The sequence below is a fragment of the Xenopus tropicalis genome, chromosome 4, assembly GCF_000004195.4.
Source record: "Xenopus tropicalis strain Nigerian chromosome 4, UCB_Xtro_10.0, whole genome shotgun sequence".
In the NCBI taxonomy this organism is placed as follows: Eukaryota; Metazoa; Chordata; class Amphibia; order Anura; family Pipidae; genus Xenopus; species Xenopus tropicalis.
Genome location: NC_030680.2, coordinates 95,896,895 through 96,185,252, shown reverse-complemented (window position 1 = coordinate 96,185,252; position 288,358 = coordinate 95,896,895). Strand labels below are relative to the sequence as shown.

The following is a 288,358-nucleotide window of genomic DNA, read 5'->3' as shown; positions in this document are numbered from 1 at the left end:
TGATCTTCAGTTGCACAGGAAAGCGCACTTTAGCATCGCCTATATTCCATGCTCCTCTACCCACCCCAGGGTTGCGATAAACTGAGCCAAACCAACTCTATTAACATTACTAACATGTATTTACCAAGCACCAATATTTTTAGCAAAGCTGTTTAATATATTATAAAAACAACGCAAAAACACATAGAATTAGTACATATTTATAAGGCTGATGGTCTATGGGGAGATTAGTCTCAGCTATCGTGGGCTACTAATCTCCCTGAAATACTTTCCCACTGCCAATAAAGAAAATCACTGGTGGGAAGGTGTACATGTCACTTTATTTTCTGAAGTCGCAAGAAAGTTTCACTCTATTGCCAGTGGAAAGGCATTTTGGGAGATTAGTCGCCTGTGGTAGCAGAGATTAACTGTGGGCGACTAATCTCGCCCTGGGCCATTGCCCTACAGCACCAACTTATACTGCACAATAAATAGGTTCATACACTGAACAAACATTACATACAAAAATACATTTTGAATTTTTCAAGCTGTTTTCAACTTCTATCAGTTACTGTTTGTTTTGTACATAAACCTGTATGTTCAGTGTATACACCCATTTATTGTACAGCTCTGCAGAATATGTTGGCACGTTATAAATTTGTGATGATAATTATATTAGAGCACATTATAGAATAATAGAATAAGGGATCTTTTTCACACAGAAAATAAAAAACAAGAGGCAAGGTTTTGCACAATATTCGGTGCGTGTACGTTGGATCGTCGAGATGACCCATATTGCAAAAGCCCTGAATATTGGTCGTCTCCTCGATTGGGAGAGACAAAAGATTTTGAACGGGCGCCTTTGAAGGCGCCTGAGCAAAATCGGTGTTGAGGGCAGAACCGTTAGATTGGGGTAGAATTCCTATTGTTCCTACCTCCATACCCGACGATTCAGCATTGAACGTCAGTGGAGGGTACGAACGTCCAATGGTCACAGGAAAGATTGTAACTATTATGTGTATAACAGTGGAGTTGATGATTTTGATTTAGTATATAGTGTGTGTATATTGTTATTTATGACAGTGTATAGACAGGTCAGTATGTGTAAATATAAGCACTAGGGGTAATTTTGAGGAACTGAACTTGATAGACTTTTGCCTGATTTACTATGTAAACGATAAAAAAGCTAAACAGGACCCTGCTCAAAACAGATTACAAACTCTTGACTGATCAAAAGGATATTGTTATGTACAAACATAATCTTTACTATAAAAATCAGTAATTTGCACTTTCAGCAGAAATAAAAAAAAAAAAAAAAAAAAAGCATATAGAAATTTTTATTTTTTATATTTAACCTTAAAACTAAAGAAAACAGACACTGTTTTTTTTAGTTTCCCCTCTGCCCCTTGAATTAAAGGTGAAATTGGACATTTAAAGCAAGCTTAAGGTGGCCATACACGTGGCGATCTGCCGATGTTTCGTACGACCATCGGTCGCATGAAACATCGTAAGATCCGCCACACACCATTCAGGGCTGAATCGGCAGGTAAGGAGGTAGAAACAATAGGATTTCTACCTCCTTCTGCCGATTCAGCTCTGAAGGGAGAATTTTGGTCAGGCGCCTTCTATGGCGCCCGATCAAAATTTTCAAACTGGTCCGATCGGCGAGTCGTCCGATATCAGCAGCTTCCTGCGATATCGGTCGACTCGCCGACATGCCATACACGCACCGATTATCGTACGAAACGAGGTTTCGTACGATAATATCAGTGCGTGTATGGCCACCTTTAATCTAATAAATATAACCTGTAATATAATTAATTATTTTACCATTTCTGAAATAAACAAGCTACTCTTCACTATTCCTGTGTTTCAGGTAACTGTGTATGAACCCATTATTCTGAAAGACAGTTAGCTGTCATAAATTGCCTAGGCAAAGGGAGCACACACCAAACAACTTGTAATTTGACTTCAGAGACAAACAGAATATAAAATTGTTTATATTTAGAAAGTTCCCAATTTCAATGCAGCATAGCTATTTTTCAATTTGTGCAATAGTTCCCCTTAAACCTGAGGCAAGTCGCCGAAAATACCTCACGAGGCAACATCGGCAATTTGCCGAAATCACCTGTGCCATCCCACCGGCGACTTACATTTTCGCCGGTGGGATGGTAGTTCGGGGAGATTAGTCGCCCGTGACAGGGGAGATTTGTCGCAGGCGACTAATCTCCCCGTGTGCCAGAGCCCTTAGCAGCTGATGTAAACGTGTCTGCTCATCCTGTCAACAGAACAATAAACAGATAAGGGGATAACAGCTCCCCTGACACCTCTCTAAAGGAAGCACATGCCAGAACTGATAGGATCTCAATGTCTGTCTGCTGTTACCAGCGCTCTGTTTTAGGGCAATGTGGAACATGGTGTTGTGTTGCCTACAGGAGAGGCAATATCCCATGGACAACAACATTTCCAAACATACCTTGAAAGACAGAAGAAAACATTTTTAATATGCCACAATCTGACAATCATAAAATTTCACATTTTCCCATGATTACGCATCGCTGCACATAAAATATTTTACATGCAGTTATGCTTACCCTTATCGATTAGTTATTTTAGACCCTTTATTGCCTGTGGCTTATAGTCCATTCTTAAAGGAGAAGGAAAAGCTAAGTCACTTGGGGGTGCCAAAATGTTAGGCACCCCCAAGTGACTTGAATCGCTTACCTTTTACCCCGGGCTGGTGCCCCTGTACAGAGAGAACAGCACCAGCCCGGGGTAGCTGCATCGCTTCCTACTTCCTTCTTCGCCACGTGCGCATGCGCAGTAGAGTGAAAAGCCGAACTTTAACAGAGAAGTCAGCTTTTTCACTCTACTGCGCATGCGCCTGACTCACAGTCAAGGCTTAACGAAGGCGGAAGGAGGAAGTGCATCGCCCCAGGTGCCCCGGGCTGGTGCAGTTTTCTCCTAATAGGGGCACCAGCCCGGGGTACAAGGTAAGCGATTCAAGTCACTTGGGGGTGCTTAACATTTTAGCACCCCCAAGTGACTTAGCCTTTCCTTCCCCTTTAAGAGGTTTATCCGCTGCCTGTCTCTGTGCTCCCCTGTAACAGTGTTTTTCAAATTCTGCTCCCAACCCTTAACCCAAAAACCCCCAACCAGTGCAAAAAAAAAAAAAAAAAAAAAGCTGCTCACTATCTGTCAATACCACGGTACTAAGGACTGCCTAAAGTGTCATTTATAGTTACATGGGGAGAATATTGTTATTAGCACCACCCTCCCTGGAATGGTTGCGGTATGCAGTATGGGGTTTGCTTAGAATAGTCCATAAATTGCCTTGTTAGCTAATGTTGCACCCTCAGGACTGTCAGAATGGAACGGCTGAGGCAGCAGCTGGGTGATGCCGTTAATGCAGATTCTGCAAGCGCAAGATAATGTATAATGAACTAAGATGGCTGAACATACACAGTTATTGAAAACTTTCTATATAGCAGAGCAGAATGAATCATTCATAAAGAACACAATGTAAAAACATAAAAAACATCACATTTATAAATTTAAGCTGTTGGGTGACTATGGTGGTATGTCAAAAAGATGCCTGAAAATGCAATGTGTTCTTTCGGTTGTCTGGGTGCCACATTCTTAGCTGTATTAAAATTTACATTACTTTCAGATACAACTGTATGTGGCAAATGCATTAAACTCTGTGTGTGTGTGTGTGTGTGTGTGACGTAAGCTGGCACTAAATAAACAGAATATTTCTTGGTAATGTTAGGCTTGCAGCAGCCAGTAATAGCTCTGACAAACACCATTAAGAGAGGAATGTTTATGAGGCAGACAGGAGAGATTCCTCCCCGGCCAGCTGTCTCCTGAGGGGGTGCCAGTTGCTGCTGTCTCACACCATTACATCACCAGGATGCTGAAACACATGCTGCAAAAGAGGATTGGGCTTTTATATCCCTTACAGCTCTAACTCACTGGTGTAAACTAAAGGTTTATAAAGGAAAACAGCCTTTCAAATAACATACAACAAAAACAGAAAGGCCGTCAGTTATTTTAAACTGTAATTTATTTTTAGCTGGCTGAAAAAAATACAAAACACTGTTGCCCTGCACTGGTAAAAGTTGTGTGTTTGCTTCAGAAAGACCAATATTGTTTATATAAATACGCTGCTATGTAGCCATGGGGGCAGCCATTCAAGATGGAAAAAAAGGAGAGAATACAATGGGAATCTACACAGATTACCTGTTATCAGATATGTAACCTGTGCCTTTTCACCTTTTCTCAATTTGAATGGCTGCCCCCATGGCTACACAGCAGCTCTGTTTATATAAACTATAGTAGAGTTTCTAAAACAAACACACAACTTTTAGGGCTCTGGCACACAGGGAGATTAGTCCCCAAACGCCATCCCACTGGCGATAATGTAAATCGCTGGTGGGATGGCATACGCGGTGCCGTGATTTCCCCAAAATTGCAGAAGTTGCCTTGAGAGGAAACTTCCGCGATGCGCCGCGTATGTCATCCCACCAGCGATTTAAATGGCATTTCGGGGAGATTAGTCGCCCGTGACAAGGGAGATTTGTCGCGGGCGACTAATCTCCCCGTGTGCCAGAGCCTTTACTAGTGTGGGGTAATAGAACATAATATATGAATTACTTTGATACACTCATTTTTATGCTATTGCTGTTCCTTTAATCATTGATTGCTTGCTTTGGATACTACCCAGGAGCAAATTTACCCAATGTCTATAAGGGCAGTGACAGATGGGGAGATTAGTCACCACGCAGGCAACTAATCTCCCTGCAATGCCATCCCACCGGCTAGAATGTAAATCACCGGTGGGATGTCCCGAAGTTGACCAAAGTTGTCTTGAGAGGAAACCAGATGATGACTAGCTAAGGCACATATGACCCTGATCTTATTATGTCTGTAACACTAGAGGACTTGTCACCACATGGCATAATAACTTTATCTGAGCCTCAGCGTCCATACAGTCTTAAGGTGGCCATACATGTTACAATAACGATCTTTCCTGCAACCATAGGTCGCAAGAAAGATCTGTTGTAACCTCCACTAACATTTAGGGCTGAATCATCAGATATAGAGGTAGAAACAATAGGAATTCTACCCCTATCTAATGATTCAGCCCTAAACGCAGCTTTTGTTCAGGTGCCAGATATGACTCTACTATTAGAGATCATCTTATAAAAGATGGGGCATGTAGACAAATGGAGAGACAATGCTGTCTTGGTTGGGTACAGTGCAGCTCATAAATACACCATGTATGCAGTCATAACATTTGATAAATCCAAATACTATTAGTAAGCGCAGAAAGTTTTATACAGTGCAGTATGGTGTGCACCACCTAACATAACACCATAACATTTAATCACTCCTGCAAACAGTTACAATGGTGATCACATCCAAACAACCCAACCTCTGCTCAGAAAATTGTCAGATAAGTTATAAAATCCACACACATATGGTCATGGACCAGATGGATGAATAGATTTCACCTGCCTGACCCAATCAATTGGAAAGCCACTGAACACTGGTATTCAACTTGAAATGCCTGTGTATGTTGCAAAGAACTGTAAAAATAAAATGAATTTGCCCAGAAAACTTGTTAGCACCATCCAGTTGTTCCATGTCCTGCTGGCAGCATTCCTAGGCTGCTGAAGGAGAGCCGGTGGCAGTGAGCATTTTGCTGCCTCACTTACGGAATTGCCACCCAAAATCTGCCTACCTGCACTCATAGTGCTGCATAAAGTATCTTCACTCTGCCAGCCAGTGGACTCACATCGCAGGGAGGAGCAGGCAACGATCATTACAAGCCCCTTCATTGATTGGATTGGCTAAATTGCATCAGCCAATTAGATCATGTGCACTTGCAGCAGAGATCAATGTCTCCGCTTTGCCAAGGCTGCTGGGAAAACTGGAATGATGTAGGCAGGACCTTAGCCAGGGGTCCGCCAATCTCCATGACTTAGGGGCACATTTACTAACCCACGAACGGGCCGAATGCGTCCGATTGCGGTTTTTTCGTAATGATCAGTATTTTGCGACTTTTTCATTACCAATACGATTTTTACGAGTTTTTCGTAGCCATTCCGAAAGTTGCGATTTTTTCGTAGCGTTAAAACTTGCGCGAAACGTCGCGTTTTTTAAGTTTTAACGCTACGAAAAAAGCGCAACTTTTCGCGCAAGTTTTAACGCTACGAAAAAATCGCGGTTTTTCGCGCAAATCGTATTGGTAACGAAGTCGCGATAATTTCCGAAAAGTCGTAAAGGCGCCAAAAAAATCGCAAAAAATACGAAAAAGTCGCAAAATGTTCGTTTTCCAATCGGAATTTTTCCAATTCGGTCGGAATTCGTGTCTTAGTAAATCAGCCCCTTAGTGGAAAGACCGGAGATCTATATTTTGAAAACAATCCTTTTTTTTTTTTTTTTAATTAAACCAAATTGCAAATATAATGTAAATTACTCTATCCTTATTTTTTTGAAACAGTAATAAAGGCAACATACCCCTTTAACGTGTGTCTTTTTTCTGCTATTCACACTCTTTTGTTCCTTTTCTTTTGCAGTTTTTAAATCTTTTTTTTTTATTTCCATTTTTCCATTGCTGACCTAATGTCATTTCTTATGTCAAATTAAATCTTATTCTCTAGTCCACAAATCAACACTGCTAACTTTAAATGTATACACATTGCATTTTCTTTTTCCTTCCATTATCCTAATCTCCTTCACCTTTCCATTTGAAGGTTCTAGTAACAGCCTGTATTTTCTCTTTGGGCAAACGCCTGCAAAGGTTAGGATAAAATCATCACTCATTCTACCTCCTTCACCTCCTTCCTAGCTGCCAGTCACACTGCCTGCAGTTACGGTTGTACTTCTTCTTTGCAGTTTGATTCTGACAAGAGGCTGGAATTCACTTTCTTCCATCTGAGTTCTATTTGTGAAAATCCAACTGCCAATAATTAAAAAGGATCCTGAGGAAAGCATGACAATGCTGCCAGGCTGGGGACCGACAACCATTAAAAATTTTTTTTTATGTTGGCCCACACCTAGTAACCCATAGCCATCAGATGCTCCTTTTTAACAGCTGACTAGTAAATGCTACTTGCCAATTGGTTTGCTAAACAAGTAGCAAACTTTTTTTATTTGAAACCTTTTATTAACATTACTCCCTAAGGCCCATAGTACAAGTTGTATTCACCACCTGCATTTTTCAGATGGCAGAGAAGCATTTGCATGTGGCTTTGTAGTCTGCCATTTATTTAAATGGAATGTGCCTGGAATGGAATGCATGTTTTCTGAGTGCATCTCCCTATCACAGCGAGCATCAGGTGCTTTCATCCCAGTATAAGGCAGACTGCAAAGCCAGGTTCAGGGACTTCTCTGCCTGTTAAAAACAAGCACAGTGTGCCATAGGCGGTGTGTTCAACAGCAATTCTAGGGTGTCTGTGGGCAGTGTGGCCACAGGCAGATGCCAGGAATGCTGTGGGCTGTATTTATGATTGTAATAGATATTTTTAAAAGCAAATAGATCCTTATCTGCATTTTATTAAAGTTTACATAAATGCTTAGCATTTCTCCATTTTTGCCTTTTTGAATGGCAATTGATCCAGTTGTGTTTACTACATCCCCCACTGGAATACAGTCTTGTAATCTTTTCATAATCTTTATCCACAGGATTACCAAAGAGGGATAGAACCAATGCTGATCTGACCTCTTTTCGAATGTACCAATATTTTGTCTATATGCAGTCAGAAATAATAAAAATCCCTTTCGCTAAATATTATTTGCTATTTTTATGGTCATGAGATTTATTCTGAGAAGCATAAACAACATGTTTCAATATTGAAAGCTACTGCAAAAATGAGTTCTTATCTTTACTTATTATCGTTAGAACTATAAGCTTAAGCATAAAGCCTCTTATATGTCAATGCAAAGCTGGCTGGATGAAGTTCGAGTTTAGGGACAACCAACCTATTTGGCTGTGTGAAGATCAAGGAGAGGAAAATTGCCCACATATTGTAAAATTGCCCCCCACAGGTAGATGGGTAAGTGGCACTGACCTGATCACTCACATAGCATGGAAGTGCAAGCCTGGATAGTTCTGGAATAACTGATGAATAATAAACCAACAGAAAGGAAAAACACCTCAGTCTGGTTTTCCATTTTGGCCAATATACTCGGCTACCTCAAACACGTTTACTCAAATCACTTACCCTACATTAATACTTTCTACATGTACAAATGACAGCACATCTACATCTCCCCTCCTCACTTGGATCTGGCCAAACTGCAGGCCTGGATCTACCTAAATATTCAAGCAGTGAGCAAAAATTATGAGATTCATGTTCTAGCTCTATGGCCTTTAAAAGGAAAACAATCCCCCTGAATGAATACTTTATCAACATTTAGGGGCAGATTTACTAAGACACGAATGATCCGAGCATATTTTCGCCGAATTTCTCGTTGCGCAACCTTTTTGATGCCTGCGCAACTTTTTTGGACACTTGCGCAAAAAAAATCTGAAATGGTTTCCCGCTGTTTACAATTGTTCGGTACAAAAATTTTGGATCGCCAATACGATATTATTGTGACTAATACGATTTTTTTGTGATATTTCCGATCTTCAGAAATTTTCGTATCCAATCCGAATTTATCCCATTCGCAATTCGAACTCGTGATTTCATGAATGTGCCCCTTAGTTTGTATTATGTTATGCGACCTAAGAATATTGCCAAACTGGAATATATATCCGTAAATATTACCCTTTGACAGGAAATAATGCAGCTCTAACGGTAACAGGAAGTAGTGTGGAAGCAAAAGACAGAACTCTGCATTAATTGGCTGATGTGGCCTAGCATGTATGTGTGCATTGGCTTGTTTGTGTGCATCATGTATGATCCCGAGGGCGGCCTTTAATTCTTAAAATGGAAATTTTCTATTTAGGAGTACCCAATAGCACATACTACTAAAATGATATAAATTATATATACACACATACACACAAACATATATATATATATATATATATATATATATATATATATATATATATATATATATATATATATTATTATTTTTAGTTTCTGAATTATTTGCCATCTTCTAACTCCTTGTAGCCTTTAGGGCTGTGACACACGGGGAGCTTAGTTGCGTCGCGACAAATCTCCGTTGTCGCGGGCGACTAATCTCCCCCCAATGCCATCCCACCGGCTAAAATGTAAATCGTTGGAAGGTTGGCATACGCGGCGCCACAATTTGCCAAAGTTTCCTCTCAAGGCAACAACTAATCTCCCTGTTTGTCACGGCCCTTAAATGGTAGCCAGAAAACTATAGCTTTGTGAAGCTACATTTTTATTGATTTTATAACTTATATTTCTATTCAGGTCCTCTTCTATTCAATTCCTGTATCTCATTCAAACCACTCCCTGGTTGCTAGGGTAATTTGGACCCTAGCAAACTGATAGCTTGTGAAACTCCAAACTGCAAAGCTGCTAAACAAACACTGCAGTAATAAAAAAACTACAAATTATAAAAAAATAAAAAGACTAAGTGCAAACTGCCCTGGAATATCACTCTCTACATCATACTAAAAGTTAACTCAAAGGTGAACAAAACCCCTTTAACTTATGGGGTGGGGATGCATAAAAGAAAAGCTGATGATTGACAAAAATAGTTTTTTCACATAAAAGCCCTTCTGAGGGTCAGACTGCTCACAACAGGAAGGCAGAAACAGCCTCAGAGTCGATAAGTCTGGATTTGGCTGCCATCAACTGTCAATATAAATACAGGAAGCGTGTAATCACTGTTGACAAAACAAAAGTACAATTCTAGTGACATCATTAGCTGATTCATACCATATAAACAGGGCAAAATGCCCGTGTGTAAGAGCCCTTAAAGGAAAACATACAGTCTTGTACCATGTGCAACTGAGCTGTCACACAACCTTTTCAACGGATGAAAGGCAGCGGATCAGCTTTGCTCATCTGACATATATACACCAGGGGAGAAAAATGACCTGGGTGCTCAAGAAACAAACGCTGTTAGTAGAATGAACAATACTGTAGATAAAAAGACCCTCAGAGAAAAACAAGATCATTTCACAGTATCTGTACTGCATGGAGTATTTTACTGACAATGGCAGTTCCAATAGTACTTATTACTTTGCGGTTGATTTGCTATCACAAAGTCATTGCTCTATGTGTACTCTTACTTTTACTGTTCCTTTGCAAATAAAAAAAGTAAAGTTATGCACATTAAAGGAACAGTAACATCAAAATTTAAAGTGCTTTAAAGTAATTTGAATGTACTGTTGCCCTGCATCAGTGTTTACTTCAGAAACACTACTATATTTTATATGAATAAGCTGCTGTTTAGCCAAGGGGGCAGCAGCCATGTAAGCTGAAAACACAGCTTCTGTTATCTGCTATGTAACCTTCACCATTCTGCCCTATTTCAATTTGTATAGCTACCCCCATGGCTACAGAGCAGCTTTGTTTATATAAACTATAACAGTGTGTCTAAACAAACACACAGCTGTTACCACTGCAGGACAACAAAGTATTTTAATTACTTTGATATATTTTTGGTGTTACTGTTCCTTTAACTGAAGGCAGCTGTTGCACTTGTACAAGAAATAAGCTGAGCAGACAGTGACATCCCAATTTTGATCATAACAAAGGCAGCAGCCTCTCTCAGACAGCCATTGGACTTCATGGCCTACACCCAAACACAAGTGATATGCCGACCTCAGGGTCAGCTCCCACATGGCTAATGTGTTACTGACAAACCCTAGCTTTCCAACTCATTCAGCTCCCCATGAAAACTAAAAACAGTAGTTTCATATCTACACCTTATGGCCAGAAGTATCAAGAAAACTATAAAAAAAAAAATAAAAAAAAAACACCTTGTCAGTGTTAAAGGGGATTTAAACACAAAAAAAGTGAATTGATGTAAATGTAAGCAGTGGTCATCTGATGACAAGTTCTCGGGTCTCAAAACCGACTTAAAGGATTAACCAAGTTCCTGTGAAAAAGTAAAAAACAAAAAAACTAGTCTATTTTCATCTAAAACGGGTGTCGTTACAAGGAATGAGTTTGGCTATTCTTTAACAGTTCAGCCGTGTACGGTCCTGCACGTGAAAACAAAAAATGGTGGCTTCTCCAGTCAATATTAAATTGAGAAGGCGGGAAAATCATGTCAGACAGGATGATATAGGTCCCCATATCACTGAATGGAGAAAAGATCAGAAAAACGTCATCAGTTAAAACACTGCAGAACTTTTCCCACTGAAGTAATGCAATTTGCCCTTCTTTGAAGATTATGTTGCAAAAATGTGCAACCTACATTTTAGGTAATAGCCTTCCATACATGGTAACAGCCAGTATTTCCTATTCATATCAATAAGCAGAAGTGTAAAGAGGGAAGAGATGGGGTGAGATGCCATGATGTTTTTCTCAAAAAAAAGGGGGGCCTTTTCTATACAGGAGCTTCAAAGAGCTGGCGTATCCTTGTATCGTGTTTGGTGCAGCGCCGCTGTCACAAAGATGGCATCAACTCTGCGTTACTGAAAACACATCTGGGTCAAGCCAGCACTGTGGTTCACATACCAGAAAAAAATAACTTCCTGCTCTGCTTACAGGTTGAAGCAGAAAAAGTTCATTTTCTATAAGGCACAGTATATACCAACACACCACTGCCATAGGGAAGAGATCCAAAATATTTCGCATTTTCACCTTTACACTGGGCGAACAAATACTACTCAGCCAGCTAAAGCTACTAATAAGTCTTTGCTTATGTGATTCAAAGATATAGGCCCGCAGGACACAGTAAAAGAATTGTATAAATGTATGCCCACTGTATATTATACCCCCAGTACACACTAGTGTCTAATAAATATATATATATATATATATATATATATATATATATATATATATATATATATATACACACACACACACACACACTAAGGGAAAGCTCCACAAAATATAAATACAGCACAATAATCAAGCAACCACCTAGTATACAAAACACAGCTTAGACTCCCATTATTGTTATGCCTTTTTATATATACTCATACTCACATTTATATATACTCATACTTTACATATACTCAGAAACCAACTTCTCCATTTTGGCCCATCAGCACCAGTGGATTTCCCAAGGCAGTAACTGCCCAACCTATTATTTCCAGATGAGGCACAACTAGAGCCCTGTGAGATGAATGAGGTGAGAATCCTTGCTGCATTCCCAGCAGGTAACATCACACAGGTTATTATGGGCTGCTTGCTTGTATGCAGTCCCTGGGTAACAATGCAGCTTCACTGGCCCTACATTGTTTGCTTACAGAAATGTTGGTATCCCTGTTCTTTCCCAAGCACGGAGTAGTAGTGACAGATTGGGACACAAAGTAAAGGCGGTAGTGGAACAGCCCCAATGGTACAACCCTGCTTTGTCCCTTAGCGGTGTGGCCTTACCGCCAGCAACTAATCCCTCCTGGGGCTCAAGCCGAGTGAGGGCTGCAAGACTCGCCTGACTGTTCCCCGCCGCCCGAGTAGCCAGCCTGCCATCCCGCCATGCACATCCCAGCTGGCTATACACGTACATACACAGCTCTCCTTACCTGGTATGGGGGAGGCGGCTCCTGGTCCCCGTCGTTCCCGTCCCCATAGCTCGCACGGTCAGACTGCGACTCATGCAGCAGGGAGATATCATCAGAAGTCGGGGACTTGAGGCAATTGCCCATCCTGCCTGGGGGCTTCTTAGCTCTGGCCTCCCCTTCGGCTTTTCACTGGTCACTTCTAAAGGCCTTCCCGCAGGCCTTCACACCTTTAGGACGTTGCCAGCTCACTGCACCCTGACTAAGTACAGTGCAAGCGATATCAATGGCTGCTCACCCTCCGCGAATCGACGAACCCTCCTCCGCCATCACTAAGCACAGCGGTCACAGACGGACCGTGACATCACCGCCAGCCGAGAGACCCCGCCTCCAGTGTTTGTGTCTGGATGGGCGGGGCCAGGGGCGGGGAACACGCTCCTACAAACCCTTGTGAGAACTGAAAGCAGAGCGGAACCGGAAAGAGTTGGGAATAGGAAACGCAGTGTGACATGGGCAAACAAAATCAGTGGCATGGCAGCCAGACAAACTTAAATGGCTTTGTTTTAAAGGGGCCTTCAGTGCATTAGTACAACAAAAAAACGCTAAAATGCGTAAAAAGAACGAGACAGCAAATTCTGATGCCGTCCTGGCCATACTTGAGGAAATAATAGTACGATTTTCATTGTGTACATTGTAGAGACTATCCTAACCGATTTCTGCACAATGAATATCAGTGAGAAGGAGCACTGGAAGGGTTTCAAGTAGGGTGTCAGCAGGAAGCTAAAGCTGGCCATACAGGTGGCGATCTGATGGTCGCACGAAACATCGTCAGATCCGCCACACACCATTCAGGGCTGAATCTGCAGGTAAGGAGGTAGAAACAATAGGATTTCTACCTCCTTCTGCCGATTCAGCTCTGAAGGGAGAATTTGGTCAGGCGCCTTCTATGGTGCCCGATCAAAATTTTCAAACTGGTCCGATCGGCGAGTCGTCCGATATCAGCAGCTTCCTGCGATATCGGTCAACTCACCGACATACCATACGCGCACCGAATATCGTTCGAAACGAGGTTTTGTACGATATTATCGGTGCGTGTATGGCCACCTTTAGGCGGCACTCAGCACAATGGGTGGATATGAATGGAATGGCATGGCTAGGGGCGGATGGGACCCAGGGTTCATTCTGGTAGCCCCTTTGGTCAATTTTTAGTTTGAACGTGTTTGAAATGTTTTTATAGATTTGCAGATAATGAAGTGAAGTTAAAGTACAGTCCTGATTCATAGCATATGCTAATTAGGATTCGGATTTGCTTCGGTATCAACCAAACCCATTTAGGAAGGATTCAGGGGTTCGTCCCTATCTTTAATATTGCACTGCTATTCAAGGAACTCTAAAACTGCAGCAAAACTCGATGTTTAACTGTAAGGACGAATGTAAACTTGAATCTCTGGTAGTAAATTGAAGTTCCATCACCACGATTCACACTAGATCAATTTTTATAAGTCCATATCCAGGGAGATTGGTGACAGTGTCATGGGCCTCAAACTTTTTGATAACAACATGCATGGTGCATACAGTACCGTTAAGTACTTGGCATGGATCAAAAAGCAAACATGCAAATTGTATGCTAACAACATTAACACGTAATTAATATGCTAGTAATATACAGTAACAATAAAGCAATCTTAGATTGGACCTGTTATCTTGATAAATGGACACTGCATTTCAAGAACTGTTCCAAAGCTTAAAGGAGAAGGAAAGGCTAAGTCACTTGGGGGTGCCAAATGTTAGGCACCCCCAAGTGACTTAAATCGCTTACCTTGTACCCTGGGCTGGTGCCCCTGTTAGGAGAAAACCGAACCAGCCCAGGGTACCTGTAGGAAGTGCTTCCTCCTTCCTTTTTCTTCTGCCGGCGAAATCCGTGGGCCGGTGCATGCGCAGTAGAGTGAAATGCTGACTTCTCTGTTCAAAGTTCGGCTTCTCACTCTACTGCGCATGCGCGCGCAGCGAACAAGGAAGAAGGAAGCGCTCGCTGCTACCCCAGGCTGGTGCAGTTCTCTCCATACAGGGGCACCAGCCCGGGGTAAAAGGTAAGCGATCTAAGTCACTTGGGGGTGTCTAACATTTTGGCACCCCCAAGTGACTTAGCCTTTCCTTCTCCTTTAATAAATTTGGAGCCTCTGTTAGAAACATTTTCAGTTAGAAATCCATAAGGCCATAATATATTTGAAAAGATCAGAAAGTTTGATTGCAGATGAGACTTTTAATAATGGTGTAAAGAATGCTATTGTGCTGAAGCAGCCTGCTAATCACAGTGTTACCCTGAGGAGGTAGTAAACGGGCTTGGCTGGGATTTAAAATAGGGTCTGGTATTTCAACTACACAGAGGCCCAAACACCCCCCACCAGCCAATCAAATAGTAACTGTCTATGGCATCTTTCAGCAGCCCCTCTAGAATTTGCCAGAATTTCCATATTGCCAGTCTGGGCCTGGTAGTAAATATACAATAAAGTCCCTAGCTAGATAGATCCAAAGTCAAGAGGAAATAGTTAAAGGAATTGTAACTGTAAAAGTTTTTAAGTAAAAAATCCATTCTACCCTGCTCCAATTACAGCTCTAGCCTGTAGAAAGTTTATTATATTCAATGCTTTATCAAAAGTACAGTGATAAAACGTTGCTTCCAATTTGACTTCTCCATAGGGCGATATGCATTCTGCAAGAACCAATGTGTGATGCTCCACATCGCCTCCTAGACAGACTTCTGCTGAAACACCTAAGTTTTTGCAGCTCTACAGAGGATTTTTTCTAGCCCCTTGTTATTAGTCAGCTTGATTTATCTCTGTAAGTGCTGGGAGCAGTAGAGGCAGCACGCATGTCAGCCATAAATCTGAAAACCCGAGAAGACCCCATAAAGTCAGCTCTGCTCATTCCTTCACTGCTCACAGCTCTCACCAAAATAAATTAAGCCGAGGAAGTAGGAACCTAAACTGAAAGAATGTCAGTGAAGACAGAACTATAAGTGAAGCTGAAAAAATTGCCTTTTAGCAGACATCCAGTTAGGAGGAGATGTGGATATTGGATCTTGCAGAGTGCATGATGCCCTATCACCTTATTGAGAACACAGTGTATAGCTGGAAGTTGAATGTCAGTCAGTCCAGACTGCATGTTGGTCTTGGTAGATGCATGTCAGCACAAGTACCGCATGTTGGTCTCAGGGCACTTGTGTATTTGGTAGCAGCTGGATTTTTCTTGCTTAATTGACTATACTTGTGGTTGTCCTCTGCCTGACTTCAGACTCAATTTTGTCTTCTGCATTATTCAGGTGCCTTTAAACTTTGTTGCCTGGCTCTCCTTTTACTCTTTGTCTGCTCTCATCCTGTTGCTAATTCAGGTTCTGAGAGGCATAGAGGAGTTTGCTGCTTGTCAGATTAGTCTGTAAAACCTAATAGTATCATCTCCCCAGAAACATGGAGACTGGTGATGAAGCCTCCAACTGGCTGCTTTAAAACAAACTGACAGTACCTACACATTGCTAAGTATCCTTGTTTCGCTTACGTGGCTCCAAAAGTTGCTAAGGGCCTCAACCATCGCTGACTCTGGGGCCTGTGACTGGTTGATGGACTTGAGTTTTGTCCAGATTCATGAAGTCCCTACATGTCCAAAAGAACAACTGCTTTTAGTGAGAACAACTGATATTTCCCCACTTAGTTCTGGGCTGGTGACTTTGGAAATGGTTCCTTTGACTGTTTGTGTAGACTCAAAACATACTGAAAATCTTACCTTTGAGGTGGTTTAATGCACACTTTATTCTTTCATTTTTGGGTAACTCTGGTTGAAGCTTCACAAACCTTTAATAAATTGCTACACTAGGGTCTAGCAATTTAACTCTGAGGGTAGTGTCTCTTATTTTCCTTCCTCCTTGACCATTTCAAGACACTTTCCATGACTTCAGTCTCTTCCTTTATACCTACATCATCATTGTGTTTAAGAAAGGGGTTGATAGACTTCCTCCACATTGCATCTATGATTGTCCTATTTGACCTGCTTCCTGGTGCAGCAAAATATATCCTTTACACGAGTCTAAACTTACAATTCTCAATGACTATATAAATAAAAATTTGGAAAAGGGGTTCAGTCACCCCTAATCTCCAGCTGGTGCTGGCATATTCTTTGTAGAGAAAAAAGTTTCTTCCTTGCATCCTTGTATTGATTACAGACAAATTAAGAAAATAGCCATTAAAACAGACATCCTCTTCCTCTCATTACTGAACTATTTCAAAATGTGTGTTTTCTGCTATCCTAGACAGGCCTGTTCCTAAAAACAAAAAATCAGTCCAAAGGTTTATGGGCTTTGCAAATTTTTACAAGAAATTCATCAAGGGTTTTTTCCAAAATCATCACTCCAGTTATTAATCTTACTAGTTCTTCAAAACATTTTGTATGGTCTTCTCATGCTCAGTTAGCTTTTTAAATGTTATAGGAACTTTTTACCTCTGCACCAATGCTTAAACATCCTGATCCAAGTCTTCCTTTTGTTCTCAAAGTTGATGCTTTAGAATTTGCAGTTGGAGCTATCCTTCCTCATTTGGCCACGAAATTCTCTTCATCCGGTAGCTTTCTTCTCTAAGAAAGTGTCCCCTTCTAAAAAGAACTACAATGCATCTGAGAACTCTTTGCCAGTAAAGCAGCCTTTTAAGGAGAGGTTAATTTGTTGCAAAGTGCCTTATACTTTCATTATCTTCTCGGATCATAAACACCATGAATACCTTTGCATAACCAAATACTTGAGACCCCAACAGGCCAATGGCCTTTTGTATAACTTTGAGGCTGGGTTCTCAAAATCTAAAAGCTGACACTCTTTCCCCTATGTATCCTGCAGATTAAATTTTGAAAGAACAGTCAGATAACACTCTCCATCATCATCTGAGTTAATCTCAAATGTTAAGAAAGCCTTTTCTTTCTTGCCCACTTTTGCTGATCTTCAACCTAGGCATGGTCTTCTATTTTTTAAGAAGCTCTTCAACTTATTCACGGCCATCCTCTAGCCACATGGGGATAAAGAAGACAATTGATTAAAGGTGGCCATACACGAGCAGATCCGCTCGCTAGGCGATGTCGCCAAGCGAGCGGATCTTCCCCCGATATCCCCACCTACGGGTGGGCGATATCGGGGACCATTTAGGTAAAAAAAATAATAATCCGATCGTTTGGCCCTGGGGCCAGACGATCGGATTATGTGGGCGGCAATGGGGCAGTCGGATCGGGGACCGCATCAACGAGCCGATGCGGTCCCCGATCCGACCAGATTTTCTAACCTGGCCGATCGAGATCTGGCCAATTTCAGGCCAGATATCGGTCGGCCAGGCTGCTCTGCTCTCCCCATACACGGGCCGATTAGCTGCCGAATCGGTCCAAGGGACCGATATCGGCAGCTATAGTCGGCCCGTGTATGGCCACCTTTAGCAAAGACACATTTCTATTAACCTAATTTGGTTAGAGTCTCTAATTATTTTGTTCTTTCCTTTGAAATTAGACTGTCTTGTTTCTCTAAGAAGTTGGGTCAGAAGTTCCTTGGTCCCTTTTCTGTTATTAAAAAAGTTACATTGCTTTCTAATTAAAGTTACCTAGTTCTTATAAGATCCAAACAGTGCTTCATTCTTCCCTTTTGAAACCTGGTATTAAAGGTTCATTTTTTGGAAGGTCCCTTACTACTCCTATTTCTGTGCACTTTAAGGAGTTGATGAGTTTGAAGTTAAGTTAATTTGACTCTTGGTTAAGAAGGAGTAATTTATAATACCTGGCACAGCTGAAAGGTTATCCTCCCAAAGAGAACTCTTGGGAACCTGCATCTAACATTCATGCTTCTCAATTATTAAAGACTTTTCACAGGACTTATCCAAGGAAACTTGCAGAAGCTTCAGTGCCTGGAGGCCGTGCTTCAGAGGAGTGCAATGTCAGTCAGTCTGGAATGTGTGTTGGTCTCAGTGGGCATGGGTACCCTGTGTCAGTCTTGGTGCACTTCCATGTGCATTCAGATTTATCTACGTACAGCGGTGCCCCTTGTGTGTACTTTTGATGCATGCGCATATTACGTAAATAGATTCTGAGGCTTTCAGTTCACTGCAAGGTGATTGTATAAATTGACACTGAGTATTCATTGTTATTTTGACTTCCGGCTTTGATCTTCGCCTGCTTGTCTTCTCTTTGACTGGTAGAAGGTGGCAGAAGGCTGAGAGTTCTGTATTTGGGAGACAATTTGATGAATGAGATTAATTATTGAGATGGGATGGTAAAGAAGCGTGTCATCATGAGCAAAACTTCTGGATGAAACGTTACATAGTTTGTAATCTACACAGTTCCCCAATTCTTTTTTAATTAAGGAGGGCCCCAACACACTAACATTTAGGGGCACATTTACCAATCCACGAACGTCCGTAAGTGCCCGAATGCGTTTTTTTCGTAATGATCTGTATTTTTCCAATCCGTTTTTTTTCCCATTCGGATTCGAGGATTAGTAAATGTGCCCCTTAGTATATAACTAGTATTTATGAAAGCTCTCTGCAAAAGGCAGCATCCTGATTGAAATGGATAAGGTAATTTAATATTATCAGCAAAAATAGAGACCATATTTAGAATGCCAACTTCAAGGTCATTAATAAAGCCCCCCTGCAGTATTCCACCAAGAACGCTGGTCCAATTAGAATATGTTCCATTTACAACTACTCTTTGCAATGTCAAGGTTTCTGCTCATAAAAAGGCAATTTGTGTGACATCACCTGTTGCACATAAAACCATGCTGGCATAAAGTATTGTAATTAGCCATTTATTTAAGTATCATATCTCTATTTACCCCCTCCAATATCTTTCCTGCAACTGATGTAAGGCTAACAGACTTATAGATTTCAGGCTAAGAGCAGCATCCCTTTTTGAATAATGGCACCATAATATCTTGGCATGCCTCCTGGAAAATTAAGTAAAGTTATTTGGCAATCACAGAGTGTTTTTAGTACCCTTGCATGAATAACATCTGGTTTTGAACCTTTGTTTGCATATTTAAATAGTTCAAAAACAAAAAAGACCATCAATAATTGTCATAGTAGTGTAAAGTTCAAAAAATCATTTACTCATAGGCTACATGTTTGCATACACATGTTCTTGTCTATTTTGACTTCCCTTTGAGTCAACAACAATGAATGGTTCAGTGGTGAAAAATAACATTTTGGAATCTCGAAATTTTCCTCCTCTCATTAAACAATTTACCTTCTGTGATACTAATGGTCCCACTCCTCATATATGTACTGTTAACGTATTTAAAAAATAATTAAAACATTTTTTGTACTCTAACTACAAAGCCATTTATATTTTTTATTTTAGCCTGTCTGATTGTTATTTTGCATGCTCTGTTGGCTTCTTTGTACCTAATAAAAGTCTACTACACATTTTTTCTTGCCTACCTCACCCCTAACCATTCTATCAAACCATAATGGTTTTGCATTAAAAGTCCTTAGGGGAAGATACTGACATTTATATTTGTTAAGCAGCATCCTTCTGTGTTTTAACCCTCTAAAAAACCCTGTAAAAAAAAGCTTTTTTCCCGTTAAAACACTGCAGAGATGCTCTTGTAGTGCCGAAGTTTGCTGTATATAGGGGGGCATTTATTAAAGCATGATTTTATGGGGTCAGGCTTTTTGTTGCCACGATTTATTACTCGGCAAAACTGTGACAACTCAGAATGAAAAAATATACCCACTAAAACCTGTCGAGATCATGTAGAAGTCAATGCCAGATGATCCTTTTACAATTGGAAGAGCTTTCTTTGTTTAGTTTTTTTAGATGTTTTCAGGGGTTTTGTGACAATTATGTAAGTTATTCTGTGACAAGTTGAAAAAGTTGCGGTTTTTCTCCTGGATGTTTCAAGTGTTTTTAAGTATTCAGCCCTAATCATTCCCAGCTCTCTAACCATATATTCACTTATATAAATGCCGTTAGATCATATTCCCTATTCATACTTCCAGGTTCCAATGCCAGCAGTGAATAAATCCAAAATGTTTCTCTTTTCAGGAGTTGAAGTGGTGTAACACCTTGCTGTCTTGCATGTTATGGGGCATATTTATTATGCTGTGTAAAAAACACCAGGCTTCACTGTGTAAAAAACGGCGTAAAATCGCCGTCATTTTTTTATGCGCTTATTCTTCCGCCAGAACTTACATAAAATAATGGCATCAAATCTGGCGTTTGGACGGCGATCTCTGTTTATTTTACACAGCTTTTTACTGCGTTTTTTCAGCAAATTCCTTTTACACAGCTTAATAATTATGCCCCTTAACTGTTTTAAATGTGCCGATGTAAAGGCATTTCCAGAGACTTTGTTGCCTGTGAGAGAAGCAATCTCCTGCGAGTGACATTGCTTTATGTGTGCCATTGCCTTTAAGAACTGAAAAGCATGCAGATCAACACTGCAATGCAGATATTGTCCTGGTTTCCAAGGTGGGATTCTTTCATCAGGTAAGACATGCTGTATATAGGGGGCATTAGTGCCATCACTTTGGATGGCAAAGAATGTCCTACTTCTAGCAACTTTGCTAGTGAGCTTCATTATTTTTTTGTATAATTTTTTACTATTTACCTTTATCTTATACATTTTTCCAGCTTTGAAATAGGTCACTGACCCTGAAAGGCAAGAAACTACAATTTAATTATTATATCTTTTTATTCTTTATCTTTTTATTCAGTCCTTCTCGTATTCATATTCCAGTGTCTCATTCAAACCTTTGCCTGGTTGCTAAGGTAAACAGACCAGATAGTTGCTGAAATTCCAAACAGCAAGCTAAATAAGTGAAAATACACAAACATTTTAACATTAAAACCAATTTTAGTAAATTATCTTACAATATCAATGTCTATGTTATACTAAAAGTTAATGTGGAGGTGAAAAACCCCTTTAATGCACTGCTTGTGTATTAAGCAATGCCATTAGTCTTTTGACATGGGAGGTTGAAACCTTGTCAACTAACCAATTACACACAAGTGCTTATAAAGTTTCAACATATCCCACAGCGCTATACAAATACATATTTGGTATGGGTGATTTCAAAGCTCTCTGGTGATCTTAAATGGTGGGAGCACTGCACATCATTATACGACTGTGATAAGCAGACAGGGGCATGGAGAGCAGATGCAGCACACAACTAAAGGTCCCCATACACGGCTGATTCTAACTGCCGTTATCGGACCCTTAGACCGATTCAGCAGCTAATCGGCTTGTGTAAGGGGACTACCGACGAGCCTGCCCGACCGATATCTGGCCTGAAATCAGGCAGATCTCGATCGGGCAGGTTAAAAAATCTAGTCGGATCGGGGACCGTATCAGCTCATTGGTGTGGTCCCCGGACCGACTTTGCCTATACCCGCCGTAATAATTTGATCGTTTGGCCCCAGGGCCAAACGATCGAATTAGCCTGGATTCTCCCGATGGGCACCTTAAGTGTTACTGGATAAAAAGATAAAGCTTAGAGAAACTCATTCTAATTCCAAATTAAACATCCAAGTTCTATATTTGAAATGATATATTCTAAGTTCCAAATTGTAAGATTTGTGTTCTAAATTACATATTTAAATTCTGAATTATAAATGAAAAATTATGAATTCAAAATTCTTATTTTCAGTTTCTACATATCCAATGATTCATTCTAAATTCTAAGTTTAAAATTGTAAATTTCACATTCTGAATTCTAAATTCCCGTTTTTCTGTTCCAGGTTCTGAATTCTAAATTCCAAGCTCTGAATTCTAACTTTTGAGTTTTAAGTTTCAAAGAAAACAAAAAGTTGCAAGTTATCACTTTTACATTTACACAACAGGGCATCATGTCCCTTTCTCAAGCCAAAATTTCAAGGGCATATTATATTCACTGTACTTAAAGACACACCCACCAATTCTGATCACATGATCGGTTACAAATTGGGTTAGTCCTGGATATTCAAGTGTTTTTAAGTATCCAGCTCTAATTATTCACAGCTCTCAAACCACATATTCCCTTATATAAATGCTGTATGATCATATTCCCTACTTATACTAATGGGTTCCAATTCCTGCAATGTATGAATCCAAAATGTTTCTCTTTGAAGCAGTCTATAACCTCACTGTCCTGCATGTTAAGTATTTTAAATGTGCCATCCTCACACCACATTTTTTTCCTACAATTCCGGCATTATTGCAAATCAGGCACATTTTGAGACAAGTTTCTAGGTTTTCTAATCTCTGGTATTGTCTGGCAAGTGTGCTGAACCTATTGACTCGGGGTGCTGGCTGAGGTCTGGAGTTGGTGGTAGCTCCAGGGATTCCCTGCTTTAATATGCGCAGCAGTGCCCGTTTCACAAGGCAGAAAGGATGAGCAGCACTATATGGAAATATGAAGAGCGCATTTTGATGCAAGTACCTTTAATGAAAGCAGTTTTTAGGCACAAGTCACTACAGGGAAAAGTGTAAGTTGCACTTGAGGATGAACCCAAATATATAAAATGCAGTGACTGAGCTTATATAGACACAACCAAACAGTTACATATTTAGTGCCAACTGTCATCATTACCTTAGCATAAAATCTGCATTTTACAAATTGCTGGTGCAGAAAGTGAAAGTGCAGTATGCAGAAGTAACCGCAGGGGTCAGCATTTATTCACAACCTATTCATTATTCTTTTTCCTAGACTACGTATTACGGCAATGTAATCAGTATATATGATTATTTTGTTTTAGGACTGTAGTAATTGGAGGATAGTACTTATTTAGAAAGAAATTGATAAACATATGAGGGTAATTTATTTATTTATATTGATATGAATTCTAGAAAGTGTTCTGCATACAATGCTCATATTGTGTAGCTCCTATTGCTCTGATAGAGCACTGTTACATGTGATTCTCTTCCTTATAAGGGCCCTCGCTATAGTATTGGAGGTAAAGAGTCTCCAAGCTGAATCACACGCATATTGTGCTTCCATTGGTCTTAAACAGGAGAAATAATTTTATGTTGGGTGATTTAGTATTTTGTCTTTAAAAGCAATTTCTCTTGCGAGCAGGGCCCTCCCCCTAGTGTCTCCGATCCTCATCCAATGTAACTGCAAACCATTTTTGTGTATTGTTTCTATGTACATGTTAACTGTTACGTCTTTTGTACCCCTCTGTTCTGTAAAGCGCTGCGTAAATTGATGGTGCTATATAAATAATAATAATAATAATTAGACACTTTGCCTAGTATATAAACAAGATTTCACATCATAGCAGCTACAGCAGCCACCCCTGCTATCTTTTCACATTATGTGAACAATGCATGGTGCATGCGCCTCACTACAATTTCATTGTATTTGTTATTGTAACTGTTATATCTTGTGTATGTATCCCCTTACTATTTAAAACATTGCTAGGAGACAATGGTGATGTATAGATAAGAATAAAAACTGATGGTCTAAAGGTCCCCATACACGGGCCGACTATAGCTGCCGATATCGGTCCCTTGGACCGATTCAGCAGCTAATTGGCCCGTGTATGGGCAGAACAGAGCGGCCTGGCCGACCGATATCTGGCCTGAAATTGGCCAGATCTCGATTGGCCAGGTTAGAAAATCTGGTCGGATCGGGGACCACATCGGCTCATTGATGCGGTCCCTGAACCGACTGCCCCATAACCACAAATATAATCGCCAAACGATCTGATTATTTTTTTTTAAGTTACTTGCTACCCGATATCGCCCACCCGTAGGTGGGGATATCGGGTGAAGATCCGCTCGCTTGGCGACACCGCCAGGCGAGCGGATCTTATAGTGTATGGCACTACAATCTAGTTGGTGTCATCTGGGGAGCTACCTCAAACTTCCACCAGATCTGAACTGAGATTTAAAACAAGCCCAGGCATTTCAAGTATAAAGAGGCCCAAACAGCCCCCCCCCCCCAACTGGCCCAATAAGTAGTGGCTGTCTATGGCAGTTCCTCTGGCATTTACCAAAATCTACAGGTTTCCAGTCCTGGCCTGACTACCACCACCTTGCTGGAGCACAGAGCTGGTCTGGATAACTTCCCTGGCTATCCTAGCTTATTGCAGTATGTTATAACAGTGCTAGCCAAGTGTAAATCTTTATTACTAAGGTGTTCTCCATATACTGTATTTGGGTCCAGGTTTCTCCTTTGCCAAGATCTCTCCTCCTTGAAGATAGTGATCAGTGCATTGAAAACTGGATTTCCCAGTTTGATGGATCATAAATCTGTTCCTGAGTCCTACATTCCCTTCGTGATCTGTGCCACACATTCTTTCACATTGAATCTGTATGTGTACATCAAAATTCTGCTGCTCCCCCACTGATGCCCATAATAATGTAATATAGTCCTTTATATAGTATCCTGAGGATTTCCCTTGAGAAAGGCTCTTTGCCAAAACGTTGGGGTAATTCTCATCTTTGGCAAGTGTATCCGCTAACTTGTGTGTCTTCTTTTGCCTGTGCATATTTTGTGGTATGTATTAGCTTATTAATCTATGTATTTATCTATGTATTTAATCTATGTACTTTTAATCTATGCAATTAAAATTGACTGCTGTTAAATCTTTTGTATACTATATAAAGGACTATATTTTTTAATACTACCACTGTGCTTGTATTTCTTGTGTGCAAACCCTTATTATATTTAAAATTACTATTTTTGGTGCCCTGTATGGGGGTAGTGTTTTTGTTTTTGCACCAAATACCTATAGTTACATAGTTACATAGGGTTGAAAAAAGACCAGTGTCCATCAAGTTCAACCCATCCTAGTAAACCCAGCACACACAACCCACACCTACCAATCTATACACTCACATACATAAACTATATATACAACCACTAATACTAACTGTAGATATTAGTATCACAATAGCCTTGGATATTCTGATTGTTCAAGAACTCATCCAGGCCCCTCTTAAAGGCATTAACAGAATCTGCCATTACCACATCACTAGGAAGGGCATTCCCCAACCTCACTGCCCTCACTGTGAAAAACCACCTACGCTGCTTCAAATGGAAGCTCCGTTCCTCTAATCTATAGGGGTGACCTCTGGTGCGCTGATTGTTTTCATGGGAAAAAAGAACATCCCCCATCTGCCTATAATCCCCTCTAATGTACTTGTACAGAGTAATCATGTCCCCTCGCAAGCGCCTCTTTTCCAGAGAAAACAACCCCAACCTCGACAGTCTCACCTCATAGTTTAAATCTTCCATCCCCTTTACCAGTTTAGTTGCACATCTCTGCACTCTCTCCAGCTCATTAATATCCCTCTTAAGGACTGGAGCCCAAAACTGCACTGCATACTCAAGGTGAGGCCTTACCAGGGACCTATAAAGAGGCAAAATTATGTTCTCATCCCTTGAGTCAATGCCCTTTTTTATACAAGACAGCACTTTATTTGCTTTAGTAGCCACAGAATGACACTGCCTGGAATTAGACAACTTGTTTTCAACAAAAACCCCCAGATCCTTCTCCATTAAGGATACCCCCAACACACTACCATTCAGTAGATAGTTCGCGTTTATATTATTTCTACCAAAGTGCATAACTTTGCACTTTTCAACATTGAACCTCATTTTCCAGTTTGCTGCCCAGTTTTCCAATTTTGTCAAATCGCTCTGCAAAGCGGCAGCATCCTGCATGGAACTTATAGTTTTGCATAATTTTGTGTCATCAGCAAAAATAGAAACAGTACTCATTAATAAACAAGTTAAAAAGCAAAGGACCAAGGACTGACCCCTGCGGTACTCCACTAACCACACTGGTCCAATTACTGTTCCATTTACCACCACTCTTTGTACTCTATCCTTCAGCCAGTTCTCTATCCAATATATTGTTGTTCTTTTGTATGCGAAGTGAGTGCCCTCCATTTATGTATATTCACCCAAAGGTGTAACAAAGAATTGGCCAGTAAGACTAGAGCCCAAAGGATAAAGCAGATTTAGTCAAATAATACCAAGCCAAGGGCATGTAGTCTAGGTTTAATGCAAATAATTAAGCTGAGATAAGGAAAGGTAAAATGAAGCCAGACAGGAATACAACAGAAGAGCAAGATAAGGTTAAAGGAGAGACCAAGACAACCAGGTGATGAATAGAGTCGCCAGTTCTATAGACTTGGCATCAATTCAAGTGCATCGTTGAGCGCAGTGCCATATAGTCTGTGCTGTGGTGTGTGAATAGGATGAACAGGGCACAAGTGCACATTAGAATGCTGATATGCACATCTGCTTAGAGTTGCCTATCTGCATCTATCAGTCATACAGTGCTGTAAACTTAGGGTGCACCAAAGTGCACACCCTGTAACTATCTTTACAGAACAGGAGAACATTTTTTGAAAAACATTAAAGTCGACATGTGTCACCCTGAGAAAGAATTCCAAGTCCTTTTGTATTGTGTTATTGAGCAAAATAAACTTTACATACACTATATACATTTTAAAAATATTGTTTCTTCAGTCTATGAATTCACAATCACAGCAAGCAGGCAGGTGCCATTTTGTGGACACTGTTATTAAGGTAAGTTTTGTATCATCTCAAAATCTTGTGTATGCGCCAGAATGGGGGACCTAATACTCATGCATAGGAATCTAAGAAGCTCTGAATGGAAAGTGAAAGTAATTGGCTGTCCCTCTTCTGTGCCTGCGGCATATATGGTTTGCAGCTCAGATTTTTAAACAGATTTGGAACATGTATTAATGTTTTAGTAAATAAAGAATTTGGGTTTCATGTTTAATTTACAAAGGGCTATACACTTTTTATGTGTAGATCTCAGGTCCCCTTTAAAAAAAAATAGAAAATAGGAACCAAGTGAAAGTAATTTTTTTGTTAGTCAATTTGCAAAAGGTGAACCGCCTATTTAAATGCTGAAATTAATATTTGGAGCACTGCCTTTTTAGCAAAGTTGTCCTCATTGTATTCAACTTTCTGGTCAGAATGTGTGGCTGCTCACTCTCTCTAAACTGTTACTTTAGCTTGCCGCTATACAGATTCCTGCGTGTATATGTAATCGTATGAACAAGAATTTGATGAGTAGGTTAATTTTTTCCCCTGATTCTGTATTGTTTCCTGTGTATGAATGTTCCAGTTCTGTTCCTGTGCCAGGGCATGTACATGAAACAAATACTACTATTAAAGGCACCAGGCTTAATCATATGTGGATGCCATCACCAATAAATGCTTGATATTTTTAGAATGAGTTTGTGGTTTCTTAAGGCAGGGTAGCTCTTGCCATGAAGCCGCCCCCTCTCTCCTGCTCCTTGCTTACAACTTTTTTAATTTCAAATCTCAGAATATAAAATTTTCAATAGTTTTAAAGTTATTTGCAAAAGTAATTACAATTGAAAGTTGTCCATCCCTTTCTGCAGTGCTGGTTCTAACTTTTGAAACAAAACAGCAGACGTCAGCTCTCCTGCATCCAAGACTCAATTTGCCATAATGCGTTGCAGGCTTCTTTACAGGTCTGATGATCAGCTGGCTTCTGGTACATAGCTAAAGCCATCTGTTCACTAAATTCCTATCCTATATTCTAGATTATTGCAGGAGGGGAGAAAGATGAATTATTTAGAGAGATACAAAGGGGCAGATTTAAGAAAGATTGAACTGGAAAGTCCAGAAGGTCTGAGCACCAAGCAGTAACACCTATAAAATCCTTAATCCCCAAGAAAAAAATTCCATTAAGGAGGAAAAATGTTTACTGTTTAAAATAAATTGGCCCCAGAGTGTTCATACAATTCAAATGAACATTCAAATGAAATACTTGCGATTATATACACAATACTTGGATTGTAAGCTCTATGGGGCAGGAACCTCCTTCCTGGTCTCCCCCAAATGTGCCAAAGATAAGTATAATATACAGCCTCGAGGGGATTTGGCAGGCAGTGGGGGCCCTGGGTGGCAGCCCTGTGGGCCCAGTCCAACCCTGAAGGGGTGAATGCAGGCAGTAGCTAAGGTAGCCTGTAGCTGTATAAATCTGGTAGGGTTATAGTAGGGTTAAAGAGAACCGCGTGGGTAAGAATGTTCAATTTCAGTGTTTATGTGATGAAAAATCACATGGTTTTAACGATTTGGTCGGACACATGGATTCAGCTGAATCTGAATCCTGCTAAAAAAGGCAGAATATTGGCCGAATCCAGGAACCAAATCCTGTATTTGGTGCATCCCTAAAATTAAGGAAAAGTAATTTCCCATAGACTTTTTATAAATTATTCAAAATTTTAAAGCATATTTCCTTTTTCTCTGTAATAATAAAACAGCACCTTGTACTTAATCCCAACTAAGATATAATTAATTCTTATTGGAGGCAAAACAATTCTGATGAGTTTATTTAATGTTTTATGGGGACGTCACCCTAAGAAATAATTCCAAATTCTTTTCTATCGTATTAAACAAAATAAACTTTACTTACACTATAGAAATAATTTAAATAGTGTTTCCTTCAGTCTTGGCATTCTCAATCACAGCAAGCAGGCAGGCACCATTTTGTGGACAATGTTATTGAGGCAAGCTTTGTATAACCCCAAAATCTTGTGATTGCACCATTTAGCTAATATCTAGGAAGTGCTGAATGGAAGGTGAAGGCAGGGAGGGCAATATATGATTGACAGGTCAGATTTTAAAATACATTTATTACTAGGTTTATAATTAGGTTTGAAAGATTTAATAAAAAATGAATTTGGGTTTCATGTTTAGTTTGCAAAAGACTTTTGTTATGCAGCTTTTTATGTCTGGGTGACAGATTCCCTCTTTAAGTAATTTTTTAGTAGACAAAGTATGAAGATCCAAATTACAGAATGATCCTTTATCTGGAAAACCCCAGGGTCCGAGCATTCTGGATAATAAGTCCCATACCTGTATTTTATTCTTTAAGTGTTCATTAAACTGTATTAGCACAGGATGTTCTGTACAAAAAGTCCTATTTATCTCAGAATAAATCTCTGACAAAATGTTAATTTTAATGTGATTTTAAGAGATTAGTAGCCAGAGATTTTTGGGCCATATAAAAAGTCAACCTTTTATGCTTGAGGAAATGGACACCGCAGTTTTGGAATTCATCTTTGAATTAAAATGGCCCAAGTTTGATACTAAGATTTGTTAAAGTTGTCTGTAAGCCAGCAATGGAGCACATGGCAATTGAGTTTCTGAAATTTAGAGGTGCAACATCCTTAATGATTTTCTGTACCTACATACATTATTGGTCATAAAAAAACAGGACAGGACGGAGCGGGCATAGACTAGACAGGATGGGATGGATCAGGCATAGACTAGACATGACAGGACGGGAACAGAGCGTCCTGTCTAGTGTACGCCAGCTCTGTCCCATCCTGTCTAGTCTACGGCCGATCCGTCCTGTCTAGTCTACACCCGCTCCACCCTGTCTAGTCTACGCCTGCTCCGTCCCATCCTGTCTAGTCTATGCCCGCCCCGTCCCATCCTGTCTAGTCTACGCCCGCTCCGTCCCATCCTGTCTAGTCTACGCCTGCTCCGTCCCATCCTGTCTAGTCTACGCCCACTCCTTCCCGTCCTGTCTAGTCTACTCCTGCTCCGTCCCATCCTGTCTAGTCTACGCCTGCTCCGTCCAGTCTAGTCTACACCCGCTCCATCCCGCCTGCCTTGTCTATGCCCGCTCCATCCCGTCCTGTCTAGTCTACGCCCGCTCCGTCCCGTCCTGTCTAGTCTATGCTCGCTCCAGCCTCTCTATGCCTGCTCCGTCCTGTAACAGCCCCTGCCTCAAGGACTCACCTTCCCATCTCCTACTCGTAACAGAATTTTCAGACCAAAGTGCTTAATGTAAACCAATGTTCAGGCACCGTGAATATGTATGTATGTATATCTTTATTATAAAGCGCTACTTATGTACGCAGCGCTGTACAGTAGAATAGATTAATAGTACAGTAGAATAGATTAAAATAAGGAGGGCTGGGCTTAAATAGGGCAGAGTCAGCCCTGATTGGCTGACCCCACCTAGCCAATAAGGCTGCTGGGGTGATGTTACCAAGCCCAGGACACAGGTGAAAGGAAACACAAGGCAATAACCTCTTGCTGGCTGCTCTCCTGGCTCAGTGGTTGGGGAGAGCAGCCAACAACCAGGAGGTCTTGGGATCAAACCCCAGCAGATCCTAACAACAGGATTTCTTGTCTCTGTTTTTATAAACATGTTCTTTGGTATCAGACTTCCTCTCTCAGAAAAACCCTAAATTCCCTGGGCCAGAGTCTGCACAGCTCTCTACTCTTTCCCCTCTCCTGCTCCCCCTTCCCATAAGAATGCTAAGAACACCCTCCCTCCTCCCTTAGGAATGTGTGATCTGAGCTATAACAGCTAGACTGCAAACAGGAAGCTATTTAAAATGGCAGCTGCTGTGCAAACTGAGAAAGCTTCCAGGGCTCTTTACTCAGGTATGGTAATGCTTTCGGCAGAATAAATATATTGTTCTAGGTGGCACTAATGTGGTGAATCTATTGGCAGTAAAATGCCAAAATGACTTTCCTTCTCCTTTAATAAGATCATATGTGGATGAAAATGCTAAACCAGCTTACTGTAGAATGTGCATGTGGATAGAATGCCCTTTCTTCAGTAACTTGTGTGGTTGGAATGGCTGTACAAAGACAGTAGGCATGTGGCCTAAATTATATTTTTGCCATGTTTAAACTGAAACATATATGTTTTGATTCAAAATTATTGCTGATAATGTTTGCTCATTATTTTGTAGTCAGTGATACATTCCACAAAAGATAATGTGCAGAGAGTCAATACACAGTACTTAAAGGAAGTCATTTGGAACCAGTGTGGTATCCTGAGGGATGTACCTGTCACCAGACCGCAATATGATTTATGGGGTAATACACAAGCACCAGCTTTTATTGCAGTTTTAGAAAACCACAGGAAATGCTATTTGCTCATAGTACCAGCAGTTACGTATTGCCATGATGGCAGGCAATATTTTGGCTGCAGTTCGGGACCACTCAAACTATAATCTGTTTCTTTCAGCAGATAAAATTGCTACAGCAATACAGGCTTTTGGCTTTTGGCAACTGTGCTGTCTGAGCCAACCATGTGGTCCTTGAACCTTGTTGAAGAAAAGGTAAGCCGAAGGGTGAAGGAGGCATTATTGGGCAGTCACATCAGGTGGCACATTGTGCAGTATTGTCCCAGCAATCAATCAGGGGTGTAATTGAAAAGGAATCAGACCTTGTGACTGCTGGTGGCCCCAAGAGTTGTAGGAGGCCCAGTTACACATTAATAAAATTTCAAAATATGTTTACCAAAATGCCTTTTTCCTAAAGAGTAGAAAATGTATTAATAAAATTTAAATAATCGTGCAGCCTAGCAACTTCAACTTATGCCACTGACTTCAACTTCATTCCCAGCATCATTCAGTCTTCTGGGGTGTATTGCATCTGTAACTGTGCAATTAACAGATGTTTATAATAAGCCTTCTCTTAAGTAGGCTCAGGGACTGGCCTTATGCTGTACTTATTCTGTACTTTTACATAATGTCGCTCTTCATGCTATTTACACTTGGAAACCTTCCGAGTGGAAAGCAAAACACATAGAAATACATTTTTTTTAAAAATGACCAATTGATGGGTGTGCACTCCCATGAAGTACATGCTGCCAAGATGGCAATATTGTTATTTGTACTGTTTTATATGTAACATTCACTGACCGACGGAAAATCTCTAAACCCAAACCCTCTCTTCTTATATATATATATGAACTTTCTGTACACAGATACATAGCACAGACTCACAACCACACCAATATTCCAATGTCACCTGTGGTAAAGTATCAGAAATGGCATTACAACTTTTCGGTGTGTGAGCTTCAAAAGACAGGATAGCATGAACACTTTATTGGAAAGGGCTGTGCAACTGTGGCTGAGCATGGAGCTTTGATGTGGTCACCCTGAGCATGACTGTTAGTTCTAATGTAAGGCACTCATTGTACTGCTATAGCACAGCTGCTCTGCAGCCACAGCACACCTGCACTGCTCTCAGCTTGCACTTTCCTTATAGGACTTTTTTTTAAGCTGCTAGGTTCTGGCGTACAACAGAGGTTCTACAGTGAACAAGAAGTGCTAGCTCAAAATGAACAAAACCAAAAATTCACTCTGTTCTCTATGTGAATATTTGTGTGTTTATATATTAAACATGTATATTAAGCCAGGTTAGAGTTGAAACTGCCACCAGTTGCATCGGTACTGATATAGTTGTATTAGAGGTGCCACTGTGCCTCCAATGGGTGTGTGTCTTAAATGACAATGACTACTAGGGATGTAGCGAACCTCAAAAAAAAAGTTCGCGAACCTGTTCGCGAACTTCCGCCGAAAATTGCGAATATTCGCGAACTTTGCGAACCCCATAGGGAAGGCGAACTTTAAAACCTAGAAAAGCCATTTCTGGCCAGAAAACTGATTTTAAAGTTGTTTAAAGGGTGCCACGACCTGGACAGTGGCATGCAGGAGGGGGATCAAGGGCAAAAACCTCTGAAAAATTGACACACGCCGTTTTTCGAAATGATCGGTAATTTTGCGACTTTTTCGTATTTTCCGGCGCTTTCGTAAAGTTATCGTAGGTTTTGCGACTTTTTCGGAGCATTCGTAACGTTATCGTAAGTTTTGCGACTTTTTCGGATCATTCGTAATGTTATCGTAAGTTTTGCGACTTTTTCGGATCATTCGTAACGTTATCGTAAGTTTTGCGACTTTTTCGGATCATTCGTAACGTTATCGTAAGTTTTGCGACTTTTTCGGAGCATTCGTAACGTTATCGTAAGTTTTGCGACTTTTTCGGAGCATTCGTAACGTTATCGTAAGTTTTGCGACTTTGTCGGAGCATTCGTAAAGTTATCGTAAGTTTTGCGACTTTTTCGGAGCATTCGTAACGTTATCGTAAGTTTTGCGATTTTTTCGGTGCCGGCGAACCCAAATTGCGAACATCACGAAAAGTTCGCGAATTTGCGGACTTGCGAACACCCGATGTTCGCGCGAATTAGTTCGCTGGCGAACAGTTCGCTACATCTCTAATGACTACTCTTTGAGAGAGCTAATTCCAAAAATAACTGTTGTAGAGTGCAGTTTATAAATGGTCTTCCAGATTAGACACTCTGGGCCACATCAAAACCTACTACAACTTATGGTTATTACAGAAAGTACAAATATAATATGAGATACATGTATAGGATTCTTTATCCAGAAACCTGTTATCCAGGATTATTTCCTTTTTCTGTGTAATAATGAAACCATATCTTGTATATACTGTATATATGTATATATATGAACAAGAACAGTACTTCTAGGGTTTAAAGAAGTACCATTTGGTTGCCATGGGTTACTGCTATTGGGCAAACGTAGTGCCTTTTATTACATATGGGGGCTAGGGTTTAAAGAACTGCCAAACAAAAATGTAAAAGCAAAAAAGTTTTATCACTTAACGTTTCAATCTCAGACAGAATTGTTCCGTCAAGGAATAAAACCTCTACTTTTTTGCATTGACATTTTTGTTTGTCAATTCTTTAAACCCTAGCCCCCATATGTAATAAAATGCACTATGTTTGCCCAATAGCAGTAACCCATAGCAACCAATAAGATATTTGGCTGACCAGTAAATTCTACCTGCTGATTGGTTACTATGGTTTACTGCTCCTGGGCAAACTTAGTGACCCCCATTTAAAAACTGCAAAGAGTTGTAAGAAGAAGTCAAATAATTAAAAAACTAAAACAAATAAATAATGAAGATCATTTGTAAAGTTACTTAGAATTCTATAACACACTAAGGGGCTGATTTACTAAGACACGATTTCGAATCCGAATTGGAAAAATTCCGATTGGAAACGAACATTTTGCGACTTTTTCGGTAATTTTGCGATTTTTTCGTATTTTTTGCGATTTTTTCGGCATCTTTACGATTTTTGCGAAAAAACGTGAGTTTTTCGTAGCCATTACGAAAGTTGCGCAAAGTCGCAATTTTTTCGTAGCGTTAACACTTGCGCGCAAAGTCGTGCCTTTTTCGTAGCGTTAAAACTTAAAAGGCGCGATGTTTCGCGCAAGTTTTAACGCTACGAAAAAATCGCGACTTTGCGCAACTTTCGTAATGGCTACGAAAAACTCGCGTTTTTTTGCAAAATTCGTAAAGACGCCGAAAAAATCGCAAAAATACGAAAGAATCGCAAAATTACCGATCATTACGAAAAACGCAATCGGACGCATTCGGCCCGTTCGTGGGTTAGTAAATGTGCCCCTAAAAGTTAATTTAAAGGTGAACAACCCCTTTAAATTGGTTTTTGGAATTTATTCTTAATCATACTCATAAGCAGTGTAGCATTAGACATTTTTAGCAGTATGTAAACCTGTAATTGGTTGTCAGGTGGCTTGTACCATATTTTTAAATGGTAATTTTGGAAAGTAACTGTCAATATGTAGCTCTTCCTTGTTCCAATCAGATCATCTTGCTCTTTCCTGCACAGTCATAGATTCTATTGATCAGGGTGGAAGGACCTTGGGGAGCCTAGTGAATCTGCAGTTCTCCTGCCCCAGCCAGCAGCTCCCTCACAGCATTCCCCACTGTGTGGGTGCGGGGTCTATTTGGGCCTAATAGGTAATACTGGCCTAAGGCCAGCCCTGATGTAAATGTTGTTGCTTGTAGTTGTACTAGATGCTGTAAATAGTTTTTTATGGTTGACCTCCACACTGCTGGTATTCACTGTAGCAGGAGAAGTTAAAGAAAGTGCTTTTCAGAAAGCTAATCTAGGTTACTGGGAGGGAACCACTTTTCTCTAGTATCCACTAAAATATGAGTGCGTTGCAGTTGTTCCATGTTGTGTTGATTTCCTTTAGCCTTGCTTTCAGTAGCAGTTTAATGAACTGTGCAAGAACTTCATGAACCGTCCATTGCTCTGTGATTTATATGAAATTTGTCTTCTCCACCTCAGTGAATGAAATGATACAGGTCTTACAAAATGTGCTTGGCAGCCCTGTTTCCTGGAGTGCAGATGTTTATACTCTTAAACACCTGTATTTGAGAAGCTCAAAGGTGCTCCTAATTTTCTGTATGTCTTCAGTAATTTGACACAGCATTTCCATTGCCGCAGGCTTTTTAAGAGCTCAGGTTTATTATGATACCGCAGCCCTGCTGTGCCAACTAAAATTCTACTTTCGCCTTATGAAGGTTGCAATCAAAGTTTGGACAAGTTCCCAAACTGTCTAAGTGATCATTGAGCCTTTTTTTTTTTTTGTTGGGTGAAACTAAAATTGGCAACAAAACACCAGCAACAATCCAAAGAGACAAGCAGGGAGTTACGTGGAGGTATCATGGAAGCAAACATAAGAGATATGTAATTGTCTAGACAATTATCTAATCACGTCACAGCAAGGCACTGCCTTATCGCTTCTGTTCTGTTAATATATTATTTAAAACAAACATAGCACTGTATATAGAAATGTTCTGGCACGGTGGTTTCTGCATCATACCATCTCACATTCAGCATCTGGATATCAGCGTGGCTAAGAGCGATAAGGACACATTCGACAAATGGACTTGAACCAGATTCCTCCATACAAGTATAAGTCTTGATAGTGAAGCAGCTCAGCCGGCCAATTTAGGTTTCATTTTTAAAGGCAGATTATATTTCTGTTTGTAGTAATATATGACCACAGATTTGTGGTTTTGCTAAATCATCATGTAGGCAAAAAAAATTAAAGCAAAAAAAAAAAATTTACTTTAATGCCTAGGAATATTGTGAATTGTTTTAAAGATAGTATACATTTTTAGAGAATGTTTTGCACAATGTTTTCTTTTGTTTTTCTTTTTCGTTACAGCATATTAATGGATCTTTCTTTCCTTTTCACTTTAGTACCTCCCCCTCATGCTTGCTCTAATCTGGAACATTAGCTATGCATAAACAGCCCCTCTCTCACCAGTTGCTACAGAATATGTGTCTCAGATTCGCTAACAAGGAGGAGTTCATTATGCAAGTGGCTTAACCAGAAAGAGTAATTTGATTAATTGTGTTCTGATCCTTCCAAACTTACACAGAAGAAGCGAGATATCATGTACTAAGTACACTGATATTATTGAGTGTTTTGGGAATATGTGCTTTGCTTTCCTCCAAGTGATTATTTCATGGGTTTGATTTGGTCCAAGTTTTCGATTTTGCTCCAAGTGAATATTTCATGGTTTTGATTTGGTGCTCTATAACAGAGCCATTGTTGATGGAATTATTTAGCTTTTCTATTCTGCAACAATGTAGCTGTTATAGTTTAACTGAGGAAAACTAGAATAGATTTTTTTTTATTTAAAAAGCATGCAGGTCCAATCCAATAGAAAGCCTATTAAATGCAGGTGTATATTACATTACATTACATTAACATTTATTTATAAAGCGCCAACATATTCCGCAGCGCTGTACAATAAGTGGGTTACATACATTGGACATACAGAGTTACATATAAAGCAATCAATAACCGATACAAGAGGTGAAGAGGGCCCTGCCCAAAAGAGCTTACAATCTACAAGGTATATTGCCTCTCTTTATAGGGCAGCTATCATGGAAAACTTGTTTCCCCCACTGAAATGCAGTCTAATAAAGTTCACACTTTGGTTGGGGAAAGCAACACGATTATTGCAAGCAAATGCCCCTTGTAAATGCTATGCTGCTGTGCACTGAGAGCAAGCTTCCAGTGTGGGCTGCCATGTTGGAGCAGATGTATATGCAATATGAGCGGATGCCCCAAATCATTATGCACAGTTGAGTGACCTAGGATTAGCACTGGGGCACTTTCATATTATGCACGTGTCCCAACATGGCTGCCTACACAAAGAGCTTCATCCTGGTGTGGGCAGCATAACGCTTGTAAGCAGCATTTTCTAGCAATAATAATATTGCTTCCCCCAATCAGAATATGGGCTTTAGTAGATCATACCTCCAATGGGGAGTTTCTGTGAAATATGCCTATTAAATAGGATCAGTGTTTTTGTCTGTCAGTTTCTGCCAGTTTTGATTATAGTCTAAGCAGGTGATTATAGACATCTGTGATTTAAGCTGCACTATGTGGTCCAACATTTAAAATATTACAATAAAGGGGTGTTTCACCTTTAAGTGAACTTTTAGTATGATATATAAAGGCCCATTCTAAGCAACTTTTCAATTGGTCTTTATTATTTATTTTTTTACAGTTTTTGAATTATTTGCCTTCTTCTAAATCTTTGCAGCTTTGAAATGGGAGTCACTGACCCCGGCAGCCAAAAACAATTGCTCTGTGAGGTTACAGTTTAATTGTTATTGATCCGTTTTATACTTATTTTTCTATTCAAGTCCTCTCCTATTCATATATAAGTCTTTCATTTAAACCACACCCTGGTTGCTAAGGTAATTTGTATTGTAGCAACCAAATAGCAGCTGAAACTCCAAACTGGAGAGCTGCTGAACAAAAACTGGAATAATTAAAAAACTACAAATAGTTTAAAATGAAGACCAATTGCAAATTGTCTTAGAATATACATCATACTAAAAGATAACGCAACGGTAAACAACCCCTTTAATAGTAACTTTGCTATAATGAAAGGAAGTGACCAATCTATCGACTTATGTCACCTATGGACTAAAACTTACCAATCGACCTAAGCTTAGTTTACTCTATAGGGAAATATGGCTTTAAGGGCTCTGGCACACGAGGGAGATTAGTCGCTCGCGACAAATCTCCCTTGTTGCGGGTGACTAATCTCCCCGATATGGCATCCCACCGGGGAAAATTTAAATCGCCGGTGGGATGGCATACGCGGCGGCGCGACTTTGTAAGAGTCACCATACTATGACCTGGAATATCCAAGAGAGGCAAAAAAAAAAAAATCACCCAGATCTAATCAGAATTGAGTGGCCTCCCCAGTCACAGCTTTGCGCATCATGCTACCCCCACAGTTTAGGAAGGTCCTGCCTAAGACCTCTGCAACCTACGTACATCACAGTAGTATTGCAAGAGAATGCTGATGCCAATGTTTTAAAATTTTGTTTGGTGCATTGTGCCAGGTGCAATATAAAATTTGCAAGCAGCTTCTAGTTGATCCCAGGGTTTCTTTAAAGTCATAGGGGCAGATTTATCAAAACACGAATTCGAATCCCGCATGGGAAAAATTCGTATTGGAAACAAAAATTTCTGAAGATCGCAAATATCACGAAAATGGTTAGGAAAAAATCGTATTAGTCACGATAATATCGTATTGGTGATCCGAAAGTCACAAAATTTTCGCACCGAACCATTGTAAACAGCGGCAATACCGATCTGCGCTAAAAGTACGAAAAAGTCGTGCAAGTTACGAAAAAGTCGCGAAAGCGCAGAGAAAGCCACGCAAGTGTTGAAAAAGTTGCACAAGGTACGAATAAGTCACGGAAAATACGATTGGGCCGATAAACCTAAGGAGTGCCATTGGCAAAACAGTGCCTTTAGTTACGGAGAACCGAATAAAAACCATGAAATATGCACTTGGAGCAAAACAAAGGACTAACGCTCAGAATACTTGTTAGTGATAGTACACACGGTACACACTCTGCTCTGCAGAGTAAATAGTACTGGAACTAAAAGTACCCAAGCACAGATCAGGCAAACTTCAGACTGTGTCAAACTTCAGGGCATTATGCCCATTCACGCATTTGTGCTGTGTACTTCCTGTTCCAGGAATATAGTGAACGATTTAACTATGTAATATATCAACTGCAGATTCTATCTTCTTTTGGAGACTCAACTTTACTCATTTCAAGTGTACGGAATATAGTAAACCACATAACTTCTCATTTAAAACTGGTTTGGTGTTGCTGTTCTTGTTAAATGATGGAGCTGTGCAGAATTGCAAAGAAGACACTGACAGTAGCGTGAAGGGACCAAAGCACCAGTACTGGGTTAGAAGTATATGGCAGGATAAAGAAAATCAGGTACTGGGGCGATGATTCCACATAGGGGTCTTAAATGTGGAAACAAAGATGCCCTGGGCTTAAAGTTTATTGGCCATAATGTAAGTAGTTTGTTGGGAGAATCTCAGGCAGAAAATAACAAAGGCATGGAGAATCCTATTAGTAGCCTTCACAAATAAAATGAACCCTCTTGCCTTTGAGATCATTTGTCGATCTCCACCACTTATAACTCATGGCCATGATCTGAAGCTCCAACAGTTTTCATTGTGACAAACCAAAGAACTGCAATTACAAAGAGAAAATCAGGAACAGGGATGTTACCAAAGCTATCATTTCTGTACTGCACTATGAGCCTTTATAGATTTGTTATATTTGCATACTTGTTGCAAACCAGAATTATACCAAGTAAAGGCTATAGCTATGGGAAGGTTTAGACAACACTTTGGGGCACATTTACTAATCCACGAACGTCCGAAAAGCATCCGAATGCGTTTTTTTCGTAATGATCGGTATTTTGTGACTTTTACGCGAATTGTCGCAAATTTTTCGCGCGCTCAATACGAAAAAGTCGCAACAATTCGCGAAAGTCATAATGGCTATGCAAAAGTCACGACAATTCGCGCAAGTCATAACGGCTACGAAAAAGTCGCAAAAAATACGAAAAAGTCGCAAAATGTTCGTTTCCAATCCGATTTTTTCCCATTCGGGATTTGGATTCGTGGATTAGTAAATCAGCCCCTTTCTGTATGGATCTCATTGCTGGTTCCGTATCTTGAAAAACTGGATCTCTTGTGCTACAAGTTGAATTTTGTATGTTTAGATCATGGCAACTACAGCAACCTGGAAGCGCACACCCATTAAAAAACTGCTTACTTCAGTAAGAGCAGACCATTTCTTTGCTGCCTGATTTACTATATTGATGTGCTTGAGGCGTATTCTATCACAAATTTCTTGGCGCAGTGGAGGCCCACCAATTAAATCCTTGTCATGGACAGTAAGTAAAATGCTAGCATGCTTGTGGTCTATTCTGGAGAGCAAGGCCCATCGACCACAGGCCTCAACTCGGATTTGAGTGCAAAGTACTAAAAATATAGTGCCTTGCACCTGTTTTTTTAACTTTGCACCCTGCCCTATGGTTCTAAAATGACCCCTTACGTGTGTTTTTACGCCAGAAAAGGAAGTGCAGCTTACTGCATTATAAAATACCTGTGTCATCCAGGTAAAGATAAAGTAAGATGCAAATGGATGTGTTTGATGAACATACGGGTATTAATCATGGAGTTTACTGTGCTTACAGTGTCCTACTTATCAAGTTGTGGAAAATTACTTATGTCAAAAGAACAGTGTAAAAACAAGTGCCATCAATGGTAACTAAAGGTGTGTATTTTCTACCATACCACTCAATTGCTGTTCTTAAGGCTGTTATTTCAAACAGTTATATGTATAGCATAATGCATTCAAGTCATGGGGGAAATTCAGACAGCACTAAATTCTGACTTTACAAAAACAGAAATGGATGGTCATCGTTTTTACACAGCATTTCATATGGCATTACAAGCACTTAACATTTGTTAAGACCCCAACAGGATTATTCATCAAGAGAAAGCAGTATATGGAATTACTAACATTTGTATTTTATTTAAAACTAAAATTTTTTGTGTTAATTAAAGCATGCATTTTTTGTGATTTAAGGGGCCGATTTATCAAAATGAGTTTAGAGCTTAATACATAAAAACTCACCCATGTTCTATTCATTCCTATGGGATTTTTAGAAGTGTATTTATCAATGGTTGAACCTTAGAAATCACCATTTGATAAATATTCTTCTAAAAACCCCATAGTACTGAATTGAACATGGGCGAGTTTTTATGTATTAAGCTCTAAACACACATTTTGATAAATCTGCCCCAAAGTGTAATAACTACGAAAAAACAACTTAAACAAAACTTTGCTATCTATAAGCTGTCATGGGCATTTGTAAGTCAATGGGAGTTGCCCTAGGCAATTTGTAACAATCTTTTTTTAATTTGTACATTTAGAGATTTGGAGTTTGTTGTTTAAAAGTCCACAAAGATTTCTGGAAAAATGTTAAAACCACAAAAAAAATTGTGGTTTTTGTGTTCTTTTCGTTTCTGTTTCATTATTATTTTTTTATTGTGGATCTTTTAATAAATGACGAAACATTCATGGTTTTAGTGGATATGAGTTTAATTATGGTTTAAAAAAAACTCTAAAACTACGAAAATGAGAATGTCGATGAATGAGCTTCTAAGAAAAAAACTGTCACAAGCAGAAAAACGTGGCATTTCTGTACAACCAGTTAATCTCTGTTTGAAGAATAGACTTCACCTTGCATATAACTGGGATTTGCAGATGTTGTAAAAAGAAGCTTCAGTTTGGTGATTAGGACTTCTCTGAAGTCTCAAGTTAGTTCTCTACTAAATTTAGATATTGAATGGGATACTAAATAACATAAATACTAGTTATAGAGTAGAGGAGGCACAGTACTACTAGGGATGCACTGAATCCACTATTTTGGGATTCGGCCAAACCCCGAATCCTTTGTGAAGATTCGGGGGAATACCAAAGCGAAACTGAATACTAATTTAAGCAAATCAAGTCATAGAAGGGTGAAAAAGAACCACCTATGTTGAAAAATGCGACTAAAAGTCACATGTCTTTAAAGGACAATGAAAGGTTAATATAAATTAAAATTAAGTCTAAAGGCATTCTTTTTAAGTACTTACTGCATATCTAAATTCCTAGATCCCTGCTTGCTTCTCTGAGATATGGTGCTGGCAGCCTACAGCAGTGTGAAGACTACAGTGACATCACTGAAATCTCTCTCCTCTTCCTGTAGGTGCCAGCGGCAGCCTTCCTATTCTCTGAGCATACTCTGAGTAACTTGATCCTGTCTCCTGTTCTGAGCTACACATGCCCACCAGCCAATCAGAAGCGGATCTGGCAGAGGGGAGGGGGGGGGAGGGAATGAAACACATGTGCAGTATGAAGCAAGGAGGGAAAGGAAGGGAGAATACCTTTTTAGAGATGGCTGCCTGTTCTAGAAAATGTGAAGTAAGTGTGACTGAGTAAATATTTGATTAGGTGAGCCAAAAGTGTGGCGTTTTTACTAAACAATAGGAGGACTATTGGGCAGTATGCTTTTTAAATTTTCACTTGCATTCTCCTTTAAGGATTCGGTTCAGCCACTTCTTGGCAAATCCCAAACCAAATCCTGGATTCGCTGCATCCCTAATTACTACTAACATCTACTCCTGAAATTGGCTCACCACTAAATGAACTGGGGTCAATTTCTTATAGGTTGACTTAAGGAAACACCAACACAAAGGCTCAAAGGAAACACCAACACTTGTCTAAATAGATTTACATGAGTAGGGGCAATTGGCCACATGAGGGTCACAATAAGGCACAGCTCAACTGACCCACATTGTCTTCCTGTGTACCATGTTGTGCCAGATTTTGGCACGGTTTGTCCTACAAACACAAAGCTTGTCATTTCCCTGAAAGATATTTCCCGGTAGTGATACACTGAATTCACAAATTTTTCATGGGAAAACATGTTTTTTAAAAACGTATCAGTTAATAGAGCTTTTCCAGCATCCAGCAATCCTGCATTGAAATCCGTTTTTTTAAAAGCGCAAACAGATTTTTATATTGAATTTTGAAATTTCACATGGGGCTAGTCATATTCCGTTATTACCCATGGTGTCACAGCCATGTGATTTTTGCTCTTATAAACTTCGGTCACACTTTACTGCTGTGCTGCAAGTTGGAGTGATATCACCCCCTCCCAGCAGCCGATCAGCAGGACAATGGGAAGGGAGCATGATAGTAGCTACCGTTAGATACCAGAATAGTAGAAATAGTAAGAAATCCAAGTCTGAATAGAATAGTTTATTATAAACTCTCCCTCTTGTGTGAGGATTTGCACAAGAGGGAGAGGTAGAGGGAGAAGAGGATAGGTGAATATATTGATTCCTATTCCTTTACATAATTTATATAACATATAGCCTATAATTGCCAGGTGAATTTGCTATATTAATATGCTTTTATTCACATAAAGCAACACAAGAAAGGCAACTCGTCAAGCGGTTCTCAAAATATTTTAATTATTGTGCTGCCAAATTTAGTAAGTGTGCTGTTATTTGCCTAATGTTACTTTCATAGGCCACAAATTCTATAAAACTCCAAAAGCCCTACTTGTACTAGTTTTATAAGTCCAACTGTACCTCTAATGACAACAATACGTTCCATGCAGGATGCTGCCACTTTGCAGAGCGATTTCACTAAATTGGAAAACTGGACAGCAAAATGGAAAATGAGGTTTAATTTTGAAAAGTGTGAAAATAATTTGGTAGAAATAATATAAATGTGAGTTATATACTAAATGGTAGTGTGTTGGGAGGATTTTTAATTGAGAAGGTTTTGTAGACAACAAGTCTAATTTCAGTGTCATTTTGTGGCTACTAAGGCAAATAAAGTGCTGTCTTGTATAAAAAAGGGCATTGACTCAAGGGATGAGAACATAATTTTGCCCCTTTATAGGTCCCTGGTAAGGCCTCACCTTGAGTATGCAGTGCAGTTTTGGGCTCCAGTCCTTAAGAAGGATATTAATGAGCTGGAGAGAGTGCAGAGACGTGCAACTAAACTGGTTAAGGGGATGGAAGGTTTATGTGAATTTGAGTTTGTTTTTCTAAATTGATTTAACTTGCATATCGAATGCTCGCTGATTTATTTAAGTGGTAAACTCGTGCAAATAAAAAAACTTGAATACTCAAATTTCTGAGTTTCAAACTCGAAACAAACTCAAATAAAACTCATAAACTCGAATTGAACATTTAGCTTGACTTTGCCTATGACAACTCCCATTGACTTCTATAGAAACTTGTAAGCTTTTAGATAGTGAAGTTTTAGATTTGAGTTTTTGGGTTTTTTGCACTTAATAAATACCAGACATTTGAATTTTCAAACAGTAACTCAAATTTGAGTCTTTTAAGCGCAAAAAAAACTCAAATCGAGTACTTGACTGTTGATAAATCACCCCCTTCAACTATGATGTTGACTGTCAAGGTTGGGGTTGTTTCCTCTGCAAAAAAATGCACTTGCAAGGAGACATGATTACTCTGTACAAGTACATTAGAGGGGATTATAGGCAGATAGGGGGTGTTCTTTTTTTCCATAAAAACGATCAGTGCATCAGAGGCCACCCCTTTAGATTAGAGGAACGGAGCTTCCATTTGAAGCAGCGTAGGTGGTTTTTCACGGTGAGGGCAGTGAGGTTGTGGAATGCCCTTCCTAGTGATGTTGTGATGGTAGATTCTGTTAATGCCTTTAAGAGGGGCCTGGATGAGTTCTTGAACAAGCATATTATGCAAGGCTATTGTGATACTAATATCTACAGTTAGTACTGATGTTGGTATATATAATTTATGTATGTGAGTGTATATATAGGTCAGTATAGGTTTGTGTGTGCTGGGGTTTACATGGAGGGGTTGAACTTGATGGACTTTGGTGTTTTTTCAACCCAACTTTGCTATGTAACTATGACAGGCATGTAGGATTCCAGTGCTCCGCAAGACCATAAACCGCTGCCTCTCTTGTGGTTTCATGTGCCGATTAGTAGTTTCCTGTCCTGTAGTTTCCTGTCCTTATGTGTTGAGCAGGCTGAGATCCACGCTGCCTTATTAAAGGGGTGTGCAAGAATGAAACTGTTTCACACACACGCTATGATTGAGACATTATATTATAAAGAATTCTGGCAACTAGGGATAATAAAAACTTAATTTGATATATTTAAACAATTACCGTGTTTCCCCGAAAATAAGACACTGTCTTATATTTTTTTTAAGCTCCAAAATATGCACTAGGTCTTATTTTCAGGGGATGTCTTATTTTTCCATGAAGAAGAATACAGTACACATTTATTCCATCGTTTGGGCGAGATTTATCACCCAGCCCTAGGTGGGTGTCTTATTTTCGGGGGGTGCCTTATTTTCTGAGGGGGTGAAAAATCGGGGGGGTGCCTTACTTTCGGAGGATGTCCTATTTTCGGGGAAACAGGGTATAATTTGATAACTTAACTTTAGCAAGGCTTTATCTGGGGGACTGGCATTTACAGACTGGGGACTGGCATTTACCCATTCTGAGGAACTCAGCCACCTGCTGATATACATACATGCCGAACATAGGACAGCATTTGTGCATGAAATAAGCTATTTGGATTTCCTCTATGGATATCCTGAGCTGGCATGGTTTTCCTCTCACCAGTTATTGACCAGATACAGCTAAGGAACCTGTTATCCAGAATGCTGGAGACCTGGGGTTTCCATACTCTAGGCGGGCCATTTAATAATGTTCATATTTTTTTATGATTTGTGTGTTTTTGTGTGCATCAAACCCATGAAAAAGCAAATATAAAAATAGACCATCTAAAAGCTGTCAAGGTCATGTAGAAGTCAATGGAAGCTGACCTAGGCAATTTGTAACAGTCATTATTGAATTTGTGATTTTAGAGGTTTTCAGGTTTTTGTTTGTTTGTAAGTCCATAAGATTTATACTAAAAATATAAAAACCACGAAAAAATTGTGATTTTAATGTTCTCTTCGTTTTCATGCTATATTTTCATTTGTTTGTCAATTTGGATCTTTTAATAAATGACTAGACATTTGTGGTTTTAGTGGAAATGAGTTTATTCGTGGTTTCAAAAAACTCTTAAACCACTAAAATGTGAATAAATCTGCCTCCGTGTCTCCTAAAAAAGTCATTGGAAAATTATGTAAAACCAGTAGGATTGTTTTGCCTTCAATAAGGATTCATTATATCTTAGTTAGGTTCAAGTAAAGGTATGGGGCCTGTTATCCAGAATTCTTGGGACTCCAGATAAAGGGTCTTTCTTAAATTTAGAACTTGATACCTTGTCAACTAAAATTGATTTAACATTAAATAAACCCAACAGGATCGTTTTGCCTCCACAAATTATATCTTAATTGGGATCATGTACAAGCTACTGTTTAATTGCAGAGATTTTATTTTATTACAGAGAAAAAGGTAATAATCTTAAAGCATTTTTTCATTATTTGGCCCTGCACTGGCTGCCAATATTGGTCCTTTAGATTGATTCGGCAGCTTATCTGCCAGGGTATGGGCACCAATGACAGGCCTCCCCAATCTTGATTGGGCAGGCTTAATTTTTATGCTGGATAATGCCTATGCCCGCTGTTCTATCTTACAGTGTATGGCCACCTTTAGGGCCAGATTTATCAAAATGTGTGTTTAATACACAAAAACTCACCCAAGTTTTATTGGGATTTTTAAAAGTATATTTATCAATGGGTTTTATAAATACATTTTATAAATACATTTCTAAAAATCCCATAGGAATAAATAGAACTGGTGAGTTTTTGTGTATTGAGGTCTAAATATAATAAATTTGATACATTTGCCCCTTAGTCTTAGGGGCTGATATATTTATTTTTGAGATTGTGTTAAATACAATAAATGATCATAATTGCAATTATTTTTTCTTGATTATAATTTTATTTATTTATTTTGTCCATTGCATTTTTTTTGGCCTGATTTCTAAAACGTGTATTTTTTTGGTATTATCTCTATTTATAGTCTGTTAGGGAAACTTAACACCAGTAGTTGTATCCATAGGGATGACAAGTTTTTATAGATGTTCTGCATTACAACCACCATGTACAGTTTCACGATAATGACAAATTAATGGCCAATAGTTCCTTTAATGATGGGCTACAGGATTCTATCCTAAATAATATAGCGTTTAAATCTTTCCATAATTACTTCCAGAAACATTACAAGTCAAAGTAGGAGAAACCCTCAATTTAAAGCTTCTTCTGTCATGGAGCCAGTTCCTGGCCACATTTCCTGACTGAATGGACATTAGAGCATATTTTGAGACTGCAGCCCAAAGAGGTTAATCCAGATATTTAGTGACAGTTTAATGGAGGGGGTGTGACCCTACTCTAGGGTGACCAAATTACTTGAAAATTCAGGGACACGTCTAGAAAATCCAGCCAGCATGGCTGAACTGATTGCAGTTTAAATTACTAAATTGAGCTGGAGCATGGGCATGTATTCATTTTTTTTATTTAAAGGGGACCTGTCACCCAGGCATAAAAAACTGTATAATAAGTTACACATGAAACCCAAACTCATTTTTTATTAACACATCCATACCCATTATAAAGGCATTTAAAAATCCCAGCTGTCAATCATATATTGCCTTAGGCATAGAGGTGGGGCAGACAATAACTTTAACTTTCCATTCAGCACTACCTAGATATCACTGCACTCCTCACATTCCCCCTCCCTCCTCACCATCTAATTTTGTAATGAGTATGGGCATCAGACTCCCAATCTGGAACATAAAGAAGATTTTGGCATTTTGCAAAGTTTGCCTTAATAACAGTGTCCACAGAATGGTACCTGCCTGCTTGCTGCATATAGTGTAAGTGAAGTTTATTTTGCTTGACAAACACAACAGAAAACAATTTGGAATTATTTCTTATGGTCACTGGTCCCCTTTAAGAAATATCTTAGTCCTTATATATATATGGTGTATAAATAAAAGTAGTAAGTGTAAATCAGATGGAAAAATTTGCTATAAATGAGGTATACTTAAATATCTGTCCACAAGATGTGGTTCTGCCTTTATGTGTTACTAAAAACCCACCTCTTGATATCATCAGAATTTTTAATTTTAAAATGAAACAACTGATCACAAACGTGAATGTAAATTCCACCCAGAAATCCACAGACCAGTTTATTTCCGTTTTGACTGCTTTTATTTAACATTGTTTGCAATGGATTTATGTGTCTCTAGTTTTAGAAGTGGAAAACCTTTACTTACTAGGGAGGTTCCTTTATACCCCAAGTGACCCATATATTTATTGACATGCTGTTTTGTTGTGTAAGACACCTTTTGGCACTACATGTCTTTTTTTTGCCTTTACTTCTCTGATTGGGAAGTGGTGTTCAGATACTCTGTCCCATAGAGGGTATGAACATTTTTTTTTTACAAGCGTTGTGCTGTATTGTTAAGGTGACAATTGTAATAAATAATGTATATTTTTTCTACTAAAAAAGAAAGACAAAGTAATACTTTATCATTTGGCAAATCCTCTAGTCACTATTGTGTTGTTAAAGGCAGCATGCCAAGGCTTGTTTCAGTAGATGTAGATGGAATATTTACTCAACATTCTGAAGGATAGTTATAGCATGCCTCCTATAGGAAACTACTCAGCATCAGCAGTGACACGTAAACAAAAATGTCAGTGAAAACCCCTTTAAAAAGTTTTACCAAAAAGTCATTACTAGAATAACATTAAAGAGTCAGAAAAAAATCACCCTCTAAACATTTTATACCAACAGAATCACCTTATATTAAAGCACCTCAATACAATATATATATATATATATATATTATAGCACCCTCATGGGAAGAAAGTGACAGTTACCATTAGACGGACAATGTTTGTAACAATTCTGCAAGTTAGGTCCTGAATATTATCTATGTCCAAATAGGCAGATCTAAATGTTTGGGCCTTGTGCCAATGACCCATCCTTAGCCACAGACTTTAACCATAGTCTAACGCTGTATTTTCCTATAAGGATTTTCCACTTTGCCTCACTGATACCTAAATGGGCTCATATGGCAAGGGAATATTTAGGCTAATGGCACGTGAGTTTTCTTCCCTGGTGAAGAAAAACAAATGTTTATCCCCCTATGTGTTCACATTGACAGGACTGGAATCTGCCTAATGGGTGCAGAGACATTCCAGTTCCAGTCCTGTCAATGCACACACATGCAGGGATGGAAGAAGGTCTAATCAGCAGTTTCTCTTCTAGCTAATAGACAATAGGGGTTATGTAATAAAAGGCAGTAAGTTTGCCCAGAAGCACCAACCCATAGCAACAAAATCAGCAGGTAGCATTTACTGGTCACCTGTTTAAAAGCTCCTGGGCTAATTTAGTGCCTTTTTATTACATATGGGAGAATGACAGAGAAATCTAGAGTGCTGTTAGCCTTAGAGACCAATACACAGGCAGCCATAGTCTTACCAAGTTTTGGGCATCACAGATAAAATGCAGATTAATACATGCATTACAAACTGAGATGTATAATAGAAAAAATATGATAGAAGGGGTTTAGAAATAATACTAAATATTAAAGAGAAATAATTTCCTTTTTAAAACGTAATAAAAACATTTTATCCCAAATAATAATGATGTGCGTGATGCCAAGAATTTCCATTTTCCCACTTTGTAATTTATCTGGAGAGGAGGTTAGAAAAATTACAGCCTCCATCCTATATGCATAGTCAGCCTTATTTTTCAGTCCTAGGCATTAATATTCGCCCCATGGATGAGCATTCCCTGGAAATCCATGCAATGAAATATCTAAACCCAGAATAGTAATCACTTGCAGTTGATGAAATATCTGACATTATTAGCCAAAGAGAATGCTATATCTGGAAAAAAACTCAAACCAAGACCAAAGATTCTCAGAATTCTGGAAAGCCCCGAGCAGGAAACTTGTCACAAGCCAAACAACTCTGATACAGTATGTTTTTGTGTGCATGATATAGTACATTGCATTTTATAGGACAGCACTTAATTGCAAAAACCACAGGCAAATGTTGTATATAGGAAATCTATTATAAAGAAGGTACATATATATTATACATAATACCCTATAAAAGCACATTGCTGCAGACAAGATACTTTTATACAGGTCACATACCTCTAAGGTGGCTTCCAATATCTTTATAAACATTAGTATGGGATAGTTTATTTTTTATAATCTACAACCAATTCATTCCTCTCTGCTGCCTTCAGGGGGTCCCTTTCACCTCTGTTCCCTTCTGCCCTTTCTTTTTCCTTCTGTTTCTTTTTCCGCCATCTCTTTCACCTCTGCTCCCTCCAGGCTGTCCATTCCATTGCATTGGAAATCTACACTTATTCCAACAATCAAAGATTGGTTTCACAAAATTGCATAGATCTGTAGATTTGAGTAAACAAAATTGTTTCTTTTTTAAAGAAACAGATACATACAAAGCAATCCTAGAAAGATTTTGATTTGCCGACCCTCCACAACATTCCCCCTCCCTCATCCTGCCCCCCCCCCTCTTTCTCCTAACATTTTAATCATTGTTGCCCTTTACCGTTCTTTTCTACACACAGACTCCTTAAGTGAAGATACTTTTTGTAGCAACAAAGCAATATATTTAAATGTCCTACTGTTATGACTATGCTGGAGAATTCTTTGTTTGTGCAATTGAGATGTAAATCAATTTTCATATTTTATTCTTTAATAAAACAAACAAAAGAACTCACAAAAATCCTCTATCAAAAGAAACACAGGATTTCTTGTCTCTTTTTTTTTCCAGTGTCTGACTGCCTCTCAGAAACATCCTTAATTCCCGGGGCCAGAGTCTGCACAGTTCTCATACAGTAGGGTTTATAATACTACCATGGAACTAAATATAGACGTGCACGTTGCTAGTCACACAAATATGCCACAGGGCACACTATCTATGTAGATTATCCATGTAGATTTCTCAAAAATACAACGTACCATTGCATTTACATAGTTACATAGTTATGCTGGGTTGAAAGTCCATCAAGTTCAACCCTTCCAAGTAAACCCAGCACACACAAATCTATACTAACCTATCTATACACTCTATACACAGTCTAACCTCATAGTTCCATCCCCTTTACCAGTTTAGTTGCACATCTCTGCACTCTCTCCAGCTCATTAATATCCTTCTTAAGGACTGGAGCCAAAAACTGCACTGCATACTCATGGTGAGTCCTTACCAGAGACCTATATTTAGTTTAGTGCTTTAGTAGCCACAGAATGTCACTGCCTGGAAATAGACAACTTGTTATCTACAAAAATCCCCAGATCCTTCTCAAGAATGGATCCCCCCAACACACTACCATATAGTGTATAACGCACATTTATATTATTTTTGCCAAAGTGCATAAATTTGTACTTTTCTACATTGAACCTCATTTTCCATTTTGCTGCCTGGTTTTCTAATTTTGTCAAATTGCTCTACAAAGTGGCAGCATCCTGCATGGATTTTTGTACAAGTAAATATTTCTTAATCAATCTAATTTTTTTTTATTGTTAACAAAGTAATTAAATTGTATTAAGTTGTATATATATGCAAATTAATTTACATTAAAGAACCAGGACCTGCTTACCTCAGGTCTTTCCATTTAGGATATCATTTACAGTTTGGGCCATGGGCAAACAGACAAAATGTAATGTACCAGCTAATGTAAAAGGGTATAAGGGTATAAGATGTCACCTCAGAGCTTCATGACCAAGGATTCAGGCCAATTTGTTTTATTCAGGTCATAGAACTCTAAGCTGACTTTTAATATCCTGTACATTTTACAACACAAAGTACATTATTTGTTTTGATTCATAAATTTTAGAGTCAAGTGATGCCACTATTATTCAGATGTTAGCTGCTCTTGTATACTAACATGTATTATGTACAAATCACTTTATACTTGACTAACTGCAAGGAATATATTTGCCCTACAGGATCATCGTGCTAGGATAATTTTATAAAATGTTGCTTCTACTTAGAGGTTTATTGGCAGTTTAAATGAATCAGTATTCTACATATGCCATAGGCTTTTCAGACTGTGAATATTTTTTTATTTTTAATACCTGACTAACTTATACTAACTAATACCCTTAATTTAAAGCTTAACTAAAGAAGTAAGGTAGAAGTGTTGCACATTTTGTTTTGGTTTTCAGTACCAGCCCAAGGCAACCACAGCCCTTTATAGCAGGGAAGATCTGTGCCTTTGAAGATGCCCCAGTAGCTCCCCATCTTCTTTTCTGCTGATTCCCTGCACACGCCCTGTGCTGCTGTCAGTTACTGAGCTTAGGAGCCGACTCACTATATACTGTATATATAGAATATAAATGTCTCAATATAAGGCTGATTAGTAATTACAGATTATTAGTGAATGGCACTCTGAAACCAGTGGAGATAGCATCAGAATTTAATAATCAACCCTGTAGCTTCAACTTCTATGAAAGACAAACTTTATTTTCTGCTTAATACTTTGTGATGACCCCTAAGCTTATTTCCTCAACAGTTTCCCAGAGCCCACTGAGCATGTGACTGCCACTAACACTTGCAACAAAATCCAGTATGGTGACCCCCTGTGACAACTTTTAAGGCCTGTATCATCATTACTGCAGAGGTGTGGAAACTTAAGGCAATATATTCAACACCCCTACTCTCATCATTACATAAAACTGTTGGTTTCAGTGTCACTTTCAATTATGTAACACAAATTTGCCAAATTCCCCTGATATAGAAGAGCGGCCTAGATATTGTATTTTACTAAGGTTTTAGAAAAAAAGAGGTTGGAATTCTTCCATTGCAAATTTATATATAAAGAAATGTGTATGATTTGTAAAGCTTCTGGTTGATGTTTTAAGTAAAAAAAGGGGCTCATATATGAATGAAATACTAAGGGGCAGATTTATCATAGTGTGAAACAAGAACTCACTACAGAAAAATTCACCCAAATTCTATTCATTCCTATGGGATTTTTAGAAGTGTATTTATCAAATGGTGCACTCTTTCACTCATTTGATAAATGTGACCCAAAATGATCTGTTGTTTATTTTCCCCCTTTTTATTCCAAAGGGCATGTCTGTGGTACTGGGTAACTGGGTTAATGGGGCAGCAGCAGCAGATTATAGGTGAGTACCATCACCAACTATGCTTTAGCTGTCACTTGGAGTCATGCTGCAGACAATACCTACGCTGATCATCTCCCAGAACTATCTTGCACTATGTTCTTAGGGATAAATGATAGATGGAAACAGCCCTCTAGATGTGTAGGGAACTTTGGAGCTACTATTTTATATTGGTACCTATGGTGTCCTGTGTGAGCAAGTCAGTACTTGGGCTGAGCTCAGGCTTAGTAACTGGCCCACAGAAGGCAAATGTGCAGTTGTGTTAAGGCTTTGGAAAGTTCAGGCTTTTTTCAGGATAATTTATCCTTAAAACATTAAAGGAGAACTAAAGCCTAACTAAAGAAGTTGGTCAGGAATGCTAAACATTATGTTTTGAGCTGCCACAGCCCTTTATCAGGGAAGATCTGTGCCTCCTAATCTTCTTTTCTGCTGATTCCCTGCACATTCTCTGTGCTGCTGACAGTTACTGAGCTTAGGGACTGAAAATATACTGTGTACATAGCATATAAATGTCTCAATATAAGGCTGATTAGTAATTAATTCTAATTATTATTTGGCAGCTCTGAAGCCAGTGCAATTTACATGAGAATGTAATAATCAGCCCTGTAGCATCAGGTTATATGAGAGACAAATCACATTTTTTGCTTGATCATTTGTGATGACCCCCTAAGCTTAGGCACCCAACAGCTGCCCAGAGCACACTGAGCATGTGAGTGTCACTGACACCCCTAACAGAGTCCAAGATGAGGAGCTCCTGTGACAACTGCAAAAACTTGGATCATTGGGGATGCTAAAATTTTAGGCTAGTGCAGTAAGTTCAGTATATAAAATACAGCATTTCTAGCCATTTTCATGGTTCTCCTTTTAGGGCATTGGCACAAGGGGAGATTAGTCATCCTGCGATAAATCTTAGTCGCGGGTGGTATATCATATGCGTCACTTCGGTTTCCTGAAGTCACCCGAAGTTTCCTTGAGAGGCACCTTCAGGTGACTTCGGGAAAACAAAGCATCGCGTGTGCCACGTGGGCCACTGCCCTTAGGGAATGTTTGTCTTTGCTCTGTAGCTTATGTTAGTTTAAGGAAAAGCCCTTACATTAACACTCACACCACAAAACAGATAAAACAGATAAAAAAATGGATTATCCAAAAATGAATGGCAGATCCAGCATTTGGTGTTAAACTGACAATAGTGTTTGATTTTTTTGGCACAAGTCTCTGGCCTACATCCTGGGTGTCTGTAGCTCCAGGGTCCCACACAGGCTCAGATTTGTTCCGAAGCCTGTGTGGGGCGGGATGCCGCCGCGCCGATGATTTGCTCCTATGGAGCAATGGGGAGTGAGTTGTGAACGCGCATGCACGTGGGGGGAAGGTGGGAGTGGTGAAGGGGGTTGGCCTCAGGGCGCACGGATCAGAAATCCGGCACTGGTCCCACAGGAACTGACACTTGGTGAAACTGTACAAAAGTCAGTTTAATAAAAAAGTGTCAATAAGTGTAACATTTGCAGCAATTTTAGCATGACTGCCCTTACGGGTGCTTTTGTAAAGGAGCCCTAATGTATCAGTGCAGAAATGCCCTGTGATTAATCATACAGTTCATATATTATGCACTGCTAATGCCAAAGATACATTAAGGGCAGATTTATCAAAATTTGACTTTAGAGCTTAATACATAAAACTCACCGACGTTCTAATTATTCTTTGTGATTCTTAAAATTGTATTTATCAATGGGTTTGAACTCACCATTTGATAAATATGTTCCAAAAATCCCATAGGAATAAATAGAATGTACAGTAGGTGAGATTTTATGTATTAAGCTCTAACTTGAAAAACCCAAAAAAGGCAAAGAAAGATCTTCCATTTGTAAAAAGGACACCTGTCATTGACTTCTACACAATCTCAACAGCTTTTCGATGGCCTATTGCTTCTTTCAGATTTGTCACTGTTTTGTCTCATAATAAATGTTAAAAAAAAATCATGTTTTTTTTCCATGACAAAATTGTAGTTTTGCTCAAAAACATACAACTTATAAAAAATTAAAAATGTTAAACTCTTAAAATCTGATTGCAGATGATTTTGCAGACATGCAAAATTCTGTATTACTGGAAATTCCCATACAAAACCTTGACTCAAACGGAAAGTGCCTCAGTGGTTAGCAAGTATGACAAAAATACTGCAAAGTAAATATAGATTTTATTACTACAGGTAATTAAATATTAAATAAAAGTGCAGCAAAAAAAACAACTCTTTTATGATATATTTCCCTATATGTATATTTTTCCTAGAAAAGATAAGGCCTAAGAGTCAAATCTCTGCTACTGCAAGCGGCTCATCTTTCTGAAATGCCTTTCCACCGGCAATAAAGGGAATCACCAGTGGAAAGGCCTCGCTCAATACGAAAAAGTCGCGACAATTCGCGAAAGTCGGAATGGCTATGAAAAAGTTGCGACAATTCACGAAAGTCATAATGGCTATGAAAAAGTTGCGACAATTCACGAAAGTCATAATGGCTATGAAAAAGTCGCGACAATTCACGAAAGTCATAATGGCTATGAAATAGTCACGACAAGTCACGAAATTTGTAATGGCTATGAAAAAGTCGCAAAATGTTCGTTTTCCAATCCGAATTTTTCCCATTCGGATTCGTGGATTAGTAAATCAGCCCCTTAGTGAACCACTTCAGTGAGAAGAGAAAATGTGTTTAATATTCTGTGCTGGATCACCTAGTGGTTATTATTTGTCTTCATCTGTATTCTTTTACCTTCTACATTCTGTATTGCAAATGCCTAGGAAGTCATCATGCATTGCACACCATTTGCTTCTATAGCAGTAATGGTTAACCAAAGTCTTCTATTTCTAGAAACCACAGGGCTCATTTATTGAAGGCATTCACTACTGTCAGGTGCAAAGAATCAAAGAATTTTGAAACAAAGCAGAGCGGTAAGGTAGTCTTTCATTTCTACATTTCTTTGGCAGACTGGAAATCACATGAAATGCAAATTGTCAGCTTGTCACCAGGATGTTATACATTTCCCTCTTCGTTTTGGTGCCCCTCAGACTATATTCCCATGGTTCAACGTCACTGGGCATCAATGTTTATTCAATAAGTACCATGAGATAAAAATACATATATATATATATTTATATATATATATAGCCTATGATATAACTGTCCACTGGGAGGACTTCTCATGACTGATAGACACATGTTTATATTTTTTAATTCAAATAAAATTAGGATTCTTTAGCTTTGCATACTTGGCATCCTTGAAGTGTGAAATTAATTATTAAACCCGCCATTTGAGTATTGGATTATATAATGGAAATTATGTTTGGCCACCCTCTGCATGAAATGTCTTTTACTTTACCCCCTTGACAGTATTTACTTCCTTTTGCCCAGACTTAGGGGCACATTTACTAATCCACGAATCCGAATCCGAATGGGAAAAATTCGGATTGGAAACTAACATTTTGCGACTTTTTCGTATTCTTTTAATTTTTTCGTCGCCGTTACGACTTTTTCATAGCTGTTACGGCTTGCGCGAATTGTCGCGACTTTTTCGTAGCTGTTACGATTTGCTCGTATATTGTCACGACTTTTTCGTATTGAGCGCTCGTAAACGGCGGGCAAACCTTTCAGACTTTGCATGATTTTGGAAGCCTCCCATAGGACTCAATGGCACTCCGCAGCTCCAACCTGGCCCAAGGAAAGTCACCCATAGGGCTCAATGGCACTCTGCAGCTCCAACCTGGCCCAAGGAAAGTCTCCCATAGGGCTCAATGGCACTCTGCAGCTCCAACCCGGCCCAAGGAAAGTCTCCCATAGGGCTCAATGGCACTCTGCAGCTCCAACCTGGCCCAAGGAAAGTCTCCCATAGGGCTCAATGACACTCTGCAGCTCCAACCCGGCCCAAGGAAAGTCTCCCATAGGACTCAATGGCAAAGTCACGATACGAAAGTCACGATACTGAAGCTTGAATGAATCCGAAACTTTCGTACTCGGTGCGACGGCTATGAAAAAGTCGCAACAATTTGCGCAAGTCGTAACGCTACGAAAAAGTCGCGACAATTTACGAAAAAGTCGTAGCGGCTACGAAAAAGTCGCGACAATTTACAAAAAAATCGCAAAATACCGATCATTGCGAAAAAACGCATTTGGATGCTTTTCGGACGTTCGTGGATTAGTAAATGTGCTGTTCTCTGTGCCCTTCCTTGTTCTGCTCTGATTTCCCGGTTCTGACCTTGGCCTGTCCTCGACTTTGCTTGTTTTCTGCTAGCCCTGACCTTTGGCCTGAATTGGATTACGTCTCTATCTGCCGATTCAAATATTCTAGTGTGTATATCCTCTGTGTACATTATTACTTCATTATGTTTATTAAAGTTCTTCACTGATCATCATTGCCCCTGACACCAGTTCTGTGATCTATGGTTACACTCCGGGTTACCCAGGCTCCCAACTTCCTGGTACTCCACGGTGTCTCCTCAGGGAGATCGTGACACTTAGATTTGGAACTTGGATTACAGTGATTTGATAAACTGACATGCATACAACCATTATGAATGGATTAATCAAAATAAATGAATTTGTAATCAATTTGTTGCCTATCCTGTTTTGATATTCAGCCACTGCAAATCATTGCCTTGCTCATCCTATTAGTATACAACAATTTATGGACTAGTTATGGCCTAGGTGTAGAACGCTCAAACTCCCACAATCCATTGCCATTAATCTGGCCATTCCTCTTCCATGGAATACTGCTGATAGTATCTGAAAAACAATTTGAGAATATCTCATAAACCAATAAAAAAAACAGAAGCTGATTGAAGGCTAGTATATGTGCAAATATTTGCTTTGCTTTGTGCTAAGTAATTAAGCATGATAATAAAGCCTGTTGTGGAATTTGCAGGATCTGCTTTGGCACTGGACTTGAAGGGCATTACTTATTTCCCTGCTTCTATACCTCCCCCACCCCCACAGAAAAGTTTAACATAAAGATCCAGAAGCACCATGGCATGAAAGGCACATATTGATTAATGGTGTCTAGGTGAAAACAGGCATTTAAAAGAATGATGCATCAATATGTATTTGCAGCAGGAATAATATGTTATGGTGTGAAATGTGGCTCCTGCTAAAGCAGAAAAAACTTACCTTTGAACTTAGGGGGCGATTTATCAATGTTTGAGTTTATTTATTAATTTTCATATTTGTGAATTCAAGTTTGTTTTTCTAACGAGTTTACCACATTGATAAGTAAGCTTTTGATGTGTGAGTTTATTCAATTTAGAGAAAGCAAATTCTAATTCACAAACTCTAAAACTGATAAATAAGCCCATTCATGTGACCAGAAATGATTAAATTACCAGTATTAGAAATGAAAAATTAATAGAATTAATGCCAAAGATTAATTGCTAAAAGAATGTAACAGTTCAACCGATGCCTATAGGTGAATGAATACAATAAGCTATATAGAAAGGAACAATGTGAAGTCACTGAATGAAAACTGATTGGCTGTTGTTGGCTCCACCCAGTTTTTCTAACCTTGAACCACAGTTATATAGTAAAAAACACTGTGCAGGGGACCCTGGTTTTAATAGTGTCTCAATGGCAGCAATTTTAATTTCCCCACTGAAATCAATAAGTGACATCTGATTGGCAGTTGGTGATAGCACCATTGAAATGTGAAATGTGATTGGCTCTGCCTGCTTTTTAAACTGCAAATACCCAATGACTGACTTTGCAAAGTTCAACAACCCTACTAATGGCATCAGTTTAAATATAAACCAATGAAATTGAATGGGTGGAAACGGATTGGCTGTTGGTGGCTCCACCCACTTTTCCTAACCCTTAACCATAGTCCCCTAGTAACCAACTGTGAAAAGTTTGGAAACACTGGCATTAAACGTGTGAGAATGGCAACGGTTAAAATTTCCCCATTAAAATCAATTAAATAATTCTGATAAGCTGTCTGTAGCTCCACCCATTTTTTGCACACCTTGAATTATTGTCACCCAGTGACTAACTTTGGGGACCCTTGCATAAATAGTATAAGAATGGCAGCATTTTAAATTTAAACCAAAAAATGTAATAGATGAAATCTGATTGGCTGTTGGTGGCTCCACCCACTTTTTTAAACCTAAAAATTCAGTCCCCTGTGAAGAGTCTGGGTACCCTGGTATTAATACTGTGAGAATAGCAGCAGGTTGAATTTCCCCATTAAAAGTCAATAGGTGAAATCTGATTGGCTGTTGGTGGCACCGCCTACTTTTTCTAACCTTGAACTGCAGTTACCTGGTGCCTAACTCTGCAAAGTTTGGGGACCTTAGTATTAATATTTTTATTCAGTTTAAATTTAAACCAATGAAAGTCTATAGGTGAAATTTGATTCGCTGTTGTTGGCTCTACCCACTTATCTAAATTTGGGACATAGTCACCCAGTGACAAACAGTGCAATGTTTGGGAACCCTGTCATTAAACCAGTAAAATTCAATAGGTGAAATTTGATTGGCTATTGGTTTCTCAACCCACTTTTTCAAACCTGAAACTGCAGTCCCCTGGTGACCAACTGTGAAAAGTTTGGGGACCCTGGTGTTAATTCTGTGAGAAGGGCAGCAGGTTGAATTTCCCCATTGAAAGTCAATAGGTAAAATCTGATTGGCTGTTGGTGACTCCCCCCCACTTTTTCTAACCTTACACCACAGTTACCTGGTGCCTAATTCTGCAAAGTTTGGGGACCCCGGTGTTATTACTGTGAGACTGGCAGCAGGTTGAATTTCCCCCACTGAAAGTCAAAAGGTCAAAAATCTGAATGGCTGTTCTTAGCTCCACCCACTTTTGGGCATCCAACAAATGTCATATTTTCATTCAGGCTGACCCCATGACCATGTGATTTAAGTTTGGGGAATGTAGCCTCAAAGCTTTAAGACTGGCAGCAGTTTCAATTTTTTCATTAAAGTCAATTGGTGAAATTTGATTGGCTGTTGTTGGCTCCTCCCACTTTGGGCCATCCAACAAATTGCACTGTTTCATTTGGGGTGTCCCCATGATTATGTTTTTCAAGTTTGGGGAGTGTAGCTCCAAAGCTGTAAGTGTGGCAGCAGTTTGAAAATCTTCCCTGTCAAAGTCAATGGGAAAAATAGGGTGTTCGGAGCGGCGCCACAAAAAGATGGGGGGCCGGAACCAAAAGCAGCCAATCAGCAGGTAACTTTAATTGGCTGAGCAATATTCAGTACAGCCAATGGTTATATAAATACATACCCATAATGATTATCACCAGAATTGATCAGAACCTCTAATGAAATCCAGGGTTTGATTAGTTGCAGTAACTCTACTCCCCAGGTAAAAGCAGCCTGAAGAAATGATGCCTCTTCTTTGTTCTTTAAAGGTAGGTGCCAATGCTCCTGTAGTAATGGGACTGTGTATATTGCCTTGTAATTGCTGCTTTTTTATGATAACTTCTGGCCTGAGAACAAACAGAAATCATGAATTCTAGAGAATTATTTTCAATCCAATGCTTGAGGGCATATTTACTAAAGAGTGAATCTTCTTTTAGTCTAACTCTGCCAATGTTTGCCTTAATATGTCAAGCGTATTTTCTCATATTTACTTAAAAGTTTAAGTATGCTGTTGCAAGAGGAATTTGGCAAATTCTCTCTGTAAATTCACCATATTTTTTACCCTTACAACTGAAGTGGAAAACATTTTGTATAAAATGCGGTAGATAGATATGTATGTCATACTCTTTTATTGATACCTTTTATTGATCTGGCAATGTTGGTAAAATACTTCAATTAAGTTTGCATTGGCATCGAGACGTCCTTTTTTACTTGCCAGGTGGCAACCCTACCGCAGTAGTGGCATGCAATCTGTGATGGGATCCATCATCTGAAAATGAATACAGGTATGGGATCTGTTATCCAGAATGCTGGGGATCTGGGGTTTTCCGGATAAGGGATCTTTCTGTAATTTGGATCTCCATAACTTAAGTCTGCTAAAAATCATTTAAATATTAAATAAACCTAATGGCCTTGTTTTGCCTCCAATAAGGGGTAATTATACCTTTGTTGGGATCAAGTACAAGGTACTGTTTTATTATTACAGAGAAAAAGGAAATCATTTTTAGAACTTTGAATTACTTGCTTATAATGGAGTCTATGGGAGATGGCCTTTCCATAATTCGGAACTTTCTGGGTAATGGGTTTCCCATACCTGTACTTTGAAATATATATACAGTACTATTAAAGTATTTATTGCATTGATAATGTAGCTAAACTATAATATACTCATAGATGTCTGGAGAATATTAACATGATAATTTTCTGATCAATTACATTCTCATCAAGGTCCCCTTATATATCATTAAGAGACACTTTGCATGGAGCCAGAAGACAAACACAGAAGTAAAGGAGATGTGTATCTCTAGCACAGAAACTGTGTCTGACAGGCTATAAAATACTTGTGCTATGAATCACTAGTGGTATATTGTACATGGGAGTAAAATGTCTGAACCTTGGTTGTTATTTACAATGTTATTAACTAAAGCTAAATCTTAGCTTTTGGATGAAGTGGCGGAAACATGGTGAGTCCGAGACCCACTCTCTAAATACATGTGTTGCCTACACAAAGGTCTAGATTTCATACAAGACAAATATTTGACAGACACAATTTCTTGTCACACTTATAGTATTTGCACTTTTCCTGATAGAGCAGACAATTCTTTTGAAAATGGTAATTCTGAGAGATATGTCTGTGACTTGCTATTTTGTAAAGGGAGACTTCTGTCCAATGTACCCATGTAAATTCTGATGTCAGAATGCTGAATTTGAAATTTGTAAGACAAGAACTTGGCACAACATTGACAGTAATAAGCATGTCAATAGCGAAGAGCTAACAGTCACTTGCACTGATGCCATTTAAATCTGCCATTTAATTTTTTTGTCGGGAAAAAAAATCAATTGCCAGCAAGCTGAGGTATTTGTATGCAGAAACCAGGCATGGTTCTAGGAATTTGCTCGTGGTTTTAGGATGTGAATGCTCAAGCCCAGAGGCTCGCGCATTAGTAAATCAGCCCTTAAGTTCAGTGACCTTTTTATCACTGAGCCTACAGCCGTATGCTTTTATATGATCACGGAACACCACCAAATTTATACATCACATTAGGAGGTGCATTATCTTCTATATACTGAAAGTACTCACCATGTCAAATAACATCCCTGCTGTGGCCAATCCTACATTTACTTTCATTGAATTTATACAGTGTTCCAAAAATGTGTAATGCATAGCTAAAGAGGGTTATGTAATAAGATACTGTAGTTACCCATTTCAATGTACTGGCCAAATGTTTGAAAGAAAACATTCATTGGTTGCATGGATTATTAGACCAGGTGCAAACTCTTACTATACACCACCGGGATCAACTGACTGTGAGCAATAATATAGCCAGCAAAAGAAATGGTTGCTATTTCCCTCCGTGACACATATGAGTATATTTATAGATCACCCCCCCCCCCAGCTGTTTCATAGTTGAAATTATAGTTACATATTGTACTGTAAAGTCATACCAAATCAACAATGCTAAATGCAATATATTAGTTTAGGGGGAATCTAGGGTTTGTAGTAAAAGTAGGGCTTCTAGCTGGAAATCTGTAATGATAAAACTTCACACATAATGTTTTTATAAGAAATGTAGAAATGTGGCTTAAAATAAACAAAAGGGTAAATGTATATACCTTGTTCTTTTTCACTGCTTAACACGCACATTTACCATAATCTCTATGAACAAATGTACTTATCTAAACCTAAAAATCGATACTGTACCTCTGCAATGACTGTATAATGTCTTAACTTGTTTCTTTGAAAATAAATAAAAATATAGTTCTAAAATAAATAAATAAATAAATAAACAAAAGGGATCATTCAGAGACCCCTAAGCACAAAAGTGCGCCCCTTAGTGCTCATTTACCAAGAACTTTGCTACACTTTGCACCCAGTGCCAGATTAAGGGCAGCAAAGCCAACCCGTCCTTACCACCACCTATAGGGCACCATTGCAGCTTCTGCTGCTCCTTAATTTGTATGTCTGAATGATATTCAAGGTTGCAGACAGGTGGGGGGACTCCTATGGGACTTATGCTCCTACCCCTACAAATACAGCACTGACTGATGCACTGACTGATATGTCCAGGGGAAGCAACAGGTCTCTGTACCCTGAAAGGCCTGCTTCAGTTTACAGAAACCAGAAGCTAGTGTTTAAACTGCAAAAAACTGGCTATTGTGACATGTATTTGCACTTTGTACATTAAAATGAAGGATACAGCACCAACATAGAAGAATATATTTAAAAAGCCTTTATTGAATATCACATGGCTTAGATCTATGACGATGCAACATTTCAGGCCTTTTATCAAGCTTTGTACTTTGTACATGAACTTGAGCATTATCTATACATATATAGATTAGGGACAGATTTACTAAAACTCGAACTTTTCTAATTTTTTTCTTTTTAAAAATTGTAATAAACTAATTTCCATGAATTTCTGACATTTACTAAAAAAGTCCGAACTGAAAAAGTACATGTGGAAAAAAAGTGTCAGAAACCAGTTGGCAAAACCAACTGTTGCACAAAAAGACCAGCATCAAAAATCCAAAAACTTTCAGAAAACCTCCAGAAACCTGAAAGATTCAAACCAAAGAAGGATCCTCCAGAGAAGCGAAGAGATATCTGCCACTGACTTCTATATGATCTCGACAAGTTTCAGTTGGTGGATTGTCGGGTTCAAATTTTTAGCCTTTTTGTCACATAGTAAATCTTGAAAAAGTTGCAATTTTTTTCTCTTCGACATATAATGCTAAAAAATCCAAATCAGAAGAAAAAACTCCCCCTAAATGCAATGTGCTATGATTTATCTTGTTGTGATAGCTTACACTCAAGAAAAATAACTAGTTTGTCTCACATACCATTCTATGTGTGATTTACTTCTCTCTTTCTTTGGCACGTAACAATCACACAATTATTAGATGTTCCAGATTAATCATATTCTGTCCTCTAGCAAGACCCGCCACAATGTCCTTTTATTTAAATGCTGTAAATATATGTAGTTAAGAATAAAGGCTGCTTTGTGTTTATCATTGTAAGTTTAATGTTGTGTGTGTGTCTCATGAGCTCTAATTTACGGACACTAGTCTTGTTTATATCAGAATGGCTTATTTTGCCACAAGTCAGAACTTTGCCCTTGAGACCTCTGAATGCAGTGCTTGTGGCAGAGAAAAGAAAGATCACTGCACAGTTTAGCAGTGGTTTCTATAGGTGATAATCTATTGCCGTGATCTCCAACCAGTGGCTCGGGGGCAACATGTTGCACACCACCCCCTTTGATGTTGCTGCCAATGGCTTCAAAGTAGGTGCCCATTTTTAAATGTCTGGCTTAAAGGCATAAAGTCCATGTGTACTGCCAAACAGTTGTCTCCTGTAGTCTGCCAGCATTAATTGGGCTACCAAATAACCAATCACAGCTTTTATTAGACACCCTTTAAAAACTCTTTGATGCTTGCATTGCTCCCTAAATTTTTTTATATTTAAATGTTGCTTATGGGTTAAAAAAGAGCGGGGACCCTTGCTATATTGTGACATATCATACATTGCATTATATTTGTATGTTTTGAGTGTTTGTAGACCAGAAGAACTTGCTTTTGTTTATGTTTTTGCCTGGAATGTTGTTAAGTTATGAAAAGTTGTGTTTTCATTGTTGAAATAGTTTTATTATTTTCCTATCAGTGCAGAGCACTATACTAATGCACTTACCACCGTTCTGATGAGGGCGCCCATAGACTGCCCCCATTCTCTGCCACCCCATCCCCAAGATCCTTGTAGCTTATATAGAGAACACTGAACACAGGACACACTGAAGTTTTCGGCGCGTCCCCAGTGCACCATATGTGAGCAACATGCCGCCCTAGGCCTGGGCCTTTGTGGTCTTGCCACAAATCCGAACCTGCTTACCACCAGCTACTGAAGAAGTAGACATTTGCACACATTTGAGTCTATCCAATATAAAATCTATTTAAACTGCATGCTTGTTTCTAATTTGTGTTGCACCTACACAGTTATATTTCAGTACAGAATGCTCTTTATATTTACCAAGTTTGCTTTAGATGCTTTAGAATCATCTTCAGTATTTATTTTTGTACATGTACAAATCACCATCTAGGTGATTTATTTTTGGTCATCTTGTCTTGGTCCACATTGACTTCTAACACTAAATTGTTAAATCACATCTTATCTTATTAGATTGAGAGTAAATACAAAGCTGTTTAATTTTTATGAAACGTTCCCATTTATAGGGAATGCATGAATCTATCCTCTACCGGTACTGTTTGCCTCATTGTGTGTTTGATTTCTTGCTCCATATACTACTTTATGATGTTTTTGGTGAATGTACAGCTCTGCCCCCTTGAGGTATACCCATTTCTACAGAATAGTAAAAGATGTTCTTGTGATTTAAAAACATCTGCACACAGATTTGTTTTTATTCTTTGTGCCCGTGAAGAAGATTCTGTTAGAGAGATGAACTGTTCTAACTATCATATCATTTTTGTGGATTGAGTAATGCTACTGTAGATAGAAGTTAAGGTGAGATGAGATGAACATGCTGTATGACCAGGCAGCCTGCAAAGTGTTGTTTATTTGGCTGTTATAAAGCCTCAGACAGATGGTTCCTACCCACACACAAATGAAACTCTGACTCACTCTCTGATCTCTCACTCATAAAAGCCTGTGAAATGAGGCAGAGGTCAGTGCAGGGTTTCGGCTTTGTTTTCTTTCTAATACGTGCATGTCTGCGTGCCTCAGTTATTTGCCATTAAAACCCCTACTAAACCTGCTCTCTCCCTTGAGTGTTGGCCATCCTGGCATCTGGTGTACCGAGAAGAACCTTGTAGAGCCTTTCGTGTGCCTGTTATTGGTTACCCTGCTGTGTTTCTAGTTCTTGACCTTCTCCATTCTACAGATCTGCTGCTTGCCATTACTCTTGTCCTTGACAAGACTTAGATAATTGCTGACTTCCCTGACTGTGCATCTTGCTGCCAGTTCTCCTGGTTTCCTGGTCCTCTGCTGTGTCTCTGACACTGATGCTTGCAGACAGGTCTGGACTGTGATACAGAATAGGCCCTGGGTTTTCAACTACAAAGAGGCCCAATCAGCCCCCCACCAGCCCAATAAATAGTGACTGTCTATGGCATCTTACAGCAACCCCTCTGGCATTTGCCAGAATCCACAGATTGCCAGTCCAGGCCTGCTTGCAGAGATCTTCCTCCTGTCAGAAGGCACTCACCCACTCTCTTTAAGATAAAACTCAGATATTGCACTTAAGGGCAAATGCCCATACCTAGTGCACTCTTACTTTCCAATTTGTATGTTACCCAACCACTTAGTCTGTAAGCTCTACGGGGCAGGGACCTCCTTCCTACTGTGTCTCATACCACATGGCACTTATTCCCTGTGTATTTATACTTATTTATTGTATTTATTATAACACTTGTCCTCCCTGTGTGAAATTTTGAATATTGTAAGATTGTACAGCGATGTGTACCCTTGTGGCGTTTTATAAATAAAGTTATACATACATAAATATATAGCAGATATAGCCCCTATCATTGAGTCAAACTACCATACCTGTGTTTTACAGAAAGGGGGTAGTTTTAAAGCTCCCACTTTGAGCTGGTGAAGCATGAGCTACACTGGCATTTCATGTGTTCTCTTTAGTATGAGAGGAATTCAAGTAAATATAGGTATTTAGTGTATTATTTTAGCATGGACATAAGACTGTGAATATAATGCAAATTAATTAAACCCCTCAAACTAATTTGTAGCTTGAATACTGTAGGGGTTCCTGAAAAAATATTGTGGCTTATGCTTAATCACTGTGTTTCTTACCAATTCTCCACTAGTAGCATGACTCTTTTTCTAGCCCTGTTTAGCTTTTTATTAGCCAAATAGAGAATCTAAATGTTTGCAGTTAAGTGCTGCCAACAGCTCTTCCTCAGTAGCTTTGTAGTATTCTGCATCCTACATTTTCCCTCCAAAATTACCAAGACATTTAAGTGAACAGTTCCATTCACACTGTATAATCTTATTTAAGATTTCATGTAGATAATGTTTTAAATGTATTTTTGAATCTGCTTAATTATTTCTACAATATGAATCTGTAAATAAGAGAATGTAGACACTGTGTGTGCCAACCTTAGGCCAATCCAAAATGAAAAGGAGCTGTTGCATTATTAGCTTGGCAAAATCTGTCTTGCTGCAGTCTGGAAAACTGGGCTTCAGTTCTTTTTGGACGTTTGTCATCAACCTCTTCTTTATATTGTAGCAGACATTGTGAATTTCATGGAAATATACTTAGTTTAGCACTGCTTTCCCTTTTACATGCTTTTTACATTATGTTTCAGATTGCTCAGATTCAATATAAAAGTGCAGTAATTAAAGCTAACTAAGGCCCTTTCTTCTTAGGGTTATCTGTAAAAAGAAACCTCTAGATGTGGAAGGACTGACTTTGTGCAATGCAGAACCATGACCCCACAACTGAATTGTAAAATGTTCCTCCGGGGCAATTTGTACAGAGTTCAAACACTGCATAATATTGAGGACATTGTGTTGGGTTTGTTTATAGCTGTAACTCTAGGCTTAGCCTGTAAAGAAATACATTCATTTTCTGGCGCATGTGCAGTATCTCAAAGAAAAAAAGCCATTAACTTCACAGTCTGCAAAATGTCACATGGGAAGCTAAAATACACAGCCTAAAAAAAGTATAAATGAGCCACAACGTGGAGTGTTCCAAGAAAGAAATACATGATTGTAATAGGATGGAGCAGCAAGAAATGAAATTAGCAGATAAGAAAAAAACAGAGATATTTTATTACTTGAGAATCAAGTTATGATCGATATCACATATAGCAGTTGTGGTGAAATTCATCTGAATATGAAGAGATATTTTTCAGAAAAAAGATGAAGCTGCATGTTCATCTAATTTCTTTACAAGATAAATGGGATGAATATATATATATGTGTATTGCTTGGGTCTGACAGCATATTACTAACACATAAGACTCCTGTAATCATATTGGAACTGATTAAATAATTTCCTTGGATACTTATATATGGGACTGGTGAATCAGCTGACTTTGCCTTTGGCCTAAATTCTGTTTCATTAGGTTTATCACTAAGAACAGAGAAGAGGGAAGATCTTGCTTGAGGGTATACGTCTGCCTGACAAAAACTTAATGTAATAGTCATCTATGATACTAGAGGTTACATCCATTTTTTGAATTACCATTCCCTGCTGCCTTTCTCTCTTTCTGTTGAGCCATTTCCGCTTCTGCTTTGCAATATGATTCTTCCATGTACATCTTCATGCTGCCATTTAGGTTAATACCTGCCAATGCATTTTTAGAAAGAGTATTTGTTTTGCACAGCTGAGCCATTTACCAAGGATGGGTTGTGCCCTTGAACCTCTGTTCCCTCCACTGTTTGTTAAGGAGTGGGGAAATGATCAAACAGGGTTGTAGGGCTTAAGCGACGGGGGTGTGCAGAGCACTGTGAGTAGCTTTAGGGTTCCCTGTGTGTCAGTAGGTGCACCAGTACTCACTTCAGAACAGTGGTGCTAAAAGGAAGTGCAAGGAGCACAAGTTGATGTAAGTATTGTTGGGTTTTTGCACAGGTTTATCGTTAATGAATGCAGCAACATGAATTTTAGTTATACACTAAATGAAAGTGGGTTTAGGGCCTCCTTCATTGAGAAAATGTTGTTTTTTGGAAAACAGAAGTTGCAACTCTAGGCAGTCAGTCAGTGGCTACTAAAGCAAATAAATGAATGTCTTGCATACAAAATGGAATTAATTTGAAGGCTCCCTGGTAAGGCCTCACCTTGAGTATGCAGTGCAGTTTTGGGCTCCAGTCTATAGGGAGGCAATGACTACTCTTTACAAACACATTCAACGGAATTACAGACATATTGTCACCGAAACCCCTGCAAAAGATACTCAACCATTAGGACTCTGAGGCTGTGGCAAATTTAGCCAGGTAATGTTGCAATGGCAGATTCCATCAATGCCTTTAAGGACTTACTTATCTTCTTGGACAGTCAAAGTATATGTAGTTGTCTTGTTCAACCCATATTTCTTGTGCAACAATGTAAATATCTTTACAAAAATTGCTATATACAAACTAAAAAAGAGAAGAATTATATACTTACCACCATAAAAAACAGCATGACTTGAAATCAGAACAGAATTGGTGTCCAATGTTCTGTCGAAGCTGTTCGGTCAATTTCAAGGCCACTGCACACAAAGACTTTTGTGCATAAACAGAAAATTCTGCATGTTTTCTGACCTAAGCACACAGGTTTTACATTTTTTCAAGGAATTAGAGGGAACATTCGTAGTGCCTCCTCACATAGATCTGCAATGGACAGTGTCTCCCTGAATAATACTTGCCTGGGCTCCTTGAGGTGGTACAGGTATAGGACCAGGTATTGAAATTTGTTATCCAGAAGGTGCTGAATTACGGAAAGGCCATCTCCCTTAGCAATCTCCCATAGAAATAATTCAAATTTTTTAAAATGATTTCCTTTTTCTCTCTAATAATAAAGCTGTACCTTGTACTTGGTGCCATCTAAGATATAATAAATCCTTATTAAATGCAAAACAATCCTATTGGGTGTAATGTTTAAAATATTGTTTAGTAGACAAACTATGGAGATTCAAACTACAGAAAGATTCCTTATCTGGAAGACCCCAGGTCCCTAGCATTCTGGATAACAGATACCACACCTGCATATAGCGCTGCAACAATAAAAAAAAAAGATGTCCCTTATGAATGTATACTTGTTTATACCACAGGGCTCATTTTTCATTGCTATGCACAGCGCTAGGTGCAAAATGTCACCAATTTAAAATGCCCTTCACAAAGATGCTTGCATCTATTTGTACTCATCTAAACTTGTATCTGTTATATCTGCTAGTTGTGCCTGCTTTGATATATATAGTGCTCAGCACTAAGGAGCCGTGGAATTTCTGCCTGTCTTGAGTATTTTCTGATATGCTTTTTGTTGTTCCTATAGGTGTTTTTAATAAGACATAAAAGGGCCTATTTACAATGCCCCACTTTGTGAATAATGCAATAAAAGGCCAGAACAGGCAATTTTTTTGTACTTTTCCCAGTGCGTGGGGCATTGTGCAAATAGCCACAGGCCTCCATTTCAGAGCACACAGACCTGCAGACTGCACTTTGAATGGAATGCTGCCTTCATTAGACAGTGCTTCATTAAAGAGAGGCCTTTGCATAATTCCTATATCTTTGGATTTATTAACATTGATTTTGCAGGAAAAAAATGTCAGTCCTATTTTAGTGTCTATTGATGCAGGTGAACACTGGAGCTACTGCCACTTCCTGTCCAGGAGGTAGCTCCATGTTCTCTTGTGAGCCCAGCACAGCACACTTGTGCCTAAATAATTGTGTGCATATATAACTCGCACACTGAACACCATAAATAATGCCAGATAGACCTTACCAATGTGCAAGCAGTTGCAGTAATTTTGGCGAATCAGACGCAAATGGGCAATTGTGCCAAGTGCATCTCCCTATTGCAACAGCAATGCTACATGAATTCTGGGGGAAAACACTGCATTGTAAGGAAAAAAAACATTGCACTCAAAATTGCACTTTGCTCACTGTACTTGCAGATATACATGTTCCCTAATAATATCTAGTGAAATAAAAAAAAAAAAGCAACAAGTGTTCAAACATGGTGGAGATGTACTTTTTTCTGAAAGCTGAAAATAATGAGCAATGACACGCAAAACAAAGTAGACAGTGTTGCCTGACTTTTAGTCTCCCAAATTAAAACGAGATAATTGGAATTGCCCACCCTCAGAAGAAACTATATTTAAATTTGCACCAAACAATTCATTGGGGAGTATTATTGGAAAATAGACTAGAACAGCGCAAACAGGAACATTTAGTTAATTAATTTATGGAAGCTTAGGGCATAGAATTAATACTTAATAAGCTCTTTATGCTTAAGAAAGGGATACTGTCATGATTTTTATGTTGTTCTTTTTATTTCTAAATTACACTGTTTACATAGCAAATAATTTACTTTACCATTTAATTTTATTTTTGGACCAACAAATGTATTTTTTTTAGTTGTAATATATGTGGGTAGGCAGCCATCTCAGTGCATTGTGCCTGCATCTGAGCTTTTAGAAGGAGCCAGTGCTACACATTAGAACTGCTTTCAGGTTACCTATTGTTTCTCCTATTCCCATGTAACTGGAGGATCCCAAGCTACCACTTTTAGCAATACAGGTGTCCAGGAGCTGCTATCTTGCTACCTTCCCATTGTTCTGCTGATTGGCTGCTGGGGGGAAAGGAAGGGGGGTGATTTCACTCCAACTTGTTGCTCAGCAGTAAAGAGTGACTGAAGTTTATCATAGCACAAGTCACATGGCTGTGGCACCCTGAGAAATGAAGAATATGGCTAGCCCCGTGTGAAATTTCAAGATTAATTAATGCACCACAGACTGGCCAAACTGTACCCTCAATATGATGATTTCCTTAAATATGTGACCTAAAGTCACATGATAGTTGGGGTTTGGATTTGATTTGGTCAGACATTGGATTCATCCAATTCCTGCTGAAAAATGCTCAGATTTGGTTGAATCCCAAACCAAATACTGAATACATTTTTTTCAGATTCTAAATTAAACTGCACCTTTTCTGTTCTTTCAATGTGATACTAATATCTTGATATCTGTAGAGATTACATTCACGTTAGAAGTCAATAAATATGGTTTAAGTCTTTAAAATTCCTAATATTATTGCAGATCATTGTTTGACTTTATTCACTGTGCATGTTTGGAGTGTAGGGTACAATACTGATGAGTTGCTAAGTGATGCATTGTATTGCCTGCCATAGTGAAAAAAGGACAGTATCAAATAAAACCCACTTTTAATTTCGATTAATGTGTTTAAATTATTTTGAAACCTCAGATTGGAAAGTACAAAAGGTATGCCATAATGGAAAAGGATGAAAATGAGTGTGGAGTTTGAGATTTTAGCATGTGATGCCACCAATGAGCAGGAATCAGCAAAGACTGTGAGCAGAGCTGTGGGCCTGACTGAAATGGCCAGTTCTTGCTAAAGTAGTTCAAACTCCTTGATTTCCTTGTGCTTTTTTGGTTTTGCCATTTTATGAATATTCCTAAAATACCCTACATTTGTTTTAGAACCACCTGAACAGGAAATCAAAAAGTAATAAACCCATTGTTAGCAGAGAAAGTAGCAGAGTAAATAATTTGCATTGGCAATGACCTTGACTGGAGCACCAAAAACCTCTCCTACACCTCCAAGAGGGGAAAACAGCCACTGAAGGTCATAAAAGGGCAGTACCCAGTGAAGGGATCAAAGAAGTGCCAAAAAAAAGCGTCAAGATTTAAATATGCAGGCAGAAGCAAGGCTAATGTGGGTGCTATGTCAGTACAGTTATCATGAATTAAGGATCTGAAAATCAAAGCCAAAGTTAAACATAGGAACTGACTATACAAAGGAAGAGGTAAGTATCACCCTGGTAGCAATGATTACTTCACAAGAAAGAGGATCCCTTGGCATATAGTTAACAGCGATACACATGTTGTGCATTAGGCCAAAACACACACTTTCTCTCATGTAAATATTTATTTGAATGTTTTCATATTTAGCATGTAGAAAATCAAAATGCTTTCATACAAATTACTACTGTGACTCCTTGTCCTATGTATTCACTATATAGGGAACAAGGATGCAAATTCAAGTATTGCCCATATGGTTTATTGTTTCTCAAAAATGTTTTTTTTTTCTTTGGGTCAGTATAAGTTCAAAAGAAGAGGCTTAGAGGAGACATTGGTGGGGAGTGGCCCCACTGTGGGAGGTGCAAACAACCATTGTGCCATTACCCTTACATTAACCAAACCTCTAACTGGAGGGCCTATGGATCATTGTATCATTTAGTGGTACAGGTATAGGACCCGCTATCCAGAATGCTCGGGACCAAGGGTATTCTGGATAAGGGGTCTTTCCATAATTTGGATCTCCATACCTTAAGCCTGCTAAAAAATCAATAAAACATTAATTAACCCCAATAGGATTGTTTTGCATCTAATAAGGATTATTTATATCTTAATTGGGATCAGTTACAAGGTACTGTTTTATTACTACAGAGAAAAAGGAAATCAGTTTAAAAACTCTGACTTATTTGATTAAAATGGAGTCTATGGGAGATGGGCTTTCCGTAATTTGGAGCTTTCTGGATAACGGGTTTCCAGATAAGGGGTCTAATACCTGTAGTCCTCGTTTTGACACTCAGTGGCCAATTGATTTGTAAAATCACTAAAAAACTTGTACAATTTTTTTCCTATAATTACATTTTTTTTTTTAATTCAGTCATAAATTTAAGAAATAACTTGGTATAAAAACAAAAATACAATTTCATTCATTTGAATGAGGCAGCTGCTTTAAAAATGGCTAGCTTTTCATAGAAAGTGCATCAACGGTTAAGGCATATAACAATACATGGGAGCCCGTACTGCTGAGTCACTTTAAAATGGGACCAGTTGTACCAGTTTGCAAGGTCACTAACCTAGCTGTCAGAGGTGCCAGGAAAATAGTTAGGGGAACTGGAGGGACTTTTCCTAGTATTATTTTTAAATTATTTAATGAACACATGGAAATTTATCAGTATGTATTTTAAAAGTGTTTATATTTGTAAGCAGACTACATAGAAAATGTTTACTTTATTTTAGTATGATGTAGAGAGTGGTATTTTAAGACAAATTGCAGTTGGCCTTCATTTTTTATTTAGAGTTTTTGTTGTGCTGTGGGCAAAATTAGACTTTTTACAGCGGTTGTTCGGAAGTCAGAATAGAAGATGAGTACTAGAGTGTCTGAATAGAAGTATAAGCAATAATAAATAAGAATAAAATGAAAGGGGACATTTATGTTACAATCAAACTTTAAGTTAATGGTGCAAAGGGCAATTTCAACCATGTTGTCTCCCAAGCCTTTGGTAGCCTGTGGATAGGGACTCAAAAATGCAGAGCAATGGGGTTATACAATAAAATGTGCAAAGTTTGCTACTGGTCTAAACACCAATAGTAACCAATCAACAGGTAGTAATTGTAGTTCACCTGTTTAAAAGAAATGATCATATTGGTTGCCATGGGTTATAGCACTTCTTACTTTGTATTACATATGGGGGAAAGAATGTTTTGTCCCCTGCCCATGGTACTACAAAATGCTTAGAATCTCCCTGTATACATTTAACATTAGTATGCAGACAATGGTATACAATCTGCTGTTGGCCTTAATTTTTTAATTCTTGTGGTTACTGATTTATTTAAAGGAGAAGTAATAATTTTCTTTTCATCTGTTTCTGTTTTATTTAAGGGCCTATTTATAAATATGTTATGACTTGAAACTTTCGTTACATATAAAGCGACAACCTAAATATATTACTTTGACAATTTCTACTTTGCCACCCACTTCAGTCAAAATTGTGCTGAAATTACTTTGCAAGCTGAGACAGTGGGAAATATCATTTTTTTTCTATCAGTGCATAAAGAACTGCTATAGAAGAGCCTGATATAATATGCAGTTATTATCAGTTATAGCATGGAAATAATGGCATTTCAAAGACATTTAGTAAAGGATATCCCTTATATTTACAATGACATCTATTAACTACTGGTATTAGTAACAAGTAGCTATTTCACTTCTCTCTGACTTCAGTGGAAACATTTTCAATATTTGTAAATAGGAAATAACAAGGTCAACGGAAACCACTGATGTGCTCTGAAAGTGTAAAATTACTACTGGCACTTTATAAATAGAGCCATTAATATCCTATTTGTGACTTCTTCAATCAAACATTGCAAATAACTGATGCCGTAAGTAACAGACTGATTTCCCTGGCCCTTCAGGTGTCAGCAATCTGCAATATGCTGCTAGTACAGCAGGAATGATTTGTGCTAAGTAACTATTTTAACTATAAATATAACTTTAACATAGCCACAAACTGGAGGTGCATCTTTATAGTTGAAGAGTTACCCTTTAACTTGCTGCTCTACAGTTTGGAGTTTAATGTTTTTAGGTTGCTATAGTCCTATTTACCCTAGTAAGCAAGCTGTGGTTTGAGTGACAGATTGCAGTAGAAACTGGAGTGGGTGTGACCAAGGTTCCCTTTAATTTATTCATGGCTGTGTGCGCAATAATTATTTTTTTTTTGTGCACACTTAAAAAAAAAAAAAAAAAATTATGTGTTTTTAAACAAAATTGCTTACCACAAGAGGGAACAGTGGGTGTGACCACAGAAATAAAGAATAAATAATAATAAAATTGCAACCTTATAATGTTTTTGTTGTTTATAGGCATGACTTTACACCAGCAACCAGAAAGACTTTTTAGTTCAGGTTAAGACAGGCATGATTCCTGTACAGTTATGGGTTTCAGAAACCCATTATCCTGAAAGTTCTGATTTACAGGAAGGCTGTCTCCAATAGGCTCAATTTTAATCTAATAATTTTTTTTTTGTATTCAAGTTTTTTTATTTATGTTCAAACATAAAACATACATTTTCCTGTTGCTTGTCATAATCAATAACATGCATTATTCCACTTTGTTTCAGATTGTTGGTATGACTATCGAGATATTTAGTTTAGGACTGGTACATATGGAAAAGGATGTGGAGTCTTAACAAGGTAAGTAGCTTAAAAGACTATGAAGTGCTTTCATTGGGTATATTGGGGTTATGTAACTACCGATCTATAGCTAGGGTGCTAATAAAATACTTTTAAAGTATGTTGTGCAGGTTTAAGTAAGACCCATGGTTGCCATGTTTCTATAAATTTTTGTGGTGTTGAGGAAGATGTAATCTCTTCCATTAAATAGATTTTGTTCACACTTGCTATCCACTCTTTTGTTCTATTGTGGGGGGGATTGCTGTCCCTCCATTTTCTAGGGAATTTTAATCTAATAATTTAAGTTTTTCAAAATTATTCCATTTTCTTTGTACTTATAAAACAGTAGCTTATGCTGGATCCTAATTAAGCTGTATGAATCCATATTGGTGGCAAACAATTGTATTAGGTTTATATAAATTAACTGCTGTGTAGCCATGGACGATCGCGTGTTCGTAAGCAAGTGGCAGGGCATCTTGAATTAGTGCTACAGACAAAGTTGAAGAAATTTCGCTGTGATACCGCGACTACGAGCGAGGGGAACTTTACTACAGTATTGGTATGTACAGGTTTATAACAACTTTAAAACTTAAGGCATATTTTTCTGAAAAAATGGGGTTACCATTAAGGACAAGCACTGTATGAGTCTAAGGCAGAAATTGACTGTTAAGAGCAGTTATAATCCACCAGGTAACTTTCCCACCATAAATGTGTGAAACCTCAGTAACGATGGAAGTTGAAAGGTGTTTTCAGGAGGCAAAATGAAAGGGCCAGCTAATATTAATTATTCTGAAAAAAGAGCATTAAAATCATTAAAAGAAAACACTTCCATAATCATTACTAAGGCAGATAAGGGTGGAGGTACAGTTTTCCTTAATATGGTGGATTATGACATGGAAGCTGCACGACAATTATCTAATAAGGTCCATTATTTTAAGTTGAATATGGAGTGGTGAAGCGTTTTCAAGGAAAACTCAGTTCAAGTCCAGTTGTTTTAGACTTAATTCTACTAGATACTGTATATCATGACCTGGATGAATGAGAATCTTCATAGACAAACCTACTGATAGAAATAATCTGTTTCCTCCCCAGGTTAATCAAAGGTTTACCAAAAAGCCAATTTATTATGGCCGGATGTATTGTATCTAACGGTGAGTTGTATGAACTTAAAATTGTCCAGAAATTCAAACAGAAATGATACTGTGAGGCAGAGCTTCTAAAAACTAGAGATAAAGTTGGACAAATTCCCAGAGAGGAATTGCTGGTGAGACGTAAAAGAGGCATAGACAGAACACAGTGGTTAGCCTTTGTAAGTGTATATAATGGCAACTCTAAAACCGTGAGGCATACCATCCTTAAATACTGGGGGATCTTGAGAGTGGACCCTAAGTATGGCAAATTATTTGGTAAACCCCCTGTTTTTTCCTATAAAAAGGGCAAAACAGTAGGTAATCTGATTAAACCATACAAGGCTAACCAGCATACAGTATGAGACAGTTTGGTAATTCAAAAGGGACGTATCCATGTTACAATTGTGGACATTGTAATAGTATTATCCCTGGGTAATTTTATCCACATAAAGGTACCCTATTGAAAATAAAAGGAGTATTTACTTGTCCACCATCCTTAATTATCAGCCTGGTTAGGAGGATGAAAAGACCGGAAATAGAAGGTCAGAGAATGCCAAAAAGAGAAAATAGACTATATTAGCTAAACATTTCTTTTATCAAGGCCATAACCTGTCCCAATTACTGTGGCAAATATTAAAAAACATTGAACCCAGTACTGAGCATGATAAAAAGAAATTTTTATTACAGTGTGAATGTTATTGGATATGGGCCTTGCAGACTAAACATCCACGTGGCCTTAATGAGGAGTTTAATTTAGCCTGCTACTTATTAAGTCTGCTATATATATATATATATATATATATATATATATATATATAGGGTAAGGTATCGTTAAATTTGTTATTTTGTGTCTGTTACTTTTGTGACAATTTTGTTCTGGATACATTATTGGTTTTTGTAACCTAATAGCTTTTGTATCAAAATATTTTTTCCCCACAACATGAATTGGGGGATATGGTAACACAGTAATTCAATGGACTAAACACGGATTTTTTTAACTTGATTGGACTTTTTGGGTATATACCCTGTTGAACTAATGGCTTGAGTGATGTCACTACCTGTGAGTTATAAATAAATTCACTGCTTCACTGAATGGTTATGTCTGACAAAGGGGACAACCCCGAAACGTTAAATTTTTTCTACACAGAATCGCCACGTTGTGCCGGTATTTTGTTGAGTAGCCACGGGGGCAGCCATTCAAGCTGGAAAACATTATATAAGGCACAGGCAATATATCGCAGATAACAGATAAGCTCTGTAGAATCTAATGGGGCCCAACTAACTCTATTGCAAATATTTCTTAATTTGCACAGTCTATCTATTTTACCCAGTTTAATTTATACACTGAACTGTTCTTTCAGGTATGATGATCCAAATCTATTAAACCCAGATCCCAAGCATTCTGGATAACAGGTCCCATACGTGTATAACAAAGTGTGCCACCATTACTTAGTTTGACTTTCTTTTTGTCCCACCCCCTGTTAACTTATGGGTATTTCTTGTAAGGTCTAACTCATCATCTTTAGTTGCAAAACACATTCATGGTGTGCCATCCTTAGGTTATATTGTACCAATGGAAGTACATTATATATATATATATATATATATATATATATATAAACAAAATCAGATATTTCCTTTAATAAGCACAATTTACAGAATTACTAAGTGAGCTCAGCTATTTCTATAAACCCAAGAAGGCTGCCCTGCAGTTCCTCCTGTGCTCTGACATTCTGACATGAAGCACAGAGCTGTGTAATGCACTTTAATTACATGCTGCTTGCTTGAGGGAGTCACATTTGCCTCGGTCTGATTTGAAGGGGTGATGGCCAAAAAGAACTGGTGGTTACTTCTGATCCAATGAGATGCAAGAGAATGCAGTGTGGGCAAGCTTAAATGAGGGATCTGCATACAAGCTACGATATTTGGAGTAAACACAATAAGACTATTTCAGTAGGAAATGAGGCTTCTACAATTTAACTCCTTAGTGCCTCAGGATACAGCAAACAAACTTTCATAGCAACCATAATATAAATGATTAAGCATATGAAAAAGAGATATCAGCATTCTCTGTCCATGCAAATATCTTGTGTTACAAATACTGCCCATCTCAAAATAAACATAAGCATACTTAGCTTGCATACTATATGTATTATGCTTATCCACGATTGGAAATTTCCTAATTGTGCCGGGAAAAATGAAAAAAAAGAAAACTACATTCACTGGCAATAAATGTAAGCATTTCTGCCCTGGGTATGTACACTGAGTGCAATTCTACTCCAGATTTAAGAGCACAATGCAGCAGCACCCTCCACAGATCACCAGGGGCACAAGAGATGCAACATGCCAAGCAGAACTGGAAGGAGATGGAGAAAATAAAAAAATAAATATGTGAATTTTTCATGTTTTAATAGCAGAGATCAAGAAGGTTAAACAGACCGTTCATCATCTATAAACCTATGCAACTGAATAATGCTGCTGAGCTTGCTTTGGAAAACTGTCTGTTCACCCTTTTAGAAATATGCCTCAGATGTGTTCAGTGTTGATTTGTGGTTTTAAAACTGACACAACAAACACAATACTGTCTTAATACTTAATCTATTAGTATTATTAGTATAATCTATTATTATTAGTATTTGTATTCAGTATATACCAATTACTCTTTACCTGGCATGTGCTTGGTTAATGTTTTAAGGATGACATTATGGATCATGTAATAACAGTTCTGGTAACTTATAATGACCAATCTGCTAGACCTCAAGCAGACTTTGCACCGGTTATTACATTCCCACATAGCATGTTGTTTCTTAATATATAACATCATTCTGTATGTAGCTTTTACGAAAATCTACATCTCACAAAAGGAGAAACTTACTACTACTTGAATAGTTGAGAGAGTAAATTTAAAAAAAAAATTATTGCCCAGTGAAGTCCCAAGATACAACCCTTTTTTTGCATGTTAATTAAAATAATTCTGGCATTGTATTATAATGAAGTGGGAAACAGGTCATGGCAATAGAACAAAAAATTGATTTAAGTAGCCTCTGGTTATATAGTATTACAGTGCATATATGAAACTATGCAGTTCCTGTATTATTACAAATGCAGTAGATTAATTAAAGCTTTTTTTGTGGGTTAATGAATTAGGGAACATTTGCATCATGTTATTACCAAAACATATATTGTTTTTATGTAATATTCCAGCTAGACCAGGTAAAGCTTTTTTTTAGTAGAAGTCATCCTTCTAGACCCAGTCAGTAGCTTACTGGCCTGTGTAGGGTCCAGATATCTATTGGGCATGTTTAAAAACTCCTGACTGCTCTCTCAACTGCGGTGGATTGCTAGATTTAGACCAAACTTAAATATTTTATTACTTCTATATACTTATTACCTCTATTACCCCCTCAGAGGGAGGATTAGGCAAGTGTTAATTGTAGAGATGAATTTAAGAAGAAAGGAAATAGATTGGACCTCAAAATAGGAATGAGAATAGCTTTTTATTGCTGCATTCATACAGAATAAGATTTCAGCTCCATACCCTAGTGGTCTCCAAGGCTAGATGTGTGACTGAAATGACAGCAGTATTTCTACCAATTCTCAGATTTCTGTTAAATCACTGACAGGCCCCTACACAATGTTCCCTCAAATTTTTAGGCCAGCTCACAGAACAAATTGCGGTGCGCACAAAGAATTTTGTGTGAAAACTTTGAGAAAATTTTGTATCTATTCTGACCTGAACACAGTTTTCAAAAATGTGCACACAACATTGTGAACTGTGAATTTAGAGCTTAATACATAAAAACTCACCCAGGTTCTATCCATTCCTATGGGATTTTTAAGCATATTTACCAGTGAGTGCGAGTTCACCATTTGATAAATACGCTTCTAAAAGTCCCATAGGAATAAATAGAAAGTTGGTGAATTTTTTTTCGGGGAGCTCTTATCTCACATTTTGACAAATCTGCCCTTAATTTATGCTCATTTTGTATATAGGCTGAGGATAATGGATCCACTGAGATATTCTCCTTCCTGTAGCTCCATTGACAGGCAAGGTGTCAGCCTGCCACAGAAATCAGTGAATGACAGCGGATCCGCGTTCCTCAGCCTTTGTACAAAAGGAAGGAGGAAAATGGATGATCCACTACATGTGCCCTTGGCCTCAAAGCTCTAATCTTGCTTCTCTGGGCACTAAACATGCAATAAGATCTTTAGGTATGCGTAGGTATAATATTCAGTTGTTGAAGCTAACTGATTAAAAGTTCTAGAGGATTTCTGCTATGTTATTTTAAGAGCCAGACCTAGGGGCACATTTTTCAAAGTACGATTGGGTTCGAATGGGAAAAATTCGTTTTTTTCTAATTTATAGAACCTTGCATATTTTCCATTATATTTTTGTTAATTTCCGCAACTTTTTCATGCTTTGTGTCAATTTGTGCGACAAAATTGTATTTGTCGCAAAGACAAAGACCACAACATTTTTGTACGACCACGATACGAATTTTCGTGCAATTAACGCACATCAGAAATGATCATTATTAATACAAATTTTTGCCAATTGTTCTTAAAAACATCCGAAATTCGAACTTTGATAAAAGTGCCCCCTAGAGAACGGAAATCAGCAAACAAATACTGCTTTCTGTTGCAACTACATTTACAAATACATTTCGAAACAATGAGGGATTTTGATCACTGTATATTTGGAAGATGCTTAGAATTGTTCTAAATTTAATAAGATACATATGTTTTGTGTCATTGCAAAACAAAGCCATGAACTATAAAAATTGAATCCTCTCTTTGAGCTAAATCCATTTACTCCACATTAGGCCTGGCTTAGAGGTTAAGTGCGAATGTCTATTGGGCATTGTGAGAGACAGTCGCATGAATCCCTTATCCGGAAACCCATTATCCAGAAAGCTCCGAATTACGGAAAGCCCATCTCCCATTTTATTCAAATAATTCAGAATTTTGAAACTGATTTCCTTTTACTCTGTAATAATAAAACAGTACCTTGTAATTGATCCCAACTACGATATAAATAATCCTTATTGGATGCAAACCAATCCTATTGGGTTTAATTAATGTTTTATTGATTTTTTAGTAGACATAAGGTATGAAGATCCAAATTACTGAAAGACCCCTTATCCGGAATACCCTTGGTCCCGAGCATTCTGGATAACGAGTCCTATACCTGTGCTACTATTCCATGTTCATTGAGATCTCACCCTCTTTGCCACTTCCTCTTAAGCCCTTTCATATTATCTTAAATATTGCCTTTTAGGTCAGATGTTTGAGTATACCTTCAAAGTTTCACTTTTACTTACTAAAAAGTATCAGCTGTCCATAACTGTTAAGCTGCCAGAACTGTTAAGCTGGTCAGTGAAGGACAGAAGAAATGAGCTATTTTATTTATGAAATAAATAATAAACATTTTTTAAAATAAACTAAAACTGACTGAAGACGAAAATTGCGCTGCCCATGGCTTCTCTCTATTTGGCCAATGTAGTGTCTTTGGATGAAGCACTGTAGGGAGTTGCCATTGGTATTTACAGTATAAAAGAAAAGGCAGCACAGTTATTCCTTGAGGTTATTTGGCAGGAACAGGGGATTCTAAACAGGACTGGACTGGAAACTTTAAAAACAAGGTCAGTTCCCATATATACTGTAGGTGAACCATTACAAAAAGAAATAACTTTGGATATCATGGCCAATTTGTGATGGACAGAAAACTGTCATTGTCATTGTGCTGAAGTCTTAATAACACAAAAAAATAAAAGTGTTTTAAAGTATAATATATAGTATAATATATAATGTACTGTTACCCTGCTTTGGTAAAAGCTGTGTGTTTGCCCCAGAAACCCTACTATAGTTTATATAAACAGAGCTGCTTTGTAGCCATGGGGGCAGCCATTCAAATTGAAATAGTGCTGAATGGCACAGGTTACATAGCAGATAACAGTTGTATTCTACAGAACTTATCTGCTATCTTCTATGTAACCTGTGCCTTTCTCCTTTTTCCCAGCTTGAATGGTTGCCCCCATGGCTAGAAACAAACATTTATGGCGAGCATATTAGCATTGTCAATTGTAAAAAAATCACCAAAGTAAACCAGATAATCCAGGTGCTCCGACCCCAAACCCTCAGCTCAAGGTAGCAAAAAAACCGTTGAATGTCAAAACCAAAAAGCAGAAAAGGGCACTTTGGAAATCCAAAAACAGGCCAATTTAAAATTAAAAAAAGAAAAAACCTTTATTATACACTCATCCCATGAAGCCTGACGCATTTCGTGTCCATCTGACACTTAATCATAGGCTTAAATGTACATAAAACAGCATCAGTATTTAAAAGGCTAAACACCAATAGAAAAAAAAAAGTGGAGCACAAACATCAGTAAATGATTTAAAGAAGCAGTACATATATAAAAGGAAAGGTATAGGGAAAAAAAAAAATATATATATATATATATATACACTCAAGTAGATTTAAAGAAATATGCCCATGCACATTATCGTATGACAAGAATACATCATTCAGATTGATATGAAGAAATTTACCAATGTACCTAGAAGAAATAGATACATCAGTGTTGATATCAATATAGTAGAATAAAAGTCAAATGATAGTAACAAGAAACATCAGAATCAGAGTTCATTCCTTTTGGTGATCTAGTATGAAGAGTAAATATCCAAAAGACTTCCCGTTTTAATATCCTATGTGTCAAGTCACCGCCCCTTCGAGATACAAAGACCCTTTTTATTCCTTGGACCTGAAAATAGTCTAAATTTCCCACAGTACAAGACAGAAAATGTCTGGATACATTGGTCTCTTTTCTTATTTGAATGTCAGAAACGTGTTCCCCAATACTGTCCGTGAAGTTTGTCCAACATATTGCGTACCACATTTCTGACATGTAATCAATAAGCTGCATGGCTACACAGCAGATTATTTATATAAACTATATAAAGTTTATATAAATAAGCAAACACACCAGTTTTACCAGTGCAGGGCAAGAGTTCATTATATTTTAAGTACTTTAAAACACTTTCATATTTTGGTGTTACTGTTCCTTTAACATTTATGCTAAAACATTCTGTTTAAAGAAAAAAATGATAGTTGATTAATGCTTTTAAAATGTAAAAAATGTCTTCAAATATTATGTTGGGCAGGGTTAAAAAGATATCATTGCATGTTTCTCTTTAAAATTTTGATCTGTTTTCTGTGTCTTTAATCATATGATCATCTGCTTTCCATTATTCAGTAAACCACAGTCTGACCATGCTTTCAATTGGGGTTGCTCATATACTTTATATGGCACGTGCTTTACTACTGTATCACATGGTACATTCAGCCAGAATGCTCTCTGAGGTAGGCGTGTGAGTGTTACCTGGTTTTCTATGTAGTTGTATGTTGATTACAACTTTCCAGGGACACTTTATCACTGGGTACATGTGCCATTCAATTGCTTTAGAAGAGGGCACAGAAAGCCTTGAGCCAATGTACAATGTACAAGGGTTTACAATGCATTTGTGTTTTAAACGTCAAGGAAAGTGGTATTCACTGAGGGGGTGCCAATTTGTTAGGAGCTAATGCTGTTACTTAAACCATGTCTCCAGAGTGATGCTAAGTTACATGCCAGTTGACAAAACATAAGCTAATCTGAGCCCATATTGGTGCTTCATGTGCAAGTTACCACTTAACAGACGACTACAATGATACTGGAAATTTGAAAAAAACATTGCAAAATTAATGGGAATCTGTCATGATTTTTTGGTATACTTTTTATTTGTAAATGACACTGTTTACATAGCAAATAATTCACTCTACCATGAGAAATTTCAAAATTAAATATAAATATATTTTTTTATAAATAAAAAATCTGCTTGAGCTTTAAAAAAAAAAAAACAAAAAACAGATTTCAATGCAGGATTCTGCTGGAGAAGTTCTGTTAACTGATGTGTTTTGAAAAAAAAAAAAAACATGTTTTCCCATGATAGTATTCCTTTAAAACATAAATAGCTTTTAGCATCCTAATTATGCATCATTCAAAAGCCCTTAATGAGTGTTGTACTGATGTATATCATTCAAAGAAACATAAATATGATTGCAACAACATTTTTGGGGTAGGTAGTAGCAAGTGCTTATTTCTACATATACAGTATTATATAGATCCCAAGAAAGCCATTGCTCTTGATCAGTGATCCCCAACCAGTGATTCGTGAGCAGCATGTTGCTCCCCAACCCCTTGGATGTTGCTCCCAGTGGCCTCAAAGTAGGTGCTTTTTTTGAATTTCTGGTCAGGAGGTTTTGGTTGCATAAAAACCCAGTGTAAAGCCAAACAGAGCCTTCTGTAGGCTACCAGTCCACATATGGGCTACCAAATAGCCAAATATAGCTCTTATTTGCACACACGGGAACTTTTTCCATGCTTGTGTTGCTCCCCAACTCTTTTTGCATTTGAATGCGGTATAAAAGGTTGGGGATCCCTGCTCTTGATAGTTCTAGATTTTGGTACTGTACCTTATGCTTTTTACTATGTGGCTGTATTGAGATATTAAGGACTACTAGGCTAATTGTTTGGCCCTGGGTGTCAGCCCAATTTGGCCCAGCCTGTGGGTGGCAAATAGGACAAATAGCAGATCTTGGCCTGTATGGCTAGCTTAAAGGGAACATGTAGCCTAATTTAATGGGCGCATTTACTTACCTAGACACAGTGTGCAAAGTGCAATTTCAAGAGCAATAGCCATGCTTTTTCCCACAATGCATTTTTCCCCCAGAATTCCGATGTTATAGTGGATGCAAATGGGAAATTCTCTTGATGAAATTGTGCTGCACCTACTGCAGGTTGTGCTTCTTACTTTCGTAATACAGACAGCTCTTGTGATGCTCCAAGCAGCCAACTCTCTTGCTCAGCCATTAAAAACAACAAAAACACATAACTATCAAGTGTTTGCTAACCTCTAAAGCAGGGGTAGGGAACCTATGGCTCGGGAGCCAGATGTGGCTCTTTTGATGGCTGCATCTGGCTCACTGCCAAATCTTTAATAAAAAAAATAACGGGGGGTGTGGCCTGTGCTCGGCGGATAGAAGGTGTGTTCTAAGCCTTAGAAGATGTCTTCTATCCGCTGAGCGCAGGCCACGCCCTCCTCTGCATCGCATCCGCATTCGGCATCCTTGGCACCCACCCTACCTTGCCCCGCTGTATGGCTCTCACGGAATTACATTATAAAATATGTGGTGTTTATGGCTCTCTTAGCCAAAATGGTTCCCGACCCCTGCTCTAAAGGAATGCAGGGATTAGACAAAGTCTGACACACAGACATGGAGGCTACTGAATTGCTATAAGAGCAGAAGAGTAGAATGTAGCCTGAAACATTACATATCCTCTCTGACACATGTGCACAAGCTAAACTTGTGAAAAACCAGCAAGACCTTCAATACAGCTAGTTATATTTTTGGTCCATCCTGTATTTCACAAAGGGACCTGTTTACAAATAATATACAGCACTGGGATAACTGAATTAGCAGAAATAAATTGTATTATTCTAATTTTTATTATTAGATGTTTCTTAACGCCTATTCCATCGGAGTACAGTGTGGCAGGCGCAAGACAGATTGCACCTATATTTGGCACTTTACACCTTGTCCTGCTGGTTGTAAATGGCCCCTATTATCCTCTTAATGTAAAGATCCCCAATTAAGCAAGAGCAGGAATTCTGTTCCTACATGGAAGAAATATCTTTTGAATAATAATTTTAATGGCTAGCTTTTGGAACAAAGACATTTACATTTATATTTTTTTTCTATCACAGTAAATGTAACATTTCATCTATGAAGACCTGGATGCAGAATTACTTTATTAAGGGTCATTAAAAAGGACCCTAAAATAAGACCAAGATCAAGTTTGATCAGAAATTAAAGGAATAAAGGGATAAAATAAGCAGCCTTGCAAGGTATATAATCACCTTGATTCTGGTTTATACATCCCACACAGAGTTTTAAAATTATAGCAAAAAAAATGGGAAGTTGTGCTCACCACTAAATTTTAAACCAATTTTAAATCCACCACCAAGTGGAGGTGCAATGAAGCTGTGACCTCAAAATTCATATAGATAGCAACAACAGGTCCTCTGCACTCACCCATTATCAATATATATAGGCCATTAGGAAATTATGTGCATTAACCTACCAAGAAACCTTTAAGCAAAACAAGGATTGTTTGTCCATATATTGCAATATACTTCAAGCTGGCCAACTGCGTCAAAGTCATCCCTTCTGGCCAGTCCTACACTCACTTTTATCTGATTCATTAAGAATTGTACTGCTTCAATATACATTTAACAATATACATTTACCTGCAACTTGCTTGCTTTCAAGATTAAACCCTCAAATGGTCACCATGTTATTGGCCCATTGGGATCACCTGACCATTAGGCGTGAGTGTAAATAAGGCTGTGACCACAAAATTCATCAGTCAACTTACCTAGAATTTTCCGTAGCCATGCAGATTTAAAGGAAAAGTAACACTAAAAATTTTTAAATAAAAAAATCTATTCTACCCTGCCCCAATATTTGCCCTATCCTGCACAAAATTTATTATTTTGGATGCTTTATTAGAAAATACCTGCTAAAACTTTGCTTTAGGTCATTTGAAATAAGGCTATAGGGCGAAGGAAGAAGCATCCACTATGCGACGATCGATTGATCGAGCCTAGCCTTCCTTCCATCGCATAGTGGATTCTGCCCTGCATCGCCATATCGCCTTATTTCAAATGACCGGAAGCCAATTTTTAGCAGGTATTTTTTAATAAAGCATTTAAAATAATAAACGCTGGGAAGGATAGGGCAATAATTGGAGCAGGGTAGAATAGATTTTTTTTTAAAAAATAATTTTAGTGTTACTTTCCTTTAAATCTGCATGGCTACGGAAAAATTCTAGGTAAGTTGACTGTGTGTAGAACCTATACCCTAAACCAAACTGGGAACTTCTGATATACAGACCAGAAAAAAACTAATTTCCACAAATGGCAGTTATTTATCAAATGATCTGAAATGAGGAAGCACAAAAGTCAGCGTAAAAAAATCAGAAAACCTGTAAAACCAAAAAGCAAAGAAAGATCTTCCAGCTGTAAAAGGGACACCTGCCATTGACTTCCTTATGATCTCGACAGGTTTCGCTGGAGTATTTTCAGATTTAGAACTGTCACATTATAAATCTCGGAAAAGTTTTTTTTTTCCATTAATTTTTGGGTTTTTGTAAATGTCCTCCACAAAAAAGATGTTTAAGATATTTCCTGCTTACTGGAGAGAGCACAATGCAAAAAGGCTAACCTTGGGAGAAGGAAGATTATTTTTCCTGTCCCATTCAGTCCAAGGGGGGAGAATGAATGCTGAATAGCTGCCATGGGTGGCCAGAATACTTTTGATTACATTCAGGTTGAAAAAAGCTTAGGGAAAAAAGTCCTTGAATTTTTACTTTTTAGTAAGAGTGCAGGCAGAAGGAGCTAATACATGTGTGTGGTCTGAAAATCCAAATAGTAGCTTTGCCTAACTCTATGTGATGGAACGGGGAAAAAAAGTTGTGTTTTGGCTGACAGTAGTGAAGAATTTGAAAAGATGCTTTTGCTTTTGAATAACCAATTGAAAATATATTTAAAATGAAATAGAAACATTATGCAAAGTTTACTATTTCCAAATCACAGAGGAAAAAATATGTATATTTCTGGCAAATGTTGACAGCTATTTCATAGAAAAACAATTTTGATATTTTAAAATAAATCATGCAGAAATAATTTCCCTATAAATGATATCACAACAGAATTCAGTAATGTATATATTTTTGGACTGATCACTTTAGGTCATATGTTAGAAATGCCAGCAAAGTTGTCTAATGTAATTGGTTAGCCATTTAAATTTGCAGTTCTAAAGTACGTGCTATGCTAGCCTAATAACTAATAATTATTAGCAGAAAGTCAGACAGATATCAATCGGGCAAGTTTGATAATCTTGTGAGGGTGAGGAACACATCAGCCTGTTTGTACTCTTTTGTGATCCAGCAGAGTACAAGGGCCTAACAATTCAATCAGCATGATACAGCCCAACTTATGGTGGCCATATTGGTAAAATTTCTGTTCATTTGACAACCTCACCATACCAGCAGATCTTTACATGTATGGCAAGCTTTAGAGCTGGAGAAAGGGCAGTGGTACACTGTTCTAGTAATGTTGACGGCATAGGATCAAGTGAGCAAGCTGTAGGGGGAGAGGACAGGAGAAACTGAGAAATTTCAAAATCAGTATCAAGATTAAGGAAACAGATTTAGGAATTGAGATTATTGGTGTCTGATGGGGGTGGGGGGGGCAAACTGTTCGTGGACAGAATCTACTTTGCTTCTAAGGAAGTCAGCAAACTCCTGGGAAGTATTTTTAGATGTGGTGAGGGGTGAAGAAGGGAGAAAACAAGCATTATAGGTTGAATTTGTTTTTATTTCTAAGTGTACTATAGTAAACTTGATTAGCCTGGGTGAGGACAGCATTAAGGCATACCAAGAGAAATGTATAGTAGAGGAAGTGAGCTTTTGTATAGGATTTCCTCCAAATGGGCTCTGTGGAGTGCAAAATGGGCATGACTGCAGTGTGACTGTAGTGGGGCATAGGTGTTGATTGTGCATGACAGAACTGAGTTATAGGTATTACAAGTATTACAAGTGAATCAGTTATTTATAGAACTGAATTATACACAATAGGTATATTAAGTTTTATTAAGTTATATTATACACAACAGTTATATTAAGTTTTATTAAGTTATATTAACTGTATAAGTGTTATGAATCAAGACTTCTGGCTAAGGTAGGCGGGGAGCTGGGTACGCAAGCGGACAGTAAGGCAGGGTAGTGGGTCTTGGAAGGCTTGGCTGTGCATGCCAGGTCCCTCCGAATAATTTTTTCAGGGGGGGCCCATTGCCATGTAGTTAAGCCACTGCAGTAGGAGGAGTGTGTGAAATAAGAAGATGATCTGAAAGAGGAAAATGATCACTATTTTAAATGCAGAAAGTTTTAGGCTTTTGGTAAAGACAAAGTGCCCATCCTTATGGTTGGCCATATTTGTCCATAGCTCAAAAGAGAAGGTTAGATGGAGAAATCGAGATGGCCAGGACTGAGAGAGATCATCAATATGACAACTGAAATGAACCAAGATAACCAATCCTGCAGAAGGTTCTATATATTTAAGCAATTTGGCACAATTTCCATACACTTCCATACACATACAATATATTAGCACATATAATAATTTGGAGGTGGTCCAGACCTTAGCTACTTGTGTCTTTGACTTTAAACTCAGAAAAATGGGCCTATTTTTGAATAGGGGTCTGACACTGAAACTCCACCCACTATATAGTTAATTTAGTCTTGGTTAATATGCCTGGAGTTAAAAAATAACTCATAATTTTGTGAACTAGCACTTGCAGTGATCCTAGGGCTCTTTAGTGTGTGTTGGCCTCTTAGTGGTCCTGTACTGAGTGAATTTATATTGCCAGGGTTAGAGGATGAGGAAACTGAATTACCATCATTTGCAGATGTGTGTTGCCTTTTAGCACTCAATCGTAAAAATCCAAGTCTGGTTCACCTAACTCCTACAGTTACATAAAGTAGTAGAAACAAAAGCTTATCTGAAAGCAGTTCTATTGTGTAGTGTTGCCTCTTTCAGATCAGGCACTGAGATGGCGGCCTACACACCAGTATTACAGCTAAAAAAAATAAACTTACTGGTTCAAGAATAAAATCTTAAATGGTAGAATTAATTATTTGCAATGTACACAGTATATTTAGTAATTCAAATGTAACAATAAAATCACAACAAAATCCCTTAAAGCTACCAGAATATATCCCCCTTCACTTCTGCTTTTGTTGTGACTGTTTTGTTAGCAGAAAATCATTATGCAGGGGGATTATGTGTGGTCTAGCAATGTAACCTTCAGATTCCCTGTTTGCACTGTTTATCCTAAGAAATAACATAAACCATAGATTTTTCATGTATAAACATTAGGTAAAAAGTAGATTTAGAACAAGACCTATTCCTTCTATTCATGTTAAACAGGAGGATATACTGCATCATGTATAAATTGTCTGCACATGTTTACATACCAAACCTGATAGCTACGGAAGAATGAAAGAATGATTATGACTATGACTATATGAATTTAAAATGAGAGCATCTAGATAATTTGTTCATGCACTGTTTCCAGTGCAGAACTGAGAGCAGTGGAATTATTCACATTGTGCCACACTGAGTATGAGCCAGCAGCTTCAAACAGGCAAATATATAGCATTTGAATGCTAAAACATTATTTTAAATTGTGTTTATGAACTTTAATGGTATCTCCATATGAGCATATGTACACATGGGGGCACATTTATCAAAGTACGATTGAATCCGAAAGGGAAAATTTCGTATTTTTTCTAATTTATAAAACTTTGCGTAATTTCCACTATATTTTTGTTAAATTAGGCCACTTGCTTTGCGTCAGTTTGTGCAACAAAATTGTATTTGTCGCAACGACTACGAAAGTTTTGGAATTCATTCAAGCTTCGGTATCGTGACTGTCTTTTGGCCAGGTTGGAGCTGCAGAGTGCCTTTGAGTCCTATAGAAGGCTCCCAAAATCAGAAGGGTTTTTGTGCCATTTACGATCGTTTGGATACAAAAATTTCATAACTTTCGGATCGCACCACAACATTTTTGTATGACCACAATGTGAATTTTTGTGCAATTAACGCACATCGGAAATTATCGTGGTTAGTTCAAATTGTTCCAATCATGCTTTTAATTGGCAAAAATTCGTACTTTGATAAATGTGCCCCATGATGTTGTAAATTGTGAGCTTGAAACCTTGAATGTTCAGGGAATATGGGCCAATGGTGCTCAACACCTCAAATCCAGTCCCTGGTTTAAACAACAAGCAACTTGTACTGTCTGATTGTATCAGACACAGGTAGTGGGTCTTCTAAAGTGCATTTACAATTATCTCCCATACAATTATCTATATTATCGATTGAATTGGGGTCATCCCAAGGCATAGGCATAAGAAAAGAGGGGAGCTTGGGTTGCATAAAAAGTCACTCAGGCCCTGTTTGTCATTGGCCCCAGACAGTGAAAGGTTGTTTACAAATCTGCAGTGCTATCACCAGAACCCAATATCCTTTTTTTTTTTTTTTACACCTACAGCAGCTTGTAAATACTAACTGCTTATAGGGGTTGTTCACTCTGCAAACACTTTTTTTTTTTTTTTTTTTTAGTTTTGTGGTTTTCTGACAGCAGAAATAACGACTTCTTTCAATGGTTTCTATTTTTTATTTTGACCGTTTTCCTAAAATCTATGTTATAGAATGGACAATTCTAAGCAACTTTTCAATTGATCTTCATTTTTTATCTTTTATACTTTTTGAATTATTTGCCTATTTCTCCTGCCTCTTTCCAACTTTCAAATGGGGGTCACTGACCCCGGCAGCCAAAAACTATTGTTCTGTGAGGCTCCAGTTTTATTGTTACTTTTTATTCCAGCCCCTCTCGTATTCAAATATCAGTCATTCTCCCTAACCACTGCCTGGAGAACTGCAGAACAAAAAGTAAAAATATTAAAAAATTATGAATAATAAAAAACAAAGACCAATTGCAATTTGTCTCAGAATAGGACTCTCTACATCATACTGAAAGTTAAGTCAAAGGTGAACAACTCCTTTAATGTTCTTCTCTTTTGTGTTTCAGTCAAGCAGCTCAGTACGCCAGGTGCAGACTCTGAACTGTTACCATTTTCTACATTAGTTGATACATTTTTTAGAAGCATGGAATGTAGATTATCCAGAATGCATGGGACCTGGGGTTTTCCAGATAAGGGGTCTTTCTGAAATTCAGATTCAGATCTGAAATTGTTTTGGCTCCAATAAGGATTAATTAAATCTTAGTTGGGATCAAGTACAAGCTACTGTTTTATTATTACAGAGAAAAAGGAAACCATTTTTAAAAATGTGAATTACTTGATTAAAATGGAGTCTATGGGAGATGGCCTTTCCGTAATTCGGAACTTTCTGGATAATGGGTTTCCAGATAAGGGGTCCGATACCTGTACTATCTAAAAACAACTTATCCCTTTTCAGTTTACACAGAAAATAACAGGTAGTAACCCAGGTTAGTGCTCATTAATTGCTACGTAGTGATTGTGGCCACTGACCTAAAAACTATTGGGGTATTGGGTCTTGGAGTTGGCACTGCAGAATTTTTTAAATCTTATCACTATCCCACTAAGGTTCATACTCTACATCAGTAACTAAGTTATTTCTATAACGAGCATTTCCTTTAAACAGACAACAAAACAATGAGGGCAGAGCATGTTGTGTGCATATACATGTTACTGAGATCCTCTGTTGCTTCTGTTGCACACACTTCCCTGAAACTGAGTAATCAAATGCATGATGCAAATGTTTCAGTTAAAGCAAGCAATTTGAGACACACACACACTGTTCTACCAAAAATTACTGGTTATTTAAAAAAATATGAATATGTGACATACACTCTTTATGACAAAGATAGATTTTTAATCTGAAAGCAGCAAAGAGCCTGAGAGCAAACACAGAACTAGGTGCAAGGTCAGTATGGCTGATCAATAGCCCAGCTTAGGAGATCCAATTAGCTCTGGCTAGAGTGATGGGTGATATATTTATTTAATCCCCTTTATTATTTTGGGGATCTTATTTCTATTTGTTTATATATATATATATATATATATATAGGAACAGGTGAAAACAGGCACTCACATATAATGAAGTAATAATTTGCCTGGGTGCAGTATAAAGTGAGCATACAAAATTAGAAAGAATATGCCGCACACTCAGGTCTTAGATGCAAAAAACAAAAAAATTTTTATTTGGATCAAGGACTGACGTTTCGGCCACACAAGCAGCCTTTGAGAAAGGCTGCTTGTGTGGCCGAAACGTCAGTCCTTGATCCAAATAAAAAATTTTTTGTTTTTTGCATCTAAGACCTGAGTGTGCGGCATATTCTTTCTAATTTTATATATATATATATATATATATATATATATATATATATATATATATATATATATATATAAATTAGCACATTTTACTGAAGAAAGTGGAAAATTGTATTAAATGCTGATGCACACCATGAAAATTTTTTATATAAAAAATGTTTTTTTGATATATATATACGGGTATTGGACCCCTTATCCGGAAACCCGTTATCCAGAAAGCTCCGAATTACGGAATGCCCGTCTCCCATAGACTCCATTTTAATCAAATAATTCAGAATTTTAAAACTGATTTCCTTTTTCTATATAGAAATAAAACAGAACCTTGTAATTGATTCCAACTAAGATATAATTAATCCTTATTGGATGCAAAACAATCCTATTGGGTTTAATTAATGTTTTATTGATTTTTTAGTAGACTTAAGGTATTGAGATCCAAATTACGGAAAGACCCCTTATCCGGAATACCCTTGGTCCAGAGCATTCTGTATAATGGGTCCTATACCTGTATATATATATATAGTTTTTGCCTACATGAAATTGCTGTCTAGCACATTTTACATGCATGTTAGGCATAGGCAACCTTCCATCCACCAGCTAAGCTGCTGCGATATCTGAAGAACACAATGTCTCTCTATATTTTATGCTACAAAATTAAAAGCAGGAGGAAAAACAAAAAAAAAAGGAAATTTAAACCAATATTTTAGACTAAAGGAAAGGTGGGTAAAATTTCTTTAAATACATACAAAGTGGAGATGAAGGAACTCTTGCTTGCTGGAACGGCTGTTGATGCTGTGTATTTAGCAAACAGGCACATGATATGTGAGTCACACACTATAAAATCTTGCATTATTTGGCAGGTGCAATTAGTAACAAATACATCATTTCACAGCCAGAGATCCCTCCCTCCAGAAGGCACCTGATTCTCTCTGGGTGATGGCTGGGAAGTGTGTAGGCTAGCTAATGGAAAGGTCAGAAAACGTGGGTGTAGCTAGGCCTGCAATCCAAAGATATTCTGAAACATGAGGAAATCAGCAAAAAAGGAGCTAAATACACTGGCCCAGTTTCACTAAAGCTTGATATTTCCTAATAGTTGAGGTATTGTTTTAATGTTCCTTAAAAATGAGGAAATATTCACCAATTTACTACATAAAATGTTTAGTTTTTATCAGCCTGTATTTCACTTGCTAATAATTCATATTTTAAACATTTTAGCAATAATGGGCATCTGCAATGCACTGGGGGAGCTGACAATTCAATCATAAAAAATCATTTTAAGAAAAAATTCTAATAATGCCATTGTTTATACAGAGGCACATTAAGCTGTATGTGTGATTATGTAAAATAAAACATTTTTTTCCTGTATAACACAAGGCATGGCCTTCTGTTATTTGTTGGCTTTGATTGCATTTAAAAAACAGACTTTTTTCTCCACCAAAAAAAGTTGTTTTTGCATAATGAACAAAGGTCATTATACATTAAATAAAAGGTTTTTTTTGTTGTTTTAACGTTATTTGTAAATGTAACTGAAAGCAGTATTTGTTATCCTTTTCTATTTTATGGTTCTGACTCTTGAAACAATGTAACACAAGTCAGTTCACTTCCAAGTCTTTTTATCAGCTAACTTTTGCTACATAAAGCTTTTAAGCAAATCATTTTACAAATAACTGTAAAACAAATAAAAATGTTTAAAGAATGTATATTGTAAAGTTGCAAGAATTACTTGTTTGTTATTTCTCATTGCAATTATTATTTATTCAAAATAATACAGATGCCAAAAACTTAAGTGAATTCAATTATTAATCCAGAGATTCAAAAAATCACAATTTTTAGCTGTAAACATGTGGTATTTTTTCACACTGTTTAGTGAATCTAGGCCAATATCTTTGGTACATGTACTACAGTATGGAGTTTCAGGCAACTATGAGCTAATGAACATTTGCATGTTCCTTGCACAGAGCATTAAGAGCTGAAATAATGGCACATATATTCAAGGGAGCATGGAAAGCTGAACACAGGAATTAATTATGTCCTTTTCTATAAGGGTAAGATGTATGAGCCCTAGGCCAGTGTTACTATTCAGCCTGTGGGTCACATCTGCAGAGTATTTTGGCTGCAGAGTACAAGTGTAATTTTCCATTTTCCAGTCATTTTCCAGTTTGTGGGGTTGTAGAACATAAATGAGGCTTGTTACAAAAATGGAGTAAAAAATGTGACCTAGGCCTAAAAAGATCCAGCACAGTCAGACTAAAGTAAGAATTATATGTATGTGGCACTTTAGCTGCTACTTTTTGTTAGGTTATGTACACCAGCTACAGCTGGAGGGCAGCAGTTCACTTGCTATTATGAAAATAACAAATATGCTTTAAAAGAAAATACATTTTAGTAAAATGGAATTGTGTGTTGGAAACAAATGGGATTGACTTATGTTCTAAAGACATGAGTGTGCTGGCATGGATACATGTATTACCTGGTTTCACTATAGCTGTATCTTCATGCTTCCTGGAGAAGCTGCACTGCTGTTGCACCTTAGGCCTGTGAAGCATCCAGTCATGTCACAGACAGTGTACACCTTTACACACTGAAAAGTCCTTGATGGGGTTAATTAATATTGGATAAAAGGGGCTTAAATTATCCAAGTATCCGCTCTAGTTGTTAAATTAAAATGTTCTGAAAACGAAACTATGGTCCCTTATCATGCCCATATATCACTGAAAGTCTATTCGTTTTATTTAGCTTGTAAGTGTGGAGCAAAATAAGGCAATACGGCAGCCTAGGGGGAAAAGAACAAATAAGTAGAGCTGCTGGGTGCTCACAAGTGCCAGTCCTGCCTGGGAAACTCAACGCTAGATATAGAAATGTTGCTGTGGGTCCCAGCAGTTTCTTTCTACACCACAGTGAAGGCAACTAAATAACCGCACGGTCCTAAAGGAAGGGGTTAAAGCCACCAGCAGTATTACTGCATTAGGATTGAGATACAGTAGAAATGAGAAGAATTGAGAGATGAGTTTGCATTCAGTCCATTCCTGTTTAGAACATTACAGACCTGGCTGCTGTTTCACTAAAATGAGGGCTGCTGCCATTACAACGCAGGCACCTTCCCTCCATAATTTGGTCTCCGCTGCCCCGTAACTAGAAGGTTAGCTTCGCTGCCCAGAAGGGGAAAGCTGCAGGCAATGCGATCCCAGCACCGAGCGGGCAGCGATAGAAAGCGCTAGAGAGAATAACGTGCGGTTGCAGGGCAGGAAGTGATGTGACTGATGGAGAGAGGCCAGAGATATGGGCAGAGAATGGCTGCGAGTGGGGAGAGAGGAGAGAAGAAGGCAGAGGAGCAGAGGCATCCCTGAGCTACCTACTCGGACTCAGCACAGACCCAAAGGGACACACAACGCCGAGTCTTACACCCGACACAGGGCGGGACACTAACAGAGGGCGCGGAAATTTCAAATATATTTGGACAGGAAGAGACTGGAAAATAAAAAGCTAACGGTTCCAGGACTGCTTATAAGGCTGGGTCCGGCCAGAGGCTGACACCTGCACTGAGGGCAACACCGTCATCTTGGGTCGCTGGCTCATAGGAATATGCACGATGGAAGGATGGATACTGTTGCTTGGTGCTGCTTTTGGGGTACCTGGCTCCCTGTCATGGGTACATTTGTAGAGCAGAGATCTTTTACATATATTTGTATTTATACGTTCTTGCTATTAGGGTGCATGTGTAGAGCATGTAGTACCTACAGGCCGTATAGTAAGTACAGTGTGTGCCTAATGGCTGAACGTTTACATACACGATACTGCATCTGAGCAACAATATATGGAAGTGCTGTGTATGATGCGAACATCCCAAATGTATATGTCTGTACTGAAGGGTACGTGTACTGCGTTAGCTGCACCTGCACACAGGGGACAATGTAGCCCCCTATCCGTATATATATCCGTATATATCATACGTGTAAGCCACAGGAGCTCCGCGACCGTATAAAGGCCAAGTCCTCTTATACAGCTTATTGGACTAGGATGGGACTTTTATTAGCCTTATATTTTATAAACTGATTTATTCTTTTTTGTATTACAAAAGATTCAGAGACTTCACTCAGCACCTACTATAAAAGATAAATCTCTATTCACCCTACATTGAAATATATTTTCCAGTTTTTTTTATTGCTGTTCTATATGTATTTTAGTACATGTATTTTAAGGGGTGAGGGAACCCTATTTGTGAAATAAAGATGCCTGCCTGTCTATAAAGCTGCATAATGTGGCCCCTCAGTAACAACTTGAACATTTGGCAAGCCATAGAATGAAGTGCCCAACAGCTCTGCCTGCCTGTGTGCGTCCCTCCTCTGTAGTTAGGTGTAGTGTACTTGTTGGTCAGAGCTGCAATACAGTTCAAGTTGGCTGAAACACGAGTTGTACAAATGATGCGACAGTCGATCTGTGAAGTGAATATCGCGCGAGATAGGTGCGATTTGGGCGCCCATTCTAGTTCTCCTTTGTGAGCCCTTGTGTTTTGCTTCTGTACTTGCTCCTCCGGCAGATGGATTTGCTTACTTTTTGTGGCCAATTTGGGAAGAAACGCATTAATTGTTGTTTTCCCTTTTTCCTTACATTTTCAAATGCAGCCACCCAAGCCATCATTAACTCATTAGCAGGGGGGGCACATTATTTAACCCATTCTGTGCCTGCCATCAACACACCCTCTGTGGAAAAACCCTAAGCAGTGGGAGTGGGGTGGGGGAGAAGAAGTTGCTATTATTAGTACACACAGCCATTGCTACAGATCCGGATCAGCGCTTCTTTGCTCCTTCAGCTCAAACCTTCATCTTCGTTTTGATTTTACAGAGGGAAATACTGAAAAATCGTCCCCAATAAATTCTATTTTAAACCATAACAAAACCACTGTGTTATTGCCATACAAATATTTCATTGATTATGTAGCGGAGGACCCACTATACAAAGGTCCTTCGTTTCAGTAAATCCCATGTAACGCTTTCTATAACCAAGTTATTTGAGCAGCATTAAATATGTGCTAATTACACTAAACATAATTATATATCAAATGTGTCGCAGGAAAGGTATTAATATACAACAAGATATTTGTTTCAAACCTGGAACTGCCCACGCCATTTTGTTTCTGCAGTGTCCACCAATCTAATATTTGACATTTATTACAGCACTTATTTCTATATCATTACTGTAAACGTTGCTTATTATTTTACTAACTTTCATATTTATAGAGCTGTATTGTAAAATAACCATATGATTTAAATGTTACTTCACTGATTTGTATTGCTATGAATATATATATATATATATACACACACACACACATATATATATATATATATATATATATGTGTGTGTGTGTGAATATATATATATACACACACACATATATATATATATATATATATATGTGTGTGTGTGTGTGCTGACAAAAGCATACAAAATCATTATTCCCATTATTCCCTAACACACACACACACACAAATATATATATATATATAGTATATGTAGAATAATGATGTTGTATGCTTTTGTCAGCAATATATATATATGTTCTCCCTGATAGGCCATTAATTATTGCATAGATTGAAATGTCAGTCTTTTACTGAAATAATTTATTATTTTGATTTATAAATGTACACAATAAAAAGGAATTTAATATATGCATTGTATTGATTAACCTTCTCTATTCAGAAAAATACGATTTTATGTAGTATATCAGACACTACCTTATTGAAATGTAAAAATATTTTGAGTAATTTTACTGTACAATTTATATCTGCTGTTTCATTAGTCACTCATTTGTAGAACCACATCTCTAGAAAGAGTTTCAAAACAAATATACTCATAGAACGGTCTTTTTTTCGCTGAATGGTATGCTTGTGTATTGAAGTGCACTTCGGTGTTCTGTAATCTTAGATAATTCCAGAGGCCATACCTGTACAATTCATCTAGAGAGAATTGATCCCACTGCCTCTATTGTTGATAACAGTTGTTCCATACGAGATTTATAAACTTTAGGTAGGGAAGATGCTAAATTAAAGAATAGCCCAAACAAAAGGAATTAGCAATCAATATATTAGATATAATGCTGATACTGGTTTTTGCTAGCAAGGAAAATAGGAAAAATATAGCCCCAAAATGGGGGGGGGGGGGGGGGGGGGGAGATATTTAGCCTATATATATATATATATATATAGGCTAAATCCAAAAATAAGAAAGAGTGTACATATCCCATAACAAAAGAAAATACAGTGCTACATATAAAAGATAAAGAGATAAAATGTGCAACTGGTTATAGTAATGCAAGGATGGTGGAAACAAACAGGAAGTGGAGATTAAATATTTATGAAAGACCCACTCAGATGTGCAGTTAACAAGCAATTTATGACAAATTGCATCTGATTTTAATAGGGAAAGTACACTTTAAAAAAAAATACAGATGGGTTGGAAAGAGTTAATAAATTACCATTATGTCTGTTAAATTGTAATTATATAGTTATAGTTGAATGTATTGCAATATATGCACAAACAATTCCTGTTTTATTTAAAGGGGAGGGCATTTTTTGGAAGCTTAATACATGACTTAATGTCCTTCATGTTTTGATAAGGGGAGATTAAATACATATATATTTATTAGCAATACTGTATCACTTTAATGCATTAAAAGTGTTTACAAATTGTTAGTGTAACAGAATTTAAACAATAAATCCGAGTTTAGAAACATGGGTAACCACTTTCTTATACACGAATAAAAACTGGACTCTGTAGGTGCACTGAAAATGAAAACAGGGTGAGCTGAGCAGAAAATATGTTTTTATTTGTACCTTAAAGATTTACAATCTCATGGTCTCAGGGTGGTTGGGTATTTGGCAAAAGTTTGAAAAGCATTTGGAAATATTTATTTCCAGCAATTAAAAGCAGAATAAACTTTACAAACGGTGATAACACACATAGGATGGCTCTATAGCGTGCATGGTGGGTGCCCAGCCAAAGCTGGAGTGCCACGGGTTTTATACACTCATACAGCAGGGGTGGGGCACCCAGTGTTCAGGATTCGATGCTTGGGGGGCAAAGACGTACAAGGGAGAGACACAGACATTGGGCATTTGTTTAGTAGGGGGTTACACAATGTGTGCTAGATTAGATACATTTAGCAGCGGGGCTGCGGATTTATTTACATGGCAAAAAAAAAAAGATTTTTCTGCCCAGATCCCTTCCCATCCCTAGTGCTTGTAACCAGTCCATTAATCACAGTTATTTAGTTACGACAGATACATCTAGCATAGACTCAGCTAGAACAGTTCGCCTGCAAATCTTTCTATCGGGCAGGTGGGAGGTGTAACATTACATTAACCCTCCTTGTGCCTGCTGGGACTTAACATGGTGCTGAATTGTTGATCTGCCGAATTGTCTCTACCAGGGCACAGATTAGGGAGCAGTCACTTGCCACCCGGCTCCTGCCCATTGGCGTAGCAATGTAGCCACTGAATCACATCTTCTCTTTTATACACCTTGGCCAGGTCACATGGGGTGTCCCCGTACCGGTTCCGGTGGCCCACCTGGCTGTCCGTGTGAAGGACCAGGAATTTCACCACTTGGAGATGACCTTCTTTGGCTGCCAGATGTAAGGGCAGGTTGCCTTCATTATCTTGTATATTGGCATCTGCTTGGAAATCAAACAGAGTCTTCAGCGTGTCCTGGAAGCCTGCCCTGGCCGCATCGTGCAGAACAGAGTAGCCAGTCCTGTCTCGCAGGTTCGGGTCAGCTCCTTGGCTCAGAAGCAGTCTGGCTACAGCAGGATTCCCCAGCCGCATCACCTGCACAGAGAAAGACTTACAGTCACCATGTGGTACTTTGTATACTGGGTACAGTGTGCCTGCCCCATACGGGAGAGCCATGCCCTCTAGCTACACATTGTCAGCCCTCACATAGAAGTCAATACAAATGACTACGTCGGAGATTACAAAACTATAATACTTACAGGGGCGCAAATACATCTCCCATATGCACGTCCCCAGTGGCACTGCCCCGTGATATGAGCACTATTTCACGCACATGCATATCTGTATATTTAGTTAATGTCTGTAGCTTTCCCCTGAGAATAGATTGATAGAAGAAATGCATATATTTTGCAGTCAGCCACAGAACCACATTATAATTCTGCTTGTGCAAGAATCATGGAAAAAGCGAAGTAGGCCTTAAAGGGGATGTACTCTCAAAAAACAAAAAAAATGTAAAATGAAGAAAATGTAACTATTCAACATATGTTAAAGCGTGTCAATGATTTAACAGTATTTTTTTTTTAAAATGTAATTGCTATTAAAAGCTGTATCTGACTGGTTATTTATGTTCTCTACACTGGTGACTGACTCCTGACACAATGTAGCAGAAGTCAGCTTATACCAAAATGGAGAATTGATTTCTGCTACACTGTTTCAAATGTCTAAACCGTTAGTAAGTGACAAACACACAAAATATTGCTTCCTACAGCAATTATAGTTACAATTTTAACTAACATATACTGGTAAGCAGATTAGAATGACGTTTTCTTTCATTATGCAAAATATTTTTTGGGGTGAAATAAAAACATACCCATAGTTTTCTTTTTAAAAATACAATATATCTGTGTGTGTGTATATATATATATATATATATATATATATACACACACATACATACATACATACATACACACAGTTTTATGATATATGTTAAAGAGGTATGAGTCTATCGAGGTACATACACAGATAACGAAAAAATACACATAAAAATATGACTATATGAATATAGCTATATGATAGCTACACACACACACATTATTAATATATAGCTACACAGATACAGCTACACACACACACATATATTTATTATACATACATGGGATAGTTACTATAGTGGCCTTCATATTGGCCTTAAACAATACCAGCTGGATACAGTGTCATAAAATGTAAACGACAACACTGCTGGCAATCACATAAAAACAAATTGACTCTCATCAGAATTAATGAATGCAGGTACCATTAACCTTAGTGTGGCATAAAATGGCATCACTCCAGATAGAAATATGGCTACAGCTATATTGATACGCTTATAGTACATGTGTGCCCAGGCTAGAGTATGAGAGCAGGGTGTGCCTGCATATACAGGGGATTAGGAAGGATTATTAAAGATACAAGAAGACTACAGGCACTTTACATTGTACAATGCAATCTGCTTCCAATCGTATTAAACCATGGCAAGGCTGTCGATCAAACAGGCCACTGGCAGTTCGGTAAACGTACTCTTTTTTTCAGGACTTCAGGAAATATCATTTTAAATGTGTAATTTAACAATTGTTAGGAAAATGCAAACCTGAAAATATCAGCACAATTGCTCTTTAAATCTGTACACTGTGGACGATTTAGCGCAGTTGTTTTTAGGCAGAGCAGCAACTGATTGCAGTGGAGTGGGGTGCTTCTAAAGTTTTATATGGAAGCATATAGATACATATAAATATACATACATAAAAATACCATTGTTCATACAGTTCGTTTAAAACTACTCAACACGGCAGGGCTATAAATAAGTAGGTTTACGTCTACCTTATAACTGTCAGCTTTAATATTCAATAAGAGCACAAGGTTATTATCATCGGGCTAAACTATGCATTTACTGTAACCTCGATAAAAGAATACATTCATATTTAAGCCTATTATTTATTTAGCCAAAGGAAAGGAAACCGGTTATTATTATTTGGAAAAAATCTGCCTGTTTGCTAAACGTTTCAAGCGATCCAGATGACTAAAATACAGAATAACACACACAGTGGTGATTCTCTAGTTAAGAAATGAAGAATGATTTTCGTTCTGTGTAAAATGAAGCTCTACTCGAGATTACACACACTTTGATCTGGGGTCTGTCAGACAGGTTGCTTGCTCAGAAAGGGACTGCTCACAACCATTTGTGGTTAGATTGGGTTAGATTGCATCGAGAGGGACAGTGAGAGGGGACACAGCCTGGGGTAGGGGTCAAACACAAAGCTACAGCCTTGCTCGACTTCATACACTGTTCCAGTGCTGGGCCTGACACACACACAGGGGCTCTGTGTTTATAAGACAGGCCAGTGCCACCTTCACATACTGCACTGTCTGAGGTGAGGCCTGCGCTAAGGCAAACTGCTCCGAGGGCATCTTTCACTAGGAGAACCGGCAAGGACTTGGGGTGAAATGATTAATTACATGTATCAACCGTGTTGTAAATGCTGTTTCAGAACAAACCCTACTCTGCCCTGGTTCTCCCCACTAGCTCTTTTAGAAAGACGGAATGTTACAAGTACCTATGGGGGATATTATTTATGCAATTTAAGTTTTAATTCGGAGGATAATTGGAAATGAATAGATCATTAGTCATCAGTTGCCATTTGGCATGTAACGAATGGATACTGACTTGTGTATAAAGCTGTTTAATGTGTTGAGTTCGCCTACACTAAATGAAATATAACTTTTAACAACGAGTTTGGGAGATCTGGGTGCTCGGTACCCATTCGTACCCAGCCATACTTTGGGCTGTTTGTATAAAGAGTGGGGCTGGTAAAAAGAAAAAGCTTACGGATTTAGCTCATTATCAGTCTGGCGAATTAAAGGCACCGTTCCATCAGGCACATTAAATCTGAGATAAGTGATTTAATAGCAGGGGGAAGTTACAGTATATTTTATCAGTGAGTTGGAATAACGCAGTAAATGAGAGGCGCTTTTGGTTAATCATTGAGTAAGTTTATATTTTCTCTGAGATAAGCTCAGGTATAGCACCTTAATGCTCTCTCTGCCTGCCATCTCATGTGTAGCCACCATCTCTTTAGCACCCAGAATCTCCCACAAGGGTTAATAATAATAATAATAACTGCATATCCTTGCTCAAAAGGCAAATACAAACTGCTGAGTGGAAGCCTCTATGGCAACCAAAGTGTTAATGAACATCCCGAGCAGTCTGAGCCCACACAGCCCATGTGCCCTAAGGCACGCTACGGTATGGGGGTCTGTGGGAGCCATGCTTATTAGCCCGTCATTCCGACACTGAGCGGCTTATGTTGGAATGTTCCAGACACCGTACACAAAATGTAGGCTAAGTGCAGCACTGTACTGGAGCATCCCTAAGTTTGCAGCCAGCCAGGTAGGTGTGAAACTTTAGAGGGGCTGGGGCGCACACCGACCCGGGGGCTGCACTTGGGTGCTGGCTAACAGGCCCTATTGCCTCCTCCATCTAAAAGCTGCTTTTCAATAAGTTGGGCTAGAGGTGAGATACGGGTGGACTCCGGGCTGACTAAAATTAACCCTTTGTATCTGGGCCTGTAATGCACAGATGATTGGAGCTCTGGGCGATTTACAGGGCTGGGTAACATAGAGATTGTGCCCTATCTGTCATTATCACGCCCCTCTGTTCATGCTGGCACTCACCTGCAAAGCAGTCCTCCCAAATCTGTTGGGTGCATCCACATTTCGCGCCCCCTTCAGCAGGTCTTCTAATCTCTCCAATTCCCCCCGGGCAGCAGCCGTGGTTATTAGGTCCGCCATTGGATCTTCCATTCTCAACTGGGGTCCAGGATAGGGATACGGGGCTGGGCAGTGGGTTACTGGGGCAAGGCATGGACAGGCTGACAGCCGGGGATCTGAGCTAATAGGGTGATAGCTCGTAGTAAATACTCGTAAAAAAGTCAGTGCCAGGTCTCCGCCCCTAGCACACGTGATGAGCAGATACTCCTGCAGCTTCCACCTCTGCAGCAGTCTCTCCGCTCTGCCTCACTCCCCTGCCTCCCTCCGCTCTCCTCTCTCTCTCCCAGCTTTTTCCCACTGCCCACCGCTTCCCTCCTCTATCTCCCTGCCTCACTACTCTCCATGCCAGCCTTTCCCCACCGCTTCCCTCCTCTATCTCCCTGCCTCACTACTCTCCATGCCAGCCTTTCCCCACCGCTTCCCTCCTCTATCTCCCTGCATTACTACTCTCCATGCCAGCCTTTCCCCACCGCTTCCCTCCTCTATCTCCCTGCCTCACTACTCTCCATGCCAGCCTTTCCCCACCGCTTCCCTCCTCTATCTCCCTGCCTCACTACTCTCCATGCCAGCCTTTCCCCACCGCTTCCCTCCTCTATCTCCCTGCCTCACTACTCTCCATGCCAGCCTTTCCCCACTACCCACCGCTATCTTCCTGCCTCACTACTCTCCATGCCAGCCTTTCCCCACCGCTTCCCTCCTCTATCTCCCTGCCTCACTACTCTCCATGCCAGCCTTTCCCCACTACCCACCGCTATCTTCCTGCCTCACTACTCTCCATGCCAGCCTTTCCCCACTACCCACCGCTATCTTCCTGCCTCACTACTCTCCATGCCAGCCTTTCCCCACCGCTTCCCTCCTCTATCTCCCTGCCTCACTACTCTCCATGCCAGCCTTTCCCCACCGCTCTATCCTCTATCTTCCTGCCTCTCCAATCTCCCTGCCTCACTACTCTCCATGCCAGCCTTTCCCCACTACCCAGCGCTTCCCTCCTCTATCTTGCAGCCTTACAACCCTTTTCCTTCCAGCCTCTCCCCACTACCACCGCTTGCTTGCTCTCTCTACCGAACTCGCTACTCTCTCCCTACAGACCTCACTACTCTCCTCACTACTTGCCTCCTCTCTCACCCCGCCATCCTTTCATCATTACTAAAGTTTCCTCCTCTGTATCCATGTCACAGCTTCCTCCTATTCTCTTTCTGATTTGTGTAGTGCAGCACTGTCCTTTTTCTAGTTTTAGTCTCACCATCGGTCTTATATGTTCTTTCTCCCATGTCTACTCTTGTCACCCCTCAGTCCCTGCACCAACCTACTGCACCCACTATTCATCAGCTCTAGTCGGGCACCTTTACTTTTCCTATCCCCCAGATTTACTCCTTCCTTTAGGGCCCCCAACATATTCTCACTGCTCCTGCAGATCTGCAGCCTCGGTCAGGACTCGCACCCCATTTCTCTCCTCGCAAGCTTCTGTCCTAACAGTCTTCCTTTCCTACCACACGGTGTCACTTCTCTCCGGCAGCCCTCCTTCCCATCTTCCCTCTCGTACAGCAGAGCATGCCCCTGCCCCTACCAGACAGCCTGCTCAGACCGGCGTTCCCTTCCATCATGACTCCTTCTCCCTGTAGCCTTTGGCACGGCCGCCCGATGTCTGCTGGAGAAAAGGAACCCCAATGTCTCATCCCAGTGCCACTGAATATACAGAAGAATCGGAATCATGGGAAGTGGCGTCACCTGAACATGTATAACAATCCAGCAGACTGCTCGCTAGGGCACAAGAGTTCGGAACCCAGCGCTGGCGGCACAGCGGATTAGGCCTAACGGTTCTCCCAGTGAGTGTGCAGTTCGGGATCCTCAGTTGAATTGCCCACAGTCAAGCCTTCATAAAAATTGTCATGGAGAAAGCGCAAAGTACAAGTCCAAAGATCGGCTCCCAGGCAAGCTCAGGCGCCCCAGAAAGTGCATCGGAGAAAGGTTCAGCCTCAGTCAGTGACTTGGTTTCCGAATGGGCAGCACTCCAGCCCCGCACACCGGCACAGCCCCGCACACCGGCACAGCCCCGCACACCGGCACAGCCCCGCATAGCACTGCACTAGAGGATATGGCGCAGCCCCACAAACTAGTGAAGAATGAAATATTTTACAAATCAGTGCTCAAGTCTTCACTGGACCATATGCGCCTGAACCTCATGTGCCAACTCCTCTGACACATAAGGTTTGGTTCCAGCCCTTTTATTTTCTTCTCTTTACATCGTACCTATCCTGTCACCTCCAGTGCTCCCTATATTATCTATATTTATCTCCTGTGCCTCCTTCTGTCACTTCTCTATCCATTGCTAATCCGCCTCCTTCAGCCATTTCCATATACTGACTATGTCCCCTGTCTCCTCGTTATTGTTCTCCATATATTGCCCATGGCCTGTGCATTACACAGTGGCGGCCCTCCTTTCAATCTCTAGTTTGCCCATTCCTATTGCTCACGTCCTATGTCTCCTCTCTCTACATTGCCATCTCCTGTGTCTCCTCCATTGGTAGCACTCCATCCTAAAGCACACATACCCCTATAATGACTATAAATGCCATCTTCTCCCTTTATTGTCAGTTACCTCGGTCCTACATAACCCATATGCCTTTGACTCAGCTGTCACTCGCCTATCCCCAGAGAACGGTGTGCTCCTTGTCACAAGATGTATTGTTTCTGTTATGTAAGTGCATAGCCGATAGCTCTTAGGCTTATTCGGTACCTTTTGTTATGATATACCCGACTACTCACAAATCCTACACCGCCAGCGACCAGTGCCTCCTTCGCCCTCCATTGCATCATAACACTCGCCCTTACCGCTGCGTCCCCTTACTGTCTCCCCGAACTCTCCCCATTGCACAGCCAGTCTGCGCTGTTCCTGCACACCCCCTGCCAATCTCTCCTCGCACTCACTCATTTTTTTTACCTGCCCCCTCAAATCTATCCTGTTATACCTGTAGCTCCCACAATCCCATCTGGACTTCCTTAGGGGACCAGGCCAGTAACAGGTGGAGTGTACAAGGTAAACTCCTCCAATCGATCAGATACACTGTCACACTGCAGCTGTCTCCAGTTTTGCCCTTCTCGTCCCTATTCTGTGCCTGCCTTCACTCTGCCGAAGTCAGTCTGTCTGTCAGTCTGTCTCAAACTGCGCTCCTTCTCCCGCCCCCTATTCCTCAGGCGCTGCCGGTTTTTTCTCTTCAGCTTTATTTGAAAAGGAAAAAAAAAGGCGCTCTCTTACGATCCCGCCCCCTACCGCCCAATTCTGCTACTGTCACGCCCTCTCTTTCAACGGCAGAAATTTAAGGATGCCCGAGATTATCCCGAGAGGAGTACGGCTTGTTGGTCTGTGCGTGGCGATTGCCATACACTGGTAGTGCTTTCACAAGATGGATTGCCTGTGCAGAGCTGGGCAACTACCTGGGGCGAAAGGAACCCGGATCTTATAAAAATAATGATGGTGTCATGTCATATCTAGCCTTTTATCAGGAATCACTGCCCCCTAAAATCATTTGGTGGCCAAGAGAAGATTTGAGAAGAAAAAGAGACAGAGTAAATACACACTGTCTGCCATACTTTTGGGGAACCTCCTTGACCCACAGTGTCACAGTGTATTTGTTATTTTCAGCTTCAGAGAATGGGGTAAATGGACTCTCTCCGGGAAATGTTACCCCATGACAATTGTAAAACCAGTTTACAACATTTATTAAAACAGATTTAAAACCAAAAATGAACTGTTGCCTGAAGATAAAGAAGAAAATGGTGTGCAATGTTCAACTATACATTCATGAATGGTTATAATGTTATTTGTAGGTATAATTAGTATGTTTTTGCCCCTTTCTGCACAGCTGGTTCTGTCTTTTGAAACAATGTAGCAGATATCAGCCCTGCCTATTTCTTAACAGGTCCAGCTGGCTCACTCTAAGGTGCAGACAGACAATGCTTTCAAAAGCCATTATATCCATAACTACCTTTAAAACCACTGAAAAGTTGTAATAAGTGTTTATTGATAAGTTTAAAATTACATTTCTTTCATTAGGCAATATGTTATTTTGGGGATACACCTTCTTTATGTACTGTATTTTATGTTGCACTTTGTGCATACTAATAGGATGATAAAATATTTACTGATAATAATGTACTGTACTGATGCACTAAAGCATTTCATGACCAAAAACTTTTCTGAACCTTGCACTTAATCAACAAATAGATGATCCAGTTAAACAGGCTGATGGCTGGGGGAGAAGGGTTTATTTTTCATAGAGGGATAGGGGCAGGCCCAGACTGGCAATCATTGAATTCTGGCAAATGCCAGAGGGGCTGCTATAAGATGCCATAGACAGTCTCTATTTATTGGGCTGGTGGGGGGATGTTTGGGCCTCTGTGTACTTAAAATACTGGAGCCTATTTTATATCCCAGTCTGGATAGGGGTCACAGATAAGGTTTAATTGTATCAATACATTTCATCCAGCACAGGTTGCATAGCACAGAAGCAGTACCAGAATAACTAAGCACAAGAGCTTAATGCATGAAGCTCTAAGAACCACAGTTTTGCAGTTCTATACTTGGGCCTAAACCTTTGTAAGTTGCCCCTATTATTATTTGTGTTGATGTCTGCCTCTACCATGGTTAAAGTGTCACTGCGATAAAAATAAATAAATAAAAGGGCAATGACACAGGGCAACAAAACAGCTGAAATGCCGTGCCATTGGCATCAATGTAAATCATCACACATATATTATTCAAACTGTGTATTTATACGAAAATATCCAACGAGGCAATTTTGCAAGATTTAAAATATTTACCTGCAGCAACTTACATTTTTGGCAATGGCATAACATTTCAAATGTTTTGTCACCCATAATTCTAGTACTTATTAATTAAACATTTTCAGTGGTTTTAAAATTATTTGTAAATACAACTGATATTAAAAATAGTATCTGTTTGGCTGTATACATTCTTGGTATTATTATTACTAGGTCTGACTACTGAAACAAAGTAGCAGGGTCCTCTGATTAAGGGACCTGTCAAAAAAAATGACTTCTGTTACATTGTGTCAGAAGTCAGAGCCAGAGAAAAGAAAGGGATAATCATATACTTTAAGAAATGTATATAATGTAGCAGTATATTGGAAAGTTGCTTTGACTGACATTTTATTTTACTATGCAGATCCTCTAAACCTCTTTGGTTTAGTTCTTTTTTAAAGCAATGGACAGCTGAAGGTGACAAACTTCTATTCAGAACATATTTTATTTCTGGATTTTGCATAACTTTAAATGTACAAATTAGGGGTTCTGATTTGGCTGCTTTTTGGTTTAATCTCTTGTGAAAGATTCTGTTTTCTGCCAAATCTAAAAATGTTGGATTTGGTGCATCTGTATTTACTTTACAAAATGTTGTCATAGAAGAAATGCAGTTTTAGAATGCTTGTAGTTGCTGATCAGCCCCCTACTGTACAGTGTGTAGAATTGCACCTCTATTGCGAAGCAAAAATGAATTGATATGAATGTCGACCAAAACATATAAAAAATATTTTGACTTGTTATTTCCTGTTTGTACAATCATTTATTATGCTCAAACTCAAAGACTACCTCTTGGAGCATTTGCATAACCTCTGACCCAGTTTTTGCACTTATATTGCAGTGTCAACCACTCACTGCAGCACTAAATATTCTTGTATTTGTGTCCGTAAGTTAACCATTCACTTAGATTGTGAGCTCTATGGGGCAGAGACCTCTTTCCTCTTGTCTCTTTGACACTTAGAACTTAATCTTTAATGTAACCATGCTTTTTATTTATTTGTATTTATTATTTTAATGAACCCTGTTTTATTGTTCAGCTGTAGAGTGCTGTATACAAAAGTAGCACTATATAAATAAAAATATACATACATACTGTGTTAGTCTACATCTGTAATGTTTGTTCTGGTTATGGTTGACTTGTATATAGCTCAGTATTGTGTATTTTTGTAAAAGGCACAAACTAGCTAACAATTATTTAACAGCTAACAATTAAATCATTCCAACTGTGGTCCATATGCTCATAAAATGAAAACCCTGCCAAATGGTGTGAATAGAATTACTGTAGAATGTTTCAAATGATACAAATAAATCAATGACAAAATATACACACGTCACCTCAGATAACACCTTTGTAATACTTTATAGTTACAAAACCAGTGTGACCCTTTAATATATAAGAGCAGACATAAAGCACCAACATATTATGCAGTGATTAATGTTGCATTTGTCCTTTTTCCTGCTGTCCTGTTTTCCACTTGTTCATCATTTTTCTCAATTTGTTTATTTTTGTAATTTATGCCTGTTGTCCTGCATCTTCAGCCAAGGTAATGTTGACATCTGAGGCTTTTTTTCTAGGCCCATTTGCAGGGCTGTTTTACTAAACAGGCAAAAAGTGCATTAATCCAAGGCCTACCATGACAGGGGTCCCACCAGCAGATATATTCCATCTGATATAACTTTTGAAAGAAGGATCCTACACTGATGGCAGACCACTCATTTTAATCATCATGGGTATTTTAATTTCTTTGCTTTTTGTTTTTATGGCATTCCCATTTTGTTGTGTATCTTCTCCCAAGGTTGATCCAGGGTGGCACACCTGAGGATCATGTATAAATCAGTAAGTGCAGACCATTTCTTCACTGTCAGTCTCATTCCCATGCTTAAGGGTGAAGGCGGATGGAGCTACTAGTAGCAGCTACTTGCTACTAAAATGATTATTTACTGATAATTGTCTCTACGTGTGTTTTAGAAGAAGCAGTTGTCAGTATAGTCTATGGCAGGGTATTTTCTGGAGTTTAGTAGCCATGAAAAAGTAGCTGCTACTAGAAGCTCAGTCTTCACTCTACCTAACAATCTGACATGGTTTTAACAGGTCCATAGTCTAATAAAGTAACTGAAGCAATTGCATAAATCCTCAGTTTTCCTAATCTCAGAGTATGTTCCTGCAGTGTGGCAGATGGTGCACATATTACTAATTACAGAACATGTTGGTCATTGTTATTATTTTCTAACAGTGATGAAATAATGATAAAATAATGATACTAAATAATGTTACCTCAGAAACTGGCTAATGATTAAGTGCTAGATTAGCATGAAACGCGTTAGACTGCATTAATGAGGGTATGATTTTTTTAATGGATTATAATAAAGATTTGTACTTTTAAATTTTTGACTCTTTTGCGGACTTGACCTCAGAAACTGGATCATATTACCTCATAGCTACTGCAAGCAGATACTTTAAACAAGTAGCTCATGGTAGTATTTACCTTTGTTGTTGTTGCTCACACAACTAAAAACCTTTTAATATCCCACAAGCTGATCTCATAAAAGAATACAACAAAAGAATCAAACATAAAAGAATCTTCTAGTGCACATTAATAAAATACTAGCTTGATCCTGTCTGTCACAAGGGCTACTCTACTACAAAAGCGAGAGGAGGATTGATCAATGTACATTACCTGGTCCCCTGTGTCATAAGTAATTTAGTTTCTATGCTAGTGCGTGTATTTTCAAAAAACAGGGGTTTTTAGTTACAAATTTATGATCATAAAATTGGTAATTCACCATACCACATCAAGGTAAACCCCATTTGATAGTCCTAACTATTTACCTCCAGTCATTTTTCAAAGGCTAGCATATCCCTGCATGGTAGCATTTCTTGGGATAAGTGTCACCTGACCTGGGCATTGGTTTCAGTCACAGGGCTTAGTCCACCCCCATGCCTGTAGCTTATATAAGAGAGAGATTGCCAAGACCACAGCATTGGTTCCATAGGGCTTAATCCTCCTCCGCTTCCGGCTTGTAAAGAAGAAGAGGTCTGGCATGGTGCCGAGAGACTGGCGGATTGCTAATGTGGTGCCGTTATTTAAAAAGGGATCCCGTTCTCAGCCTGAAAACTATAGGCCTGTTAGTCTGACATCAGTAGTAGGAAAAATTTTGGAAGGGGTAATAAGGGATAGGGTACTTGAATACATTCCAGTTCACAATACTATTAGTTTGTGCCAGCATGGTTTTATGCGTAACAGATCTTGCCAGACTAATTTAGTCGCCTTTTATGAGGAGGTGAGTAGGAACCTCGATGCTGGAATGGCAGTTGATGTCATCTACTTGGACTTTGCTAAAGCGTTTGATACAGTACCTCACAGAAGGTTAATGATCAAATTAAGGAATATTGGCCTAGAACATAATATTTGTAATTGGATAGAGAACTGGCTGAAGGATAGAGTACAAAGAGTGGTGGTAAATGGAACATTTTCTAATTGGACCAGTGTGGTTAGTGGAGTACCGCAGGGGTCAGTCCTTGGTCCTTTGCTTTTTAACTTGTTTATTAACGACCTGGAGGAGGGCATAGAGAGTACGGTTTCTATTTTTGCTGATGACACAAAGTTCCATGCAGGATGCTGCCGCTTTGCAGAGCGATTTGACAAAATTGGAAAACTGGGCAGCAAACTGGAAAATGAGGTTCAATGTTGATAAGTGCAAAGTTATGCATTTTGGTAGGAATAATATAAACGCGAACTATCTACTGAATGGTAGTGTGTTGGGGGTATCCTTAATGGAGAAGGATCTAGGGGTTTTTGTTGATAACAAGTTGTCTAATTCCAGGCAGTGTCATTCTGTGGCTACTAAAGCAAAAAAAAAAATGCTATCTTGTATAAAAAAGGGCATTGACTCAAGGGATGAGAACATAATTTTGCCCCTTTATAGGTCCCTGGTAAGGCCTCACCTTGAGTATGCAGTGCAGTTTTGGGCTCCAGTCCTTAAGAAGGATATTAATGAGCTGGAGAGAGTGCAGAGACGTGCAACTAAACTGGTAAAGGGGATGGAAGATTTAAACTATGAGGTGAGACTGTCGAGGTTGAGGTTGTTTTCTCTGGAAAAGAGGCGCTTGCGAGGGGACATGATTACTCTGTACAAGTACATTAGAGGGGATTATAGACAGATGGGAGATGTTCTTTTTTCCCATAAAAACAATCAACGCACCAGAGGTCACCCCTTTAGATTAGAGGAACGGAGCTTCCATTTGAAGCAGCGTAGGTGGTTTTTCACGGTGAGGGCAGTGAGGCTGTGGAATGCCCTTCCTAGTGATGTGGTAATGGCAGATTCTGTTAATGCCTTTAAGAGGGGCCTAGATGAGTTCTTGAACAATCAGAATATCCAAGGCTATTGTGATACTAATATCTACAGTTAGTACTAGTGGTTGTATTTATAGTTTATGTATGTGAGTGTATAGATTGGTAGGTGTGGGTTAGGTGTGCTGGGTTTACTTGGATGGGTTGAACTTGATGGACACTGGTCTTTTTTCAACCCTATGTAACTATGTAAGACTGCTCATTGACCAACACCCATTTTTTAAATGTGTAACTCTGCTAAAGTACATAAATACACAAAAAAGTGGGTTGTGGGAGCACTCCAAGGCTAAATATAATGTGCAAGTACACTGGAAGTGAGACTGATCTGGCCAAATTAGCTACAAGCATTAGGGATTCACCAAATCCAGGATTTTTAGAATTTGGATTCGGTTTGGCCAGGAGCGTGGATTTTGCTTAATCCAAAACCTGCCGAAAAAGGCGGAATCTTGGCCAAATGATTCTAAAAATCATGGATTTCGCCAAGATTCGGCCTTTCTGGGTAGGATTCAGATTCGGCCAGGAGTGTGGATCCACACTCCTGGCCGAACCTAATCCAGAGTCTAAAAATCACAGGACTTTTTGTCACGTAAACACGGAAGTGGAAAATGTAACCTTTCGAAAACCTAATTAGCATATGCTAATTTGGATTTGTTTTGGTATTCGGCCGAATCCTTTACGAAGGGTTCGGGGGTTGCGACGAATCCAAAAAAGTGGATTCGGTGCATCCCTAACAAACATACAAAAGAGAGATGAGGATAGATCAACTACCCCACAACCCCCTTTTTTGTGTAACAAGGGCTACCCTCAGCACTTTTAAACACAAGTGGTGGTACTGGAAGCTGTCAAACTATTCCTACCATTGGAAATAACTAGCTAAAATAGATCCCACACTCCCTCTTAGGTTATGTAACTACAGGTTAGTGAAGGAGTTGGGGCACAAAAATGGGATACGGAAACAGCTTCACAATTACCAAGTAGAGTTTTTCATGTATGACAATAAACCTTTAAACTACAGTAAAGACAAGTCCTAATTGTAGATACACTGTACCCTCAGTGCATTTCTAAAGGAGGTTTGAAACAGAACATCCACTTATTGTAAAATGAACCAGACTTTCATTTTGTGCAAAAATATTGATAAAGTTACTTTTTAGGTAAGGTCAAATCTTACCACTGCCCAATAAATACCCCTGCATTGTAAGGGTGGATTAGCTAAGAGGACTGTAGAAATAAATAAAGTGCATTTTGGTAAGGGGGAACAGAGAAGAGGGACTTTATGCTGAAAATGAATGTGGTTAAATGGGAAGCAGAGTAAAGTGGAGGAATGCAACATACTAACAGAAAAAAAACCTTTTACTGTAAATAAAAAAATAATGTGAGGTTGAGGCAGGATAGCAACGTAAGGGAGGATGAATAGGCATACGTTTTGGACAGTGTAGCACAGCTCTCCTTAAGCGCTATAATAAAAACAGTGTAACTAGCAACCTTTATTTAGGTAATAGATCAGGTTCTGCATTGGAATTCCTGGGACATTGTAGGCACTGATTTGAACTGCATTAGCACTGTTACCACATTTGTTCTGATGGGGGAACTAAAAGCTAAAGTTAATGCCACATGAAGCTGCTTCCAAGAATCAGCCCCTAGGCTGGCATCTGCCTTTCCCTGTGCCTGCACCTGGAGCCATTGTGTTGGCACAAGCAGTGGATTTTATCAGCTAAACTCAAAAGTATGCATTTTTTGGGTGAAATCCACTCCATACACCGGCACCCACAGGCCAAGAATTAGCTGGCAGAGGCCACCCATGTGGCCAAGCATGGTCTCAAACGTTTCTAGCTAAACAGTTATTTGATGTGCCAGTTTCATTAAGAATTCAACTTTAGAGTCCTAGCACCTCTGCAATTATAGGAAAATTATTTCTGCTTTACACGTGTTTAGCTATCACTTATACAAGAATACTTTTAAATAAAGTAGTTTATTAGTGTGAATTGAGGGGGGAGGTTAAAAAGACACGTATATACAATAACCATTGTGATGCAGCAAGCAGCTAAATATCTGAGACGCCAACTGCACATATCCACCATTTCGGATTGAAAGTCCTTAGTCATGATGTAGCCTTTCTTCCGCCTCTTGTTACCATGGTGATAACAGTTGTGGAGACTGGATGTCACATGATGCGGGCGGCCGCAAGTCACCTCTCATTGCGACTGTGATGACGAGCAAAATGTGCGACAGCGCCGTGCAGTGGAAGAAGACCAGACAGCTCCTGGCAGCCGAGACACTGAGCCGAATTCATTGCTACAAGGACAAGCCGTAAACCCCAAATTGAAGGCCGGCCCCGTTCCGTGATCCTACGGTAGAGCTCGAACTCTCAGCTAAGGAAAGACACATAAGCAGAGCTGAGGGAAGAACATTTTCAGTCATCTAACGCAGAGGCCCGGCAGCACAAGCGCAGGCCCCTGCCCGGGGTTCTAACCTGATTTCATGTTCTGGTAGCTGGGTTCCTTTCCTTACACCCGCTTTGCGGTCCTACTGGGGCTGTCATGGCCTCCAACACAGACAGAGAGATGATTCTGGCCGATTTCCAGGTACAGAACCAGGGGGACCCAATGTAGCAACTGTATAGACATTTGTGCGTAGGGCTGTGTCAAAGGAATACAGTTATAACATTAATACCTCACAATCATTTTTTTCTTCTATAATCCCTGGCATGTTTTTTTTAGAAATATAGTGGTATTTTGCTAACTGTATCATGTGAGACCCTACTTTAGCTAATGTTATTCCACCAGTACTGGCCAGCTTGTTCTATTTACTGGGTCAGATATATGATATACAGAGGGTTGGGGGACCAAATCATAATAAAATTAGCATGTTATGAAAAGATTACAATAGAGCTCTTGAGCACTTACATTTGCAGTAAGTAGTCAGTTGGACAGCACTGGTCCATATGGATTTATCAGGGAAGTAGTACATCTTAGGTTAAGATCTCAGTAATCTTGTAAGGAGAAATGTAATTGACCACAACACTCCAGGTTTATTCTGTCTAAAGTCTGACACAGGATGTTGCAATGTTGTGTTGACAGCAGCTGGGGGTGAATAGTTTGGATTTGTGTGCAATATAAGGTTTAAATAAAGTCTCATACACCCTACAAAGGAGTCTAACATCAGTAGGTTTGACTGTGTGTGTGGAGGAAAAGTTGGGCTTGGGTGCATAAATAGATACTTCAGCCAAATACCTATTAGGGCTTATAACAATACTGGCCAGATCTGACCCAGTGCAGTAACCCATAGCAACCAGTCAGTCTTTTACTTTCTTACTTCTTCCTTTATCAGACTGGTCAAATCTAATTGCTAATATTTGATATAATGATGATTGGGGGGCCGATATGTTAAACATTATATGTAAAAAAAAAAAGACTGTAGAGTTCTTGGGCACTTTCATGCTGTAAGTACTTAGTTATACAACATTGGTCCGTTTAGATTTATCATTGAAGTGGTACATCATAGGTTATGTTATCTGTAATCTACTGGACAGATTTGAGCCAGTTTGGTAACCCATAGCAACCAGTCAGTCATTTTACTTTCTTAATTCTTCCTACAGCAGACTAGTTAGCAACAGATTAGTTGCTATAGATTACTGTGCTGGGCAAATGTGTCCATTGGATTATTAATTTAAATAGTAGGGATGCACCGAATCCACTATTTTCGGATTTGGCTGAACCCTGAATCTATTGTAAAAGATTCGACTGAATACCAAACTGAATATGAGTCCTAATTTGCATATGCAAATTAGGGCCAAGAAGGAGCAAAGATAACGGCAGTGAAAAATCTTCAACTTCTGTGTCTATGTGACAAAAAATCAAGTGATGAAGATGGAGTGTGAATTCAGCCAAATCCTGCTGAAAAAGGCAGAATCTTGGCAGAATACCAAACTGAATCCTGGATTCAGTGCATTGCTAACTAAATATATGATCAGGTTCAGTTTGTCTGCTAAAGATGAAGTATAAAACTTAGGTCCAACTTCATGTGTTGGTCTATGCACTCATAGTTCATTTACACAAAAGACACTCGCTGACTGCATCTATACCAGTGTCTGTACTGTGATTGATTCCGAATCCTTTTGAAAAGGGATCAGATTCGACCGAATTCCGAACCAAATCCAGAATTTAATGTATCCCTATATTTTATGTTGTCTCTTAGGTAGCCAAAAAAGAAAATGTTGTACCAAAAAAAGAATTTAATTAGAAAAAATTGTGGGGATTGGCAAACAGCAAACTTAATTATAGACTTAAATAATAAATGTTAATAATATTATTGGTAAAATCGGTTGATATAGAAGAGATGTATTACTATTTATTATAAATAAAACATCTGCTAGTCCTATGACAGTGTAAATGTACATAAGAATGTAGAACTCACGTGTCACTATCTAACATTCTTGTTCACATCACCTACTAATTGAAGACTAATAAAAGCAAGCAGTCACACTACATCTGTCATGACATCATAGGTGGAATTTAAATTATCTGACTTTTGTCTTAGTCCAATCGTATGTAACTGTTTCCTCATTCCAGAGCACTGCATCCTAATCTTTGCTGTGGATTTTGGCTCTTAGCCATTTTGCTGTATGGTCAGTTTTAGTACAGGTATCAGACCCCTTATCTGGAAAGCCATTATCCAGAAAGTTCTGAATTACGGAAAGGCCATCTCCCATAGACCCCATTTTAATCAAATAATTCACATTTCTAAAAATGGTTTCCCTTTTCTCTGTAATAATAAAACAGTACCTTGTACTTGATCCCAACTACGATTGGAGCCAAAACAATCCTATTGGTTTAGATAATTTCTTAGTAAACTTAAGGTAGGAGATCCAAATTATGGAAAGATCCTTTATCCAGAAAACCCTGGGTCCCGAGCATTCTGGATAATGGGTCCCATACCTGTATTGACATTAAACACTGCTAGTGAGTTGATTTTGTCATTAGCCCATGGATATTATGCTTATACTTTATGCTTATACTTTTTATGGGCGTTTACTCTTGTTCACTAGAGTGGTTAACGAAAAGGACAGTAAATTGCTATATTTTAGGTTTGTTGTAAGAATTATGAAAGGTTTACTCTTTACATAAAAACTATGTGATATTAACAATTCCTATTTTATTGCAAAATGTTTTTTGACAGGCTTACTCTCAGTGTTATTTTGGTAAGGTGTATTATATAGATGTGGGAAAATTGCAAATATACGTAAGGAATCACTTATTTATAAACCTGTTCTCCATAAAGCTTTGAATTATAGAAAGGCACAGAGTCCGTTTTAAGCAAATAATTAAAATTGCAATAATGAAACAGTACCTTTTACTTGATCCTAACTAAGCTGCATGAATCCATATTAGTGGAAAATAATCTGATTGGTTTTATTTAATGTTTAAATGGTTTTTTTTTAGCAGGCTTAAGGTACCAAATATCCGGAAAGCTCCAGGTCCCAAGCAGTTCTGGATAATAGTTTCTATTTCTATTAATATAGAATCGGAATTCTCTGGATTCTGTTTTCATGCTGAGAGGTGACTTTGGTTTTGCTGACACTCTCTGATGCCATGCTAATTGTTCTGACTCAGCCTGTAGTTACCAAGAGCAAGCAGATAATAGGAATGTTTTGTGGCAATTCATTGTAACTAGATGCCACCCTTTTTTAAGAGGAGCTTCCTTCCTGTTAATTAGAATTGGAATGTTTTGGTGAAACCTAAGTTATAAATAGTACATGGTAGAAAACACTCCTGTGCAAACATTTTAAAGCAGACTTTCTATAGAATCTTTTTAAGGGTTATATAAATGTCTAAAACGTATCTATCTATCTATCTGTCATGTTTTAAAGGAGAAGGAAAGTCTAAGTCACTTGGGGGTGCCAAAATGTTAGGCACCCCCAAGTGACTTAAATCGCTTAGCTTTTACCCCGGGCTGGTGCCCCTGTACAGAGAGAACAGCACCAGCCCGGGGTAGCTGCGATCGCTTCCTTCTTTCTTGTTCGCTGCGCGCGCATGCGCAGTAGAGTGAGAAGCCAAACTTTGAACAGAGAAGTCGGCGTTTCACTCTACTGCGCATGCGCCTGTCCCGGACAATAAGCAGCAGCGTGAATAGGGAAGAAGGAAGCGCTCGCTACAGGTACCCCTGGCTGGTGCTGTTTTCTCCTAACAGGGGCACGAGCTCGGGGTACAAGGTAAGCGATTTAAGCCACTTGGGGGTGCCTAACATTTTGGCACCCCCAAGTGACTTAAACTTTCCTTGTCCTTTAAATGATTTTGAAACAATATGCATAAATGCTTAAACCAGTGAACAGTGCTTTTTGTGTATTTGCAATAAGATGCAGTAGGATACTAAGGTTTAAAGAAACATTAACACCAAAAAATGAAATTGTATTAAAGTAATTAAAATATAATGTACTGCTGCCCTGCACTGATAAACTGGTGTGTTTGCTTCAGAAACACCATTATAGCTTATATAAACAAAGCTGCTGTGTAGCCATGGGGGCAGCCATTCAAGCTGGAAGAAAGGAGAAAAGGCACAGGTTACATAGCAGATAACAGATAAGCCCCGTAGAATATAATTGGTTTTTATCTTCCTTTTCTCCTTTAAATGGCTGCCCCATCTTCCTTTTCTCCTTTGAATGGCTACTATACAGCGGCTTTGTTTATATAAACTATAGTAGTCTTTTAGAGGCAAACGCACCAGTTGCACCTGTGCAGGGCAACAGTGCATTACGTTGTAATTACTTTTATGCACTTTAATTTTTTGGTGCTACTGTTCCTTTAAGGTGTACAGGTTCACTATGGACTGCTGTATTTATGCCTTGCTCAGCCTTCTTATTTTTAATTTCCTTTTTATAGCTTATATTGTGTATGGTACAGTGCTATTTTAAAGGGAGACAGGTATAACAATGTGAATGTCTGTCTGTTTGTAAGAAAAGGGGTGGACAAATAACTGATGCTAGGTTACAAAAAAAAAAAAATAACTGTACTTTTTGATCCCCTTTCTGTGCAGATTTTAATCTGCTTGCTATCATGTATGTCTATATGTATTGGCTTGACACTTGGTAGCAACTGTTCTGTTGTTGCTGTATCTGGCACGCATGCACTCAAATATATTGCTGGCCGTAATGGCAGTAACTGGTTACATTTTATAAGCAGCCTTTACGACTAAGGTTAAGTGTGCAGGCACATTCAGCTGATATTCTATATACACAAGAGCCCTGAATATCCTGTAAATTATGATTATAAATGGTGCTGTGTGATGTCATCAGTCAGGTCAGTCAGGTGCTTAGTCAGTGGCAGAACTACCGGGGGTGAGGAGGGTGTGGTAACTCCCGGGCCTGCACCCCTCATGGGCCTGCTGGGCGCTGGCACCGGTGCGTGTTCTAAACAAAAATGTGTCCGGTGGGGGGCCCGGCTGCATGCCCTGCACCTGGGCCCGGAGTTTTATAGTTACGATATTGTGCTTAGTGAAGTAATTTCTGTCACAACTCACAGAACTTGCTGAGCTCTCCTCTTTCTGACTGTGAAGATGGTTGAAGAGGTGCCTACTGCACATGCTTGCTGCCTCTGCTCCAGTGGAAATAAATTAGGCATGCCCAGTAGACACCTCTTCGACCATCTTCACACTCAGTGACAGGAGAGCTCAGCAAAGAAAAGGGGGCCGTATAGAGTCCTTTTAGGGGCTTTTATGATAAAAGGCTTACTTATCCTTTAAGTGGCTTTTTTTCTCCTAATAAGAAGGAAGGCTGAACTTTGCACACAGGTGCACAAGTGGATCTTTGGTTTAGGGACGCTCCAAATCAACGTTTTCGGATTTGCCCAAACCCTTGAATCCATCGTAAAGGATTCAGCTGAATACCGAACCGAATCCGAAACCTAACCGAACCGAATCCTGGATTTGGTGCATCCCTACTTGGATTGAATCAGAAACTCTTATTGGGCTATATCTAGGTGATTCACACTTTGGGCTACAATCACATCATGCAGGGGGCTTGTGCAATTTGGGTGGCTGCAAATGGCCTATATGGGCCAATACAGCCCCCTGCATTCTTCAATCGGATTAATGTCTGGACGAGTTTCTTTGTTGATCTGAAAAGGCAATTGTTTTGCTTCATATACAGGCTGGTGGTATTTTATTTTGGTCAAAGGTTTATTTGGCTTTCAGTTTTCTAATATAGGACTAATGAGGGAGGAGCTGTTTCAAGTGGCCTGACATGGCTTTTGAACAGACAGGGCAGTATTGCACATTGTAGGATGTTATGCTTTAATTATACTAGATTACTATTCTTGTACTAGTTTTTAAAGGGTTTTCCTATTTTAGCATATGCTATTCAGTGTATTTGTATTGTACTTTGTTTAAGAACGATCCTCTTACTCATGCAATGTTTCAGTTCGCTTTTATCTGTTCAAAAACACATTGCCTGATATCTGCATGTTGATTAAAGCTAGGTGATGATGGCTCTAAACTCCTACTTGCCTTAATGCCTAAATTATACTCAGGAAAAGTGAAATGACTGTTTTGAGTGAGTGTACTTTGTACCACTCAGACAGATCTACATAACTTGGAGTCACTGACCAGCACCGAATGGGAATTGAATGTAACAACCTTTGCTGGAGAGAGTACAACCATCAGCTGTACAGGCTAAATACCAATTAACTTTAAAGGAGAAGTAAAGTCATTTTGGCATTTTTTTGCCAATAGATTCGCCACATTAGTGCCAGAGAACTGGCAGACTCTGGCCACGGGAATGAAGGATTTTTCTGAGAGGGGAAGTCAGATACCCAAACAACATGTTTACAAAAAAGGAGTCAAGAAATCCTGTGTTTCTTTTGATAGAGGACTCAGTGCAGCATTTCTGTGAGTGCTTTTGGCTGTATTTACATAGAACTTTCTGATAAAGCTTACTTAGTTTTTACCTTTCCTTCTCCTTTACCCAGAAATAACGCTCCAATTGACAGGAAATCCCTGCTCCTAAACATTTCAGAAAACAGACCCTAGTTTGCTATTTGAAGATTTATTTTGGATAGTAAATATGGTTTTGGGGCATTTTTGACATTTGAAAGATAATATGTCAACTAGGGACAGTAGTGAGACTCAGCCCAGATGAAAAGGGCTTTAACTAAAGCTTTTTCCATCTGTCTGTCTTACATATCCACATTCTTTTACCACTGAAATAAATGGTCTTTTGCATCCTGTAATAGAATGCATGTCCACTTTTTTAGTTTCCACAAGCATGTGATGTCTGTATTGGTGAAGACATTGACAAAAAGAAAGATTTTGGGAAGAGGGAGGGCGTAATATATAGTTCACAGCAGCTATATCTGGGACAAATGTTTTGTACTCCAAAAAATCTTTCAAACCTTCAAAGGTAGTGATCCCTATTTTAGTTTATGTTCCTGCGGGGCCCCTGATAAGAGCTCTGAAATTGTGACACACATGTATGAGATAGAAAAAATAGAAAAAGAATGAATCTGGGCCTCATATAATTAAATCCATGTGCTAAAATCACACAACTTGGATCTTTTAACCCTGTAAAAAAAAAATACAAATGAGGAATATGAATACAGTACCTTCTTTTCTGTGAAGCTGCAAGGTATATGCTGTGTTTTAGCCAGGGTACGAATCCCTTTTGCATGCACCTTTGAATGGTTATTCAAGGGCAACTAAAGTCCTGGGATAATTTACAATAGCTTCTGTGTCATTGTGCTTCTGTGACTCTTTCCATTCCCAGACTTTGGCCATTAGATAGTGTGGCATGAGGCTTTAGCTTTGGGAGCCAGGTATTAATCACCAATTCAATCACTTCCAAGGTGGCAGAATAAAGGCTGTCTTTTGTTTGGGTGGTGCTTAAAACAAAAACAAGTTTTACAAACAGAACTATTACCCCTCACCCCGTACTTGCCATAGTAAGGACTTTTGGGTTTATTAATCAGTTTTTGAGTTTGTGAATTTGAGTTTGTTTTTCTATACCGCATAAGCTCGCATAGCAAATGGTCTCATATTAATAAGGAAAACTCGTTCAAATAAAAAACTTAAATATATTTAATTTTTTGACTCAAAAAATTAGCGTTTGAGAATATGGCTTGATATTGACATATTGACAACTCCCATTGACTTCGATAGAAACTTGGAATCTTTTACATTTTTTGCATTCGAGTTGTCAGGTTTTTTTGCACTTAATAAATACCAGATTTTCGAGTTTTTTAAGCACAAAAAAACTTGAATTGAGAAAAAAATCAAACTTGACCGTTGATAAATCACCCCCTTAGGGTCATGGTAGATAGTGGTGATATTCATAGACTGGAGGATAGAAATTGTTTTTTTTCTGTTACCCTGGGGCCTTAAAGGAGAAGGAAAGTAAGCTATATCAGAAAGGTCTATGTAAATACAGCCATAAGCACTCACAGAAACAGGATTTCTTGTCTCTTTGTTTTCCTGTGCCAGAGTCTGCTCAGCTCTCTCCTCTATCCCCTCTTCTGCTCCCCCCTCCTTCAAGAATGATAAGCACTCCCTTCCCCCCTTAGGAATGTGTGATCTGAGCAGGATCTCAGCAGGAAGCTTCCTCATTGTCTTACTAACTGAGCATGTACACAGGTCTTGGTGAAGGAGCGAGGCATTATGGGAAGTTTCTTTACAGAGATCAGTGTTGTTTTTCCTATGAGGCTTCTGACCATCTGAACAGGAGAAATATGGGGAGACTTAAGGTGACGGTATGCCTGCATCTTGAGATTTACACTTTAACACTTTATTAGCCTTTCATTCTCCTTTAAGATTAGAGTACATAGGTAAGAATGGGGCATTTATTTGTTATTCCATCTACCCATGTAGCTTGGAAAATACTCCATTTAAAACTTGTCGAGATCATGTAAAAGTCAATGGCAGATGTCCCTTCTCTGGAAGATTTTTTTTTGCTTCTAAATAAAAGTGAGACAAATTAGAGCTATGTTAAATCTGTCTCTTAGTAAATCTCTGTGTACATTTATATTTCCAAGAGTAGTTTTTTAGTGTCTATCGCTTTAAGATACCCATCCCATAAGCCCACGTGGCACAAAAACCCACTTATCTGACTAATTGGTAAATTCAGTATTTAAAGCTTTCTACCCATACAGTTTATATATTGGCCAGTGAACCCTTGCTCTTGGCAATGGTCGTAAAATGTCAACTTGATGCTCTGTTTTTGGTCAGCCAATGCTGAGTGCAGTTGAACCAGACTTTGATTGCCCAAATTGCTTGGTAGTGGTAATTATGAATGGAAACAAAATGTATTTAAAAAATAAATAAATAAAAATCAAATAGGTTGGAGTAGTGTCAGTGGCCAACCTGATGCCTCCTATTCATATTTAACTTTGCTGATTGGCTTTGTTTAATACATTTCATACTGTGTGCTTGTTTGGTTTAGTGCAGTAACTGATACCCTTACTAACTGATTTGTACCATTGGTATATGCAGACTTTTTAGTCTGAATGAGGCCTATCTTTTGTATATTTTAAAATAACATGGCCAATGTAAGTCACACAACACTAAAACATATTTAAATACATGTGCTTATTTATATTTTTAATCAGTAAACCCCTCATTTAAAAAATGTATACAAATGAGCCTTAAAATATCCCACACACCTGCTTTTTGATGACATTTCTATTTTTATTCACCGACAACACTGCCAGCTCAAACAAACCTATTCCAGATGTGTTTCCAATGCTTGTGAGGAGGGAAAACACATTTATGTAAAGGTTTTAACTCCCTCACCACTGCATACTTGCCTATATTGTTTCTCCCTGTATGGTGGCTACAATGGTATTCTGCTTTTCATCTTGTTGACCCTAGATGCTGGAGGCAGAAACCTATTAGGAACTATAATCACAAGCATTTTTTGGCCTTTGTTAGTTCATTCATATGTCATGGAAGTGCTGTAAATTTCCAATTGCTTTCTTAAAGAGGTTTGCTCCTTATTAAGATAATCTATGATTTGTGCTCTCTGTGAAATCTTTGCACCCTGCAGATTGAACAAAAATGTCCATTGTTCTCCATATTTGATTACACATGATGTATTTAAGTTTGTATGTTACATGTTGCAATATGCTGTATAGTTTTTTTTACAATGGGCAAGTAATACTATTTAGTTAGTTTCTGTCAACCTGTAGGTGTTTGGAATGTGCTGGTCTGTTATGACCAGACTGACGGTAACATGGCCATTCTAAAATATACTTAACAACACCCCTGCTTTATTATCTGCTCTACATTTAATGAATTCAGTATGAGAATCGGTTTAATTTCAAGAAAATGTAATTCTCTCTTTGGGGCAGGACGTGGTAAATGTGGAGCATTATTTTATGTAAGATAACATCAGGCTCTTAGTAAAGGTACAGTGACCATGGCGATGTCGGTGATTATATAGTTTACAATGTGCAAGTTCTACTAGCATTAAAATCTCAATTTGAACTTTTAGTTGGTAGGCATCTATCATAAATAAATTACTTGATGGTTTCGGTAAACAGCAATAAAACCTGTACTGAATTATTTCAGATCCTGTAGAAATCATAAATATGAATTTAGCTTCAAATTTTTTGTATTTATAATCACTTACAAATTCCTAAATGCTGGCCATTTCCAGGCAGCTGCATTCCTTTATTCACACGGACTGATATGGGAGCTGTGTTGGATATCGTTCAATGCACAGAGCCCTGTTTTTGGTGCAGAAGTGTTGGAAGACAGGTGCCCTTATTACTGCACTGATCTGGAGTAAAATGTTAATGTTCAAAAAAACTTGTCATATCACATATCAAAAATAAATCTATGCACATCTTTACCAGAAAATGGGACAGTGCTTACTTAATTTGTTGCTTCTAAAAACCTACAGCTGCATAGGTGGATCAGTAACTGATGAGTAAAATACTCAGTTATGTAATAGGTGACATTTGTGGATGTCCCAAAAACCTTATATGTTAGTGGACCTTTTTGAATAAATTGATTGAATAAAAAAGTGTGTTACTAGTTATGCAAATGACTGCCGTAAGTATGTTGCTATTTATGCTGTATATTTAAAAGATTAAAGTTTTACTAAAATTTTACTAAATGCTGAGCAATTTATGCTTTAAAGTTATACTTTTCTGACTATTATCCTCTGCTCCCTCTCTTCTAGGCATGTACAGGCATTGAAAATATTGATGAAGCTATAACACTGCTCGAACAAAACAACTGGGATTTAGTAGTAAGTTTTTCTCATTTTAATCCATTGCTTATCAAAAAAGCCCAGAAAAGTGTATAGAAAATAATATGTGCATTGATATGTCAACCTCCTCTCTCAAGACACAGACATTTCTATTCAATTAGGTTCATTGCTGCTGCTTAGCTATATCACCCCATAGGAAAGAAAAACATTTAACTACTTAAAGTAGTTCTGACAAACTGGTATATTTGTCAGTGTAGGAAATACATTGTTAATTCACCAGTTCATTAAAACACTTTCCTTACTGAATAAAATGTGATAAAAAAAAAATGTGATAAAATTACATCTGCTGGAAATCCATTAAGATTCTCCTCTTCATTTTTTTAAATAAAAATCTGCTCCTTATTCCTTGCAGCGATAGTCCTTCACTTACAGGTGTTCCTAATTTATAGGATAATACATGGTATGTGAGCTCTCAGTGAACTGGTGGAGGTGAAGCAGTGAGCCCTCTGGGTGGTATTATGAGAAGTGTGTCACGTGCACTCATGGCTTGTTTAAAGCATGTGCAACTTTCCAATGGAAAATATAAATGTTCCCTGGAGGTGCAGGATTAAAATCAATGAAAATGCCTAACAGGTTCAGAGGATGTTTTACTGTGAAACCCTTCTGCTGACAAATTGTTGCTTTTGTTTAGTACTGATCCACTTTGCCAGTTTTTGTTTATGTATCTTTATTGTGTTTGCCTACGCTACTTTTGCCATGCATGGAACACATTTTAAATATTTATATTCCAGTGTTAGAAGTATGAAGGTCATGATAAAACAAAGTATGAAGAAGCAAGGAAAATGCGTAGTCATTTATATACCCAACTGTCATTTTAAAGTCGATTTCATTTTTTAAATGGGTGAGGCCCAGCTTAATAAATTAAATACATTTCCATGAATGGCAGTCATTCACACAAAAAGGTAACTTTTTGTATTTTCGTACAAAAGCCAGTGTCAACCTGTAAAGCCACAAAGCAAAGAAATATCTTCCAGTTGTAAAAGGGACATCTGCCACTGACTTCTACATGATTTTGATTGGTTTTAGATGGCATATTTTTCCATTCAGATTTGTTGCATAATACATTTCAACAAAACCAGGGCTTCCTCCAGTAAATGCCCCCTTTTGAGTTGCAAAACTGTAAGGCCTTCTAGCTGTTGTTGGCTGTGTTCAACGTTATAACTAGAAACTCTTATATTGTAACTGAGACATCTAGTGGTCAAAAGTGAATCAAACTCTGGAACTTTTGTTTTCATTTTTACACTTTCAGTGTGTTAAAGATGTGTAGCTAAATTGATAAAACAGAATTTGTTCTTATTTTACTATTAGGGATACACAAAATCCATTATTTTTTGATTTCCTAAATACAGAATGCAAAAGTGAACCGGCACTTGCATATTCACATTTGAGCAGAATTCCTCAAAATGCATCATATCCCCCAAAAGTTGTCACATTCAAGGCATAAAGACTTGGTTTGGTTGAATGTATCCCAAACTAAATCTTGGATTTGGTGTATCTCTGCTGAACTTTATTATCCCACAAAAGAAAAATGACTGCACCTACTGTAAAATAGAAATGTATTCAGAAATTATATTGGCTGTTCTTTAGAATCAGAGTACCCAACTTCGTAAACATGATGGTGTCGTAAGTTTAAGGTGCAAAAGTGATTATGAATATGTCATAAGGGTGATGTAAACCCTAAAACAAAATCTGCCTAATTGAGTTGCTTAATTCTAACCAACAGCTTAAATTACATTTATTAAATATTTTCAGTTGTTCGTTGTAAATAATAGCAAATGAAAACCATATTGAGATGCCTTGGAGGTGCTGACTTAAAAACTGAATCTGCAGGAACTGGAGTAAAGCTGCAGCTTCTCTCACTTCCTCCTCTGCTGGTGCACCATGCTCCCACCAACATGATGCACTGTAATTTCAAATTTTTAGTTTAGACTCTTCCAGTGTGACTAAGGAGACAAAAGGGCAATAAGGTTAAAATTAGTTGCACTGCCAGAATAAATTTGGGTATACATAAAATTTGTATTGGCTATATTTGTAGAGCACATGAGAGATACACAAACACTTTTGTTGGGACTGTGTAACTGTTACACAGTGATCCCAACCTTTTATACCCGTGAGCCACAGTTAAATGGAAAAACTTTTGGAGAGCAACACAAGCATGAAAAAAGTTCCTGGATGTGCCAATGAGAGCTATAATTGGCTATTTGATAGCCCCTATGTTTACTGGAAGCCTACAGAAAGCTCTGTTTGGCAATCACATTGGGTTTTTATGCAACCAAAGCTTGTCTCCTAACTGGAAATTCAGAAGTAAGCACCTGCTTTGAGACCACTGGGAGCAACATCTAAAGGGCTGGCAAATAAGATGTTGCTCATGAGCCACTGGTTGGGGGGTGTAACAAATGGGCCTTTATTGAAATACCTTTTTTCCTATTTACGCTTGGTTGAGATTAAAATTCCAGTACCTAAAATACTGTTGTGATACCATTAGTACAGAAACTTATTTGAAAATACAGAATCACAATGCTCATGTATAGTTGTAAGTCAGGGAAGAAATAAAAATAATATACCAAATCAGATTTCAAAGCATGTGCTGTAAAGCATTTTTTCATTTGTACCTCATTTACAGAGTAAGTAACCCTTGCCAAGGTTCACATCAAGTGAGCTGTCATCATCAGAGAAAACAATGTTCAAAAACATTTGTATACAAATGGTGAAACCTCTACAGACTAAATTGAGCCTGCTAACTGTGTTGTATGAGCAGCTACTCCTGACAAGAATTTGCTAAATATTTTCCATTATGTAAGGGCAATTTTCTCTTTTAAATTATTCTCATTTATTATACAAAATACATGTGTTTCTGTGAAAATAAAATGGATTTGTTGCTTGAATAAGTGATTTGTCTGAGCTCAAGTTCAGAACTAATTGTACGACTTAAGAAGGGAACAACTATGATGATGTAAGCATATAGGAAGTTCTCAATGTGTCAGGTTCAAAATAGGCCACTCCCTTCCTTTCAGAAAACTGATCAGAGAGACAAGAGACGGACTGACTGACGGGTATAAAAAGTAGATTTTATAGTGGCCTTTTTACTTATTATTATTTTTCGTATTTTCTGACACTCTGATAGCATTGTTAATGGTTTAAAAGATTTGAACATTGAAGGTGAACAATGCCTTTAACAAATGTAAAAATGGCACCACCCCACTATGTTACTAAGGATAATTAGTGCAAAAGCAGAATGAAAGATTATAATAAAAATAAACCTTTGACTTAGTTAAAAGAAACTATTCCACATGGCATTTTTGGGAGCAAAATAGAAACCTCATAGGTTAGCTTGGTTGCTCCTGGTGACAATCTGCTTTTTGTGAATAATTCAGTGCAGAATTTTTAACCTATGGGATTTCTATTTTGTTTCCACAAGTGCCACATGGAATAGCTTATTTGAATGCAGACTGTTAAAGGTTACTTTTCATTGTAATCTTTAATTCTGCTTTTTCCACAGTGGGTGGTGCTAAATTGTTTTTATTTTTTTTTCATTTTGATTTGGAACTGATTACACTATTATATTGACAAACAGAAGGGAACTGATGAACAAACCAGGCTAGATAATCAGGTAACTGATGTTATTAAGGACGATTCTTACTGAGAATCTTTTTGTATCTAAAACTATGTTTATGATACCAGCTCTTTAGAGCGGGGGGGTCTGAAAAATGTTGTTTTTAGGGAAAGCATTATGTCCCCTTTGCCTTTCCCCATCTGCCTGATTCAAGTGGGCACATCTTATAGTTAATGAAGCAGCTTCAAATTTCTGAGTATTACGGCATCATATAAAGTTGGTACTGAGGTATACAGTTCTGAAAGTTTACTGTTGTAATGCAAAAATTTGCTTCTTTTATTTTAAAAAGCTTGTATGAGATTTGTTGCTTTGATTTAGTGATTTTCTATTTTCAGGCACCAATGAGTTAGAAATTGGATAATAAATATGATTAGAGTGGTCCATAGACATCATGTAAATTCAAAGTACAGACCCCTCCAGCTGTTGTTGGACTAAACCACATACAAGTATAGCATCTTTATAGCCCCAAGGAAAAATGCATAAAAATAGATCTGGAGAAATATTAAATCTCAAGGACATTTCGAGATTCTGTGCCGCATATTTTTTTCTTGTGTCTGGCCTATAACACAGCTTTAGTTTGACCCACCCATATATTCATTTACAGAAGTCATGCCATTCACTCACACACAAAAACAACATACAGTAAAACTGCTGTGCCTTTTAGGAAATATATATATATAGCATGCAGAAAGAGCATAGAGCTTTTATGAAATGCTGGTGACCGTTGGTTGTTGAGCTCTGGTTTAAAAATGTTAGAAAGCCAAGTTCATGGTTATTTATTTATGAAAATAGTAGCTATTAGGGGATTGCAGAGCTGGGACTGGCTCCCTCCCTCCCTCCTTTCCACTGTTTTCCTTGCACAATCGCCAAGTAGAAAAATGCAGAGTCATCATTCAGGCAACAAGCGAATAGATTGCTCCACAGTGTAATGAAAACTGCTTTTATTTCTGCCTATAGAGAGCTCTTTGTGTCACAAACATGCGCTGAGCTCCAGCCTTCTGCACTGTTTAATAGTTTGACAGGATGCGGTCACTAAATGAATACAGTCATACATTTTCTGTGACGTGAGTTATCAGGTATAGAACTACATTAGATACGAGTACTTCAGCAGAGGAATTTAGACTGAGTGTGATCCTTTGGAAGATACATGAAGGTTTGTCTGTTATATACAGATCATGTGCTGCAGTAAGGTCTTCTGCCTTAAAGGAGACATATTTGATAAATGGTAAAAAAAACCTTATGTTGTAGGCAATTATGAATAATATATGGTGCTGGTTTAATTTGGGCTAAAAATTAATCCTGTCTGTAAAAATGGCCCCTTTATTGGAAATCCTGTTTGTGTCAGTGTTTCAAATGAAGAGTGGGCGTGTCCTAACAGTCCCTGCCAGAAGCACAGCAGGAGGGGGAGAGCCAATCCACAGCCTTGCATTCATACAAGCAAAGACAGGCTTCAGTTCCCTATCAGGTCAGCTTAGCTGCTGATTGGTTCCTAAAGAGGATCTGTTGCATCTTTGGCATGAGGGGTATTAATATACTTAATACCTTAGTGAATGTCTGCTACTGTGCTGTGACAGATGGCCTTAGTTGAATGTGTATGTGCAGATCTTGACTTGGGTGTCCACGCCTTAGAGGATGTTGCTATTGCATTCTTATTTTTTGTTCTGCAAGCTTCTTGTTTGGGCTTTTAACTGCCCTTTGGTAGCAAGGTCTTAATTACCCTATTTACCAGGCAATAATTACAGTTTATCTATTTTTTTTGGTTGCCATGATCAGTGATCCTGACAACCATATAGCATTTTCTTCTTTTTTTAATAAATTCAAGGTTATTGGACACAGTGAATCTGAAAACCGTACACAAATTAGGTTGATAATACATTTTCAGTTGCATTCTAGTGTGGTATCTGGGTTATTTTCAGATCGGGATCCCCACCACCATGCCACCTGGTAATATAGGAGGACATCTTGGTGTTGCAGGCCCTCCTCTGTTAACTGGTAGTTGTAGTTTGGCAGCGCTGATTCTAGGTTGAGATGAGCCCCAGTACAGTTAAGATGAAAGGGGCTGAATTTTGAGAAACTTGTGAAGGGATTTTAACAGGGCTTTGCCGGAAAATATAGTGAATGTTCTTAGGATAAGAGCTTAATGCATCTGCTTAGGATCTAAGCTTAATGCATCTGCTTAGGATCTAAGGTAGCCTACTCTTAGCTTTAACTTTGTTTTCTAGCACATTCAATACAGGAGAGACATTAAAGGACAGGTAAAGCCTACATTTGCCTACAATGTATATCAGTTGGGCACGCCTCCCCCACCCAAATGGCATTATTTATACTGCATATATCCCCTCTACTTTCCAGCACCATCACCTCCACTTTCCAGCACCATCACATTTTCCTAAACCAAGTAGCAGCTTTCACCTGGTGGCCATTTTTCTCTGATAATTGGATACATTTAAATCTGCAAACAGCATACACACACACACAGACCCTTATTCAGCATACATTTCATCAAGAATACAGGCTCACACAGGCAGAACTGTCTTTGATAAAAGTTCTGCTTTGTTTGAGCTGAGCTCAGGAGAGTTGGTGGGGAGAAAAAAAACTGAAGCAGACAGCTAGAGCTGAGTTTCTATGGGAACCAGCAATGCCATCTCTTTACTGGCTGCTAGACTGGGGGGCATTTTTAGTAATCTGAGTTTAGAACAATTGAGCATGCCCACAAGCCAATAGCCAAAGCAAATTCCTGAGGGAGGGAGCCGAGTGGGTTACAGGAGGAGAAGCAAATCTAAGTTATTAAGGAGATGTTGCAGCCTTACTATTAACCTCTGGGCAACCAGTGTGGCAGGTATTGAAATATTTCAAAGAGGCTGTTCACTGATTACATTTTTGTGTGTGGGGTTTACATGTCCTTTAAGCTGCGTAAATCTTTGAAGGTCAACTTGCTTGGTTATGCCTAAGGGCCGTGGCAGATGGGGAGATTAGTGGCCGGGGTGACTAATAATCTCGATATGCCATCCCACCGGCTTGAATGTAAATCGCCGGTGGGATGGCATGTGCGGCGCAGCGATTTCCCAAAGTTGCCTTGAGTGGAAGCCCATGGAAGCCCAGATAGGGCCGTGGCTGTGCTTGTTTATACTAAGGGCAGTGGCACAGGGTGAGATTAGTTGCCCGTAATTAAATCTCTGCTACCGCGGGCGACTAATCTCTCCCCATAATGCCTTCCCACCAGCAATAAAGTGAATCACGCTATGCCTGGCAGAAGTGTCCCTTCTTCTGTTGCAATGAACATTTTTGTTAAACATGGTACTCATGCTAATATATTGGCATATTTTCCATACCACTCTATTGGAAGCCAATCTAGACATGGAGTTTTGCCTGGTGGAAAGGAGCCTATGGCTTCCAATACCTCCTGTACACTAAAGCTGGCCATACATGCACCGGTGATAACGTACGAGACCTTGTTTCATACGATTTTCGGTGCGTGTATGGCAAGTCGGCGAGTCGACCGATATCGCAGGAGTCTGCTGATATTGGTCGACTCGCCGATCGGCCAGGTTAAAAGATTTTGATCGGGCGCCATAGAAGGCGCCTGAGCAAAATCTGCTGTCAGGGCTGAATCGGCAGAAGGAGGTAGAAATCCTATTGTTTCTACCTCCTTATATGCCGATTCAGCCCTGAACGTTAGTGGCGGATTTAAAGATCGCAAATTGCCACGTGTGTGGCCACCTTAATAGGTGTTTTAAGTTCCTGTCTTTTGGTGATCTTGAGGCCTGGGATATCCGTATTTATTCTCAATATAATCCCAAAAGTTCTTCTTACTGATGTGGAGTTAAATTGATAAAGAACAGAATAGTATTTCTAAAAGTGCATATTTGCTTAAGCTGTGTCAGATAGCAAGTTGAAAGCTGGAAAAAGGGAGAATATGAATGCTAATAGTTCAGAAAACCATAAAATAAACAATAAACCAATGAAAAAGTTGTTAAGAAGGCACTCATAAATAAGATGAGCATTCTGTAGTCCAGTGTCCAGAATTGCTGTAAATAAGAGATAAGCAAGTCTAGATGTTGCCTATATGAGTCTAGCAATTCTTAACTGTAGGGTATACGGCGTTGTGCTTCATATAATCTATTTGTATCCATATCTTTCATGACTCCCTCCTATGATACTAAAGGGCATTTTCTTTTACATTTTTGTCTTTAGGAGTCTGCTGTGGCCACTTTGTTTTTAGCCTACTAAAATGCATTGCTTAACTGTAGTTCTGTGTGCCATTTCCCTTAGGGCTTAAAATGTAAAAATCAAAGAAAACAAAGTACAATGAATTGCAGCCAGGATTGTCTGTAACAGACTTGTAAAGACTCTTTTTCACCACCGTATGGATATGTAGTAGTATTGTATTACTGATTCGCCATGTGTGCTGAACTGTCTGTATTATAATGATAAATTGTTTTAAATTGTACCCTAGTCAGATCAGCGTTTTAATTGGGCACACATAATAAAAATAATAGTTGTAGATATGTACTTTACAGTGTTTATATCATAGTTGTCTTGCAGGGGTAGCCCTGGAGTAGCTTAATATTTAGTACTTGTCATGCAAGTAAATGGCATACTTGTCATACATTTTACAACAGTAAATTGTAGTTAAAGGAACTTGGCAGCTGGTTTCGTTTCTTTTTTCTAAGGGGTCATTTACGAATGGTAGATTTTTTTGAATGATTTGTGGGGGGTTTTTTCGATCTCGTTTTATTTCATTTTTTCTTTAGCAATGTATTATGCAACAATTGACAAATTCTAATGCAAAAATACGCCATCTGAAACCTGTTCAGATCATGTATAAGTCAATGGCAGATGCCCCTTACAACGGAAGATCTTTCTTTGCTTTGTGGCTTTTGTATGACTATGAAAAAGTAACGGTTTTTGTGTGACAATACAAAAAAGTTGCAGTTTTTGCGTTTTTCCTCATCTTTGTTTATTTATACTTTTTCAATTTCAATCTTTTGATAAATGACTGACATTTGTGGAAATGAGTTTGATTGTGGTTTAAAAAAAACCCATGAAAATTGCAGTGTTAGTAAATGACCCCTGAAATGTTAAAAATGGCATAGTAATATTAATTATAATGTGCTCATATTGCTTAAACTATGCATGCAAATGTAAAGATACAAAAATAATAAAAAAAAACTGTTCATAAATCAAGGCCTAAATCTCTTCTACTTTGTAAACTTAAAGTATGTCTGGGTGTTAGGATAATTGAATAACTTATTTGTAGTATGCTCCTTACCTCACACCCTCTGTGCTTATCGGGTAAGCTGGCTTATACTGACATGTCTCTTTCATTTGCAGGCAGCAATAAATGGCGTTATACCACAGGAAAATGGTATATTACAGAGGTATGTATAACCACAACTTTTCAAATAACTTGAACCAATATATGCATATCTGTGTTATATCCTTTTAAATATTAAAAATTAAAAGTAAAAATGTTTAAAAAAAAAAAAAAAATCATGTGCATAAACGAGTCTGTTTCCATGAGCTTTGCAAACATGTGTATAATGCGCAGGTATATTTACAGATATTTACTTTCAGTGAATAACTTCATAAAAGCACCTCCAAAATTCATCATTTATCATTTATCAATATAACAAAAATAGTTTTTACCATCTTCGCCTGTAGATTTTTCCTGGTGCAGTTTAAAGTATTGACTAGTCTGATGTTTGATGATATAATTCTAACTGCGCTACAGGACTTGAAGGTTGTTGTTTATTGGCTGCTATGGGTTACTATAGTGCAGCAAAGGTTCAGTCCAAATGCATAAACGATAATCACTGTTTTGAGACCTTTAGTACTATTTTTGCATAAAAAGCTGCTGAATCGTCTCTCAAAAATTTTGAACAGTGCATATTTCATGTTTTACGTAAAGGCTGTGACTTGTATAATAATAATGTGCTGGTTTCCAGTGGAGCCCTCTTATATGGTGAAACAGTAGAAAGAATGAGGGAGCTCAGGCAACCCTATGTTTACAGTGTTAAAACATAAATTTAGAAGGTAGGAAGGAGCAGCAAAAAGTGCTGCAAAATCTGTATTGGTCTCACATGTTTCAGATCACACTGAACCATTCTCAAGTGTCTGTGTTTGCAGTGAAACATGTCATATTAAAGTCTAATGCCAAAAAATGGCAAATTTTGACACATTTAAGATTGTATATGCAGAGAAGCTGACTATCTGTGGGCATATTTTTGGCTGTCTCTCTGTTATTCCCAAGCCATTCAAGTCACACAACCCTTTATCCTTATACTAGGCTCTACTCCACCTAAGTCCAGGGAATAAACTAAACAGACAATGTATAATCTTTCTACAGATATGTGCAAAGTAATGCTTCCTTTTAATTATCAGATAAAAACTTTAACAAGACTGTGTTTTAGGCAACTCATGCTTATGTTGTGTGTACTGCCACTGCCCTGTCCTAATACACCAATACTTGCAGTGGCTTGGGACACATTTTAAAGGAGACATATACAGGAATGGGATCTGTTATCCGGTAACCCATTATCCAAAAAGTTCTGATTTAGGAAAGGCCATCTTCCATAGATTCCATTTTTTTTGCAGTGATAAGAATTGTTTTTTTGGCTGTTTACTGTTAATTGGTTCTGATCTTAAGGTTTAGATTTATTATTATTCGAACCTGGTGTTGGGGCTTATTGTAAGATAATACATTTTATTATTTATTTATTAATTATTTTAGTAGAGTATAAGAAACTTGCCAGACTTTAGCATTGACAGATAAGATACTACTACTGCTTGCTATTGATTACTAGGCCTTGTAAAAACTATGACATTGAAGAAGGTAGGATTGAGCCTTTTGTTCTTTTCTTCATGCAAAATTATAGAATTATCATTGGTCTTCTGTTTTTTATTTTTAGTAATTTATTATTTTTTTTTTTTAGTGAATACAGCGGGGATGCCTTGCCAAATCCAGTATTTAGTACTGCTGCCCAAACAGCCACCACGGCTGCTTCTACTTCCCCTCCCTCATCCTCCACTTCAGCTTTTCGTCCTGTGGTTCCGTCCCGGCAGATTGTTGAACGTCTGTCACGAATGCTGAACTTTAACGTTGAGTACAGAGACAAAACAGCGGATGTAGTTCTAGAAGACAGCTGCACTGTAGGTAAGACATGAAGCTTAAGCAATTTGCTGTAGGTAAGGAAAAAAGCTTAAGCAATTGAGTGTCAGATATTAGCAAAGCTTTATAGGGGACCTGGGAAACTTTGCTGTGTATATCGGCAAGCTGATCTGATATAGTGATCACCTGATATGCTCATTATTCATGATGCAGATTGTGATATAGCTCATTAAATACAAAATACATCTTAGGGTTGAGACTGGGCATTGACTGCATGTTTGTGTTTAAGGGCAATGACGCATAGGGAAAATACTGATGTTAAGCTGCCTACTATGGCAATCACTTGAAGACAATGGGTTTCCACATGATATATTGCCAAACACTCCAGCTGCTAAAAATCAGCCTGTTTTCCATTGTTAAAAATAAAAAAAACAGCTAATCATCATGCTGCAGGCTTGCATGACATTAAATGCAAGATTCTCATTGGTGAATCATTCTAGATGCATGAAATATGTGGGGAATTCTAAAGGACTTTCAGCAGTTTGATATTTTACCCATATAACAAAACTTTCCTGACTGTCAGCAACATTAACCTGACAGGAAAGTTTTAACTACACATGTTTCAAACTCTGTGCCTGTGCCAGATTCTTAGAATTTTTTTTGAGCAGTTGAACGTCAGAGACAGACGACAGAGCTTGGCACTGCTCTGCAGCACTGCTAAGTTTTACCACCTGTCTGAAACCTTGCAGGGATAAAGGACAATTTGTTTGGGCAGTAAATTGTTCAGTCTGAAAGGATTGGTACATTTTTACAAATCTTGATAAACCAGAGCCACAGCATGTGAGAGTCGATAACTGTTCAGGGATTTTGGTGCAAAATTTGCCAAAAGACAACTCCACAAGTTTGAATTTATCAGTGGAAAGATATGACCTATGTTTACCTCTGAGGACAAAATTGTTTGTAATAGGACTTCCCCATCTCAGTTGCAGATTTGGTGGTAAGTGGGTAAGAGGGGTGACTGCTCACCACTGGACATGTTTTCAACAAAGTGTGGTGCAGTTATGATGTGACCACATACAATATTACCAGCAAACAAACAAATAAGCCTTTAGCACTTTGCCACAGCAATATAGTAAAAAACCTAAAACCTGCTTAGCAATATGAGCTGTAAAAAGCAGTGACTACAATTAATTGTTATGCATTTTAAAAACATTCTCTATGTATAACCGTTAAAAATTCTGAATTCTTTGAAAGGTATAAAGATTTGAGCCCTTTCCTCACCAGTTTTCCTTTACTTCTGTTCTGCATCAGATTAATACAGTGTAGTTTTTATGATGCAGTAACTGGGAGAATACTGACCTGCTTGCTGCACAATGTACTGTACTCTGTACATTTGCTTCTGCTACGGTCAGAATCCTGCTATTAATTTTCCAAAGAAAGAGAAAACAAAATGTTCTTTATATTGGCAGTAGGAAGTATCTTGTTTTTGCTGTCACAATTACATTGTGTATTTTTTGTTATAGAAAATGGTGACGTTTAAAAAGCTAATAGTAGCACGCTGATCAGGGAAGGGTGAATATAGAGGGGCAGTTTTTGTTTGCTTATAATATGTGGTCCCACCATAAATGCAAGCTAATAGCTATAAATATTGCTAGAACCTGGGGGATTTTTATTTTTGTCTTTAGGGAAGCAAGCTGAGTCAAGTAAAGCTTAGTTGTGTCTAAATAGTGTATCAAAAAGTGTGTTGGATATATATATTGTCATGCATACAGTTAAAATAATACAGTATACTTTGCTATTGCTTACAATTATGGACTTATGGTGTGGTTTTAAAATGGATTCAACAAAGGCTAGAGTGCTAGCTGAAACGTTAGTCTCCTCTTTAATAAAAATAATTTGTTTATATAAGTCCTGTGAGTGCTGACCCTCTCTCAAGCACCTTCAACATTATTTGGACCTGCACCCAGGCAACAGCAACTTATCTATACGTGAGTGCCGGCATTTACTTGGAAGTATATATATATATATATATATATATATATATATATATATTTTTATTTTTTTTTAATGTAGTTTGAGAAAGCTTTTAGTGTGCACAGAATTGATTTTTGCATAATGGAAGAAAATATAATTCTAAGCAACTTTACAATATATCAATATATATCAATTAAACCTTTTTAATCTTAAAGTGATACTGACACCAAAAAATTTCTTATAAAAACATGAACCTACTTCCAATCCTACCTATAGGTCATGTTGACTGTTTTTTCCTAAAAGTCCTGTTTCTCTACATAAATCCTACTGATCTTTCCATTGCCTGCCTACTTCAAAGGGCTGTGCCCCCTCTCTGCTCTTCCCATGAAGAATTTAAATAGCAGGCCAGCTTAAGCTTTTCCGTGCCTGCCTGCTTCTAAGGGCTCTCCCTCCCCCCTCCCCATTACACATAGACAATGGAGCGGAGCTTGTCACACACCAGCAGAAAGCAGAAGGGGCATTGTAGTTTCCGTATAAAAGCCAGTTCAACTACAACTCTTTTACTGACTCCCTTCTCTAGCATGAAGCTCTGCCCCCTTTTCCTTTCTGAGCAGTCATCTCTTTCCGACTATGATGAACGCGAAGAGTTGCCCACTGTGCATGCCTGATTAGTTTTAATTGGAGCAGAGGCAGTGAACATGCGCAGTAGGGGTGGAGCTTAACTAGACAAGGAATTTATTAAAAAAAAGCTGCAGTTCAGCTGCTTGTAATAGAGAAACAACATACATGTGCATGCAGGGATACCTCTTTTATAAAGTTTATGGATTTTATATTGTGTGTAACTTGCCATTCTTTATTTCCTAGTTAATAAAGGGTTACTTAGCAGCCTTGTTTACTTCTTTGCCATTTCAGATTATCTGCTCTAGTAATACATTTTTCTGTATGGGTTCCGCTCCCTCTTTTTGTACTATTCCTTTAGGTGGTTCTTTGAACTTTTTTCACTTTTCCCATCTCTATATATTTCTATATTTTTGGACTTGTGCAAAATTTGTGAGTAAGTTTATATCTGGAAATGTACACCAGCTCTCTGTGGGGGTTTACTCAGGGCCTCACTTTGTAACATTGGATATAGTCCGTCCCTTAACTAAACGAGTGGCACCGAGATTGTGGACAAAATGACTATGCTATACATAACAAACCACTGTGTTTGTTTTAAAATGTAAGAGCAGTGGTAGGGCATGACAGCGTGCCACCACTATGCTGTTACTTTGATTTGTGTAAATATATTAACTCTTTTCGTATTTTTGTTATCCAACCTTCCTTAACTTTTTCAGATATTAGTGTAGTAATTCTCCCATTCAGTGGTAAATTGGAACATACAGTTGCATAGAGATGCAAACGAAGCAAAGCATTGAATTCTGTTTCCAGTGCTTCTTACTAAATGGCTTTTGTTATTTTTCTTTATTTTTCTTTTTGCAGGGGACATCAAACAAATCTTAGAAAATGAACTTCAAATCCCTGCCTCTAAAATGCTGTTAAAGGGTTGGAAATCTGGTGATGTGGAAGACAGCGTGAGTATAAAATATAAAACTTTCCCTTGTCTGGTGGGGTTCAGTAAAATATATATTTTATACATGCCAATGACTATATAAATATTGTAAAACATATTATATTTTGGCATCTAATATCTATTATCTCTAAATCTATTTAAATAAATATTTAATTTTTTACTTTTAGTTTGTGATAAATTGACCTATACTAGGCAAAGGTGCCCAATCAAAATTTTCCACCCCACCCGATTGGCAAGACAACCAATATCCAAGGCCTTTGCCAATACCGGTCGCGTTGTCTCCCACCATACATGCACCGAATATCGTTTTGTACGATAATATCGTTGTGTGTGTATGGTCACAGATTTTTATACAGCAACCTTAATTACTATGTTATTATTAACATTAAGATTACAGATGTGGATTCACTTCAGGGCAGAGTGAGTGTGCCAAAAGCCTCAGCTATCTAAATAGAATAAGGGGAATAATAATGTATTATAAAAATCCTCTACTCTGTAGATTTCATTTCTTACAGTAATTTAATTACAGCATACACATGCTTCCTGACCTCTCCCTGACACATTTCACCTACTCTAACTGATTTCATCATAAGCAATTTGTTATACACTTCTGACAAAGCACAGCATGGATGTCATGTTTGCAGCAGGAAAACCTAAGGTTGAGAAAGCACACTAATAAACCATTCATATCTCAAAAACAATACGAAAACTATAATAAAAGTTATTGTTTAAAATAATTATTTAGGATCAGTACAATTTAGAGGACTTACTTTACAATAGTGAGTGTTCCCATTTTACATTTGTCTAAAGCTCCTAATTTGTTCCCAAATAAAGATATAATTGCATTTATGTTGTAATATGATTATGCTTTCCAACACATACATCTTATTAAGACTGAAAGGAAGTTGAAAGCTTCTACTCACTCAGCTGTGGTTGATATTAAGAAGGAATTAAATAAATAAGTCATAGACATATAGTCATGTAAAATTTAAAACCTATGTAGCCTTTATGAAAAATTATGCATCAGCAAAGAAATATACTAACAGCAATAATAGTTTTCTTTGGAAAGGAGGTGGGCTTTACAGATTTGTAAATCACAGCTTAATATTACTGTCACCCTCCTATCCTCTGGGTGGTCCTCTCCATGAAATGCTGCTTTCATCCAGCGCCTATCCTGAGCACAAGCATTTGTCGCCATGCAGGTTTCATTGCTAACTAATCTGAATGTGATCGTTTTTAGGCAGTTAATTATGCATAACCGATTGCCACAAATTTCACATAAATACTGCAGGGACACCTTATGGTTTTTGTATGACATGGGTCTACTTAAATCTCCAGTATACAGAATGTTAATGGATATTTAGTTATAGCATCTGAGTTAGTGGCATTTTAGTGTGTTTACAGAAACAGAGCCTTCCAGTATGCAGACCTATCATTTCAAGGGACACTTGGGCTATTTTTGGGAAGCCACAGCTTTAAATAGCTGAATAAAAGGGCTGTTCTAGTAAAAGATACACACTGTTCATAAAAGCTCCTCTTCATAGCCTTGAACTGAACTGATGTTTCAGAATTAAAGAAAAATACTGATCGGAAAAATCTCTAAACAGTAGGTGTGCCATAGAAAGGTTTGACCCTGAATCAGGGTAATCTGACCTTAAGCCAGGGTAACAACAACTTGCAACTACATACCTGTGCAAGGATATTTGCTAGATCACTAAATACTTATTCCATTTTTATTTTCCACAGTTTGTTTGTTTTTTCATTTGCAATCAATGGCTAACTCTTTCTTTTTCCTCAAGTCATTTTTTCAAGTCAGGGGTTTTGAAACCTACAGACCTAAAGGCAATTTTAATATAGAGTACGCTGCTCCATATATATTTTTTTGCCTCATTTAGGTTTTTTTTTTTCCACGTTCTTATATGCAAATATTGAGTATATAGTATACCTCAGATGCAATATAAGACATGCATTGTAAAAATACCTTTCTAATTAAATGCTTAAAGGGCAAATATGTCTGTGTAACTCTAAACTCTACACAGACCCTGAAATGACATAGCTCATTATACTGAAGTTAGCAGAGCTTCACACTAGATACGGAAGTGACTGATTTCTGCAGCATGTTTCATCTTAGAAAGGACATTAGACTCAATATAGGGAGAGGGGTATATCATTATGGGGGTTGTTTAGAATGCTTTTAGGGATTTTTAAATAAAAGGTTTACTTTTTCTTTATTGTGATATAGTACATCCCCACATCACCTAAATTGCTTAACTAGACAATCACATTATCACTTTAGTTAATCAGCAACTAGACATAACTGTCCAGTTAGATTGCTTTTGATCAGCAAACTGTTCCGTTCCATATGACCCCCCCCCCCTCAAGTCAGTGATTGGTTACTGCCTTTTAACAGGTTAGAGAGCTGCAAAGCTGAAAGTTGAGTTCTGGCTATTATGTTAGGCATCTGTTCACTCCAGACTAGATTATGTTTTTGTTTAACTAACTATATTGAGAACAATTTTTATTTTGCACAGCTTATCTATTTACCTAGTTTAATTTTTTTACTGAACAGTTCCTTTAAGAAGTAACATGGTGGCTACCATTTTTTAACAGTGACTTGAATGTTACCTGTGTGACCTGCACCTCATCTCTGGAGCCAGACACTGCCAAGATAGAACCCTTCAGTATAAAAGCACTAGTGTTGCCCATGTCTGTGGTGAGCAGAACTCAAGTCTGAGAGTAAGCCCCCTGTATAGCAAATGTATCAGCAGATCTGAGACTAGTGATTAAAGTGACATGCTTTCCTTATGTCCCATGTTCCATGTTAACTTAGGGCTCTGGCACACGGGGGATTAGTCGCCCGCGACAAATCTCCCTGTTCGTCCTGTTCGCGGGCGACTAATCTCCCCGAGTTTTTATTAAGGTACGAAGAGGAGCTTTTATTAGTTGCCTATATGTTTTAAAGGATTAGACAGTGAGAACTGATTTCATTTAAAAGATAATTGGCGTTTTTCTGTGCACTTGGTCAGCTTTAAAACTAAAGATGTGGGAGAAGATGAGAAGTAAGACTGGGAGAATTATTTCTATTGGTCCTGGGACCAGGGACAGAACTCAAAGTAGAGACTTTCTGGAAATTAAGGGCACTTGACAAATACAACAGAAATGTCTGCCGCCACTGTGATATCTTTTTAATCTGATATGGTCATTGAAGGGTTGCACAACTAGCAGAATAAACATACTGTAAGCCATGTCATAATTTTTTTATTATCATGTTGCTTGCCAGATTGCCCAGACTAGAATGCTTTTATGTAACTGATGATGTTTTTTTTTCCCCAGACTGTTTTGAGAAATCTTCACTTGCCAAAAAATAATAACCTTTATGTCCTCACCCCTGAGTTACAACTTCCTTCTCTTTCAAGCCAGTCCAGGTAAAGTATAACACTAAATATGTTTTACCTATTTTAATCATTATATTAGCCTTTATATATGCTATGTGTAGAATAAATTGCATAAAGGCTGTTAAAAAATATCCCAGGCTGAAGGCACACAGGGCATTTAATCTATTCAGTATTTCCTTAATATAGACAGCAGAGAAGCACCAAAAAACTGCCCCTGCCTTCACCCACCCTGTTGTGTAGCAACTCAAAATATCAGCACTGAGAAGGGAACTACAGGTATGGACGGCCATGTTGAGGTGCACACATGCACATGATGAGCATGTTCCCAGATCTTTCATCATCCATGTGTTTAATTTAGGATTGAGTGCCCTGTTGACCATTCTGTGTCACACATGCGCAAAACAGGCTGGCTTGGGCACTCACTAATAATGTCCATACTTGTGCAGCAGCATACTTGCTCCTGCAGAGCCCAGAATGCTTGTTTGGGTGCTCTTAGAAAAATATTGTGGGGAGAAGCAATTAAATCTCCAGTATAGAGAAGCAATTTTAGGTCATAGGTGCCTTTTAATGGTGGTGGCTCACAGGATGATTGCAAGCACTTTATAGCTTTAGGGCAGGCGACAAAACGTCAAGAATGCCATGAGGTATCCATTTAATCTGAAAATGGCTGCTCAGCATCTTATTAATATAAACTATAGTAGTGTTTCTGAAGCAAACACACTGATTTTAACAGTGCAGGGCAACTGCAAATTATGAGGCATAATTTTTATAGTGTGTAAGCCAGCATTACTGGTGAAGTTGCCCGTAGCAGTCAATCAGATCTTTATTCACCAGTAATGTTGGTTAAACACTATAATAAATATGTCCATATATGTTAATTACAATACTTAATTACAGTACTTTAAAACATTTTCATTTTTTGATGTTAGTGTTTCTTTAAGCACCTTTTGTTAGTTTGATGAGGTACAAGGAATTGTCAGAAAGCATTCAAGAGGATGTGGATGTAAGTTAGCTGGTGGGCATCAGCTTACACATCATGTTTACATTTTAATTTTTCTTGCACCCTGCTCTGACAGAATGGGATGTCTGGGGAAAGAAATCATTTTTTCTTAGGCCCAGCACTGCTATGTGTCTCCATTTTTTGGCAGCCAAGGCCAATTCTTATTTTTACAAATGATTACCATTTTCTCTGTAATACTAATCCCCTGCTCTGATTTCCCCCACACTCCAACTCATGCGCCAGTATGTGTGACTATGAGTTCCCAGGACTTAAAAAGGGGATAAAATTAGGTGAAGGCAGGCAGAAAAGGTACATGGCAGTGCCCCCCACCATTGTGCCCTAGGCACCTGCCTCTTGTGTCCTCTAGCCCTGTCCTATAAAGTCAGTGCAGTAATTTACAGGGTTGCATCCCCATAAAAAGGGAAAGCGCTTGTGTTAGTTTAAAAAATTGCATGTGTAGTTATAGGGTGTATGTTTTAATTGCAGTTAGCGGCAGATGTTATGGTGAATTAAAGTAAATGCCTGCGTAATCCTGATTCTCCCACAGCTGAGAGTGATTACAGAATGCACTCTGTAGATGATCTCCGTAGACCTGGATACCTTTGCAGCTAAATACATGTCAAGTGCATATTGTAGGGACATGATCTGAGAAACTCCTGGTTCATATTTTGGAGACAGGAATGATTTTGTTTTTTTTTTTATCCCCTGATGCAAATCGGAGACAGATTCTGCAGGGCCTTTCTTCTGCAGCCTTGATCCACTAGATAAAAATATGAGATTAGTGGCATAGTTTTGGGTACATTCTTTTCTGTGCCATAGGTTAGGATGAAATGATAGCAAAACTGACTAGAATATTAAACATTCCTTTGAATCTAGTGTATTCTAAATAAAAATGTTAAAAGTTACAGATTACACTTTATGGAAATGTCCTTTTTTAATTACCTGATAATCCTATCCAGCATGAATTTTAGATATTGGTAAAATGCTTTAGGCTAATGCCAGACGAGGAGTAGGGTGGATATTTTCGGCAAGTGGAAAAGCGCTTGCTGAAAATTCCACCCTACACCTCCTGCATGTGCCTGCACCCGAATGAATGAGATACGCTTGGGTACAGGCACATGTAGCCGATATACACATAAAAACGCATTTTTATGCGTATATCGGCTACATGTGCCTGTACCCGAGCATATCTCATTTATTCGGGTGTATGCACATGTAGGAGCCTAGGGCGGAATTTTCAGCAAGAGCTTTTCCGCTTGCTGAAAATATCCGCCCTACGCATCGTGTGGCATTAGCCTTAGAGCAACACCAAGGGATGAAGAACACTTGACAGTAAATAAATGATGAGCTTTGTAAAATCTTTATTTAAGAGCCATGTTTTACATTAGGAATGCCTGAAAGTAGGCTCTGACTTGAAAGACCTTACAGTACAGGTATAGGACCTGCTATGCAGAATGCTCGGGACCTGGAGTTTTCCGGATAAGGGGTATTTCCGTAATTCAGATCTCCTACCTTAAGTTTGCTAAAATAAATTATTTAAACTAACTAGGAGTGTTTTGGCTCCAATAAGGATTAATTAAATCTTAGTTGGAATCAAGTAGAAGGTAATGTTTTATTATTACAGAGAAAAAGGAAACCATTTTTAAAAATGTGAATTATTTGATTAAAATGGAGTCTATGGGAGATGGCCATTCCGTAATTCGGAACTTTCTGGATAATGGGTTTCTGGATAAGAAGTCTGATACTTAGATATGCTTGTTTAATTTCTCTTCTCAAACATGCGCATTGGGGCACTAAACTGCAGTGTCCATGGGTGGCATGAAACTAGATAAACTAGACTAGTTTATAATGAATACAAAAATGTGTTTTTAATTACTTATTTTTTGTGTTTACTACAAGAATGTAGTTGGTTACTGCATTATTTGTAGAATGTTTTACATAACACAGTAATATTTATTTGTAAAAAGTTATGCTGCTTAAAAACCAGCAGGTGGCGCACCTCCATTACTTTACAGTCTTGCCTTGCGTTCATAGTCCATTGGAAATACCTGCCTAGTTAACTGCTGTATGATTGAATTGGATGTTTGTGATTAGATCTTTTATCTGGAAAGCTTGGGACCTGGGACTTTCTGGAAAAGGGGTCTTGTAAAATGCAGCCCCATGGCTTAGGGCAATTAAAAATACTTAAAATGCTACAAAATTTTTTTTTTTAAAAATAGGATTTTTTTTTTTTTTTGCCATCAATATAGATTTATAAAGTTATAGAAACTGAAATCCAGAATGTTTGGGACCTAAGTTTTTCCACTTATAACATATTTCTGTAATTTGGGTTATTATTACAAAGAAAATGGTAATCGTTTGGAAAAATTTTAATTAATTGCTTTAAATGGGCTATATTTGATGGCCTTCCTATAATTTAGAACATAATGGGCTTTCAGATAAGGGATACCATACTCTGAGGTACTTTTGTTATTGGTACAAAGAAAAAGGTAATCATTAAATAAGAATGGCTTACTTAAATAGATATATGGAAATTGATATTGCTATATTTTAGAGCTTTCTGAATAATGGATATCAGTATAATAGATTGAATACCTGCTATGAATTATAAAATTCATAGTGGGGCTCAGCCTTTCTTAATGGTCCTAATAACAAATAACAAATAACACCAATAACAAATGTAACAGAGCCCTACAAAATGTGTCACTGAATGGTAAGTGCTTGATGGTGTGACACTGCTAACGTTTATTATTGCAAAAGGCTGCTCACAGCTCTCTGCTCAGCTATGATATTTAACTTGTATAAAATTCCTATTATGCCAACCAGAAATTGTACATCATAGTACAAATGCCAAGAAAAAAAAACCTACATTTAATTGGGTTTATCTTGAAATCTTGAGGGGGGAAATATTTTATCTGAGGTTTTGCTTGCCGTGTTTTTTCTCCTTAGATATTCAGATATGCGTGAAGAATGTAATGTAGCATGTGCTGCATATAGACGTGACAGGGCATAAGAAGGATGTTTATGTCTAATGATCTGTTCACACAAGAAACTATGCCAACACGCTTTCTGTGTGTATTTAAATGAAAATAAACAGATGATGGCGTGTACTGCCTATGACTTGTGGAGGCTCTGTGCCTTATGTGCATATGGGTAGCAGGCACAAGAACTAATAATGACTATTGTAGCTTGTGGGTATTCTTAAATAGAAGATAGCAGCTTGTTCATGCAATTAGTGTATGACAAAAGGAAAGCAATCTGTTAATGTCATTCTTGTATTTGAAATAACATGCAAGTAGGAAATATTTGCAACTGTGCCTTCTCTTAGATTTGCCGCAGTTACTGCAAGGCATGGTTGTTCCATCAGCAAGCATCTCTAGATTGGTAATGAGCCAAGTGCTCTGTGTAAGCCTCTTGCTCCGTGAGGCATTCATGGAAGTGATTTGGTTTATGCAGGCTCCTGAGATTTGCATGCTATCCAGAATTTAAGCGATTACTGCTTGAAACAAATGCGCCATCTCTTACGGCATTAGCTACAACAAACATTACATTTACATATTGATGTATTATTTTGTGTTAATGTAAATAAGCCATAATTACAGTAAATTTGATCCCTGGCTGACATGAGCCTGTATAAATCTGCAAGCTTAAAAAACAGAAAATTTAATTGGCAGATTCGGCAGTGTTTGATTTGGAAATCCTAGTGTACTTAAATTAAAGGAAAAATACTGTGGTGTTGCAGACAGACCAAGTGCAGTTTGTGTCATCTAACTGTTACATCAGATACAAAAGTGTTAACCTATTCACTGCTGCAGTCTACAGCATTCATTTTTTTTTTGGTCTTTTAATATATTAACTTTAACAGTCGATTCCTGTCTCAGGTGATATACAATATGGGATCTGTTACCTGGAGTGCTTGGATTGTCAGCTTTTTTTGCTGTAGTTTGGAGTACCAAGTCTTTATGTGTCAAAAACCATTTAGTCAAACAAAAAATATGATTGTTTTGCAACATGAATTTATATTCAAGTACCTTCAAACCATCAAGTGCAAGGTACTGTTTTATTATTACAGAGAGAAAGAAAATGGCTTTTGCATGTTTCAGAGCTTTCTGGATAATGGATTTTTCTATAACACATCCCATGCCTGTAATTACCTGTGACAGGTTTCTCTAATACTGCCATTCACAGTTCACATACATAAACCTGTATGGTGTTGTGTAATACAAAGCATATACGGTTTTCACATTTGCAGCATTTGCTGTCATTTTAAGCATTATACCAACTAGTTGGGTGTGTTTTCATACCTTTTCTCAAAAAAGGAAGAAATGTGCTTGATAGCGCAGACAGTATAGCAAAAATGAGCACTCATTCTCATGTTAGTTTGGCCACTGAGGGGACAGATTGATTTAAATCCATGTATGCTATTTTAGTTTATCTTAGCAAAACAAGTACAGGTATAAGATCTGTTATCTTTCATAGATTCTATTATAAGCAAATAATTCTGATTTTAAAAAACCTTTTCTCTGTAATAATAAAACAGTTACTTGTACTTGATCACATCTGATATGTAATTAATCCTTATAAAAGGTAAAACAGTTCTATTGGGTTTACTTATTGCTTAAATTTTTTTTTAGTAGACTGGATTACAGGTCCCATACCTGTGTTCTGGCAACACCCATATATATTATTAAATACAAATTTGTGGTTATGTAATAAAAATCTGGTCAACACTTAAGTATTTTTAATGGTCAGTAATAATCTAGTATCCTTTTTCAGAATGTACATTGCATCACTGACATTGTATTTTAATCAGCTGCACAATAAATACATATTTATTAATCTTAAATCTTACAATATTGCAAGTAAAATCGTTAAATGTATATTATTTAACTTCTGTACTAGATTTATTTAATGACTTGAGTTTGAGCGAGAAATGCTGTGTTAAAGAGTCCCAACTAAAGCAGAGATAAGCTAAATATTGCACATTTATTTGTCTGGGATCTTTTTCTCCTAGAAAATACACAGTTGACCTGAAATGCCCTGTGCTGTAAAACCACTGGATTTTAATGCTGTTTGCCCACAGAACTCAAACGTGGTTCTAAAATCTTAACCAGTGGAAAAAAAAAAAATAGTTTGTTTAAATAGGACCCTTTGGGAAATTGCATTGCCATATTTTGAATTTTTTTATACTCCTGTATTTCTACCTATTGATAAGGCCTAGTTGGACACAAGTGTTTTAATTATGGGAATAATTGGGAATAATTGAGAGGGGTATGTATTTGGTCAGATAGGGAGTACAACTTTGACAAAGCCTTCTGTACACCAATAGCATTTGGTGCAAGTTTCTTAGTATGTTTATTTGTATTCTAGAACCCCTACTGTTTTGTGGCACCTAATGGATTTCTCAACAGTGTTGCTTGACATTAAAAAAAAAAAAAAGTGAATACCTACATTTTTTTATGAATCTTTTCTGTTGCAACCTATAGGTTTAGTATGGTTCTGCGTGAGGCTGTGGCTCTGCTGCACCATGCTGTGCTGCCTGAGTAGAAATGACAGTGTAATTATTTTTGACTTATCCCTGTTTCTGAGGATGTAACCAGCTCAAAAGTCATGTTTACTGTATTTGGTCAGTATGTAGCGGCTCTGCCAGTGTGCCCAGACTTGCCTGTATGTAAGCTGGGACCCTCCCTGAGGACTTACAGATTCTGAAGCAACATGCTGCTACATGTCTTTCCTGACTCTCTATCTTTTTCCTGCTTCCCCAGTGCCCTGCAGGAGTCATTAAATAAGAACTATATGCTGATCATCACACACCGTGAAGTCCAGAGGGAGTACAGCTTGAACTTCTCTGGGAGCTGTACTATACAGGAGGTGAGTAAGGAGCGGGAAGAACGGGCAGCATTGGACCCAGTGTATTGTAAATCTGTCCACAAAAGATCACCTTCCTCAGTGGTGACCACGGTGAATAATAATCAAATAGTCATAGAGTATCCAGCTAATTAGTGATAAAATATACTGTTATATAAGATAATTTACCAATTTACTTGTTGTTAAGGGTCAGGTTGTTGGTTACACTGCAGGTGGTAATTATGTTGTGGTTACAACATGCTGTTTCTGGAGTGCCAGCTGAGAGGTAGTTGGATTGTGGGGTTGCCTTTTTGTCTTCATGCAAATTGGTTTTCAGACCACACGAGGGCACTCTAAGCTGAGATCTTAAATAGGAGAGCATCAGACCTTTCTGTATTTCCAAATTAGCTTCTGAAATATAAATAGAGCTAAGTAAAATGGCTAAGTTATTTGATCTGGAGATAATTGGCACATTGCTGGAAGGAGACTTAATTTCACCCTTTTAAATTAAACACTGAGATTTAAAAAGATATAAAATATTCATTAATGTTTAGTGATTATAAAAGTGAGGCACATATTTATTTTGCCATTATTACTGTTTCGATGGGGGAAATACTGCAAATATATCAAAAATGGAGTTGGCCATTCTGACAAGTTGAAATGTTTAAGCAGTGTTAAAGCAATCTACTCTCGCATGATATTCTATGCAGAAAGATTCAAAATGACTACATCAATTATTAAAAGGGAGAATTAATATTCCATAAATGCCTCCTCGCTCCACATGATTCAGTGCAACTGTCTTCTGCCCTGAACTGTTTGTATAGTAAAATATACATGGAAAACATAAGGCAACAAATAATACTGGCAGGTTTTTTTATGTCGCCTTTGAAATTGCTTTTTAAACCCTTTCATTTCTGAGCTTCCGTGTCTCATTGTCTTGTGCTCTGCAGGTTTGGGATCCTTGCAGATTCCTCTTCTATTATTTGTTGTTTACAGTTATATCATTGTCTAAGATTCTGCTTGACTGGGGCTTCTTGGGAAGTTGGCATATCACTTTGCAGCTATTGCCTGCACACCAAGGGGTGAATGAAGAGAGAATACATAACATAACTAAGCACATGGCTGGAACAACTCTTCTAAGGTTCAGGGGGCCCCCTGACACCATGCAGGTTGCAGCATTGTCACCATCAATTTAGGCAGAGCTGCAATATTGTAACACCTTTCACAAGTGTCATCGAGGCAGTGAAAGCTTAAAGGAGTCCACTTTGCCACGGTTGCAGTCTAAAGCTGAATGGAATATTATGTATTGGTCGAAACCAAGTTTGTATTGACCATTTCACTCAATATATGATAGAGACTGATAAAGATAGCCTGCAGCCCAGAGATGACACAGTGCTGCCAATGGTAATATTGCAATTGGCCTAATAATTCAGAAGTGTTAATGTAAAGAAACATTATTGTTCATGTAGCACGTTAAAGGACCAGTCTCGTAATGTGACGTACAGATTCTGTATCTCTATACAGGCAAATAGCTCATGGCCACAGTTGTTGACACAGTTTGTCAGTGCACACAGACAAAACAATATCATTTAGTGTTTGATACATAAGACGCTTTGAATAAACTACTTACCTGATTTAATGCATGTGCTCTCCCACTCTTTAACATACATAGATTGTGTTTGATTTAATATTTAGTTTCAGTAACCACATAGCAACTATTTTGGAAAGAAAAATCTAGAATCCCCACTTTTTTAGTAAAATAGAAAAGATATCAGGTAAGTTGTTGACACTTTCACTTTGCATTGCCGACTTATAGACAGAAACAACAACACAAATGGATTTTTTTCCTCCTTGATAACTCCTTGGTATCTCTGTTCCCATTTGCATGAATGACTGGTTAAAGATATACATATGCAAGACTGACCTTTGAATGTGTGTGTATAAAGGACACTTTTTGTATGGTATTTTTTATTTTGTCGTTTAAATGTTAAAACTGTTTTAATCTGCTATGTTTTGTAATATTAGTTAAAGGCATACTATTTAAACTAGATATTTTTCCACAATACTCTCCATTTGTTGTAAATATAGAGAAACAGCAGCTTAACAGGGATCTAAACTTCCACTCGAAAATAATGTAACGTTATTTAAAATCTAACGGAGAGAGATAGAAACCTGTGCAGAGTTGTGTCCTGAGATGCCGTCTGCATCAGTAACTTAACCCTCTGAAGGCCAGTAAAGCAGCTCAAAACTGATGTAGAAAAAATGTTAACAGTGTAAGAATGCTAATATCTAATAAAAAAAAAAAAAAAAAATTTGCAAAAATGCAGAATTTTTTTTGGGGGGGGGGGGGGTGGTTTCGATCCACTTTAATGGTAGTGTTTCTTTTATCTCTTTGACTCATCATAAATGTATTTTTGAATGCACCTGTCTTGTATCATATTATCATATTTAATGTTACAGAAAGTTTGAAGTAGCTATTGGCATATCCATTTATCTGTTTCGAGTCTTTCCCAATCGTTCACTGTTCTCAGCCCAGGTATGATAACCAGGAGAAGGCAATGGAAGAATAATTGCAATGGTGACCAGTACAGTAATAATCCTACTTAACAATATGTACTTGACAGGTTGTAATCGTGCTAATTGAAGAGACTAATTCACACTTGCTTCATTCTATTCAAAGACCGAATCAGCAGCTTGTTTTGCTTTTGACCAGATGGTCGCGATGAACACCTACTGAGCACTTTAAGTGCTTTGCCGGGATTACAAAGGCAGTGGGCTGAACTCATCTCAAAATGATTTGAGAGGAGTGAGGAGGGGGTGGAAGCCTGGGTGCTCAATGGATTTGGTGCAGCTAAATTAATTCTAGAGGAGCCATTACACACTGAGCCCCTTTTGAAAGCTCTCTCCCCCCTTGTTTGTTCTGTAGCAATGAGAAAGTGAAGGCAGATTACTGCAAACAGAAATAAAAAAGTGCTATGAAAAGGACTCGAAAGCCTTTCATATCATGTGTTGATTTTTTTTCTCTTTTTTTCAAAAAGTGCATTATGTGTGAGAATCGCTGGTGTATAGAAAGCCAGTTGGAGTTTTTTTTTAAGAGCACTATTAAAGCAGTATGAATATATAAGCAAGAGCAACAGTTGACTGAGTTTAGTGTGGTATGGCATTGAGCTTGGGGATGAATCACATTGATTGAAAGAGCGGCTTCCCATTTTAATATGAATGTGGCCGCGTTTTCCCCAGACTGCTTCTGTTTACCTTGGATAATTAGAATACTTACTTCGGTTCTTTCAACCCTGTTATTACTGTAGATGTATAAAATTTTATCACCCTTTTCAACGTGAAACACTTTCTATGACAGAAGACAGATGGTTTTGCACCTTTTTGAGCATGTTGTCTATAACTTGCCCATTATCAATGCTTTATCAAAACTTGTCCTTCAGCACACGTGTCTTTGCCAGCCTGTATGCTGTATTCTCTCATCTTGGATGTTTTAATAACATATACACTCCCTCTATAGTTAGAAATACCTGTACTCATCTCTGGTACCTGTAGCAATTGCCAAATGCAGCATTATGCAAAATAATACAACTGAAGAACCAGTAATAAATAAATCAATTAATCAATGATCAGGGTGTGTTATTTGCTAGTTTAATTCTAGCAATAAAAAAAAGTTTGTGAATCTTTATTCCTCATGTGTATGTATATATCATATACGTAATGTAAAAAAAAGCTGTAAGACATCAAAATATTGGAGGCAAAACAATCCTATTGGGTTTATTTAATGATTTAATGTTTAAATTATTTTTATGAAGACTTTAGGTATAGGGATCCAAATTATGGAAAACCTCAGGTACTGAACATTCTGGATTACTGGTCCCATACCTCTATCCTAATACAGTTCCCCCCTCCAAATTATGGATTCCTGATCCCCTAATTTATATTTTTTTTATCAGGAGATTTAACTAATTACATTATAGGTATGGGATATATGATCCAGACTGCTTGAGGCCTAATGTACTGAGAGTAATGAGAGTGTTGCTCCTGTTTGCAAAATTATATCTTTCTATCTATATATTTTTTTCTTCTATATTGTAGCTATTTGAGCTATACTATACCACAAAGCAGTATTTATGATGTATTAACTTGAGGAAGAAGCTGTGTGTAATCTATATATATATATATATATATATATATATATATATATATATATATATATATATATATATATATATGTGTGTGAGGTTCTTTGAGTAACCTTTAGTTAGATTGTGTTTTCTTCAAAAACATGCCATGTAATTGTCAGGAAAAGATCTCTTTACTTACCTCTCCCGACAATAATAGTGATGCCCTCAGCTCTGACAGTGTCAGAATGTTTAACCAACTTTTCCATTAAGAAAAGAAATCATCATCTGTACAGCAGAGCAAAACCAAACCATGTCAGCAGCAGATCTTATTGTTTGTTTATAGTGTTATTAAGTTCTTATAGACTTCAGCTAGACCTGCCCCAGCCATTTAGTGCCCATGTGTAAGTGTAATTAGTTAGCTTGAAACTTTTAAATAGAGATTATCACTGCCTCTGCCTTTCATTTTGCAGTGTGTTTATAAGTTAAAATATGAGTTGTAATACTCAACTGCCATTCATTATCTCAGACCACCTTGTGCTAATATACGCAGCTGATGCAATCTTTTGTACCTGTGAAATAAATAATACTCCATTTTTAATAATCATTTTTATGTCTTTTGCGCGCCCTGCTCACAATTACCTACCACCCCCCCCCCCCCACAGGAAAATTTCAGTTGTCATTTTGTCTTCCAGAGTGTACATCACCTCATGTGCCACTATTTTTCTACAACTATTTTTGTTACAAACATACTGGAGCTACACAAGAATCCTATTCATATGCACATTTGAAAATTTGTTTTAAATACAATCTCTCTTTGACACGTATAATTAGAAAAAAGTCTGCCCAGGATGATATCCAGTGTATAAAGAGGCAACCTCTTGGTGGCTCTGAATTTAGAACTTTATTGAATAGCAAACTATAGTAAGATATAACTACAATGTTAACCCTGCATGTTTTTTTCAGTTTCTGATTTAATTTAGTTGTTTTGATGACTCCCTTAAATTGCTAAAATAATGACTGACCAAAAGGCTCCATGTAACTGGCCACTTAGGTTGTTAAAAGAAGTGTTTTCTCTGCCAGTGTATATACTTTGCCAGAGAAAATGCCAGTCTACTGCGATACACTCAATGTTGCAGGAGCACTGACTGTCACGCCAGTTTGCACACAGGGCAAAGTGTCTCGAAAATACGCACTTGTGCACATGGTAGCATATTGTCATTTTGCCACATGTGACATTAGCCTTATGTGAGAAGTTGGAAAGGCATATTTGAACAAAGTGTGGAGAAAAAATATGTTGACCTAGTAATCTTCTTCCGGCAAAGGATCCCAGGATAGAGAGCCTGGTTAGAATGCCAGTGGCTGGGGGCAGGTTACTTTATTCCAGCATAAAAGTATAACAAGCCTTAAAGGCCCATTATTCCCTCATATTTTCCACCAAGATTGTTTTTGTATAAGGCATGGGTTTATTTCTAAAAACTACCTGCTCTGCACCTTCACATTTTTAAAGAATGCACCAGATCTGCCAAAAAAATTGTTGAAAATTACAATGTAATGGTATTGACATATTTATTTTTGTTTGCAGTGGATCAACGCAAATATAGAGGAATGACTTAATCTTATTTTATTTGACACAGATCCTTAAATTGATCCTTAAATTGTGCAATTAAAGGAAAAGTAACACTACATTTTTTAAGTAAAAAATCTATTCTACCCTGCCCCAATAATTGCCCTATCCTGCAAACCACTTAGTATTTTGATTGCTTTATTAGAAAATACCTGATTAAACTGGGCTTCCTGTCATTTGAAGTAAGGCGATACAGCGAAGGAAGGAGCAGCATCCACTTTGCGACAATCAATTGATCAAGCCTAGCCTTCCTTCTGTATAGGATCGTCGCATAGTGGATGCTTATTTTCTGATAAAGCAATCAAAATACCAAGTGGTTTGCAGGATAGGGCAATTATTGGGGCAGGTTAGAATAGATTTTTTTACTTAAAAAATCTTAGTGTTACTTTTTCTTTAGTGATACCTTTTAAACATTTTGTTTCCAAGCATGTGATTCTCTTTACGTTCCTGCAAAATTAGTAGCACACATTCCACCCATTTGCATAGTCTCTGTGCTCTGCACTGAATATGGAGCTAAGAAAGGAGAGCAGAAAACTGTTAGGGGATGCAAGAAAATTTTAAAAAAGCATGAGAAGGAAAGGTAAAAACTAAATACAGCCATAAGCACTCACACAAAAGCTGCAATGAGTCCTCTACCAAAAGAAACACAGGATTTCTTTTTTGTGAACATGTTCTTAGGTATCAAACTTCGTTTCTTTTAGGGCTCCTTCAGGTTTGGGGCACGAGTCTGCTCAGTTTTCCCCTCTCCCCCTCTCTTCTCCTGCTTCTGCTCCACCCTCCCATAAGAATGCATATGGACTCATTCCCCCCCTCCCTTAGAAATGTGTGATCTGAGCTTCCAATGGCTATAACTGCTGCAGGAACCTACCAAGACCAAGCTAAAATGGCAGCTGCTATTGGAGGGAGCTTCTAGGGCTCTTTACTCAGGTACTTGGGTATAAAGCTTTCTGCTGAATAAATACAGCATTCTAGGTGGCACTAATGTGGCAAATCTATTGGCAGTAGAATGCCAAAATGACATTCCTTGTCCTTTAATGTTCCAGTGTTTACTGTAATCAAATAATTGGAGGCCTGTGGCACTGTAGCTGTCTCACTGGACACTGGCACAAGAGAAATATCTGAAGATTGTTCAAATATCTGAAGGTTTGTTTAAATTGGGGTGAAAGAACCTTTATCAGCTGCCAGACAGAATCAAAATGACCTTCAGACACAAGGTGCAACAGTTTAAACTTGCCCCATCCATTGGCAACCGAATGAAAGGAAGTTTTATGGCAGGGACCCATGAAGATCCAGTGGTGACAACATAAGAAGACCTGACTGAAGTTTGCCAAAACACACCTGACATATTAAAATGCTTCTAGGATATTGTCCTGTAAAATAAAAGAACACCATCCCTACAGTCAAACATAGAAATGGTTTGCTGTCACTGGATCTGGGTTGCCTTAGTCTGTGCATGGCATTATCAAAACAGAACATTGCCAAGGCATTTGAGAGCACAATAATGAACTTGCCAGAGAGCTGGGTCTCTGTTACAGATTATGGGCACAATTTTAAAAACACCCAGGACAAAACACTTGACTTCAAATTTGTATTACAGGTATAGGCCCGTTATCCAGAATGCTTGGGACCAAGGATATTCCGGATAAGGGGTTTTTCTGTAATTTGGATCTTCAAACCTTAAGGGCTCTGGCACACGGGGAGATTAGTCGCCCGCGACAAATCTCCCGTGTCTCAGGCGACTAATCTCCCCGAGTTGCCATCACCTGCCATCCCACCGGCGAAAGTGTAAGTCGCCGATGGGATGGCCTCGAGAGGAAACTTGCGCGATCTCACTGAAATCGCGCCGCCGCGTATGCCATCCCACCGGCGATTTACATTTTCGCCAGTGGGATGGCAATCCGGGGAGATTAGTTGCCCGAGACACGGGAGATTTGTCGCGAGCGACTAATCTCCCCGTGTGCCAGAGCCCTAAGTCTACTAAAAAATCAATAAAACATTATTTAAACCCAATAGCATTATTTTGCATCCGGTAAGGATTAATTATATCTTGGGATCAAATACAAAGCACTGTTTTATTTTTACAGAGAAAAAGGAAATCAGTTTTAAAAATCTGAATGATTTGATTAAAATGGAGCCTATGGGGGACAAACTTTCCTTAATTTGGAGCTTTCTGGATCCCATACCTGTACTTCTAGTTTAAAGAATTAGAGCTCAGTTTATAAAAGCTTCTGTTTGCAAATGCATTTTTTCAAGGCTAAATGTTTTATAATTGTAACTTGATTTTTGTTTTGCCTTTATTTGAAATGTCAAAAACCTCATTGTTTCTGTATTAACACATACTGTGTATTATCCATTTATCAGCAGTCAAACCATTTACTTTTAGAGATCCTCTTGGCCTGAAGATGTTACATGTTACTGGGAGCGGCTTGAGCACTCTGATATTACTGTAACGCTGAGTTAATGCCAAGTGATGCTGCCTTCTTTTAGAACTGCATGTTTCCACAGTCCCAGGGTAGAAATCCCTGTAATTGTTTAAGAGAAACATATGAGTTTTCGTTGCACACGTTTATTGTGAGTGGAAAATCATATGCCAGGATTTGTGCATGTTCCGTGACCAGACACTGTGCTCCCGGATTTTTCCAAGTTTTTACAGCTGCAAGGAAAAAAGCATCTGTTCTTAGTAAAGCCACTATTGTTTAGTCTTGACACTTACTCTTCCATGCTTCTTGTACCAGGCTCAGGATTAAAAGCCACCAGGATAAAATGTGCTTTAACTTGTCCCCATGCAGCTGTTCCCTATAGGGCCGTGATAGCTTAAGTAAAGCTTTTATTGCTAAAAGAGACATCCTTGATCAGGGTCAGCTCCCTAAAGCAGTGTGGCTCTAGTGGGACAGATCACTGATCAGTGTGCTTAGCAGTGTGAGGATGGAAATCTCTTGTTGATTTCTGTTTAGAAAGGCATATCATTTGCATAGTCATTTGCATTTCACTAACTTGTCCCTTCACTTTAATGTTAAAGAAAACAGTAGCACCAGTCTCCATTGTTGTTCAACCATCAAGACCTTATTCCAGCCAAATTCTTTATAGCCAATTTCTAGCTCTAATGAGCACTGCTTGATCCACAGTTTAAAACCTATGAAACCGTCATCAGAAACCGTTTTGTCAAGTAACATTAGTTGCCCTATGTTTTGCATACATCATTGTACATCTGTGCATACATCATTTCTCTCCATGATACACATGAAATTTCATTTAAATTTGTGGGTATAACATTATACTAGAGCTGGGCGGTATGACCAAAAATTTATATCACGGTATTTTTCAAAATTATATCGGTGTCACGGTATTTGCCAGTATTTTTTTTTTTCATGCATGATTAGGTGTTAACCCCATTTCCTAATAAATTAGAGAATAATTACTGCAGTATTGAAAATCAGAGTCAGGCAAGCGAAGGATCGGCAACAGCCAGGCAAGGCCGTAGACAACATAGCACAAGAGGAAGCGTTTGATAGCTTTAAATACCCCCACGCATGCGCAGAACCGGCGCCGTCAGCGCGTCACGGATGTGCACGCTTTGACATCTACGTGCGCAACGTCCCGCGGACAACAGGACGCGCGCGCATGGAAGGAGGGGCGCAAGACCGGGCTGCACGGGTGAGTACCCTGACACCCCGGTATTGCGGTATCTGAAAAATGAATATAGTTTTAAAAAAGAACACCGGTATTCGGTATTAAACGGTATATCGCCCAGCCCTACATTATACTGGTATGTACTGGTCTGTCATAAACAAAAATATCAGTCAAACTATAGGGTAACTGAAATCCAGAAAAAAACATTTTCTGAAATATGGGAATGCCATTTTACATCATGTTCTTTTTTTAAATTGGTTTTATTTTTTTTTTTTTAACAATCAGGTTCCACATGTACAGAATAGTGTCCATTAAAAAAAGAAATGATGTAACGTAGAGCTTGGCATATGCAACATCAGTACAGAGTATAATAATGTGTCCGAGTTGTCTTATGTCTGGTTGTCTCAGTTCGAACAGTTGCAATTTTTAGCATCAGTATCACTTCAAAAATTCCTTATGTGGAAAATCCCATGCCCCAAGCATTCTGGATAACTTGTCTGAACTGAAGATTTAATTTATTTGTGAATGTAATTGCAATTAAAAGCATTTTCTGTATGATTATTTATATTCTGTATGCTTTTGGTTCTGACTCCTGTAACATTTATAGCAGAAGCTAACTGATTAACAGACCTGGATGAGAACTACCTTCTGCTATTGTTTTAGGAGTCAAAAACAGAGATCTAAAAGTGCTAAACAATGTTTTTTGTTTTTCATTTAGCAAAAACTTTTAAACCACTTTTTTTTTTTTTAATTATGCAAAAAACTGTTTTTGATGGGAGACCCCAGTAAAATGATAGGTTGGCAAATTACATTCACAACTTCAAAACTATTCCAAATTTTTAATGAATGATTTTTGGTAAGTTTCTTAAAATAAAATTTTCATTATGCAAGAAATAGTTTGGGTGGATAACCCCCATTTACGGCCTCACAAACCTGCAGTAATATAAACAGTTTCTGTACTAAAACATGACACAACTACTATTTTATGAAAAAAAGAAAGGAAGCATAACCATTTGACAGTTGCTCCATAACAATAATAAATAATGTTTTTTTTTCAGAATTTCAAAAATATTTTTTGAACCAATAAGCTGTTTGCTTTAAAACAAATGGCAAGCAAATGCTGCCTACTGAATGGTTGTTATAGGTAATTAGACCTGTAACAAACCTACAAATCTTGCATTGCTTTTAATTATATTAACTGGTTTCCTCACACACACCAAAAACATCCCGTCAGGTTAATAGACTCATGATAAAACTGACCATAATATGTATGTGAATGTGGTAGCGATGTTCGGTTATATGATAGAGACTCACTATGATAGAGACTCACGTAAAAGATGTATAATGTCTATAAAGCATAGCTAAATATCTTGAAACTATATAAATGAAGTATAATAATAATTATAATATGATTGTGTTTATTTAATTAAGCATTGGCTTTCAAGTCTTGGTCTTTTCTACATATAGCACCTTAATTAAAGTGAACTTATTGATTGTGATGATGTCATTTACTTGGACTCTTTTAGTTTTATTTTGAAATATAACAAATAGAACAAAGTGATTTTCAGTACCGCAAATAATTATTTAAACTTTGATTTGATTGGAAAACTTAAATATAACTGAAAAATAAAATCTAAAGGTATAATGGTGCTATTATAGGATCGTAGTTAGTGCTGTTTTGTTTTTTCCTCTGTAATCCTACATTTGACTTCAAACAAAAAGTATCGTTTGTATATACTGAAGCATTGCACTCCTTACCTCCAGCTGACCGGAAATGCACTGACACAAGGGTTGCCACATAGCAATGCACTGCAGTCTGCTAACAAGCAGATATTTCTGAATGTCTTGTACATTCATATACCCATTTCCCCTTCTTTCCTTCTCTTTGTCTCCCTTAAGAGGAAGGAGGATCTCTAGTTAAAGATGTAAAACCTGAATTTCTTGGTCTCAATGCACATACACAGAGCGGTGCTGAGATTAGAGGAACCCCATTGAGCTGCTAATGCTTCAGGGCATCACCAGCTAGAGAAGCATGTGAATCTGGGCATGGGAGGAAGGAAGGATCTGCTTTACATTTAGTTCTGGGTCACCAGCTCTTAATGATAGATTAAACGGAGGCCTTGGAATAATGAAGAGGTTTGTACAGTGAGTGAGGCAAGAACCAAAAGTCCATGTTCTGTAACGGTTTCTTAAAGTTCCAGATCTGCCTTCTTTGTGTGACTGGACATCCCTTAATAGCTTATGGATAATTGGAAACGAACTAAGAAAGAGATTAAACAGGCTCCTTAAACATGGCTGGCATCTTTTGTCCTAAATGGAGCACTTCCTACACGAGGTAAAACGAGTAGTAGGCAACTAATAAACTGTTTAATGGGGATAGATTATTAGTAGTGTTTTTCCAAAACGGACAAGTAAATTCAATGAAATTGTGCTTGTCATATATAAAAAGGTTTTATACTTCATTTTTCCAAATGTCAGTTATACTTTCTTGTAACATAGATGGTGGTAATGCAATTGTGCTTATGCTGATTTACTTAATAGACAGCATGAGTCAGTGGCTGAATATCCCAATAGAGTAATTTGAAAATAATTGTTTTTTATTTTGTTTTGTTATGATACATAATCAAGTCTGCTGACCTATGCCCTACAGTGACTTGAAATGTTTCCAGGTTCTAGAATAATAAGCAGTTATGGGAAAGTTATAGCTCTTTCTGGATCCCTTTATCAATTGGATCAGCTTTCAAATGATGTTAGAAGTATGATAGGTGGAACCAATGCATATTTATATGCATACTGTGTTCTGTCTGTTATGGGCTTTCAGACTATTTCTCAGGATCTTGCAGGTCTGTTAATGTTTATTTGTACATGTATAGGATGTGTTATCTGGAAACCTATTATCCTGAAAGGTCATCATTTTGAAACATATTTCTTTTTTCCCCTTCAATAATTAAACAGTACCTTGTACTTGATCCTAACTAGGATATAATCAATGCCTATTTCAGGCAAAACAATAATTAATGTTGAAATAATTTTTTAGTAGACTTAAGACACGAAGATCGAAATGATGGAAAGACCCCTTATCTGGAAAATCCCAGGTCCCAAGCATTCAGAATAACAGGTCCCATACCTGTATCTTAAGTGTATTTAGGCATGTATTTTTATATCTGTTTAGAAGTCAGTACCTGTTGTTTATTCAGGTTTGTTTCGGCACACCTCTGCATTTCACTTTCTGGCCTTTAAAAAACTAAACACAGAGGTTATTTTTGGTTGTTATTAGGTAAACACTTTTGTATCTTAATTTGTCTTTAAGCTTCACTAGTTTAATTTACAGTTCTTATTATGTTTGGCCAATAAAAAAAAGAACTATTGAATCTATCACATACAGCATAAGACTTTTCTCTGGTTTAAAACCATCAGATGCTGTGTATTATTTTGGATAATTATTTATGGATAACTACAGTGGCTTGCAAAAGTATTCGGCCCCCTTGAACTTTTCCACATTTTGTCACATTACAGCCACAAACATGAATCAATTTTATTGGAATTCCACATGAAAGACCGATACAAAGTGGTGTACACGTGAGAAGTGGAATGAAAATCATACATGATTCCAAACATTTTTTACAAATAAATAACTGCAAAGTGGGGTGTGCGTAATTATTCAGCCCCCTGAGTCAATACTTTGTAGAACCACCTTTTGCTGCAATTACAGCTGCCAGTCTTTTAGGGTATGTCTCTACCAGCTTTGCACATCTACAGACTGAAATCCTTGCCCATTCTTCTTTGCAAAACAGCTCCAGCTCAGTCAGATTAGATGGACAGCGTTTGGGAACAGCAGTTTTCAGATCTTGCCACAGATTCTCGATTGGATTTAGATCTGGACTTTGACTGGGCCATTCTAACACATGGATATGTTTTGTTTTAAACCATTCCATTGTTGCCCTGGCTTTATGTTTAGGGTCGTTGTCCTGCTGGAAGGTGAACCTCCGCCCCAGTCTCAAGTCTTTTGCAGACTCCAAGAGGTTTTCTTCCAAGATTGCCCTGTATTTGGCTCCATCCATCTTCCCATCAACTCTGACCAGCTTCCCTGTCCCTGCTGAAGAGAAGCACCCCCACAGCATGATGCTGCCACCACCATATTTGACAGTGGGGATGGTGTGTTCAGAGTGATGTGCAGTGTTAGTTTTCCGCCACACATAGCGTTTTGCATTTTGGCCAAAAAGTTCCATTTTGGTCTCATCTGACCAGAGCACCTTCTTCCACATGTTTGCTGTGTCCCCCACATGGCTTGTGGCAAACTGCAAACGGGACTTCTTATGGTTTTCTGTTAACAATGGCTTTCTTCTTGCCACTCTTCCATGAAGGCCAACTTTGTGCAGTGCACGACTAATAGTTGTCCTATGGACAGATTCCCCCACCTGAGCTGTAGATCTCTGCAGCTCGTCCAGAGTCACCATGGGCCTCTTGGCTGCATTTCTGATCAGCGCTCTCCTTGTTCGGCCTGTGAGTTTAGGGGGACGGCCTTGTCTTGGTAGGTTTACAGTTGGGCCATACTCCTTCCATTTCTGAATGATCGCTTGAACAGTGCTCCGTGGGATGTTCAAAGCTTTGGAAATCTTTTTGTAGCCTAAGCCGGCTTTAAATTTCTCAATAACTTTATCCCTGACCTGTCTGGTGTGTTCTTTGGACTTCATGGTGTTGTTGCTCCCAATATTCTCTTAGACAACCTCTGAGGCCGTCACAGAGCAGCTGTATTTGTACTGACATTAGATTACACACAGGTGCACTCTATTTAGTCATTAGCACTCATCAGGCAATGTCTATGGGCAACTGACTGCACTCAGACCAAAGGGGGCTGAATAATTACGCACACCCCACTTTGCAGTTATTTATTTGTAAAAAATGTTTGGAATCATGTATGATTTTCCTTCCACTTCTCACGTGTACACCACTTTGTATTGGTCTTTCATGTGCAATTCCAATAAAATTGATTCATGTTTGTGGCTGTAATGTGACAAAATGTGGAAAAGTTCAAGGGGGCCGAATACTTTTGCAAGCCACTGTACATGGATAATTATGTGCTTGATCTTTTTGCTTTTAGAATGATCTTAAAAGCCCCTGTGATTGTGTTGTTTTGCCCAATTAAAAGTCTTCCTGCAGCTTTTACTGATGCACAGGCCTCTAAAAGCAGGTTATACCGATGGCAGCTGGGGGCACAACTGCATATTGCATATTCTCTGCACTGTGCAGTGGGTTTCAGTTGTCTAATATAGAATCAAAGTACATAAGAATTTGGCAGCTTTGATGCATAATAAATATGGGTTAAAGAATCAAAAGAAAATAAAGTCTCTTGGGTTCAGCTTTTCAATAAACTCTGCAATGTGATCCAGAAAAAGACAAACAAAACCTCAGGGAAAAAATGACAAGATTTGCATCAGTTACTAGAAAGGGATCTAGACTATGATATGGTAGGGATGGGAATGTCATAGCTTGATTGTCCTTAAGGACAAGAAAGAAAGGTAAAAACTAAGTAAGCTCTATCAGAAAGGTCTATGCAAATACAGCCATAAGCACTCACAGAAACGCTGCACTAAGTCCTCTATCAAAAAAAAACCACAGGATTTCTTGTCTCCTTTTTTGTAAATGTGATGTTTGGGTGTCTGACTTACTCTCTCAGAAAAAATCCTTTACTCCCTGGGCCAGAGTCTGCGCAGCGCTTTCCCCTCTCCTGCTCCCCCCTCCCACAAAAATGTTAAGAACTCCCTCCCCCTACATTAAGAATGTGTGATCTGAGCCATAACTGCTAGAGCTGCAACATGAAGCTACTTAAAATGGCAGCTGCTGTCTTAAGCAAACGGAGAAAGCTTTTAGAGCTGTTTACTCAGGTATGATAAAGCTTTCTGCAGAATAAATATATTTTTTTAGGTGACACTAATGTGGCGAATCTATTGGCAGTAAAATGCCAAAATGACTTTCCTTCTCGTTTAAATTAAAGAAACCTTTTTTATGCTGAGAGCTAAACCTCTTGTCTCCAATCTCAGCGGATGTCATCTTGTCAATTGCACAGTCCAAAGAAAAAAGGTCACTAAAACGTTTTCATTCTGACCTTGTTTTCTGAAGGAGATAACCCCCGCTTTTTATTTCTAACTTAGGTCATCCATTCCTTCAGTTATTTTAATGGGGCTTCTGTAAACTTCTACTATGTTCTTTTGTAGCTGGTTACCAAACTTGCACTCTATCTCAAGCACTGATATATACATAAGCAGGAATTATACATAAGGTGAATAATCATGCAAGGCACTGTAAATGACCAATAGGTCATAAGTTAATGCAATCTTTGTTGGGTTACTGTTTCCTATTTTCTATTCAAATTCTTGGTAACTTTCAGTGGTAAAGAAAGTATACCTACTTAAGTTTGATCCTGTTATTGGTGAAATTTATATTTGGGAGTATGCTTTACTGCTTAGACCAAGATGATAGTCCCACTGTGTTATCTTCTGACATGGATAAATAATAGGCTCATTTAGGATATGCATATATTTGGTTACACTGGGGCATGGGGAAAACTCTCCAGTCAGATGGGATTACTTGAGTGTCTAAATATTTTCACAAAACAAAAACTGTAGTACCGTGTTAGCCAGTGTCAAAAATAATAATAAAAAAACAACAAAACACAAATACAAGAGTATTGTAGAAATGATACCTATATTGGCTAACAATAAAAATACATCGCAAGCTTTCGGAGCTCTAAGGCCCCTTCATCAGGCAAAATACAAATGAGAACTGGAATGGCACAACATGTATACTGATAGATCAGAGAGAAGTGTTAAAAGAAAATGTCACTGTCCAGTTGAGCCAGTTTCTTCAGGAGGGTTTTAAGTCTCATCTGTATGTGGTACATTGTGGTATCTTCCCAAACCTTTATTAATAAAGAGGATCTTGTTGCTTATATCCCTTCTACCCTTTCTCTTGCAATAGAAATAAAGTGTTTAGGGTCAAGTTAAATAGGAAGTATCCTAATGCAGTCTGCAGCAGTGCAGATTTTAACACTTTTAATCCAAGTATTATTAGTGTATGTAAAAGAATTTCTGTGCCTTAGAATGGTTTTCTCCAGTATTCACTTTTTGGTAATGTAATGTAGCTGTATTTGATAGAAGTGAATGAGCACTGACAATGTAAAGCATTTGTATCACCCTTCCTTTTTCTTTTGTTGCTTAAAACAGATAGATGTTTAGTCTTTTGTTAGCAATGAATGAAGGCCTCCACTATCTGGGCACATTTCTTGAGTTCACCCTGAGCAACAAGGCCTCTTTCAAGTGCTTTTATTCTCTCCAGTGTGTATTTGCAGTTTTTTAGCCTTTGGATTAAAAAATAAATAAATAAATCTAATTTTTTATTAGGAATATATGCAATTAAAACCGCAACTATCTGAACTTTCTGCAACATAGAGTTTACTTCATCCATGGCATTTTGACTGTTTATGTCCACGCTTTTACCTGCTTGATAATTACAGCACATAAAAAATGTACAGTATATTTGCTCCTAACCTTTCACCTGCCTGAAAGATAAACTTGGCTTAACATCTGATTTATACATTTCTGTCCTCTGGGCTGCAGTGACGTGTTCTAAGGAGGACACACAAAGGCCAAATAAAACAAAGCAGAGTATTCCATATTTCTCTAAACTTTGAATCCATGTTTTGTTTTCTTTTTCCTGTTGTAGAATAGTCTTATTGTATTAATATATATAATTATAAAAGTTAATTTCACTGGATATTTTTTAATTTGTAGCTAATCTCCCATTATGAGCACTACAGTGGCTCAGTGACTTGAACTGCAGTGCTTGAGTTCTAAGTTCAGTTCTGACTTTCTAACTATGCATTGGGAGTGTGTATTCTCCCTTTGTCTGTGTTGGTTTCCTCTTATTTCTAAAAATATACAGACAGGTTAGTTGGCTCCCAATTAAACTGACAATTGTGCGGTTGTGGTGCCACCTTAGATTTTAAGATCCACTTAGACAGGGATTAATATTGTATAGTGCTGTGTAACATGTCTGCACTACATAAATAAAGCATGATAATAAAACAAGTAATCAAATAATTTTATATATTTTGTACATGTATATTTATAATGTACATACATAATCATATAATTGTATATTTGATTGCAAATAGTACAAAGACCGCATCAAATGTTGAGACTGAGAAATGTAATTTTAAATTTGATGTCCAAAAAAAAATCTTAAAAATCTGGAAAATTTTTGTAGCATCCTCAAAAGTAAAGATGGGGAAGGGTACTCCAAATATTTTGGGTGTTTCTTCATCTGTACAACATAATATAATAAGATTTAGAGAATTCTCTGTAAGCAAGGGACAAAGTTGAAAGCCAGTATTGGATGTCTGTGATATTCAGGCCTTTAGATGACACTGTATTAAAAACAGACACAATTCTACTGTGGAAATAACTGTGAGATCAAGAATACTTATGAAAACCACTGTGAACACAGTACATCACTGCACCCACATATGCAAGTTAAAACTTTTTTCATGCAAGGAAAACAACATACATAAACAGGATCCAGAAGCAATGCCTCCTTCTTAATGCCCATGCTTGTTTACATTGTAAGGTGGACTGAGGCAAAGTGGAGAACTGTCCTTTGGTCTGTGAATCAAAATGTGGATTTTTTTTTTATATGCTGTGCCCTCTAGGCTAAAGAGCAGAAGTAGCATCCAGCTTGTTATCAGAATACAGTTCAAAAGCTAACAGCCATGATAATATGGGGGTGCATTAGTGCACATGGCATGGGGAGTTTGCGCATATGGAAAGGCGCCATTAATGTTGAACTTTATGCATCAAAATGAAATAGGACCCTGAACTTTTAAGCAGCTGAAATCTTATATCAGACAAGAATGGGACAAGTATTTTCCCTTTAAATGCCGTTGTCAAGTGTAATTTGGTTTTGATACTAATTTGATAGTAGGATTTTGGGAAAAATTTTGCGCGAAAATGTTACAAAATACATACTCTTATTCTGATAAACCCATGATTCCCACTGGGAGGCTTCAATTTCATCAAAGTGAATCACATTCATTTGATTCTTCTATTTTCATTTTTACATTACTGTTTTACTTTTTATTGTTATAGATGAGGTACATTCAGGGGTGATTTTATAATTATGTAGTTTCTTAGAAACAGTTGAAATGCATAAATAATAAATCAGTTCTACCCTTTATAAGTAGATCTGATAGTCTAATTTAATAACTTTTTTAATAGGCAAGGTGAAACAATAGAAAATGTTAAAGTTAAGTGAGTTAAATAATGGAAATAGATATTTGTGGCAAAGAGTCGTGTGTAGCAGACTAAATTCCCATATTGATGACAATTGGATACTAGTTGTGAGTCAAAACCACCACACGTGCAAAATGTCTGCACTTAGAAAATGTTCGAAGCAATAAAATAGCAGAACATTGCAGCGGCACTATGTTGTTACCTCATATTCAGATGAGTGCAAAATTCTTGGAATATTACAGAATAGAATCGAAAGAATTGAATTTGGAATTAGGCAGTGCTGGCCCTTCCTCAAAACAAGCTAGTTATCCTCATGAGCTGCTTCAATCAAACATTACCTAATATGTTGTAGATGTCAGGCTCACAGCAGGCCCTGCCTGTGATAACTAGTTTTTTTAGAGATAAGTTGTTAAGCAGAGGTCACTCTGCTAGAATGAACCAGAAGAATAATTGTGCATTGGTGAACACGACTGAATCTTTGATCACCTTTGTGTAGCACATCGGTCTGGCATTGTGCTTTATACCAACATAACACTATAACAAGAAGAGGCCTTTCAAGCACTTGATAGCCTTGGAATGTTATTGAAATGAGTGCAGTTGCCGATAGGTTAATAGATGAGGCAAACACTGTTCATTTCATAATGCAGAGGGCAGTGTATTAGAGCTGAAAGGAATGCAAAGAATCTTGGGTTTTGTACTGTTATGTTAACACTGTTGTTGCCAAAAAAACACTGCATCTTCATGTATTTAAACATTTTCAAAACAGAAAGCTCTTTTGTTGTAAACCCTTGGGGAAATATATTTTTGAATATTTGAGGCAGCTTCTGGCTACACATACCCCTTTTCTAATTTGTTTACGGCACACAGCCATTTGTTTCAGCTTTGCCAAAAATAAATGTCAAGTGAGCAGCCATATTTTATGCAGGAGATTATTAAAATTAAACCATAAAATCTCAGACAAATGTCTGTCTCCTTAGAATGAAACCGTATAGAATTTCTTGTTTATTGCTTTCTGGATTGGTTTTCATTGGCACATGTAATATTTGTGTGTTCTTTTTATTAATTTCAATAAGCTGTGTCTATAAAATAAATCCAGGTATCAGCATTTTGTATGGAGCTTCTGTTCCTCAGCTGCATAGGCCATTTTCACTCTTTTATCATCATTGGGAAGAAGAGGCCACATTTTTAGTGCTGAACAATGTCTCAGAAGACAGCCGTCATATGTTCAACTCAAAGAGATGCATTCCTGCATATCTATAAGGCAAAGAGAGTCTTCTCCCAAAGAATATCTTGCATAATTAAAGAAAATGCAAGACATGAAAGAAAAGTGCAAGCAACTTTCCAATATACATTATTTATAAATGTTCAGTGGTTTTACAATAATTTGTAGGTGTAATTGCTTTTGAACAGTTTAAACGGTTAAAAAGTTTATATTGGCCTGTGTATATTCTCTGAATTACTGTCTTCATAAGCCAGCTGATCACTAGACATAGAGAAGAACACAAAGAGACAACACAAAGAGATAAACAAATACTGCTATCAATAGCTATTACATTTGCAAATAACTTTCTAACCCCTGAATATGTTTAATGTGTAATGGAAAGTTCCTTAGAATTATGTATGAATTAGTTTTTGGGTGGGGTGCCCATTAAAAGGGGGCACCATGGAATGTTTTAATTTTTTGGAGATAATTAAAGGTGATTGTTATCAGAGATAAGGACTTTAAAACCTGTATACTTTAAATTTAAATCTGTTTACCATGTCATATTGTATCCATTCATATATATTTAGGTATTTGTTTTAAGTTTAAGTCATTTAATGCTGTTGGTACCGTGGCAGTGACACGCATGTGTTATTTTATACAAAGTAAGGTAAGCCATTCAGCACCCCTGCCCTGTAAATAAAATTGAGGGGAGAGCTGTTTGGTTCAGTGAAGTGGGATTGGTGTTAATCCCTCTCTCAAGACCTGATTGCCTGAAACTAATGAAATAAATGCAACTCACTATGGAAGAAGTCTCACAGGTGTGGGAGGTACAGAGAAAAACATATTAAATTGCCAGGATTTTCCATTGCTCATGTTTCTTAGATACTGTATGAAAGCGGGTTTCTAACTTGATGAGATGAAATGTAATACAAATCTCAGTAACTAAAGCAGCACCAGATGCTAGATAAACAACAGAGAACAAGAGAGAAGACACTTCAGGGATCATCTGTGAGCACCTAGAGTCGGGTGCTGTTATTATGCAAATACAAAAGTTATGTGTTATAAATATCCTAAAACTGTTTATAAACCGCTCTTGTTTTCCAAAAATTTTGAATTGTTGGTTGTAAAAAACATGTTGGATTGCCTTTTTGGTATACTTCATTAAAATGTTCCTTGCAAATTCTGCCAGCCTCTGATTGGCATACAAGTCCTGGTTAAGAATACATGGGGCAGATTTCAGCTAGCTTATCAAATTGGTACCTACTCACTAAATTGTCAGTTTTGTGTTGTCATATTGTATTTTTGGCCAGATGATCTTCAGCTTGCAGCACTGCAGCTACTGCTGAACTTTTATGTCTGTAATCCTATGGCTTGGGATTTCAGCTCATTAATAGCTAAAGAGATAAAGGCTGAATATTACAGACCTATTGATCTTTTGGGGGGAAAAGAAATAACTAGCATTAGTGCAAAAAGAATATATTTATTGTTCCTTATGATGTGCTTACTTGACCAAAAGGAGTGCAAAGAATTGTTTGTCTCTGTTTTTGTGTACATTACCACTGTATTGTTGCTCTGTTAGAATGTAATGTTTATATAGATACATCTTAGTCATTAGCTTTATCTGCCATTGCATTACCCCAGACTCTGGAACTAGCAACAGGACGTCTCATAATTTTTCCATGTCTTCATTGCTGTTTGCATACCAAGTGTGGGTCTTTACCATAGTGGCCATAATAATATTTTATTGTACTATTTGTTTTATCACTCTTCAGTTCATCTTGGTTTTGATACCTTAGTTAAGAAAATCCATGACCACAGCTCTTTTCCTTAATAACTTTTTCCCATTTATATCCTTTCTGAATCTGATTTGAGATTAGTATTTATTAGCATAATTATTCTTCATCCCATGTCATTTGCTTTGCCAGCTGCATTAGATATATAGCATTATGTAAACCCCTTCTGTAAATTATAAGTATATAAGGAGCTGATAAGGACTTATTAGAAGATAATGAAATCTTTGATTGCTAAGAACCTTAAGTGAACAGCGTAGATAATTGCAGGAAAGGGACAATGAGAAATATACTGGTTGTTATAAATGGGTGAAGTAAGTGGGCAAAGAAGATTATTTCCAATTTCTGAGATCACAGAAGAATAACTTTTAAGCACAGCATCTTCTAGAGATGCCAGGTTCTCTGTTTTAATTGACAGAGCTCGATCTGTGGGGGAAAAAATGTAAAAATTTAAACTGAGAGTGATTCCGAAATATACATACATATTATAGGATTTAAAAAGATTGATTATTTTCCATAGTTTATTAAAAGAACTCAAGTAAAAACTAATCGCTTTTATAAATATGGCAGCGGCTGTACCCTGATGTTTTATTGGAGAGATTTCAAATAAGAATTTAAAAATCTGCTTTTACAGGAATACTGTATATTATAAACCCAGCAGAATTATCATACTGAACTTTTATTAACACTTTGGCTTCTACCAGACATTCTAAAATTTGAGAATGAATTGCAGAACATTCCTGACCCTATCTGACCTGACCTGATACAGTCCATTTTCCATTCTAAATCTGCACCTTTCCTGCATGATATTCACCTGCCCCATGGAAGTGTGACAGCTGTTTTCTTTTAACTTACTCATATTTTAATTCAGGAAGAGCACTGAAATTTACTGTTACATGTGCCTTATTTCATGCTGGTAATTTGTTTTAATCTTCTCTTATCTTTTATTCACTAGGTAAAAAGAAATGTCTATGATCTAACAAGCATACCAGTACGTCACCAGTTATGGGAAGGTTGGCCCCAATCTGCACAAGATGATTCTGTAAGTGTTATGTGGAATTCTCATCTTTCTTTTTGTTTAAAAAAGAAATAAAACACCCCCAGCACAATGATTCTATTTTCCATGCCTACTACCATATCTTTGTTTTGTTGATTTGCTCTCTCCCTATTGCTCAGTGTGCTTTGTAAAACATTATTAGAAAGCACAGATACATCTGTGCAATGCACATCTGTGCAAAGTTCACGTTTTAACCCAAACAGAAAAAAGTTTTAACCCCTATTATTCTGTTTGGTCAAATGCAATATTCCTTTCTGCAGCTTAAATAGAGCTCTTTTTGGTAAAAAAAAAAAAAAAAAAAAAGCTATTAAAACAGAATAAAATTCATCTTACACTGATGTTCTAAGCTAACAATAACGCTTGGGTTCAACCCTTTCTGTTTTATCTTACTGAGGTAATACGTCATTGTATAGCCTCTATTCTCACTGAAGAGGGCAAAATCATATTCTTGACTGCAGGGGGCACATTTTCTTGACTGCAGCTGTTTAAGTGCCGCACACAACTATTTGCACATTTTCTTCCCAGGAAAGGCCCCCTTTTTTCTGTTTTATCTTTGTATTACCTTTAAAGGACAATGAAAGGTTACTATAAATTAAAAGTAAGTCTAAAGGCATTCTTTTTAAGTACTTACTGCATATCTAAATTCCCAGATCCCTGCTTGCTTCTCTGAGATATGGTGCTGGCAGCCTACAGCAGTGTGAAGACTACAGTGACATCACTGAAATCTCTCTCCTCTTCCTGTAGGCTGCCAGCGGCAGCATTCCTATTCTCTGAGCATGTGTGTAACTTGATCCTGTCTGCTGTTCTGAGCTACACATGCCTAACAGCCAATCAAAAGCGGATCTGGCAGAGGGGAGGGAGGGGGGAGGGAATGAAACACATGTGCAGTATGAAGCAAGGAGGGAAAGGAAGGGAGAATACCTTTTTAGAGATGGCTGCCTGTTCTAGAAAATGTGAAGTAAGTGTGACTGAGTAAATATTTGATTAGGTGAGCCAAAAGTGTGGCGTTTTTACTAAACAATAGGAGGACTATTGGGCAGTATGCTTTTTAAATTTTGACTTGCATTCTCCTTTAAGGGACATTGTTTAGAAATAAAATGTGATTATTTTTTTCTATATTGCATATAAGGGGAGTTATTACAGGGGGTAAGCACTTTTGCCTCACTGGCTTAATCATACTTCAGTAAGCTATAGAGGAACCATTTCTAAGAGACACTCAGTAGTAGTACAGAGTTCAAACAATTGTCAGTTACCGACACAAGATATGGTTTGTTTAAGCACAGTTAATGTAAACAAAGACCCAAGGCCTGAAGTAATACACCCCTAAGTACTTAGAGCAGGGGTGGCCAAAACGTTGATCGCTGTCCACCAGTCGATCCCCCGTGAATTTCTGGTGTACTGTGTCTAAGCCGGGAAATGTGGAAGTGCGGCGCGTTTTTAGGGTATGCGTATGTGCGCGGGGAGGAGCCAAAGTAGACCGCTGGGGGAGAAAGTCTGGGCACCCCTGACTTACAGAGTTTAGCTTAAGTATTAGCCAAGCCACTGTTTCTGATTTTTTCAGGCTTACTTTCTTTTGATATGGTACCAGTTGTTTTAAGAAAAGCTGATGTAATTCTGGTATTTAAAAATGTATTATGATTTCAGTTTTGCAAGTTTTTTTTTAAGGGTTATTAAGGGATCAAATCCCTTTTCAAGATGTGGTTCTCACAAGCAAACCAAGTGTGTGTATACCTGCTAGGTTACACTTCCTGTTACAGTTAATTAATTTCTATGAGAAAGCATGCAAAAGATCACAAAATTGTGGCTCGGGGTAAAAAAAGAATGCAGATAACTAGTGATCTCTGTAAAGGTGGCCATGCACTTAGCAATTACAATCTTTCCTGCAACTATTGGTTGCAGGAAAGATCGTTCATAGCCTCCACTCACGATTCAGCCCTAAACACAGCTTTTGCTCGGGTGTTTTCAACTGTGCCTGATCAAAATATTTTGTTCCACCTAATCAACAAGACCATCCGATATCCAAGGCTTTTGCGAATCCAACATACATGCATCGAATATCGGTTTGTGTACGGCCAGATTAAGCTAGGTTGATAAGTTTTTGATATGTCACACATCACAGTATAATTTATCTATTGTAATATTCTGTAATTTGTAGATTCCCTTTAATGCTTATATTGTATTGCACTGTACTTGTATCATGGGCTAAACTATTGTTCTTGCTATAAATAAGATTGTATTATACTGTCAAATATATACTTGTTCAGTTAAACACAGGAATTATTGTTGAAGAGAGACTCAGTTCTATTTCATATACTGATAAATGGAATGCATATCCTGACTCCCTACTCAATCTTGAGTAGTTGGCAATTTACCAGCCTCAGCATATTTGAAACTGTGACCTGTGGCTTATTCTAGTCAAATATGGTTTACTGGCTCTCTATATTTGTCATTTGACAGCAGGCTACTACACCATTAGGCGTTTCTTGCACATGGACCTAGACCTAAGCATGCATAAGTCACAGCCTCCAAGTGCCTATTTTGCCTTGTTGCCCAAATGGTTTCTCAGGATGTCCTAGATACTTAAATGTTTCAAGCTTGAACAGTCCCCGGTGGGCCCTTTACCCTAAGTCCGACCCTGGATGGGAGGGGGAGCAAATTCTGATGGGAGGGGGAAAAGGGGGAGAGGAACAAACTAAGCAGACTAGTGTCTGTGCCCTGAAGGATTTTTCTGAGAGCGGGAAGTCTCATACCAAAAAACACGTGTACACAAGAGAAGAGAAGAAATCCTGTGTTTCTTTTGATAGAGGACTTTTCTGTAAATGCTTATGGATGTATTTACATAGACCTTTCTGATAAAGCTTAGTTTTTACCTTTTAAAGTTTAATTGTTCTATTAACACTCTTACCAGTTTAGTTTTACCTCTCTGCACTCTCTCCAGCTCATAAATATCCTTCTTAGTGTCTGGAGCCCAAAACTGCACTGCATACTCAATGTGAGGCCTTACCAGGAATCTATAAAAAGGCAAAATGTATGTTTTCATTCCTCCAGTTGCCCTTTTTCATGCAAGGCGGTACTTTATTCACTTTAGCAGCCACTGCCTATAGTTATCGACAAAATATGCTCAATGCTCGCAATTAAGGAGGTCCCTTGCTGCTATTAAGTATATAACTTGCATCTTTGTTGTTATTTTGAATGTGTATTACATTGCATTTATCAACATGTTGGAATTTATGGTTTTGCACAATATACTATCATTAGCAAAAACAGACAAGGGGCAGACAGTGCACTAGGACAGACCCCTACGTTACTCCAACAATAACACTAGTCCAATTAGAAAATGTTCCATATGCCGCCAAACTACCCTTCAGCCAGTTCTCAATGAAGGTACAAATAAAATGTTCCAGACCAGTTTATCTTAACTTATTATCTTCAATAATTTTTTTAGAAAATCAGTCAAACTAAGTTCATCAAAATATAATTTGGAATAGCCAGTGCTCTATCTGTAAGCAGCAAACTGGATCCTAGCTACCTGAGGCAGACACAGTTTTTTCTAGAACACGATAACCTGCAACACTAAACAGGAAAAGATATTCATTCAGCATCATTTAAAAAGAATAATTGTGATTTTATGTCCCCTTGGAGATGACAATATATTCTCCATGCAGATTTTTCTGTGAAATTGCTTGCTCTGTAAGAATTGTCAGTAACACATTTTCTCAAGGGAATGGCATACTTAAAGAACATTCTCAGATTGTGACAGTAGAGCTGCGATTCACACAGAGGAGTGGCCCCCAGAAATCTCATTTTACACATTAACAAGGGCACTTTTTGGTTTGTTTAGTGCAAGAATAATTTTAACACTGTGAATTAATATTCTTGGGCTAATTAAACAAGATGTTTACTTAATCCCCTTAGATTTATCACTTTTTTGTTACCAACTATTTCTCAGGAAGGAACATTTGCGACTCTAATGCTATTTTCCAATTATTTTTCAAGCTTGCTTTTCAACGTTATTGTAGCATGTGGTTTAATTATCCAGTTCAGTTAAATTGTTTAAGTACATTTAAATGTATTTTTACTGATACCTTAATCCTCGTATTTCCTTTTAGATCTGAGTTTTAGCATTGGCTTATCCCAAAAGAAACTTTAAAGACTTCATCCTAGAAGAATAAGAGTAAAATTCTAAAAGTTATGAAGTGCTATTAGATTTGACAATTAAAATACTCTGATGCTCTATGCTTGATCAAACATTGAGGCAAAATATTTTCTATTCAAGTCTAACTTTAATGTTCTTACATTATTGCGACGTTAGTGCTGTGACAATTTCGATGCTCACCGCTTTCAGTATATGGTCTGGGTGTCCATGCCTCAGGCCCATCTCTGGAATATAGCAATTCCAAAGTTTATAAATATGGGTCATTTGCCAAGCTGCGTCGATGGGAATGGTGCTGAGCCTCAATCCTGTAGCAAAGGGGGAGACTACAGCTCAATCTGTTAGATACTAAAAAGACCCAAAAGCCTGACTAGAGATGGTTGTATGAAGTTTTGCAAACTGAACACAATGTCCAAAAGATTCGTTCAAATCCTAAACTGACACAGAACCCTTATTTGTACATTTAAATTTGAAGAGAAAATGCATCAATTTAAACAAAAAAATTTGTTTCAAAGTCACATAACCTTAAGGCTGAGGGCACACAGGGCGAATGGTGTGTTTCTCTGGGGTTACTTAGAATTCGTCAGATTCCATATTCTACAAAAACTGCTCATTTTTGGGCAAATCCTTTACAAAATCCTAGACTCTAGTCTAGCTATTTATATAATATAGACCAGACAGGTGCTCAAAGGGAATGTAAGCTCTTATGATCTTCTGCGTAAAACATTATAAATCGGGATGCACCGAATACCTGATTCAGTTTGGCATTCGGGCTGAATCCAGCCTTTTTTTGATGGATTTTGTTCCGTCCAAATACACGGTCCCGGGCGAACCGAATCTGAATCCTGATTAGCATAAATAAGCATATGCTAATTAGCATTCGGAAAGGGTTAAATGGCAGGGGGGGATTTTCACCGCTTTTAACCCTTTCTGGTCCTAATTAGCATATGCATATGCTAATTAGGGTTCAGATTCAGTTTGGAATTCAGCAGAATCTGTCAGGGTGGGTTCGGGAGTTCAACTGAACCCAAAAAAGTGGAATTGGTGCATCCCTAATCATAAATAATCTGAAGAATAGTTATTGAATGGAGTGCTTTCAGACATATTGCTCTATTTGTTAAGGTTGGCCCTTTTTAGCAAATTTTTTGTATATAACTTATACCAAGTAATAAATATTTCAAATGTTGTAATGGTATCCAATCGTTTTTAGAAAAGTTATAATGAATTTGTGTTAAATTAAATACATTTGGCTGTGTTTGACAGTGATTAACCATTATGTAGAACATGTCCTTGACACTGGGCAAATATAATGAATAACCCTGGTTTAATGATTAAAGCAAAGATGGTGCTAGCAAAGTTCTACACAGATGGAGTTTGGAGCTCAAGGGCTAAAAAAAATATTTTGGTAAGACTAAGAAAGAATAAGTACATCTGTTTTTGATACTGCAGAACCAGTACTCATAAGTGCTCTATAGATTAAAAGGGTATTTTAAATAAAATTTTGAAAAGAAATTATATCAATTTGTGGAAAGTGTTACAGTCACGGGTAAGTTTGGTGATGTCCAGGTCCTGACTGGGATTCAAAATAGGCCCTGGCAATTTAAGTACACAGAGGCCCAAACAGTCCCCCCACCAAACCAATAAATAGTGACTGACTGTGACATCTTACAGCACCCCCTCTGGCATTCGCCAAATCCCACAAATTGCCAATCTGGTCCTGGTGATGTCCTTCTCAGAAAGTCCCATGCAAATAAGGGGACTTTGAGAGGTCTTTGCTGTTCAGGTCAGTGAGCCTTTGATGGCCATTACCTTAGATGGTTCTGTTTGAAAATTTCTGCCATTCAGTTGCTGGTGACATGAGCGTGGGAAGAATAGCTATCTCTCTCTCTGTAGGTTCTGTTGACAGATGTGATCAGCACAGAATGAACAGCCTTCTACTTTATTACTTTTCAGAGTACTAAATCTGAAAGCAGCGGACCTGGGCGTCCAAAAGAGATAAAATTACAGACAGTCTTTGAGTGGCAGCCGTACATCAAACCTCGTGGGGCTTTGACAGGCAATGGATAACGTTATTAGACGCTTCTTGCCATAATTGCTGACATTTATCCAGTGTTTCACAGTATTTGCTAATGTATTAATGCAGTCAATCTCTGGCAGGCTTCACATGCCTCCTTAGCCCTAGCTTCTATGGGATCCGCCAATGCGTGGATGCAGGGACGCGGTTTCTCTGCTGGTTGCCGTAGTGACAGAGCCCAAAGATAAGCCAAGACAGAGCCCTTTTGTGATTGCTTTTCAGGTGACATTCAGCGGCAGCTTGTGTAGAGTGTCCTTTTATAGTTCCTGTAATTCGGAAAATGATAACCACTTTTGCACTATTAACCCTTTGCTTTCCAAAATGGTGGGCTGCTCACAAGCATTATGGCTGTGCTGGTGCTTAAAGACATGTATTTGCTAATAAAATACAAAGGCAGATAGAATGTCTGTATTATTTTATTGAGCTAAGAATATGTTGTTAAAAGTAAACATTGGGTTCAGGTTTTGGTAGTCCACAATGCAAAACTAGCTTTTTTCTAATTTCAAGACTTTTAACCTGCCTTATCCACTGATACAAATCCTCATTATATCTCTGAATGCTTATAAAATACAGACTGCTCCTACAGTATAAAAAAAATCTATTTTGTACAATTCATACTTTGTGCTTTTTAATAAGAACACAGGCAATGCAAAGTGAGCAAGTTTCAATCATAAAACAGATATAAGGTTTTGTTATACTGACGTCTGATTTGTATTTTGGTCTGTGTTATAGCACACTGGGGTGAATGCATAGTACTGAGGGGAAAATAGCTGTGCAGAGGATATACTGGCTGTATTTTGAAGGCAGTGGGCATGGAATCATGAGCACTACTTAGGTGATAGATTAAAGTTAAACAAGAATGACATGTTTGTTGGCTACATGCTATTGTTTGAGAATGTTTTTGTACAGGTTAGTCAGATTGCATACCTCAATTTTCAAATAGTACCACAGATCCTCTGTTGGACTGAGATTTTCACTGGACCATTGTAGGACATTCAGCTTTTTTCTTTTTTCCTTGAGCCGTGCTACTCTTCTATGACTTGTGCATTGGATCATTGTCCTATTTTTTAAAGGTCAGTCATTGTTCTATTTTCAACAACGAGTCTGCTCATGAAAATCACCACCACCACCAAGGCCAATAAAACACTGGCAGAGGAGGGATAGGAGGCAATCCACATAAGGGCCCTGTCCTTACCACTTGCTTTATGGCAGGAGGTAAAGATTGGGCTGGAGTGAACCTCCTGACCCTGCTCTTTGAAGGGAGTGCTCAGTTTTTAATTAGGTGCTCCCTGCAAAAAGCAGCACACCCCGGGGACAAGTGCTCTTAAAATGTGCACAAATCGGTGTAACCTTGTGCCCCTTCGGGTAAGAACCCATGGAGCGGTTGAGTCGCCCCCATTAGATCTCTGCTATTGTGGGTGACAAACTGCTTCGAAAAGGTTTTTTACCATCAACAATAGGAGTTGCCAGCGGAAACGTTTTGCATAACTTCGGTAATCCGAAGTTGCACAAAGTTTCCTCCTGTAGGCAATTTTGCGTGACTTCGGAAAAAGAAGCGATACGAAGGGCATTCTACCTGCGACTCCTATTGTTGCTGGTAGAAAGCCTTTTTGATTTGTCACTTGCGATAGTGAAGATCTGTCGTGGGTGACGCAACAGCATTTTGTCAAAATACTAGAAAATTGTCTGAGGAAGTCCTGCAAGGATAAAACACATATCATTGTTATCTTAATATGTTTTAGAATAATAATGCCACTAAACTGCATTCAGATTAAAAGTAGAGGTTTTTAGTGAAATAGGTGCAACCCATGGCCAACTTGGCATTGTGAGGAGCTAGTGAGTGAAGCACCGGCTTAAACCAGCATGGTGAAAGCACTAAGGGACTCAGTGGAGCAGTTCCAACAGCTGTGGTAAAGTGACTTTATGGTAAGATTGTTCTATAACTTGGGGAACATGGGGGGAGAGAAGGATAGCAGTTTTGCTGTGCTGTACTTTGCTAACAACTAAAGGGCTGCAGATTGGGCAATGTTGACTGTTACTGTCCCCAGAATCTATACAGATGCTATATATATTTATTTTTAAAGCACAATTCTAAGGAGGATGCCCTCCTTCACTACACATCAGGTCAAGCTGTCCTACTTCTCTGTATATTCACCTCACTTTTGCTTTAAAGCACCATATGATCCTTCAGAGAACAACTTGTTTTATAAAAGAATTTCTACTGTATAAACAAATTTGTTCATATAATCAGGAAGCTTAATATCCGTAAAACCTTATTAAATTTGAGTAGGGTTATTCACCTTGCCAAAAATGCTTCTTAAAGTGTCTGCAGGCATTTTGCCTCCTCGCTAAGCTCTGAGTTTCTGTCAAGTTAATTGTTTCTGTCATTACCTTCCGAATTCTGACACCTTTAGCCGAAGCATTAGAAGTGCAAGGTTGAATGTTTAATCTATTTTTATCAGGAGTCTGAAGTACTGCAAAGTGTAAGTTACCAAGACCTTTATTATCTTCTCTTTTCCCTTTCAGTTATTACATTGACCTGGTTCCCACACAAGTTAGCAATAAATAACAATTTTCTCTGCAAAAGATGACTTCTCTATACGTAGTAGTTAAAGAGAAGCAGACTTTTGAATCTTCTTCTTCAAATTTTGGGGATTTATTATCTATGTTTATATACAGCAGGTTGCACTTAAATTTGTAGGAGGTTTCTAATCAAGAAATATTATTTCCTGCCAACTTGACAAAGTGAAATAATATTTAATGTTTTTCTTTAAATACTGTACTAGAATTATAAAAGTGGAATTAGTTGTTATGACTGATATGATGCTCACACAGCAGTAGAATCAGTTATTTTGAGGAGATATTCTAGTGAAGTAATTTAAGATAGTTTTAATATGGCAATTAGGGATGCACTGAATCCACTATTTTGGGATTTGGCCAAACCCCGAATACTTTGTTAAAGATTTGGCTGAATAACGATCTGATCCGAATCTGAATCCTAATTTGCATAGGATGTGTTGGCCCATGTGTTGTAATTGATCCACTACTGCTTTTGACAATACTGATGGGTGGGGAAAGGTTTATTTAGGACCTTGACTTAAAGACCAGTCCTCTTTTGTCATATTAGCAACATTCACCAGATTCATTACTTGCATATATTGAGGCAAAGCATGTGTGGACTGATTTATGTAGATTGACTTGCTATAATTATGACCCGCAATGCAACTTTTTCCCTTAAGATTCTAGGACTGCTGCACATACCAAAAATGTAGGTCTGCAACTAGGTTAAATAAGTTAAATATAAGTTCAACTTTCTCTTCCCTGTAAAACCACATACAAATTGCATTCCAACAGTTTGATACTCGCACAGCAATATCCATTTGCATTTGAGTTTATTTGCACACTGTTAAGTTAACACTGTAAAAAAAATGTATATAATATGATGCGTGTTGCATGGAGGTTTTGATCATGGAGGGAAAAGGTTTACTTAGACTATAATATATACAGGGGCAATAAGTAAATTAATATTTTGCTCTATTATTAACTGTAACCTAAAGAGTTACCAGTGCAAATTTAGTGACACGTGAATAATAAGAAGGGACAGCGCATATATCTGTGTTTTTGTGTCATAGTGTTGTCATGTGGACTTTAGCAAAGTCTCAAAACTGATTCTTGTGCAACCAGTGGGAATGTGACTCTTTCACTGGGAATCAAATATGCCTAATACACACTGTTTCAGGGAGTGCGTTCATCCCTTCATTAAAAAGAGTGGTTATATTTTTGAAATATTTAAAGAAAGCAGAATAGAGGAACTGAAAGAGGGCATGACTTAATTTAGTAGTGTATTCTTGGTGAAAGGGTAAGCACCAAATAAGATAAGAGGCAAATTATCAAAACACATAAGCTTTGGGTACCTGAGCTATTTAGCCCAACTGCTGGAAGTGAGCTGCATTCCTTTAGTAGCACTCCAAATAACTTCTTTGTAGGAAGCACACCAGCCTGTGTTACCAGGTTTATATTTCTTTTCTGACACTGTAGTTCTGGCTAAATTAAAATCTTCAAAATAAAAAATAAATAATACAATTAAGCCTGTGATAAGCAATTGCCACTGTTATCAACACAGCACAGAGCTAATTTGATGTGACATGCCCAAACTGGCCTGTAATATGAAGAGTCACAACAGGTGTGAGAGGTGGGGCTTTAGGGACTGGCTGAACCCCGAAGCTGGAGCAGAATAGCAAAGTGAAATGAACCTTAAGTAAAGCTGTCAGCAGCAATTATCTCAGAGATTCCAAATAATGCCTACTTTATATCCACCCTGGGATACGCCCTATGCTTTCATCAGTTTACTGTGTGGAAAATACCATTATTTCTGGAAGATTGTGATGTACATCAGCCCAGCATTTCAGGAACTCTGAAATGTAAAGGCTAGTGGTCTCTGAATGAGGAGAAGCAGCATTGGGTTTGCTTCTATCTATATCATTGCCCTGTTTACTAAATACACGTCATAGTTTATAGTTGTGACAAAAGTGTCCAGAATATTAAAAATAAAAAAATATATATTTAATATTATAAATATAATATTTAAAAGTGATTTCCTTTTCTGTGTAATTATAAAACAGTGCCTTGTACTTGATCCCAACTAAGCTGCATTAATCAATTTTAGTGGTCAGACTATTTGATTGTGTTTACACAATTAAAACTCAAATTCTGATTACAGAAAGATCCCTGGTCCCAAGGATTCTGGATTATAGATTCTATACCTGTATATACTATGGAGGACCCCTTACTGCATGGAAACCTAGGCAATAAAAAAGAAAAGTAGAGTATATGTAATTGTGCCATGTTTTCAGATTTTTGCTACTTTTTTCTTTGATTGCCCTTTCCTCTCTGCTCTAAAAGCTTTTGTGGCGCTTACATTTTTTTACTGATCTGTGGTTAGTTTTTTTTATTGAAATTTACAACATTTTCTGACTCTAACATTATTACTGTTTATACCTCACTATAGGCTGCTACTTCCTTATTGTGGCTAAATTCTTGTTTTAATATTCGTATTCCATAGCTAATTAACAACCTTGCTAACAAGTTCAATGCCTTTGTCATAAGTGTTTTGTTTTCTTTATTAATAGTTACAGGCAAGGAAAAGCCTTTTGGGACAATAATCTGTTTTTCTCCATGAAAAGAGTATTGCCTTGAATTTATTGTGATCTCATTTTTATTCCAGTGGAATAAACAAGCCACCTCATTATAGTTGTATTTTAGGTGGCAAGGTTAATTTGTTTCTGTACTGCAACCTGCTCTGGAAAAGTGGCACTAGAGATTTCTTCAGATTTTTTCCCAAGTTCTAAGCATTGTGCTGAATTATTACATGGCATTGTGTGTATGTTATCAGTCTTTCAGTTTGCTGCATTCCATATACATGTCTGCAAATTCTACAGTTCATATCTCATCTGTTTCTGTTGAGAGAGGATAGCCATCTGTTAGTAGGACATTTAAATGCAGTTAATATCACAGATTTCTAATTAGGAAAAGTACTGTGACAAAGAGATTGTCACCAACTGGAGGTGAGCCTCACCACTGGGCGAGTTGAAACAGGTCCTATCCCAACTTGTAACTAGCACAGATAATCTGCTTGTTTGAGCCTGTTAATGGATAGCATACTGTGATTGATCCAGTTGCAAAAGTTAGATGACTAGTTCACAGTATATTTTTAAATCTATACTATATAAATACACATTTTCAATATGCAAATGAGAAACCTGTTAATGATATCTTTAACTGATGTTATCAGTTGTTAATGGTGCCTAGTGATGTTGTTTGTGTCAAATTTTGAAACTTGTATATTCTAAGAAATAATTCACCTCTTTGTCTTTATGTATTCAAGGAACTACTCTGTGGCAAATACCCATACATTATACTTATATTACCACCCCTAAAGAATTGTAGGGTTCATGTAGAAATGCATGTGGAAACATACAGGACGGTTAATTAGCTTCTGACTAAATTAACCGTAGTATGTGTGAATGGGATAGGGACTTTAGATTGTAAGCTCCTCTGGGGCAAGGACTGATGTGAATGATTAACAATCTCTGTAAAGTACAGTGGAATGTGTTTGTGCTATATAAATAACAGGAAATAAATAATAAAGTATTAAACATTAAAAATTGTGCTGACAAAACATGAGCCTGAATTCACAAAACTTAGTGCAGCTTGTTCTCACAGTTTCCTGCTGTGGGTGCAAAAGCCCCAGACCCAAAATAACGTGTGCTACAACTTGTACGAGATTTACCAATGCAGGTGCGATTTCCCATCCACTTTGGTAAGTTGAGTGCAAGTTGCACTTGTGTTTTTCTGGCATTGGTGTTTGTGAATTACCTATTTTACCTCTTTTACCTATTTTGCTTACATTTAGCTCCAATTTTTGGAACCACTTGGGGTATAAAAATAGTAAAATATTTTCACCTTTCTATAGAGCAGACTTTATATTTTACATTTAAACAGCATATGGCAGATAGGATAATACTAATATAATTTTCTTCATTACCATAAAACTGCATACTGGGTTGACTGTTATGACTTTGATATAGGTATCTATACCCTTGTTCTGAGGTAAGTGGGACCTTAAAGGAGGAAGAAAGGTAAAAACTAAGTAAGCTTTATCAGAAAGGTCTATGTAAATACAGCCATAAGCTTTCACAGAAACACTGCACTGAGTTCTCTGTCAAAAGATTTTTGGATTGAAAGGGCTAACGGCCGGATGTGGCCCGCGGGCCGTAGTTTGTCCACCCCTGGTCTAGCCCCTGCTGGCTTTACCAATCATTATTATTACCCAAGCTTAAGGGTCATCTTTAAAAGGAATGTTACAAATGTATGTTACAAATGGCCATATTGCTCTATCTGGTTTGAGAGACCAATAAGTCAATTTTATTTTTATAATTGTTGTGGTAATGATGTTCATATTTTGCAGCTTTTTCCAGAGGGGCTGTAGCCATTAATAATTTATTTCATTCTTTTTTGATTTGTTAAAACAGATGATATTGGCATCTTCAGGAATTGACTTTCCATGTCACCGCCTCACGGTGTCAAGAAGAACATCCCCAGTCCAAACCAGAGAGCATTCAGAAGAGGTTGGTTTATCCAAAGTGTTGGGTGTTATAGGTCTAAGTTTGATCAAAGTTTTAATGTTAATTGTTTATTGGAATGCTTCTTTTGTGAAAAATGTCTGTTAAAAGATGCCTGTTTCTAGATCTGAGCCCATCTTTTTCATTTTCTAGCAGTGCACAGATATCCATATGATCAGCGACAGTGATGGAGATGACTTTGAGGATGCAACTGAGTTTGGTGTGGATGATGGAGAGATTTTTAGCATGAGCTCATCTTCTGCACTTAGAAAGTCCCCAATGAGTATGCACCATATTGTCTTTTCATACAGTTTATAATGCTTTGCTACTATCCAGCCAGATGTAGTTCCCCCTGTATTGGGAAGGAACAAATATCAAACACATCTAAGGATTTTATTTAATATAACATAAAATTTTTTAGCTAAATGGTATTGTTTTTAGCAATTGTCCGATTAATTTTTTCTTTCGCTCCATCAAGTGCCTGAAAATGCTGAAAATGAAGCCGATGCATTGCTCCAGTTTACAGGAGAGTTCTCCTCCAGGTAAAGTATATCAACTCCAACACTTACATTCTGGGGATTGTATTGCTTGGCATTGCCTGTTGCAAAAATCTTTTTTGCTAGCAAAACCCCTCACCTCCAATCCCAATGCATATATTAAAATTGTGCAAAAGTCAGGAACCCTCAGACTCTACTGTCTCTGTTGTTAAGCTCCTGGAGAATAACAATATCTGATTGTACTTAAACTCTGTTTTATTGTTGTCTGTTCACTATTTATTCTAAAGCATGATTGGTTAAAGGAGATCTAAAACTTATCTAAAGAAATGAACATTATGTTTTGTGCTTCTGTACCAGCCCTAGGCAACCACACCCCTTTAGCAGTGAAGATCTCCAAAGATGCCCCCAGTAGCTCCCCATCTTCTTTTCAGCTGATTTGCTGCACATGCTCTGTGCTGCCATCAGTTACTGAGCTTAGGGACCCACACACAATATACTGTATATACAGTATAGAATATAAATGTAAAAGTAAAAGGGTAAATAGTAATTCATTCAAATTCACAGTACGTGACAGCTCTGAAACCATTGCAATTAGCATCAGAATTTAATAATCAGACCTGTAGCATCACTTTATTTGACGGATCAACCTTATTTTCTGCTTGATAATTTGCAACAACCCCTAAGCTTAACTTCTCAATAGCTACCCAGAGCACACTGAGTATATGCACTGTCCTGGACAGTTCTGACAGAATTCAAGATGAGGAGCTCCTGTGACAACTGCAAATACCTATATCATTGCTACTATATAGATGCTGAGAGTTTGGCTAGTGCAGTCAGTTTAGTATATAAAATATAGCATTTCTAAGCATATTCATTTTTAGGGTTTAGTTCTCCTTTAACCACTGAGCCTCCCATAAAACTACCTCATTGATGCAAATTTTTGGCATTCATTTACATTTTTTGTTTGTTTAGGTATAGGTACAGTGGTGCTAGCCAGTGTATTTATATTTTTGTGCTTAGGTTCTTGCTACACCTAGGAAGTTTGTTCACCTGATAAAGGGCTTACCCATTATACCACTAATCTTATTTGCTATTATGTAAATTATCCTGAAAAATGTATGTTAAATGATATTATGTTAATTATATCATTTAATATTTCACTTGAGGTATGAAGAAGAAACCCTGCTGGCTGTTTATATGTAGTTATGTGTATATTTCACTTATGTTATAAAGCTAAATCCGCCCATTTTTTTTCTTTAAATCTGTCAAACATCTCTTTACATGTTTCAGATATGGTGACTGCCATCCTGTGTTTTTCATTGGGTCACTAGAAGGTTCATTCCAGGAGGCCTTTTATGGGAAAGCAAGAGATGTAAGTGATAGTATTCAGTTGATATTTTTATTAATGACAAAAACAACTTTAAGTGGGATATTTACCATCACAGAGCTTAGTCATTTTCAAAATTTTCAACAACCGTTGTAAAGTCATAACATTTGATATATTAATTGAAACATTACTTAGCAGCATCAGAGAAATGCCAGCAACTCATTTATCAATTATAACAGTTGCTCTTTAACAAGATTCAGTAAAGCTGGGGGAGTATGCCAAAAGTACCTGCTGCTGACCAGTGTATGAATGAATGCAATGTGTGAAACTGAATGCAATGTGTGAAACTGTAACACATAAGAAGGACAACAGTTGGGGTTACTAAAGTAGAACTGGGAAACATGTGAGGGGTGATATGAAGCTAATTATATTTCTAAAACCAAAATGTTAGAAAACCATTAAGAAAACTAGGAAGCAGTTGCAAAAAAAACATATGTGGTGTGAATTTCTACGAATATATGCTTTGAAAATATGAACTGTTCCTTTAAGGAAAAATGAATGATGTGGTATGACCCTTGCTTTTGGTTAAAGGGAAACTATACTCCAAATAATTTAGGTCTCTGTAAAAATATATTGCATAAACAAGCTCATATGTAAAACCCAGCTTCATCTAAATAAACCATTTTCATTAAATATAATTTTGTAGTAGTATGTGCCATTGGGTAATTCTAAATAGAAAATTGCCATTTTAAGAATTAGGGGCAGCACACAGTGCACACATACATGCTAGGCCACATCAGCCAATGAATGGACAGAGTTCTGCTTTTTGCTTCCACACTACTTCCTGTTACAGTTAGAGCTGCATTATTTCTGGTCATGTGATTTCTGGGGGAGCACACAGCCCATCACTAAATGGTGGCTCAACGGGAAGGATGTAAAAGGGCAAAATTTACTGATAAATATATTCCAGTTTGGCAAGATTCTTTAAAGGAGAAAGAAAGTAATTTTCGCATTTTACTGCCAGTAGATTCTCCACATTAATGCAACCTAGAACACTATATTTATTATTTATGTAGAAAGCATTACCATACTCGAGTAAAGAGCCCTAGAAGCTTTCTCTGTTTGCAGAGATTGCATCCGCCATTTTAGCTTGGTCTTCATAGCTTCCTGCTATATAGCTCTAGCCTTTATAGCTCAGATTACACATTCCTAAGGGAGGGGGGAGGGAGTTCTTAGCATTCTTAAGGGAGGAGGGAGCAAGGGACAGCAGAGGACTGTGCAGACTATGGCCCTGGGAATGAAGGATTTTTCTTAGGTCAGATACCCCAAGAACATGTTTACAAAAAAGGAGACAAGAAATCCTTTAGATAGCAGCTTTTCTGTGAGTGCTTATGGCTGTATTTACATAGACCTTTCTGATAAAGCTTACCTAGTTTTTACTTTTTATTCTCCTTTAACATAATAAAAATAAAAAAAATAAAAAAGTATTCATTCTGGGGCTATAGTTTTCCTTTAAAAATGGTTTCTAATGCTTTTTTTCTGTTAACGTGGTAACATGCTTTTACTAGATCCAGTAATAAGTCAAAAATAGCACAAACTGAAACATCATTCTAGCATCCAAGATTGTGTTTAGGTCAGTGTGCCTGTTAGGTGTTAATGAGGAGTTGGCCTACTAGTGTCAGTGTTATCACTTAGGGGGTTCTTAATATCACATTTTTAATTTTTAGCATTTTTTTCTTTAGCTTCCAGTAGGGTACTAGTCAGTTTATTTAGATATGAATATAGTGTACTGTATGTGCTTCGGTCCATGTTGATAAGTGTTGCTAAAGACTCTTCTGCACTTATTAACCTCCATTGCTGCATATTGTTTACCAATAGAAATTATTGTCTCATTAATTGTGTTTGTTTCCCCATGGAAGATTTGGGTTTGGGAACAGCCAATACATGTTTTAGCCTTTATAATATAATCAGGATTTACAGAAATTGTAATATATATTTTACTGTATCTGCTAGCAAATTCTTTAGTTTGTTTTTCTAGTTTCCTTTTCATCTTTTTTTAATCTGACACTTCAGCCTACTATTAAACTCTCTATTTTTTTAATAACAGACTGTTATTACCTTTGAATAATGTCTGTATATAATAATTCCAGTTCATCTAGATCAGCTCTTACTTTCATATCTGATATTTAATATAAAGTGTTGTAGAACCGTAAAAAAGAACATCTGAACTGGAGGTAGAAATTGAGTTTCCCAAGTCAATAAAAACAAGATTGAAGGTTTAAATCCCCCGCCAGCCTTTTTGAACTCCTCTGCTCATTAAATGTTTATTGGAGTGCCTGGATTATGGAGGATTTGGAGAGCTTCACAAACTAGTATATTCTTAATCACTAAGTAAAACACTCCATTTGATAACGTTTCTCACGATATCACACTCTGCTAAATCTTAATGAAATCCCTTTCACTAGCAGCAGATAAAGCTACAGCCATAGAATCTTTTATGATACCTATTGAATCATTTACAAACATGAATGGCAAAAAAACCAAAGGGAACTTACAGTGGCATACAGCTCATCTCCTGATTGCTGGGACCTTCTACAGTATATAGTTTGTCGTAATGAACAGAAAACCCCTCAATTACACTTCATCTGAAACAAATATCCCATAATCCTTTTGCTGCACTTCTAAGAGGGTGCAATGAATTGCCCTGGTCTGGATGATCTTCTGACATCTGGTTTTCTGCCTTCTTCTATTAAGCTGGGCAGAAACGCCTTACTTAATTCCATGCGTTTTATTGTTTGTCTAAAGACAGCTGTCAGGTAGTGGAAAAAAACCTCTTAATGTGGTTATTCAGAAGTGAGATATTCACAATCAGGATATAGTATTATCTTGCTGAAAATTAACGTTGTATTCAGTACAGTGCAATACAATGAATTAATTTAGTCTGTACCAATAGTTTTGATTATTCCTGTAGTAGACCAAATATTTTTTCTGCCAGGTCAGTGACAGCCAACAACCAAAAGAATAAACTGCAAGCTGGAAAGGGGCATAAGAGAAGCAAACTTATTAAAAATAACTTTTTCACAGACTTAAAAATGAAGACCAGTGTAAAAGAATAGGAAATTCAATAATATACTAAAAGTTACCTAAAAAAGCGAACTTAAAGTTTGGGCTATCAGATATCAAATTTCTTACACTAATGCTGTAAAGAGAGAAGCTGACTAGCCCTTAATTTTAGTCCCCATGCTTGCAGACTGCTTATGAGGATTGGGAAGATCTGCCTTTTCTATACATTTTGTATGGATTTTTGATTGTTACCTATAATGTTGGGCTATATGAGAAAAAACCCATATGTGGACTAACATAATCCAAATAGGATCCACTGTATAGTACAGTGGGGATTCACTTTTTTAATGCTGTACACATTAAAGGCTAGAATCACTCTCCTCAAGGTTTTGTCTCTTTATACAGATGGACCGAGTCCAGACTCGGGCTGGCAATCTGTGTATTCTGGCAAATGCCAGAGGGGTTCCTGTAAGATGCTATTGACATTCACTCATTTTTGGGACTGTGGGGGACTGTGCGGGCCTCTTTTTACTTAAATTTTCAAAGGCTATTATGGATCTCCGTCCAGACCTGACTGGGTCTTATTTACTTTTATGGGACCACTTTCTTGCAAATATGAAAATATTAAAGATTTTTCTTCCTTTTAAAAGAAATCGGGTTCTTAAATATCCATGAACTATGGCCCACTAATATCTTGTTATGCTACCACTCCAATGATGTCTAAAGTGCATACTACCCTTATTTGTGTTTAGCATGAGAAATATAAATACCTACTGTGCACTATAGTGGAGGGCATTTTTGATTTTAGCCCACCTCTCCTTAACCTGATTCTTTTGTTTTTTATTCTCAAATAACCCTACATATCCCTTAATTTTTAAGGGGGCATTCATCTATAAAGTTAGCTTTTGAATGTTGCAAACTGTCTTCATTTTTTGGTGTGCCTTTTTAATTATTTGCATTTCTACTTTGCCATTCACTAAAGTAAGATTTAAAATACCATCTGGTTACTAGGATTAGTGACCCCAGAAACTAGGATGTAAGACAAGATTTTTATTGCTCTTTCTTTTGTTTGATAGAGCTATTCTCTTACCCATCCTTTATTCCGACAGTTGCTTGGTTGGTAGGTCACTAAGGGAAAAAAAAATTAAAGTTTCAAATCATCGTATTTCTCTTTTTTGGTATTAACATCTGAGAAAGGCATAAAGCTAATTACACAGTCTCACTTTTGCGATATCTGATCAGTTAGGCAGAGTGATCAGACATAAGTATAATTTTGCTGAAAGTGGAAAACTTTGTGAAAATATGGGCCTGTGCAGTTCCATTTGGGTGACTGGTTTGTTTCATACCACAATCTTATTGCACAAATAACTCACCAGGAGGCCAAACACTTACCAAAGGTCATGCAATCCAGTCAAATGTGAATTGTATTTCATGACCTATTGGCATGTATATAGATACCATTAAGCACAGATATGCTCCAGCTCTCATTATCGTCATGATAAACTTGCTATTAGAATGCTTATTAGTCTGCTTTAAACAACCAGAAGATATATCTGATTTAAATTAGCAGTGTTGTTACTTTGCTACTGTTTCCATTTCCGTGTACAATAAGTTCAGTAAACTTTAGAAACAAACTAAAAAAAGGTCTGTATGGTAATGTAATGCTTAGTAATTGCACAATACTAAGCATTGCATTACCGTACAGACCTTTTTTTAGTTCGTAAAATAAAAATAATAATAACAAACTTCCTTTTTTAAAATACAATTTTCAACATGCATCTGAAGAGGTATTTGTATGTAAATTGTAACTATTTTGTATAATGACTTAGTATTATTTGTGTAATGATGTGAAGGAACATTTATTAAAATTCTGAGTTTTTGAAACCATAGATAAATAATTTTTGCTAAAATCACAAATGTCTAGTCATATTAAAAGATCCAAATATAAAAAGCACAAATTTAAATGCAAAATGAAAATAACATGAAAACCTCGAACTTCATTTTCATAAGAATTTTTGTGCACTTACAAACGAATAAACCCCCAAAAACCTAAAATAAAACAAAAATTGTTACAATTTGCCGAGGACAGCTACCATTGACTTCTGCATGACCTCGCCAGCTTTTAGATAGTGTAGTTGTGTTGTTTTGTTATAAATACAGGTATAGGACCTGTTATCCAGAATGCTCGGGACCTGGGGTTTTCCGGATATGGGGTCTTTCCATAATTTGGATCTCCATAACTTAAGTCTGCTAAAAATCACTTAAATATTATATAAACCTAATAGGCTTGTTTTGCCTCCAATAAGGATTCATCATATCTTAGTTGAGATCAATTTCAAGGTTCTGTTTTATTATTACAGAGATAAAGGAAATCATTTTTAAAAATTTGAATTATTTGCTTATAATGGAGTCTATGGCAGATGGCCTTTCTGCAATTCGGAACTTTCTGGATAACGGGTTTCTGGATAAGGGGTCCCATACCTGTACAAATAAATCACAAATTTTTGAGTTTTCTTGTAATTAGTAAAATCCACAATTTTTATTGCTAAAAACCACAATTCCTAAAAACAAAAATGAACATTAGTAAATGGGCCCCTAATATAACTGCCTTTAGTTTAATTGTTTGTATCTTATCTTACTTTCAAATAATTGTTTCTGTTATAGGATAAACATAAAACAATAATTATCACACCTCATTTAAGAGAGCTTACCACTGGGAAACATTTCATTCAGTAAAGGAAATAGGGGGGTATATGATGCTTCTGTTGAAGAGTAAGTCTCTTTTAATGTGGTAGCGTATTATATTTTCCATTAGGTATTATTTATGTTCTGTTGGAATTCTAAAATAAAGAGAATAATGTTAATTATACTATGTAATGGAAGAAGGTCTCCCCTGCAAAGCATTGTCGTGGGCAGTATATACAACACATTCTGTTTCATGTTTTACATTTCATGCTGCTAACTTTTGTATTTGGGATAAAACTGGTTTCTCAGCATGCTGCGTGTACACTTACTTTTTATATATTTTTGCTCTGTCTTCTGAGAAAGCAGGGGGGCTGGTAGGTTTTGGAAGTGCCAGCCTCCGGCCACAAAGCGGGGCCGTGACAAAGGACAGATTAAAGGGTTTAGAGCAAGGTCAATGTGGGTTTTTCTTTAACTAAACACTTTCTTTAGGTTTCCTTGCAGGCGAAATAATGAAGGCTGTGCAAGGGATTTTCAAGGAGTTTTTTGGCCTCTCCACCAGCCTGCATTCGCCTGTCTTCCCAGCATGGGTGTTTAATATTCCCTGGCTTTGTGAATTGGTCCAGATGAATAATTGTTGGGCTCTCTCTGCGGGAGTTGAGAGCTTGTTTTAAGGGCCTAATCACTGTGTAAACACATCTTTACCCTGTTTTCCATAAATTGGAGGAGATTTTAGCACAGTAACTTAGGATATTGCATGGAAGTTGCCCTTTGAAATGCAGAACAGATGATCCTTTGGGCAGACACGGCCTGATCTTCTGTCATCTCTTTCTCCTTGTTTCAAATAAAGGCGAATCATTTCATTTTGTGGGATTTTTTTTTTTACTTAAATTCCAGATCTGAGTTTTTTTGTGGCTCTTTTTAATCTGTGCAGGAGTAGGTAACGTGTGTATTTAATTCCCATATTTTAATGAAGATGCAAATATATCTCTGTTAGGTTTCTTAAAAATGATTTTCACTGAAACAGGGCAGATTAAATCAATATAATAAACACAGCCTTTACTTTTTAATGTAACATTTAATGTCCGAGTATTTTAATCTTCTGTAACTGGTCTTTTTTCTTTTCTTATTCCCAGAGGAAGCTCCTTGCTATCTACCTCCACCATGATGAGAGTGTCCTCACCAACGTCTTTTGTTCCCAAATGCTCTGTGCAGAATCTATTGTCTCATACCTGAGTCAGAACTTCATCACTTGGGCCTGGGACATGACTAAAGAAGCTAATAGAGCCAGGTGGGTCTTGGGTTAGCTCGATGGTTACACGCCTGCCATTTGTAAAACATGTGTTCTTAAAGTTTCTTTGAGAAATAGAAAAGTAGCATTTTACAACAGCATTCTAAATGTATATTTTTTATGTGAAATTAGCATATCATATTTTGTCCAAAACGCCTTCAGTTCCTTCAGGGCTTAAGACTCTTTTACCATTATCTTATTTATTGGGTCTTGCTGCATAACGATGGTAAATGCCAATCTATACATCTATATGCCTTTTTCTTCCTTTCCCCGATAAAAAGGAAAAATGTCAATTTTCTTTTTTAATAGTCCCATCTTAGTAATGAAACATAGATGTTAAAGCTTTTCTTTAATTTTGGTCTGTTAGGTAATATAGAAAACAGCAATACACTGAATGAAGCAAGCCTTAGCTCAGCAACATTCTTTACAGTGTATGCATTGCAGCTCTAGCAGGTAGTGCCAACGTCTACCACGACAACCATTTTTAAAAAGTTTGTATTGTCCTACGTTACCCAATTTTAAAGCACAGTGTAACAAGTTTGTAAATCTATGATTCTGAAAGTTTCATACAGCTAGTATACTGTTATGGTTTCAGTCCTTCAGAAATCAATATAATAACCTTCCACATTATAAGTACTTTTAATTTAAAGCTGTTAAATAGGGGTCTTTCTGTGATTTGTATTTCAATACTAAAAAATAATTTAAACATTAAATAAACCCCAAATTATTGTTTTGGCTCCAAATGCAATAAAAAAAGTTTTATTCTATAGAGCTTATAGTCCAATTAACTACCATTGTCATTATTTTACTATATAGTCCTGTATTTTCTCAATCGAGTATTGTGCTTTACATACATGATTGCTTAAAGGACAAGGAAAGGTTAATATAAATTAAAAGTAAGTCTAAAGGCATTCTTTTTAAGTACTTACTGCATATCTAAATTCCCAGATCCCTGCTTGCTTCTCTGAGATATGGTGCTGGCAGCCTACAGCAGTGTGAAGACTACAGTGACATCACTGACATCTCTCTGTCCTTCCTGTAGGCTGCCAGCGGCAGCCTTCCTATTCTCTGAGCATGTGTGTAACTTGATCCTGTCTCCTGTTCTGAGCTACACATACCCACCAGCCAATCAGAAGCGGATCTGGCAGAGGGGAGGGAGGGAATGAAACACATGTGCAGTATGAAGCAAGGAGGGAAAGGAAGGGAGAATACCTTTTTAGAGATGGCTGTGTGATGTGAAGTAAAAAAATGTGAAGTAAGTGTGACTGAGTAAATATTTGATTAGGTGAGCCAAAAGTGTGGCGTTTTTACTAAACAATAGGAGGACTATTGGGCAGTATGCTTTTTAAATTTTGACTTGCATTCTCCTTTAAGTGTATACTTTATTCTACTCTTTGCTTTTGCTTATATCTGGAGCACTCCAAAGCTATCGTAATTACAAAAATGATGCCCATTATTCTGCATTGTGCAGCAGTCTTTTTATTTTTATATAAACTTAATACACATTTAAATAATATTTATAGAAGAAGGTGTATTCCTAAATTCCCAAGTGTCTTTGGGCACAGGCTCACAACCAGAATATATTAATCAAAATGGAACCTTACATAATAGTGTGTAATAAGCAGCACTGTTGCCTTCATTAACCACATTCTGTGCAAGAATTATACACAATTTAATGGAAGGGAACTTATTCTCCTAGTCTTAACCATCTATACATTAATTGAACCACAGAATTTAAAAATGTTTATTTTAGTTCCATTCTTGGATGTGAAAACCAGTGCCCATGTCAATGCATCTGTAAGAAGAATACAACAAACACATGTTGTCCATCAAATCTATAAACTTCTGTGACTCAAGTCTTCTGTGACAGAATTGGCACATGGTCTGTTGTGCATAGATACAGAGCACTGTTTTGCCTATTCAGAATGCCATAGAGAAGTTGAAAATGAATGACAACATTTCTGGAAAGCGACCTGGGGTCCTTTCTGAAGAAAACTCTATATTCTCCTCTGTGAACCTTTGTACACTGCTGTGACCATTCATTTCCACCATGGATTCCCCTCCCAACCTTTTATCCATAACTCCATGCAGAATGAAATGCTATTCCGTAACCATCTGTAGCAGCTCAATTCACAAGGATACCTGCTGTTGCTTTGTCCCAGAACCTGTTTCGTTCTAAGGCCCTTTTTAATTTACAATAACAAAAATTGCGGTGTAGTTTCATTAGAAAAAAATGCAGTGTTTCAGATCCTTTTTCGTAGTAACAATAGTTAACCTTGTAATTGCTTTGTAATGTTTTACCAAAGGAGGTTATTAAGTAGCAGAACATGGATACACTTAATAGAAGTTTACCGGCTGCACAGATACCTGTGGTGACTGCTTTAACTGAAGAGGTTTCTGTGGCTTATCATTATTTGCTCTTGTTGTACATATGGTTCCACATGAGGCCCACAATAAAGTCATGAACAGTCACACCTCCTCATTGTGGTCCCTCCTTAAACCTTGCAAACGAGCAGATCTTATTATGTATGGCCAGCTTTACACACCTTTTATACTGTATATACTGTATACTTGCTGTTTGGTCCTGGGGTTTGTTTTTGTTTACAAGTACAGGTATGGGACATGTTATTTAGAATGCTGAGGATCCGGGGGGTTTTCACAATAAGGCGTCATTCCGTAATTTGGATCTCCATATCTACAAAAACAATTTAAACCCAATAGGATTTTTTGCCACCAATAAGGTTTAATTATATCTTAGTTGGGATCAAGTCCAAGGTAATGTTTTATTATTATAGAGGAAATCATTTTTATAAAACTGAATTATTATGATTAAAATAGACTCAATGGGAAATAAGCATCCTGTAATTTGGAACTTTCTGAATAATGGATCCTATACCTTTACAAGTAAGGTAATGCATGTACTAACTGCACATGGGTCTAATGATAGCATTTAAAACTGGTAGTTATATGGATCATATTGGAGATAAAATATGACTTCCTGTTACAGAAAGAATAAATTGCTGTTCACTTACAGAAAAAAATGCAAAAATACCAAATATTTATCACTCTGCAGTAAAGATGTTGCATAATAGGAATAAAGGATGCTATATTTGCCTTGGTTAATATCAGCTTTGCTTATACATTTGATTTTATGAGAATGCTGGGGCCTCTGCATTTAATCTTAAAACTTCTTTTTGCAAAGCAAAAGACAGATGGTTGTTTCTTGAGAGATTATTTTGGAATTTATATGTACCATCAGATCACTCTGTTTTTAACAAGAACATGTTGCCCATGTGTTTCACCCAAGTGTAAGTGCAGCATCCTGATATTGTTGCAGAAATGAGGCAACTTGTTACTGCTTTCTGCTTTTGCCCTCCTCCCATTTGTGAAGCAATTAGCCATGTTCACAGGTGCTGACCCTTGCTGCTAACCTTTTTAACTGTTCTCTGCTTGAGTGAAGATTATCAGGCCATGTCCTCGCAGCTAAGCTTTCCTGCTTCATACCCCAGGTGTGGTTAGGGGGTGTTTTCTTCCTATCGGCTTCCCACAGAGGGAATGTATTGTAAATATTGAATTTGATATGCTTTATCCAGCTCTTTAACATTCACTCAGTTAAAAATACAGTGCTGGTAGAAGGTTTAGAACACATTTTAGCATATTAAACTTCATCATAGTGCAGGCAGCTTGATTATGGTTTCGGAATTTCTGATTTTTCCTGACGCCACTCTGTTTTACAGAGTTCTGTCTTTGAGGCACAAATATTGATTTGATCTTTAGCCAAAAAGTTATGTCTTGGGATCCTCCGACCACAATATCTATTCCTGTGTTGCACCGGTTTCATACCAAAGCTATTTGGCAAACTCAAAATGTTCTTTCACATGGGTTTTTATGAGAAATACCTGCTGTCTGCCACTTCCCTGTTCAGGACAGTGTTATGCAGAGCTTATGATATGGTTGACCCATGCCTACACTTAAGTATGATAGTGTCTTTAATGGTGACTTTTTTTATCAGCAGAGCCTGGGAATTGTGTTAAAATAGAAGCACAAATGTTGCAAAATACAGGGAATTTGCCAAAAATACTGAAGCTTGGTTATTATTATTAACATTTATTTAATATATTCCGCAGCTCTGTACAATAAGTGGGTTTCATACATTGGACATACAGAGTAACATATAAAGCAATCAATAACCGATACAAGAGGTAAAGAGAGTCCTGCCCAAAAGAGCTTACAATCTTGATAGTTAATCCGTCAACAGGAGAATTATCCTAAACATAAAGCCAAAATAAAACTCAAGAACAAAATAAAAATATAACATTGGCCCGCTCAAAGTCCTGATCTTAACTGATTAGAGAATCTTTGGTACTGTTTAAAAAAAAATGCACCTAGCCTCAGGAGCAACTCTGCCCGGAATAATGGTTTAAAATCACAACAATGTACATGGCTTGTACATAACTCAAGAGCTGATTTGCTGGGAAAAGTAGCTCTTACTGAATGTTTATCCAAGCAGTATATTTAATTTGTATTGAAGTTTTTTCTTTTCTTTTTACCTGTTGTGTGTTACATATACATACAGTATAGTCAGATTCATAATATGTAGTGTAAAGTAATCTTGCAAACACTAGAGACTTCATCCATTTAAAGTAGTACCAAAGCTTAAAGCAGATAATACCTAGAAATGCTTATTTACTAAAGCTACTGTACAAGCCCAGAGGTTCAGCCACCCTATAACAGTAATGTTTCATTTATACCTTCATCCAATTCCAGGAATTTTTGTGTGAGTTCTGTCTCCTCATGTGTATTTAGATAAAGTAAAGGGTTCTGCTTGTTTACTATAAAGCACATCAGTGACTGGCTCTGGCATTATTAGGGACAGGCTTTGGATGTAAAACACTGTTCTAGATTATAGATGAACAGTAGACTTGACAGTCCTGCACCCATTTTGTGTAAAGAAATGTTTCTCAGCCCTGCTTTTCTTTTGGGAGTGACAACCAGCTGTGCAAGAACTATGCAGGAGAATGGATAGATGCTCTTCTTGCTTGAGTTCTCCCAGTCATTTTCTCCCTTTCTGCTAGGCTTTTGATTATAGTGTCTGTTCTTACCAAATGTCAAGATCAATTTGCAGCCTGGTTTAACTTAAGGTTTGCAATCTGCCAGCAGCGATTGTCTTATCACACAATACTGTATGTTCCTGTAACTTCAGAAGCTTTGAGAAGGATCATGAGTGGGGCAACATCTAATGACTTTATTAGTGTTGAGTTTCATAACGGCTCAGTAATTGTTCATATCTTTTTGTTAACTGGTCATAATTACTGCACAATATTATCCAAAGCTGTGCATGTGAATCCAGTCCTAGTAACACAAAAAAGCAAAATACTTAAGGAAGAAGAAGTGAAAGTTTAAAAAAAAAAAATGCTTAACAATCTTAAAGGTGTAAGCGCTTGGGGTTTAACAGTTTAAAATACCTTTCTTTATCCTGTGATTAAACAGGTAAACTAACCTTCTTAGGAAACACTTGATAGGATGATAACGCGTGACCGACTTAAGGAGTCCTTAAAGGATCAGTTTTCTTTTAATAATAAGTTTACAGCAGTTTCCAATTCCGCTAGTAAATGAGTTAAATAGGCAGCAGGAAGATTTTCTTTTCACAAGGTGATAATCCCATTTTTGAATGGCAGTGGTACAGTAAAAAAAAAAAAAGAAGATGCCAGTTATGATTCTGTGAATACCAGAATCGTGCCCCTTTCTCACATTAACAACTAGTAACCTGTGATAAAGGGACAAGCTTCTTGGAACTTTGCTCTTTTAGTAGTTAAATTGATAGGTAATTTGATTTTCCAAATGGTAGGTTTTAGCACTTCTAATGAGTTTTTCCTTTTGGATTAAGTTTGATTATTTGGTCATAAAGTAGCATTAAAAAAAGCTACTTTATGTTATGTGTCTTTGACCTTGGTTACTAATATAATGTTTCATGCCTCCAAAGGCTACAGTGTTTTAAATTGACTTATCAAAAGAAAACTGAAATCCATTACACTACACTCCAGTTTAAAGATAGCATTAATCTTACAATGACAGCACTGAGGATTTTTGAAATAAAATACATTTTTATTTACAAGTTTAACAAAAAATGTAACTACATAAATTTGAAAATAGTACTAAATATTTTTCCCACCAAAACAATGCTACATAGCTAGCCTTCATTATCAGGCACACATACAAACATTACAAACATATAAATTGATGATAGCGTCATTACAATATGAAATTTATTATCAGAGGCAACACTTTCGTCAGTGTGTTTTCTAATTGAATTGGCAATGCATTGTACGTCATATTCTGACTGCAACATAGCCTGTGCCATCTTTGGAATGGGCATGAACTTTCTGTGATCTGCACTGGGTTCCTATGCAGGTCATAATCTGCACTCCTGACATATAGATCATTGTCTCATAAGCCTGGCCTCTTAAGCCTCTGAAATGCTTTTCTTGTTATTTACTGACCATTACACCTCATAAGTATGGTCAGGAGATTTCCTGATTATGTTTTTAGGATTTGCAGTTACATGTTTAATTGCCTGTGACCCTGGAAGGTATGTTAGTCTCTCTGAGAAAGAAACAGTCAATTTTTTTGTATGTTTTAAAACTGGGATGCATACTTAATAAAAATAACCAACCAAATACCAAACGTAATAATAATCATATAACAAAGGTCCAACAAATAAGACCTTGCAGTCTGGAGGTAGTCATTAAAAATGATATTTTTTTTTTTTTTTAGCTTAGATGAGATAAAACTAGACCAAAGGAAATTAAGTCCACCGGCAAGTAAACCACCAGTCGTAGATAATTTGTTGCTGCTGATTGTTTTGCTTTGATGCCTTATGGTTTAAAAAAATGCCAAATAGATTTTTTAATGAAGTCGTCATATTTTATCTCATTTATGTTAAGTAGGTACACAGTACTTCATTTAAGCAATTTCATATTTATCCAAACTAAAGCTCATACATCATCAGGCATTATGTGTATATATATATATATATATATACACATACATACAGGGGTTTAAGTGGGTCCGGTGCTGCCCTAGGCACCATTCCTCAGCCCGTCCCCTACCCTGATGAGACGGCCCTGCACATGTGCTAAATTGAATATCTAAATTAAAATATGCATGCTTCTCTGTAGATACAGTGCTGCTCTTGTTGCTTTACTAGGGAAAGGTGGAGTATCAATTGATTACTTTCAGGCAGTGAGCAGCACAAATGTAAAAGCCAGTTATCCTCAGGACTAATGCTATTGTTATTGAAGAGCACTTAAATATCCTCTCCTAGCTAAGGACCATTTGACACATGTTCTGTTAAAGTGTTCTAGTTTGTAAAGCTGCAAACTCCTTAAGGGCTCTTGTGGATTCAGTTGCTCCATCTTTTTGAGAGCACTCAGCGTTTGGAGTAGAGGCAAGCTGCCTTTTTTCAGTGCCTCTTCAAGAAATCCAGCTTTTTAATATTTCTTGTGTGAGAGCTTTCTTTGGTTCATTCTTTTTGACCTTCACACCCTGCAGTAATTTATTAAGCATCCGTCAGTTGATCCTCCTCGCCACTCGTCCCACAAGCAGATCAGCAAGCGATTAGGGAAATTTCTGCACTTGACATCAGCCAGATGTAGGAAATTAATTTTGTTTTATGCTGCTTCAAGATTTTTGTACTGTGCGAATGCCTAGAAATGGGAAAGCAAGCAAAAAAATTAACCCAGCTGGATTCCATGAACAAAGAAGTGGAGTTGTGGGCACTGTTGCAAAATAATCGTTATTAAGGAGAAAATCTGCTGCTGAAAGATTTTAAGTTTAAGCCTATCACTTGTGAAAAATATATGATGTTTAGTTAACAGGCATGCCCTAAATATCCAGGGCTTTGTTAACCAATCTTCTGTCATTTTCATCCAGTGTGCAGCATGATAGCAATGCTTTTGGGGTACTAGAATGTCATACAGGTTGGCCCAATTTTAATGCACAGCAGTTATCCTGAATCTATGTTCTCTCAACAATTAGCAATACCCACAGTTTGTTGTGCTCCATAAATATAAAGATAACAAACCAACCACCCATCGAAATGGAGTCCCTTCCTTGGTTGGCCACGTTTCCATATTCATAGCTATGCTGAAATCTATAACATAATTTCTTTTCGCTTGCTCAGTTACGCTTTCAGTTACAGAAGCCACTGAGCCTTTTATAGTTTAATGAGCAGGACACTGTTTTCTAACACAAGGGTTTGCATATCCACTTAGCATTGGGTTTTGCAACATTTGTGCAACTGTTAATTAAAGAAAATGAGAGGGAAACTGGAAACTCTTTGTAGAAATGCCTGCCATGTTGCTTTATCTGACTAAATATTTGTATAATTGAGAAAGAAGCAAGAATGGCAGGGTGCTGCCTGCCCTCTGTTTGTTACAATTCACCTCCCTCTGTACTTAGGAGGAGACCTGTTAATCCAGGTTCTCAGCATTCAATGGAGAGCGTTTCCACACCCTGACATCTGGCTCTTTTGATGCACTCCATAGGCAGCTGTGTCAGCTACTGCACTTTGAACTACTCCATGCCTCTTATAAACTCCATTTCCAATTCGAAGTAAATGATGGGCTGTGAGGCTTAAAAAACCCTTTGGTTTCCACAGTACCACGTGACTCTGAAATTTTGTTACAGCAAGAGTGCAATTAGACTGTAAGCTTTTCAGTGCAGTGATCATCAGCTCCGTATTTTTGGCGACTTTTTCGTACTTTGCAAAAAAATTTGTGTGACAAAATTGTATAGTCGCGCCGAGTACGAAAGTTTCGGATTCATTCAAGCTTTGGTATCGTGACTTTCCTTGGGCCAGGTTGGAGCAGTGCCATTGATTCCTATAGGAGGCTTCCAAAATCATGCACAGAAGGATCAAAGTCGGAAAGGTTTTCCTGCATTTTATGATCGTTCGGATACGAAAATTTTGTGACTTTCTGATCGCCAATATGATATTATCGTGACAAATACGATTTTTTCGTAAGCATATTCGTGATATTTGCAATCTTAAGAAATTATCGTATCCAATCCAAATTTATCCCATTCAGGATTCGAACTCGCGTTTTCATGAATGTGCCCCTTAGTGTATTCTAAACTATGTAAAAACTATTGGACTTGGACTTTTAAAATAGCCATCATGAGAAACCTATGTATATCGTTGAGCCCTGAATTACAGTGTGAATTATGTCTTTTAAGGGGGCTCCTTAAGGTATATCATAGCTGCTTAATAGAGATGTAAATTGAGATGTTATGTTATAAAATTAAAACATATTTGTTCGTTGATTTTTAATTAATACACAATTTCTATGTTGCTCCATTTAAATATAAGATTTTATTTAAAAATGATCATGGTTGAAAAGAATCTTGCAAGTTTGCTGTGGAACACTGGAAAGTTGTTTTACTTGTTAAACTAATAAAATGAATGAAACCTCAGGTGTAAAGGTAGTTTACTTGTTTACATGATGATTTTCCCAATATTAAAATCTAATCATTTTAGGTTAATAGAGTTATACATTGCAATATTATTTTGTGTTTATCATAAATTAATCAAATCATCCGCACCCACTCTACCTACACCTTTATTCTCTAACATTTAGAAAAACACTCAATTTAAATTATGTTTCATGAAAATAATTAAGTATTAATAGACCTCTTTCAGTGGCGAGTTCCCAGAAATTTCCACTGTTTTGCCTTTTCTGACCCATGTTATTAAAACTCTATTATTTTTACAGACTTTATTAAATTGGATCTTATTAAAGCATCCCGTATTTGCATTTGGTCTTTCATAATTCATTATTATTATGACATTTACTTTTACCATCAGATCTGAAAACATATCATAAGCTACCCTTTTCTCTTGAAAGAAATGCTAATTTCAGACAGTCCTCTAATGGAACAGAAAAGCTTTATCAGTTTTTTCATTTATTCTTGATCGTGGTAAGAATACTAATGCCGGACTTTTATATGCTAATATCTGAGTGCCTTTTTTGTTTAAATCTAGATATTAATGTTGTTTTCTATTTTATAAATGTAAAATTAAAATGAATCAAGCTAAGTGGAATTAAACATATTCTCTGTAACTTAACCAATACATTTGGCAGTTTTTGTGGCATTCACTTTCTGGAGTTTTAATACAGATTAAAGGGTTTACAATCAATGCAGGTTTGCACTCTGCACCCTTGTGTTGCTTGTGCCTCTTTGCCGTTGCAAGGCCCAGAGTGCAGTGTTCTGTGTTTAACCTGCACCCTTTAGTGTGACATTTACATTTAGGCAAAGTTCTTTTACTTTGTACCAGATGTACAAAGAGTTGCAACAGCATTGAGAGAAAAGAAGAGGCAGAATGTATTATGGTCAATATGGTATTGTTTTTTTTTGCCTTGCAGATGTATTGGGTTTTTTTTCTAGCCCTCATTTGTAAAAGAGCCCCAAAGCCTTGCAAAGTCAACCTTTGATATGTTATACATTTTTGTGTAGCTAAAGTTTGTGGTTCTGTGTCATCATTTATTACTTTGACCTTTGAAGTGAACTGTTGAGCTGAACGTCCACTATTGGAAGTCTTAAACTGGCTAAAGTTGCTAATACCTCAGAAACAACTAAAATTGTAAATTGGATTTAGGTCCCCTTTAAGGCAGGGCTTCTCAAAAGACTTGTCAGAGAGAAGACACTAATGCTAAATTCCACCAAAACCACATTTCCCAACAGCTTGGTATTTGCAATACTTGTGGAAATTTTAGATGGTTTAATAGTAATAAAATAATATTAGTTTCATCATCTTTGCTAATTCCTCTTTTCTTGAAATCACTCCTCAATCTCCAATCCCCTTTTCAGTTCACATTGCCTACCACTTTTATAGCTGACCACAAAATTGTAGGAAACAGCATATTTACAACACATTAGACTTGTGAGTGGCAATTACTTTCATTAAAATAGAAGAGACATAATTAATATAATAAAGTATATATAATACCTAAAATGTAATTATTTAGACACACAGTAGTACAGGTATAGGACCCATTATCCAGAATGCACGGGACCAAGGGTATTCCGGATAAGGGGTCTTTCCGTAATTTGGATCTCAATACCTTAAGTCTACTAAAAAATCAATAAAACATTAATTAAACCCAATAGGATTGTTTTGCATCCAATAAGGATTAATTATATCTTAGTTGGAATCAATTACAAGGTTCTGTTTTTTTTCTACATAGAAAAAGGAAATCAGTTTTAAAATTCTGAATTATTTGATTAAAATGGAGTCTATGGGAGACGGGCATTCCGTAATTCGGAGCTTTCTGGATAACGGGTTTCCGGATAAGGGGTCCGATACCTGTACTGTATTCACATTTCTTTCTGTGTTGAATATTTCTCATTATTTTTGTCCCAATACAGATTTCTTACACTCTGCACCCGACATTTTGGAAGTGTGGTAGCACAGACTGTCCGTACACAGAAAACTGATCAGTTTCCACTTTTCCTCATTATCATGGGAAAACGCTCATCTAACGAAGTACTCAATGTCATTCAAGGTATATTAGTATAGATATACTAAAATGTGTAATAAAGCAGAGAGACACCATATTAGGCTAACAAAACCAGCAGATGTGTGCAAGTAATTTAAAGTATTAAACTTATTATTCAGATAAGTTGTTATTATTACATTGTGTTGTGTAAAAGGGATGTTAGATTGTAAGGTCTACTGGGGTAGGGACTAGTAAATATTGAACAATCTCTGTCAAATGCTGTGTCTACTATATAATTAAAGTACAATATATGTACTTAATATAATGTAGCCGCAGTCTATTTTTTCAGGCAGGACTCAAGTTCCCACAATGCCTTGCCTGTTCTGTGGTTGATATACCTGTGAAGAAGTAGAATCACAGAAAGGTGCAAGGAATCTGAGTGTGGAGTAGTGTTGACTGCTGCTATATTGTTTCAGTGCTAAATAATGAGCAGTGGAGGAAATAGCTAGGGAATACATGTTTTTAGTAGTCAACATTTATAAACAACTTAAAATTGTTGAATATTTTAATTCATGTGTATTAATTTTTCTTTCATTAGGGATTTTTATAACATACATATCCAGACAAGTTACTTAATATGTAAGAGTATCAGGTTATTAACCAGCCTTGAATTGAAGAGGCCAAAAACAGTGATCCAACTATACATTCACATAAACAAAGGAACTCGCACAACAACAGAGGCAAGCACTCCAGTCAATGTTCCTCTTCTTTTTAATAGTTACATATTGCTTGAAGTGCTGAAATGAGCAACATTTCAGGGTGCAATGATCATATAATAGATGCAAAGTTTGCTACTGGTCTAATCACCTAGCAACCATTCAGAAGGGAGCATCTACTGGGGAATAGTGTGTTCAAAATAGAAATAATTGGGTGGGGCAATATTTTGTCCAATATATATTCTTCATTATCACACATTTTGTTGCCCATGTTTAAAAGAAATGCATGTCAAAAATGAAAATGGATCTTATGGCTTACAAAATCTCCTTAGAATGGTTAAATATAACATTTCTCATAATGTTTTACTCTTCCTAAAGCCTCACTTGCTATTAATTCCTTGCTGATTTTTTCTGCTCTGCACTTTTCTTGTTGCCAGGGAATACATCAGTGGATGAACTAATGATGAGACTGATCTCGGCAATGGAAATATTCACTGCACAACAGCAGGAAGACATAAAGGATGAAGTAAGTTGCACCTGTGCTCTCTCTTAGGAGGCTGTAGTACAGTGGAAATCTCAACATCTGGTTGCTCAGAGAAGGACAACTAAGCTAATGAAGGGAAGATCTCAGTTCTGAAGATAGGCTTAAGGGGAAATATTATCAGTGTTAGCAATATATACAGCAACCATATAATAAACTCTCTTTCTAGATGACATGAGGACCACCAGTTTAGAATAAAGGAGGTACTTATTTAATTTCTGCATATGAAAGAGCCTTTTGTAGAAGCAGAACATTTGTGCTGGCACATACCTTGAATTTCTATCTCTAGAAATTGTTTTCAGTCGTAAGGGTAAAAATATGGAGACACTGAATTTCACTTTAATACATTTCATGCACTGATAGAGGCTTTTTTAAGCTCTATCTTCTCATCATGCTTATATATGGTGAAAATTCTCTGTTAATGGTTACATATATATTTGAAAACTTGCCAGAATTGTTGCAGGGTACACAGTTTTACAGTAATTGGAGAAGATCGAGAGGGGAATGTTTATCTGTTGCTCATTCAATAAATGACAATGATGTTTGGAATGTGTAAAGGGTTGGAATGTGTAATATAAGTTGCTTTGCCCTTCCCACTGATCATTGTCATGCTGCTTATCTGCACATTAGCCGTCTTTTTCTTAAGGCATTGTTCAGCCATGCACATACATGTATGTTCTTAAATTTCATAAGCAGAGTTCATCAACCTATTGATAGCAGCACTGTTTCCAGTTCAGCGGATGTCTGCCATGTTATACTTTTGTGTTTTAAAATTACTTTAACAGTTAAAAAATATTATTCTTGAACACAAACTGATAACATCTAAATAGGATTAAAAGGTGGACAGTTTTGTGTTATGGAATGCAACACAACCACCAAATTGCCTGAAGGGCCTACAATATTGTCAGCTGCTTTTATTTATCTCTCACATAAAGAATACATTTAAAATATACATTAGATAAACCTAAGCTAGTTGTTGTAGTGTTTACTAAATCCCTAAAAGATTTCATGATAATACACGTAATCAGGGGCTTTTTAAACATATCTCAGCCTCCCACCTGTCACTGGTGGCAAAATGTATGGTTGGGCAGTTCCCATTATGTGATTTTCTGAAGGTTTTAAACTTTAACCTCCTCTATAGGATCACATAGTCCCTCTGTGCTTTAAATTTGATAACTACATGTTAAATGCTCCCTCTATTCCAGCTCCCCACCGTATTTCATTAGCTAACTACCAATATTAGCAATGTGTTTACAAGCTGTATGATACTGTGATGATGCTATAAAGCAGTTTACAAGACAAAAAAGATTTGTTTTTAATTCTTTGTGAAAAACCCATGAGAAAAATCAATATTTTCCTTTTGTTGCTTGTTGTTGGAACTCGTGTATCTCTTTATTCATAGTCATCCCATTGTACCTATAAGCCTGCTCTCTTGAAGATCAAAATGTATCCAAATGCAGTGTCTTTTCATGTCAGACAATAGCAAACAGGATACAGTTTTCCTATAAATTACATACATTCAAAGAAAACCACAAGACGATCAACAAAATTGCTTTGTTTAAGAAAGCACTGTATCTAGTTTTGGCAGAGCTTGTTAAATATTTTTTGTTTGTTAACGAGAAGAGTTTGTATCCTGTAATAATAAAGGTACAGTATTTTACAATAGCTTGTTGTAATAATAGGAAATCCAGGGTATACAGAACTAGTAGGTAGACTAGATATTGGGGAATTTTGTAAGCATTGATGTTCTTTGGACCAATGAGACCCTTTTTGTCATGAGTTTTTCTTTGTACATCTACATTATGTGCTACACAACTCTATGTGGCCTGCTTTACTGCAGAGAAATAACTTTTAGAACATAGTATATTTAAATCTAAAGTGGTGAGTACAAATGTCCATTCTGCTGTTTGTCTCAGAGAGTATTAGAGACAGCCCTGTAGTATGTTCTCTTTAAAGTGGTGTGACAGTTCTCTTGTTTAATTTAACATGCAATACATACATTTAAATCACTAAACCCCACATGAAAATCAGATGTAATTTTTTTTTAGCAATTTCATTTTAGATGGAATATAATGTACTGTTGCTCTGTATTGGTAAAAGCTGTGTGTTTGCTTCAGAAAGACTACTAGATTATATAAATAAGCTTCTGTGTAGCCAAGGAGGCAGTAATTAAAGCTACTATCGTAATGTTTCTGAAGCAAACATAATATTTTAATTGCTTTGATTTTCATTTTTTGGTGTTACTGTTTTTTTTTGTTTTTTTTTTTTTTTAAAACAAAACCCATTTTATCTCTAATCTCATATGCCCCTGATAAGAAAGAAGCACAGCCATAACAAAGACCTTCCTGCATGTGAAGGTTTGGTTGAGATCCATACTTTTGACAGACACATAGTCACATTTAAACCAAAGAAAACACAGTGAGTTCAACCCATAAATTCCAGCTCGACACACATAAAATTTGCCCGAGGAAGCAATCTAAAAGGATTGCAGTAACGTTTAGTGACAAGCTTGCCACAGGTGGAGATGCCACAAGTTAGATGAACCTGTCCAAGAAGCTGTATGTGTTTTATTTTTATGAAAATGATTGCACAAGATATGAATATTGTACAACTTCTGTACACACACAATCCTAAGTAGCCACATGTGATATGTAACATTATCCTTAACTCGTCAATTGTTTTACAGATTAAACTAACCATGTCAGAGCAGCTTTTTATTTGTAACGCTCCACTGGCATGCATTCTTTAATCACACTCAGGCTGTAAACTGATCAATTACTTTTGTAGTAAAATATGTGTAGCTAGCTATTTGTGGTTTCTTGTGATATGTAGCCTGTTTATGCTTCTGATGCATGTTGGAAACAGGGCAGGCTAAGCAACAGAATACTTCTCTTACAGAATTTATTTATTGTGATTACTGAACATTTTGGTCCTCATCTACTAACAGAGGTGCCAATCTTCTAACTTCTTTGCATATTGTCATGCATTCAAATAGGTAGAAACTTCAGTATTAATAGCTTTAGCGGAAGCATACTCCATAGCCATTTATCAAATTACACCTCAAGTGGCCATCAGTAAGAAATGTTGATAAACTGTTACTGTCAAGTTATTTTTTTTTAGACTCAGCAATTTAAATCCTAGTGACATAGTAAGACTTGCTGGATGCAAGTTAAATTCTTTGTATATCCTATAAGAGGATTCCTGGTAAAGTAACCCAGTTTTACTCTCAAAATGTACATTATCCTGGAATATCCTTTAGACAAAAGCATGTGTTATTCTGGACAATTGCTCCGCTCTACTCTGTGAAGCTACACTAAAGGTGGCCACACACGTGGCGATTTGCGATCACACGAAAGATCGTTCAATCAGCCACTAACCGTTCAGGGCTGAAACGGCAGATAAGGAGGTAGAAGCAATAGGATTTCTACCTCCTTCTACCGATTCAGCCCTGAAGGCAGATTTTGCTCAGGCGCCTTCCTTGGCGCCCGATCAAAATCTTTTAACCTGGCCGATCGGCAAGTCGACCGATATCAGCAGCCTCCTGCGATATCGGTCGACTTGCCATACACACACCGAGGTTTCGTATGATATTATCGGTGCGTGTATGGCCAGCTTAAGACACTTCTGGCTTAAAATGCTTTTCATAAAGGAAACCTGCAAAGGATTTGGCATGCTATATAATTCCTTTTCTTATGGCCAGATTTACTAAAATTAGGGTAGGACATGCGTGGCAAATGCCTGGTCCTTTCTAGAGTGTAAGCTGTGAGAGGCCGCACAGCAGTAGAATTCACCTTGGTCGGGATTTGTCTGTCTCCAGGCTTCAACTAAGTTGCAGCTTTCTGACCAGTCTTTGGTTGGAAGCCTGCTGTAGTGAGTCCTTATTCTGGTATCTAGTTGAGGGGTTAGAACTGCATTGAAGTCCCCCAGCAGTAGGGCTGGTCCCAGAGCTAGTTTAGCAATGGCAGTCAGTATTTGTGACAGGATGGTGGCTTCCTCCACCAAGAGGGGAATATATAGATAGATAGATAGATAGATAGACAGACAGACAGACAGATAAAGGGAATATATAGAGATTTATACAGGTGTGTGTGTGTGTATATATATATATATATATATAATATATATATATGAGAGAGAGAGAGGCAATGTGAATAGGCTGCCGCCACCGGTTAAGGCATGTATGATTATATAGGGGCTAAAATCGCTACTCCCCTGGAATAGGTGGTGTGAAACCTGTGTTTCTCCTGTAATAGGAAAAGGTCAGCTTTATGTCTTGTTTATGAATAAATTGAAAGATTAGAGCTCTCTTTAATTTGGAGCCTAGACTCCTGACGTTCCAGCTAATGAGTTTTTATTCTGTCATCTGATGTAGTATGTGACATATTGATATGAATTAAGGAGCTGTCCTAGTGCTGCCAGGGATTTATCTCCCTTCCTTCCAGAGAGTGGGTTGAGGGTTGAGAAAAGAGTTGTGGAAACAGTTGTGAAAAGGAAATAACGAGGCTACAGTGCAAAGCCTTTAGGGAAAGGTACAGTAGCAAGGTATAGCAAGTCCCCGTGTCCCCACCCTCCACTCTCCACCCTTCTCCAAGAGATGAACCTTATTCCCTAAACTAACTAATGATAAGAGAGGCACACCAGCTAACTAGATTCGCTAACAGTCCGCATGTTCCTCCTCCTTGGTTGTTTGTAATGGCCTATGCATTAAGATTTAAGGCACTTGTGAAGAAGCCAAAATTGATGCGATGGACGCTTGTCTAGCCAGGACACCTCCTCTGCAGGGTCGGTTAAGAAACGAGTAGTTTGGCCATTTGGCTGCAGTTTTATGGGGTAGATTATACTGTATTGGATGCCTTTTTTGCGAAGTCTCCAGCGGACATCAAGGAAGGTGCGCTGTTTCCTTAGTGTAGTTTTGCTGTGAAGTCTGGATAAACCTGGAGAGTGGCATTTTGATATTTTACATCCCCTTTGTGTCTGGCAGCTAGAAGAATGGCATCTTGGTACCTGTAATGTCATTTAATTCATTCCTATGGAATTTTTAGAAGCAAATTTATGAATGGGTGAACTCTCTATTTGATAAATACGATTCTAAAAATTCTAAATGAATGACTAGACCATGGGTGAAGTTTTATGTATTAAACTCTAAACTCACATTTTTATAAGTCTGCCCCTTAGCATGCATATTATTTTTTGACAAAAACAAACATTTTTTAAATACTTTTATGGCAAGGTCTCTGTCACGCAGCATAAAGTTACACAAGGCAACTGTCCGATGGCATAACAAAGGACCCTGCATTCATGGGGGGGAAGATGAGTGCAGAATCTGGATGGTACTAAAAGGTTGAATGAATGTTTTTTATTTGGCTGTATTGTTAAAATCATATTTGAATATTGGAAATCGTTTTTATTGTGCTAATTGTAGAGCAAATCTAGAAAATATTTCAGTGATCAAAATCAAAGCTGTTCCCTTTTTAGCATAGTTTAACATGAATTGTGATGACTTCTTCTTCAATAGCACTTGCAATATCACAGATCAAGGCTTTAATAAACACAGATTTAACCTGTTGCTTCATGTACCATCCCCAAGCAGCTGATTGTGTGGGTTTGCTTGACCTTGCCTCTTTGCAACAGATGACCTTTACCATTGGATTGGTGTTTCAATATATTGAAGGCCTTACTGGCATCCAGCGGGTTAAACACTTATAAATGAAATATTCCCGCCTAGAGCAGGAACCAGAACATTGATTCCCTTCGTTCTTCCTTTACTGTAAGCAGAAAGTACTTATTGCATTTTACACTAAATGCCAGACAGGTGGAAAAGGTTCTGAGAACATCTTAACAGCCAGAAGGTCACAGACTCAAATCCCAGGGAGCCCGCTAAGCCTTTCATCCAGCAGAGGTAAATAAAAAGTGGAGCAGTAATAATGGAAGAGATGTATTCATTACTGTGTAAAGCACTGTGTGATCTAAGGATAAAAAGAGCTGTATAAGTGAAGATATTATTTTTATTGCCATTATTATTCTAACTGTGCCATTTGTAAAAAAAAAATACCTTGTATTGCAGCACATCTTTGACACTGTAAAAAAGATCAGCTGAGAAGAGCTCTGCCGCATTGGTTTATGTTGTACACGTGCTCTGTTTCTGTCCCAATACACAAACGGGATTTTCTTTGATATCAAACTAACAGCACGTTTGTGTCTGTGTAGCAAAACACACATGCATACATTTTACTGTCAGTGAAACAGTGTAGATTATAGATGATGAATAGGAAATTAAACAAGAAACAAGCACCCAGAAAGTTCAGATGAACCGATCAGATGTGGCTTACTCTGGGTGTCAGGTCTTTACTCCTTAGTTTAAGCACAAATGGATAACATCTAGGAGGAAGCACATAGATACAGTGCAGTATTGTTTTAAATAATGCAAATTGGGTACCACACTTCCTTTAGGTAGTGCTTAGGTTAGAGAGAACCACAGAAGGTGTAGTGTGTGTAAGTTATAGTTATTAAAGTTATTCAGTTCCTGTGTTATACACAGTGATTTTGTCCCCCAATCAGGTGGGTACTCGCGAAAACACAATCGTATTGGTAGTTTGGCATAAGAATAGTGTTCTTAATTGCCCAAAGGTAGTGTAGATATAACTATCTCTTAAAAAAGATGACATGCGAAAGTGAAAATAAAATATATAATGTAATAACAATTTTTTTCCAGTCAAAACATTCAGTGTAAAAATATTAACCAGTTCATTGTGTTAGCCCTCTTTACCTCTTGTATCAGTTATTGGTTGGCTTTGAATGTAAATCTGTATATTCTGCACATATCCCAATTTATTGTACAGCACTGTGAAATATATGGTGGATTATTAATAAGTGTTAATCATAATAACTGGGACAGACACCTCTGATGCATTAGGGCAAGTGATCTCACAGAACAGTCTGTTACAATGGATCAGCTAGACCACATTTCTCTCCCACTGTACTGCAACGCCTTGTAATAGACAAAAATAGTCAAAATTCTCTCTCTAATTTCCTTATTACCCCTTCTTTTGTACCTGCCAGTATCTCACCCAGATTTGCCTCCTCTCTATGAGCTATATCTCACCTGTTTTTCACTGAGCCATTCTCTTCTTTTTCACCCATTCTACATTTGCCATCCATACAAATACACAGCTTACTCCTGGAGCAGATAATCACTCAGCAAACTGATGCTAAAAAAAGATAGTAAAGCAGACATGTCCCCTAGGTTGAAGGGGGACATTAACATTGAAGATTAACACAAATGTTCTCTCTCCTGGCAGCCCCAAGCATCAGTACTGATTTTCTCACCCAGCAGCCCCTATTTATAGATTATCTTCACAAATTCTTTTCAGTGGCCCCATGTAGTGGACCTGCACAGCTTCTTCATAACGTGATAAAGTCATGTGACTTGGCAGCAGAATTGTGTTAAACAGAAGAATAAAATTCTATCAGAGAATCTAATTTCTTCCACATCGTTCCTAGGTTGACTTAGCAACATTGCTTTTTAACAAAAATCCGAATATTAAATATGCACACATCCAATATTGTGGTGGTATGAGTGGCTCTGCATATTTTAAAGGTTTTTAAACTTTAAACATTTTTTTTTTAAATTCATATAGTTTACATATAGTAAACTGGCTTTAAGCTACTTCCAGAATATCCCTGCATGTGCTTACCACTAGTAAGAGCAAGAAGAAATGGGTTACAGTGCAGGGAAATAACTACAAATGCTTGCATAGCACCTTCATTCATTTGTTGCACACATAGGAATAACGATAGAAGGTATCAGATTAATTGTAAAGCAGGAGACAGCAGAGCTGGATATTTTTAGTTTGTATTTAGTAAGGGCAATTCACAGTTTTTTTTTTCTCCTATTCCTATTGGGGGTGCAATTTGTCAGGTTATTAGTCATTTGCTAAAATGAATCAGATTAGGCTTGCTTTTTGTTTTAGGGCTCTGGTACACGGGGAGATTAGTCGCCCGCGGCAAAACTCCCTGCTCGCGGACGACTAATCTCCCCGAGTTGCCTTCCCTCTGCCATCCCACCGGCGAACATGTAAGTCGCCGGCGGGATGGCAGACGCGGCGGCGCGATTTCGCGCAAATCGCCGAAAAAGACTCGCGAGGCTTTTTCGGCGATTTCCCGAAATCGCCTCGCCGCGTCTGCCATCCCGCCGGCGACTTACATGTTCGCCGGTGGGATGGCAGAGGGAAGGCAACTCGGGGAGATTAGTCGCCCGCGAGCAGGGAGTTTTGCCGCGGGCGACTAATCTCCCCGTGTACCAGAGCCCTTAGGAGTTTTGACTTCTGTGGTATTCTCTCTGATACTGCAAATTTACTCCTTTTAAAGTCAGTGTAAATTGTTAGAAATGTTTGCATGGGAGATTATATTGCAATTCTTGCCTGAAAACCTACATGTGTATTAATACTTTAGTTGCCCCCAGTAATCGGTCATCAGCACAGATTTTTTTCCAAACAGCCCCTATTAATAGATCATGAACAATAATTTTCTTTCCATCATTAATTTCTCTCGCCAAAGCCCTATAGGATGGGTCAGCAAAAATACCATCAGCATTCAGTACAAATGTTCTCCCTCTGCAGTCCCTAGTAAAGAATTGTGTGGCAGTTTTTTATACGACTTTCCCTGACTTTGGTGGGAGGCAGTTTGTGGCTTTTTGTATGCCACATTTTCAGCTAGGGGGAAAATACAGAGTTCAAGCGACTGCTAAGTGATGTGTGCTAGATAAAGCTTAGCCATAGTTCAGACATTTGTTTCTGTCTATTGGTTTTGGATTTTTGTGCTATTTTTAGAAGACTGCAAACACTGAGCTCATTAAACAAAACCTGAACTCTGGAACATAACTGAAACCCATCTGAGAATATACAGTGTATATCTCTTGCTCTGTTGCAATCATTAATCTTCCCCCTTCTCAAATGAATTCCAGGAGTTTGGAGCTGGGCCCTGCAGTGAGAGCCAGAAAGCAGTTCCGCTGTCATGCGGGGGAACCATAGATTCCACATTTAATTAAAAGGAAAATCCACAGGACCTTTGTTACTGTTAGCTCCTAGTGAGGATTGTGCTGGGGTGAACAGTGGGACATTATCAGGCTTTAACAACTTTACCACTATGTACAGACCAAATGCCAGTGGTGGAGACCAAAACGCCAGTGGAGATGTCACAATAGAAAATAATATCTGTAAAAAAAGTGTCATTATTGGCACTCTCATACACGGCACTAGCTGCTGTGTCTCAATTACAGCTGACAAACTGATTTCAGATTGGGTTAAATCTACTACACAAGGGCTGAGTGCCTTAATTCTGAGTACAGCTATACCTGTAATATGCACTGCTCTCTTGTCTGCTTTGTAAGGTTTCAGAAGCAGGACTTTTCCTAGCATTTCTATTTATTATGTCTTACATGCAAAAGAGTGTTGGCATTTGTATCAGAAGCACTGCGCCTGGGTACCGTCCACATATTGCATTTACTTACTATATAGCACCAGAGGGTTTGCAAGGCATACACACAAAAAGGGGAATAGTAAAGTAGGTTAGTAAAAACATAAGTAGTGAAAATACTTAGGTGCTAGGAGTTTTAATACACAGTTTTGATGAGGTCACTGCTTTGAAAAGCTTACAGTCTATTAAATTATAGATGGTAACATGCCCATGTATTGAAGCAAATCCAAGATTACACCTGAGAGTATAAATGTCCTTCTATACATAGGCATTATTGTGTCTTAATACGGTACTAACATTAATTGTCATAATCCTTTAATAAAAATCTTCCTGAAATTACCTTGGTACTGATGATTATGTATAATAAAAATAATAATGTAATATAATGCACATTTCTAATAAACCATAGTAACCAAGCAGCAGGTAGCATTTATTGGTCTTTTGTTTGAAAGCAAACACTTAATTTGCTGTTAGGGATAGTGATATCTAAATATTAACGTTTCAGTGGTTATTTTATTACATCCGATAGTTTTATGGCATGTATTGTTTTTATTGTCTACTACCAGTTAACCTCGATTAATTCAGGCTACCCCCTCACCAATGGCTTATCATAAAGGAGGATTAACACGCAGTTAGATAAAATTTTGGCTAGAACAGCAGAGTTTTAGTGCAAGGCAGAATTGTATCTGTTCATCTTATATTATTCACATTGCGCGAATGGCAAAGAAACATTTGATGATGTGTAGCATTTGATGGATTGTGTTTTTTCCTGATATTTCCTGACCCCCTTTTTTTTTTTTGCTTTATTTAAGGATGAACGGGAAGCACGAGAGAATGTGAAGCGAGAGCAGGATGAAGCTTATCGTTTGTCTTTAGAAGCCGACAGAGCAAAAGTGTGTTCTTTTTAGCACCTTGTCCACATTTCTTCTCATACAAATACTGAACCTTCATAGTGACAGTTACTTACCTGAAACTAGCCTGTATCATTTAAGTAATCCACCTGTTCTCATTTCTTTCTCCTAACTTAGCTACTTCTGTTGGCTTTAAAACTTTGTGCACCTTTAGGTTTATAGTTTCTTAACAGTAAATTCAGTGCAGCTTTCAGTCCCTAAATACATTATTGTATATCAGGGCTGTCCAGCTTGAGGCCCGCGGGCTGGATGAGGCCCTCCAAAGGATTTTATGGCCCCCAGACTGCTCAAAGGCTCCATGGGCTTCACCAAATGACATCATTTTAATTTAATCTGGCCCTCCAGCATGCTATATGCTATATAATTGGCCCACTACATGTAATAAGTTAGACAACACTGTCCTATATAGTTTTTGTCAAAGTATATAATGTTCCTCTGGGCAAGACAGGAAGATCTCTGTCAGGGGCTCAGACTGCTGCTAAGGGGGAAGGACATTTCAATTAATGGTCCGGGTTTGTGTTTATCAGGCACATTGTAGAAAATGACTGCAGCCAAGCAGATGCATGGGACCCCAAAATTTCAGAAGGCATCCCTGTTTTTCCTTAATGGGTTATGCTATAAAGGTAATAGTGGATATTTACAGTATACTCCCATGTGCTGAGCAGGTGATCATGAAGAATTGATGTTTTAATTTATCTTTGATAATCTTAAGTTTACCGTCTGTTACCATAATGCCACTTGTGGCTATTGGCGCTAGAAGCATGTGACGGGCACAAAGTACCTTTCGTAGGGAACTGCATAACTTTTCTTGATTTTCTTTCTACTACTTACCAAAAGTTCTTTCATAGGCATTTGAAAATTGGTCTTTTTCTTTCTAGGGGTTTGTAGATCTTTATGACTGGGATAACCTGCACATTTTCTTTATTAAATGCTTATTTTTTCAACTCATGTGCACATGCTTGAAAATGTAATCATATTGCCGCTTTCTTCATAGAGAGAAGCCCAAGAAAGAGAAATTGCTGAACAATTCCGTTTGGAACAAATCCGGAAAGAACAGGAGGAGGAGAGAGAGGTAATCTTCTTTTATTTGCTTATTTTAAAATACAAATACATCTGTGTAGGATGTTATGATAAGTAACCGAGGTTTGCTGCTCTTGCCTCTTATACTTTTCTGTCTATATTGTGAGATATATGCCTGGGTTTTCTTTCCCTTATGCAGTACTTCAGTTTAACATTCTTCTCTTTAGATAAAAATACATCTTTGTTGTTTTTTTAGAACTCCCTGATGGTATTTCCCTAAATCATGCCATAATCTGGTCCTGCACCACACCAGAGGGTAATAAATAGAAAAGGCTATGCTATGTATCACTCGTTGCCCGGATTCTAGTTATTCTATGCTTTTGTCGCAAATCGCTGCTCAATCCTAAACCCACTCTGGCCTGGGCTAGCTCCATTTACTGTTTGGGCTAATACTTTAAGGCCCTATTTATTTCATGTATCCGTATGAAACCTGTATGTTCAGTGTATTTACTGTACAGCATTGCGGTACAGCACTTTATAAATATGTGATAATAATAATCCTAATTCAATAAATAATTTCAAAGCTTTACCATAAATGTAATTCTCTAGGGCCTTATGGCAGACTGTAGACCCTAATTGCCAAAGCCATTGATTGTGGAGAAATGTATAATATGAATATGTATCAAGGTGTTAAGCAGATACATATACTTTTATCATCTGTTCATTATGCATGGGGTTGTTTCTTGTGCTTAAAATTAGGTTGGTGCCCTTAAAAAAACCAAAGTTAAAGCAACTGTAGCACAGGAGCTACTGGGATCATTAGTAAAATGTCATTGTGAATCCTGACTTGTATAAACTTGGCTTATTGTGCACATGCAGCTCTGAAACTGCTCAGCCTATCTCCGTTGTATACATGTATTTTCCTCTCGTTCTCTTTGGAGCTAAAGCAATAGTTCCCAGTAAAACAAACAGGTATTCTCCATAGCTGTGCTTGTTCTGTTTCCCTGCCTTTTTATTATCTTGCCCAGAACACAATGGCTGTTTAGAAACTATGTTTTCCTACATAAAAGACAGAACTAGGCTACGTTACAGAGTGCAGCCGGACTTGTGTTCTTTTTAATACAGTGTGCAGCAATGAGAATAATAAAGAGATATTTGCTTTGCACGACAAAGAGATTTTTAACAATGCTGTTTATTAAAGAATGCTCCACTTGAAGTTCAGGGATTACCCATAACCTATTGTTGTAGATTTGTGTTTGCTTACATAGAGGGGTTTTTGTTCACTCCATATATTTGAAATGTGGCTATTGATCTATTCACAGAAAAGCCACCTCTTCCCTTTTTGTCAGCCAGAGTCGGTTGTTCAGATGCTGAAGTTAAAGCACTGCGCATCTTCTAATTGTTTTTCTAGTTGGTCCTTTACCTTGTATAGTTATTGTGAGTCTCAATCCTGTGACAGTGCCTTTGGGAGCTGGTTACATGGGGGAAATAAAGATGGTACATACAAAGGAAAGGGATGAGCTCTAATGAGCTACTGTTTATCCTTCTACAATATAATTGAGCAAGTGCAGTAAATAAAGTAGCATCTGTTATTGCAGCTGACAGGAAAATGTCAAAACAAGTATACAGAGACAGGTGCTTCAATAAACAGTAAACTGAAGTAAAACATAAAGCCAAAGTAAAAATAGGTTGTAGCACGAACATCCATGGGACTATGAACCCTTTCTACCAAATCTATATGTCGAGAAAGCATTTTGCCCTTGTGTCTTGATCTTTTAAAATTGTTTCTTACACTATATAAGCAGTGTAACACATATAGCATTTATGCATTTATGTCAGTAGTCACAAGCCAATGGCTTCTTATTGAGAAGTGATTGCTGGTAATATGGCTTTCTCAACATTGTAGCAGTGATTAAACTGGAATTCATGCCCACCAAGGATTGAATACTAAAGTACAGCTGCACCCCAACCTTTTTTGTTTGTTTGTTTTTGCCTAATGATTACAAAATGTAACAACTTTCCAGTTATGCACTTATTAAATATTTCTGTGTTTTTAAAGATATTTGTAAATGAAGTCACAGTTGAAAGTAGTGTTTCCTGCACCCCTGGCTCTGACTTCTGAAACAATGTCCTTCTAATATCTACAGTTAGTATTAGTGTTTGTATATATAGTTTATGTATGTGAGTGTATAGATTGGTAGGTGTGGGTTGTGTGTGCTGGGTGTACTTGGATGGGTTGAACTTGATGGACTCTGGTCTTTTTTCAACCCTATGTAACTATGTAACTATGTAACAAAAGCTGATTAAAATACAGCAGAACTCACTCCTTTTACATTATTTTAAGAGTCAGACCCAGAAATATAAATCAATAATAAATAAAAATATATTTACAAATAACTTTAAGGCTATTGCCACATGGGGCTGATTATTGGCCTGTGGAAAAACTTAGGCCAAGAATTATGTGCTGGCATCAGCCTTCTTCCTTGCCTGCACCCGGAATAATTACGTTGACCTGGGTGTAAGCACGTGCAGCGGATTTCAGTGTGGAAACACGCGAGTATGCATTAATGTGCTGAAATCCACTGCGTGTGCCTGCGTCCGGGCCATTGCATTAGTTTTGGGTAGTAGGGTCTGTAGAAGCTGTGCTGAATTGCTGTACTAACACAGAAGATCACTAACACTAGCACATATTATATTGGGGTATGAAAAATATGATCAAGGACAGAGGGGGAAAAGATGCATTTAATAGTTTACACCAGTGTGCAGCATATTTATTAAAACATATTAATTAGGGTTACCATATCACCCCTTTAAAAGAGGATACTTATTGAATACAGATGCTGCAAGTTGGATGCATGGATCAAGGATTTGCATGCAGTCATGCATCCAACTTGTGTATCCAATAAGTGTCCTGCTTTTAAGGACTCAGATGGTAACCCTAATATTAGTTATAAAGTTGTTGCTTATTTGTTTGTTTTTTTCACCAAAAAAACTCCATCTTTATATGGCCCTATGGCCAATTCAATTTTACAATGTAATTTTTGTTCATTTTTATTTATTTATTTTTTAAAAAATTCCTATTCTCCATATGTATTTAATGGTTAAGTGGTTCATCTGGGTTATTATGCTTTGCTGAGCTCCATCTGGATCATTTCCAGTAGTCTGCAGTATCACACATTTGTAGTGTTTGTTGCCTTGAGGTGCACAGAGCTTGCATAGCCTGTTTGGGAGATTTTTCTGGATGTTGATGTTTTTATTGTCCTGACTACAGCAGATTAAGGTATGGGAAACAGCCATTCAGTTTTTAAGTTGGTTATTAGAAACACAGAAGGTGTTAGATGGCTGATTGGTTACTCGATTACATGTTTAGGTAATTCCCCTTTATCTTCAAAGGAAGGTGATTTTGACCCGAGTAAGCCGTTATTGGTGCAGCAATTACTCTCCCACGCCGAAGCCTCGTTAACCTCTTTGTCCTGACAATTAAATCAGCTGTCCTCCTGGGCAGTAATATCTGGTCTAATTGTGATTTGAAAGAAGGAGGTTTTATTTTAATTAGTTGCTTAGCACATTGTCATTAGGCAGTGGGAAATAAACAGAATTGTCACCTGGCACTAAGGTGATATTGCGTTGATTATCTAAGGATCTCTTTCACCTGTTCCAAAGTCAGAAGGAATCCTGGGAAACTCATGGCTTGTCCACATTTGCAGAAAATAGGAAAGTAAGTACAATGTATAATTATAAAGAGAACAAATTACTGTATGTAATAGGCTTTCAAGGGGTGTAGCGCTAGACCAATTTGCATTTTTTTTCTTCTTATTTGAGAGCAATTGTTTCTATACATTTTATTACATTCCCCCAACAGTGACAAATATACCCCCTCTTGCAAAATATAAGGATAATATCATTTACAGAGAAGTCCCGTGGCTATATAAATGCATGAGGCTGAAGGGCAAGTACTTACAGGAGAGTTTTTTTGGGGGGGTGATACTAATATTTTGGAAATGTTTCTTAAGAAAACAGTGCCTCCTTTCTCCCTTCACCTATAAAACAGCAGTTATGCTTTATGGCTTGGATTCTAGCTATATGTTTTGGAGGTTCTGTTTCAGGAAAAATTTGATTTACCTTCATAAAACTAAGAGTAGCATAGAAATTCTGAATGTTATGTTTTTGGATTTTGCAACAGTCATTTCCTCCCAGTATGCCCCGCATCTTCATTTTTTTATTTTTTTATTTTTTTTTTAGATTCTCTTATGATAGAAAAAACTCATATTTTGCTTGATAATTTGTGACAACCCCTAAGTTTAGCTTCTCAACAGCTTCCCAGAATGCTTTGAGCATGTGCATGTCCCTGACTTAATTCTATAAGGTGATTCCTGAGTATTTCTTCAGACTGCCACTTATTTTTAACATCCTTTTTACCTTTCAAATGAGGCAGACAATGTAGTATCAGTATATAAGAATGTTGTATTTTATCCTGGGTCTTCAAAAGATGTTACATAGTGCTTTTTTTGTTTCTTGGTTTCTTAACAAATGTTAAATGCCCATGACTGTACCATAATAATGCATTGTGTTTATGTGTCAGGCAATTCGGCTTTCCTTGGAACAGTCTCTGCCTCCAGAACCACTGGAAGAAAGTGAACCCTTAAGCAAGCTCCGCATCAGAACCCCAAGTGGGGAGTTTCTTGAGAGGCGCTTCCTGGGATCGAGCCCTCTGCAAGTTGTTCTTGACTTCGTAGCATCCAAAGGGTATCCTTGCCAGGAGTTCAAGCTTATCAGCACATTTCCTAGGAGAGATGTGAGTATATTGTCTGCCATTGCACTGCTTGACTATTTGTCCTAAGTCAGCTAATCTTGCTAAGACAGAATAACGATGAGCCTCATGGGCTTATCTAGCAGCAGCCATCTCTGTGATGGGCAGCATTAACATGGCTACACTAAAACATTTTTGGCCAAAAATCCACTAAACTACAGAACATTAATGTGTTTAATGCTTGTGCTTAGTATATGTAAGTGTCCACTAAATTCTGCATAAACAGGCTGCTGCTGCAACTATTCTACCAGATGCAAAATTGCTTACAATGAATGAATGAATTACAATTAATTTTTGTTATAACACTGGCCATTTAATTATTGTTGTGTTAGGAACATTAAGGGCAGTGACACATGGGGAGATTAGTCGCCGCGCAACAAATCTTCGTTGTCGCAGGCGACAAATCTCGCCCCAGTGCCATCCCACTGGCTAGAATGTAAATTGCAAGTGGGATGGTATACGCGGCGCCGCGATTTGCCAAAGTCCCCTAAAGTTTTTTCTCAAGGCGACTTCGACAAATCACGGCGCCACATGCCATCCCACCAGCGATTTACATTCTAGTCGGTGGGATGGCATTGCGGGGAGATTAGTTGCCCGTGACAACAGAGATTTGTCGCGGCACGACTAATCTCCCTGTGTACCCCTGCCCCAAGGCCTCTTTATTTGTATCTGCTAATTCTAACTTAGTCTATGCTTTCACAACTTTCAGCATGACTTGCATGGTGGTATCAGGCAGAACATGATCCCCTTAATATAATTGTGCTTCTGCAGAATTGCATAATCGCTCAGAACCAGTTTGCACTGCTCAGTATGATGGGATTCTGTTAAACCTGTCTAATTAGTCACTTCCAGCAGATTAGGAACGATGGGAAGAATATAATGTTATCTGGTAGTGACTTGTAATCAGCAGGAACCAGTGTATACTTATGTCAGTTACAGGTTCTTCTTTAACCTTTTAAGAACTAGACTGTTTTTGAAAATTCACCAGAATCTTATTAGAGGAAAAAGGAGAAAAAGTTAACCGTATATAATACCTTCTGTCTTATTTATAAATAATTGTCTTGGAGAGGAATACATTTTTCTGCATTTGAAACTTTAATAAAATAAATTATACAGTTCAGCAAAACAGTAGTACAGTTTCCCAACATACAATTTTAGTTCCTGTTTGCACTCATTGATCCACTTAATTTATCTGTATGTTAAAACTGACGAGATTCTCATGCAGTGTAGCACCTATGTTTGTAAATGAGCCCCATTGTCTGAATTCTCATCAGACATGAGTAGAAATTAGTGGGTGAATGGTCTAATATTTATCATTATAATTCGTATGTATTTGGGGTTTTTTGTATTTATTTGTTCATAAATACATAAAGCATTACAAAGTGTAAGCACAAACAGTTAATATACAGTGAAAATAAATACATGAGTGCTTGGCAGCTTAATGCATAGTTGGAACAAAGAGTTTACAGTCTTTAAAAAAAAAAAAAAAAGGACAGACATAGAAAGGGGAAGGGGAACAAGTGCACAGGTCAGGGGTGTGTTGTAAGAAATGCTACTTCTGGAAACCAATTCCTAACAAGTTATTAGATGTTCAAGATGTTCATTCAGCTACATGGCAATCACAGAGGATGGTTTATGTGTGACTCAGCTCTTGCGGTAAACAGTAGAGAATTTTATTGCAATAGTTGTCTGGGAGGTAGGAGAGAGACCTAGTAGTAAAGGAGCAAGAGAGGTTTAGATGCAGGTGAGATAAAGGAAGACAGCCTTATTAAGGATGGACTGCAGTGAGTAGAGATGAGAATCTTGAAGGGCAGGTTGCAATAGTCTGTTCAAGAGAAAGTAAGGGTCTCCAGTGTGGCGAATGTCACATCTAAAATACACATCTAATGTCACACCTAGATACCTGCCTTGGCAAATTGCATGTAGAGTAGTGGTCCCATATTAAATGAAGGAACAGGTTCACAAGGAAGTATGAGCAGTTTGGTCTTGGACATATTTGATTTGTTTTTTTCACATATAAATACCTGGCTTGGCATACTGCATGTAGAGTTCAGTCAGACATGTTTGGTCTTGGACATATTTAAGTTTAGATGGCAAGCAGCCAATCAAAATACTTTGGCAGCAAAGTGTTGTGTGACTGTCGCCTGAATAGCAGGGATGAGATCTGTGTGTTGTCAACATAAAGTGGTAGGAGAAGTCAAAGGATATGGTGAGGTCGCCGAGAGCAGACGTTAAGAGAGAAAAGAAAATTGACACCTGGACTAAACCAACAGAGAGATCAACAGGAGACAAGGACCTACTTAGAAATACTATTACTCAGTGTCTGCATGGAACACCATAAAACAAAGCCACTGATCGCATGCAATTTGAGGTTATGAAAAAGAAAAAGTGGCCAAATGTGGTTTTATTAGCAAGACCCCTGGCAGATGTTAAATGTATCTTGGGGCCCTTTAAAAATGTTTAAATATTTGCTTACACCTACATTATTTATACCAAAAATTTCCAAGCGGTAATCAGCATATGGTAAAGCATGAATCTATACTACTATTGGATTTATTTAATAATGCATTTATTCTATAGTACATTTTGTTAAGTCATTCCTTTAACAGTTCATTTCATGTTATTAATATAATTTGAGTGCCTTTCATGAATTGACCAATATTTTCTTTTTCATATCATTTCCATTTTTCTCAAAAAGCAACCCAGTGCTAACTGGCTGCCATCTAGGCCTTGAGGTGCTGTACAATGTATCTTTTATATCCAGAAAGCCTCACTTTTCTTAGAGCTATTGACCTCACCTTGCTTTTGATGGTAAATTATCTGTTGGTTTACATATAGATGCTGCTGGATCATACTTTGCTTCCCATAAGTGTTTTACCACAGGTTGTAGAGTTATATGCTGTTTACCAGCATGGAATATTTTTTTTCACGTAGGATGGTAAGTTGGACTACTGCTGGCTTTATGTTTATTTTTCAAAGCCATGCAAACCAGTTGAATGAAAATTTAGACTCACTACAAAGGTTGGTAGCTTGCTACGCATGCCCCAGACCTTCCGTTTAGATAGTCATCGTTGTGCCAGTTGCATCTTGGTGACTGGACCAATTTCATGTTTGGATTGTGTTTTAACACAGTGCAAAAGGCAACATGGCCATTTTATGGTTAAAGCAACCATTTTTGTAGTATAGGTTTGGGATTTTTTTTATCTGGAAAGAAATTATATCAAGAAAGCTCCAAAATTACAGGAAGAAAATTTTAAGCAAATAATTCTATTTTTTGTTTATTTGTATCCTTTTTCTGTATAATAATAAAACAGTACCTCGTACATGATAGTCACTATGCGACATAAATTCATACTGATGGCAAAATAATCTCTTATTTAATGTTTAAAAACCCCATGTCCCAAGGACTCAAAATAATAGGTCCCATACCTATACATGTGTGATTTTTTTTCTGTTAGTTTCCCCATGTATAAGGCGGTGTTAATGCTGTATATTTGTAAATGCCAGGTTTTGGTTACAAAGTTTTCAATTGGGCTTTTTTACATATTTCTTTATACTAGGTCTAATGCTTTTATAACGAAGTTTTGGCTTGTGTTGAACCAGCACATTCAGTTCAGCCAATTTCTTAAAACCACCTGTTTACTATCAACACTGTGGGGCTGATTTAAGTACATTTGGGTCCAAATGCGATTTTTTAGTTAATTTCCGCTACTTTTTTGTACTTTTGCGACAATTTGTGCAACAAAATCGTATTTGTCGCAACTAGTGCAAAAGTTTCGGAATTCATTCAAGCATAGGTATCGTGACTTTCCTTGGTCCAGGTTGGAGCTGCAGAGTGCCATTGAGTCCTATGGGAGGCTTCCAAAATCATGCACTGAAGGATCTAAGTCGGAAAGTTTGTCGCCCCGTTTACGATCATTTGGATACGAAAATTTCAGAACCTTCGGATCACGATATTTTCGTACGGCCACGATGCTAATTTATTCCGAATTTTTTCTGTCGTACTTTTAAATGTCCAAAATTCGGACTTTGATAAATGGGCCCCTATGTGTAGTATATTTAACTCTATATTTATTTATATCTTGCCGTGTTACCTTAAATTAATTGTGGACAGTAGACATTGTGCCTCTAACTTAACACCAGCTGTTCTGTGACTGAACTGTTGTAACTGCTGCCTGCTACATGCCTTTTATTGTGCTTTAATTGCTACCTAGCTAGGCTTATGTTTTTGGCTTGTTCATGTCCATGTGGAATAGCATTAATAAGATCTAATGAGCACTGGAAGCAGGAGATTAGGCTACCCTGCGTTACCTGGAGAATTGGCCCTCTTATGAGTAAGTCTCTGGTGAGGTGGGTAGTGTGGCTTGTTGATCTTTGCATGAAAAAGGACCTTTTGCAGTTACAGTTACCTGATCAATTGATCCAACGGTTTAGAAGAAGGGAGGTTCCGTTTAAATATTCGGAAAGAATTTTTTACTGTGAGAGCTGTGAAGTTGTGGAATTCCCTCCCCGAATCAGTCGTGCTGGCTGATACATTATATAACTTTAAGAAGGGGCTGGATGGATTCTTAGCAAGTGAGGAATACAGGGTTATGGGAGATAGCTCTTAGTACAAGTTGATCCAGGGACTGGTCTGATTGCCATCTTGGAGTCAGGAAGGAATTTTTTCCCCTCTGCGGCAAATTAGAGAGGCTTCAGATGGGGTATTTTTGCCTTCCTCTGGATCAACTAGTAGTTAGGCAGGTTATATACAGTGGTGTGAAAAACTATTTGCCCCCTTCCTGATTTCTTATTCTTTTGCATGTTTGTCACACAAAATGTTTCTGATCATCAAACACATTTAACTATTAGTCAAAGATAACACAAGTAAACACAAAATGCAGTTTTTAAATGAGGGTTTTTATTATTTAGGGAGAAAAAAAATCCAAACCTACATGGCCCTGTGTGAAAAAGTAATTGCCCCCTGAACCTAATAACTGGTTGGGCCACCCTTAGCAGCAATAACTGCAATCAAGCGCTTGCGATAACTTGCAACAAGTCTTTTACAGCGCTCTGGAGGAATTTTGGCCCACTCATCTTTGCAGAATTGTTGTAATTCAGCTTTATTTGAGGGTTTTCTAGCATGAACTGCCGTTTTAAGGTCATGCCACAACATCTCAATAGGATTCAGGTCAGGACTTTTAGTAGGCCACTCCAAAGTCTTCATTTTGTTTTTCTTCAGCCATTCAGAGGTGGATTTGCTGGTGTGTTTTGGGTCATTGTCCTGCTGCAGCACCCAAGATCGCTTCAGCTTGAGTTGACGAACAGATGGCCGGACATTCTGCTTCAGGATTTTTTGGTAGACAGTAGAATTCATGGTTCCATCTATCACAGCAAGCCTTCCAGGTCCTGAAGCAGCAAAACAACCCCAGACCATCACACTACCACCACCATATTTTACTGTTGGTATGATGTTCTTTTTTCTGAAATGCTGTGTTACTTTTATGCCAGATGTAACGGGACACGCACCTTCCAAAAAGTTCAACTTTTGTCTCGTCGGTCCACAAGGTATTTTCTCAAAAGTCTTGGCAATCATTGAGATGTTTTTTAGCAAAATTGAGACGAGCCATAATGTTCTTTTTGCTTAAAAGTGGTTTGCACCTTGGAAATCTGCCATGCAGGCTGTTTTTGCCCAGTCTCTTTCTTATGGTGGAGTCGTGAACACTGACCTTAATTGAGGCAAGTGAGGCCTGCAGTTCTTTAGATGTTGTCCTGGGGTCTTTTGTGGCCTCTCGGATGAGTTGTCTCTGCGCTCTTGGGGTAATTTTGGTCGGCCGGCCACTCCTGGGAAGGTTCACCACTGTTCCATGTTTTTGCCATTTGTGGATAATGGCTCTCACTGTGGTTCGCTGGAGTCCCAAAGCTTTAGAAATGGCTTTATAACCTTTACCAGACTGATAGATCTCAATTACTTTTGTTCTCATTTGTTCCTCAATTTCTTTGGATCTTGGCATGATGTCTAGCTTTTGAGGTGCTTTTGGTCTACTTCTCTGTGTCAGGTAGCTCCTATTTAAGTGATGGCAGTAATCAGGCCTGGGGGTGACTACAGAAATTGATATTGAAATTGAAAATTGAAATTGATAAACCACAGTTAAGTTATTTTTAACAAGGGGGGCAATCACTTTTTCACACAGGGCCATGTAGATTTGGAGTTTTTTTTCTCCCTTAATAACGTAAACCTTCATTTAAAAACTGCATTTTGTGTTCAATTATGTTATCTTTGACTAACAGTTAACGGTTTTTGATGAGCAGAAACATTTAAGTGTGACAAACATGCAAAAGAATAAGAAATCAGGAAGGGGGCAAATAGTTTTTCACACCACTGTATAGTCATTATGGTTGAACGTGATGGACGTATGTCTTTTTTCAACCCAACTTACTATGTTACTATGTAACTGTTTTTGTTTGTAAATTTGTTTTACGCTTGTGAATTATGCATCTAGTGGAAACAACCCTTTTCTTTAAAAAAACAAAACAAAACCTTTATACAAAGCTGAACAAGTGCCAGGCCACATACTACCACCTTCAGAAGACCATATATTCAAATTAGGATACATGACTAAATAGCTTATATTCCAAAATTCTAAATGTTTTTTAACAAATGGATGACAGTGAGACAAATACTTCAATCACACTACCATCTATCCCCTAAAGGCTAAGCTACACAGAAGATTTTGTGGGCCCTTATTGGATTAACAGATTCAAATGTAATTGAGCAGCTCAAAATATAATGGGTCTGATAGAAAAATGTAATGTATAAACTACATAAATGATACATGCTGCATCTGCATCCAACAAAATAAAAGCTGCGCTGAAAACAGCAATTGCCATGAAAAAAAGTGTCCATCCCTGGGATACTGAGTAGTGGAGGATTCCACAACTGCAGCTTTTAAACTTTACACAGCTGGTTGTCAGCAGTGCTTGCACGGGGCATATTTTTGGCCTGTGGATAAACGCAGCTCTTTCTTGTGTCTGCATGCACCCAGAGCCATTGTGTTGGCCCGGGTACAGGCACATGGAGCCGATTTCTGCACCAAAATGCAAACTTGCTCATTGCAGCATCAAATAAGCTGCACCCAGGTCAACACAATGGCTGTGGGTGTAGGCACAGGGAAAGGCTGATGCCAACATTGGAGCTTCTTCTCAGCTTGCATTTATCCATTGGCTTAGAATCAGCTTGGTGTGCCATTAGCCTAAAACAAATATGCTTTACCGGTGTAGGGAAATAGCAGGTGCTTTTCATGCATGTCACTGTACATTTAACTATGTGTTAGATGTGTTTGGATTTTAATTCTGCCTCCTCTTTGATGCAGCTGTATACTGTTCTGTCATCAACATATTAAACTCAAACAAGAGTAATTCCTTTCTAATTATATAAAATGATGCACTTTATTATTCTGACTTGGTGGCAAACAAAATGTTTACACATAACAGATCTGGCTGGCTGATAGCGCAGGAGTGCGTGGGATGCTAATTAAGCAGAATCATCAGCCATATGAGGAAGAAGAACGCAGGCAAAAGCCAGAGTCTCTAAAACAAAGCAACAACAGCTCTGTTTGTTGACAGATGCAGCAGCCGTATTCTCTATAATTGGGTAATGGTGTAAACATTGGCGAATCGTAAGGTCCCTTGGTGAATTCGGAACAGAAGGCAAGCAGAAACTATGGGTATAAACAGTTCCACCCCTTCTCATGACACCCACAAGCTGCTGCCTGAAACTGTTTTAAGATTTTTTTTAGCATGAAAAGAGGACGTTGTGCATTTTATTAAGCACAGAGGTCTGTGGAGGTTCATTGTCTCTAATTAGCTGCTGCCCCATCTGGAAATATTGGCTAACATTGCAGTCCCACCTTTGATATTGAGTGTTATGTTTGCCTTGTTACACCTTAGGTGCCAACGTCTTAAGTGCTGTTTCTTTGTGTTAAATTATATAAAATGGCCTCAGTATTTATACAAACACAGGCACAGCATACTGAACTTACCCGGACTATTAGGATACAGCCAACCTAAAAACGGCAAGTCGTGTGGCACGTACTGCGCAAAATGCCACATCTGGCAACATCTGCTGGCCTAAAGTAACACCAGACATCACAAATTCCTGCTTTGCTTGCGTTTAAATCCTGGCACCATTTGAAAGATAATGAAAAGGTTAACATTCACAAATATTGATATGTTCATAGATCACCTTTGCAGCCAGATCGATCTAGTATTCAGTACCCTGGCAAAGGGACATCTCATATCTAGTCCGCCTCAAGTTTGCAAATAGCAGAGTTTTGATGAGGTTGTGTTCCTATAATTACATCCCTGTGTGCATCTCTGCACCATCTGTTTATCTTATGCTGCATCATTAGGAAGGCACCTAATTTCTCCAGCAATGTTAGAGGGACTCAGGAAACCTTTCTGCTCACACCCCTCTTCTTCTTGTTTTTCTGATTAAAGGGAACTTGGGAATTGCAAGCAAAATCACTTATCAGCTGAGGAATAACTACTGCAGTTTTTGGCCCAAGTATTTGCACTGGTGCATTTTCCAGTTTGAGTGATAGGGGATTTAGCATGTGTATGATTTTTTTAACCAAATCTTTGCTTTTAGACACTTAGAAAGGGGCAGATAAAAATTCAAACTGGGGATTCCTGAGGGATTTGAATTTTATCAGTTATTATCACTTTTTTTGGCAGTCAGATGTCTCCTTTTTTTGTGCCAGTTCCTCATAAACCAAATTGACTGCTATTCAGATTCCTCCTATTGGGATGCTGTAGTTCAGTTGCATAAAATCTCACCTAAGAAAACATTGCATTCATTGTAAGAGTATGCATATCTTCATTTCATTAAACGTATTATTCACACTTCTCTCATTCAATGTAGCATGGAAAAGAAGTTTGCAAATGTTAAGGCATTGGTTTACAGACTGGTAATCCTTCTAAAAACAGACACAGCTCCATAGATTTATAAAATGCATTTCTGCATTTAAAGAGAGATCTTTACATTTTTTTTTTCAATGCAGAATGAAAAGTTTTATAGGTAAGACCAGAAACACATGATCATTTTGATAAATGGGAGATCAAATTGATTTTTTTTTGTTCTTTTCTTGAATTGTATAACAGGAATTTATGGTTTTATGGTTCTAGATGCTTCTTTTCTGTATAGTTTTCAATTACACTCTGCTCAAGTGAATGCGACCATGCATCTTATTTTATTCCTTCACATGTCTTACTTTATGTCTTTACTTCTTCTTCTGGTTGTTTTCCTTTTCTTTCTTCCGTCCTCTGTTCTACCATATTGCCTATTTCTCCCACTCTGATTTAATTTAACATTTTTATTTTGTTAATTACATCATACTCCATACCCTGCTTCATCTAAATAAACCATTTTCATAAAAAAAACTTTATTAGTATTTGCTATTGGGTACTCCTAAATAGAAAATTGCCATTTTAAGAATTAAGGGCCACCTCCTGGAATCATAGGATTCACAGTGCACACAAACAAGCCAAGGCACACATACATGCTAGGCCACATCAGCCAATTAATGGAGGATTAATGTCTTTTGATCCTACCTTACTTCCTGTTACAGTTAGAGCTGCATTATTTCTGGTCATGTGATCTCTGAGGGAGCACTCAGTCCATCACTTAATGGCGGATCAAGGGAAAGGATGTAAAAGGGCAATATTTACTGATATATATTCCAGTTTGGGGAGATTCTTTAATAGGTCACTTAACATAACGGAAACAACATAATCTGTTAGTTAGGTATCCATTCTGGGGGTATAGTTTTCCTCTAATGGAAATTGTGTGGGTCAAAACAAACTAACTTGCTCCAGGAAGTGTTGCACTTATCTGATACACAGTTTATACCTGGGATGAATTATAATACTATGGTGATTTCATTCAAAATAACCCTTAAATATGCAACAATGTCTCATGTCTAATCCAGGACTTCCAGTTGGACACCTCCATGTTAAATTATTGAAACTAGGGTCTTTTCAGAGCACCCTGTATTTTCTGTTCCTTTAAATTAATTGTTATTATATGGCCCTGAACTTCATGCTAACTGTATTCTAAAATGTGAACTAGGCAGCTTAAATGTTTTATACACATATTGTAGTTGAGGTGCAAGTCTGGACTTATGCAATTTTTTAAATGTATTCTGCAAATTAATCCTTCCGCTCTTTTCTGCTCCACTGCTTTTTTTATGCTTTTTAATCCCTCCGGTCACCCTCAACTTGTATTGTCTGAAGTCTGTTATGGGACTGATTCAGAGTATACCTGGTATATTTTGATTTCTGATACTGATATGCTTGGGTGTTAAGTTATTATCATTAATTAAAGTTAATTAAAATAACATTGTCCTAGTTTGCTCGATCTATATAGTGTCGAACAGGGGTGTCCGGGGCTCACAGGGGCTGTCATCTCAGGGTCCCCAAGCCCAGTCACGAAACATGTCATAAGCCTACACCTCCCCTCCGCCCACCACTGTGTATCTTGTTTTTCTTACTTGTGGCCACAGTCAGGGGTGGGGGAGAGCAGGAGCAGGCCCCACCTGTTTTTTTCCAACCCAGTCCAAACCTGTATCAATGTATACATATATTCTTTTTATTTACGCAGCGCTACTTGTACATACAGCCCTGTTTATCTGAACGATACATTAATAGAACAAGAGTTACATTTAGGCATAAATAGCAGGATACCAAGTGCTGCAAATAACTTCTATTTATATGAAATGTGTGCTTTATGTATTTCTTATAAACTTTCTTGAATACCTAAAAAACTTACAATTTTGCCTTTCCGTTAACAGGTAACACAATTGGATCCTAACAGATCACTCCTAGATCTTAAGCTGTATCCTCAGGAAACACTTTTTCTGGAAGCCAAGGAATAAGTGTCAACAAAGAAGACTGTGAGAGCATTAATTGAGGCTATAATTTTACTGACACCACCCCTCTCGCCATGTGCACCTGTACCACCTGGAAGGAGACCCTCCATAATGCCCTTTAAATGGGTTTTCAGCCTGAACAGGAGATGATCCCAATAAGAACACTCAATTTCACATTAGCAGTCATCCAGCTTCTGATCAAATAAATGCACTATTACACCAAAGGGGTTAAAACAAGCATCTTGTATTTGTAGCTGGGGGCGTTTCCCACTGTGCCCTTTATAATGATGCGGAGTATCACATTGCCTTATAGCTTACAGGCAGGAGAAATATGCAGCTTAACGCATGCTTCACATGTCACATTGTAGGCTGGTATACCACACAGCTGAAAGTTACAGTGGAGGATTGTGATGATTTTAGCAATATGGGGCTTTCCCTTATTGTAAGTGTGTGATGACTTAAGAGAAAAGAGGTCAAATTGAGGTGTTTAAATTATATAAGTAGTCTTGCTATAAACACAACACCATATCTAAGCCCCTGTTCATTGGGGCGATCTTATCCTATTTCTAGTCCTGGCAGCCTCACAAATAGCAATATACTTTATGCAATGGAGAATTCTAATGCCTGATATTACCATCGTATGGACAGTTGGGCAACCTTTGCTACCTTGGGATTCCCATGATACTCCGCATCAGTATAGCTTGTCAGTTCTTCTCTGTAGAGGCCTCAGTACATCACCAGGGCAGGTGGCAAAGCAGGGAGACTGTAAATCAGGGATATCCAAGTGTCAACCCTCCAGTTCTTGATGAACTACACCTTCCAGCACCCACTGTCAGCTTCTAGCTGTTAGTGATAGCTGAAAGTTGTACTTGAGGGTCACAGATTGGACATCCCTGAGATACCTACTGAAAATATCAGTTGCTACAAAATTAATGTTATTTATGCTTTTCAAAACTTTTTTTTTCCTCATGTGGACCCATTGGTACTGTGGGCCCAGGGCACATACTCTTTCTGTCCTACAGTAAAACCAGCCCTGCCCATCATTTTACATGTTTGTGCCAACTTGCTGCACATTGTGTGTAAGTTCCCCGTGTATTGAGTTCTTGTTTGTGCCCAGACACATGCAATTCTGCTTCACTTTCTAGAAACACTTCATTTTTTATATATGTATTGGGTTTGTTTTTTGGGTTTTTTTTTTTTACAGTGATCTGTAAGGTCCCGTACTCTAAATTTTACTCTAAAATAATGGACACAAAAATGTCTACACAAAATACAATCTATTAATAAAAGCCAAGAATCCCCAGTCAAATATCAACATAATAGATATTTTGATGGTAGCAGTGTTGTACAGTATTTAGCCTAGAAATCTGCTTCCAAACTTGACTGCATATCAAAGAGGCCCCAAACAATGAGCTATTTCGCATGGTTATATTAAGCTACATACAGTTCTGACTTACTTGGTCTTTGTATGACTCCATTGATTTTATTGGATTGAGGCGTGCCCCTTGAGTGGTCTTTGTGCATGTAAGTGTGCGTAAAGACTTGCACGCGTACAGACAGCAGTACTTCTTCATTCTGAAGAACACATTCATTTTTACTTAATAGGGACACTGTTTAACTTGATATTTCAGATTGTAAAAGGAGCCCATAGGTGGTTCCTGTGGGAACTTGTCAAATGCCTTTAATTTCAAAGCATAATAATATTTCCAAATAAAGAAGTGCTGGTGTTTTTGTACTGCACCTCAGCTGTCTGGTTTCTCTTAAGTACGTAGGGGTGTTCACAGGTCTTGGATCATCATTTTCAAACTATTAAAAGATGGTGGGAGTCCTGTGAGTGCACCTTACATTGAGTTATACTGATTTTAATGATGGAAAACACCCAAGCCTAGGTTATAGGTGGGAACCATTGCTGCCGTTTTGTTTATATGTATGTGTAATTCTTTTCTTAAAATTGCTGGTTTCAGTGTGTGCCTACATTTTTCCATGAACATCTAATATATAGTCTAACATGTTGGATTGTTGGGATGTTCCATGCTCCTGAGATTTTACAGTATTACAGAGAAGCTCTCCATTACCTGAACATCTGCTGACGTGCGAGGCAAAATTTGAAGAAAATACTTTGGTAGAAATGACTATTTATTTCTGATTGCAAATTTTTTTTTTTCCTTTTTTTTTTTGTTTTTTTTGATGGGGGACGAGGGGGGGCTACATTATTTTGCAGTGTGTGCCTCTTAAGTATATGCTTGATGTGAATATTTATCTCTGAATAAATGACAGACCAACACAAGATACTTGAAATCGTCACAACACTTGAGAATTATCACATTGAGGACTAATATGAGCAACGCCAATTTCAATATATATATATTTTTTTTTTAGACCTTAGCAAATGAAAGCCTGGTTCCTCCTGTTTGCACATACAACTTCCCACTAAAAAGTCTAGGAATAAAAAAGGAAAGCCAATGAATTTATCAATTTGAGTATGTTGTAAAGTATGTACTAGTTTATTTAGCTTACAGTACTGTCTTTACAAAAACAGGTTTTATATAACATGTACAATACCATAGCCCATTAAACAGCCACCGATTCTAGGTTCTAGATAGGATGGGTCTGCAGCTTTCAAGGGATTATTTCACAGGAAAACTTGCTTTTTCTTAAAACATATTAGTAAATGGCGCTGCTCCTGCAAAATTTGTACTGAAATACATTTTTCAAAAGAGCTAAAAGATTTTTTTATAGCTATGTCTCTGATAAACTTCAGTCATACTTTACTGCTGTGCTGCAAGTTGGAGTGATATCACCCCCAGCAGCCGATCAGCAGAACAATGGGAAGGTAGCAAAATAGCAGCTCCCCGACACCTCTGCTGAAGTTCAGCTGCCTTCCAAATTTCTATGCTGCTTTCAGTGCTCTGCTTTGGGATAATAGCACTACTGGTATAGAAACCATGGGCAATACTGCCTCCCATTTACTTTAGGGAGATTTGTTGCATAGAGCATAGTGGCACCACAGATAAATTAAATACAGTTAGAGGCAGTGAAAACTTTAGCACTAAATTCAGTTAGAAGAAGTGGAAACTTTAGCCCCTAATAAATTAACAAAATAAGTGGTAGTGGAATATTTAGTTACCTGAAGTCTGGAGAAGGTTTCAGCATTTTATAGATCAAAATGAAGTCAGGAATGGTTTGCATTTCTAAAAATGCTCTCATCTAGTGTTAGCTATTAGAATAGCCCCCAAGCATGGAGAAATAGGAGACAAGTTTCAACCGACTTGGAAAAAAAAAAACATTGAAGAGGAGAAATAGCTTATCTTAAAGCAGTTGCGTTGTAAAGTGCAGGCTCTTACCGAAAGCACAGGATTCAGGCACTATGACCTTAGATGGCTGCCTAAACAGTAATATTACAAATATAAAAAATACTTTTATTCAAGGATAAAATGTAAAATTATTTGCTATATACACATTGTAATTTGGAAATAGAAACAATAACATAAAAATCATAACAGAATCCCTTTAACAGACCACTGTGAAAAATGATCTAAGCTCTAGGAGTGAATGACTGATAAGTACTTATCTTGCTTTGATGTATTTGGTGCTCAGCTATGCTATACTGCCTAACCACTATTGAATTGCACCTACTCTAGGCCTGCTGGAAATGGCAAATCATTGCCAAAGCATGATTGTTATACTTTGCTTAAGTTTATGAGTTAGCTCCTTATGGTTATGCAAAAGTACTACAACAGTTTCTTCAAAAACTCACATTCCTAGAGCTGGTATGCCTTCTATCAGAGCATATCCGTTTTAAACATGAAAGGGAAAATATGTTAATTGCATGGGTCACTATCCAGAATCCGTTAAAAATGGATAGACATGGGCAGTTAATCCTAGACAAAATTCATGCAAAATTCAGTCTGTGTTTGTATGGGCTTTAATGACACTAAAATCTGTGGTATTGTACAGATTCCAGTCAAACGTTTTGGTATATTAACGTGATATTGATAATTAGGTGTGCCAATATGAACATTGGACAATGGACCCCTTTGCCTGATAAACATTTGGGCAACCTAAACAACTGGTTTAGAGTCTCTGTTGTTCAGTGTGTTTGGCAGGGCCACCACCAGAAATCATGGGGCCCCATATCTGGGTCTGGTATCTGGGCCCCCCTCCCCCTAAACTGATTAAAAACTAAAACAGTACACAGTAACAACAAATAGATTTTATACTCTGATTTGCTGGAGGAACATGTGAATTTGGGCAATATGTGGGGTAGGGACAGAACGGAAAATGTACAGGTAGGTTGAAAATGGCATGTGGGTTAGGGGAGAGATTCCTTCTTTCCTGCTCCCCCAGTAGAAACATCTACCTTTTATGCGTCCCATGCTGATCAGTAGAATTTGTCACTGCACAGGATGGAGATAATCAGGCAGTGTTAGGACTCACTCATGAGTTCCCCTGCGGTGATGCTTTCATGAATTCCACTACAAAAGAAAGCTGAAGTTAGTGGGGTTAAAGAATGGCTGTGTTAACTTGTGTTTGCTGTGGGATGCTCATCTGTAAGAGCCCTATCAAACACAGGAGTAGGAAAGAGGCATAGGCACCTCAATTTGCTGACCCTGGCAACGTAATTGTTTAATAGTTCCTCACAGGATTGTGTGAGTATAGTGCCACCAATGTCACTCCACAAAGGAATCCACAAAGTCAGGAGCAGATGTTACTTGGTGAGGGTCATAGAAAAAGAGTTCTCTCCTTCACCATATTTTTTCTCTTCCCACGTTATCCCTATCCCCACAAGTCACTCTCTCCTCCATTTACCCACTAAATGTGCCATTCTCTCCTGATTTCCCTGCTCTGTTTTGTGTGCCCATCCCTTCCCCTCCTTACTTACATTTACCCTCTAACAACAATCCTTGCATCTTCTTTTTCATGCACATCTCTCAGTCCTGCTTGTTTTCTTATCAAAGTTTGAGTCCTGGTGCCAACCTATCCAACACCCAGATGGCTCTACCAGGTCTCTAAAAGCACAGGGGGGCCACCTAATGCAAGTACAGCACAGCTAGACCGTGAAGAACCAAAGCCTGCCGGGCCCAGTACATCTGTTTCCTCATCCATACCCCCTGATGGTGGCCCTGTTGTTTTGCCAGACTGGCCAATGATTTTTCCATGCTGCCATCAGGTTAATTGGGCAAGTCTGACTATGTATAAATTGAGGGTAATATATCACTGTATAATGCATTATGTGCAGAGAACATTCCTTTACTGTAAGTTGCATTATTTATGAGCGTGACCATCATTACAACCTGCATCAACTAAGGACTTCTAGATGTCAGCAGCACAAGCACAGTTTATTTATGGCCATTAGAATATGTGTTACTGTTTCTGGGGCTAAATACAACATTGAATATTGTCCTCCCATCAATTGAGCACATAAGCAAAGAGGAAACTGCTCATTGAATGTATTGCCTCATACATTGCCCCTTTAGATCAAAAATAAACCTTACCAATAAAAAACCCTTATATTTGTATTGTCGATTTAACAAAAAACAGCCCTTTCTCTAAACAATATCTCTCCCTTTAACATAAGTTACATAGGAGTACTGTAGGATTGCTGTTGTATGTTGCTTGGTTTGAAGCAGAAAGAAAATGTATTATATTCCGATAAGCAGTGCAGAATGCTGAGTTTAATGTGGAAAGCATGACCGGGAATGATCTGTTGTTAGAAACACTGCATCCAAATGTGCAAATACCATATATAACGTGCCTTCCCCTGACTTACAGCCATTTCTGTGTTGTATAGAGAGGAAATGGCTATTTGAAACCAACCAACCAGCCAACCAAACTGGCTGGGCAGGATTAATAACCTATATGAATTTTGTGAAAAGGAAAGGAAATACAAGAGTGAGAATTAATCCAAGCCATTTTTTATCTGCTGCTTGCCATGCAGGTAAAAGAGATAAAGCCCAGCATTATCCAATTGGCTTCCTGCTGTAACACAGGATGTGTCTTTTTTCACTCTCAAACAATGTGGTTTTGCATGCTTCACTGTGGAGCAATAGGTGATCGCTTCCTCACAGCACAGCAAAGCTGCTGAAAAGCCACAGTGGAGAGTGGAGCCACAGTGAGAGCTAATTATCAGTATCTTTCCATTTTTAGTCACCAAAAGAGCTTTCCAGTCAATCCTAATAACTATGTATAGCTATTGCTTATACAATCTGTCACTTTGTACAGCATCCCTATACTTATACTTGTGCTATGCCTATGGTGCATGGTTTTTAAATGCCTAGGCATCCACTACACTACCTGACATCAACAGCAATATTATGAAAAGGGAGAAAACCACTGTTCTGTTGATTTTGGTGTATGTTGTGTTTCAATACAATCACAAAGTCAGCATGGCAGCTTATGACCTCTACTTGTCACACCTTTGTGTCTGATATTGGTTGTATATTATCACTCCTTTATTTAATAAGTTCTTGTCACCACACAAATAATGAAAAATTACCAAAAATTGTCTAAAAGGTGTTTTGTTTAATATGTTTTCATTTATAACCAGAGATGTTTGATATTCCAAAGTCACTGGGTTATGAGAAATACATTGTTCAAAAATATATTTGTGTATGCTCAATATCAGTACAGGTATGGAACCTGTTATCCAGAATGTTCGGGACCTGGAGTTTTTCAGATAAGGGTCTTTCCATAATTTGGATCTCCATAGCTTAAGTCTACTATAAAAAATATTTAAATATTAATTAAACCTAATAGGATTGTTCTACCTCCAAAAGGGATTAATTATAGCTTAATAAGGATCAACAGGCCCGCATTTGTGGGAGTTTTAACTTAGGCGCTTGCACATGCCCGGTCGCGCAGCGCGTAGGGGTGGGGTGTTCATGGGGGCGACCTCGGGGTGCCCCCAGTAGAAATCCGGTGCTGAGGATCAAGTACAGGGTATTGATTTATTATTATGTAGAAAAATGGAAATCATTTTTAAAGATTTGAATTATTTGATAGAAATGAAGTCTTCCTGTAATTTGGACCTTTCTGGATAAAGGGTTTCGGATAATGGATCCAGGCTGAGAGAAGACACACAAAGTAGCAGCCCAAATGGACCTGCCACTGGGTCAGGGGATAACATGGGCCTATTTGTTAGATACTTTTGCCTCCCTTTAACTCTCTGTGCCACAGAACAAAAAAAATATGTTGCTTTCTCTGTTTGGCATAAACCCTATTGTCTTACAGCCCTATATGAAATCAACAGCACAACATAAAAGGTATTAAAAACATATTAAAGGTATAGGCAAATGTATCTAATAAATAGGCCCATTTTATCCCCTGACCCAGTGACAGGTCCAATTTACATTGAGTTGGGCTGCTACCTTGTGTCTTCACGCAGCCTGATGTAAGACTATGGGCAGCAGCCATGGGAGGAGCATAAGCAGAACGGTTTGTTGGTAAGGGGGGCACTATTTTATCAAAAACATTAAGAACAGACAATAGAGAATTGTTTGGAGTGCACAAAATATTTCTTCTCTGCACACATACATTAATAATTGTGGTGGAGAAGTCCTATTTCTTTTTTTGACCCAGGTCTTCTTTATCACTTTGCAGTATTGAGGATAGCTGTGTAAACAGTGTGGCAGGTACAATTCATAATGAAAGCTATAAAGACAAATGCACAGAAGAATAAATCTGTGGGCTGCTATTAGCTGTGCCCTTATAGTGTCTTCAGTAAAGCAAAATAAACAGTAACAGGGTGTGTTTCTCTATAAAGAAACTTTTTAATTTCCAACTTCTTGTGTTTAATTATATACACATACTGTAAAATGACATCAGTTTAACCTAGTTCATAGCAACTTGTTTATCTTTTTTACTTAGATTTTTTATGTTATGTTTTTTTGCTAATGCTAGCCTATTATATTTTAATAGGAAACTTGCATTTACATATGGCTCTTTCGATGCACAGCACATATATCATTTCAGTGTTTTGAATGCCCATTGAGATCCTTTTAATCTGTGAATCTAGAATCTTTAATTCAAAATAGCAAAGAGTGAGCCATAATACACCTTTTGGAGAGATAGAAGTCAGCTTAGTGTATATTTAGTGCCTCTTGGATGTTCTTTTAAAAGCAACATGGAGAACACAATGAAGTGCATAAAGCCAACCATATTAGTCTGTTCTTAGCACTTAGCCTCAGTGTGCTGTTCCATTACATTAAACCAGGGATCCCCATCCTTTTTCACTTGTGATCCGCACTCAGATTTAAAAAAGTGTTAGTGAGCCACACAAGCAAAAGTGTTTCTTGACAATGCCAATAAGGATGGGTATTTGGTAGCCCCATGAGGCCTGCTGGCCTGCAGGAAGCTCTGCTTGGAGTAGATATGTAAAAATGGACACCTACCTTAAGGCCACTGGGAGAAACATCAAAGGGAGTGGTGAGCAGCAAGTTGCCCCCGAGCCACTGGTTGATGATCACTGCCTTAAAAATAGCATCATTTGATAAAGGATTCCTTTGCTGATATCATAAAGGAAGCAACTTTTCATTGCACCCTGGATGGAATTAGTACCCTGATCTCTTATCAACATATATTGCTTTAAATAGCGAGATTCTCATCTATAATTCCTAATAAAGTCTTTGGCGCTTCAGGAGAATGAACATAGCCTGCCATGAGGAAAACTGGGGACCTGGAAAGCCTTTTGAATCTGGCAAGGTGGCCAAAGCTATTTTTAAAGCTGATGTATATCTCTGTATTTATTTTGCTACCATTAAGACAAATGTATAAACTATAAAACATTTTATTTTTACCAACTTTAACATACTGTACCCATCCAAATGAACAAGAATAGAAAGAGAGCTTGGGGATTAGCATGGAGTGACCCACATGGACAGATACATTTAACCTCTGAGCTCTCTATCCACCTTATATCCTCTGTTTATGTTCGTACTGGATTCCTTAATAAATGAATTCATTTGTAGGCTTTCACAACATCTCAGTTACAAGTCATTTGTAGTACCAGGCTTAGAGAATTAAATGGGTTGTTTACCTTTACTACTACCTTGTCCTGTTCCTAGCAACTTTTCAATTAGTCTTCATTATTTATTTTTTTTATATATATATATTTTTAGTTATTTGCGTTCCTCTCCTGTCTTTTTTAAGCTTTCAAATGGGGGAACCCTGGAAGCCAAAAAACTATTGTTGTCTTGAGCCACAGTGTTATTGTTGTTGTTAATTTGTATACAGACCCTCTCCTATTCATCTTCCAGTCTCTTATTTAAATCAGTGCCTGGCTGCTATGGTAAATAAGAACCTAGCAACCAGATAGCTGCTGAAATTCTAAACTGGAGACTTCTAAACAAAATGCTGAAATGAAACTGAAAAAAATAAAAAATTATAAACCATAAAAAATGAAGATCAGTTGCAAATTTTCTCAGAATATCAACGTTTACATCATACAAAAAATGTATATAAAGGTGAACTACCCTACTAAATGTGCTTTCCATCAGCGTTCTTTCCAGACCCAGACTGGCAATCTGTGGATTCTGGCAAATGCCAGAGGGGCTGCTGTATGATGCCATAGACAGTTAGGGGTGCTTCTACCATGAGGTGAGTTGAGGCACTCATCTCAGGCGGCAGCGCCGAAAAAACCAGGGCAGGCAAAAAGTCACTTCTGGTAACTTAAAGAGCCAAAATTCCGATTTTTAAATCAGAATTTTGGCTCTTTTAGTGCAGAGAGCACAATAGCGTTCTCTGCACTAGTGATGTGGCCTACCCTCGCTACCTTCTCAGGCAAAAAAGCTACACGTGGGGGGAGTGAGGGGTGCGGCATCAACTTGGCCACCTCTGAGGTGGCACTATAGACAGTCACTATTGGACTGGTGGGGGCTGTTTGGATCTCTGTGTAATTGAAATGCCAGGGCCTAGTGTGACTCTCAGTCCAGACACTGTTCTCTCTTTTGCTTTTACAGTTACGTAGATAGCACATATTTGCAGCAGACCTGAAAAACCATTAACAATTAAGACCAATTGCAAACTGACTATGGATATAAACCTCTCCATCATACATGCAAAACCATCTACAATGTCATCCATTTCTCTTTAAACATTAAATACAAACCAAAATTTAATCATTATTGATCGTAAAACCTCCTTTCCTCCAGTGTCAGTGGATGACTTCCTTTACCTGCACTGCCTTAGGATGGAAAAGCTAACCATGCACTCTGTTTCTCTTGATCATGTGCCCCTCTAAACACAGCAGCACTCGAGGTGCAATAGAATAATACACACGTCATTGCACACATTCATTAAAATAAATACTAGCCTTGTAAAATGACGACTTCTTAGATGGGGGATAGGGTCGAATCCCCTTCACTCACTCACCCCACTTCACTCACTCACTTATTTACTCCATAAAAAATTGCTTTGTATCTAAATATATCACTCTGTGCCTGGTGGCTGCTCTTTTTGTTGGGCAGTGTTGCATCTATTTATAAAGTTATTTATACCATATAAGAGTTCCTAAATTCCGCTATATACTATTTATTAAGAGTACTCTGGCTTTCGCAGGGATGGATTATTGCACCTTTCTTGTTATACCAAATTACAAAGTCTCCAAAAACGAGGCATTTTGTGGTTCATGCAAGTTAACAAGAAATAGTCTTTCCTAGCTGGATTAGCAGGGAGCCTGAGAAGTTAATTGTATGGATGAGTATGTGTTTTTGCACAAGCGGGGTCACCTATCAGACTAAATATGTCACATTTCATGAACACAAATATGCGCATTCCCTAAGCCCCGTTTTAAGATCTCAGGCTACACTAACCTGGGAGGTCAGTATGAGTTTACTTTCTCAGACCTCTGCCATGCAGGTAGAATAGCTTCTGCAAGTCTGTGGCCTTAACTCCCAGGCTTGACTTGGAATGCAAATCCTACAATCCTCTTACAGGCAAAGTTGTGTTTTCTCTGCAGGGTCCAATTCAAAGTTTACAATGTGCTTTAGAGCAAGGGCAGATTAAATCTCTGCCACATGTGTCATTTCCAAAAGAAACATGAACAAGAGTCCCCTTCGAGATGAATAAATGACTTAAACAAAACAAGGAATACGTTTAAATCAGTATTACTTATGTGTCATCGGATATATCTGCATGGTTGGAATGTTTACTAATTACTGCATAAATGGGTTTTGGATATACTAGGGTGCACATTTATAACATTTTATTTAAATGTATACACAAAATGTGTATTAGATGTGCCTAGTACTTATGCTGTGTGCCCTTTTGGTGTAAATACCAAAGTAAAGACTATGGTGCAATCAATGTGCATACATAAGAGTTAACAATTGGAATGTATGTGATGAAAATGGTGCAAATCAAGTAAATGTACATAGAACTAATGCATTTTGCAGAATGTTATAAGCTCTGCCAGTTTCTACTGACTTCTAGAGGGTACCATGACAGTATAGTGCATTTTCTCACAGAGATCCTCCCTTGGATATAAGTTATGAAATCCTACAGCTCACTTCCCAATATGCCTGTGGCCCATCTGCAGGCTGCCTAAATGCTGTGTTTACTCTACATTTTGAAGTAAAAGGATCTCTGGCATTGTCTTCTACATGATCTCAATAGGTTTTAGCTGGTGTATTTTAGCATTCGGAATTGTTGAGGTTTTGTCGCATAATAAATTGCGCCTTAGTAAATGCTCCCCATAGTGTTTCCAGTAAAGTGAAGCCTATGCTACAGCAGGCATTTGACTGTCTGAAAAAGGTTTTGAATATACAAAATGTGACCAATGCTGCAATTCTCCATAAGAAAGACATAGCAATATACAAACTCTTGTTAAACATTATACATTATGAATAGGGCTTACCTTTTCTTACATATATACAGAATATTTTATGGCTTTAATTGGTAGCTGTGCAATACAAAAAGGTTATACAGCCAATACTGGAACTTTAAATCTAAATGTGACCCACGTGCTGTAACAAGATCTTATTGCCCCTCTTGTAACCCACAATAATAGGTCATTAGGGGCTTGTACAATTCTAGCCATGTTTCCAGGTTCAGTCTAAGTACTAGGCTTGTTAAATACACAAATACCTCAGATACCCTATGAGTACAATGTTTGTTTGAACTGACCTTCTAGATAATTACCTAAGTGAGGAAATATAATGACGCAGTGTATTGTTTTAATTAATGGGAAACTATTGCCCAGATTATTAGATTTACATGCTGTGGTGGCTATTCTATTCTGTTACTGTTACAGTACTTGTAATTTTATAAATGGGATAAATATTCCAATGAAAGTGACAGAAAAACTCTAGTTTATTTTTCTTTTAGGCTAATTGAGACGTGTGCATCCTGGCCAGATCATAGGGTGTAGGCATAAATATATTCTAGTGTTAAGTAAAGTCTTTCATGCAAGTAAGTTCCTTTCCACATTTATCTTTATTTTTTAAATGCATTTTGATAAATAAAGGGGCAAGGTACACAAGCCCTGGACCTCCAGCAAGCAGAGTGTATAAAGCCTATATAGCAATATTCAGTAGCTGGCACAAACAACATTGAAAAACAAAACTTTTTTCCATCATCTTTGCCAATTAGCAGAAGTACATATGGCATAATGGGCACAAACCCCATAAGGCAAATCATCAAATTAAATTTGCCATATAAGGTGATGCTAAAGGGCTGATTATTAAATTCTGGTGCAAATTGCACTGGTTTCAGAGCTGCCATGCAATGAGAATCTGATTAATTACTCATCAACCTTGTATTGTGACACTTATATCTTATATACAGTATATTGTGTGTCGGCCCCTAAGCTCAGTAACTGACAGCAGCACAGAGCATGTACAGGGAATCAGCAGAAAAGAAGTTGGGGAGCTACTGTGGGTATATTTCAAGGCACAAATATTCATTGCGAAAGGGCTGTAGCCTACTTCATTAGTTAAGCTTTAGTTCTCCTTTAAAATAATAAATGTTTTTCTGTATTATGTTACGTATATATGCGTATATACATTTCTTGTTGGGTTGCACTGATTGCAGCCATTTTAGCTTTTAATAACCAAGCCACAAATCTTATGTTTATGAATCAAGTCCAGGTATTTTTGCAGTATTGGAGGTGTATTAATGGATATGTGCACTATTATAGGCATTATTTTATTAATTGCTCAGATTAGTGTCACTCCAAATAATTATATATAAATGTGTATGCAGGTTTATTTGGTGCTAACTTCCTGTACTGTCTTGTTATGTAGAGAGTCATATTGAGACATTTGCCCATCTGACATTTGCCCATTTGCCCATCTAGAGATCCAAAGTTAGGAGGCAATGTTCTAGAGACCACAGGCCCTTTAATTCTCAGCTGCTTAGATGCTATATAACAAAGGATGTACACAGGACACACTATAGTACCGCTATGCATGTGTAATAACACTTTATTCTAAAAACCTTCCCCCATTTATATATAACAGAATTATGTCATCCCGTTTCAGATGGAAGGCTTAATGTGCACAACAGTGATTAGTATATTACATTTAATTAATAGTCACAGTAATATACAGTGTAATTGAGTTGATGTAAAGTGATAGTCTGTACTAATTTATTTTATTCTGCCAGAGACAATTTCAATATGTTGCTTTATTTACCCTACGCATTCCTGGAGGGGTTTTAAGCTCCTGGGCTGCTAAGGCAACAAACATCATTCCAATGAAAATCCTCCAGCAAATCCAAGAGGGGCTGCCATGATCAGAAATAAAAATAAAAAACTTAAACTAGTTCATTAGTGGAAGGTACCAGATTAGGTCCTTACCTTTCTGCTGGAGCTATTGGACTAAAGGGAGTCAGGCAGTGCTGGAGTTAGACTTGGAAGGAAGCAGGGACCACAACCGGAGGATCAAAAATGCATCTGTCAGATGCAGTTTAACACCAGGTTGAGAGGTTTGGGGGCCTGCCATGCTAAGGTCCCCGGGCAAATGCCTTTTCTGATCAATACGCCAGGAATATAAGAATTCATGTATGTCCACAAGTGCAGTTGTGGTCCCTGCACTTTACCTGCACTCAGTTGTGTGTACTACCACTTTAAAGGAACAGTAACATCAAAAAATTAAAGTGTTTTAAAGTAATTAAAATATAATGTACTGTTGCTCTGCAAAAAACTGGTGCTTTTGCTACAGAAAAGCTACTATATAAATAAGCTGCTGTGTAGCCATGGGGGCAGCCATTAAAGCTGGAAAAAAGGAGAAAAGGCACAGGTTACATAGCAGATAACTAGTAGATAAGCCCCATATAATGGGGGTTTATCTGTTATCTGCTATGTGCCTGTGCCTTTTCTCCTTTGAATGGCTGCCCCCATGGCTACACAGCAGCTTTGTTTATATAAACTATAGTAGTCTTTCTGAGGCAAACACACCAGTTGTAGCAATGCAGGGCAACAGTACATTATATTGTAATTACTTTTATACACTTTCATTTTTTGGTGCTACTGTTCCTTTAAAACATGCTCCTGGCACTGCTGCTGTGCTTACTGATGCTGAACCCTGGAACTACCAACACCAGACAAGGCGGTAGCTCCAGGGTTCTCTGAGAGCCCTGTGTCAGTCACAGCAGTTCAGTTGCACACACATGACTTGCATGCCAAACATCGGAAATTATGCCAGGCTGGCTTCAAAAATATTCAGTGCAACCCCGCCCGATTTGTGTTGAAGCACATGCACAGTTGTGTTACTTGCGGAAAAACTGACACAACTGCAGTAGGTGCAGTGCAATTGCCTTGAGCATTGCCCCTTTGCAAGCAAAACAATGGCACAATTCTGGGCAAAAAAAACATTTTGTTGGAAAAAACCATATTGGAAAAACATATTAATAATGAGAAGGCATAAAAAAGAGGAGTATATTATCCTAAGTCACTTGTGAAATTCAAAGAACACTAATTTACATAGATTCTAATTTCTATGGCAAATTTTCCAAAATTCTGAAAGAAATATTTTCCAATGTTGTTTCCTGTGTGCCATCAGAAGAAATATATTACTCTGGTGTGATTTAATTTAAATGATATTTTTATAGAATGCTGTTAAACTACAAGTTTTTTTACTCAAATTTACATTTGTAAATCATATTGAATTTTATTAAATCAGCCCCTTGGCATCCATGCTGGTTGGCCCTGGTTAGCAATTTCTCACCTTTTCCGTATCCTATCAATGCCAGTGGCACACACTTGGAATCACAGCGGTTTTGACATTTCAGGGTAAAGCCTTTGTACGAAACACTTCAAGTTTAAAAAACAAGCCCAATACAAGTTGAGGAGCTTAAAGCAGTACCTTTTGTTAAAGAAACACATTGAGTTTTGATTTTGGACAATAGTGTTTCTCAAATTTCTTCCAAAAACCTGCACCCCATCTGTGATCTCAATGCAATCTTCTTTTATTCTCCTTCAATTCACTTAGCAATGGAGAGGCAGATGCAGGGAACTGGTGCTGAATTCTAATTATTGGGTATTACCTGAAACAAAACGTCAGATTCTCACTGGTAGAAGTTCTCAAGTTAGCCTGGGATGCCAATTAGGCAACATAAAATGGTGAGAATACAGTGATATGAAATAGTAGTAATTTGGGTTGGATCAGTTGTCTGATTCTGACAAATCTGTGTCGGCAAAAACACACTTCACTACAATGTTTAGAACTATCCTCAAAATAAAACTCCATTCCCTTTGGAGATTTGGATGATATGTGCCCTGATTTAATTCCTGGACATGTGCAAAATATGTGGGAATATGTTAAAATACTATAATCCAATCCTTCCTATGCAGTAATTAACTAAAATGACAAGCACGTACAACCGTTCATGAGATACAGGGGCCCATTTACTAACAGGCGCTAGATGGTACCAGTGTAGTTACCAATAGCAACCAATAAGAAATTTGTTTTGATCATTCTACTACAAGTTAGAAAATATTAAAGTGGAACACAACCTTTCTTCCAGTCTTTCACTGTAAAGATAGCTACACACAAGCAGATCATTTTGGCCAGTATGGTACCACAATTCAGTAGACAGTGGTACTTATGAGTATGTAGAGGTTACCGGCCAATTGGATTAATAGGCCCCCTGCCTGATCTGAAGATCTGAGAAACTGACAGAAATTAGATAAGGGACTGTATTGGTTTATGTAACCAAACTACCCAATGATCAGCCTGCTGGGCCATCAGAGACAACAGTTTGACTTGACATGTATACACCTCTACATCATAGTAAGAAATGTGCTGCCTTCTATTAATAGAACTCATGGTGAAACAGGGTGACAAAATGACTCTGAGGAGGAAACCAAGAGGCAGGGAAAAGGGGGGTACCTGAAATGTTACTCTGCTTTTATTTCATGTATAGATGTATTAGACACATCCCTTATAATTACAAAAATCTAATTTCACCTCTGATCATCATTATTTTTATAAAATATAGGGGATAATTGTTGGTTCCATTTAAAATGGTACTCTTATTAAGTATAAACCAAGGATTATAGGCTTAGGGGTGATGTAATAAAAGGTACTAAACTTGCCCAGGAGCAGTAACCTATAGCAACCCATCTGCAGGTAGAACTTTTTGGTCACCTATTTAAAAGCAAACATCTTAGTGGTTGCTATGGGTTACTGCACCTGGGAAACTTAGTACCTTTTATTACATATGGGGGATAGACTGTAAACGCCACTGGGGTAGGGAGAGAATGCTATGTAATCTCTGTAAAGTGCTGGGGAATATGAATAAAAGAATAAATAAAGAAAATGAAGTTTGGATCAAGTTTAGGTCGTATATGGAGAGCCTTACATTTTCCTCTGGAATTCTTTGATACAAAAAGAAGTTTCTGGTAGATTCAATGACTTAAATGCATCTGGATCATCATCGCCCATCCATTGCTGTTAACTCTTGGTACTTTCTTTTGTGGTTACACTCTGTGTTTAGTTTATGTCCAGTATTGTGGGATCAAACAACTTTAGAAATTTTGATTTTTGCTTGTACATGGGACATTTTTTTAGGATTCTTATTCATTTATTAGCAAATCTAAGCCAGACTGCTATGAATTTTCTAGAGTAGGGATGATCTCCCTGGCTACTCTGCCATGAAAGCCATACTTGTTTAGTCTTTTTGTAATGGCATGACCTTTAAGTATTAACTATGCTGACAGAGGCCTTTGGATCCTGTAGCTTTTTGGGTTACCTACAAATAACTACACAATAGACTTGGCATCTTCTTAGAATCTTCTCCCTTGTGGCAAGAACATCAGATTTTGGCAAAGTAAGGGTTCAAACAGGGTGTTTTGTTCTGCGCTCCCTTGCGCCTGTTTGTACAAACCCTTAATCAGCATATAAGCAAAACTGTGTTGTCACCTGTGTGATTTGGGTGACTTTGTACAAATCATAGTACACAAGCTGGGCTACCAGCAGCACCATATTAAAATAAAAGGGGGAGCATGGCTGAGCCAAGGCAACTGCTGCCAGAGCTGACCTTGTTGTGGAGCCAGGCCTGGACTGACAACCTGCAGGCTCTGCAAATGCCAGAGCAGGGGCTGCTGTTAGATGCCATGGACATGGGGGACCTGTTTAGGCCTCAGTGTACTTGAAATGCCAGGGCCTATGTGGGGCCATGATTAACCACTGAAACAGAGCCCTATGGGCCTGAACATTGCCACCGCATTTTCATGAAAATAAAAAAGCACTGTCCACCCCCCCCCCAGATAGGGTGAAGTTTACCAGAGGGGCAGCTGCAATGGCCAGTGTACAGCCAGGCACACACAGGGCCATACCAGACTATGTTTTGTTGTACCCAGTAATAGTGTAGTAACAATCTACATAAATTCCCAGTAGTCCGGTTACTTTCCCTGCTTTGCTCATAAGGTTGAGTAAGTTCTACTGATTGCCCAAACACTACACCCAGTTCTGGTGCCTCTCATAGAAAGGCCCTGTCTCAGAGGCACAGGAATGCGGGACGGCGAGCTGCTAAGGAAAAGAAAAGTTTGAATGAAACTGTTCCGTGGCCATTGCTAATGAGTTCGCTTTGTTTAATGAGGAGACGTGAAACAAGCAATTAAAATCAGCTCAGTTAAATGCATATTAACTCAACCAGGACTTGCACGGCTGGCGTCACAAGTGCAGGGAATGCCGGGACATTATATTGTGGGAGAGTTTTATGTGGCACTCAACCGAGGAAGTCGCTACTGAGGCACAAAAACTGACGCTCAAGCCTAGTACAGCTGCGTGTGTGTGAATACAGTAGTATAGTACAGCTGCGTGTGTGTGAATACAGTAGTATAGTATAGGTGCATGTGTGTGAATACAATAGTATAGTATAGGTGCGTGTGTGTGAATACAGTAGTATAGTACAGCTGCGTGTGTGTGAATACAGTAGTATAGTATAGGTGCGTGTGTGTGAATACAGTAGTATAGTACAGCTGCGTGTGTGTGAATACAGTAGTATAGTACAGCTGCGTGTGTATGAATACAGTAGTATAGTATAGGTGCATGTGTGTGAATACAATAGTATAGTATAGGTGCGTGTGTGTGAATACAGTAGTATAGTACAGCTGCGTGTGTGTGTGAATACAGTAGTATAGTACAGCTGCGTGTGTGTGAATACAGTAGTATAGTACAGCTGCGTGTGTATGAATACAGTAGTATAGTATAGGTGCATGTGTGTGAATACAATAGTATAGTATAGGTGCGTGTGTGTGAATACAATAGTATAGTATAGGTGTGTGTGTGTGAATACAATAGTATAGTATAGGTGCATGTGTGTAAATACAATAGTATAGTATAGGTGCATGTGTGTGAATACAGTAGTATAGTATAGGTGCATGTGTGTGAATACAATAGTATAGTATAGGTGCATGTGTGTAAATACAGTAGTATAGTATAGGTGCGTGTGTGTGAATACAATAGTATAGTATAGGTGCATGTGTGTAAATACAGTAGTATAGTATAGGTGCGTGTGTGTGAATACAATAGTATAGTATAGGTGCATGTGTGTAAATACAATAGTATAGTATAGGTGCATGTGTGTGAATACAGTAGTATAGTATAGGTGCGTGTGTGTGAATACAATAGTATAGTATAGGTGCATGTGTGTGAATACAATAGTATAGTATAGGTGCATGTGTGTGAATACAATAGTATAGTATAGGTGCGTGTGTGTAAATACAGTAGTATAGTACAGCTGCGTGTGTGTGAATACAGTAGTACAGTATAGGTGCATGTGTGTGAATACAGTAGTATAGTACAGCTGCGTGTGTGTGAATACAGTAGTATAGTACAGCTGCGTGTGTGTGAATACAGTAGTATAGTACAGCTGCGTGTGTGTGAATTAAGTAGTATAGTACAGCTGCGTGTGTGTGAATACAGTAGTACAGTATAGGTGCATGTGTGTGAATACAGTAGTATAGTACAGCTGCGTGTGTGTGAATACAGTAGTATAGTACAGCTGCGTGTGTGTGAATACAGTAGTATAGTACAGCTGCGTGTGTGTGAATTAAGTAGTATAGTATAGGTGCATGTGTGTGAATACAGTAGTATAGTACAGCTGCGTGTGTGTGAATTAAGTAGTATAGTACAGCTGCGTGTGTGTGAATACAGTAGTATAGTATAGGTGCATGTGTGTGAATACAGTAGTACAGTATAGGTGCATGTGTGTGAATACAGTAGTATAGTATAGGTGCATGTGTGTGAATACAGTAGTATAGTATAGGTGCATGTGTGTGAATACAGTAGTATAGTATAGGTGCATGTGTGTGAATACAGTAGTATAGTATAGGTGCATGTGTGTGAATACAGTAGTATAGTATAGGTGCATGTGTGTGAATACAGTAGTATAGTATAGGCGCATGTGTGTGAATACAGTAGTATAGTATAGGCGCATGTGTGTGGAGTGTATGTGTGTAGATAAGGGTAAAAAGCCCAAACACTGTATATATAAAACAAAGTACCATATAGATAGAGTTTTCAAAATGTGTTTTAATTCCAAACACGATCTCCTTTCAACGGCGCTACTTGATAAATGATGCAAGTGAATAAATAACTGTTGTGTTATTAGTAGCATAAACAGCCCAGCGGGTGTAGCGCCTCCAATTAACTCATTCGCCGCTGGAAGTGTCAGTCTGCCCTGGGCAACGCGTTGCACTAACTCCCATCCCAAGGGGTTAAATAAAGCCATTACAGATAAAATACGAATTTGCTTCTTCCTTTTTTTGTGATGCGGGAATGGGATATATTTATTATTGTAATATTGGTTGTGAGGTAATTACTTTTAATGTCAGAAAGATTAAGGTTAATATCATCTCTATTAGGCTGCGGGCTGCTAATTAAAAGTGGCGATAGCGTATGAAGGAACAGATGGGAAGATTCTATCTCTGACTCAGTGAGTAAATAGAGAAGGGTTGCTAGATACACGTCCCGGGCTTTAGCAGCTATATACAGTCTGGCAGGGTGCAAGGGATACATATATACACTTATTAGGCACAAGCCAGAAGGAAAAAGAACTATTCCCACTGCTCAGGATTCCTGCTTTCAGCTGCTTCTGACAACAAACTAAACTTAATTGAGTTCACTATAAGAAGATTTAATTAAGTCCAGAGCTCAGATTTCTGCAGGAACTGGAAACTAAATCGAAGAGTCCAAAAAAATCTATATATTTGCTGAAGAATTAGGTAGCTGTGCAGCAGCTATATTACACGTTAGAAATGTTAAATCTTGTTTTGTAAGAAAGTCAATTTATGATGCTTAAAATACTATTAACGTACTAAATACAGAAGAACAAACATACACCGGAAAATATTGAATAAATTATTATCAGTAGTAATAAAGATATATTTATAGGGAACAAACCAATTAGAACCCCACAAAAAAAATAATAATTCTACTTAATAAAAATAATAACTGTAATAACTATAGCTCAAACTGTAATAAGTTTACCTCAAACGTCAATCAACTATATTTCATCAGGAATTATTGGAAATCTAAGACAAAACATATAATAGCAAAACGTCTATTTCTTCATTAATTTTCGAAATTATCAATAAAGTATTATTAACAATAAAAAGGCGTATTTTTTTCTGTTTCAAAGAAGAAGATGTTTTATTTGCTAATTTAATCAATGAAACGTTGAATATTACTTCGTTTGTCACGGGCTATTTCGTTGTCTTCTAGTTCCGAACTGTTAAAAAAAAGTCGAAGCGACGGGAAGGCTGACTAGTCTAATAGCTGAATTAACGTTAAATCGGAATTTTAGAATGAATCATACGATTCCATAAAATCATGTTATTTTGACTCTCTCTATCGATCCTATGTATATACCGGTCTCATAAACTGAAAAGTTTCAAGGCACTATTAAAATTATGATTTAAAAACAACATTAAAAAACAAAATGTCGATTTTAAACAACAAACCACCACAGCAACCACTTTACAGGAATACTCCCGCTGTGTAGGGGCTAAAGAGTTGCCAATGTCACTGGAATTGGAAGCGTCACAGACAGAATCGCACAGAAAAGGGCAGTGAAACAAACAGGTGTATTGGACAAACACTCCTTACAGGATCCGCGGTAAGGCAGCGCACTGTAAGCTACAGACACGAATGCTACAAATAAATATTTATTTTCAGATTATATTTACTTTTTATAGCAAAGGACGAATTCTTTCTCTCACTCAAGTGCCTAATAGTATTTCCAAATCGTTATGAAATGACCCTGCAAAATGATAATGTAAATGATGCTCTAAATTCGTAGCTTGGTTAGTATTTAAGTATACTATAGTAAATAAGTTATGTACTTAAAATATATGTCCAAGGTCATAAAAGGCAAATGCCTTATAGATCTCGTTAGAGTGCAAATTCCCAAAGCTACTCATAGAATAGGGCTAATATATCTTTTAGCAGACCGAAAAATAAAACGGATAGGCTGGACAAAATGGCAAAATAGTTTGTGGGCGTGCTGTGGTGTTTTTTTAGACTTAGGAATGACTGATGTCCTTTATTAAATGCCTTTTAATTCAGCTAGAAATTAAGCATTCGTTGTCAAAACTGTAGTGTATTTAAAAAAATAATTGGTCAATTCCCTTTTTGTATATTGCAACATGTTTATATTGAAGAATCTAATTGTAACACAATGACTGATAAAATCCCTATAACGTGTATTTAATGTGAAGAAAAAACTAGAAAGAATTTAGTTTTTATTGCAAACTTTAAAAAAACGTTTTGCGCACATTTATCGCTCCATCCCATCTGTACAAGTACTAAATGATAGGCAGATTAGATAGATAGACAAGCAGGCAGACAGACAGATAATAGATAGATAGATAGATAATGATGATGATGATAGATAGATAGATAGATAGATAGATAGATAGATAGATAGATAACACTTTGAAGACACGATGAGACAGTCAGGACACATACCATTTCCCTTCCCTCTGCTTCCATTCAGTAACGCTTCCAAATAAAGTAATTTATCACAAGTAAATTATCCGTACAATGATTTGCTCAAAGTCAGTGGATAGCATGCTATGATTAAAACTCATACTTTCTTACTTTCGAACAATAGAACACTAATAAATAAAACCCTCATAGGAATTTGTAAATGTATAATGCAAAGCAAAAATAAATGAATGATTGCATTTCTACCAGTTTTAAGTACTAAATATATATGTATGTATGTATATATGCAAAACCATGTAAGTATATGTGTGTGTGTGTGTGTGTAAGTATGTATGTAAAGCTGCAGCCCTGTAGGATGAGTTAGATAGGAATAACTACTTGCCTGTTTGGCAGTGGGATCCGCCCCGGGTCCCTCCATACAATGTTATTTGAGAAAGCAAAGTGTTTGACACAGTACAGGAAAGGATTAGCCAATGGGAAGTGGGCAATGCGATCAGTAGCCAATGGCAAGATGTACATTGTTGTCAAACTCTGTGTAATGAGTAGGCAGAGAGCAGCGAGTGGGAGACACAGGAGTTGCGCTGAGAGTGAGTGGAACTTAGTGCCGGACTGCCCTGTGCCTCTCACTGTCGCTGCGGCCGGACCTGCTGCCTGGCATCGGATCTCTCACCTCTCCGGGGAAGTCGCTGGTCTGACAGCCCAACCGGCAGCCTCTACACCTGGGTGCAGTTTATCAGTTTATGTGGGAGAGGTGTGTGCCTGTGGGGGAGACCAGGCTGTGGGTCGGGGGTGAGTGGCCTGAGGGGAGTCGGGGCTAGAGAGTAAGCTGTGTGGGTGAAAGGTACTGAGGGCAAGTTCTGCGCTAATCTATTCTGTCGGATTGGGATACAAATCTATTGGCCCTAATGAGATAATCTGTTGGTACCTGACTGAATGGAAAGGGCACAGGTTTAGGCGGGCACAAGGGCAGTCTATGGGATTGTGTAGAAAAAAACCCAAACAGCTCACCTTACATTTCTTTAGAACTTAATTTACTGCTGTTTCTTGGGGATTTAAGTTTAGTGCCAGTCTGTGTATAGTGCAGACCAGTAAGGCTGGAGCTTTTGCCTTTTGCCATCCCCTGTGTCACTGGGTGAGTGGGTGAGTGGGTAAGGCTGGGGCACCGGGTTATATAGAGGGGCCAGTACACCTGGGTGAGTGGGTAAGGCTGGGGCACCGGGTTATATAGAGGGGCCAGTACACCTGGGTGAGTGGGTAAGGCTGGGGCACCGGGTTATATAGAGGGGCCAGTACACCTGTCATTCATTATAAAGATTATAGGGGGATAGAGTGTAGTAAATCAATTCTAGAATGGAACTGAATGGACCCCCAGTTTCCCAGCTTCCTCAGACCGCAACTTCTACCGCATCACTTCCAGTCACAGTGGCCGGTACTCTCCTACGAGGCCCCCAGCTGCTGCTCCGAGCCGCAGAGAAGTATCCCCGTACCCCCAAGTGCGCCCGCTGCAGGAATCACGGGGTAGTGTCTGCGCTCAAGGGCCACAAGCGCTACTGCCGCTGGAAAGACTGTATGTGCGCAAAGTGTACGCTGATCGCGGAGCGCCAGAGGGTTATGGCCGCGCAAGTTGCGCTACGCAGGCAGCAAGCCCAGGAGGAGAATGAGGCCCGAGAGCTGCAGCTTCTCTATGGAACTGCTGAAGGATTGGCACTGGCGGCAGCCAATGGCATCATCCCACCCCGGCCAGCCTACGAGGTCTTCGGATCGGTGTGTACAGAGGGAGGAACAGGTAAGGGCCGAGTAACGTCTTCTTTTCTCTAATTTCCAGAAATACCCCAGCAAGCACCCATAGTGTGTGCTCTAACTACTGTCCTGCACTTCTACCCCACATACATATCTACTTTGGGGCCAGCCATGTGGCTTTGCCCAAACAATACTTGATACCAGTTGCCCCTAGGGGGTGTGGGTGAAGGACCAGGACTCGAATCAATGTATGTGTCCGCCTGCCCCATAACCTCCTTGGGATCGAATCAATGTATGTGTCCGCCTGCCCCATAACCTCCTTGGGATCGAATCAATGTATGTGTCCGCCTGCCCCATAACCTCCTTGGGATCGAATCAATGTATGTGTCCGCCTGCCCCATAACCTCCTTGGGATCGAATCAATGTATGTGTCCGCCTGCCCCATAACCTCCTTGGGATTGAAGGGATTTAAAGGAACAGTAACACCAAAAAATGATAGAGCTTTAAAGTAACAAAAATATAATGCACTGTTGCCCTGCACTGGTAAAACTGGTGTGTTTGCTACAGTAACACTACTATAATTTATATAATAAGCTGCTGTGTAGCCCCAGGGGCAGCCATTCAAGCTGGAAAAAAGGAGAAAAGACACAGGTTACATAGCAGATAACAGATACGTTCTGTAGAATACAACAGTGTTTTATCTGTTATCTGCTATGTGCCTGTGCCTTTTCTCCTTTGAATGGCTGCCCCCTTGGCTACATAGCAGCTTATTTATATAAATTATAGTAGACTTTCTGAAGTAAACACACAACTTTTACCAGTGCAGGGCAGCAGCACATTATATTTCAGTTACTTTTATACACTTTCATTTTTTGGTGTTACTGTTCCTTTAAGACTTTATGTCAGTGACTGCTGCAGTCTCTGTTTTGCGTGATTTGTTACAGTGACTAATATAAGTGTATATATAGATAGAGACCGGGGCAGAACACTCTTTGTACTTTTGTCCTAATTACAGATTGCTTATTATTACTTTTATTAACATGTGTTTCTAAAGCGCTAATATTGTATGTATCAAATATCAAAATTCCATACAAAACATATAAGTTTCCCGGTCACTATCGTTTATAACTTTGATTCATTAAAAATGATATCGTTAAATAACACATAAATAGATTAGATAGATAGATAAATGATAGATAATATAGACTATAGATAGATGTTTAGATAGATCGATAAAATAAACTCAATTTATTTTTCGATAGGTTTCCCACATCCCATATAGGTGTATCCTAAAGACGTATAATATTACCTTATCGATCATTATTAAACAGAAGCATATATTATTAGGAATACTTTGTCTATTCTTGGCATCGCGTTTTCCTTGGGGCACTACTGTTTGCAGGTCTGGCATACATGATTAAGACTATATGCGATTATTTTTTTTAGTAGCGATTCGATCGCATAATTAAAGTAAATTTTTGTAGCCCTTGTTTGAAGTTAAGTTTTGTAGCACTACTTTAGTTCTGGTTGGCGATTCGATGCTACAATGATTTCACTATCTGCATGTATTTTGTCAGCTCTACTCCGACTCCGTGATAAATTACATGCCCCAAAGATATAAAAAATACTTCTGGTTAGTCGCACACCACAGCCGATACCAGTATTTGCCCCTTATTCCATTTCGAATAAATAAAGCCGCAGATCTTTGATTTCACTGCCGGAGTTGCGCCGCTGCGAACCAATTGCCCAATTGTATCGCACGGAGAAATCGCTGACTCTCTTTTTAACATTTCATATGGCGCAGAATAAAAAAAAAACGAACACAACGAATTTTTATTTCTATCTTTATATAGATAAAAAGAAAATAGAATTGTTAGTAAAGTGTGAAACGTTCGATCTTAAAATACCAATACTTATGTCCCTTAGGTCCTGCCTGAAGTTGGGGAAGGCTATCTTTCCTTATTTATTACCGAGATTATTCCCACTGAGAGACTGTGAGACTGTTCCCACTGAGGGTCTGTGTCAGTGCTGCAGGGGCAGAACCTTTGCCTGGTGCAATAGAGAATCAGCAGAGAAGCTGTTACCAAATGTGGGAACATTAGGAAACTCCACTTTGCTCCAAATATTTCTTGCTTTTTTTGGGAAGGGACTACTACAGCCACCTATGTGTACACTGAGGAAAGATATTGTCAATAACTTTTGTATTTAAGTTTCCCAGTTTGCAGCCTGCAACTTTACTGAAACCAAGATTCCTTAAAAGCTAAATATTATGAGGGGTAGAGGGATAGTTCAGTAGCAGCTGGAGACCTGCAAGTTATATTATAAATAACTAAGCCCAACACAAGGTATTTTGTTCCAAGGAAACCCTATTAATATGGTACATTTAAACATTATTCCGTCCCCGATACTTATCCCCCATCTGTAGGTATCAGGCCCTTTATTCTGTATCACTGACCTTCTCCTTTTTCATTCTCCTTCAGATTCAAAGATTCAGAAGTTCGACTTGTTCCCTAAAAGCCTCATCCCCAGATCTGTGACTCCTCAACTGTCTTCTGGGGGAAAACCAGTGTCCCCAGACAGTGAATCGGTGTCAGGCAGTGCACCAGGTGCCTCATCCCCTGAAGCACGGCCTGGTTCTGGCTCGGAAAATGGGGATGGGGAGTCCTTGCTCAGTTCCCCCATCTCTAAGGCACTCAAAGAAGGAGAGGAGAGCCCAAGCTCAATTAGCCCCCTGGGCTCAGAATCTGGATCTGATGCTGAAAAAGATGAGCAGGATCCCAGTTCTTCCTCCTCAGCCAGGCAGAGGACCCCCATAGACATCCTGACCAGGGTCTTCCCTGCTCAGAAGAGGAGCGTTCTGGAACTGGTGCTGCAGGGCTGTGGGGGAGATGTGGTTCAAGCAATTGAACAGATACTAAACAACAGGGGACAGGATAAGAGTGAAGAGACCTGGTCAAGAGATGGAGCCCTCCCAAGTATTCAGCCATCAGTGTCCTCCACACACAGACCCCTTATTGCTGGAGCCCTTACTCCTGCTATTGGCACATTAGGGAGCAGGTCTGCATTCTCCCCTTTACAACCCAATGGCGCACACTTTGGCACTGAGGCTAATGCATACCAGCTTGGTGGGCACCTTGGGTTAAACCCACTGAGGTTAGCCTATTCTGCGCACAGTAGAGGACTTGCTTTCATGGCCCCTTACTCAACAGCTGGTTTCATGCCTACCCTTGGCTTTCGCCCACCCATGGACTACGCCTTCAGTGACCTTATGAGGGACAGGGCCAATGTTCACAAGGACCAGGTATACACTAATGGACTCTATGGGCCAGTGGTCAATAATAATGCTGAAAAACAATGAATTCTTTATATAAGGACCTGAAAAACCTGTGGCTTGCAGGCTCAGATTCTGATTTTAGGGTATTTCCATGGGTTTGGATAACAAATGTCATAAAGTCTTAAGAACATCTCAAGTAATCAAGAAGTCTGAAGCCCAGTCTGGAGAATGAACTAGTTAGGTAGAGCACTGTAAAGACATTCCTATTCTCTGCAAGGCAACGTGATGCTTTCTGGATTTTTGGAGGACATGGAAATTCCTAAATCATTATAAAATACAAACTGCACTTTTTCTGTTAATAAAAGGGGTGACGTTATTTCTGCTTAAGGATATAAGCACGGACACAAGTCCCAATCCATTGTGATATTATAAATATATACATATATAAATATATAGACTTCTAATGTTATGAGCTGGGATTCTAAGTTATTCTTGTACATTGGCATTGAACCCTTTCTCATGATAACAAGGAGCCCTGTTATGGCACGCTACAAGTGCAACAGGGTGCAGCAGCATAGACTGCTCTGTGTGTACAGATGTGGGTAGGAATGGGGGGGGGGCAGCATTCAGATCCCCCTTTATTTGGTGAATTTCAAACCATTGCTGTTGGTTTAATTGTTTAGAAAATTGTTAACACCTTTATGTGACCGTTCCCTAAGCATTAGAAATAAATGTTATTTTCTAAAACGGGTGTGATTGTATCTCTAACAGTGAAACCTGTCTAGCCACACGCTCGCTCAATATATCCATGAATATATTCTGCTCTGTGCACAGAATTACAGTTACAAGGAATGCTGGTCATACGCTTCTGTTTAGGAAGGGGTTAAACATAAAAATGGCCTTTCACAGCCTTTGTTTAAAGACTTCCACTCACTCACATTTAATGACAAACACCTCCACACAGAATGATAAAGTAGGGCATTATAACTTGCAGATTTAATTTATATAGGAGGAAATACCAATGAATGCCTCTAAGCTGTAGATATAGATCTTATGATATTCTCTTTTCCATGCAATATGAAATCTATTATCTAGAAGCCCATTATCCAGAAAGCTCCAAAAACAGGAATGCAAGTTTCCATAGAGTGCTGTTTAAGCAAACATTTCCTATTTTTGATTTTCCTTTTTTCTCTGTAATAATAAAACAGTACTTTGTAATTGGTGGGAACTAAGCTGCATAAATCCTTACTGGTGACAAAACAATAGCAGTTTTTTTTTAAGGTTTACATGTTTTTGGTAGGCGTAAGGAATTGTACTCCTAATTATGGAAGGATCCCTTATTCAGAAAACCTCAGGTCCTGAGCAATTCAGATAACATATTCCATACATGTGTTATTGAATGAGAATTTGTCTGTGTTATTATAGCTCCATGCACAACTCCCACTGATACTAAAATAGGAGCTTAAACGATACAGTATATATGCATACAAAAGAAATTCATGAAATCCACTCAGTTACAATGTAGGTCAAAAAATAAAGGCAAAAGTTCCCTCAAATTTAAAGCTAAACTTTAAAACATGATTCAAAACCAAATACAAGTATGGAACTTATTATCTAAAAACCCGTTATCCAGAAAGCTCCAAAATACAGCATTGCCATTTGCCAAAGTTATTGAAACAATTCATTCTTTATTTTGATTGCTTTGCCTTTTCAGTAAGATTTTTGGTTATGAAAGTAGCATAAATCCTTATCAATAGCAAAACTATCCTATCTGTTTTCTTAATGTTTTTAGTGGCCTTAAAACAAGGTGCTCCACTTTATGGAAAGGTCACTTAATGTGAAACCTTAGGTTTAGAGCATTCTGGATAATAGATCCCCTACCTATTCTTGGAGGTTTTTACTTTCATAATTTTACTATCCATTATGCTCACTACCATAAATGCTGCAGTTCAATATCATTGCCACAGTCAGTCTAATTTTGGGATCTGTTACCTGGAAGCCTGTTATCCAGAAATTTCAGAATTACAGGAAGGCCATCTCCCATAGACTCCATTAGAATCAAATAATTACAGTTTTTAAAAATGATTTCCTTTTTCTCTGTAATAATAAAACAGTGCCTTGTACTTGATCATTACTAAGATATAATTAATCCTTATTGGAGGCAAAACAATTCTACTGGGTTTAATTAATCTTTAAATTATAATTTTAGTGGACTTAAGGTATGGAGACCTCAATTATAGAAAGACCCCTTACACGGAAAACCCCAGGTCCCGAGCATTCTGGATAACAGGTCCCATACCTGTACTACTGAGTGACATCAATCCTTCCCATGTGTGCAAAAAACTATATAGGGCACACTGGGCTACTACTACTGCTTAGCTGGATGTATCACTAACATGCATACTGGGATGGAGACTGTAACAGTGCAGATGTGAATTCTGTCTGTCCTTGGAACAGTGGTGGGTTACACCCTAAGCCAGCAGTCACAAAGTGGGGCAATTGTTCACTCGCTTTAATATAACTGATTGAACAGCAGGTAAGCCTGGCAGTCTCTCTAAGCATTGCGCAGTATATGCCATCTGATGCGAAACTGAGGACGCCCTGGGTTAAGACACTGAGAGGCTCAGGAAAGCTAACAAAATACTATTCCGGTTTCCCTTTATTTGTTTTAAGCAACTTGGGCACCAGATGTAATTTTAAGGCATTTAAAATGCATGTAAACTACACCTTTGTCAACAGATTTGACACCAATCCTACCTGAAAGCTGCCAAATCTGTATCAGAGTAAACTTTTTAATGGTTTCTCTTCCATGAGACTGTGAAACTCAATATCAGTGCCTGAAAATGTTTTAATAAAGGAAGGCTTTAAATGTGAGCTAATTTGATTGGTCTCACTAATTCCACTTTAATTGGAAAATGAGATGGCTGTGTGTAAGTGCCATTATGCATTGGCTGCAGGAGGAAATGATGATGAACATCTGTATAAACTTGTGCTTGTGGTTAACTGCAAAGCCCCAGCATTCACTGGCTAGGCCCTAACCCTCAAGGTATTCCGCAGTGGCGTGGTTAAGCCTCCTAATGCCTGTGGGAAGCTCATTTAGAATTTACCCAGTACACTGAGGGTTAAAAGCCTGCCCTCTTATTAAATAAATTAATGTATTGGTACTGGCACATTTTCCTTCTGATTTGACCATTTTGCAGATGCAGAACATTTGGTGTTATGTGCAGAGTAACTTCTTTAAACGTCACATCTATGGAGAATAATAAATGAAGCAAGGTGAGAACATTGTCTCACGTGCCTAGGAGCCGCCAGTTACTAGGGGGTGGCAAAAAGCCGCATCTGGGAACTTGAGTAATTTGATAGCTGAATTTTCCCTTCTTTTTAAGTGGCTATTCAGCTCTCTGCATTAGCAATGCATCCCCCAGACCCACCCCCACAATGAAGAGGTAAGCGCAGAGTGGGAGGGAGGGGCGGCAGAAGAACCAGAAATGGTGCTGCATGAAAAACTGCCAAAAAGTTGACCTTCAGCTTTGTCCCCTTAAAAATAAAAGTATAAGGAACTAGTTTATTCGTATATACAGGTATGGAATCTATTATCTGGAAACCTGTTATCCAGAAACTAAGTTAGAATGAATCCATATTAAAAGCAAAACAATCCTATTGGGTTTATTTAATGTTTAAATGATTTTTAGCAGACTTAGGGGCTGATTTACTAACCCACGAATCCGACCCGAATTGGAAAAGTTCCGACTTGAAAACGAACATTTTGCGACTTTTTCGTATGTTTTGCGATTTTTTCGGATTCTGTACGAATTTTTCGTTACCAATACGATTTTTGCGTAAAAACGCGAGTTTTTCGTATCCATTACGAAAGTTGCGTAAAAAGTTGCGCATTTTTCGTAGCGTTAAAACTTACGCGAAAAATGCGCAACTTTTCGCGTAAGTTTTAACGCTACGCAAAATGCGCAACTTTTTACGCAACTTTCGTAATGGATAGGAAAACTCGCGTTTTTACGCAAAAATCGTATTGGATCCGAAAAATTCGTAAAGAATCCGAAAAAATCGCAAAACATACGAAAAAATCGCAAAGTACCGATCATTACGAAAAAAACGCAATCGGACTCCATTCGACCCGTTCGTGGGTAAGTAAATCAGCCCCTTAGTGTATGAAGATCCAAATTACGGAAAGACCCCTTATCTGAATAAGCCTAGGTCCCGAGCATTCTGGGTATGAGGTCCAATACTTGTAGTGTAATTACACAAACACACACAAGCGCATACAGGTATGTCAATCTGGCTAAGGCGTTGCCATACCACTTACCTTGCTATTATTTAGAAACCTCAGTACTGACCACCAGTATTTTGTTAGCGATTGTCTTTGCTTAAAAAAGTATTCTGGCAAGTATGCACTGAAAGGGCCTAAAGTCCCCAGAAATGTCGCCATTGGAAGCCCACAGAACCAGGCTCATGAGAAAGTGTTGGTCGCTGCTGACTTTATCTTCTAGGTGACATTTGTTGGTTTATGATATTGATGGCTAGCACAATGTCGCTTGCGGTATCAATGCATATAGGTCTGTCACATTAAGAAGTGTATTTATTAATGGGTCAAAGTGGGTGAATGTTACTAATTGTTCACTAATCGATAAACTTTCTTTTAAAATCCCCTAGGAATGAACAGAATGTGGGTGAGTTTTTATGTATTAAGCTCTTAACTCACATTTTGCTAAATCTGCCCCTTAGGTTCTGCACATGTTTGCCCTGTGGTACAGATTTACTGCATTGCAGACCTGCTGCTCATGGTAAATGCATGTAGGCACAGTAACTATGAAAAATTAAAAACACTTTGGGTTATACTTTTACACTTGCGGTATAGAATTCTTAATACCTCGTCTGTAGGAGACCTCCTATGATAAAGTGCCCAATGGTGTGAAACGCGTCAGGAGTGAGTGACTGGTTTGTTTGCGGTATTTATTTTGCCCCAATAAAATAATCGAGTTAAGGTCCCAATACACAGGCCGATTCTAGCTGCCGATATCGGCCCCTTGGACTGATTCGGCAGCTAATCGACCCGTGTATGGTCAATCCCGACGGGCCTGCCCGACTGATATCTGGCCTGAAATCGGCCAGATCTCGATCGGGCAGATTAAAAAATCTAGTCGGATCGGGGACCACATCGGCTCATTGATGCGGTCCCGGGACCGACTTTGCCTGGATTTTCCCGATAACGCCCACCCGTAGGTGGGGGATATCGGGAGAAGATCCGCTTGCGACATCGCCAAGGTCCTAAGGTGTATGGGCACCTTTACACTGCACAGTAGTAACTCCAGCCCACATACATACATTTCCTATATGGGGCCTAACCTAGGCAATGAAGATACTATGGTATGTGTAATTACCAGACCTGATGTAACATTCCATTGCCATGGTGAAACTGCTTTGAGGGACTTAAAACACACTCTTTATATAAACTCAATTACTTGATGGTGAATTTGTTCTGTACATCTCAAACACAAATAGGGGTCATTCACACGACCTGGCAAAAGCTTCTCAGGGTAAATTTAGCTATAAGTGCATGATTTGAATTAACACAGTATAACTGGAGTAAGAGGGGTTTTAAACATCATAATCACCTTAAAGGGTTGCCAAGCTGTCAAGTCTCCAGGTACTGAATACTGTTATTTGTAAATAAACAAATTAAGATTTAGCCTTAGGGGCCAGTGGCATTTTCCCTAATAACGTGCTTGATGTTCTTTTTACTGAGGGGTCATGCTACAAACTAAAAGCCTGGGCACTTTCCCTGTCTACTTGAGCTTTTTTAGACAGAAAGCTCCTAACTGGCAACCCTCTCTCCAAGTTCTATGACACAAAGTCTTAGCAGCACAGAAATACTATAGCATAGCTTTTTGGTTTGTTGCTGCATTGCTCTTTCTTACATTACTCCTGCATTAATCTTTAATTCCATTTTTCTGTATATCTGAGAAATGGCAGACAGCAGTGTAACATTAAGCAAACATTCCTTAAGGTCTATTCAGCCTTAATCCATCTCAGGTGAAAGTTTAGTAAGATCTTTCTGGGGCATCCAAATATCTGTAGCTTTTGCCTCTCTGAAAAAGTGAGTAAAGAAGAAGATAAAAGGTAAATATATATATATCTTTTAATTTTTCAGTTTAATAAGATAGGGTTGAACTGTTAGTGGTCAGATGCACTAGTCCATTAGTGAAAATGCAATTTTCCCAATAGCTAAGGGCTGTTGCACAAAGTACTAATGTGTGGGTCATAGTAATGTGTGGGTTGACTATTTGTTGAACCGCACCCAAGCCTAACCCACCCCTTCCACCTGCACTCAACCGGCCTGCTGCTTCGCATCTATTTATAGACCCTAACTGCCCCGCTTATGACATTACTGAGAGGGCAGGCATATAAATAGATGCAGCCAGACCTGGAAGTGGGGCTCAGTTAGGTTGCGGGTGGGGGGCAGAAGGACTGGACCCGCATCTGTCTGCGACACGCTTTTGATGTTGCGTTGTTGGCCCAAACCTGCCCGACCTGTGGGTAAACCCGCACATCACTAGTGGGTCAGAAAAAACTCACTCCGCACTTGATCAGTGGCATAACAAGAGAGAAGAAGACCCCAGACCTGCCTGTTGCCCCCTCCAGTGTTGCAACCTAGGCAGGTGCCTCTTCTGCCAGCCCCTAGTTCTAGTTCTGCCATGGGGACCAGAATCTGCTTTCTCTAAATGGGGGCCCATGATTGGGGGATTGCACATGCCCTGCTATTTTTTCAGAGCCCCCCAAATATATTTGTGAGGTATGACACTGCACTTGACCATAACCCTCTAAACATTAACCTGCACCTGACTCTAACCTGCAAAATATTGCCATTGTTGGGCCTGCACCACACCCATCTATCTCCCCCATAGCTTACTTCTATAGGCCCTCTGGTTCCAAAATAGGAAATCTTTGGCATCAGAGGAAGAGTGTAGTTCCCCAGTGTAATGGGCACACAACCACAACCTGCAACGGGTGCCCAAATTTCATCCCAAACCCACCTGACCTGCAGGTTTTCGGTCAACCCGCACATTACTAGCACAAAAGAAACTGTTTTTATTTCTGCCACACCTGCAAATGCTAAGATGGGAGTGGTATGGTGGGTGGTCAAATGTAGTCTCCTGTACCTATACATATACTGAAACTGAGCCCTTAATTAAAACAAGGCTGTTAAGCAAGACTGATGTATTTTCAAGCCTTTTAGGTCAATGGAGTTGGTAGCGTGTGTCTGCCTCCAGGGTAAGCTGGATTCATCTGATGGGGAACACTGGGGCATGTGTGGGGATACAGCACAAAGCATATACTGTGGGACTGAATAAATATAATACTGATTGAGGGTAGCAAGAAAAGAGGAGAAATATATTTGGAATGTAAGCAGTCAATGTAATGTTTAGCAGGTGGCAACAGCCCCTAAGATTCACCCATTAGGCCCAGAGAAGCTACATAGGGAAGCTGGGAAATAAGAACTTCCTTTTTGGCCTAAATAACATCTAATGACAAGACAGAGAGTTGACTCCAGCCCAGATAGTGAGATGTTGTAATTAATTTCTTGCCTCAGAGGAAATTTGGGTAGCTAAGCAAGGGCAACCTGTTGCCCAAGAGGAGTTAGTGTGTGAGGAAAGACCCCGGGCAATTGTGCAGGAGTTGGGAACCTACAGGAACTGAAAATGAGTTGTAAAATGTAGTACTGTACATGACAAAGGTCGCTGCTAGGCTAAAAATCTAGCTCAAATGCCCCATGTACACTGCATATCTTGGGTCTTTTAGCAAAAAAATAATGAAAACATTTTTAACCATTTGTCCTCAAGAGTGATTACTAAGATGAATTCTAACTTGAAAACATTTTCAGTGGTTTTCAAATTGGGGTTTTTGAAACAATATGCTGTTGCTGACATCTTGTGGTGAAACTAAGAATGTAGTGTTTCCAGTTTCCGCTAATGCTCCCACCGTATTCACAAGCTTTATACAAATACTCACACCCGAACAATTAATTACAAATAATGAGAATTGCAGTGTATTGCCCATGGGGAGATTAGTCGCCCTGCAATTTGGGAAAATGAAGGGCCTATTTGCCTTCCCATCAATAATTCACTTTATTGTTGGAGGGAGGGCATTTTGGGGACATTATTCACTTGCAGTAGGGGGGATTTACCATAGGCAATTAATCTCCCCTTGGGCCCTTAGCGATGCACCGAATCAACTATTTCAGATTTGGCCAAATCCCGTACCGAATCCAAACCTTTGCATATGCATATAAAAAATGAAAAATAGAAAATATTCAACATCCTTTTTCTTGTAATGAAAAGCCACATGATTTTAGGGATTTGGATTTGGTTAGGCCAGACACTTGGTTTCATCTGAATTGGAGTCCTGCTAAAAAAGCCAGAATCTTGGCTGAATCCTGAACCGAATCCTGGATTTGGTGCATCCCTACAGTGTATGAAATCCCTGGATCCCAAAAGAGACTTGCTATACAAATTAGTTTGTCTGCTACTGCCCAATGAAACAGTTTGCCTGTTACGGGTCAGTGTTCCTTATTCTCAATAAACTAAGATCCTCTTTTGGTTTTTTTGGACTCACAAAACACTTAACTAGTTTAAGCGCTTTAAAGTACTCCATACTTAGGGAGACACCACCACAAATACTTGACTCAAACAGGTCCGAACAATAATTTCAGGGCCAGAATTAGGTGTAGGCAGAAAAGGCATTTGCCTAGGGAGCAATGGCGGTAGTGTTGTGAGCAGGAGATAATCCTTGACTAAAGGTCCCCATACACGGGCCGATTATAGCTGCCGATATTGGTCCCTTGGACCGATTCGGCAGCTTATCGGCCCGTGTAGGGGCAGAACCGAGGGGCCTGGCTGACCGATATCTGGCCTGAAATTGGCCAGATATCGATCGGCCAGGTCAGAAAATCCAGTCGGATTGGGGACCGCATCGGCTTGTTGATGCGGTCCCCGAACCGACTGCCCCATTGCCACGTGCGATCGAATTCGCCTATATGCCTCCCCGATATCCCCACCTGTAGGTGGGGATATCGGGTGAAGATCTGCTCGCTTGGCGACATCGCCAAGCGAGCAGATCTGCCCGTGTATGGCCAGCTTAATAACTTGTATCCTTTCAGGAATCTCTTACACAAAAATATTTTTTTTTACCTTTAACAATAACTTTTCTTCAAACCTCAGGAACGGCGTTGGGGAACAAATTTGCCCCCACCTATGACAATTTATCTGTGGCAGAAATTGAAAATGACTTCATTTAAAGGCCATACCTCCATATGTAGTAAAAGGCACTAAGTTTCCCAGGAGCAGTAACCATAGCAACCAATTAGATTAGTTTGCTTTTAACCAGGTGACTGGTAATTGCTAGGTGCCGATTGGTTGCTATGAGTTTTTTTAACACAATTCATGCAGGCACAATTTAGGTGTTGAATCAGTCGCAGGGCACTGAGGGAACACTGGAGCTTCTGCCTAGTCAAGAAGTGATGTTGGTTCCAGGGTTTGCATAAAACCATGGGTCAATAGCAGCAGTGGAGCTAATTCCAGAAAGTATTGATCAGTGCTGAGTGAAATGTTACAGAGCTGCACAGAATACTTTTGGACACTATTGGACCATTAATGAAAGTGGTTTTAGATGCAATTCACTGCATGGAAATGTGCAAGTTGCCCGCTGCGTCTACAGATATATATATGAGCCTTGAAATGTCTAGATCTCTCCATCATTGCAGAAGGGAAACATGTATATAATAAACTATATATAAAGCCTACTGACTGCAATGCAGTATTACATGCAAGAAGTGGGCATGAGAAAATCTCAATTAGGTACATGGCTTACACTTAGGTACTATGAGCAAAAGAACCTGCTTGAAACAAAACTTTTAACATAAATGTTTGGATATCCTTTGAGAAACATTCTAGGAGAATGAATACAAACTGGATATAGTTAAAAAAGCAATTTGAAGTAGAAAGTCTTTATTAGAACAAAATATTTGAAATAAGAAAATGTATTTTACAATCTGAATACCTTTTATCACTAAATTCAACTCAGTATCTAATATGGTTAGAAAGATTATTACCAAACATTGGCACATTATAATGTTGGCTTATGGGTAATGTCTTAATGTTTTTTTTTTAAATTGGATCCAATTTACATAAAAATACATTTCTTAGAAACATATTAGCTCCATCACATGGCTTTACATCAAGTTTGGAAACAATTGATGGAGAGACACAGGAACTAAAAGGGACATACAAATGTCACATTACAAAGTGCAAAAGCTGCCAGTATGTTGCAAGCCTCAGGTTTGTGACGGACTGCATCACATTTTCTTCCAATATCTCCTGGTACTGAAGAGATTCATGGTACCTTGCACACGCTGAAGCTTCCCTGTACCTGCAGACGCAAAACAGCCCCAAAGCATGATTGACCCCCCGCCATGCTTCACAGTAGGCAAGGTGTTCTTTTCTTCATAGGCCTCCTCCAAACATAGCGTTGATCCATGGGCCCAAACAGTTCTAATTTTGTTTCATCAGTCCACAGAACACTATCCCAAAACTTTTGTGGTTTGTCCACATGACTTTTGGCATACTGCAGTCGACTCTTCTTATTCAAGGGGGTGCGCCTGGGAGTTCTGGCATGGAGGCCTTCATTACGCAGTGTGTGCCTTATTGTCTGAGCTGAAACTTCAGTACCTGCATCTGACAAATCTTTTTTCAGTTCCTCAGCAGTCACACTGGGACTTTTCTCCACTTTGTGCTTCAGGTAGCGCACAGCAGTCGAAGTCAGCATCTTCTTTCTGCCACGACGTTTCAACAGTGCCCTTTGCCTTGAATTTGCGAATGATGCTTCCTATGGTGTCTCTTGGTATGTTTAACATCTTTGCAATCTTCTTATAGCCACTGCCCTTTCTGTGAAGAGAAATCACCTCTTCTCTTGTCTTCCTGGACCATTCTCTTGCCTTCACCATGTTTGTAAACACACCAGTAAATGTCTAGAAGGAGCTGAGTATCACAGTCATTTTAAATCTGCCTAATTTTGTGCTTATTATGCTTGATTGCTGCTCGTTGACACAAGTGTTTTCAATACCTGATCGAAAACACTTGACTGAACCTCTGTTCTTAAGAGTGGTAGTCTTTAAGGGGTTGAATAATTGTGTCAATGAAGAAATCACAAAAAAAACATTTAATACTGTATTACAAAAACAATTGATGTCATTTTAGTTGCATTTGGTTCTTTAATAAGTCCTTGTAAGATTTCATTCTGAACACAATTACAAATGTACACTGAATTCCCTAAAACCCTTTACAGCATTGGGGGTTGAATAATTTTGAACACAACTGTAAATAGAAAGGTAACATTTTATTTTGTAGGCGCTAAAGCACTCATTGCTGTTTTAATGAGTGGAGCCGCAGGTCTCTGTGTTCTAAAACAGAAGGCAGAGACCACACAATTCAGGATGCAGCCTGCAAATTGCAAAAATGGACTATTGTGGATTTTTTTTCATCTTTCCGCTGCACACTATGTCCTGCATTGTAAAAGGGCCCTAATGTCTAATCTTATGTAATTTTCAAACACCCCCTCCTTTTTATTCTTCATCTTTTTATTCTATACATGTTTAATACTTAAGCCACCAACAATTAGTGATTTACAAACATGCTAATTTCCTTATGCCTTATGCAAATTGAGCCATGATTGCAACAACCAGTCCTTTGATGAATATTATTTTAATATATTTTTTTGCTGCAATGTAGATTAAAGGAGAACAAAACCCAAGTTTTGAAAAGGCTTTTAAAACATTTGCCACGTGTCCCTCTCCTGAACCCCCATAATGAAACTTCTCCCGCTTACTTACTATTTCTGCACCATGCCGGAGTTACATTGAGCCGCAGTGTTACGTGCAGCGGCCATCTTTTTATTGATCGCGGCACTTCCTTCTGGCTTCTAACATCAGCGCTGGCCTGGGGAAATCTGTAGAGCTATGTGAGCATGAGCTTGGCTTGGGGGATTGAAAGTGCGCGTGCGTACGCCCTAATCTCACTTTGTAATGTGGCAAAAGGAAGATGGAATCTTTTATAGGAGTCTACAGTATTTTTTACTTCGATTTATTATTGCTGGAATGGAAGAAGTCTAATGCAGGAAAGCTAATGGTAAGTAACTCTTCATGTAAAGGCAACAAGCTGAGCTTAAGTTGTAAATAGGGTTTAGTTCTCCTTTAAGGAGTACATGAATGGGCTAAACAATTTATTTTCAAGTTCGTGAATTCCAGAGTGTTTTTCTAATTTGAATAAACTCACATTTTGAATGTTTGCTTATTTATTAATAAGAAAAATGTGTTCAAATAAAAAGCTTGAATATCTCAAATTTGTGAGCTTACTTGAAAATCTTGAATTGAAAATATGGCTTGACTTTGCCTAGGGCAGCTCCCATTAACTTCTATATAAACTAGCAAACTTTTACATGCCATAGTTTTACATTAGAGTTTTTGTTTTTTCTCACTTAATATGTATCAGAAATCCGAGTTTTTTAACCATAATTTAAATTTTGTGGGTTTTAGCTCTATAAAACTCAAATCATGAAAAAATCAAACTTGAATGTTGATAAATCCCCCCTAAGACGGTGATAACCAGAAATGACTCCACAAGGCAATATGGACATAAATGTTATTCAGTGAGAATAGAAAGAAAAGGAATATTTATAACTTCTACCTGGGCTATGTTCATTGTTGATTGTACATTTTGAGGAATCAGGTTCAGATAACTGGGAAACCTGTCAAGGATTTAATTCTAACGGCATTTATTGTGTTCCACTTGTGGGAATATTTGAATACCCCGGTGAGTCTTATGTGATGAACCTGACTATATAACTATATGCAGAGGTGATTAACCATTTTTGTGTGTTTAAATGTTTAATAAACTTTATTGCACTTGTAGCCCACTTTAGAGATTGTATTGCTACCTGCTGAGATCTAGTGGCACTAACAGGATCCTGAGCCCCGCTTACTTTGGGGGAACAGATGTTGCTGTGTTATTTGGCGTGCCTCCACCCAGTATAGGGACAGACTGAACTGTAACTCCCTTCCTGAGAACTTGATATTATACTTCTGCTTGGGGACTCCCAGCCCTCCTGGCACCTTGCCCCCTCCCTGGGGTAGATTCTTACCAGGCAGAGTGGATCCTCCTGATAGTAAGACACTGCACTCAGATGTTATGATGAACTAAGTGATGTCGTTTATTGTAGCTTGACAGACAGGAGTTGCATAAATCACAAACACTCAGGAAACACTCTTTTCCCTTAGGAGGCCCTCTCTCCCGGGATACCAGCAATACCCCTGCCAGGCGACCCTCTTTTGGGATTCCCTCCGGTACTTCACGCCAGAAGCCCCTCTCTAGGGCACTTCCCGGTACTCCCGCCAAGCGGACACTCCCTAGAGACCTCACCCCGGTAATATCCACCAGCTATCCTTTGGATTAGGCAAACCTCCTATTCCTTCCACTTAGTTCCCTGACTCCAGCAATGAGTACTGGGAGATCTTAATCTCATATAAGCTCCTGTTGGGGCCAAGCTGCCCAGCTAAATAACCTATCTACCACTCCTAGAGCGGCCTATAACAGTTAACTCTCTCACTAGACCCTGGCCTGTCACTAGCCTCTAGCCAGAGGGGTCCCAGGCAGGAAGACCTGTCAGCACATGGCTGCACAGCCTTATATACTAAACGTACCACCCTGTGGCCATAACCCTGAACTACAGGGAAGCTATCTCCATAACTATTTAAGTGCCAAAGCACCCAAGGTGTTGCACTATTAAAGTACTACCCACCCTTGGGGTCTATCCTGGGGGTAACCATCCTAGGGGCCCAATTTTGGGGATCCCTACACACTACATATATATATATATTATAACTAGAGAAAGCACTAAAGCACTCTCACAGCAATCAGAAAACAATCCACAGGGGCCCGTCATCAGGATAGTAAAAGGCAGTGCAACACACATTCAACCAACCAGTATCAACTAATCAGTGAAAAGCATCAAAAATCCCAATAACAAACGCAATGGGCATGTAAAGTATATGATAATCCTGCCTGGATGCATGGAGTCCAATTCTTTATCGTAGAGTAGTGATGGGCGAAATGTTTCGCCAGGCATGGATTCGCGGCGAAACATTTCGCGATTGTTTCGCGAAATGGATGAAAAAATTTGCAGCGGAAAAATTCGCCGCACGTCCAAAAATTATCGCCGGCGTCAAAAAAGAATTGTCGCGGGCGTCAAAAGAATAGCCACGCGACGAAATAGTAGCCGCGAGACGAAATAATAGCCGCGGGCGACGAAACAATAGCCGCGTGCGACAAAACAATAGCCGCGCGACGAAATAATAGCCGTGGGCGACGAAACAATAGCCGCGCGACGAAATAATAGCCGCGGGCGACGAAACAATAGCCGCGAGACGAAACAATAGCCGCGTGCGCCGAAACAATAGCCGCGTGACAAAATAATAGCCGCGCGACAAAATAATAGCCGCGGGCGACGAAACAATAGCCGCGCGACAAAATAATAGCTGCGGGCGACGAAACAATAGCCGCGCGACGAAACAATAGCCGCGTGACTAAATAATAGCCGCGGGCGACAAATTTTTTTGTCGCACGACATTTTCGCCGTTTCGCGAATTTTTCACCGTTTCACGGATCTTTTTAAAGATTCGCGAATTTTTCGGCGAAGCGAAACGGAACAGATTCGCTCATCACTATTGTAGAGAATGACATCTCAGCCTGTACTCAGGTCTTTCTCAAAGCAAGTAAACCCAACAAACAGTGGCTTTCCGCGGGACAGTCCCGGTTTTGGTAGCGCGTCCCGCTGTCCCGGATAGTTCCATGAATGTCCCGCATTTCCGTAATGTGGGACATTCATGTAACTATCCCGACAGCGGGACGCGCTGGCTGTAGTCAGGCGTTCCCCAGTGGCTCCTCTCTATATGCGGCTCCTTGTTCTGTGGAGCCAGGTCCTTTTATAAGGTTGCGCCCGTGTGTATGACGTCACACGCACACACGAGCGCAACCTTATAAAAGGACCTGGCTCCGCCGAACAAGGAGCCGCATATAGAGGAGACGCTGAAGAAGAAGCTGCAGCATGTATGGAGGCACTGTATGGGGGGGCACCTGTGTATGGGGGGCTAATGTGTATGGGGGACACTGTGGGGGGGGCTACTCTGTATGGGGGGGGCTACTCTGTATGGGGGGCACCTGTGTATGGGGGGGCACCTGTGTATGGGGGCTAATGTGTATGGGGGACACTGTGGGGGGGGGGCTACTCTGTATGGGGGGGGCTACTCTGTATGGGGGGGCACCTGTGTATGGGGGGGCACCTGTGTATGGGGGCTAATGTGTATGGGGGACACTGTGGGGGGGGGGCTACTCTGTATGGGGGGGGCTACTCTGTATGGGGGGCACCTGTGTATGGGGGGGCACCTGTGTATGGGGGCTAATGTGTATGGGGGACACTGTGGGGGGGGGGCTACTCTGTATGGGGGGGGCTACTCTGTATGGGGGGGCACCTGTGTATGGGGGGCTAATGTGTATGGGGGACACTGTGGGGGGGGCTACTCTGTATGGGGGGGGCTACTCTGTATGGGGGGGCATCTGTGTATGGGGGCTTATGTGTATGGGGGCTAATGTGTATGGTGGGCTAATGTGTATGGGGACACTGTGGGGGGGGGCTACTCTGTATGGGGGGGACCTGTGTATGGGGGGGCACCTGTGTATGGGGGCTAATGTGTATGGTGGGCTAATGTGTATGGGGTCACTGTGTGGGGGGGCTACTGTGTATGGGGGGGCTACTCTGTAGGGGGGGCACCTGTGTATGGGGGGGCTAATGTGTATGGGGGACACTGTGTGGGGGGGCTACTGTGTATGGGGGGGCACCTGTGTATGGGGGGGCTACTGTGTATGGGGGGACTACTGTGTATGGGGGACACTGTGGGGGGGGCTACTGTGTATGGGGGACACTGTGGGGGGCTACTCTGTATGGGGGGGCATCTGTGTATGGAGGGGGCTACTGTGTATGGGGGGGCACCTGTGTATGGGGGGCTACTGTGTATGGGGGCACTGTGTATGAAGGGTACTGTGGGCCATTGGGGGTACTGTGTATGGGGGGGCAAAACTGGTACTTAGTTATAACTCACTTATAACTGACTGCCTTCTCTCTATATTTGTATTTTATATGTAGGAGTTGCTATATTGTTTTCCTTAGGTAGTACAGTATGAGGGTATAGCACATTTGCATCTGATCCCGCCATTTCTTCTATATAAAAGGAGTATTTTTTAAAAAAATGGGGAGTGGAAATTGGGGCATGGCCACACAAAGTGGGCAGCGCGCCAAATCTTTTTGTCCCTCTTTTCATTTTTCAAATGTTGGGAGGTATGCACAGTGGTGGAAAGCAATCACTAGTCACCCATCATGACATCAGCATACCTCATTAACATAAAGAATGTGAGTAGCTCGTTACCATACCTCAGTAACTGGCAAGAGCCTGTTAGCTGTGCTAATCTGCTATCGACGAATTGTATTGGCATGTATATATAATAAATGTACCTTTTTAGCAATTGGACCTGTGTCTTTTATTACCATCAACTTCACTGATCAGCAGTAGGACCCACAGAAATTTTACCTGCAACTTGCTTGCTTTCATGGTGGCCAGCTCAATGTTGTGGCTTCTATCTTTTCAAGCTGCAGTCAGGTAATCCCACTGATAGCCAATTAAAGGGCAACCATTTGGGAGTTTTAACCTTGAAAGCAAGGTAAAAATATAGCCCCTGTGAAAAATGTATAATGAAGCAATAGGATAACAGGATATTGAGGTGCTGGGATCCATACATATAATTGTAATCAATATATATATATATACAAGAACAAACAGAGCACACCCTATAAAGGCTCAAACACCCAGGGTGCTGGCAAAAATAATAATAGTATACAGACAGTGAGCCGCACACACCAGGACTTTGCAAAAAATGAAAAGTTTATTTGAAAAAAGGTCCAACGTTTCGAGCACTGACTGTGCCCTTCCTTAATGTATTGATGGCAAATTGATGAAACAATAAATCAGTACAAATGCCGTGAATGTTTTGTGTTTATTTGCTATATATATATATATATACTGTAAAAAGGACCAGCAACACCGAGATCTCTTGGTAATGAACAAAAATAAAAAGTTATGTAACAAAAATTAACAATAACAGTAATATTGTAGCCTCTTAGAACAATCATTTTTTGGATGTTGGGTGTCCGTGAATGACTCCCATTTGAAAGCTGAAAATAGCCCAAAGAAAAAGCAATGAAGCACAATTGTGAAGTTGCAAGGAATAGGACATTCTGTAACATAGCAAAAGGGAAAGCACCCATTTAAGCCATGAGCATTGGGAATTCCCTGCAGGCTCTGCAGCGCTTGTGTTCATTGTGCCTTGTACCTTAGGGCTGTTTTCTGTTACCTACAATACAGGTGCAGCAAAAAACCCCCAGTTTGTGGATGTTATTATCCTATTTTTGAGCATGAAGGACTCCTAGTAGTTGTGAAAGTTGTCAATAAGCAGGCTTTATGTTACACCCAGTGAGTGTTGCTTTGATTTAGTGAATTGTATTTATTGCTGTGCCTTTTTTCTAAATAGGCCCCTAGAGTTGTGCATAAGCGGCTGAATAGGATTGTGAAAAAAGTCAAGAATGCTGAAAGATTAAGATGTTTGAATCATCGCCTGTGAGACCAACCCGAAGGCATGGGCTCCAATGCTCATGTGTCCAAGGCTTTCGCCAGTGAACAGCATGTGCGGGTAGATCCACCTACGCCGATGCTAGGGTGAGACCCAACAAGTCTTGTCCTGGGGTCAAGCCCAGAGGAGTATGACCCATCCAGGGTGCACAAATTAAACACAAAAAGGATGCTGAAGTGTGTTGGTGCAATGCCATTGATTGCCTTGGTAAGGCTCCAGCTGGCGGCCGGAAAGAAAAAATAATAAGAAAAATACCTCCCGCCCAACTAATGGCTGGGGCAAAGGAAGTGAAGCATGATTAGGCAGAAGGTGCATGTGCATAGCCCCCGACTAAAAATAAGCCAGGCACTTTACCTCATGGGAACACAGCTCCTCCGCTTTCATCAAGCTTCAGCAATAATCACGCCTCGGTTGGACCTCATTGGCTATGTTACTGCCACTGCGCAAAGCTCCAGATTAAGAGTTTACTAAATTTGTGGGGGGGGGGGTTGGGGGGGGGGTGGCCGGCATGTCTGAAGGGAGAGACCTTGAATTGCCCATCCTGTTGGCCTTGTGGAGAGTAAACAAAAGGTTGCCATTTTCAGTGCACAGTGTTGTGCATGTCATCAATATTACCCCTGCGTGTTTCTTGGGTTTCTTAAAGTATAAATGAACATATTTCTCTCTTTGTAATGGACTCTACCACCATAACTGATCTGCAAATGAGCTGCCAGTGCCTCCAACGGTTGCTAGGCATTACCTTGCCCAGTAGGGCAGACAGCTCTACTGCTGCTGTGGGAGAGGGAACTGTTATTTAATTGGGGGGGGGGGGCAGCATCAATACTGGCTGCAGGTTTAACCAGATTGAATGTTTCACAAAACGTTTTGAGATTCTATTCAGCTGATGAGCCCCATCTTAGGTGCATTGCTCTATCTTTGACCATCAGGGAATACTAATGACACAACCTGATTACACCTTACACAACTGCAGAGGGAACATACTGTTCTTCAACTTCAGCTTATTCTTCCGCTTTTTCTTCTTATTCTTAGCGCCCCCCATTTTCTAAACGTTACTCCTCCTACAGTTTTAGGGGTACAACACCCAAACTCTCCACACTTCTTCACCCTATAGCGGAGCAGGTTGCTTGTGCTTTTCTGCCGCACTTACAGTTTTGAAGCTACATCCCCCAAACTTGAATAACAATCATGGGGTCACCCCGAATGAAACAGCAACATTTGTTGGATGACCCAAAGTGGGAGGAGCCAACAACAGCCAATCAAATGTCACCCATTGACTTTAATGGGGAAATTGAAACTGCTGCCAATCTTACAGCTTTGAGCAGCAAAAAAATCCAGTAGCACATTGAAGATGCAAGCCGTGAAAAAAAGTGTTTTATTTGCCCAAGTACATACAAAAACCAAGAGCAACATTTCGGGCCCCTCCTGACCCTTTCTCAAGCAAATCTTACAGCTTTGAGGCTACACTCCCCAAACTTGAATCGCATAGTCATTGGGTCAGCCTGAATGAAAATATGATGATTATAGGATGCCCAAAAGTGGGTGGAGCTTTTAACAGCCAATGAGATTTTACCTGTTGCCATTCTCACAGTCTTAACACCAGGGTCCCCAAACTTTGCAGGGTTAGGCACCAGGTAACTGCAGTTCAAGGTTAGAAAAAGTGGGCAGAGCCACCAACAGCCAATCAGATTTTACCTATTGACTTTTATTGGTTTGATGTCAGGGTTCCCAAACTTGAAAAGTTTGAGTGACTACGTACTCAAGGTTAGAAAAAGTGGGTGGGGCCACCAAAAAACAATCACATTTCTTTCATTGTTTTCAGTGGGGAAATTTTAACTTCTGCCATTCTCACATGTTTAATGTCTGGGACCCCAAACTGGAACCTCCAGTTTGTCACTAGGTGACTATGTTCCAAGTTTAGAAAAGTGGGCAGGGCCAACAACAGCTAATCAGATTTCACCTATAGACTTCATATATTTACATTTACAGTAAACTGCTGCCATTCTTTATATATTAATACTAAGGTCCGCAATTTTTGCAGAGCTAGTCACCAGGTAATTATGGCTCAGAGTTAGAAAAGGTGGGAGGGGCCACCAACAGCCAATCAGATTTTAACTATTGATTTTCAGTGGGGAAATTCAGCCTACTGCCATTCTCACAGTGTTAACACCAGGGTAACTAGGCGACTGCATTTTTGGATTTTAAAGAGTGGGTGGAGCCACCAACAGCCAATCAGACTTCACCTATTATTTTTTTTTGGTTTAAATTTAATATGCTGCCTTTCTCACACTCATTCATGTCAGGGTTCCCAAACTTTGCAGTCACTCGCTGACTTTGTATTCAGGGTTAGAATAAAGTGGGCCACTAACAGCCAATTAGATTTCCTTCATTAAATTTTATTGGTTAAAATTTAAAATCCTGCCATTCTCACACTATTTATGCCAGGGTGCCCACTGTTTGTCACTGGGTGACTTTGGCTCAAGGTTAGAAAAAGTGGGCACACCCACCAACCACCAATCACAATTTACCTATTGACTTTTATTGGTTTAAATTTAAACTGCTGCCGTTCTCTAACTATTAATCCTAGTGCCCCTAAACTCTGTACAGTTAGTCACTGGGTAACTGCAGTTCCAGGTTGGAAAAAGTGGGCGAAGTCACCAACCACCAATCAGATGTCACTTGGTGACTTTCAGTGGGGAAATGCTGCAGTTGCTGCAATTCAGACACTATTAAACCAGCGTCTCCAAACTTTGCACTGTGGTTTTTACTATATAACTGTGGTCTAAGGTTAGAAAAAGTGAGCCATCAACAGATCAGATTTCATTTAGTGACTTAAGGTGGCCATACACAGGCCGATTGTAGCTGCCAATATCGGTCCCTTAGACAAAACAAAATATATTTCAGTATGTCGTTAGCCTAACTTTATATCTTTTAAAATTCTATCCAGGGAACTTTTCTACTTTTGTTGAGACTTTTAAATCTTTCTGCCTGATGTCTCCATCCTGCCTTCAAGCTGCCCTCTCACAGCCTATGTACCTCTACCTTCAGCTTGCACTCTCACATAGCCTGGCTTATTTATGGCTTATTTCAATTCCCTATAATAACATTTTCTTTTTTGCCTGACAGGCAAACTATAGAAATAAATTAGCTAAATCAGTTCAAATCTCATTTTCCAAATGTTTAAAAAATATAAATATATTCAACTTGTCTTAAAAGCAAAATAGGTAGAAAGATAGAATATTTGTTTAGTTGATATTTTTTTTTAAATAGTTTCACGTAATTAACCCCTATATCTTTAATCTATAATCTCCTTTAATATCAAACCATAAATAGTATTGCTTATTTTCTGTCACATAAGAGGTTCTGATTTTATATTTTTTATGTAGCTTTAAAGCTCAATACTTCTGTATGTATTTCCTCAGCTAAGCTAATTTCTTTTCCCATTCTTGTTCTATCTGCCACAGGTATCTCTAAGTTGCAGTGTAGTAAATGTTAAAACATTTAGATAAAGGCAACATAATTTTGCCCCTTTATAGGTCCCTGGTAAGGCCTCACCTTGAGTATGCAGTGCAGTTTTGGGCTCCAGTCCTTAAGAAGGATATTAATGAGCTGGAGAGAGTGCAGAGACGTGCAACTAAACTGGTAAAGGGGATGGAAGATTTAAACTATGAGGTGAGACTGTCGAGGTTGGGGTTGTTTTCTCTGGAAAAGAGGCGCTTGCGAGGGGACATGATTACTCTGTACAAGTACATTAGAGGGGATTATAGGCAGTTGGGGGATGTTCTTTTTTCCCATAAAAACAATCAACGCACCAGAGGTCACCCCTATAGATTAGAGGAAAGGAGCTTCCATTTGAAGCAGCGTAGGTGGTTTTTCACGGTGAGGGCAGTGAGGTTGTGGAATGCCCTTCCTAGTGATGTGGTAATGGCAGACTCTGTTAATGCCTTTAAGAGGGGCCTAGATGAGTTCTTGATCAATCAGAATATCCAAGGCTATTGTGATACTAATATCTACAGTTAGTACTAGTGGTTGTATTTATAGTTTATGTATGTGAGTGTATAGATTGGTAGGTGTGGGTTAGGTGTGCTGGGTTTACTTGGATGGGTTGAACTTGATGGACACTGGTCTTTTTTCAACCCTATGTAACTATGTAACTATAACTATATGTAATTGATCCTCCTTTGTGTTGCAGTCGGTGGCAAGTTTACCAGCATAGTTGCTAAATTACCAATAGCAACCAATTAACAATTCATTTAGTTTACTAATACACTGAAATGAAAGCAAAAATTTAACTGGCTGTTATTAAAAATCGCTGATGGAATTAAGCACCCGTGACAGGTGAATCCACAATTTTAACTTAAAAGTAGCCTAAATGCCCACTAAATTCATATAGGACTGCATATTGGCTTGTCTAATACATTTCTCCTTGCTAGAGACCAATTGCTGCAGGACCTCTGTGGCTTAATAAATAGTACAGAATAATGTTTTTTACAACTTATTTAACTAGTAACTCCATGGTGGCTGCCCTATAAACAAGCTAATACAGAATGGCCAAGGGAAAGGAACGGTGCTATGTAAAATGTAATGTGGTGTTTTAGCCATGTTAGGCAAGGATAAAGCAATAATGACAAATTTCTATAAAAATTCATAAGAATGTGTCAGTATTACTAAAGAGTTGCATCACCAAAATATTTCTGGCCAAAAGTCTCCCAAAGTGGCCTCAAGCCCATACTTCTCTGCAGTGGCATCAGTCACACTGGGCTGCAGGCAATCCTTCCATATGATGAGGTCCTGTTTTAATTTGCAATTAGGATTGTGCCGCCCCCAGCCCAGTGTGACAGTAGGAAATCAGTGTGGCTCCTTGTACTAACTGCAGGGCCGGATTTCTTTCTGAGGCGCCCCGAGGCCGCCCCTGTAGGTGTCCCCCTCTGCGCATGCGCAAACGCGCCCCCAGTGCGCATGCGCGAACGCGCCCCCCATGCGCATGCGCGAACACGGCCTCTCCCCAATGCGCAAACGCTCCTTTAAACTCCCATAAGGAGCAGTGGGGAGAGGTCCCGACTGCTCCGTATGGGAGCCAAATTGAAAAATTTTCTTGCGGCGGGGCGGCATGCCGCCCCTAAACTTCTGCCGCCCTAGGCCCGGGCCTTTGTGGCCTCTCCACAAATCCGGGTCTGACTAACTGTCTCCTTCCTGCTAAGCAGGCACTGTTTGGCTGGAGGTGGCTTTGAGATATTTTTGGCCAGAAATATTTTGGTGTTGCAACTCTTATAGGTAATACTGACACATTCCAATGAATGTTGGAATATGGAAAAACCTCCAGTCGTAACCTTTTAAGTATTTCTATTCTTGTTCAGTAGAGTCTTAAGTACACAAGTCTGTGGGAAAGAGGAGAGCAAACACAATATTTTTCATTCATTTAATCTAAACAGTGTCTTGTATCTACATCTTCTTAGACTATTGGGGTTATATAGTGAAAGACACTAAGTTTGCCCAGGAGCAGTAATCAATAGCAACCAATCAGCAGGTAGAATTTACTGGTCACCTGTTTAAAAGCAAACATCTTATTGGTTGCTGTGGTTTATTTCTACTGTGCAAACTTAGTGCCTTTTATTACATATGGGCGTATATGTTCTAACTGTACCTGACCTGCAGGTG

The 288,358-nt window shown here is 38.4% G+C and overlaps 4 protein-coding genes, 1 long non-coding RNA gene and 1 pseudogene across 7 annotated transcripts in view; 3 read left to right on the top strand and 3 right to left on the bottom strand.

The window, feature by feature from the left end:
• The window catches only part of rnf11 (ring finger protein 11), a 17,354-nt gene extending 4,517 nt beyond the window's left edge, over nt 1–12,837 (bottom strand). The window contains 1 exon segment of the mRNA NM_001016437.2: nt 12,620–12,837. Within this exon segment, the coding sequence (NP_001016437.1) occupies nt 12,620–12,742 (123 nt within the window). The 5' untranslated portion in view covers nt 12,743–12,837.
• Nucleotides 12,838–38,948: 26,111 nt separating this feature from the next.
• LOC105947002 lies at nt 38,949–77,596 on the top strand. Its single transcript, XR_004222392.1, has 4 exons — nt 38,949–39,538; nt 56,162–56,241; nt 76,011–76,083; nt 77,155–77,596. It is a non-coding gene; the product is annotated as an uncharacterized LOC105947002 (long non-coding RNA).
• A 23,008-nt stretch (nt 77,597–100,604) lies between these two features.
• cdkn2c (cyclin-dependent kinase inhibitor 2C) lies at nt 100,605–106,232 on the bottom strand. Its single transcript, NM_001123460.1, is given in 2 exon segments — nt 100,605–102,056; nt 105,672–106,232. Coding segments are annotated over 2 exon segments (507 nt in total). The 5' UTR covers nt 105,801–106,232; the 3' UTR covers nt 100,605–101,678.
• A 10,880-nt stretch (nt 106,233–117,112) lies between these two features.
• faf1 (Fas (TNFRSF6) associated factor 1) lies at nt 117,113–237,724 on the top strand. Of its 2 annotated transcripts, none has more exons than XM_031900950.1 (19): nt 117,113–117,519; nt 128,100–128,168; nt 137,137–137,183; nt 138,738–138,958; nt 142,367–142,458; nt 145,791–145,882; nt 152,618–152,723; nt 175,314–175,400; nt 188,674–188,769; nt 188,920–189,046; nt 189,242–189,305; nt 190,551–190,632; nt 197,469–197,623; nt 209,051–209,187; nt 210,275–210,363; nt 220,665–220,745; nt 221,758–221,835; nt 226,366–226,578; nt 237,423–237,724. In XM_031900950.1, the coding sequence occupies exons 1-19, from the start codon at nt 117,475–117,477 to the stop codon at nt 237,504–237,506; spliced, it is 1,965 nt and encodes a 654-aa protein (XP_031756810.1). In that variant the 5' UTR covers nt 117,113–117,474; the 3' UTR covers nt 237,507–237,724. The 2 variants fall into 2 exon arrangements, with proteins under 2 accessions (XP_031756810.1, XP_002931465.1); XM_002931419.5 differs by having other exon boundaries at nt 117,115–117,519; nt 188,917–189,046.
• Nucleotides 237,725–260,372: 22,648 nt separating this feature from the next.
• Nucleotides 260,373–265,649, top strand: dmrta2 (DMRT like family A2). Of its 2 annotated transcripts, NM_001103073.1 has the most exon segments (3): nt 260,530–261,041; nt 261,148–261,674; nt 264,109–265,649. In NM_001103073.1, coding segments are annotated over 2 exon segments (1,314 nt in total). In that variant the 5' UTR covers nt 260,530–261,041; nt 261,148–261,238; the 3' UTR covers nt 264,987–265,649.
• Nucleotides 265,650–282,935: 17,286 nt separating this feature from the next.
• On the bottom strand, nt 282,936–283,154 carry LOC116410681 (annotated as a pseudogene).
• Between the last annotated feature and the right edge of the window lie 5,204 nt (nt 283,155–288,358).

What these genes read in the sequence shown, in the direction of transcription:
- faf1 (XM_002931419.5), top strand. Translation starts at nt 117,475, where the DNA reads ATGGCCTCCAACACAGACAGAGAGATGATTCTGGCCGATTTCCAG. An exon ending in TGATTCTGGCCGATTTCCAG is followed by an intron (nt 117,520 to 128,099) that starts GTACAGAACCAG and finishes CCTCTCTTCTAG; the next exon opens with GCATGTACAGGCATTGAAAA. An exon ending in AACAGGAGGAGGAGAGAGAG is followed by an intron (nt 221,836 to 226,365) that starts GTAATCTTCTTT and finishes TTTATGTGTCAG; the next exon opens with GCAATTCGGCTTTCCTTGGA.
- dmrta2 (XM_018092896.2), top strand. Translation starts at nt 261,239, where the DNA reads ATGGAACTGAATGGACCCCCAGTTTCCCAGCTTCCTCAGACCGCAACT. An exon ending in GTGTACAGAGGGAGGAACAG is followed by an intron (nt 261,675 to 264,108) that starts GTAAGGGCCGAG and finishes ATTCTCCTTCAG; the next exon opens with ATTCAAAGATTCAGAAGTTC.